Here is a 288358-nt window from a genome sequence, read left to right on the forward strand (position 1 = left end):
CAACAACCCTAAGTGTGGGTGTCCTTGTACCTTTCTTCTGGGTGGCTATGAAGTTGGTTACACTTGGGTGGCTGGAGATTTTTTTGGGCCTTCCTCTGACACCGCCTGGTATAGAGGTCCTGGATGGCAGGAAGCACGGTCCCAGTGATTTACTGGACCGTACACACCACCCTCAGTAGCGCCTTACGGTCGGATGCAAAGCAGTTGCCATACCACGCGGTGATGCAGCCAGTCAAGATGCTCTTGATGGTGCAACTGTAAACTTTTTGAGGATCTGAGGGCCCATGCCAAATCTTTTCAGCCTGCTGAGGGGGAAGGGATGTTCTTCATGACTGTGTCGGTGTGTTTGAACCATAATAGATTCTTAGTGATGTGGACACCGAGGAACTTGAAGCTCTCGACCTGCTCCACTTCAGCCCTGTCGATGTGAATGGGGGGGGCGTGCTCAGCCCTTCGTTTCCTTTAGTCCATGATCAGCTCCTTTGTCTTACTGATGTTGAGAGAGAAGTTGTTGTCTTAGCACCACATTGCCAGGTCTCTGACCTCCTCCCTATAGGCTGTCTCATCGTTGTTTCTGATCAGGCCTACCACCGTCGTGTCGTTGGCAAACTTAATGATGGTGTTGGAGTCGTGCATGGCCATGCAGTCATGGGTGAACGCTGAGCTGTAGTCAATGAACAACATTCTCACAAGTGGAAGGGCAGTGTGGAGTGCAATAGAGATTGCGTCATATGTGGATCTGTTGGGGCGGTATGGGAATTGGAGTGGGTCTGGGATGTCTGGGACGATGGTGTAGATGTGAGCCATGACCAGTCTTTAAAATTATTTCATGGCTACAGATGTGAGTGCTACAGGGCGATAGTCATTTAGACAGGTTACCTTGGCGTTCTTAGGCACAGGGACTATTGTGGTCTGCTTGAAACATGTAGGTATTACAGACTGGGTCAGGGAGAGGTTGAAAATGTCAGTGAAGACACTTGCCAGCTGGTTAGCACATGCTCTGAGTAATCTGTCTGGCCCAGTGGCCTTGTGAAATTTACCCTGTTTAAAGGACTTACTCACATTGGCTATGGAGAGCGTGATCATACTGTCATCCAGAACAGCTGGTGCTCTCAGACATGGTTCAGTGTCGCTTGCCTCGAAGTGAGCATAGAAGGCATTTAGCTCGCTTGGCAGGCTTGTGTCACTGGGCAGCTCATGGCTGGGTTTCCTTTTGTATCTGTGATAGTTTGCAAGTCCTGTCACATCTGACGAGTGTCAAAGCCGGTATAGTAGGATTCGATCTTTGTCTTGCATTGCCACTTTGCCTGTTTGATAGTTCGTCAAAGGTTGTAGCGGGATTTCTTAGAAGCGTCCCCTTAGTGTCGCGCTCCTTGAAAGTGGCAGCCTTTAGCTCAGTGCGGATGTTCCCTGTAATCCGTGGCTTCTGATTGGGATATGGACGTACAGTCACTGTGGAGACGACTTCGTCGATGCACTTATATAAGAAGCTGGTGACTGATGTGATAAACTCCTCAATGCCATCGGATGAATCCCGGAACATATACCAGTCTGTGCTAGCAAAACAGTTCTGTAGCTTAGCATCCGCTTCATCTGACCACTTTTTTATTGACTGAGTCACTGGTGCTTCCTGCTTTAGTTTTTGCTTGTAAGAAGGAATCAGGAGGATAGAATCATGGTCAGATTTGCCAAATGGAGGGTGAGGGAGAGCTTTGTATGCGTCTCTGTGTGTGGAATAAAGGTGGTCTAGAGTTTTTTCCCCCCTGTCTTAGTGCCAGCATCGGTTTGTGGTGGTAAGTAGACAGCTACAAGTAATATAGATGAAAACTCTCTTGGTAAATAATGTTGTCTACAGCTTATCATGGATACTCTACCTCAGGCGAGCAAAACCTTGAGACTTCATTCGATTTTGTGCACCAGCTGTTGTTTACAAATATATATAGACCCCAACACCTTGTCTTACCAGAGGCGGATGTTCTATCCTGCCGATACAGCGTAAAACCCACCAGCTGTATGTTATTCATGTCGTCGTTCAGCCACGACTCTGTGAAATATAAGATATTACAGTTTTTAATGTCCCGTTGGTAGGATATATGTGATCATAGTTTGTCTATTTTATTATCAAATGATTGTACGTTGGCTAATAGGACCGATGGTAAAGGCAGATTACACACTCGCCTTCGGATCCTTACAAGGCACCCCAACCTACATCCCCAACATCTCTGTCTCTTTCTCCTGCAAATGACGGGGATGAGGGCCTTGTCGGGTGTCTGAAGTAAACCCTTCGTGTCCGACTCGTTAAAGAAAAAATCCTCTCCCAGTACGAGGTGAGTAATCGCTGTCCTGATATCTAGAAGCTCTTTTTGGTCATAAGAGACGGTCGCAGAAACACGGGAGGAGGTCAGAGACTTAGGAGTGTGGTGCCAAGACAACAACCTGTCCCTCAATGTCAGTAAGACCAAGGAGATGATCGTGGACTATAGGAGAAAGAAGGGAGAGCACGCCTCCATCCACATCGACAGGGCTGTTATTAAGGAGCGGGTCGAGAGCTTCAAGTTCCTTGGCGTCCACATCATTAAGGACTTAACATGGTCCACACAAATCCCGCACAATCGTGAAGAGGGCACGGCAGCACCTCTTCCCCCCCAGAAAGCTGAGAAGATTTGGCATGGGCCCTCAGATCCTCGAAGTTCTACAGCTGCATCATCAAGTACATCTTGACTTGCTGCATCACCGCTTGGAATGGCAAATGCACCGTCCTTGACAGTAAAGCGCTACAGAGGGTGGTGCGGACAGCACGGTACATCACTGTGGCCTAGCTCCCTGCCATCCAGGACCTCTATATCAGATTGTTCACTCTGCTACCGCCCGGCAAACGGTACCAGAGCATCATCTGGCTCTGAGACAGCTTCTACCCCCAAGCCATAAGACTGCTTAATAGCCAGACTGCTAAATAGTCAATTAACGGTACACAAACTATCAGCACTGACTCTGTCTTGCACTGACCCTACACACACTCACTGGACTTTATATACAAAGCATATACAGTATACACTCACACACACTAGATTGACACTCCCACACAAAACCCATACACATACACTACATACGCCCACACACACATAACACACACAAACCAACACAACACAACACAACACAAACACAAATGCATACACATTACACACACACTTTTAAGCATAATTTGCTGCTGCTACTCTTTTCTTTATTTTACACGTATTATTATCTATTCTGACGCCTAGTCACTTTGGACGTCAGCATGTTTCAGTTCGACTGGCACTGAACGAGTTTGCTGGCGTACTCCCTTAAAAGACATTAGCTTGAAAACCGAAAAAAATGGGGTAAAGCAGCAATATTACCCTGGGACAGTAGAGGCTGATGAGCTGATAATAGCCATCTATGGCCAAACAAGGAAGTGACAACACCCAAACAAGGAAGAGAATAACACTAGAGAATAAAATAGTGTACACAGAGAGACACTTGACTGACAAGAATTGCCCGGGATCCAAAATATTTGCTTTACCTAGCAAGACAAGAGAGATAGAGAGACGAATGTAGGAGAATACGGTTGAAAAAGAGATGGTGAAATGTTTCAAGAAAGTTCTTTCGGGTCCAAATTGCTGCAGAAGATCATAGATTCACCACTGCCAGCTGTCCTGCCAGGTAGAAAAACACCAAGTCCATTTTTTCTTGAGAGATGCAGCTAACCCCCTACTTGAGAATCTCATGCGTACTTATCCAGGTATGTTGATAATAGAATGTTGGAATCTATTTAACTTCTGTTCTGTTTCAAATTTCCCTAGTTGCTGCATACATGTATGCACCTCTTCTGGAATATGGTTCCTGGAAAATGGTATGGTGTTTTTTTTGTTGACCAAATAAGCTATAGTTTATATCTGACATACAGTGGGGAGAACAAGTATTTGATACACTGCCGATTTTGCATGTTTTCCTACTTACAAAGCATGTAGAGGTCTGTAATTTTTTATCATAGGTACACTTCAACCGTGAGAGACGGAATCTAAAAATAAAAAATCCACAAAATCACATTGTATGATTTTTAAGTTATTAATTTGCATTTTATTGCATGACATACAGTATATTCTCATATATTCTCTGCCACTCTCGTTGTCGGAGAGTCATAGAGAATGTCATATAGAATGCATTCAACATCATGGCTGCAAGAACATTGTGAAGGCATGTGTGGCCCTCCACAACTACTTGTCCTCCAATGATGAAGCTTTTGAGACGATTGCAAGATGTGTGCCTCCTACTTTTGCTGATACGCCCCTCCCTTCTGGCAACTACCAACTTGGAGAGTGGAGCATTCTGGCAGGGGACAACAATCTCCAAGAGCCAGGGAGACCTCATGCCAGGGCGACATGGCTTGCAAGTGAAACAAGAAACAAGCTAAGGGACTTATTCCTCTCCCCCCTGGACATGTGCCATGGCAGGAAGACATGGTTAGGAAAGGACAACTCAACCCAAGGTCAGCCAATCATGCAGAATTGGCCTTTGTTTGGACGGCTCACAGACTCACTCAGTTCTTCTTCCAAAGTACTTTGTACTAAAATGTGGAGTTGTAATCTTGTTAATAAAATTAAACTTGGAAATATGATGTATTAGTGTGCATCCGAGCTGGTCATGGGTGCACCTCAGCCACGCCAAGGTCCTAAACGATATCATAACCGCAATCGATAGAAGACAATACTGTGCAGCCGTATTCATCGACCTGGCCAAGGCTTTCGACTCTGTCAATCACCGCGTTCTTTAAGGCAGACTCAACAGCCTTAGTTTCTAAAATGACTGCCTCGCCTGGTACTTCAACTACTTCTCAGACAGAGTTCAGTGTGTCAAATCGGAGGGCCTGTTGTCCGGACCTCTGGCAGTCTCTATTGGGGTGCCACAGGGTTCAATTCTCGGGCCGACTCTTTTCTCTGTATACATCAATGATGTCGCTCTAGCTGCTGGTGATTACGCTGACGAAACCATTCTGTATACTTCTGGCCCTTCTTTGGACACTGTGTTAACAAACCTCCAGACGAGCTTCAATGCCATACAACTCTCCTTCCGTGGCCTCCAACTGCTCTTAAATACAAGTAAAACTAAATGCATGCTCTTCAACTGATTGCTGCCCATACCTGCCCGCCCGTCTAGCATCACTACTCTGGACGGTTCTGATATGTGGAACAAACATACCCTCGTAAAATTTACTATCCTACCGATCCTTGACTTTGGCGATGTCATTTACAAAATAGCCTCCAGCACTCTACTCAGCAAATTGGATGCAGTCTATCACAGTGCCATCCGTTTTGTCACCAAAGCCCCATATACTACCCACCACTGCGACCTGTATGCTCTCGTTGGCTGGCACTCGCTTCATATTCATCGGCAAACCCACTGGCTCCAAGTCATCTGTAAGTCTTTGCGAGGTAAAGCCCCGCCTTAGCAGCACCCACCCGTAGCACGCGCTCCAGCAGGTATATTTCACTGGTCACCCCCAAAGCCAATTCCTCCTTTGGTCACCTTTCCTTCCAATTCTCTGCTGCTAATGACTGGAATGAATTGCAAAAATCACTGAAGCTGGAGTCTTATATCTCCCTCACTAACTTTAAGCATCAGCTGTCAGAGCAGCTTACCGATCATTGCACCTGTACATAGCCCATCTGTAAATAGCCGACCCAACTATCTCATCCACATATTGTTTTTTGTTTTTTTGCTCCTTTGCACCCCAGTATCTGTACTTGCACATTCATCTTCTGCACATCCATCACTCCAGTGTTTAATTGTTAAATTGTAACTATTTTGCCACTATGGCCTATTTATTGCCTTACCTCCCTAATCTTACCTCATTTGCACACACTGTATCTAGACTTTTCTATTGTGTTATTGACTGTATGTTTGTTTATTCTATGTGTAACTCTGTGTTGTTGTTTGTGTCACACTTACTTGCTTTATCTTGGCCAGGTCTCAGTTGTAAATGAGAACTTGTTCTCAACTGGCCTACCTGGTTAAATAAAGGTGAAGAAAAAAACATATTTTTTAATTTAGATTAGATTGAACTACCCCACACAAGTAGAAGAAAGCCTGTAAAATCTGTAGCACAAAACTCTTCTCAACGTTGCCAGCACTTAATGTTCAAATAGAATGCATTGAAACACATTGTATTGAGATGAGGAAACAGAGCTTTTTCAGCACAAAAAACCAACAGTTATTCTTCCACCTGGGCTCTGAAAGTAAACCACATTACAAAACTGGTTGTTTTGATCCTGGATGCTGATTGGTGTAAATCATTATTTATTTAAGTTCTTGTCTCTCAACATAATTGAATCTCTGCTAGCTAGCTATATGCAAATTATTTGTTTAGCATAGTAACGTCAAATTAATAGAATGATTAACGACTGGATCAAAACATGAGAAAATAACTAACAACCAGCCCAACGTTACTATGCTAAACAAATCATTGGTATGTAGCTAGCTAGCAGAGATTCAATGATGATGAGAGTTGAGAGATGATTGAATAAATATCCAATAGGCCTACATAGGGCACACTGCGCTGGTTAATAAATTAATGGAATTCTGAGTGTTTACAGTTTCCATGGTGTATTATTCATTTCACGTTCATTCTAGGGCTAGCCAGCCTACTGGAAGTGGAGAGATTGCATTTGTAAAAAGATACATTGTTGCACATGTCATAGAGGCAGACAGGTAGGTTTATACAACCCCGACTGTTGCAAACCAAATAGCATGGAAAAATAATATGTAGATGCTTTTTTCCCAAAAGAGATATAGTTTATGAATTTCCTGCCTGGGCTGCGGGACAGTGGAATTATGACATTAAGATGTCATGTTATTTTGTCCCACAAGTCATTGTCCCACAACTCATATCAACCAATCAGCATCCAGGATCCGAACAACCCGTTTGAGAAGGAAATATAATTGAAGTGTCAGGGTGTAACTACAAACATTTATTAATAATACTACTAATATTTCTGAAGAATATAACAGTGTCTGCTAAGAACATAAATGTAAACAACACATGTCAATTAAATATAATTAAAGTGTCACACGCTACCCAAACCGGACGCGTCACATGCGCTAGCATTGCAAAATAAATGTACACATACATGTTATTCAATCATTGCACCCACACTGCTCGTGCACGCCATTGAGCGTCTGCGTTGCCAAGTGTTAAAATAGAAGTTGCTTCTATTTGTGACGCCGAACGCGATGCAAGTCCTGCCTCTCCCTTCTCCTAATTGGCTTTTAGTGTCACGGCTTCAATAAGTGGTGAGTGCAGGAGTCAGGAGCAGAGATCAGGGTAGTTCCAAAAGATGTGGATTTTTAATATTCCATATACAACCAGAAAGACGGTCACGCCACACACACAAGGGCGCGTAAAGTCCCAGTCCAACAAACAGGACGAAACTGAGCAGGAACAGACACCACAAGAATAAAGGAACACCACAAACAGAAAAACAAGCCCGCACAAAAGCCGGCGGGCCAACTGGGTTTAAATAGCCCACAACCAAACCTAAACACAAAACAGGTGCAACAAATCAGACACAACTAAATGAAACAGAAAAGGGGATCGGTGGCAGCTAGTAGGCCGGCGACGACGACCGCCGAGCACCGCCCGAACAGGAAGAGGCACCATCTTCGGCGGGATTCGTGACAGTACCCCCCCCCCCCCCCCCCCCCCCCCTCCTGACGCGCGGCTCCCGTAGCGCGCCGACCCCGGCCTCGAGGGCGACCCGGAGGGCGAGGAGCAGGGCGATCCGGGTGGAGGCGGGGAAAGTCCTTCAAGAGGGAAGGATCCAAAATGTCCCCCACCGGTACCCAGCAACTCTCCTCCGGACCGTACCCCTCCCAGTCCACGAGGTACTGCAGGCCCCTCACCCGCCGTCTCGAGTCCAGAATAGCTCGTACCGTGTACGCCGGGGACCCCTCGATGTCCAGAGGGGGCGGAGGGACCTCCGGCACCTCACCTTCTTGTACGGGACCAGCTACCACCGGCCTGAGGAGAGACACATGAAACGAGGGGTTAATGCGATAGTAAGAGGAAAGTTGCAATCTATAACACACCTCGTTTATCCTCCTCAGGACTTTAACAGGCCCCACACACTGCGGCCCCAGCTTCCGGTAGGGCAGGCGGAGGGGCAGGTTTCGGGCCGAGAGCCAGACCCTGTCCCCTGGTGCGAACACAGGGGCCTCACTGCGGTGGTGGTCAGCGCTCTTCTTCTGCCGTCCACCGGCCTGCTTAAGAGAGTCCTGGACTGCCCGCCAGGTCTCCCTAGAGCGCTGTACCCACTCCTCCACCGCAGGAGCTTTGGCCTGACTCTGATGCCACGGAGCCAGGACCGGCTGGTAGCCCAGCACGCATTGGAATGGCGACATGTTCTCGGAGGAGTGACGGAGTGAGTTCTGCGCCAACTCCGCCCATGGGACGTACCTCACCCAGTCTCCTGGCCAGTCCTGGCAATACGACCGCAGAAACCTACCCACTTCCTGGTTCACTCTTTCCACCTGCCCATTACTCTCGGGGTGAGAACCAGATGTCAGGCTGACCGAGACCCCCAGACGCTCCATAAACACCCTCCAAACACAGGACGTGAACTGGGGACCTCGATCAGATACGATGTCCTCCGGCACCCCGTAGTGCCGGAAGACGTGGGTAAATAGAGCCTCCGCAGTCTGTAGGGCCGTAGGGAGACCAGGCAATGGGAGGAGACGGCAGGACTTAGAGAACCGATCCACAACGACCAGAATGGTAGTGTTCCCCTGAGATGGGGGAAGATCAGTAAGAAAGTCCACCGATAGATGAGACCAGGGCCGTTGTGGAACCGGGAGGGGCTGTAACTTCCCTCTGGGCAGGTGCCTAGGAGCCTTACTCTGAGCGCACACCGAACAGGAGGAGACATAGAGCCTCACGTCCTTAGCTAAGGTGGGCCACCAGTATTTCCCCCTAAGACCCCGCACCGTCCTCGCAATCCCCGGATGACCTGAAGAAGGTAGTGTGTGAGCCCACCGAATCAATTGATCATGGACACCAAGCGGCACGTACCTGAGACTGGTCGGACACTGTGAGGGCGCAGGTTCCAACCGCAACGCCCGCTCGATGTCCGCGTCCACCTCCCATACCACCGGAGCCACCAGCCTAGAAGCTGGAAGGATGGGAGTCGGATCGATGGACCGGTCCTCAGTGTCATAGAGACGGGACCGCGCGTCGGCCTTAGTGTTGAGGGAACCTGGTCGATAAGAGATGGTAAATCTAAATCGAGTAAAGAACATGGCTCACCTAGCCTGACGCGGATTCAGTTTCCTCGCCGCCCGGATATACTCCAGATTGCGGTGGTCAGTCCAGATGAGGAAAGGGTGTTTAGCCCCCTCAAGCCAGTGTCTCCACACCTTCAGGGCTTTTACCATAGCTAGCAACTCCCGGTCCCCCACATCATAGTTCCGAAAAGAAAGCGCAGGGGCGGAGCTTCGGTGGCGTGCCCGAGCGCTATGACAGCACGGCTCCAACCCCAGCCTCAGACGCATCCACCTCCACTATGAATGCTAACGAAGGGTCCGGATGCGCCAACACGGGCGCGTCGGTAAACAGCGCCTTCAGCTGGCTGAAAGCTCCATCTGCCTCGGCCGACCACCGTAAACGCACCGGCCCCCCCTTCAGCAGTGAGGTAATAGGCGCCGCCACTTGGCCAAAACCCCGGATAAACCTCCGGTAGTAATTGGCAAACCCTAACAACCGCTGCACCTCCTTTACCGTGGTCGGAGTCGGCCAATTACGCACGGCGTTAACGCGGTCACACTCCATCACCACCCCCGAGGTGGAAATGCGATAACCCAGGAAGGAAACAGCTCGTTTGGAGAACACACATTTCTCAGCCTTGACGTATAGGTCATGCTCCAACAGTCGCCCAAGTACCTTGCGCACCAGGGAGACATGCATGTGGCAGAATAGATCAAGATGTCATCAATGTATACCACCACACCCTACCCGTGCAGTTTCCTGAGAATCTCATCGACAAAGGATTGAAAGACGGCTGGAGCATTCTTTAACCCATACGGCATGACGAGGTACTCATAGTGGCCTGATGTGGTACTAAACACTGTTTTCCACTCGTCTCCCTCCCAAATACGTACCAGATTATACGCGCTCCTGAGATCCAGTTTTGTGAAAAAACGCGCTCCGTGGAATGATTCCACCGCCGTAGCGATGAGAGGTAGCGGATAACTAAATCCCACTGTGATCGAATTTAGACCTCGATAATCAATGCACGGACGCAGTCCTCCCTCCTTTTTCTTCACAAAAAAGAAACTTGAGGAGACAGGTGACATGGAGGGCCGAATGTACCCCTGTCTCAGAGCTTCCGTGACATATGTCTCCATAGCCAACGTCTCCTCCTGAGACAATGGGTACACGTGACTCCTGGGAAGTGCAGCGTTCTCCTGGAGGTTTATCACGCAATCCCCCCCGTCGATGGGGTGGTAATTTGGTCGCCTTTCTTTTACAAAAAGCGATCGCCAAATCGGCATATTCTGGGGGAATGCGCACAGTGGAAACCTGGTCTGGACTCTCCACCGACGTGGCACCGATGGAAACTCCTATACACCTACCTGAACACTCCTCTGACCACCCCAACTTACGGGCGAGTCCGCGATCCATAAAACTCCCAGCTGCTCCTGAATCGACTAGCGCCTTATGCTGGAGAGAGGGAAAAAAACGCAGGGAAAAAAATAAATAAAAACATGTGACCAACAGGGAGCTCTGGGTGAGTTGGGTGCCTACTCACCTGGGGTGGCCGAGAAGTGTTCCGCCTGCCATCTCGACTCCCTGACTGACTCCTCCAGCACCGGTCCGAAGTGTGTCCTCTCCGGTCGCAGTAGGTGCAGGAGGAGCCTCCTCCGCCGGTCCCCCTAGATGCAGCTCCTCCCAACTCCATCGGAGTTGGAGCGGGAGGACTGGGAGGTGGCAGCTAGTCGGTGGCAGCTAGTAGGCCGGCGACGACGACCGCCGAGTGCCGCCCGAACAGGAAGAGGCACCATCTTCGGCGGGATTCGTGACATTTAGAAGCATATACCCACGTGCCATCTCCTCATTGGTTATACCCGCATGGGAGATTGAAAGATGAACTGAGGTCAGTCGGTCGGTTGTGGTAATACACCTTATTATGAAAGTTAGATGCCAATCACCATATAAAGTCCAAAGAAGAAAAAGCCTGGAAGGAGGAGAGATGACTAGAAACGATTCGGTTGACCGTTTTATGTGTGGATTAATTGTCGGAGAAGAGAACCTTGTGCATTTCAGGTAAAATAACAACTGAATGTTTATATCCCTGGACAAATTAGTTAGCAACAGCATGCTAGCTAAATGGGACAAATTAGCTAGCAACTGCAAGCTAGCTAGCTAAATTGCCATAAATGTTTAATGCTTTTCAACCTGTCCCCAAATTAATATAATTGGTTCAGAATTTGTTTTGATACTTCAACCTGCGTGTCGTGATCGCATTTGGTGTGGGGGGACAAAATCAATTTGCACACGATGGCGCACGCAGACGCACGCAGACGCACGCGCGCATCCGTTTTGGGCATGGTGTCAGAAAATAGATGATATTATTTGTACAATAGTACAAATGTGTCTGCGAAAAACAGACATATAAACAACAAACGTGTCTATGGAATAAAAGGAAATTATCTAGTGTCTGACTCCTGAGATGTCTGAATAACAACAAAACAAGTTGTTCATTTCACTGTGGTCCCAGTCGGTCCATGTCCTCTTCTTGAATGGTGATCAAATGGTGATCAAATTCCTCCCGCAATTTTGGCGATGAAATCACCTTTCTGTGCCGGGGCCCTGTGGAGAGGATGGGTGGGGATTAGAGGAGTGTCTGTGGAGAGGATGGGGGGGGATTAGAGGAGTGTCTGTGGAGAGCAGTGTGCATGGTGGGAAAAGGATGAAAAAGAACAACAGAAGATAGGATTGGAGATCAGAATAAAGGAGGAGAGTCTGAAATGATTTACCTCTGGGACAAGCTGGTGGCTCGGTGCAGATCTTGAGATCTGTCTTCAATCATTTGCAATGCATTTTTGAGTGATGTGTCAAGGGCTGAGTCTGCATCTCTTTTCTCCCTTCTCATACCCCTGCTAATACTGCTGCTGCTCTGTGGAATTGGTGAGGAGCAAGCCAGTGGATTAGGTCTTGGAGGTGGGCCCAGGATAGAGCATCCCAGGTCCTGCATGGAGAAAGTTTCCCATTCTGCACTATAGCTCAGTGTGGGATAAGCCTGGGGGCCGAAGTATAGGGCTCTTTAGTACACATATCCAAACGATCAATGGACAACATATCAAATATCATTAACCAAGACAACAATAGACTATAATGTTGCATACATTTGAGCAGAGTTGTGTAGGTCTGGCCTAGTTACTCAACTCTGCTCAAACTTTTGCAACATTTTAGCTAGCTGGACCTTGCTACCAAACTTTGACTTCAGTGTTAACAACGTGGGAAGCTTATGATTTTCCTTATCTGACGAAATGATGTTTGACCAAAAATTGTAAAGATATTTAGATTAGTTGGTTGGCTTGCTTTCTCTGCACAAGTATGCTGCTTGGCTAGGAAGCCAGCCATGTAGCTAGTGCTAGCTGGCTAGCTATTGTTATCAAATATGGCTACTGTTTTCCTCAACTACAATAGAAAATACAACAACATACCTCATCCTCTGGTGAAGACAGCATGTTGCTTTCCAACTTCCCATGCATCATGTGCCGAACAAGCCAGGAAAGCTGCAGCAACATTTCTGCAGTAGCCGTTCTAGTGGCATCTCCCTTGGTTATTTATTTTCCTTGATGAACTTGGCGTGAATATTACCCCACTTTTTCCAACAAGTGATTGGGTCGGAACCCAGCATCTCCGCAATATACCTCCATGAATTGGCCTTTACATGCTGGTCTTTATATAATGCATGGCTATAATTGTAGAGGTGCAGGTATTTTTGTACCTCCTCAGCCAATCGATGCTTGAAGTTGGTGTTGTTGTCATTTGCTATGTTGAATACACACTGAATTTCGGGCTGAATTTGAGAAGATCACCACTACAGTTGACCAATCACCAACGAAGGGGCGTAGACTTCAGCTACCGAACTTCTGTTTGCCTCAAGGAAAAACCCTTGCCAAAGACAAAAAATGAACAAAAACATCACAAAATATCGTCATACTATACACAAACCGGTCAGACCCGATGGGAAGCATGCAGACGCCTTTATTCCTTTCCACTTATACTGTCTTTTCAAAATACCCCTCCATATACCCCACAAGAGAGGCATAATAAGTCATGTCAAACTGTGCAGAATTGCAGGAAATGCTTTTTAAAATGTCCACAAAACAAATCTGGAGGAGGAACCCTGGACCCCCCAGACCCCCTTCCACTATTCATGCTATGTTGCCATATAATGCTTATAAGACGAATAACAGTCTCTAAAACTGCACATCGAACACTCTGGTCTGTCCTAGGAGTGAGGGTAAAACGGTAGGCATGTTCTCTGCTATCTACTTGTTTTAATGATTATTTTGGCTATGGGGAGGGTTCAGGGTAAAAATATATTTTACTGAAAGGAGGGCCATCCATTTTCATTTCAGAGAGGTCAGATTTTCTCCTGGTATCCCTCATTATAAATAATGTACAGTCCCTAACTGTTAATAGCACAGCTGCCAGATATCAGAAAAGAGATACAATCCTCTAGGATCACATGTAGGCCTACTTTCATCTGACAGTTGGGGAAAGGTACATAGAAAAGGTGTGTGTGTGTGTGTCTTCCCTTGGAGGACAGGGAAAGTGTAACTTTCATTTAGAATGGAAATAAGGGAATGCTCTCCTCTCACTCCCCAACATCATGTGAGACTGAGTTGTGTACTGGGGTGTAAATCACTGTGTACCATTTTCTGAGTCAATTGAGTGCCTGTGTGCGTGCATCAAATCAAATCAAATGTTATTGGTCACATACACATGGTTAGCAGATGTTAATGCAAGAGTAGCAAAATGGCTGTGCTTCTAGTTTCGACTATGCAGTAAAATCTAACAAGTAATCTAACAAATTCACAACAACTACCTTATACACACAAATACACACAAATGTAAAGGGATGAATATGAATATGTACATATAAATACATGGATGAGCGATGGCGTGCGGCATAGGCAAGATGCAGTAGATGGTGTAGAATACAGTATATACATATGATATGAGTATTGTAGGATATGTAAACATTATTCTCACACCATGTGTGCACCATGGACTGGTACTCTATTATCACGGCACATTTGTGAAATACAAAGCTGTAGCATTGCACTGTGTGAAAAAATTAACTGGTCTGGGTTGCAGAGCACATCTGCAGTGGAGGGCGACATGCTGTTAAAAAGTCATTTATGATTTCCATGCTGATTAGGTGGCCCCTGGCAGAGAAGCCCGTATTAACTTTCAGGTTAGCATGCTGTCATCTTCCCAGGCTTCCTGTTGCCTGGAGTAACAAGGAGCTAGAGGATTATTCCTTCACAGGAGCTACATGTCACATGAGGATTTGAACCGCTCTGACAAATAATTCAATGTTTTTTGGATACCTAGTTTAGATTTCCACTGAGGTAGGTGAATACAGTAGACTTGGAGACAGTGTAACCATGCCCTTGAGCATATATACCATATTGAAACTATCTGGAGGATGTCACTGGCACCATTTGACATTGAATCTTTCTTATTTTCACACCGTGTTATTGACTTTGATGGATCTCTCAAGAACATTTCTGAACAAAATGTATTTGTAAAAATAGAAGGAAATAGCATGCAGCGAGCACTTGTACCGAACCACTGGTTAGAGGCTAATGGAGGGATAATGATTGGAAACTTCATGCTCGCTTTACGTGCCCACCCTTCATCTTTCATACTGTAAACCTACCTGACTGTCAGGGCATGCAGAATCTCTTCCCCTAACTAAACTACACACACTGATATCAGGATTTAGATATTTAACATGGAAATTCCCTGGAGTTTGTGTCAGGGCATACAGTAAGGTTGAAATGTATATGCCTATCAGACTAGAAGATATGCATTTGTTCCCCATGCAAAACAATAGGTGAACTGTCCTTTTTGTGGTATGTCATGATGTAACTGACCTTTTGTGTAGTCACTGTTCTTCAATCAGGGTATCATAAACACTCACAAAAAGGGAATAAGTAATAGTGTTTGGTGCAGTTTATTGGTCAACCACAAATCTACCCTTTCCTACATGTCCATTTCCTTTCACCACACAGCAAGAAGAGAGAGTGAAAGACTTGTCATTATAGAGCTTTGGCGTCAGTGCTTAGTTCTGAGAAGATACAGAGAGTTTTTGTATTGGCTTTGGAAAAGTCAAAGGGAACCCACAGAATGGGGAAAATTTGTGAGCTCTCTAGGACACAAAGCCCTCATTGACACAAACAAACCACTAATTCAAACCAATCCAAATGTCAAACATGTGATGTTATCATCAGCCTGTCTATTAGCCATTTGGCATTATGGTAAAACCCAATCAGAGCTGAAAATGAGGCCATGGGAACAACTGATGTTCTGGTGTCAGTCTTTGTACACATGAACCTTCTGTTCCCGAATACAAACCCAGCAGAAAACACTTTGCGTTCACTCTTGGCTGATTTGTGCACTTGGGGAAGTTTCCCAGCTATTCACCCTGCTTCATTGGCTCAGTCAGTATGTGCTTGACACTTTTATAAGAAGGCTGATTTAGTTGAATTAAGGTGTTTGAAAGGAAAATGGTGTTGTTTTGATACTTCTAGGGGGCAGTTTCCCAGACATAGATTACATTTTTAATTGTACATCATTTTGTGTCCCGTACTAGGCTTAATATTGGTCCTGTAAATGCCCCCATAGACATTTAGGCAATGGTGCAGTTGAAGCTGGTGTAGCAGTTAGCCTAGCGTCGACAGCTTGAATCCCAGATCCGATGGGAAAACTCTGGCGTGAAGTGAGCTGGTGAGGGTTGCTGGTATCAGTGAGAGTTGCTGGTATCAAAACTTAGATGCCATTGCCTGCTGTTGAGTGTGACGTGGTGAGGTTGAACCCAGGTGCAGAGAATGGACCAGACAAAGAATCAATGATTTAGGATAACGCAAATACTTTACTGAGAAACAAGGTAGCAGAAGGATCACAGTAATACTGGAACAAAACAACACACACTCGAAAACTTACTCAGGGGCCAGCCACACATGACAACCAAAAATCAATCTTCTGCAAAAACAGAGACAGAAACACACCTCTTTTAAAGCGGAAATCATAATGGCAAATAGATACCACCTGAGTGTCATAATTATCTCTAAGATGGTCTCTGCCGCTATCTGGTTGCTGGTGGAACTATGACACTTGTGCATTTGAGCAAAGGACTTAACCCCCGACAACAACAGCTCCCTGGGCAGTCCCCCGCACCGCTCCAAAAACCTGTATACTGTATGTATGTATGTAAAGTATGTGTGTGTTTCGGAGGGGTTCGGTTAAAAGCAGAAGTCAAATTTCGTTTGGACTAATAAAGGGATCTTATCAAATAAAGTGATCTTATCCTAAATGAAGTCACGTTGTCATCGTACCAATTAATAGTATTAGCTTTTTGAACCAACAAATTAATATTTACGTATTCATACCACTTGACTTACTTATTTGAATTCAAAATGTATTCAATAAATGTTTTTTCTCTCACCAATCTACACACATTACCCCATAAGGACCAAGTGAAAACATGTTTTCAGAAATGTTAGCAAATTTATTTAAAATTAAATACAGAAATATCTAATTTACATAAGTATTCACACCCCTGAGTCAAACTTTGTAGAAGTATCTTTAGCAGTGAATACACCTGTGAGTCTTTCTGGGATTATTCTCTAAGAGATGTGCACACCTGGATTGTACAATATGTGCACATTTTCTTTAAAAAATTGTTCAAGCTCTTTGTCAAGTTGGTTGTTGATCATTGCTAGACAGCCATTTCCAAGACAATTTAAGTCAAAACTGTAACTAGGCCACTCAGGAACATTTAATGTCGTCTTGATAAGCAACTCCAGTATATATTTGGCCTTGTGTTTTTGGTTATTGTCATGCTGAAAGGTGAATTTGTCTCCCAGTGTCTGTTGGAAAGCTGACTGAACCAGGTATTCCTCTAAAACAGCCTTTCTTAAATTATGGGTCACGTGTTAGAGTACATTTATAATTATTTCGTTAATTACTGGAATTGATTTGGCCAAGTACATCTGCGCTCTCTGTTCAGTGTGCTCTCTGCTTAGCAGCAGTCTCTGCTCAGTTTGGCAGCTGCTCAAGTGTGAGAGGGAGATGCCCGTGTGCTTCTCCCTTTTCTGCAGTTTTCTTGAAGATCACTCCGCGACACACACGACACAGCGCTGTCGTTCAAGCCACTGACTTGTTATTCCCACTTGCCATCACTCACTGATATCATGAAATGGACTCGTGCTAGCCTCAGTTCTGACTGAGCTCAATTGTCATGAAACGCATATACAGCGTTGAGTTTCTCTCTCTTTCATACAAACTTATAACGATGAGCGCCCACAATGTGTTTTGTGCTGGGAAGTGTGACAGTGGAAAAGTAAGTCAGCTAGCAAGGCATTGTTGTCATTTTATAACAGGTGATGATAAGCAGAAATAAGGGAGTACTAACTCTCATAGTAGTAGATGTGAGTTTCACTTTCAAACTATCCCCTATGCACAGCTAATAGGTAACATTCGACAGAGCAAGCTAGTTACTGATAGTGCAACACTAGTAACTGTACAGATGAAGATGAAAAATGATCAGGCCTGCCTCCCGAGTTGCGCAGTGGACTAAGGCACTTCATCGTAGTGCTAGCTATGCCACTATAGATTCTATGTTCGAGTCCAGGCTCTGTCGCAGCCAGCCGCGACCGGGAGACCCATGGGGTGGTGCACAATTGGACCAGCGTTGTCCGAGTTAGGGAGGGTTTGGCCGGCAGGGATGTCCTTGTCCCACCGTGCACTAGCGACTCCTGTGGCGGGCCGTGCACGCTGACATGGTCGCCAGGTGTACAGTGTTTCCTCCGACACATTGGTACGGCTGGCTTCCGGGTTAAGTGGGCATTGTGTCAAGAAGCAGGCTTGGTTGGGTTGTGTTTTGAGGATGCACAGCTCTCGACCTTTGCCTCTCCCGAGTCCACACGGGAGTTGCAGTGATGAGACAAGACTGTAACTACCAATTGGATACCATGAAAAAGGGGTAGGCCTACTGTACATCTTACTGTATAAATTATTGTTGAAAACTAGTCTAGGTTGGAACTGTTGCTTTTAAAATACAAATATAATTTTTATACTTAACTGGAATAAACTGATTGAAGCAAGATGCTTTTTGCGGCAAACACACTCACGTAGTTCTGGGTTGTTCATCTAGAGCAGGAAGCGTTCTCCTGCCTGACAGAGAAAGCAGTAGATGTTCTGGTCCAGTTTGGCACCACATACCTATGTGAGTCATGGTTCTCAACTCTGACATACTTAAAAAACAAGTACAGAAACAGTTTCAAGGCTGACCATGACCTCAGTGGAGCACTGAGCCCAGAATAGACATGCTTGTTGAAAACTTCAACCAGCCACACACCTCTCATTAGGACTGTGTGTGTGTGTGTGTGTGTGTTTTCTGGTCTACATCTGTGTGATATTATCAATCAGTTTATTCTAGTTCAGAATTTAAAAAAAAGTATTGTATTTTAACAGCAACAGTTCCAACCTGGACTTTCTTTCAACAATAAAGACGCCTGTGTCTTTGTACTGACTGGGTGTATAGGTACAACATCCAAAGTGTAATTAATAACTTCACCATGCTCAAAGCGGTATTCAATATCTGCTTTTTTTCTCTATTTTTACCCATCTACCAATAGGTGCCCTTCTTTGTGAGGCATTGGAAAACCTCCCTGGTCTTTGTGGTTGAATCTGTGTTTGAAATTCACTGCTCAACTGATGGACCTTACAGATAATTGTACGTGTTTTCAAGGCACAAGGCGAGACCCAGATGCAGACACAGGAGGCAGATGGTTGGAGTCTTACAATGTTTAATAATCCAAAGGTGTAGGCAAGAGAATAGTCATGGACAGACAAAAAGGTCAAAACCAGATCAGAGTCCAGGAGGTACAGAGTGGCAGACAGACTCGTGGTCAAGGCAGGCAGAATGGTCAGGCAGGCGGGTACAGAGTCCAGAAACAGGCAAGGGTCAAAACTGGGAGGACTAGAAAAAGGAGAATAGCAAAAGGAGTACGGGAAAAACAGGCTGGTTGACTTGACTAAACATACAAGATGAACTGGCACAGAGAGACAGAAAACACAGGGATAAATACACTGGGGAAAATAAGCGACACCTGGAGGGGGTGGAGACAATCACAGGAACAGGTGAAACAGATCAGGGTGTGACACGTGTGGAATACAGACATGAGGTAGTGAGTCCATGCAACTTATTATGTGACTTGTTAAGCAAATTTGAACTCCTGGACTTATTTAGGCTTAACATAACATAGGGGTTGAATACTTATTGACATTTCAGCTTTCATTTTTTATTAATTTGTAAAAATGTCATCACTTTGACATTATGGGGTATTGTGTAGGACAGTGACACAAAATCTCAATTTAATAAATGTTTTATTCAGGCTGTAACAATTAAATGTGGAAAAAGTCAAGTGGTGTGAATACGTTCTGAAGGCACTGTATGTGTGTGAGAGAAAAAGAGAGAAGAGAGAAGAAGAAAAGGGAGAGGTCTGAGTAGTTCTCCACTGATGTAATGTAGACCTGTGAAGTCAGCGTGGCAGAGTGATGATGGAAAGAAAAGACCAGTGAATGAGAACAAGGAGGAGAAGAAGGGCATGCTCCCATCTCGAGAACCGTATCATCAGAGGACATTATAGGATTGTCTGCTCCGTCATTATTGACGGAGGGCAGAATGGGCATGAAGTACAGATTGAATTGTGCTCTATCATGCACTCCTTTCACTGTTGCATCGTGTAGGGATCACTGGCGTACCGCAGTTTCGCGGGCCTCCTGCAACATTTTTTCAATATTTTTTTGGGGGGTGGGGCAACCTTCCTACAACTCGTATTGTGTGGAAACATTTGCAGTTGTATAGCTAATCTCATGCATTTCTACACATTTTGCAATGAGTCTGAGCTTATTTTTTATAAATGTTTTGGTTTGGGGGACCCCAGAGTCCGTGGGCCCCCGCGCCTTGCAGGGGCTGCAGGGGGGTGTTGTACACCAGTGGTAGAGATATATACTGTACTATGGGCAGAGTACAGACTGTTGCAGGCTCTCTAGCTCAGGTTGACACTGCTCTTCATTCTGAGAGTTCGTTATCAGGGCTTTATGGAACCTGCTTTGCTGTGATACAGTAGCTACCTGAGCAGTGGCTAAACTAGCAAGTAGTATACATTCCTATGCAGAAGGTGTCCTCTGTCATGAGGGTACTCTACTCAAATAAGCTGGGGCTTAATGAAGGAGATGGAGAGGAAGAATGAGAAGAAGCCTTAGAACACTCTGACTGTCCTTATTGTTTTTCCAGAGGGGAGCAGGGGGGTTCCAGACACTAGAAGGGAAGGATGATGGAAGGCTGGGGGCCCAGTTTCCAATCAGTTCCAACTTCCCACAGGGCAAGAAATTCCTTCATTCTCTGCTTTTTCCATAGGAAATATTAACGTGTTACGACAGAGACATTTTTTCAGATAAGAGAGGGATAGTTCACTTTTCCCCACTCTGGTCTGGTTCCTTTGGTTATAGTCCTATTCATATACATATTTTTTTAATCAATATAGCCATCACTGAATAATCTCACATACAGTATATTTTGCTTGGTATCAGGTATGTGAAAAGCAACAGTAAGCTAAACACTGAATAATCTCGGCATCCAGAAGCAAAGAAGATCATTTTCAGGCTGTGACGAGAGACTCGGCACTCAAGAATAAGATTAGAAAACAAGGCTTTGATGACTCATGAGATAAATTGATGTAAATTGAACAGGAGAGAAAAATAAAGATATGATATTAGTGCAGTATGTCTCAATACACCTCAGGTTCACAGTGGACATGTTTCCAGTTGTGAGAATGAGTTATGTATAGAAAACCCCAGGGGGATTCCTGTGTGTAAGGGTTGTAATCAATTTGGCTCAAACCATAATTGTCTCCAAGTACTGCGAGACCGGCAGTTGCCTGCTCCCCCGCTGGTGTTACTACTGATGCCAATTCACTTTGTCCTCCAACAGAAATCAACATGTTCTTTATAGGTAAATGAGGCCTTTGGCCCATTGTTCTCTGTAAATCAAAGAGCTGAATATCAAGGAGGTACAGATTAAACTGTACATTCTGTGCGCACCATTGTAATCTCCATGCAAATCATCTCCTAAAGCTGATGCTCTCTGTAACATTTCTTCAAATTTTCTCATATGTGCTCTATACACACACAAAGCAAACCAAGGTTGCCTAGTCACTGTTTTACAAGCCTTGAGAGAAATGTACTGAAATAACCATCAGGAGCGTAATAACAACCATCAACAACATGCTGTTATGTATTATCCATTGAGCATCAGAAACCTTTATAAAATCGAGTTATCAGCAACTTATACCAATCGTCTTCATAAGCACATACTATATGCCTGCACTAGTTTGCCTTGGATTTAAAGGTTTAGAAGGAGCTGGCAGCCAATCAAATGCAAGGTTCCTGGGCTGCAGCATGCGTCACCACCACCTACATGTATCAGAGTGTAAGATGCACAGAATCTGGGCTGTTTGTGGTGAACACTATGAGATGTACAGTGTCTGTAGACAACAGAGCTCAACTAGACCCCCATGCAGATGTGTTCACCTTGACATTATGTTAATGTTGTCTCTAGTCAGCGGCTGTTGCCTGTGGTTGCCATGGGCACTGCATTGCTAGTTCCTGGCCTTGGAACTACCACACCAGTTACACAAACACTCTGTGTTCCGACTCATGATAATCACTTTGACCTATTTGTGTCAGCCTGTACAGCCCAACCTACTTGATTTGATCATATTCCTCTCCCAATGCACTTTACCTTCTCTTTTTTACTATATATTCTATCTAATATATTTTCTCCAAAACATATACTACAGTACCAGTTTATTCATTTGAATTGTCCAACTTTCTCTCAAAGTCAAGCTCCCTTGCCCAAGGTGTCAGCACCTCTACAGTACTAACCATAACATACCCTATATCCTTCATAAACTCGTTCCCCAAAACCCCTAGTATTTCAAATACCATAGTTTACTGCTCTTGTTTACTTGTAAGTGCATATTCTCAGGTCAAAAACATCTGTTCATGTTAGCCTTTTAAGTGCACATAACTCTCCTCCATGGTTTTTCATGCATTCCTGACATATTGTTGGCTATTTGTGTGCTTGTTGATGAGTTTCATATGTGCTGCATATTTATTTGTTCCATGCTTGCTCATGAGTTTCATGTCTGTTCCATGTCTTGAATCACTGTTCCTGCAACTGAATTGTCTGTACTTGCAGTAGTGCACTCTTGCCAGGTATCTTCTGGGAAAAGGTCATAGGAGAGTGAAAGACATGATACACTTTGAAGACAAGCACAGCTATATTCTTAAGAAAACAGTAAACTAATAATACAATAGATGCATTGGTGTAAAGTACTTAAGTAAAAATACTTTAAAGTACTACTTAAGTAATTTTTTGAGGTATCTGTACTTTACTCTTTATATTTTTGACAACTTTTACCTTTACTTCATTTACATTCCTAAAGAAAATAATGTACTTTTTACTCCATACATTTTCCCTGACACCCAAAAGTACTTGTTACATTTTGACTGGAAAATGGTCCGATTCACACACTAATCAAGAGGACATCCATGGTCATCCCTACTGCCTCTGATCTGGCGGACTCACTAAACACAAATGCTTTGTTTGTAAATGATGTCTGAGTGTTGGAGTGTGCCCCTGGCTATCCGTCAATTTAAAAAAAAAATAATAATTGTGGCGTCTGATTTGCTTAATATAAGGAATTTGAAATGGTTTATATTTTTACTTTTACTTTTGATACTTAAGTACATTTGAGCAATTCCATTTACTTTTGATACTTAAGTATATTTAAAACGAAATACTTTTAGACTTTTACTCAAGTATTATCTTACTGGGTGACTTTAACTTTTACTTGAGTCATTATCTATTAAGATATCTTTATTTTTACTCAAGTATGACATTTGAGTACTTTTTCCACCACTGAATACATGAAGCTTTTCACACCTGTAGCTGGCTAGGGACTAAGTAGGGATATGAGCCTTCTGGCTAAATCTGACACTTAACATAGATGTTGATTCATGTACATCAGGGATCATCAACTAGATTCAGCTGCAGGCCATTTTTTTCTTGAGCAGAGGGTAGGGGGGCCAAAACATAATTACAAAATAATTTGTAGACTGCAAATGGACTGCAAGAAAACCAAACAGATATAATATTTGACTAAAACATAACCATTTCAAACCTTGCTTACATTTGTCTCTCTATTATGCGTGTGTCACGACTTCCGCCGAAGTCGGTCCCTCTCCTTGTTCGGGCGGTGTTCGGCCGTCGACGTCCCCGACCTTCTAGCCATCACTGATCCATTTTTCATTTTCCATTGGTTTTGTCTTGTCTTCCTTCACACCTGGTTCCAATCCCATCAATTAGATGTTGTGTATTTAACCCTCTGTTTCCCCTCATGTCCTTGTCGGAGATTGTTTGTTGTATGTTTGTGTATTATGTGTTGGTGCGCGACGGGTTTTGTACCCACTTTTTATTATTTTGTCATTTTGGTTTTGGAGTTTGTGAAGCACTGATTAAACAACTCAGTTTATACCAAGTTCGATTCTCCTGCGCCTGACTTCCCTGCCACCAACACGCACCCATTACAGCGTGGGAATACTTGGGAACAGATTTACAAGATTAAAATCACATGAAGCTGATTTCCTGGTATTTTACAGTCTTATGTCCAACAATGAAAATTCAACAAAAAATTGTTATATACAGTACCAGTCAAAAGTTTGGACACACCTACTCATTCAGGGGTTTTTCTTTATTTGTACTATTTTCCACATTGTAGAATAATAGTGAGGACATCAAAACTATGAAATAACACATATGGAATCATGTACATCTTGGCCATGTTCTGTTATAATCTCCACCCGGTACAGCCAGAAGAGGACTGGCCTCATAGCCTGGTTCCTCTCTAAGTTTCTTCCAAGGTTCCGGCCTTTCTAGGGAGTTTTTCCTAGCCACCGTGCTTCTACACCTACATTGCTTGCTGTTTGGGGTTTTAGGCTGGGTTTCTGTACAGCACTTTGACATCAGCTGATGTAAGAAGGGCTTTATAAATACATTTGATTGATTGATGTAGTAACCAAAAAAGAGTTAAACAAATCAAAATATATTTTATATTTGAGATTCTTCAAATTAGCCACCCTTTGTCTTGATGACAGCTTTGCACAGTATATCAGTGGAGGCTCCTCAGAGGATGAAGGATCATCCTCCTCAGTGAATTTCTTAAAAATAGTGAAATATTTAAAAAGTTATCCCTTTTAGATAAAACTACACCAAATGAATTAAAACACGTTGTTTTGCAATGAAGGTCTACAGTAGCCTCAGCAGCACTCTGTAGGGGAGCACCATGATGTAACCGGAGGACAGCTAGCTTCTGTTCTCCTCTGGGTACATTGATTTCAAAACAAAACCTAGAAGGCTCATGGTTATTACCCCCTTCCATAGACTTACATAGTAATTATGACATCTTCCGATGGACGTCCTCTAACCTATCAGAGCTCTTGAACTGACATGCATGAACTGAACTGCATGAACTGACATGTTGTCCACCCAATCAAAGGATCAGAGAATGAATCTAGAACTGAAAGCATAAGCTACAGCCAGCTAGCACTGCAGTGCATAAAATATAGTGAGTAGCTGACTCAAAGAGAGAGGAAGACAATAGTTGAACAGTTTTGAACAAATTAATTTATTCCAAAATGAAGGAGAAGAGAGAGAGCTATATTTCGTAGTATGTATATATATATTTGACTTTCCCTTTCTTAGCTAGCTAGTTTAGCCTACTCAAACACCCAGTTCAGACAGAGAGGGATTCTATTTTAGCTAGCTGGCTATGGCTATCCAACAACGGGAACTCTTCCAAGTCAAGGTAAGCATTTGGTTTTTATTGCCACCGGGGCCTGTAATTTATTGCAACCGGGACCTGCCGATGTAACTGCTAAACTGCATGCTGTACACTGTACTGCATGATTGTAGCGGGTTTACTGATGTGTTAGTTCTATTAGCTATGCTGACTATGATATTAATATGGCTACAACGATGTAGGCTGTGTCTTGCAGTTTTGGTATGAAAGTTTGGCTTGGAAAGTTTTTTGCCTGGTCACAGACAGCTGTTGTGTTGTGCACAGAGTCCACAAGCGAAGGGAAAAGGTGAGAGGAGGAGAGAGCGTACATGCGAGAAGGAATTATATATACAATGAGTAATCATGCAGTTTATATGTGGCTGTATTTGCATGTGATCAGGGGTGTATTCATTCCACCAATTCTGTTGAAAAATGTTTCTTTAGCGGAAGCAAACGGAACGAAACTGAATTTGCCCAATAGAAACTCTCATTTGCAACTGTTGGACTAATGATTACTGTACACCTAAATCAGCTAGATGCAGTCAAGATTATGCAAGGCAGAATTGAATGTGTCAATGTCTGTCACCTTGATATATAATTTTTAGATTTTCTTTTTTTTACAACGCAGGTGCACAGGTAGAGAGAGATTTAAGTAATCAAGGTGACAAATATATATATTTATGATATATTTATTTATTTATTTTTTGCTCCGAAAATTTTGGGGGCAAAATAAAACCACCCACGGGCCTAATTCGGCCAGCGGGCTGTCACGTTCCTGACCGGTTTTCTGTTATTTTGTATGTGTTTGACGGTCAGGGCGTGAGTTTGGGTGGGTAGTCTATGTTATGTGTTTCTATGTTTGTTAATGGGTGACCTGATATGGTTCTCAATTAGAGGCAGGTGGTTTTCATTTCCTCTGATTGAGAGCCATATTAAGGTAGGTGGTTTCACATTGTTTGTTGTGGGTGGTTGTCTCCTGTGTCTGTGTTTGTCGCGCCACACGGGACTGTTTCGGTTTGTTTGTTCGTTCGTTCGTTCTTTTATGTAGTCATTTTTCCTGTTTGTGAGTTCTTCGTTGTATGTAAGTTCGCATGTCCAGGTCTGTCTACTCCGTTTTGTTATTTTGTTAGTTATTCAAGTGAAGTTCGTTTTCGTTCCTTGTTTAATAAATATCATGTCAAATCACAACGCTGCATTTTGGTCGAATCCCTGCTCCTCCTCTTCGGATGAAGAGGAGGAGGAAATCCGTTACACGGGCCGCCAGTTTGGTAACCCTGATGGACACTGTCCCTGTCAAATAAATCTTATAAAGTAAAGGAAACTGCATATGAATGTGTGTTTATGTGGTGTGCATACATGCGAAAGGTGAAGTCACATGTTAGGAACATAGTATGTTTAGCAAATATATCCCTCTGGGTAATAAAGATTCTCCACTCTACTCTACTCTCGAGTATGGAGGTTTGTGCACACAAACAGTGTTGAAGCAGTATATTTTTTATGAGCACATGGAAGTTGTGCGTGTTTATGAGGTGGCAGGAGGTGGGACACCTGTTCTGATGTCCAGGTGTGTAAGGTGTGTGTCTGATGACAGGACCATGACAGCTTATCTTCTGTTGACAGACGTGACCCGGGTTCCATACTCTATCTCATCCCTTCTCTTCACTTCCCTCACTTGTTTCTGTCATCCATCACCTCCTGTCTTCTCCTCCTTTCTCCTCTATTCTCCTCCTGGCCCTCTAAGCTGCTCCTCATCTGCCTTTCTCTTTCATCTCCTTCTCTGGCCTAGGGAGGGGCCAAGGGGGACTGGGGAGTCTAGCACTCTCCTCCTCTCAGAGTTGCAGGACTCTATGGATATGTCACCCAGGAAGGAGGGTGTTTGTTTATGTCTTTCTGTTTGTCTGTTGTGTTAGTGTGTGTGTGCTTGGTGCGTGTGTGTACATTGTTAGGACCCGCCCTTGGGCTGTGTTTTTTCTGGAGCACATGAACAGCTCCATCGTCAGTCAACCTGTCTCTGGATTTCACTCTGTGTGTTTGTGGCTGTTTGTGTTACCTTCACTGCCCTGTTTCATGTCCTTGTTGTAACCTGTACACTCTCATAGGTTTGCACTGTGTGTGTGATGTCTGTGAGTGAGTGTGTGTGTGTGTGTGTGTTTCTGTGTGTGTGTGCAGTAAGGTTTGTGGGGGTATCTCTTTGATGTGTGATGAAAGGGGACCCATATGCACTCAGTCTCACAGCAACAACCATGCTGCTCCCACCACAATGTGAAATCTTCTCACTGGAAGTCTGTCTGGATCTGAATCATTAGACAACAAGAGACTGGAGCCTCTGAGCCAATGATTGCAATGTCAGTCATTGACTCATGTAACCAAATTAAATGTGGCTCTCCCATTGATGACCTGACTGTTGGCCCATACCACAGAACTTTACCACTGGAATAAGATTCATTAGGTCATCACTCCTTACTTGAATGAGTCAGTGATAAATGAATGACACATCTATTGTTCATAGTCAATTGCCTTGAAATTGTCTGGACATAATGACACAAAACCCTTATGATACCAAACCTGCAAATGAGAGTCTAATGACATAATCACAGTGAGTCAGTCTCTATCAATTCATTCCCTATGTTCATTTGTGCAGCAGGAGAACAATGCCAGTATCCTTGGTAAAGTTCTGGCTGTAGTGGCGCCTCAAAATAATTTTAATAATTTTGACCAATGACCAATGACTTTACTTCTCCTCTATCCCTATGTTAAACTCTAATCTCTACCATGGCTTCAAATATATTAATTTTGTATTAAAATGGAAAACACCTCCTCCAAAATGAGATTGTAATACCTACAGTGGCTTGCGAAAGTATTCCCCCCTTGGCATTTTTCCTATTTTGTTGCCATACAACCTGGAATTAAAATAGATTTTTTGGTATCATTGTATTTGTATCATTTGATTTACATAACAAGCCTACCACTTTGAAGATGGAAAATATGTTTTATTGTGAAACAAACAAGAAATAAGACAAAAAACATAACTATTCACCCCCCCAAAGGCAATACTTTGTAGAGCCGCCTTTTGCGGCTCTCTATAAGGTTGGCACATCTAACTGGGATTTTTGCCCATTCTTTAACCTCTAACACCTCCCAAACCCGGATCCGGGAGCACCCCCATCAGTAGAAAAGCTACTAGCATAGCCTAGCATAGCGTCACAAGTAAATACTAGCATCTAAATATCATTAAATCACAAGTCCAAGACACCAGATGAAAGATACACATCTTGTGAATCCAGCCATCATTTCTGATTTTTAAAATGTTTTACAGGGAAGACACAATATGTAAATCTATTAGCTAACCACGTTAGCAAAAGACACCACTTTTTTTACTCCACCAGTTTTTTACTCCATCAGTAGCTATCACAAATTCGACCAAATAAAGATATAAATAGCCACTAACCAAGAAACAACTTCATCAGATGACAGTCTGATAACATATTTATTGTATAGCATATGTTTTGTTAGAAAAATTTGCATATTTCAGGTATAAATCATAGTTTACCATTGCAGCCACCATCACAACTCTCACCAAAGCGACTAGAATAACTACAGAGAGCAACGTGTATTACCTAATTACTCATCATAAAACATTTCTTAAAAATACACAGCGTACAGCAATTGAAAGACACAGATCTTGTGAATCCAGACAATATTTCAGATTTTCTAAGTGTTTTACAGCGAAAACACAATATAGCGTTATATTAGCTTACCACAATAGCAAACTTCACAACAGCATTGATTCAAGGCAAAAATAGCGATTACGTATAAACCACCAAAAGATATTAATTTTTTCACTAACCTTCTCAGAATTCTTCAGATGACAGTCCTATAACATCATATTACACAATGCATATAGAGTTTGTTCGAAAATGTGCATATTTAGCGGCACAAATCGTGGTTATACAATGAGAAAAGTAGCCAAGCTGCAAAGAAAATGTCAGGAGAAATCTTGGGAAAGGCACCTATTCTAATCGAAAACTATTCATAAACTTGACTAAAAAATACAAGTTGGACAGCAAATGAAAGATAAATTAGTTCTTAATGCAATCGCTGGGTTAGATTTTTAAAATTAACGTTACTGCGCAATCCAGCGTGCGCTAAAGCGAGACCGCCCCATAATTCATGGCGGAATTATTATTTAACATTTGTCAACATAAGTACGAATTAACAGCATAAAGACTGCTTACTATTAGCTGAGCTTCCATCAGAATCTTGGGCAAGGTGTCCTTTCTCCAGAACAATCGTCTTTGGGTTGAAAGATGTCCTCTTGTCCGGTCGAAATAGCCGCTAATGTTAGCCACCAACTGGAGAGGTGTCCACCTCGTGAAAGCGCATGACAAAGAAATCCCAGAAAATCGCAATAAACTGCTATAAACTGCTATAAGTCGGTTTAAATTAACTACCTTATGATGTCTTTAACACCTATAACGAATAAAAACATGACCGGAGATATAGAACTACTAAAACGAAAGCGTTTGCAGGACGCCATTGTGATGTCTTCTTGCGCCAGGCGCACCGTTGAAAAGGACGGTACTTCCGTTCCACGGTCTTATATAAGGTCCCAGATTGCGCAATCCACTCCATTCAAATTCTCCCCGCTTACTGACATCTAGAGGAAGACGTATGCAGTGCATGTAGCCCGATGGCTTACATGGGGACTTATAAACTGACCTCAGAACAGGGACCTCGATTTCTGAAATCTCACTCCCTGACAGGAAATGTGCTGCAGAATGAGTTCTGTTTCACTCAGAGAAATAATTCAAACGGTTTTAGAAACTAGAGAGTGTTTTCTATCCAATAGTAATAATAATATGCATATTGTACGAGCAAGAATTGAGTACGAGGCAGTTTAATTTGGGAACTCATTTTTACAAAGTCGAAATGGCGCCCCCATAGGCTCAAGAAGTTAAGGAAAAACTGCTTCAGCTCCATCAAGTTGGATGGGTTCTGCTGGTTTACAGAAATCTTTAAGTCATACCACAGATTCTCAATTGGATTGAGGTCTGGGCTTTGAATAGGCCATTCCAAGACATTTATATGTTTCCTCTTAAACCACTCGAGGGTTGCTTTAGCAGTATGCTTTGGGTCATTGTCCTGCTGGAAGGTGAACCTCCGTCCCAGTCTCAAATCTCTTGAAGACTGTAACAGGTTTCCCTCAAGAATTTCCCCGTATTTAGCACCATCCATCATTCCTTAAATTCTGACCAGTTTCCTAGTCCCTGCCGATGAAAAATATACCCACAGCATGATCCTGCCACCACCATGCTTCACTGTGCAGATAGTGTTCTCAGGGTGATGAGAGGTGTTGGGTTTGCGCCAGATGTAGCGTTTTCCTTGATGGCCAAAAAGCAACATTTTAGTCTCATCTAACCAGAGTACCTTCTTCCATATGTTTGGGGAGTCTCCCACATGCCTTTTGATGAACACCAAACGTGTTTGTTTATTTTTTCCTTAAGCAATGGCTTTTTTCTGGCCACTCTTCCGTAAAGTCCAGCTCTGTAGAGTGTATGGCTTAAAGTGGTCCTATGGACAGATACTCCAATCTCCGCTGTGGAGCTTTGCAGCTCCTTCAGGGTTATCTTTGGTCACTTTGTTGTGTCTTTGATTAATGCCCTCCTTGCCTGGTCCATGAGTTTTGGTGGGCGGCCCTCTCTTGGAAGGTTTGTTGTGGTGCCATATTCTTTCAATGTTTTAATAATGGATTTAATGGTTCTCTGTGGGATGTTCAAAGTTTCTGATATTTTTTTTAGAACCCAACGCTGATCTGAACTTCTCCACAACTTTGTGCCTGACCTGTTTGGAGAGCTCCTTGGTCTTAATGGTGCAGCTTGCTTGGTGGTGCCCCTTGCTTAGTGGTGTTGCAGAGTCTGGGGCCTTTCAGAACAGGTGTATATATACTGAGATCATGTGACACTTAGATTGTACACAGGTGGACTTTATTTAACCAATTATGTGACTTCTGAAGGTAATTGGTTGCACCAGATCTTATTTAGGGGCTTCATAGCAAAGAGGGTGAATACATATGCACGCACCACTTTTCTGTTTTTTATTTTTTTTAATAATTTTTCATTTCACTTCACCAATTTGGACTATTTTGTGTATGTCCATTACATGAAATCCAAATAAAAATACATTTTTAAATTACAGGTTGTAATGCAACAAAATAGGAAAAATGCCAAGGGGGTGAATAATTTTGCAAGGCACTGTATTCATCTACCACTGCAAAATCCAATAGCACTAATGTTATAGCCCATGACTATAATGGACCTTGGTAGGGCCATAATGATGAGAGAGATTAGTAACACGGATCCATGATCTCATCACAGAGTAATGGGAGGTCAGCAGTGGCCTATAATGAGAAGGTGTGGGGGGTGCAAGTCATAGGGAATTACATTTTCTAAAGGGGGATAGACTATAGAGGCATGAGACGGGCTAGATAGAGGACATGAGATTGTTTGGTAAAAGGGAATTAGCATTAAGCTGTAAATTGAAAGTAAAGCGACAAAAGGAGACAATGAGAAATGGAGAGGAGAAAGGATTATACAATGTATCAGTGTGACTCCCTTTGCCTTCTCTGGTGGGAGTAATGAGAGTGAGAGTGTGGCAGACGCAGGGGGCGGACTCCATTTTTCAGGTTAATTTTGGGTCTGAAAATCAGTTGCTGTCAGGCACAGGGACAGAAAGAGACTGACTATGGGCAGGCACAGAGAAAAGTTACAACAGGACTCAATACAAGGAGAGAGGGAATGAGAGAGAGAGTTAAAAAGTGCGAGTGGGAAAGTCAAGAGAGCAAAAGTAACTGAGGTGAGAGTGAGTACAAGACATGGAGAAAGGAAAGTGTGGCAGAAAAGATGCATGGAGAGAGAAACTGAAAGGGCCGACTCTACGGGGTGGCAAAGCCAGGCATGCGCGGGTTTGTCTTTCAGTGGGAGAAAGCGGGCCTTTTGTAGCACCTGGTTGTGGTGCACGCTATGTCGTTTCAGGAGGCGATTGAATACTTTTTTGTATGTAGCTCCCTGTACAATTTCTTTAGGAACCCCACGGTGGCTGCACAGTACACTGGGGGAAAACTGAACAGACTTCTTGATCAGAGATGGACTGTGTCGTGGAAATTTCAGTACTGAGAGAGACTTTGTAATTTCTTTAAAAAAATCATCTTTATTTAATGTTGATTAATTATTGCAATAAGTAAACCAGTCTGAGTAGCCTTTACAGACAATGCACAGTTTTATATAGCTGATAACAAGAATGCTCACTCATGGCTGGTTCCAGCCCTCCCATAAAGATTGTGGCGCACCATAAGCCACTTTGGGTTCATCCTGTGGTCATCTGCCTCTGGTGTTGTCTCCCAGATGCCAGGATAATTAGGAATACTGAGGCCTTTGTTCTGCTCCTCCAGGCTATCTCTATCTCGATGACACCCACCATATCTTATCTATGGAATGCCAGCTGTAGGTTTTTAGGCTCCTCCATTCACACAGACGTTTAATAGAACAAAAATGTCTTACTGTTTAGTTAAGTAAATCATTGTTAAATATCCAACAAATCAGGTAAATATGTAATTTTTCTATCACAACTGGCAACCTCAACACGGTGTCAGTCATTTTGAAATCAAGTGACAACATCACAGAGATGCTCGTTGAAATCAAATCTATTTGTGCATATGGCACAGAAGTGAGACTTGAGGCCACATGCTTCTTGAAAGCAGTGGCAGAGGAGGGCGAGCTTTAACTTCTCTAGGGTATGTGGGACGCTAGCGTCTCACCTCGTCAACAGCCAGTGAAACTGCAGGGAGCCAAATTCAAAACAACAGAAATCCCATAATTTAAATTCCTCAAACATACAAGTATTTTACACCATTTTAAAGATACACTTGTTGTAATTTCAAAAACGTTTTACAACGGAAGCACACCAAACGATTATGTTAGGTCAGAGCCAAGTCACAGAAAAATATATTTTTCCAGACAAAAAGAGGAGTAACAAAAAGCAGAAATAGAGATAAAATTAATCACTAACCTTTGATGATCTTCATCAGATGACACTCATAGGACTTCATGTTACACAATACATGTATGTTTTGTTCGGTAAAGTTCATATTTATATAAAAAAATCTGAGTTTAGGCGGGACGCTACTGTCTCACTTGGCCAAAAGCCAGAGAAAATGCCAAATTCAAATAAATTACTATAAAAATCCAACTTTCATTAAATCACACATGAAAGATACCAAATTAAAGCTACACTGGTTGCTAATCCAGCCAACATGTCAGAATTCAAATAGGCTTTTCGACAAAAGCAAATTATGCTATTATCTGAGGATAGCATCATAGTAAACAAAGAGAGAAGCATATTTCAACCCTGCAGGCGCGACACAAAACGCAGAAATAAAAATATAATTCATGCCTTACCTTTGACGAGCTTCTGTTGTTGGCACTCCAATATGTCCCATAAACATCACAAATGGTCCTTTTGTTCGATTAATTCCGTCGATATATATCCAAAATGTCCATTTATTTGGCGCGTTTGATCCAGAAAAACACCGGTTCCAACTTGTGAAACGTGACTACAAAATATCTCAAAGGTTACCTGTAAACTTTGCCAAAACATTTCAAACTACTTTTGTAATACAACTTTAGGTATTTTTAACGTAAATAATCGATAAAATTGAAGACGGGATGATCTGTGTTCAATACAGGATTAAAATAAACTGTAGCTAGCTTTGTGGTCACGCGCCTCTAACAAACAGGACACCTCGAGTGACCCTCGTTCAAGATTGCCGTACTTCTTCATTACACAAAGGAATAACCTCAACCAATTTCTAAAGACTGTTGACATCCAGTGGAAGCAGTAGGAACTGCAAGAAGGTCCCTTAGAAATCTGGATTTCCAATGAAAATCCATTGAAAAGATAGTGACCTCAAAAAAGAAAAATCTGAATGGTTTGTCCTCGGGGTTTCGCCTGCTAAATAAGTTCTGTTATACTCACAGACATGATTCAAACAGTTTTAGAAACTTCAGAGTGTTTTCTATCCAAATCTACTAATAATATGCATATCTTATCTTCTGGGGATGAGTAGCTGGCAGTTTAATTTGGGCATGCTTTTCATCCAAAATTCCGAATGCTGCCCCCTACCCTAGAGAAGTTAAATGTATTGCCAACATGACTCACAAAATCCTGGGGCTTCTCGACCCTCCTAACAAGTTACTGCAGTCTGAAGCAACTGATCTGCACACCAGTGTAAAACTTGTTTGCAGTACATATGGGTGTGTTGACAAACTGTGATGTGATGCTGAATTCAAAAAGCTTTGGGAAGCATGCCAGGAGGGCACGAGCACACCAGCTCCAAGGAAACGACAGAGACTCGTGAGTAAAACTTTGAAAGAGTATGTAGTTCAAAGCACAGTAGGTCAGCATAATGATGGAGACGAGGGAATATAAACAACTGTTTTTCAGCACTTCGGATGCTGTGCTGGGGGAAATGTCATCACAATTTAGGGAAGGAAATAGTCAACTGGTGGAAGCTCTGTGCGCCATGGATCCAAAGAGCCCAGACTTTTTGGATGTGAACAAGGTCAAGGTAGCTCTAACCAAAACTGAACCAGTGGAAGCAGAATTTATTGAGACTCGTACATTCTTGCAAAGTGAAATCACAACCACAGCCAGCAACAACAAATAGACCCCACTCAGTGTCCTTCAAAGATCGGGCGGCCTTTGTCAGCAATGCAGACTGTGCTGTTGGCACTGAAACATGTATTAACATTTGGGGCATCTACAGCAATGTGCAAAAATTCCTTCTAAACCCTGAATAATGTATGCAGTGAGCACAGACGCAGCATGTTACAACAACGAAAGCCCAGCTTGTCCATCTGGCATTTTAGAGGGACCTGACAAGTACATTTCGCCAGGAAGGAGAATGAAATCAGAAACTTTTCATGAGTTTCAACACATAATCGAAGAGGCATCAGCTCTTCTAAAAGGTAAGCTACTATCTTTATGGCTCTGTCCGCCGTGCCTTAATCATACATTTTTTGGTTTTCCCTCATGTAAGCCTGGTTGTTTGTCAGATTTTTTTACGTAATGTATAGCTACTTTAGGCCTTTATTTTTTACTTCAATGCAGGTTAGATTTATCTTTGATTCTTAATATCATTGTTTAGTTTTTGTGGGTCTAATTGCTATTGATATATATACAGATTTGTGTTATTTTATGGGTATAGGGACAATGACCAATGTAACCTATTGGTTGTCCTCTGAGGTGAGCCCTGGTGCGGTGCTCCTATTGTTCTGGCTGTCCACTTCAGTGGTGCTGAAATTGGCAGTGCATCCATCGAGCTGACTGGCGGTAGCCTTCTCCCCATGGTCCTGAATTGTTGGTTACGGTGTATGTTGTTTTAATGAGCTCATCTTGGGCTACCAGTCTTAATGGGGATTCTCTTCAACATTGCAGGCTTTTATTGTGTGCAAAATGAAAGTTGTTGTGTATATGGCTGCATTTCAGATAGGCCTACATTTTTAAAAACATTTTTATGTTGCAGTAGTATAGGACCAATACCGTGTGTAGCCTACTAAAAGAGGTAGACAAACGTTCACTCTGTTATCATTAATTTACATTACACACAGTTGTTGTGTGATAGGCTATTGTAAAAGTGATGTCAACACTATGAAGGCACGCAGCTTACTTTATCGCCCCTCCCTGCTCTCTTGCTATAACGTGTGTGTGTTGCTCTCTGAATTGCCATTTACTCTTATTCGCGGCAGATTCATATTGGCTACTGACATGTAGGACATTTCACACCAGCTATGAATATAGTTTGGATTTAGTTTGCTTTTCTGAAACTCTCCCATAGAAAATGTTCCACACCTGGAGAAGTGGAGGCTTGGCTTACTGTAGATTATGGTCATTGCGTAGTGTCACAAATTCGACTGATGTAGCCTATAGTTGTAGTAATTGATGTTTACATTATGAAGCCTGTGAGAATCTTTGATGTCCTACTGGTACTCATTCTGTCGAGCTGATCTGTGCCTTTTGGTAGGCGTAAATTATGTGTAGGCCTATGGCAGCTACAAGGTTGTTGATGTGTATGGCTACATTTCAGAAATGTTTTTGTACATTTGAAAAGCAGTAGGACCAATCTCTTGTTTTATTAGGGCTCTAAAGCAAAACTAGTTGTGCCCCTCCATGGATTTAAAATACCCCCTCAGGCGTGTCATCCTGGAGTCGGGCCTGGAAACTGAGTTGTTTTTCCTGCATATAGAGAAAGAGATGGTGGTGCAGGGAGGGAGTGAAAATAGTTTGGACAGGAGAGGGGTAGGTAAAGAGAGATAGTGGGGATGGGAGATTGATAGAGATGGTAAATACTACAATGACAGTGATTTACTGCACTGGGAAATTGGAAGCTGAAGGCAGAGAGAGAAGGAAGGAGTGGAAATCGGAGTGAGAAAACATTATATACACCACGCACAGGGCAGCCCTCATTTTCACTGGAAAACCTGAGAGAAAGCAGTGTCCTCTCCTATCTGTTCATTTATGTGTGTGACTGTGAATGTCTTTACAGGTTCTATACATACTATTCCTATATATAACCAACTATATAGGTCTAATTGCCATATGAGATTGGAACATCACACAGTGGCATCAAATTGTCTTTCTGATACATATGTATATACATTACGTGTAATTGTAACTGAAATTTGTGACACTGAATGCGGTGATTATCACTGTAACCTAGATGCTGAATATACAGTACCAGTCAAAAGTTTGGACACACCTACTCATTCAAGGGTTTTTCTTTATTTTTACTATTTTCTACATTGTAGAACGATAGTAAAGACATCAAAACTATGAAACAACACGTATGGAATCATGAAGTAACCCCAAAAAATTATTTTATTTTTGAGATTCTGCAATGTAGCCACTCTTTGCCTTGATGACAGCGTTGCACACTCTTGGCATTCTCTCAACCAGCTTCAGCTAGAATGTTTTTCCAACAGTTCCCACATATGCTGAGCACTTGTTGGCTGCTTTTCCTTCACTCTGCGGTCCAACTCATCCCAAACCATCTCAATTGGGTTGAGGTCGGGTGATTGTGGAGGCCAGGTCATCTGATGCAGCACTCCATCACTCTCCTTCTTGGCCAAATAGCCCTTACACAGCCTGGAGGTGTGTTGGGTCATTGTCCTGTTGAAAACAAATTATAGTCCCACTAAGAGCAAACCAGATGGGATTGTGTATCGCTGCAGAATGCTGTGGTAGCCATGATGGTTAAGTGTGCCTTCAATTCCAAATAAATCACTGACAGAGTCACCAGCAAAGCAACCCCACACCAACACATCTCCTCCTCCATGCTTCACGTTGGGAACCACACATGTGGAGATCATCCGTTCACCTACTCTGTGTCTCACAAAGACACGGCGGATGGAACCAAAAATCTAAAATGTGGACTCATCAGACCAAAGGACAGATTTATACAGGTCTAATGTCCATTGCTCATGTTTCTTGGCCCAAGCAAGTCTCTTCTTCTTATTGGAGTCCTTTAGTAGTGTTTTTTTTGCAACAATTCTACCACGAAGGCCTGATTCAAGCAGTCTCCTCTGAACAGTTGATGTTGAGATGTGTCTGTTACTTGAACTCTGTGAAGCATTTATTTGGGCTGCAATTTGGTAACTCTAATGAACTTATCCTCTGGTACTTCCTATCCTATGGCGGTCCTCGTGAGAGCCAGTTTCATCATAGCGCTTGATGGTTTATGCGACTGCACTTGAAGAATCTTTCAAAGTTCTTGAAATGTTCCGTATTGACTGACCTTCATGTCTTAAAGTAATGATGGACTGTTTCTTTTTTGCTTATTTGAGCTGTTCTTGCCATAATATGGACTTGGTCTTTTACCAAATAGGGCTATCTTCTGTATACCAACCCTACCTTGTCACTACACAACTGATTGGCTCAAACGCATTAAGGAAAGAAATTCCACAAATTAACACCTGTAAATTTAATTCATTCCAGGTGACTACCTCACGAAGTTGGCTGAGAGAATGCCAAGAGTGTGCAAAGCTGTCATCAAGGCAAAGAGTGGCTACATTGCAGAATCACAAATATAAAATATGTTGTTTCATAGTTTTGATTTCTTCACTATTATTCTGCAATGTAAAAACAATTGTAAAAATAAAGAAAAACCCTTGAATAAGTAAGTGTGTCCAAACTTTTGACTGGTGCTGTATATACTGAACAAAAATATAAACACAACATGTAAAGTGTTGTTCCCATGTTTCATGAGCTGAAATAAAAGATCCCAAGAAAATGTCCATACGCACAAGAATCTTATTTCTTTCAATGTTTGCACAAATGTATTTACATCCCTGTTAGTGAGTATTTCTCCTTTGCCAAGATGTCAGGTGGATTGAAGAAACTGATTAAATGGCATGATCGTTACACAGGTTTACCTTGTGCTGGGGACAATAAAAGTCCACTCTGAAATGAGCAGTTTTGTCACACAACACAATGCCACAGATGTCTCAAGTTCTGAGGGAGCGTGCAATTGGCACGCTGACTGCAGGAACGTCCACCAGAGCTGTTGCCAGAAAATTGAATGTTCATTTTTTACCGTAAGCTGCCTCCAACGTTGTTTTAGAGAATTTGGCGGTACTGTACATCCAGCCGGCCTCACAACCACAGACCACATGTAACTACGCCAGCCAAGGACCTTTACATCCAGATTCTTCACCCGCGGGATAGTCTGAGACCAGCCACCAGGACAGCTGATAAAACTGTGGCTATGCACAACCAAATAATTTCTGCACAAACTGTCAGAAACCGTCTCAGGGAACCTAATCAACATGCTCGTCGTCCGCACCAGGGTCTTGACCTGACTGCAGTTCAGTATTGTAACTGAATTCAGTAGGGAAATGCTTACCTTCGATGGCCACTGGTACGCTGGAGAAGTGTGTTCTTCATGGATGAATCCTGGTTTAAACTGTACCAGGCAGATGGCAGACAGCATGGGTGAGCGGTTCAACGTTGTGAACGGAGTCCCCCATGGTGGCGGTGGGGTTATGGTATGGGCAGGCATAAGCTACGGACAACGAACACAATTGCATTATAGCGATGGTAATTTGAACACACAGGGATACCGTGACAAGATTTTGAGGCCCATTGTCGTGCCATTCATCTGCTGCAATCACCTCATGTTTCAGCATGATCATGCATGGCCGCATGCCGCAAGGATCTGTAAACAATTCCTGGAAGATGAAAATGTCCCAGTTCTTCCATGGCCTGCTCCTCAGACATGTCACCCAATGAGCAAGTTTGGGATGCTCTGTCTGGAACAGCATGTACGACAGGGTGTTCCAGTTCCCGCCAATATCCAGCAACACCGCACAGCCATTGAAGAGTGGGACAACATTCCACAGGCTAGAGGCAACAGCCTGATCAACTCTATGCAAAGGAGATGTGTCGCGCTGCATGAGGCAAATGGTAGTCACACCAGTTACTGACTGGTTCTCTGATGCACTTTCCCTACCTTTCTTTAAGGTATCTGTGACCAACAGATGCATATCTGTATTTCTAGTCATGTGAAATCCATAGATTAGGGCCTAATGAATTTATTTAAATTCACTGTTTTCCCTATATGAACTGTAACTCTTTGAAATTGTTGCATGTTGCGTTTATAATTTTGTTCAGTGTAGTTAGATATGATTGTCTGTAAATGAGATTATCAGGATCCGATGAAACCGTGACTGCAATTCAGAATAACCAGGAGGAGTCCGAGTGTCATCTGCATAAGGAAGCACTATCATTGTTAATTTGGAACACTGTGTGTTCTTGGCGGTGATTGCAGCACAATCTTGAGTGTGTATTGTATTCTATCAGCCATTAATTCAGTTGCTGAGCACAGATGAGAACATCTGGTAGACGTGATTGTGACTGCTATTTGGAAGACTGAGCGCAGTGTCAGTGAACGATGTCTTTGACCTCCTTTGAATGAGGCAGTGTAAATCTAATCAATAAGGCCTGAGGAGATGTGGTACAGTGCTTTTGGAAAGTATTCAGACCCCATGACTTTTTACACATTTAGTAACATTACAGCCTTGTTCTAAAAAAAATAATTTTTTAATCCTCATCAATCTACTCACAATAACAGGTTTTTAGAAATTGTTGCTAATTTATGAAAAACAAAAACCAGAAAAACCTTATTTACATAAGTATTCAGACCCTTTGCTATGAGACTAGAATTTGAGCTCAGGTGCATCCTCTTTCCATTGATCATCCTTGAGATGTTTCTACAACTTGATTGGAGTCCACCTATGGTATATTCAATTTATTGGAGATGATTTGGAAAGGCACACATCTGTTTAAATGAGGTTCCACAGTTGACAGTACATGTCAGAGCAAAAACCAAGCCATGAGGTCGAAGGAATTGTCCGTAGCGTTCCGAGACAGGATTGTGTCGAGGCACAGATCTGGGGAAGGGTACCAAAACATTTCTGCAGTATTGAAGGTCCCCAAGAACACAGTGGCCTCCATCATTCTTAAATGGAAGAAGTTTGGAACCACCAAGACTCTTCCGAGAGCGATCCCCCCCAGCCAAACTGAGCCATTGGGGGAGAAGGGCCTTGTCAGTGAGGTGACCAAGAACCCGATGGTCACTATGACAGAGCTCCAGAGTTTGTTGTGGTGTAAAGTACTTAAGTAAACATACTTTAAAGTACTACTTAAGTAGTTTTTTGTGTATATGTACTTTACTTTACTATTTATATATTTGACTGCTTTTAGTTTTACTTCACTACATTCTTTACGAAAATATTGTACTTTTTACTCCATACATTTTCCTTGACACCCAAAAGTACTCGTTACATTTTGAATACTTAGCAGGACAGGAAAATTGTCAAATTCACAAACTTATCAACCGAACATCCCTGGTCATCCCTACTGCCTCTGATCTGGCGGACTCACTAAATACACATGCTTTGTTTGTAAATGATGTCTGAATGTTGGAGAGTCCCTGTCTTTCGGTATATTTAAAAAACAAGAAAATGGTGCCATCTGGTTTGCATATATAAGGAATGTTTAATTATTTATACTTTTACTTTTGATACTTAAGTATATTTTAAACCAAATACTTTTAGACTTTTACTCAAGTATAATTTTACTGGGTGTCTTTTACTTTTACTTGAGTCATTTTCTATTAAGGTATCTTTACTCTTACTCAAATATGACAGTTGGATACTTTTTCCACCACTGCACTCCACCAATCAGGGTTTTATGGTACAGTAGAGTGGCCAGACGAAAGCCACTCCTCAGTAAAAGGCACATGACAGCTCGCTTGGAGTTTACCAAAAGACACCTAAAGAGTCTCAGACCATGAGAAACAAGATGGTCTCTGGTCTGATGAAACCAAGATTGAACTCTTTGTCCTGAATGCCAAGTGTCATGTCTGGGGGAAACCTATTACCATCCCTACGGTGAAGCATTGTGGTGGCAGCATCATACTGTGGGGATGTTTTTCAGCGGCAGGGACTTGGAGACTAGTCAGGATAGAGGGAAAGATGAAAGGAGCAAAGTACACAGACATTAAAAAAAAAAAAATTAAACTTTGTTTATTAGATTTTCAACACCAGCATTTACAAAATAATTGCACTTGTAAGTTATTTGGTAGTAATATAAAACAACACATCAAATACAACAATACAGCAAAACAAAGAGTGAGACAGAAAGATATATAAAAATGTACAAAAATAAGACAAAAAAAAGATATATTTTGATACACTTGTTACAGGTCAACTAGCACAGATAATTACAGTCCTCCTTAACATATGAGATGCCGTGTGTACACATACCAGGCCTGTTACATCACCGATATATAAATATAAATATACCACACTCTGGAACTGCAAGGAAATAGTGTCCCACCTGGCCAAAATCCAGAAAAAATGTAGCGCGCCAAATTCAAATATATTACTATAAAAATCAATCTTTCATTAAATCACACATGAAGACACCAAATTAAAGCTACACATGTTGTGAATCCAGCCAACATGTCTGATTTCAAAAAGGATTTACGGGGAAAGCACACCAAACAATTATGTTAGCTCAGTACATAGCCACAGAAAAACACAGCTATTTTCCCAGCAAAAGATAGTAGTAACAAAAACCAGAAATAGAGATAAAATTAATCACTAACCTTTGAACATCTTCATCAGATGACACTCATATGACATCATGTTACACAATACATTTATGTTTTGTTCGATAATGTGCATATTTATATCCACAAATCTCGGTTTACATTGGCGCCATGTTCAGAAATGCCTCCAAAATATCCGGAGTAATTACAGAGAGCCACGTCAAATAACAGAAATACTCATCATAAACTTTGATGAAAGATGCATGTGTCACATATAATTAAAGATACACTTGTTCCTAATGCAACCGCTGTGTCAGATTTCAAAAAAACTTTACGTAAAAAGCACACCATGCAATAATCTGAGACGGCGCTCAGATGTAACAACATTTCTCCGCCATGTTGGAGTCAACAGAAATACGAAATTACATCATAAATATTCCCTTACCTTTGATTATCTTCATCAGAATGCAGTGCCAGGAATCCTAGTTCCACAATAAATCGTTGTTTTGTTCGATAATGTCCATTACTTATGTCCAATTAGCTAATTTTGATAGCATGTGTAGTACACATGTCCAAACGCTCGCGCAGATGCAGGCAAACGTCGGACGAAAACTTCAAAAAGTAATATTCCAGGTCGAATAAACTGGTCAAACTTAGTAGAGAATCAATCTTCAGGATGTTGTTATCATTTATATCCAATAAGGTTCCAACCGGAGAATTATTTTCAGTCTCTATAAGTAATGGAACGCATGACGATATAATGAGGAAAGCGCGTGATCAAGAACTGGCACTCTGCCAGACCACTGACTTCTGTTATACTCACAGACATCATTCAAACAGTTTTATAAACTTCTGAGTGTTCTAGTAATAATAATATGCATATATTAGCATGTGGGACAGAGTAGGAGGCAGTTCACTATGGGCACGAAATTCATCCAAAAGTGAAAATGCTGCCCCCTATACCAAAGAAGTTAACATAAGAAAATAAGGGAGCATAGAATTTGTCTATAGACCCATTGAGTGTGTGTTAAGTTTTTTTCCAACTTCATGCAATTCAAAATGGATTTAATCCAAAGAGCATGAGAAGGGGGTGCAGAGGATTTCCATCTAAGTAAAATTCATCTAACAAAGTGACAAAGTCAATTATATCCTTAATCATTTTTGGTCAGTTGTAATGTGTGTAAGGAAACACCAAATAATGCAATAAAAGGATCTAGTTTGATCTGTGTGCCGCTTAATTCTGAGAGTGTGTTAAAGATGTCTTTCCAGAAACCAACAAGAGATGGGCAACACCAAAACATGTGTACATGATTAGCAGGGGACAGGTTACATCGTACACAGTTAGGGTTCACATCCTTGTAAATTTAGGATAATCTTGCTTTGGTCCAGTGAGCCCTATGAATGAGTTTGCATTGAATGAGACCGTGCCGAGCGCAAATAGAAGCGGTATGTACACTTTTGAGTGCCCCTTCCCATAGTTCATCAGATATTTCGTTTTTTTTGTGGCCACATTTAGCGGCATCAGTTTGCTTTTACTGAGATTCAGTTTATACCCTGATAAGTGACCGAAGGATGTGAAAGTGGCAAGGGCAGCAGGAACAGAAACAGAAAGTTTGGATGTGTAAAATAATAAATAATCTGCATATCAAGACAGTTTGTGTTTGTGTCCATATCTGACTATACATTTGATGAAGGGGTTGGAGTGAAGTGCTATTGCAAGGGGTTCTGTGGTAAGGGCAAACAGTAAGGGACTTAACTTCTTCTAGCTGCAGCCCGGTGTCGGTTCACTTATGACAACAGCCAGCTCAAGTGCAGGGCGCGAAATTCAAAAGATATTTTTTAGAAATATTTAACTTTCACACATTAACAAGTCCAATACAGCAAATGAAAGGTACACATCTTGTGAATCCAGCCAACATGTCCGATTTTTTAAATGTTTTACAGCGAAAACAGCACGTATATTTATGTTAGCTCACCACCAAATACAAAAAAGCACTAACATTTTTCACAGCACAGGTAGCATGCACAAAACCAACCAAACTAACCAAGAACCAACCAAACTAACCAACAAACAACTTCATCAGATGACAGTCTTATAACATGTTATTCAATAAATCTATGTTTTGTTCGAAAAATGTGCATATTTCAGGTATAAATCATAGTTTACATTGCAGCTACAATCAGAAATTGCACCGAAAGCAGCCAGAATAATTACAGACACCAACGTCAAACACCTAAATACTCATCATAAAACATTTCAGAAAAATACATAGTGTACAGCAAATGAAAGACAAGCATCTTGTGAATCCAGCCAATATTTCCGATTTCTTAAGTGTTTTACAGCGAAAACACAATATAGCGTTATATTAGCTTACCACAATAGCAAACATCACCCCAGCATTGATTCAAGGCAAAAAGAGCGATAACGTATAAACCACCAAAATATATACATTTTTTCACTAACCTTCTCAGAATTCTTCAGATGACAGTCCTGTAACATCATATTACACAATGCATATAGAGTTTGTTCGAAAATGTGCATATTTAGCGGCACAAATCGTGCTTATACATTGAGAATAGTGTCCAAATACTCAAGCAATCTGTCCGGCGCCATCTTGGAAAGGCACCTATTCTTATCGAAAACGATTCATAAACTTGACTAAAAAAATACAGGTTGGACAGCAATTGAAAGACAAATTAGTTCTTAATGCAATCGCTGAATTACATTTTTAAAATTAACGTTACTGCGCAATACAGGGTGCGATAAAGCAAGGCTACACTGCAAGTAATGGCGTCTTATGCATTTGACTTTTTTCAACAGAACAATGAATTATCAGCATAAATAGTTCTTACTTTTTGATGACCTCCCATCAGAATCTTGGGATAGGTGTCCTTTGTCCAAAAGAATCGTTGCTAGGTTGTAGAATGTCGTCTTCCACGTTGCAATTAGCAGTAAACATTAGCCATGTGGGCCAGAGATACCCAACTTCCTACAGCGCCAAGAAAATAAATACCCGAAAATCGCAATATACTGACATAAACTGATATAATTCGGTTCAAAATAACAAGATTATGATGTCTTTAAAGCCTATATCGAATAAAAACAGAGCCGGATATAACTAGAAGCTAAAACGGGAGCTTCTAAAACGACATGCCAAGGTCCTCAGTGCGTCAGCGCGAAGAATCAAAAGGAGGGACACATCGATTCCAATCAATTTATAGACTTTCTGATCTGCCTAGAGACTCCATTTCAAGGCCCTCTATTCGCTGACACCCAGGGGAAGGCGTATGCAGTGCATCTCAACCAATAGAAGACAGGCAAAGTTATACACAGGTCTGAGAACAGGTTGGAAAAATCTGCATTCTCAACTCCACATAGGGAAATTGCTCTAAGTCCAGTTCTGTTTCACTTACAGACATAATTCAAACGGTTTTAGAAACTAGAGAGTGTTTTCTATCCAATAGTAATAATAATATGCATATTGTACGAGCAAGAATTGAGTACGAGGCAGTTTAATTTGGGAACATCAAGAAAAAAATAGTGCTAACAGCTCCCCCTATTGACAAGAAGTTTTAAGGCTAAGCTGAAAATGGTGCTGGCTGAAGCTAAAACTGGCGAGTGTAGAGAGTATAGAGATATTGTTATTCACGTCGGCACCAACGATGTTAGGATGAAACAGTCAGAGGTCGCCAAGCGCAACATAGCTTCAGCGTGTAAATCAGCTAGAAAGATGTGTCGGCATCGAGTAATTGTCTCTGGCCCCCTCCCAGTTAGGGGGAGTGATGAGCTCTACAGCAGAGTCTCACAACTCAATCGCTGGTTGAAAACTGTTTTCTGCCCCTCCCAAAAGATAGAATTTGTAGACAATTGGCCCTCTTTCTGGGACTCACCCACAAACAGGACCAAGCCTGACCTGCTGAGGAGTGACGGACTCCATCCTAGCTGGAGGGGTGCTCTCATCTTATCTACCAACATAGACAGGGCTCTAACTCCTCTAGCTCCACAATGAAATAGGGTGCAGGCCAGGCAGCAGGCTGTTAGCTAGCTTGCCAGCTTAGTGGAGTCTGCCACTAGCACAGTCAGTGTAGTCAGCTCAGCTATCCCCATTGAGACCGTGTCTGTGCCTCGACCTAGGTTGTGCAAAACTAAACATGGCGGTGTTCGCCTTAGCAATCTCACTAGGATAAAGACCTCCTCCATTCCTGCCATTATTGAAAGAGATCGTGATACCTCACATCTCAAAATAGGGCTACTTAATGTTAGATCCCTCACTTCAAAGGCAGTTATAGTCAATGAACTAATCACTGATCATAATCTTGATGTGATTGGCCTGACTGAAACATGGCTTAAGCCTGATGAATTTACTGTGTTAAATGAGGCTTCACCTCCTGGTTACACTAGTGACCATATCCCCCGTGCATCCCGCAAAGGCGGAGGTGTTGCTAACATTTACGATAGCAAATTTCAATTTACAAAAAGAAAATGAAATTTTCGTCTTTTGAGCTTCTAGTCATGAAATCTATGCAGCCTACTCAATCACTTTTTATAGCTACTGTTTACAGGCCTGCTGGGCCATATACAGCGTTCCTCACTGAGTTCCCTGAATTCCTATCGGACCTTAGCAGATAATATTCTAATTTTTGGTGATTTTAATATTCACATGGAAAAGTCCACAGACCCACTCCAAAAGGCTTTCGGAGCCATCATCGACTCAGTGGGTTTTGTCCAACATGTCTCTGGACCTACTCACTGTCACAGTCATACTCTGGACCTAGTTTTGTCCCATGGAATAAATGTTGTAGATCTTAATGTTTTTCCTCATAATCCTGGACTATCGGACCACCATTTTATTATGTTTGCAATCGCAACAAATAATCTGCTCAGACCCCAACCAAGCTGCTCTGGCAGCTCCTGACTGACGGGCGGCTCTGGCAGCTCCTGACTGACGGGCGGCTCTGGCAGCTCCTGACTGACGGGCGGCTCTGGCAGCTCAGGACAGACGGGCGGCTTTGGCAGCTCAGGACAGCTGGGCGGCTCTGGCAGCTCCGGACTGACGGGCGGCTCTGGCCTGGAGAGAGAACCTGGAGGGAGGAGACGGAGAGACAGCCTGGTGCGTGGGGCTGCCACAGGACCCACCAGGCTGGGGAGACCTACAGGAGGCCTGGTGCGTAGAGGAGGCACCGGATGGACCGGGCTGTGGGGGAGCACTGGAGCTCTGGTGTGCAGCCTTGGCACCACTCCTTCAGGCTGGATGTCCACTTTAGCCCGGACCCTCCAGAGTGCAGGCACAGGTTGAACCGGGCTGTGGGTGAGCACTGGAGATCTGGTGCATACCACTCGCACCTCTCCCTTAGGCTCAATGCCCACATTCGCCCGGCACGAGCGGAGCGCAGGCGTAGGACGCACTGCACCCTCCCAGCGCCCTGGAGACACAACACGCAGAGCCGGCGCAGGACACCCTGGGCCGAAACGGCGTACCGGAGACCAGACACGCTGAGGCGGCACAACACGCCCTGGCTGGATGCCCACTTTCGCATGGCACTTGCGGGGGGCTGGCCTATAGCGCTCCGGGCTATGAGCGCGTACTGGCGACACCGTGCGCTCCACCGCATAACACGGTGCCTGACCAGTACAACGCTGTTTTCGGTAAGCACGAGGAGTGGGCTCAGGTCTCCAACCTGACTCCGCCACACTCCCCGTGTGCCCCCACCCCAAAAAAATTTGGGGGCTGCCTCTCGTGCCTCTCGCGCTGCCGTGCTACCTCCTCATATCGCCGCCGCTCAGCTCTCGCTGCCTCCAGTTCTTCCTCGGGGAGGCGATATTCCCCAGCCTGTGCCCAGGGTCCCTTACCATCTAAAATCTCCTCCCATGTCCATGAGTCCAGAGATCGCTGCCTTTCTATACCACGCTGCTTGGTCCTTTCTTGGTGGGTGATTCTGTAACGGTTCTCCTCTTCGTCTGAGGAGGAGTAGCAAGGATCGGACCAATGTGCAGCGTGGTAAGTGTTCGTCATTTTATTAAACTGAACTGAACACTACAATACAAAGTAAACAAAAAGAACAACCGAAACAGTTCCGTCTGGTAACTAATACTAAGAGAGAAAACAACTACCCACAAATCATAGTAGGAAAACAGGCTACCTAAGTATGATTCTCAATCAGCTGCCTCTGATTGAGAACCATACCAGGCCAAACACAGAAATACAACAACATAGAAAAAGAACATAGACTGCCCACCCCAACTCACGCCCTGACCAAACTAAAATAGAGACATAAAAAAGGAACTAAGGTCAGGACGTGACATAACCACCTAACTGAGGAACTCAATTTAACCTTGCGCAATACCCGAGATGCAGTTGCACCCCTAAAAACTAAAAACATTTGTCATAAGGAACTAGCTCCCTGGTATACAGAAAATACCCGAGCTCTGAAGCAAGCTTCCAGAAAATTGGAACGAAAATGGTGCCACACCAAACTGGAAGTCTTCCGACTAGCTTGGAAAGACAGTACCGTGCAGTATCGAAGAGCCCTCACTGCTGCTCGATCATCCTATTTTTCCAATTTAATTGAGGAAATGTATTTTTGATACTGTCGCAAAGCTAACTAAAAAGCAGCATTCCCCAAGTGAGGATGGCTTTCACTTCAGCAGTAATACATTCATGAACTTCTTTGAGGAAAAGATCATGATCATTAGAAAGCAAATGACGGACTCCTCTTGAAATCTGCGTATTCCTCCAAAGCTCAGCTGTCCTGAGTCTGCACAACTCTGCCAGGACCTAGGATCAAGAGAGACAATTAAGTGTTTTAGTACTATATCTCTTGACACAATGATGAAAATAATCATGGCCTCTAAACCTTCAAGCTGCATACTGGACCCTATTCCAACTAAACTACTAAAAGAGCTGCTTCCTGTGCTTGGCCCTCCTATGTTGAACATAATAAACGGCTCTCTATCCACCGGATGTTTACCAAACTCACTAAAAGTGGCAGTAATAAAGCCTCTCTTGAAAAAGCCAAACCTTGACACAGAAAATATAAGAAAACTATCGGCCTATATTGAATCCTCCATTCCTCTCAAACATTTTTGAAAAAGCTGTTGCGCAGCAACTCACTGCCTTCCTGAAGACAAACAATGTATACGAAATGCTTCAGTCTGGTTTTAGACCCCATCATAGCACTGAGACTGCACTTGTGAAGGTGGTAAATGACCTTTTAATGGCGTCAGACCGAGACTCTGCATCTGTCCTCGTGCTCCTAGACCTTAGTGCTGCCTTTGATACCATCGATCACCACATTCTTTTGGAGAGATTGGAAACCCAAATTGGTCTACACGGACAAGTTCTGGCCTGGTTTAGATCTTATCTGTCGGAAAGATATCAGTTTGTCTCTGTGAATGGTTTGTCCTCTGACAAATCAACTGTACATTTCGGTGTTCCTCAAGGTTCCGTTTTAGGACCACTACTGTTTTCACTATATATTTTACCTCTTGGGGATGTCATTCGAAAACATAATGTTAACTTTCACTGCTATGCGGATGACACACAGCTGTACACTTCAATGAAACATGGTGAAGCCCCAAAATTGCCCTCGCTAGAAGCCTGTGTTTCAGACATAAGGAAGTGGATGGCTGCAAACTTTCTACTTTTAAACTCGGACAAAACAGAGATGCTTGTTCTAGGTCCCAAGAAACAAAGAGATCTTCTGTTTAATCTGACAATTAATCTTGATGGTTGTAAAGTCATCTCAAATAAAACTGTGAAGGACCTTGACGTTACTCTGGACCCTGATCTCTCTTTTGACAAACATATCAAGACTGTTTCAAGGACAGATTTTTTCCATCTACGTAACATTGCAAAAATCAGAAACTTTTTGTCCAAAAATGATGCAGAAAAATGAATCCATGCGTTTGTTACTTCTAGGTTAGACTACTGCAATGCTCTACTTTCCGGCTACCCGGATAAAGCACTAAATAAACTTCAGTTAGTGCTAAAGACGGCTGCTAGAATCCTGACTAGAACCAAAAAAATGTATCATATTACTCCAGTGCTAGCCTCCCTACACTGGCTTCCTGTTAAGGCAAGGGCTGATTTCAAGGTTTTACTGCTAACCTACAAAGCATTACATGGGCTTGCTCCTACCTATCTTTCCGATTTGGTCCTGCCGTACATACCTACACGTACGCTACGGTCACAAGACGCAGGCCTCCTAATTGTCCCTAGAATTTCTAAGCAAACAGCTGGAGGCAGGGCTTTCTCCTATAGAGCTCCATTTTTATGGAATGGTCTGCCTACCCATGTGAGAGACGCAGACTCGGTCTCAACTTTTAAGTATTTACTGAAGACTCATCTCTTCAGTGGGTCATATGATTGAGTGTAGTCTGGCCCAGGAGTGTGAAGTTGAACGGAAAGGCTCTGGAGCAACGAACCGCCCTTGCTGTCTCTGCCTGGCCGGTTCCCCTCTCTCCACTGGGATTCTCTGCCTCTAACCCTATTACAGGGGCTGAGTTACTGGCTTACTGGTGCTCTTTCATGCCGTCTCTAGGAGGGGTGCATCACTTGAGTGGGATGAGTCACTGACGTGATCTTCCTGTCTGGGTTGGCGCCCCCCCTTGGGTTGTGCCGTGGCGGAGATCTTTGTGGGCTATACTCAGCCTTGTCTCAGGATGGTAAGTTGGTGGTTGAAGATATCCCTCTAGTGGTGTGGGGCTGTGTTTTGGCAAAGTGGGTGGGGTTGTATCCTTCCTGTTTGGCCCTGTCCGGGGGTATCATCGGATGGGGCCACAGTGTCTCCTGACCCCTCCTGTCTCAGCCTCCAGTATTTATGCTGCAGTAGTTTATGTGTCGGGGTGCTAGGGTCAGTTTGTTATATCTGGAGTACTTCTCCGGGTCTTATCCGGTGTCCTGTGTGAATTTAAGTATGCTCTTTCTAATTCTCTCTTTCTCTCTTTCTTTCTCTCTCTCGGAGGACCTGAGCCCTAGGACCATGCCTCAGGACTACCTGGCATGATGACTCCTTGCTGTCCCCAGTCCACCTGGCCGTGCTGCTGCTCCAGTTTCAACTGTTCTGCCTGCGGCTATGGAACCCTGACCTGTTCACCGGACGTGCTACCTGTCCCAGACCTGCTGTTTTAAACTCTCTAGAGACAGCAGGAGAGGTAGAGATACTCTTAATGATCGGCTATGAAAAGCCAACTGACATTTACTCCTGAGGTGCTGACTTGCTGCACCCTCGACAACTACTGTGATTATTATTATTTGACCATGCTGGTCATTTATGAACATTTGAACATCTTTGCCATGTTCTGTTATATTCTCCACCCGGCACAGCCAGAAGAGGACTGGCCACCCCTCATAGCCTGGTTCCTCTCTAGGTTTCTTCCTAGGTTTTGGCCTTTCTAGGGAGTTTTTCCTAGCCGCCGTGCTTCTACACCTGCATTGCTTGCTGTTTGGGGTTTTTGGCTGGGTTTCTGTACAGCACTTTGAGATATCAGCTGATGTAAGAAGGGCTATATAAATAAATTTGATTTGATTTGATCACAATTCCAGTGGGTCAGAAGTGTACATATACTAGGTTGACTGCGCCTTTAAACAGCTTGGAAAATTCCAGAAAATTATGTCATGGCTTTAGTAGCTTCTGATAGGCTAATTGACATCATTTGAGTCAATTGGAGGTGTACCTGTGGATGTATTTCAAGGCCTAACTTCAAACTCAGTGCCTCTTTGCTTGACATCATGGGAAAATCAAAAGAAATCAGCCAAGACCTCATAAAAAAAATTGTAGACCTCCACAAGTCTGGTTCATCCTTGGGAGAAATTTCCAAACGCCTGAAGGCACCATTTTCTTCTGTACAAACAACAGTACAGTATAAACAAGTATTAACACCATGGGACCATGCAGCCGTCATAACGCTCAGGAAGGAGACGCGTTCTGTCTCCTAGAGATGAACGTACTTTGGTGCGAAAAGTGCAAATCAATCCCAGAACAACAGCAATGGACCTTGTGAAGATGCTGGAGGAAACAGGTACAAAAGTATCTATATCCACAGTAAAACGAGTCCTATATCGACATAACCTGAATGGCCGCTCAGCAAGGAGGAAGCCACTGCTTCAAAACCACCATAAAAAAGCCAGACTACGGTTTGCAACTGCACATGGGGACAAACATTGTACTTTTAGAGAAATGTCCTCTGGTCTGATGAAACAAAAATAGAACTGTTTGCCCATAATGACCATTGTTATGTTTGGAGGAAAAAAGGGGAGGCTTGCAAGCCAAAGAACACCATCCCAGCCGTGAAGCACGGGGGTGGCAGCATCATGTTGTGGGGGTGCTTTGCTGCAGGAGGGACTGGTGCGCTTCACAAAATAGATGGTATCATGAGGAAGGGAAATTATGTGGATATATTGAAGCAACATCTCAAGACATCAGTCAGGAAGTTAAAGCTTGGTCGCAAATGGGTCTTCCAAATGGACAATGACCCAAAGCTTACTTCCAAAGTTGTGGCAAAATGGCTTAAGGACAACAAGTGGCCATCACAAAGCCCTGACCTCAATCCTATAGAACATTTGTGAGCAGAACTGAAAAAGTATGTGCGAGCAAGGAGGTCTACAAATCTGACTCAGTTACACCAGCTCTGTCACGAGGAATGGGCCAAAATTCACCCAACATATTGTGGGAAGCTTGTGGAAGGCTACCAGGAATGTTTGACCCAAGTTAAACAATTTAAAGGCAATGCTACCAAATACTAATTGTGTGTGTGTGTCACGTTCGCTGGAATAATCATCGGACCAAGGTGCAGCGCGATATGGTTTCCACATATTTAATAGAGAAACACACAAAACAATAAAGAAATAAACGAAACGTGACGACAATGGAGTGCTAACATGCAACTACACATAACAATATCCCACAAACCACAGGTGGAAAAAAGGCTACAACGATTACCAGCTGCCTCTAATTGGGAATCATACAAAATCACCAACATAGAAAAATAAAACTAGAACCCCACATAGAAATAATAAACTAGACTAACCCCCAGTCACGCCCTGACCTACTCTACCATAGACAATAAGGGCTCTCTATGGTCAGGACGTGACAGTGTGTTAACTTCTGACCCACTGGGAATGTGATGAAAGAAATAAAAGCTGAAATAAATCATTCTCTCTACTATTATTCTGACATTTCACATTCTCAAAATAAAGTGGTGATCCTAACTGACCTAAGACAGGGGATTTTTACTAGAATTAAATGTCAGGAATTGTGAAAAACTGAGTTTAAACTTATTTGGCTAAGGTGTATGTAAACTTACGACTTCAACTGTATAAAGTGGGACTTCAGCACTGGTATTCATGTGAGAAGGTGGATGTGAACCCTGGTCTCCAGCTTGTCAAAACACAGCCATAATCCACTCAGACAGACTAAACTTAACCACCCTTGTTACACTGAGCACATGAGGCCCGATTAAATGTTAAATCAGCTTATTTCAAGTCTGAATAGGGCCTAGGGAGAATATTATTTTGTGGAAGTCCATCTTTTTTTCTGGGATTTCTTTATACGATTAGAAACAGGAGGAGACAGAGAAGGGGTGAAAGTGGGAGAAGCGGAATGGGAATTTAGCCCCTGACTTCTGGGTCAGTAAGATGGCAAATTTCTTTGGATTTTGACCAACTCAGCCACACAGCCACCTACCGTGTGAGGAACTTGGGCCCCCATATCAGCAGAAAAATGTTTGGATTAAAGGCAAAATGTGAACTTCAAACATTGTACTGCCGTACTGTTCATAATTCCCCTAGCATGGAGGTGGAAAGAGGGTATTCGTGGCAGGTGTGCCCTCTAGGAAACTATATTTCTATAAAAACAGGCACATTTGTGGACACCCAGATGTATTTACTGCTAAATCTCTCTCAGGTTGGAACAGTGGCCATTGTGGAATAGAGTAAGATGAGGACTGTGTCGTGAGGTCGATTTCTCAGAGAATGGCGGATACCAAGTTTGAATCTGATGGTGCACAGCAAAGATGAGAGTGAGAATGAAGGTGATGAGAACACTGGATGGACTACAGTTGCTAAAGGACAGATACCATGAGCTAAAATTACACTTAAAATGCTGTCTAGTAAGCCTACTTCTCATGGCACAACTATTTGTTTGTTTGTAAGAGTGAGTGCGGTTTGAGGATAAGAAGATGTACCTGGGAGATCTGTTTGATGTTCCCAGGATGGTGAAGAAAGTGTTGGGATCTGTGTAATCTGTGAGTTCCCTGAATGTCCTATAAGGGTGAAGGAGGCAGAGATTGCTAGGATAAGAGCTGTTCAGCATATCTCCTATGCTGAGGCAGAAAGAAAAGTTAAAGAATGTTCTAGTGGTTCTGTTGCTGTGGAGACACGGCAGTCCAGTGCTGATGGGGAGAGGTCTGTCAGTGATAAAGAGATGCTCTGTTTTTTTGGCACCACACTCCACAAAGCAAGTCCTGCAGACTAGTTTAATCTTATCTTGATTATTGCCCAGTCATGTGGTCAAGTGCTGCAAAGGACCTAGTTAAGCATCAGCTGGCCCAGAACAGCAGCACATGTTGCTCTTCATTGTAATCAGAGGGCTTACATCAATACTATGCATGCCAGTCTCTCTTGGCTAAGAGTTGAGGAAAGATTGACTTAATCTCTTCTTGTTTTTATAGGAAATATAAATACGTTGGAAATTCCAAATTGTTTGCATGGTCAACATACACAAAGCACAGACACACACACTTATCCCACCAGACATGCCACCAGGTGTCTTTTCACAGTTCCCAGGTCCAGAACAAATTCAAGGAAACATGCAGTACTATAAATTGCAGTGGCGAACAAGAAGAGAAATAAGAGAAGTAAAGTGGTCGTGAGAATCTAGGCATTTTGCCGTGAGGTGTTGCTTTATTTGTTTTTTTACACCAGGATTGCTGTTCACTTGTGCTATATGAGATGGAAGGAACTCCCTTCCATCTCATATAGCAAAAGTGAACAGCAAACCTTGTTTAAAAAAACAAATAAAGCAACACCTCACGGCACAATGCCTTTCCCCCATGGGACCTACTTTTTGTGTGTATGTATTGACATGTATGTGTCACACAAACAAACACACACACTATATGTTAATGTTTTTAAATGTATGTAAATTGTAGTCTTTTGTCTGTAATGTCTTTTACGTTGTGTCGGACCCCAGTAAGACCAGCAGTCACCATTGGCGTCGGCTAATGGGGATCCTAATAAAATAAAATACAAATCTGTGGGTGGTGTTTGCAAGGTGCATGATCTAGATTTTTGGGGCATTTATTGCTATAGTGATAAACTGCACTGCAAGAGTGGATAAGAACTCAGGAAAGATCGATATCATCGTATCTGCAGCTGAACACTTCTTGGGAATGAAGAATGTAACGGGTGAGGAGCTGCATGGTGTACTGACTGGAGCAGCAGTTGTGTCATCTCAGGTCACCTGGATCGGAGTAGGGCTCTAAGTGTATTTTTAAGGACGGGGGGGGGGGGTTGTATTTAATTTTCGGATGTTTAAGTGGATTGAAAGTTTTAGTTTATTTCCCTTTTCCATTTGGGATTTCCCCCTTTTCTATTCCCCACATCCAGTATTGGGCATCAGTTTTATGTTTGAAGTTGATGGCGAGTTGAGTAGAAATAAGAGTGAGAAGGAATGAATTGCAGTGGCGAACAAGAAGAGAAATAAAAGAAGTAAAGTGGTCGTGAGAATCTAGTAAAGCCAAGCCTTACTCTGACTCTTTTTTTAGTTGGAGTGAGGGTTCTGGGCCGATGGCTTTATCTGGGAGATCCATTTGACGTCTCTATGAATATCATAGATATGTTGGACAAGGTTATGTCAGTGAGGATAACAAGAGGTGGGCTTATTTAGTTTTTTTATGTATCCGAGGAGCAGAAGGAGTGTGCTTTGCAACTGAAAAAGATATTGGATTGGAATGTGTCATATGTGGATCTGCAAAGCAGGGCACATATCAAGGGTGTTAACTCTGGAGTGGCGCTAGGAAGGAATCCTGTCGACGAATGTTCCGTCCTCATATCCCCAATCAAATTGAAGCCGCTTTTGTCTTATCACTCCATATGGGTTGAGAATTCTTAACTCGCCTATAGTCATCTGCCGCATTACATCGTGATTTCACAAATAATTTGTTTATCCAACTGTTTGGTTATTGTATGAGGATCAATTTAGACAAAATGCTGGCTGTACAATTTAGCTAGCTAGCTAGCCAAAAGGAAATTGCCAGCACTGTTTTATCAAGCAACAAACTAACCAAGCTAGCAACGAACTAATCTGGCTAGCTAGTGGTGTTCATGTTGAACAATTGCAGTTGAAACTGGTAAGAGAGAGGTCTGGGTTCACTTGAAAAAATACATTATTGACTGCCAAAGCATGTACATAAACCTTTACTAACCCGGATGCCTGTATTTAATAACAGCTCCTGTTTAATGTCTCTTATTTATTGTTTTACTTTTTACCCCAATTTCATGATATCCAATTGATAGTTACAATCTTGTCCCATCGCTGCAACTCCCGTACGGACTCAGGAGAGGCGAAGGTCAAGACCCAAGAGTCCTCTGAAACACGACCCTGTCAAGCCGCACTGCTTCTTGACACACTGCTCGCTTAACACGGAATCTAGCCGTGTGTCAGAGGAAACACCGGCCAACTAGCGACCATGTCAGTGTGCATGCGCCCTGCCCGCCACAGAAGTCACTAGAGAGCGATGGGACAAGGACAAACTCTCCCCTAATCCGGACGCCGCTAGGCCAGTTGTGCACCGCCACATGGATTTCCCGGTCGAAGCCGGTTGCGATACAGGCTAGGATCGAACCAGGATCTGTAGTGACACCTCTTGCACAGCGATGTAATGCCTTAGACCGCTGCGCCACTCGGGAGGCCTAATGTCTTTTCTGTCAACCTTTATCATGGCTCCCACAGCACTGACTGTAACGGTCGTCTTGTGGTGAATGAGCGGACCAAGGCGCAGCGGGTGATGAATACATAATGAAAATGTATTAACAGAACGACGAAACACGAAAACTCTTTAACAAACTACAAAACAAATAAACGACGTAGACTGACCTAAAACATGAGAACTTACAAATACACGAAGAACGCACGAACAGGTACAGACTACAAACAAACGCTACAGTCCCGTGTGGTACGAACATACATACAGACACGGAAGACAATCACCCACAAACAAACAGTGAGAACAGCCTACCTTAATATGGTTCTCAATCAGAGGAAACGTCAAACACCTGCCTCTAATTGAGAACCATATCAGGCAACACATTAAACCCAACATAGAAACACAATACATAGAATGCCCACCCCAACTCACGCCCTGACCAACTAAACACATACAAAAACAAGAGAAAACAGGTCAGGAACGTGACATAACCCCCCCCTCAAGGTGCGAACTCCGGGCGCACCACCAAAAGTCTAGGGGAGGGTCTGGGTGGACATCTGTCCACGGTGGCGGCTCAGGCTCTGGGCGTGGTCCCCATCCCACCATAGTCAATCCCGCTTTTGTAGCCTCCTCCCAATGACCACCCTCCAAATTAACCCCACTGGACTAAGGGGCAGCACCGGACTAAGGGGCAGCACCGGAATGAGGGGAAGCTCCGGACTAAGGGGCAGCTCCGGACTGAGGGACGGCAGCTCCGGACTGAGGGACGGCAGCTCCGGACTGAGGGACGGCAGCTCCGGACTGAGGGAAGGCTCTGGCTGGTCATGGCTGGCTGACGGCTCTGGCTGGTCATGGCTGGCTGACGGCTCTGGCTGGTCATGGCTGGCTGACGGCTCTGGCTGGTCATGGCTGGCTGACGGCTCTGGCTGGTCATGGCTGGCTGACGGCTCTGGCTGGTCATGGCTGGCTGACGGCTCTGGCTGGTCATGGCTGGCTGACGGCTCTGGCTGCTCCTGTCTGACGGAAGGCTCTGGCTGCTCCTGTCTGACGGAAGGATCTGGCTGCTCCTGTCTGACGGAAGGCTCTGGCGGCTCCTGTCTGGCGGAAGGCTCTAGCGGCTCCTGTCTGGCGGAAGGCTCTAGCGGCTCCTGTCTGGCGGAAGGCTCTAGCGGCTCCTGTCTGGCGGACGGCTCTAGCGGCTCCTGTCTGGCGGACGGCTCTAGCGGCTCCTGTCTGGCAGACGGCTCTGAAGGCTCAGGACAGACGGGCGGCTTTGAAGGCTCAGTGCAGACGGGCGGCTTTGAAGGCTCAGGGCAGACGGGCGGCTTTGAAGGCTCAGGGCAGACGGGCGGCTTTGAAGGCTCAGGACAGACGGGCGGCTTTGAAGGCTCAGGACAGACGGGCAGTTCAGGCGGTGCTTGGCAGACGGACAGCTCAGACAGCGTTGGGCAGACGGGCAGTTCAGGCGCCGCTGGGCAGACGGCAGACTCTGGCCGGCTGAGGCGCACTGTAGGCCTGGTGCGTGGTGCCGGAACTGGTGGTACCGGGCTGGGGACACGCACCTGAAGGCTAGTGCGGGGAGAAGGAACAGGGCATACTGGACCCTGGAGACGCACATTAGGCCTAGTGCGTGGTGTAGGCACTGGTGGTAATAGGCTGGAGACACGCACCACAGGGCTAGTGCGTGGAGGAGGAACAGGGCTCTGGAGACGCACAGGAAGCCTGGTGCGTGGTGTAGGCACTGGTGGTACTGGGCTGGGGCGGGGAGGTGGCCGTGCAGGCGTACTGGCTCCCTTGAGCACTGAGTCTGCCCAACCTTACCTGGTTGTATGCTCCCCATCGCCCGACCAGTGCGGGGAGGTGGAATAACCCGCACCGGGCTATGTAGGCGAACCGGGGACACCATGCGTAAGGCTGGTGCCATGTAAGCCGGCCCGAGGAGACGCACTGGAGACCAGACGCGTTGAGCCGGCTTCATGGCACCTGGCTCAATACTCAATCTAGCGCGGCCGATACGAGGAGCTGGTATGTACCGCACCGGGCTATGCACACGTACAGGAGACACCATGCGCTCTACTGCGTAACACGGTGTCTGCCCGTACTCTCGCTCTCCACGGTAAGTACAGGGAGTAGGCGCAGGTCTCCTACCTGACTTCGCCACACTCCCTTTTAGCCCCCCCCCCCCCAAGAAATTTTTGGGCTTGACTCACAGGCTTCCGTGCTAGTCGCGTACCCTCATAACGCCGGTTCCTCTCTCCGGTTGCCTCTGCTCTCCTAATTGCCTCCAGCTGTTCCCATGGGAGGCGATCCTTTCCAGCCAGGATCTCCTCCCATGTGTAGCAACCCTTGCCGTCCAAAACATCCTCCCATGTCCATTCCTCCTTCGTGCGCTGTTGCTTTCTCCCGTTACACCGCTGCTTGATCCTTTGTTGGTGGGTGATTCTGTAACGATCGTCTTGTGGTGAATGAGCGGACCAAGGCGCAGCGGGTGATGAATACATAATGAAAATGTATTAACTTCTTGCCACTATAGGGGGTGCTGTTTCGCATTAGCATAATTTGGTCTACAGATTAAACTGCCTAGTACTCAATTCTTGCTCGTACAATATGCATATTATTGTTATTATTTGATAGAAAACACTCTCTAGTTTCTATAGCCGTTTGAATTATGTCTCTGAGTGGAACAGAACTCATTCTACAGCACTTTTCCTGACAGGGAGTGAGATTTCAGAAATCTTGGCCTCTGGTCCCAGGTCAGTTTTAATGTCCCTGTAAATGCTATGAGGATACAAACACTGCCCACGCCTTCCTCTAGATGTCAGTAAGAGGTGACAATTTGAATGGAGTCGATTGCGCAATCAGGGCCTGTATAAAAGAGCACAAGGCGGAAGTGGCTTTCTTTTCCTGCTGCGCCTGACGCACGATGGACGTCGGACTGGCTCTCTTTCCAAGCTTTGGTTTAGCCACTTATATATCGCCGGTCATGTTTTTACTCGTTATAGGTGTTAAAAACATCATAAGGTAGTTAATTTAAACCGTTTTATAGCAATTTATATCCGTTTAGTGCGATTTTGAGGCATTTCTTTGTGATGCACTTTGAAGCGCCGGGCACGTTTCCAGTACCGGTCGAACGTTAGTGGCCATTTCGACGGACAAGAGGACATCTTTCGACCAAAAGACGATTAGACCGGAGAAAGGATACATTGCCCAAGATTCTGATGGAAGATCAGCTCATAGTAAGAAATATTTAAGATGATAAATCGTTGTTCTGTAGAAAAATGTTAAACGCATATTCCGCCATTTTTTTTGGTATAGCTTCGCTTGGCGAACCCTGTATTGCACAGTAAGGATAATTTTAGAAATGTAATTCAGCGATTGCATTAAGAACTAATTTGTCTTTCGATAGCTGTCCAACTTATATTTTTTTAGTCAAGTTTATGAATAGTTATTCATTAGACAAGATCACTGTCAAAGATGGCGCCCGACATTTTCAGGCCAGTTTTGCTAGTATTCTCATTGTATAACCACGTTTTTTTGTGGCTAAATATGCACATTTTCGAACAAACTCTATATGTATGTTGTAATATGATGTTACAGGAGTGTCATCGGAAGAATTCTGAGAAGGTTAGTGAAAAAATTTATATATTTTGGCGATGATAACGTTATCGCTCTCTTTGGCTTGAATCAATGCTCGGGTAACGTTTGCACATGTGGTATGCTAATATAACGATTTATTGTGTTTTCGCTGTAAAACACTTAGAAAATCTGAAATGTTGTCTGAATTCACAAGATCTGTGTCTTTCCATTGCTATGCGCTGTGTATTTTTAAGAAATGTTTTATGATGAGTAAATTGGTAATACACGTTGCTCTCTGTAGTAATTCTAGTCGCTTTGGTGAGATTTGTGATGGTGGCTGCAATGGCAAACTATGATTTATACCCGAAATATGCACATTTTTCTAACAAAACCTATGCTATACAATAAATATGTTATCAGACTGTCATCTGATGAGGTTTTTTCTTGGTTAGTGGCTATCAATATCTTTATTTGGTCGAATTGGTGATAGCACCTGATGGAGTAAGAAACTGATGGAGTTAGAAAAGTGGTGTCTTTTGCTAACGTGGTTAGCTAATAGATTTACATATTTTGTCTTCCCTGTAAAACATTTTAAAAATCTGAAATGGTGGCTTTATTCACAAGATCTGTATCTTTCATTTGGTGTCTTGGACTTGTGATTTAATGATATTTAGATGCTACTATTTAATTGTGACGCTATGCTAGCGATGCTAATCAGTGTGTGGGGGGTGGGGGGTGATCCCGGATCCGGGGTTGAGAGGCGTGAAAAGTTAACAGAACGACGAAACACGAAAACTCTTTAACAAACTACAAAACAAATAAACGACGTAGACTGACCTAAAACATGAGAACTTACAAATACACGAAGAACGCACGAACAGGTACAGACTACAAACAAACGCTACAGTCCCGTGTGGTACGAACATACATACAGACACGGAAGACAATCACCCACAAACAAACAGTGAGAACAGCCTACCTTAATATGGTTCTCAATCAGAGGAAACGTCAAACACCTGCCTCTAATTGAGAACCATATCAGGCAACACATTAAACCCAACATAGAAACACAATACATAGAATGCCCACCCCAACTCACGCCCTGACCAACTAAACACATACAAAAACAAGAGAAAACAGGTCAGGAACGTGACACTGACAGTTGTGTTGACATGACAACTGGGCTGGAATTGTGGACCTTCTTCTTTAAGGTTCAACCGATAAGGTGTATTGCCGCCAGAGTCGTAGGGGGTAGTAAACGATAGAAAAATAATTCAATTTTTTGTATTTTTAAATGACATCATACAAAAATAGACACATTAAAAAACCATCCCAATCCTTCAGTCACAGTCTGATTCTATTCATTTCCCTACAGGCTCAGGGGCCTGTGAGGGAGGAACATTCTTCGAAAGGATTCCTTGCAAGGCATTGGCTGTAAAATGACTCCCAAAAAACTTCCAGCTGCACTCACAATGATGCAAATTTTCTCAAATGTATTTTCTGTTTCTGCTGTGCAGTTTATGATCATTGCAATTAACGATGCAAAGTCCATCATTATATCAAGATCCCTCAGTTGCAGAGAAACATTCACTGGTGCAGGTTCTACTACCTTTGCAGCGCCAATGCTACTCATTCCTTCGACTCTTCTCACTATAGGGCACAAAGGTTCTTACAGGGTATCTCACAAAGCCTAATGCCTAATAATAATTTGGGCTGTGCAGGGTGCTTATATTTGTCCTGCTACACACAAGTGTGTTATAGAAATGTGTTTCTTGCATATCCCAACTCCCCCTGAGACACCAGCAGGGAGTGGGGTCCCAGCCAGAGTCACCATTGTACAGTGGCCCTGAGAAGGGAGAGTCTCTTCATCAAAGAACAAAAGTATAGGTGCCACCTGAGTGACATAGCGGTCTAAGGCACTGCATCGCTGGCACCAGGAGACCCATGAGGCGGCGCGCAATTGGCCCAGCGTCGTCTGGGTTAGGGGAGTGTTTGGCTGGCCAGGATTTCCTTGACCCATCGTGCTCTAGTGACTCCTTGTGGTGGGCCGGGCACCTGCAAGCTGACCTCGGTCACCAGCTGGACAGTGTTTCCTCCGACACATTGGTGCGGCTGGCTTCTGGGTAAACCGAGCAGTGAGGATTGGCAGGGTCATGTTTCGGAGGATGAATGGCTCTTGTTCTTCGCCTCTCCCGAGTCCGTAGGGGAGTTGCAGCGACGGGACACGACTGTAACAATCAATTGGATATCACAAAATTGAGGAGAAAATGGGTAAAAATACAAAAAAATACAACAACCTCAAAAAATGTATGGATGACGTGAATTTCTTCACTGCATCCACCATATGGGTCAGTCAATGTGCACCAACCACTCCACCTACTTCCTCAGGTATTTCATCTGCACACACTTCATGCGCTATACCAGAGAACCCCCTTGATAGGCTCTCTGCTTCAAAGATCCATACACAAAACATTCCACTCCTACTGTATATCTTTTTGAGGCACAAAGCATATGAACTTCTCTGCAGACACACAAATCTAAACAAGACCACTTTTTGTGACCAACGCCATCCTCCAACGTATCCCAGATTTTCCTTGAGAAGTCAAACGGGTCTCCAAGGTAACATTGGTTCAAAACCCTCAGTCTAGACTAGGCTTGGATTTCCTAGTTTCCACCACAACTTTACTTCTCTTGTTTCCTTTCATTTTTGCCACTGTACTCATCTTCACCCGACATGCTGTCAGTTTCAAATAAAACATCCTCTCGTCTCTCGTTCCGAACCTGGATCATGTGACAAAATCATTCATTTTGATTGGCTGTCATTTTGTAAGGCCAGCTTTTTAGTTCATACTGCTGGCTTGTTTGCCTACTAGCTTTAGCTTTACCTATTGTTTGATGCTAGCCCCACATGCTATATGCAACACTAAATAGCCTATGCCAATTTAGCCTGCTTAGGCTTTGCCCTACCACGCCACATGTTATTGCATCCCACTTTTGACATTCATTTTTGGAATTACAAATGAGGAGTTTGTCAACACAATATATAAGAGCAGGGAATATAGGCCTACTATAAGAGGGACTCTCATTTACAGTATAGGTAAATGGATCTACTGTAATTCTGCACTAGACAGGATTTGAAACACCATAATAGTGTTTTCAACCTTTTCCATGTAAGTCTGGCAAGGTGTTAAAAGAAAGTGATGTTACAACACAACATGTCATGTTTCAGAGCACCTCAGGATGAATGTTTCAGTACACCATCAATCTGTCTCAATACCCTCACAACCATGTGTTTCAATAATCCAGCAAAGTTAAGGTTTCGTCTCCTTTAAGGTGGTGGCAGCTCAGTTGCCACTCATTTTAGCGTTACAAAGCACTTTATTTTAACAGTGTGTGTTACAGTAATAGCCCTGAGTGTAAAAAAAGAGAGTCTATTAAGCTACTCAGTGTACAAATTGGTCACATTAAACCCCAGTTAATTGGGCCACATCAGGGGAAAATGAATAAGTGCATGTACTTGTCAGTACATCTAAAGTTGGAGAGTTTGAAGTTTAATGAGGAATCTGAAGATGACTATCAAACATTATTCGAGGCAGAGTGAATCATGCCACTGCAGACCCACTGTACTGGAACCCTCCCTCTTATCACCATTAATACTTAAAGTGTGTGTCTGAGAGAGTGTGTCTGAATAATGATGAGTGAGAAAGTGACAGACTCACAAATATCATACCCTCAAGACATGCTAACCTCTCACAATTACTATAACAGGGGAGGTTAGCATTTTTGAGGTGTATGATATTTGTGCGTCTAACTTTCTCACTCATCATTATTCAGACACACTCACACTATTACGGCACTGTTGGAGCTTTTTGATACACGCGTAATGACATCTGATAAATATGTGTATGCAACCAATACAATTGTATTTGATTTAGATACTGATTTGGTGCTGAAGATAATGAATATGAGGTTGAAAAGTGGCAGAATTGCCCTTTAACCCAGATGGTGAAAAGTGGCAGAATTGCCCTTTAACCCAGATGGTGAAAATAATGAAATCAATAGAATGAACAGCATCTGTCAAAAGAAGTAAGTTTGTAATCATATTTTCCTTCCATTCTAGACATTTGAGTGACAGTTTATGCAATACTGTTTCGTTTATCTGCTACATCATGTTCACAACTATATGTTAACAGATAATTGATAACAGAAAAATATAAATATACATAACCAATACAAATTCACAGAGAACAGCTGCTAGTATATCCCACCATTGCCTCCACTGTCTCCTCTCTGACCAGCAATACTCCCCTAACCACTGCCTTGTTAACATGTCAAGCTCTGTTTTTAAATAATTGGACTGGTTCCTGTTATATCCATTTATGACATTCACTACAGTTTAATAGGACACTAAATACATTAGGTGACACAGCGATTCTCCAGGACTGGATTCTCTCTTGACCGTTGACCTATTAAACTTTTAGACAACTGGTTTATTAGAGCGTTGGTCCAATCAGACCCAAGCACGGACGTCGCCTCCCCAGTCCAAGCCCTGTCCACGGTACCAGGCGCGTGTGATTGGCTGAAACAGCAGGAGGAGTCGCAGCCTCCGGAGCAGCCCACAGAAGATGGCTGCCGCCACCACCACCAGCGGTGACATCATCACGAAGCCCAGGATAATAAGGGCGGAGCAGCTGTTGTCGTCGAGGTAACGGCAGAAAGGAGAGTGGGAGTCTAGGACCTGCGGGGGTGGAGAGGGAGACTAATGTAACATTCAGACAGAAACAGACTCCAAAGATATGGACAATTATATTGATACAGTACGTGTTTCTGAGTTGTTTTTGTTGGTGAAGCAAATGTTGGTGCTTTATCTTTAACTGAACAGAACTGAGGGGGAGGTGTGTGTGTGTGTGCGTGCGTGCGTGCGTGTGCGTGTGCGCGTGCGTGTGTGTGTGTGTGTGTGTGTGTGTGTGTGTGTGTGTGTGTGTGTGCACGCATGAGAAAGCAAGAGGGACCATATGAGGGAAGGTAGTGGGGCGTGACAGACTCTTTCCCAGTTTCCCTTCAATGTTCAGATAAGAGCCAATAAAACCCCTAGGCTGTCAATCACCCGTGAGTGCCACCGAAAGAGAGAGGGAGAGAGAGAGAGAGACGGAGGAAGATGGAGAGAGACTGGGATGAGAGAGAGACAGATAGAGATAAGAGTGGAACCCTTGCTCTGCTTGCTAGACTAAAAACCTGTAAGCAATGCTAATGGGTGACATACTATATACACACTGTCAGCAAGAGGGAAGAGGAGGGAGGGATACAGCTACACAGAGAGGGACATGCACAGGCAGACAGACATGCACGCGCACAAACAGAAATGCACAAAAACACTTACATAGGAGTACACAAACACTCAAACACACTCAGTGTTGTCTCAATAGGGCTACATTCTATAATAACTCTCTGGCATATAATTCTCTAATTGTCAACATTTTCAAGAGGAATTTCCCCAGCCACCTCAACTGAGCTCTGCAACCTCGAGCCCATCACCAACTACAAGTACACACTCATCTACACACGCATACACACAGACACACTTTTTCTGTCTTGTCTGTATAGGCCTGGGCCCAGCTGGGGACTAACTGGTACTAATTTCAACAATCAGATCTTCTCATGGATATCCTCTCTTACTGTCCCATCCATCACCTCTCCAAGACAAACTGTTGATTGACACCCCCAACTCTGGCAGGCAGCAAGGGTCTATACTGGAACCTGTTGTCTTCTATATAGTACTGTTCACAACATTCCATTAAGCTACACTTTAAAAATAGCACTCACATTCTGTATAATGGTACATCCTCCCCAGCCATCACTAATGAAGATGTGGAAATGAAAACCCCTTGAAAATACCAGTGTCTTCAAGGTGTTTTAAGATATTTAGGATTGCTATTGATTTCATTAAATGGCAACTTTCCAAAGAAAGATAAATCAGTGTGATCGTACACAAAATTCTTCCAAATATCTAAAAAGTTAGCAAACGCATGTAAAAAGTTAAACCTAGTATAGAGCCATATTTTACTGTAACATCGATAATGGAGACAAGCAAGGCCACTGTGAAAAGGTACATTGGGGCGTCTACTCTTCGACAAGGGCAACAGCTGTATATCTTAGAGGACACTTTAGCATCATTATGAGAGTGCTAGCATTTACTGACTGCCTCAGAATGCACATCATAATCCTGTTTTAGACACAGTCTCTTCTTAAAGGTGGTCTTAACATGACAGCTTACTCCAAAAACAAGTTTGCTTCTCAGCACATCATAATCATGTTGTAGTCCAGTGTGTTCTAGACACAGTCCGCCTAAAATTATAGTTAAGTTTTAAATTTAAATTACGTTTGTCAGATGCTTTAAGACCTCAAAAGTGTTCTAATGCCAAGATGCATCCAGGCCATCTGTTGTCTATCCAGCAATATGCTTCCCTTTCCCATTCATTTGTGATTGAGGAATATAGCCGGATCTACATAAGAGGTGGCATGAGAAGTGGTCTCATCTTGACATTAAACCATGCACTTTATGAGATCTGCACTAACTTTGATTTTAAAGTCAACTCTCACTTTAATGTTGCCTATAGGCCAATGAAGTGATGTCAGCTTCCGGGTGATGTCTAAAGAAGGGTGAGGCTGATAGGACTTCCCTGCCAACCCCTATCTTACCCAGAAATGTGGTGGTGTATCTGTCTGCCCCTGGGTGTTCCCAGTGCCTGTGCCATGTACTGCTGAAGAAACACAGGGTGTGCCCCAGGGTTATGCGCTTGCCCCCCTACTCTTCATAATCTACAGTACATACTCCCACTTGGACAGATAATTGAACCTCGACGCCCTGTCCCACCCTGAGTGTGTTTGTTTTCCTCTGGTCCAGGGTGTTCTCTGTGCCATGAGCGACAAGAACTGAATCCTACCACTCTTTAAATACTTGGGCAAGCTCGGTATACTTTTACAGTGTTGGGTTAGGGTGGAGCAGAAGGGAATCGTTCATATAATTTCATGTTGAAACACTTTCATGTTGGGGCACGGCAGACAGTTATCCATTAGTGGGGTTCTTAATATTATGTTATTTTAGCTGGTTCCATATGCAAATAAGCTGTTATTTACTGGTTTATTAAGGGTTGCCAAGCATAACGCAGGTTGACATAAAGTGTAGTCAACTTTGTTTAAAGAGCAGAAAGAATCTGATTGGTTTAGGGCAGAACAAATCTGATTGGTTTCTAAAAGGTCAATTGGCGGAGTTTAACAGATGCACAACTTTTGAAAACATGGCAGAGGTTTGATCTGAGAATCTTGTAAATAAAACTTTGAGTTATAAGTTGTAATGTTTTGAAATCATTATTGTGTTACAGTAGTCAGACAAATGAGACAATATCTCTAAGATACAACTGGTGTCCTGACTTGAAGCAAAGAGTCAAATGTAGCATACTTGCAGCAACATACTAAGCTAATCAGAGAAATCTAGCAAGCTAAGCATTATGACCTCAATAAAATAAAATCCTACCACAGTATTCTGATGGTCAAAGGTTGTGTTAGAGACATTGAGTGGCACTATGAGTAGCCCACTACTCACCCGTGAGTGGCAGAGGAAGCCGACGTAGAGCAGCAGTGAGGCAGGCAGCAGGACTAGGGTGAACACGGCCACCAGGACCAGGACACACACCAGGACCACGCCCACATTCCACAACAGCAGCCCCGCCCCGCACGCCACACAGCCACACCTGCCCCGGCGGCTGCCCCATGCGCTGCCCTCACTGTGGGCCAGGGGATGGGGCAGCATCTTCACCCCCTCCCCCACCCAGCCCCCCTCATCCAGGTCCACGTCCACCCCACACATCCTGATGGGGAGAGAGAGATGGAAGGAGAAAGGAGGAGAGAGAGAATACATTGATACATTTAACCATGGAGTTTTATCAGTAGGAGAGTGAATAGTCCAATGTCATTCTTCATGGATGTAGCGTAATCCTACTTTTCCTGCAATCCCCTGCCTATTGTTCTATATTTCCCCACACGTTAATGTCTTTACCACCGGGATGTCACGGACCAACACACAGCTTTGTGACTAATGGTAAACCAGTAATGATATTTGACGTACAGCTATAAAACAGACTTCTGAGAGAGGAAACATTAACTATGGATTTGGTGTAAGGCTGCATGAGCTGTGACTAAACCACACAAAAACAACACTAGACACTATGGAACACAAAGCTTTTACTATCTCATCCTAGAATATACAAGGTCTGAGGTCATCTGCCTTCGGCCTAAAGAGCAGGAACACAGACTTCATCAAAGAAATTGGAAATACAGACATTGTCATCCTACAAGAAACATGGTATAAATGAGACGGACCCACTGGTTGCCCTCTAGGTTACAGAGAGCTGGTAGTCCCATCTATCAAACTACCTGGTGTGAAACAGGGTAGAGACTTAGGCTGTATTTTAATTTGGTACAGAGCGGACCAAACACACTCTATTAAGTTAGTTCAAACAGGAACATTTTACATCTATCTAGAAATTAATAAGGAAATTATCTCAACAGAGAAAAATGTCCTCATGTGTGCTACCTACTGTATATCCCCCCAATAGAATCGCCATACTTTAACGATGACAGCTTCTCCATCTTAGAGGGGGAGATCAACAATTTCCAGGCTCAGGGACATGTACTAGTCTGTGGCAACCTAAATGCCAGAACAGGACAAGAACCCGACACCCTGAGCACACAGGGGGACAAACACAACTACGACAACATAACCAACACAACCCCTGCTGCGCTGTTGGACGCTGGGTATGTACATAGTCAATGGTAGGCTTCGAGGGGACTCCTATGGTAGGTACACCTATAGCTCATCTCTTGGCAGTAGTACTGTATACTACTTTATCACTGACCTCAACCCAGAGTCTCTTAGAGCGTTCACAGTCAGTCCACTGACAACCCTATCAGATCACAGCAAAATCACACTCTACTTGAACAAGCATTACGCAATCATGAGGAATCAAAGTCAAAGGAACTGAATAATATTAAGAAATGCTATAGATGGAAGGGAAAAAGTGTGGAGATCTACCAGAAAACTATTAGGCAACAACAAATTCAATCCCCTCTAGACAATTTCCTGGACAAAAGGTTTCACTTTAATAGTGAAGGTGTAAACTTGGCAGTAGAAAACCTAAACAGTATATTTGACCTCTCAGCTTCCCTATCAAATCTAAAAATGTCAAGCAGACAACCTAAGTAAATTAACAACAATGACAAATGGTTTGATGAAGAATGCAAAAACCTAAGAAAGAAATTGAGAAACTTATCCAACCAAACACATAGAGACCCAGAAAACCTGAGCCTACGCCTTCATTATGGTGAACACGAAGAGTTATCTATCCAAAATGGAGATGTATGGATAAACCACTTCCCCAATCTTTTTGGCTCTATAACAAAGAACAAACAGCAAAAACATATACATGATCAAATAAATCTTAGAATCAACTATTAAAGACTACCAGAACCCACAGGATTCTCCAATTACATTGAATGAACTACAGGACAAAATACAAACTGTCCAATCCAAAAAGGCCTGGGGTTGATGGTATCCTAAATTAAATGACAAAATATACAGACCACAAATTCCAATTGGCTATACTTAAACTCCTTAACATCATCCTCAGCGCTGGCATCTTCCCCAATATTTGAAACCAAGGACTGATCACCCCAATCCACAAAAGTGGAGACAAATTTGACCCCAATAACTACCGGGGTATATGTGTCAACAGCAACCTTGGGAAAATCCTCTGCATTATCATTAACAGCAGACTCATCCATTTTCTCAGCAAAAACAATGTACTGAGCAAATGTCAAATTGTCTGTTTTACCAAATTAATGTACGACAGACCACGCATTCATCCTGCACACCCTAATTGACAAACAAACAAACCAACACAAAGGCAGTATTATCATGCTTTGTTGATTTCAAAAAAGCTTTCAACTCAATTTGCCATGAGGGTCTGCTATACAAAGTGATGGAAAGTGGTATTGGGGGAAAAACATACAACATTATAAAATCCATGTACACAAACAAGTGTATGGTAAAATTGACAAAAAACACACATATGTTTTTGCACAGGGCTGGGCGGTGAGACAGGGATGCAGCTTAAGCCCCACCATCTTCAACATATATATCAACGAATTGGCGAGGGCACTAGAACAGTCTGCAGCACCCGGCCTCACCCTACTAGAATCTGAAGTCAAAGTCTACGGTTTGCTGATGATCTGGTGCTTCTGTCCCCAACCAAGGAGGGCCTACAGCAGCACCTAGATATTCTGCACAGATTCTGTCAGACCTGGGCCCGGACAGTAAATCTCAGTCAGACAAAAATAATGGAGTTCCAAAAAAGGTCCAGTTGCACAATAAAAATTCCATCTAGACACCATTGCCCCAGAGCACACAAAAAACGATACATACCTTGGCCTAAACATCAGCACCACAGGTAACTTCCACAAAGCTGTTAACGATCTGAGAGACAAGGCAAGAAGAGCCTTCTAAACTATCAAAAGGAACATCAAATTCGACATACCAATTAGGATCTGGCTAAAAATACTTGAATCAGTTATAGAACCTATTGCCCTTTATGGTTGTGAGGTCTGGGGTTTCTCACCAACCAAGAAGTCACAAAATGGGACAAACACCAAATTGAGACTCTGCATGCAGAATTATGCAAAAATGTCCTCTGTGTACAACGTAAAACACCAAATAATGCATGCAGAGCAGAATTAGGCCGATACCCACTAATTATCAAAATCCTGAAAAAGCTGTTAAATTCGACAACCTAAAAGGAAAAGATTCCCAAACCTTCCATAACAAAGCCATCACCTACAGAGAAATGAACCTGGAGAAGAGCCTCCTAAGCAAGCTGGTCCTGTGGCTCTGTTCACAAACAGACCCTACAGAGCCCCAGGACATCAACACAATTAGACCCAACCAAATCATGAGAAAACAAAAAGAAAATTACTTGACACATTGGAAAGAATTTACAAAAAAACTGCGCAAACTAGAATGCTATTTGGCCCTAAACAGAGAGTACACAGTGACAGAATATTAAGAAACTCCCATATCTAGTGGGTGAAATACCACAGTGTGCAATCACAGCAGCAAGTTTTGTGACCTGTTGCCACAAGAAAAGGGCAACCAGTGAAGAACTAACACCATTGTAAATACAACCTATATTTATATATTTTCCCTTTTGTACTTTAACAATTTGCACATCATTACAACACTGTATATATACATAATATAACATTTGACATGTCTTTATTATTTTGGAACTTTTGTGAGTGTAATGTTTACTGTACATTTTTTATTGCTTATTTCACTTTTGTTTATTATCTATTTCACTTGCTTTGGCAATGTAAACATGTTTCCCATGCCAATAAAGCCACTTAAAATTGGGGGAAAAATGGAGAGAGAGAGAGAGAGAGAGAGAGAGAGAGAGATGAAACAACAAGGTACAGTATATTGTTGTTCCACAGAACACAATAAGGACTCATAAAAGGACCCATTTACCATCACGCCCAGATACATTTAAATATCTTGTGTCCGGTATATTATCATTATTTTCATCACCCCGCCCCATCCCTATCCCCACCCCATCCTGCGCTTAGTGGAATCGATAACAGCGATCTGTCCACCCCCCCTCCCCACCCCTTCACCGACCGGGCTTCTTAGTAGCAGCACCACCACCTGGATAAAAACTGGTTAAATCAATGTTGTTTCCACATCATTTCAACCAAAAAATGTAACGTAATAACGTTCAATCAGTGCGGAAAACGGATTGGATTTGCAACATAAATCATCAACTTTTAACCTAAATCCAATGAATTGTTGGTTGATTTCACGTTTGAATTTACATTTGTTGGCAGCTCAACCAAATGTAAATCAAAACTAGACGTTGAACTGACGTCTGTCCCCAGTGGGACTCACAACTATAAATAACACATTTAAAAGCCAACACTGTCATCATACTTAAGATATAGTATTTCGCAAAATACAACAATCCAAGCAGATTTGTATTCCAAATATATTTGTACATTTACCTCGCTCTGGTGTCTCTGTCACTATGCCTCAGAAGTCTCCTTTGAAATTGTTGACCCCAGAACAAGAGCAGGTGCTTCCAAACTCCAGAGTATGTCAGAATAAGATGATATTTCCTCGTTTGCTGAGAACAGTAAAAACAAACAAAACAGCGCTTCATAGGATGCGCACCTATTGCCTTTTCCAAGACAGTAGCACAGTGATGCTTGCGTGCTGAGTTCGAGTGTGTATAGATCAGAGCGGTGCGCAGAGCGCATGCTGTGAGTATGTGTACTATGTTAGTGTTTGAGTGAGAGAGAGAGAGAGCGAGAGATAAAGAGAGAGAGAGAGAGAGAGAGAGAGAGAGTTTGAGAGAGTCCACCTCAGCACAATTGGACACGGCACACTGTCCTCTTCAACATTAGTGACTTCACACGCAAGTGGTGGAGTTAAACTGAGATAACGGGATGAGCAGACCATACCGTAAACCCTATTAGTATTCGCCTGTTTAAATGATGTCCCACTTATATTGTCCTCTTCTCTTTTAGCTGAATCTGATTTTCCCAACGTTTGACCTTACTTTGGAAGCTCATCTAACGTTTTTTTTTGTACTTTAAAAAAAATAATTTTATCCAAGTTTACTTTGAGCATCATAAACTTACTCTCATGTAATGCATTACTGCATCCCTATGTTAATTATCCTTGTTTACCAAAAGCCTTGGTAAAAGCGGCATCATATAAGCACAAATCCCTCAGTGATGCAGCATCAGAAGACCAAAGCCAGGCAAAGCAGCACTCATCTCTTGGACATAGGCTGCTTGTTGGCAGTGTTACCTGTACAGGCTCTGGTACTGTTAACCTACAGATGGGACATGGAGGGCTTGATTAATAATCCCTGTTGGTTATATCAGCCAGACATGAGGCTGTCCTACGCACCTCTCTGATGAGAGAGGTCTGGATTGGGCTATCCCCATGTGACAGATTACGGATATCATACCCCGCTCACCCCCTCTAATGTCTCACAGTAGCCGATACAGCAGTCCCTCCCAAACAAAAAAACAAACACACACACACACACTGTCACTCTCTCCACATTCTCTCCACTTCCCTTGCTGTCTGTAGGAATGGGCCGGGCCCAGCTGGGGACTAGGTTAAACTGATGGTATGACATGGTTGACAAATGATGAATAGAAAACTCTCCCTGGAGTATTCTCTCTCTCTCTCTCTCTGGAGTAGGACCTTTTACTGGAAAAACCACCCCGTGTAGTCCTCTCCCACTGATACTCAGGACAACTTCTCAATGCAGTCATACTGACATCTGCTGGTCTGTTCGGTTATGGTTTCAAACATGGTTGGTCTTTTTTGTTCGTTACCTAATCATGCTTAGTTGTCAATTGAAAGGTTTGAACAGTTTCAAGTCAAAACACACAGTCACAGCTGTTTAATCATTCATTTTTCTTGTAATGCAAAGCAGCCATAAGTTACTGTAACTTAATATCAGCCAGGAATAGATCTCTCTGGTCAATGTAACCTCTGTCTGTCCCTGACCTCAGACACCCCACTGATCCCCTTCACTATCTGTATATTAAACTGTATTGAGCTCTACCTACAGACAAACCAGAGAGCTGCACTAATGGATGAGCTCAAGCTGTACTCGCTCTCTCTCTCTGAACTCCTTCTTCCTCAGGCTTTTAGTCACTCTGCCCAACTCCATCTATCGACAACACGCCACTCTGGGTTGCCATGACATCTCATTGGGAAGGTTTATATTTTAGTGGCTTTATAGGTCAAAATCACTCAGTGATGAAATTATCAGATGACAGTTAACCTTCATAAAGGTAGAAACAGGAACATTGTCCATATGATCTCAAACTCAGATAATAAAGCACTTAGCTGGTGGAGAAAAAGGAGAGTGGGAATTTACATTACAATACTTTACATTTGAAATTGTGAAAACAGATCATTGATGATGTACATGAATGCATTATTGATGTGTGTGTGGGGGGGGGGTACGTTTTGTAGTTTTAATGCCTGCCGTTTAGTGTTGGTTAAAATGGGGGGAAAGTCCTCTGTGTGTTTGATCTGTATGTTACTTACTAGCCAAGGGTTTCTATTCGAGAACAGCGTGTCCATTGTGACTGCTGTAGGCAGAGTAGTGACGATGCAAACATGGCCAAAACACACACATCTATAGTCCACAGTTAGGATTATAACACGCACAGCCTTAACCTCTGCACTTTGAAAGGTAGCCAATGTAAAGAGATGGAAAATTCTGTAACTTGTTTTCAAATCCGAATACTTCTCAAATCAAATCAAATTTTAATAAAATCTAATTGTATTAGTCACATGCGCCGAATACGACAGGTGTAGACCTTACAGTGAAACAAGCCCCTAACCAACAGAGCAGTTTCCAAAAATACGGATAAGAATAAGAGATAAAAAGTAACAAGTAATTAGAGAGCAGCAGTAAAAAATAACAATATATACAGGGGGATGCCGGTACAGAGTCAATGTGCGGGGGCACCGATTAGTTAAGGTAGTATGTACATGTAGGTAGAGTTGTTAAAGTGACTATGCATAGATGACAACAGAGAGTGGCAGTGGTGTGGAGAATGGAGGGGGCAATGCAAATAGTCTGGGTAGCCATTTGACTAGATGTTCAGGACTCCTATGGCTTGGGGGTAGAAGCTGTTTAGAAGCCTCTTGGACCTAGACTTGGCGCTCCGGTACCGCTTGCCGTGCGGTAGCAGACAGAGAGAACAGTCTATGACTAGGATGGCTGGAGTCTTTGACAATTTTTCGGGCCTTCCTCTGACACTGCCTGGTATAGAGGTCCTGAATGGCAGGAAGCTTGGCCCCAGTGATGTACTGGGCCATTTGCACTACCCTCTGTAGTGCCTTGCGGTCGGAGGTCGAGCAGTTGCCATACCAGGCAGTGACGCAACAAGTCAGGATGCTCTCGATGGTGCAGCTGTAGAACCTTTTGAGGATCTGAGGACCCATGCCAAATCTTTTCAGTCTCCTGAGGGGGAATAGGTTTTGTCGTGCCCGCTTCACGACTGTCTGGTGTGCTTGGCCCATGATAGTTTGTTGGTGATGTGGACACCAAGGAACTTGAAGCTCTCAACCTGCTCCACTGCAACCCCGTCTATGAGAATGGGGGCATGCTCGGTCCTCTTTTTCCTGTAGTACACAATCATCTCCTTTGTCTTGATCACATTGAGGGAGAGGTTGTTGTCCTGCACCACACGGCCAGGTCTCTGACCTCCTCCCTATAGGCTGTCTCATGGTCGGTGATCAGGCCTACCACTGTTGTGTCATCTGCAAATTTAATGATGGTGTTGGAGTCGTGCCTGGCCGTGCAGTCATGAGTGAACAGGGAGTCCAGGAGGGGGCTGAGCACGCACCCCTGAGGGGCCCATGTTGAAGATCAGCGTGGCGGATGTGTTGTTACCTACCCTTACCACCTGGGGGTGGCCCGTCAAGAGGTCCAGGATCCAGTTGCAGAGGGAGGTGTTCAGTCCCAGGGTCCTTAGCTTATTGATGAGCTTTGAGGGCACTATGGTGTTGAACGCTGAGCTGTAGTCAATGAATAGCATTCTCACATAGGTGTTCCTTTTGTCCAGGTGGGAAAGGGCAGTGTGGAGTGCAATAGACACTGCATCATCTGTGGATCTGTTGGGGCGGTATGCAAATTGGAGTGGGTCTAGGGTTTCTGGGATAATGGTGTTCTGTATCCAAATGCTGCATTTTTTTCTTGTGATCATTAGACTTTTTAGTTTGAAATGACATGCACACCAGTACAGCTCCCGATTGGTCTAAGGCACTGTATTTCAGTGCTAGAGGCGTCACTACAGACCCTGGTTCGATTTCCAGGCTGTATCACAACCGGCCGTGATTGAGAGTCCTGTAGGGGCGGCGCAATTGGCCCAGCATTGTTAGGGTTTGGCCGGGGTAGCCCGTCATTGTAAATAAGAATTTGTTCTTAACTGACTTGCCTAGTTAAATAAAAAACAGCGCATGCTGCTGCATCTTTATCAAGTTGCCCTCTGCAGTACCTCTTTAAACCAGCAGAGAGAAGCATAATCAAATCTATTATATATGAACATAGGCAGCTGACTTGTCCAAGATCATGTTCCCACTACATGATGACAATAATAGACAAAAGCCTTAAATAAATCACTACAGATAGAGCTTCATTGATAAGATTGAACAAAAAGAGCTTTATTCTCGTATGAGAAGAACAAATTGGAACATATAGCTTTAGGTCAGATACTAATGCAAATTGGTGAGAGACATTAAGTCAAGAAACTGTACAGTTTATACTGTAGCTCTATGATTAAAAAACAAATTCACGCCAGATGAACAGAAATAAGTCTACAGCTTCAAAGGTCTATAGCTGTGTCAGAGTGCATGCCTGAGTGTGTGTAGGATTGTGATATTCGTTGTCCTACGTGAGAAGTTAGATGACAAACATTGTGTAAACTGGTGAGTTTAAAGCGCTAATATATACTATGGTTGTCTTGTGAAGAGTACAGCATGAATGAGCTTCTGTGTGTGCGCTTTTATAAGCAGTTTTCATTGAAAATAAAACCTCACTTAACATGACAAAGTGCTTTTAAGGTGTTGAATGAAGAAACAGTGGCTGAATCGAAAAGAAGGGAAAATGCATCATACTGTAACTGTGTGTATAAGAAACAACTTGTGGAGTGATTTGGGAGAAGAATCAGGAATGGTGAAAGAGGAGTGTCAGCGGCGATCGAGCGACCTACCCTCCATCAGATGTGTCTGTGTGCGGGTGTGGCTCTGTGTGTTTGTGAGCATGCTGAGAGTGTGTGTCTGTGTGGGAGTGAGGGGGTGAGCCGCCGTGGTGGCTCTCTGGTGAGGAAGGAGGGTCCTGGGCGCTCTCTGATAGGTAGAGCTGCATCACTGCCCCCTCCTGGGCTCCCTCCTTACTGCAGGACTGGCAGCTGCAGTGGAGGATCCTCTCCACCAGTTTATCCACACGAGGAGTGTCCTCAATGCCCGGGCATTCCAGAGTCACCTACAGACACACACAACGTACAATGCATTACACACACACACAACGTACAATGCATAACACACACACACAACGTACAATGCATTACACACACACAACATACAATGCATTACACACACACAACATACAATGCATTACTTACTCACTTACTTACACACACACACACACACACACACACACACACACACACACACACACACACTCAGGAAAAGGCAGGTAGCCTAGTGGTTAGAGCATTGGGCCAGTAACTGAAAGGTTGCAAGATCAAATCCCTGAGCTGGCAAGGTAAAAATCTGTTGTTCTGCCTCTGAACAAGGCTGATAACCCACTGTTCCTAGGCCGTCATTGTAAATAAGAATTTGTTCTTAACTGACTTGCCTGGTTTAAAAAAATGAACAAGCACTGCTGGACACTCCTACAGTCTGACAAAGCCTCAGTATCCATCTTCAAACAATGTATCCCTGAGTCATGTTGTGCTTTTAGGAATTCATGCTTGACACAGCTGCCACACCAACAATAGGCGGGATCTGAAATAATTTGACAATGCACCATTATGGATGGAGACCATGAAAATAAATGGCAGAATTGTAAGTCTTGAGAAGCTTTTATGCTCAGAGGAACACAACTGCTTTTAGCCAAGATATAAAAATCCTGAAAAAGTGCATTCCATTATCAAAGAGAGACACAGAAGGTTTATGTGGATCAAAAGAGTCAGAATCATAGTAATAATTAATATATCAACAACAGGGTTGATAAGGCACATGAGTCTGCTTCCATTTATTTTTCAATATTGTATAGAGTATATAACATGTACATCAAGCTTTTTCTCTTGAGGCATGAAGTCACATCACCTGTGGTCCCAGGCCTACTCTTATCCTACCTGTCTGGCTGCTCTCCAAACTACATACACCTCAACACAGGGAATTTGTTGTTCCAGGGCTCTGGAATCCCTGGCTACTAGACAGACAGGCCCATTAAAGACAGACAACAAGGGAAACCTCGGATGAATTAAATGCAGGATCAATTGTGGTTGTGGTAATGTGTGTTTCTGTAGGCTACTGGGGTTGTGGTTAGGTCTGTTGCGGTGACCGTATTACCACCACACCGGCGGTCATGAGTCATGAAGGCAGTCAAATTCCACGTGACCGTTTAGTCACGGTAATTCTCCAAGCTCTGATGTGGCTGATGGTCATTAGTAGCCTACCAAGCTTGCTAACTGCCTGGTACTCAGCACTCTATTGTCCCTCTAATCACTCTGACATCATTTCAAATATAATCGAAAATCGAATCAAACACTTCATGAGAGCACATGAGCTCATGTTGCGCAACATTTCTATAGGCTATGCAATAGCGCGAGAAAACAGAGTGATGGCCTCCATTAAAAAGAGGAGGGTCCCAACAGCTTTCTATAGGCTAGGCCTACTATATGTATTTCTCAACTTTCCTAATATTAGGCACATTGCTTATCTTTACAACAGGAGTACAGCCTACCTGGCTGGCATGAAAATGGACCGCAGGAAAAGCGTCCTCCATTCATTTAAGTGCAGAGACGACATTTTTTCCCCTGCCCCTGTTTCCATTCTAAATCAAAATGAATTTCACACATATATTATTTAGCATATGTAAAGACAAGATTAAATCAAGAATAGTCTGATGGGTGACAATATTAGCCTATCACTTGTGAATGATGCTCAGCATAAGAAACAATGCCTTTTTTGTGTGACTTTTTTCTAATCATAGTCGCACACCTCATGTAGCCCAGCACATAGGCCTATATGTTTTGATAAGGTTTGTATCACCCCTCATGTAGCCTAGCACATAGGCCTATATGTTTTGATAAGGTTTGTATCACCCCTCATGTAGCCTAGCACATAGGCCTACAGTGGGGCAAAAAAGTATTTAGTCAGCCACCAATTGTGCAAGTTCTCCCACTTAAAAAGATGAGAGAGGCCTGTAATTTTCATCATAGGTACACTTCAACTATGACAGACAAAATCTGAAAAAAAATCCAGAAAATCACATTGTAGGATTTTTAATGAATTTATTTGCAAATTATGGTGGAAAATAAGTATTTGGTCAATAACAAAAGTTTATCTCAATACTTTGTTATATACCCTTTGTTGGCAATGACAGAGGTCAAACGTTTTCTGTAAGTCTTCACAAGGTTTTCACACACTGTTGCTGGTATTTTGGCCAATTCCTCCATGCAGATCTCCTCTAGAGCAGTGATGTTTTGGGGCTGTTTCTGGGCAACACGGACTTTCAACTCCCTCCAAAGATTTTCTATGGGGTTGAGATCTGGAGACTGGCTAGGCCACTCCAGGACCTTGAAATGCTTCTTACGAAGCCACTCCTTTGTTGCCCGGGCGGTGTGTTTGGGATCATTGTCATGCTGAAAGACCCAGCCACGTTTCATCTTCAATGCCCTTGCTGATGGAAGGAGGTTTTCACTCAATATCTCACGATACATGGCCCCATTCATTCTTTCCTTTACACGGATCAGTCGTCCTGGTCCCTTTGCAGAAAAACAGCCCCGAAGCATGATGTTTCCACCCCCATGCTTCACAGTAGGTATGGTGCAACTCAGCATTCTTTGTCCTCCAAACACGACGAGTTGAGTTTTTACCAAAAAGTTATATTTTGGTTTCATCTGACCATATGACATTCTCCCAATCTTCTTCTGGATCATCCAAATGCTCTCTAGCAAACTTCAGACGGGCCTGGACATGTACTGGCTTAAGCAGGGGGACACGTCTGGCACTGCAGGATTTGAGTCCCTGGCGGCGTAGTGTGTTACTAATGGTAGGCTTTGTTACTTTGGTCCCAGCTCTCTGCAGGTCATTCACTAGGTCCCCCCGTGTGGTTCTGGGATTTTTGCTCACCGTTCTTGTGATCATTTTGACCCCACGGGGTGAGATCTTGCGTGGAGCCCCAGATCGAGGGAGATTATCAGTGGTCTTGTATGTCTTCCATTTCCTAATAATTGCTCCCACAGTTGATTTCTTCAAACCAAGCTGCTTACCTATTGCAGATTCAGTCTTCCCAGCCTGGTGCAGGTCTACAATTTTGTTTCTGGTGTCCTTTGACAGCTCTTTGGTCTTGGCCATAGTGGAGTTTGGAGTGTGACTGTTTGAGGTTGTGGACAGGTGTCTTTTATACTGATAACAAGTTCAAACAGGTGCCATTAATACAGGTAACGAGTGGAGGACAGAGGAGCCTCTTAAAGAAGAAGTTACAGGTCTGTGAGAGAGAGAAATCTTGCTTGTTTGTAGGTGACCAAATACTTATTTTCCACAATAATTTGCAAATAAATTCATTAAAAATCCTACAATGTGATTTTCTGGATTTTTTTTTTTTCCTGATTTTGTCTGTCATAGTTGAAGTGTACCTATGATGAAAATTACAGGCCTCTCTCATCTTTTTAAGTGGGAGAACTTGCACAATTGGTGGCTGACTAAATACTTTTTTGCCCCACTGTATATGTTTTGATAAGGTTTGTATCACAACTAAAGTGGCCAAATAACTTCTTAAAATGAAGAACATTAATCCACTTTATGACGGGTGTAGAGCCTAACTGGCATGCAGCGCGTGAGTTTCAAGTTTGGGAAATATAATTTTCACCATAAAATGCACCTTTATGGGGCCTCCCAAGTGGCGCAGCGGTCTAAGGCACCACAGTGCTTGAGGCGTCACTACAGATCCGGGTTCGATCCCGGGCTGTGTCACTGCCGGCCGTGACCGGGAAACCCATGAGCCGACGCACAATAGACCCCTCGTCATTCGGGTTAGGTGAGGGTTTGGCAGGCTGGAATGTCCTTGTCCCATCACACTCTAGCGACTCCTTGTGGCGGCCGGGCGCATGCACGCTAACGCGTCGCCAGTTGTACTGTGTTTCCTCCGACACAATGGTGCGGCTGGCTTCCGGGTTAAGCGGGCAGTGTGTTAAGAAGCAATGCGGCTCGGTAGTGTTTTGGAGGACGCATGGCTCTCAACCTTCGCCTCTCCCGAGTCCGTACGAGAGTTGCAGCGATGGGACAAGACTGTAACTACCAATTGGGGAGAAAAAGGGGTAAAAAATACTTTTTAACAAATTTTAAATAAAATGCACCTTTATAATAAAAGCATTACATGCATAATAGCATTTGCGGTCACTTTTGATAATGGTGTTTTCCCGCTAATGGAACATTCCCGCTTAAAGCCTACTGCTGTGTTCACATTGCTGTGCTTATTATGTGAAGAAATAGCCTAATAGTTTGTCAACATTTGAAACTAAACGTTCTGATCTGTTGCCTGAGCAACATTGCATGAGAACGTTTTTGGGATGCTAGTGGTTGTACTAATTTGGGATCTATTGCATCGCACAACTGTCCCAGACTATGTTTGGAATATTTATTTATTGCACAGAATAGAATAGGTCAACTTTTGTACAATGGGGGATAGTAGATTGACATAGGCTAGTGCTTTTGCTGTTAGTTAGGCCTACTCATCTTGTTGGCTGTCGAAAAGTAAATGTGGACAGTTGTTCCAATATCTTCAACATGCAAATAATAAAGACGTGTGCAGTTGTGTCCCCAATTTGTCTGTCTTCACTTGTAGCCTGTGAGAAAGACCTGATCATGTGATGGAGAGTGGTGCGAGTGAGATGAGAGGTGCTTCGGAGTGGTCAGCATTTAGGGAGATGGGCTGCTTGGATTTTTTTAGGGTGCATTATGGCCATACTAAGGGGATTCTGCCGGGAAATTCGAGGCATTATCAAGTGCTTCTCAAATTGTGAATGAGAGACTGACAAAGTGTGTACAGCCTGCGCAAAAACAAAGCAGAGCTCATGCCGTTCAAACGAATCTTTTCAAATCATCACTAGAGTTGCATTATGCAACCTTACAATGTATTAAAAATAAAAACACATAGCCCAAAGTTTGTAGAACAACTCAAGTTACATTAATAACTCTAAATTAAGCATATAGGAGTACCTATTTCTTTGTTAACGCTTAACACAGAATAGCTGCATGTGCCACTCCCTCAAATCGTTTGGAGAAAATATCCTTTCTATTTTATTCAGCTATGTTCAATTGTATTCTTCATACTATAAAATAATGCCACGGAATTCTAAGTAAATCTTGTCTGCTAAATGAACTAGTGTAGCCCACATCCATATAGCATAGCCATGTCAGGACCTAACATAAGGACAACTCAGAGTATGCTATTCTGTTCTTCTGAAATAGACTACATTTTTCTTTAGACCTGTCTAAAATAAATAACTGATTTATTGTGATGGTGTAGGCTATATAACATGGATTTATTAGACTTTTTAAAATGCAGATGTTCCAAAGGTCTGCATCAGTGGCTTGTAGGTGTGTGGAAGCCAAGAGACGCTAAATGTGTTTTTGTTAACGGTCAATCACGAGTTATTTGTTTGACAATCACCGTCTGACGAAATTACGTGACCACCACAGCCCTAGTTGTGGTCATGTGTTTATATTGAAAGAGTAGTGTTACATTATCTGGGGTTTGTGTGTGTGTGTGTGTGTGTGTGTGTGCGCGAACTTACCACTTCCCACTGTGTCTGTGCAGGCATGCAGGAGTCACAGTGCACCAGGGACTCGGTGGACTGGGGGAAGGTGTTTGGGACGCTGTAGCTGAAGCACTGCCCCAGACACGCCCTGGGATGATAGGAGAGAGAGGGAGGAAAGAGAGGGGGGAAGTGAGGGAGGGAAGATGTCACCATTCAGCTTATATACAGTATGTGTATATTTTATGGCTGCTTTGATTCTGTTTGGAGGTGACCCATGTACATTCAAATTATAGTGCTATTTGGGTAATTTGGCCATTCAAAGTCAAAGTCAAACTTCATTCCTGCTTTTCATTATTAAAGTGAGTCAGTCACCCTCTTGAAAATAGTATGAAATGCCTTTGCATGTGTGGTATGGAGGGAGAGGTGCGTGCGTGCGTGTTCCATACTGACCTGTTTTGGATAGAGCGAGGCTGGCAGCCAGTGTGCCCGACTATCTGTGTGATGTTCTTGGCCTCGCACCAAGCACTCTTGTCAGGGAACAGCGCCAGACGGTTGATGTGAGCGGGCGGTGCCGCCGAACAGAGCTCAAGCAGCGCACAGCAAATCACAATTCTTTGCCACATGACTGCACCTTAAGGAGCATAAAACATTGATTGTTATAACCACCTGAAATGATTTATGTTAGTTCAGTTACATATGCCTAGCCTTCTTCATCTGTTGTTATGTCTTAAAAAATAATTGAAATAGCAGACTGTTTTTGCACAAGAAACCAAATTATAAAATATGTGCCATGATTTGGGGGGGAAACTTCTAGGTATATGCATAGCTTTAATTAATAAAGCCTGTTGCAGTTTTGCAGCATTCTGTATCCTCTTCTTCACTCATCCATTTAAACACGGTAATCATCTGCACTGAGCTATGCTCACATGGCCGAATTGGCTCTGGCTTTGCCTGTGAAGAAGAACAATAGTGAAGGATTGCCTAGTGAAAGTCTACACACCCCTTGCACAGTTGTCACATTTGGCTGCCTTAAAATTAAATCTAAAAAGGGATTACATTAGATTTTCCTCCTACTGATCTACACAACCTGCTCCACATTTTCAAAGTCAAAGAAAAGGTGTAGAACAATGGCTTTCCAAGAGGTGTTGAGTGTTCATGAGGGGTCCAGTCTCAGTCCTGACGTAAATCTGCTTGAAATTCAATATTGCTGTCCCTGATTCCCAACCAAATTTACTGATATTGAACAAATTTGACAAAAACAATGGATATATGTACTGGTGTAAAGTAACTAAGTAAAAATACTTTGAAGTACTACATACGTCGTTTTTTGGGGTATTGGTAGTTTACTATTTATATTTTTGACAACTTTTACTCTACTACATTCCTAAAGAAAATATGTACGTTTTACACCCATAGATTTTGCCTGCCACTCAAAAGTACTTGTTACATTTCGAATGCTCAGGCAGGACAGCAACATGTTACTGGGTAACTTTCACATTTACTGAAGTAATGTTCTTTTAAGGTATCTTTACTTATACTCCAGTATGACAATTGAGTACTTTTTCCACCACTGGATTTGTACTGTGTACAAAACATACTGAGTGTACAAAACACCTGCTCTTTCCATGACATAGACTAACCAGGTGAATCCAGGTGAAAGCTATGATCCCTTATTGATGTTGCTTGTTAAATCCTCTTCAAATCAGCGTAGATGAAGGGGAGAAGACAGGTTAATGAAATATTTTTAAGCCTCAAGAACTATAATGCTGCTGGGTTTTTCACACTCAATAGTTTCCCATGTGTATCAAGAATGGTCCACCACCCAAAGGACATCCAGCCAACTTGACACAACTGTGGGAAGCATTGGAGTCAACAGGGGCCAGCATCCCTGTGGAATGCCTCTACCTTGTAGAGTTCATTCCCCAATGAAATTAGGCTGTTCTGAGGGGGAAAGGGGGTGCAAATCAATATTAAGAAGGTGTTCCTAATGTTTTGCACACTCAGTGTATATTGCTTTAAGAGTTGTAAAGAACTGGTACAATCTTATTAAAAATGATGTACAGCTGTAATTGCAGCCAAAGGTGCTTCCACCTAGTATTAACTCTGGGGTGTGAAGACATACACAATCAAGACATTTTCGTTGTTTTATATATTATTAATTTAGAAAGTGTTCTATAATTTTCTTTGACAATTTAAAATGTGTAGCAGATTGTGTAGATCAGTAGGAAAAAATGTATTGTAATCCTTTTTTAGATTTATTATGGCAGCAAAATGTGACAACTGTGCAAGGAGTGTGTAGACTTTCACTAACAACTTTAGCCCAATTGGTTCAAAGTGGCCCAGCAGAGAGTAGAAGACAGAGAGACCAAGGGGTAGAGGTGGGAGAGAGGGAGATGTCTGCTTAATACCTCCTTACTCGAATAAACTACATCCACAAAAACTTATCTCTAGTTCATTTTAAAGCTGCGTAGGTCGGTTTCGTCATCTACCAACTCCTACAAAAAATAATATTTTGTTTCTTAAAAAGTTGTTTGGTCACAACATTTTGGCTGCAAACCTTTTCATGTCGTTTTATGTGTCACCTTTGAGGACAAAATGTCTCTTCAGGCAAATAACATTCCTGAAGGATTCGATATCGCTGTCCAATGACCAAATGCCCTGTGGCTGTAAAACAGAGAGCGTGAGAGGCGATTGGAGAGAGAGGGCATGACAAGAAGAAACGCGCACAAGAAGCTGTGGAAAATTTTAATAAGTGCTAATTCTACAGATGGGCTATTTCATGCATTCCAGCTCTTTTTTGGCACTAATGTAATTATAGAAATATTTGCCTTTATAGGTCTAATCACTTAAAGGAATAAACTTTTTTACGCTAAGGGCCTAGTTTATAATCAGGTCATAAAATATGTATTATGCTTAACCACACTTCTAAGAACTTGGCTACAGTGTATAGCAAAATAACTGACAAATAGGCTAATTAAATCCAGCAAATGATAATCATCAGACAGCTCCACAGAACAGAACCACAGGAAACAATTACAATGAGCTTATCAAAAGGAAGGACAAATTACAACTCTCAATGAAGGCAGTTTGCAACCAGGGTTCTAGCCAGGGTCGGAGTTTTAGTGAGGCCCGGAGTGAAGGGTTCCCCCTTACCTCATCCAATACATTTTATGAAAGTTGAAGCTCATTTATTGCATTTCTATACCATTTAAAAACTCTAAAATTATATTTGGAGAACAGCAAAAAACAAGCAAAAATGAACCCAGAAATTAGCATATTGATCACTGTAGCTTCATTCACCTCCGTCGATATACAAACACGTAGTCTATTAGCTATACAATTAGCCACTACCCATTAACCTATTAACTCAGCAAGGGATTAAACACTATAATTTCATACCTAAAGAGGGATCTGTTATCAGAAAATATATTTTATTAACAAAAGGTAAACAAGTACATTTGCTTTACCAATTTTTGTTGTTTTTGCAGTTTTACAGCTAATTTCCTGCAATTGTACACAATTTACTAGAAGCACAAGCATTTCGCTACACTCGCATTAACATCTGCTAACCATGTGTATGTGACAAATAAAATTTGATTTGATTTGAATTTAATTTGCAAAGGGGTGGCGAGAACGTTTTGCCGTTTTAAAGCCAATTTCCTGCAATTCTACACATTTTGCCATGACTTATGCCATGTTAATATGATATGAGTGAGAGTGACTAACAAAATCAATGGGGCCCCCCTGGAGGTCAGGGCCTCTGGGCACGTGATTAGGCCTACAACAAGTTTAGATAGCTGGCTAGACTAACTAGACTAATTTACCGATCTAAAAATGTTTAACTGACATGGGCTAATTGAATGACTGACAGTGACATATAACAAGAGGAAAACTGCTGATGCACAACCAAGCTTCGAAATTGCACCTTGTGTATTTTTCTATTTTATTTTTACTCGAAAAAATGTCCGAGGTTCAGACCTCGGTGTCCTCATATGTAGCTACGGCCCTGTTTGCAACGTGACATTTTGTGTTGTAAAACTTTGGCAACTCTCCGAGACTGAGAAAAGCATAAAAAAATGTGAACTTTGCGTCTGGATAGACTGTTAGTTTAAAAAAAAACGTTTACTTACCGTTGGGAACCACCAAAATGCAGCAATATTCTGCTGAGACCCTTCACTAGAGCTTCAACACCCGTCTCTCCCAACCCTCTCTTGCCACCCGTCCCGCAGGAGACCGGAGAGACGATGGAGGATAAGCTCTAGTTGATCATTGGAAATGGAAAATATAACTGCTTTCAGCTGAGGCAAGGATTCACCCTTGATATAATTCCTAGTCCTAGAAAACAATTACATCTTCCGCCAGTGAGAGACGGATAGATATGGAGAGGGGTGAGAAGACAGTGCGCATTAGAAACCCTATCGGTCTCTAAGTCCATCGGCGTACAGGGTCCCTCCCCTCCGTGCTCTATCCCTTCCCTTATGAGTCTGTTTACACCTCTTCTCTCCAAAAACGGGAGGCTATGTCTTTTCCGTGAAGCTGTACGTTCCAAGTTCTCGCCTTTGCTTTAGTTGATGGATTTGGGTATAGGCGCGGCTGTGCCTCCGGACAGGAGTCCCGCTGTGTTTTTGGACGACCGGGAACGGGAGTTGGGTGAATGAGTTTGGCAGGTCTGAATTTATCAGTGTTTCAGCAAATTGAGCCCCTCTCCCTTTCAGGTCATACAACACTGCATAGGCATGACATAGGCATAGGCATATCATGACCATATGTTCTGTGATACATTTTTTTTACTCATATGCACCTTCTATCAGATCTCATTGTTTTCACTCAGAAAAAGTGTTTTTGTTATTTGACTTCTAAACTTCATGAAAGAAACATTTTCATAAGCTTATAGTAAAATGTTGCAAATAGTGACACATGCATCACTGGTGTCAGTTCACAGTGGCTGTTCTCAAGTGAGTGGAGTACCTATAAGAAACACATGAAGGAATATGGCTCAGTGGAAATAGATATATACAGTAGGCAGGGCCAGTGTTCAGGTTTTGTCCCAATCTTTGAATAAGCCACTGATGAACACCTTGGAAACCATGAATGGACCCTCCAATAAACCTATTGAGCAAGTAAGTGCCAGAAAGTAATGAAAACCAGCAGACGCTGTAGCTCTTTAGTGCCTCATGAGCTGTGCACCACTTCAGCAGTCAGTCAGTGTCCCAGACTTCCAGGGGTTATTTTTGCATAATGGAGGAATGTTGCTTCTCCATGATAATTTCTAACAGAAATTTGCTCAATGGCCACTGCAGTCCCTCATCCTACCATGACGGTACTCTGTTATCCTCAAATAAACTCTGCATGCTGGACTGGCACCTCTCTGACCTCCCTCTTCTGGCAGCAGAACAGACCACATCTGATGGAAAATGGTTGTAATTATGATGCTGACATGTGTATGATATCTGAACCAGCTGTGTTTTCTGATTAGTGGCAAGGTTATTAGTGATTATGACTGTCTTCTGGAGAATCTGGCAGACAGGCACAGACAGGTACACTATTATGTCCCTAGAAATCTACCCCCCTCTTCCCTCCACAGGTGTGCAGGTTGGATTGTATCCACAAGCACCCGTACCAGTGTTTTGCGCTTCACTTGAAGACAATAAGTGAAATAGAGGAACCTTTTTTTGAGATAATGTTTGTACCATGTTGTGTTGCTACCATGTTGTCATGTGGTGTTGCTACCATGGTGTGTTGGCATCTTAGGTCTCTCTTTATGTAGTGTTGTCTCTCGTCGTGATGTGTGTTTTGTTCTATTTTCTTTAATCCCCCGTCCCCGCAGGAGGCCGTCATTGTAAATAAGACTTTATTCTTAACTGACTTGCCAAGTTAAATAAAAAATGTCAACATATACTCCTTACTTTTTGCCGAATGCTTTGCAGAATGCATGCGTGAGTGTTTACATGCATGTGTGTGTAAGAGTGTCTGTGTGAAATAATGTTTATATACACACACACACGACTGTTGAAGAACGTATTGTATCTATTATGGAGAGAGATACACGTGAATGTGATTTTTAAATTGATTATGTGGTATAAATAGTGTGTTTGAGATTGTATATGTATGCCTGGGCATATCTGTATGTGTGCTGTATGTAATGGGTATAGTTTAAGCTCATGAGGGAGCATGTGAGTTTGTACACGTGTATGAATGTGTGTTTGAATAAGTGCCTTGAAGTGAACGTGTGAACGTGTTTCTCGCTCTGTGTGTGTGTGTGGAACAATGTGTGTGTGTGTGCGTGTGTTTTCAGACGTGCACGGTGCAGTACTCACCTGTTAGTAATAAGAGCTGAGCTTCAGTCCAGCACTGACATTCTAGAACATTCCACAAATTCTGCTGCTCCAGGGGGCTGGACAAACACACACTCACAAAACACACTTACAGACACAGTGCTGCCAATGAACACACAGGTATAGAAGATTGCTCACAAAAGACACACAAGCTAGCATGATCCTTCTCCATGCAGCACCACCTACACAATCACTGCCAACACACACATGCACGTACACACACACACACACACACACACACACACACACACACACACACACACACACACACACAGGTTCTCTGCCATTGCCAGCGTCCCAAACACTCCCATATGAGGTCAGACTGCATGGCGTTGCAGATAAGACTTTCACCTGGAACAATGTATTTCGCCCTTCTTGCCAGCGCAACATTGGTAACATGTCCTACAGTTTCTCCACTGAAACTATTCGTGGTAGTGCTAGATGGTAGCAATGCACAATAGATACTATTCAGGGGCGCAACTTTGGTTTTAGAAGTGTGGGGGGGACATAATTATTATTTTTTCAGCCAGATCCACTCAAAAAAGCCTACCCGACCGCTCAGAGGCATCCGTATGGTCCTAAAGCACATCGTTGCCTCGTTTTGTATCACATTCCAATGGTAAAACAGGGGGGGACATGTTCCCCCATCCCCAATGAAAGTTGCACCCCGATATTAATGATAGTGCTAATTAGTTGTAATGCTGCACATCATAGATCCAAAATCCATGACCACCCCCCCTCCATCATCCATGGCTTAATTTTCTTTAGATATATTTTTTCCCCTGCTTCCCCTCTTTCCTTGAGGGCTGCAGGTGCTGAAGCTGGCTCCCATTCCAAAACAGCAGGAGTTTAACTCTCCTACTCATTAACACACAAAATACTTAAATTCCCCCCCACTCTCTCCCTCCCACACCAAGCTTGCCAAAGTCATTTCAAAATACAGATGTTATTTGTGAGCACTCAAATACTTTATTGACACAGATGACAAAAGTAACTTAGGATATTTCTGTCAAATTCTTCATTACTGTTTTATTAAATATATACATATCGACTGCCCTGAGACTCACACAGTAATTACATTGGGTGGCAGGGAGACAGAGTTCCGTCCAAAATAATAAGGACGAGACAGCAACTTCTACATCAGCCAACTCTCATCAGTCTTCTACTGTTCCTGAAAGACAAAAAGAACAGTAATTGTATTATGTGCAATTATTGTTGAGGACAAAAGATGGGACACTGTTTCAAACTTAATGGCATCGACCTTGGTCATGGCGTGTGTGATTTGCTCACCTTCACCATGTGGCCATGGAGCAGGTAAGGTGACCTGAAGTCCTGCTGGCAGTTGGAGTAGCCCATGCCTAGCCCCACACCCGAGCCAAACACCACTGGCCATGTGCGCCCTGAAGATGGGACGGACAATTCACTTTAATAAACAAACCATAACTCCCACAAAGATCAACACATGGTCAGTTTATTAAAAAGCACAAATTACTATGACTGTTCTCTGCTGTCTGAGGCAATACTCACGTTTGAAGAAGAGAACTGAAAACACAATCCCCACACCAAGGCCGGTGGCTACAGCGAGGGAGAGAGAAAGAGAGCGAGAGAGAGATGTATAAACTTCAACAGAGGAACAGACAAAAACCAACTCAGCAGCACACCCTATGATTACGTATTGGGGTGATGCACACACACACACACACACACACAGGTACGGAATTCCCTGGTGTGCTCCGAATTAAAACTTCTCTAACGAGTTGAGGGGGGGGGGGCAACATGGCCCCTAACCCCAGAGTTGGTTAACTTCTTATGGCTGGGGGCAGTATTGAGTAGCTTGGATGAATAAGGTGCCCAGAGTAAACTGCCTGCTACTCAGGCCCAGAAGCTAAGATATGCATATTATTAGTATATTTGGATAGAAAACACTCTGAAGTTTCTAGAACTGTTTGAATGATGTCTGTGAGTATAACAGAACTCATATGGCAGGCAAAAACCTGAGAAAGAATCCAACCAGGAAGTGGGAAATCTGAGGTTTGTCGGTTTTCCTATCCAATATACAGTGTCTATGGGGTCATATTGCACTTCCTAAGGCTTCCACTAGATGTCAACAGTCTTTAGAACCTTGTTTCAGGTTTCTACTGTGAAGGATAAGGGAATGAGAGCTGTTTCAACCAGGTGTCTGGCAGAGTGCCATGAGCTCACTCAGGCGCACGCCCGTGAGAGGTAGCTGTGTTCCTTTTCGTTTCTAAAGACAATGGAATTCTCTGGTTGAAATATTATTCAAGATCTATGTTAAAAACATACTAAAGATTGATTCTATACATCGTTTGACATGTTTCTACGAACTGTAATGGAATTTTTTGACTTTGTCTGGCCTGCACGTCATGAAATTAGATTTTTTAACTAAAGGCGCGAACAAAAAGGTATTTGGACATAAATTATGGACTTTATCGAACAAAACAAACATTTATTGTGGAACTGGGATTTCTGGGAGTGCATTCTGATGAAGATCATCAAAGGTAAGTGAATATTTATAATGCTATTTCTGACTTCTGTTGACTCCACAACATGGCGGGTACCTGTATGGCTTGTTTTTGTGTCTGAGTGCCGTACTCAGATTATTGCATGGTGTGCTTTTTCCGTAAAGTTTGTCTGAAATCTGACACAGCGGTTGCATTAAGGAGAAGTTTATCTAAAGTTCCATGTATAACACTTGTATCTTTTTTGTATGTTTATTAAGAGTATTTCTGTGAATTGATGTGGCTCTCTGCAAAATCACCGGATGTTTTGGAGGCAAAACATTACTGAACATAACGTGCCAATGTAAACTAAGATTTTTGGATATAAATATGAACTTTATCGAACAAAACATACATGTATTGTGTAACATGAAGTCCTATGAGTGTCATCTGATGAAGATCATCAAAGGTTAGTGATTCATTTTATCTCTATTTCTGCTTTTTGTGACTCTTTGGCTGGAAAAAAAATTCTGTGACTAGGTACTGACCTAACATAATCAGATGGTGTGCTTTTGTCGTAAAGCCTTTTTGAAATCGGACACTGTGGTGGGATTAACAAGTTTATCTTTAAAATGGTGTAAAATACATATGTTTGAGGAATCTTTATTATGAGATTTCTGTTGTTTGAATTTGGCGCCCTGCACTTTCACTGGCTGTTGTCAAGTCAATCCCTTTAACGAGATCTCAGCCGATCTCAGTCGTAAGAAGTTAACAGCACCTGTCAGCCAGACATGGATCATTAGAGAGAGAAAGCAGGAGAAGACGAGGTAACGCATGTGAAAATGAACTTAATTGGAAAGAAAAAAATGGAAATGGAGTGGAAAGGGGGAGGAGATGCCTGGGGGTAGGAGTAGCTAGTGCTGTGAAGGACAGACACAAAGAGGGAGGAGAGATAGGGGGGATAGAGGACTGGCAGTGTGATCTAAAGATCTGGGATGTGTAAGTAAGGGTCCAGTCTGGTCAAGCTGAGGGTCCAGGTGGGTTGATGTGATCTCCATGACTAGGAGGTGGACAGACAAACTGATCAGACACCACACAGACAGACCAAGTAAGTGTGGACCAGAGGGGGAGCTTGAGGAGGAGGAATGCGTTTGTGTTCTTAGCTTCACCTCGCTGTGGGCCGCGCCCCGCCCAGCTCTGGGCCAGCCATCACAGAAACACATAAAAACAACAGTTTGGGCCCCTCCACTTCTTAATTGGATTCAGAGAGCTATGCAGCATGACGATGCGCCGTTGCCAGAGCACTCAGACGCTGCTCCCTCCGTTAGGATTACACAATTTACACATGTCAAACAAGACCACAAAAACAACATCCCACATCTTTATTGCTGCTGACAAACATAAAATCATGCTCCTCTTCACCCCCCCCCTTTCCAGTCCAAGCTTTAAGATTTACAGATTCAGCTTTTGTCTCTTTAACCCCACTCCCTCTCTTAAACTCTCCATTTCTCCTCCTCCCGCTCCTCCCCCTTCCTGTGATAGTTGCCGAAATGCAGTGGAGTTGGCCAAATATGAAGCCAGATCTGCAACAGATTTACAGTTATGAATCTCTAGCCACACAGTGTGATCAAAATCTAAAACCTGGAAATTAGGAAGTTCTCATGGCTAGTTGCTCCAAAGCTAGCTGACATTCCAAGACCATGGCTAAATACCTTGGTTACAAAGGATGAGAATTAAAACCCCTCTGAGGAAAAACACTACTTAAATGGCCTCTAATTTCCCCAGATATTGTGTTTGGAAAGGGTGCCTTAATATCATCAGTTCAACATCAGAATGTGTGACATGTTCTTGGACATTATTATTTTATGGATATTGGACTCTACCTTCACACTCCACATGCATGATTAAAATGTTTTATTCCCACAGGTTAAAAATGTTTTATCCCCAACACGATCCAGCAACTGTAATAGTAAAGTAACGTTTAGACAATAGGCCAGGGATAAGGCTAGTGCAACTATACTGTCTGCACTGACCTTTCTGTAAAGTATAGTAACAATTTACATTAACTGTAAGTTTATTAATCCTCATTAGACATCATATATCAGCACATGATAGACATGACAGGGGTCCATGTGGCTCAGTTGTTAGAGCGTGGCGCTTGCATTGTCAGGGTTGGGGGTTGGATTCCCACGGGGGGCCAGAATGAAAAAGTATAAAATGTACCGAGCACTACTGTAAGTCGCTCTGGATAAGAGTGTCTGCTAAATGATCAAAATGTCAATGTAAATGACATAACTACATAGAACATAATTAAAGCTTGATTTATGTACTCATAGTAATGTGGGTATTCCAATAACACTGGTTATGTTCTGATTGAAGAAGCTCTAGATGGGCTTGATAAGGAGCATACAGTTCAGGTGCATCATTACTGTATAGTTTGTTTAATCATATTAACCTTTGACTCAATGTCATATGCAAGTCTCAGTATTTCATATTTTTTTAATCAAGGCAATACGCAACAACGCTGTCTGTCCATAGCCAATACTGTGCCTAATAGAGAAGGTCTCTCTCTGACATGAGAGGATGAGACAAGACTAGGCCAGGGTGAATGATGGGATGAAATTTTTAACAGATGCATTGATGAGCTATAGGTATCCTGTCAGCAGCACAACATAAGCCATGTGGAATGTTGCCAAGAGGTCTATGGATGTTGCTTGGTACGTGCATCAGTGGCACAGTAGAGTGAAGTTCGTGATGAGAATGGACGGTGGCTAGGGGCAATAACAGACACACATCCAAGACCCTCTATCAGGGGTGTATTTATTACGTCTTGCAAGAGACACCATTTAAAAACGAAACGGAAGCAAACAGAGCAAACGGAACGAAATGGGGAGAGATCTACCTGAATTTGTCAAATAGAAGTTCTCGTTTTTGCAGCAAACATTTTACTCAAAATGGGAAAAGTTATCTGTTCCTAATCGTTTTGCAACAGACAAAACGATTTAACAGAATCTGTGTAATGAATACACACCAGTTAGTTCCCTGTGACCTGCATTGCAACAGTTAGGGATTCTGGTAACATTTTACTGCATGACATTGTATCAGTTATAGCATTAACAGTTACTGTCATTGAAACATTGTATCAAAGGCTTAAATTAGGGCGTGAAGGGCACGAGATCTGAGTGTTTCAAGGACTTGCCACAGAATAATAAAAAACAGAGGACCTGCGAACGCAAATGTTTGTGTCCGCTTCTGCAACACAATAGCCTATAATATAATTTCTACAACAAATCAATCAGCCAAAAAAATATAACTATGTTAATGAGCTTTTGGTTTGAAATGGCAATTGACCTCACCGGGTAACGTTATACGGCCCACACCATGCGATGACAGGTGGCATTGCTAAGATCATGCGCCTAGTCCCCGGTTTACACTGCCCTGTTTTAGGTTGTACGCTGTTCGGAATACATTTCTCAATAGATGCATTTTTCAAAATATAGATATTTACCTAACTTTACAGCGCTATCAGCTAGGCATCGGTCCCACTTCCGTCCCTGTTCCTCCGCCATGTCTTAAGCTGCTACCCGTCCAATGAAAAATCTTCAAAAACCGCGAGATTGGGGTCATGTGATCTCTACGTCACGCTTCTTCTTCTTCTCCTTCTTTAAAGTTTATGGCAGATTACAACTATTGGTGTATTGCCGCCACCTACTGTAGAGGGTATATAACAACCATCCCACTCCTTCAGTCACATCCCTTTATTTAAGTGGGCAAGTCAGTTAATAAAGAACAAATTCTTATTTACAATGGCGGCCTATAAAAAGGCAAAAGGCCTCCTGCGGGGACGGAGGCTTGGATTAAAAATTAGGAAAAAACACACATCATGACGAGAGAGACAACAGAACACTACATAAAGAGAGACAACACAACATAAAGAGAGACAACACAACACTACATAAAGAGAGACCTAAGACAACAACATAGCATGGCAGCAACACATGACAACATGGTAGCAACACATGGCAGCAGCACAAAACATTATTGTGCATTCCCTACACATACTCAGGTGCCTGTGAGGACGGAGCATTCATCGACGGGATTCCTTGTAATGCCTCCACAAAATGTTTTTAAAAAATGCTCAGCCGCACAAAATGATGCCTATTTTCTCAAATTTCCATTACGTTTGCACTGTGCAGTTGACAACCAAAGTAATAAACGTCCACCTTCTTAACATGCAACGTTGACAATTAATATAATCTTTTGGCTCTACTCCTACTACCATTACTTATTCATCTTCACTCCTTTCTTCCACTCATGTCAACACCTCTGGATAGGTGACATTCTGGACAGCCCTTATTCTTGCCACCTCCCTCTCCTTCACCTGACAGGACACTTCAGAAATTCAAGTGCATGTTCACCACCACAATTGCAGCATTTACACTCAGCTGGCATATAATACTACTCCCGTCTACATATACTTGACACATTACCGAATAATTTACATTTATCACACTGCATGTGTTTGGGCACAAAAACCTACAGGATGTTAGCAGGGTTGGAGAGCCCTGCACTAAAGTAGATCTCAGAGTACTTAGTTGAAGGAAGCTTTATTATGACCAAACAATGAGGTGAGAGACATTACAACAATTTGGCCCATATCCACAAAGCATCTCAGAAAAGGTCCTGTTAAAACCTGTTTTAAGACAAAAAAAACTTCCAGCTCAGAGTAGGTATTAGGATGATGTTAAGACACTGTCCAGACAAACTCTCAGCCAGGAGTAAAATTAACTAATAAAAGTTTCTCAGGTGGTAATCAAAACAGTTTGAGGTACCACAAAGGAAAGATAGTGATGATGAAACCCTTTGATGGCGCCATAGACAATGATAGAGGCCTCTAGTGGCCAAAAGGCCAAATTAGCATGGGAAACGCAATAGAGATAAATAGTAATGGCGTCTTTTTGTAGGCACTAATTGGGTTTTTGGATTTTGGGGGGATAAACGCCAAAAATAAGGTCTGTAACTAACACAGGCATAGGAGATCCTATACTTTTTGTTCTATGAGATCATCTTCATCAGCTAACGTCACTTTTTGTGAACTTGGAAGAATTTATTATATATTTTTTTAAGCACATGAAGTATATAAAGGCTTCATAATTCATAACTGCTATTATCTCATAGAACATAATTTATAAGATTTCCTAAGCATGTTAACCTCGGACCTTATTTTCTGCGTTTATTCCAAAATTCTATTCTTTCACCATTCATTTTACGAGTTTTAGGATGACAAGTTGGCGAGCGCTATTGAGGGCTTCCACCATAATGTAGACAACTGGGTGGGACATCCGACTTCATTGGCTGATCCCTCCTAGTGATCATGTTGGAGTCATGTCCAACCGGGTCATCAGAAGGGATCAGCCAATCATGAAGAAGAAAATTGACTACTTTAAAATTGAGATAGCTTCAATGGCGCTGCCAATGCTGTCACATACACTATATTGGCACAGCTACAAAGATGAGTCCTATCTACATGTACAAATGACCCCGACTAATCTGTACCCCTGCACATTGACTCGGTACCGATACCCCCTGTATATAGCCTCATTATTGTTATTTTATTGTGTTACTTATTTTATTTGTATTTAATTTTTTACTTTAGTTTATTTAGTAAATATTTTCTTAAAACTTCATTGTTGGTTAAGGGCTTGTAAGTAAGCATTTCACGGTAAGGTCTACTACACCTGTTGTATTCGGCGCATGTGAAAAATAACATTTGATTTGAGCCCTCTATTTATCTCTATGGAAGGTGTTCATTTACTTTGTTGCAAAAGATGGTGGGAATTAATAACCAATCGCGATGAGGCATCGACAGTGAACTCATTCCCTCCCCCACATGCCCCTCTAGACACAACTACGACAACATAACCAACAAAAACGGGTCACAACTATTGCAGCTCTGTCAGACGCCGGGTATGTACATAGTCAATAGTAGGCTTCGAGGGGACTCCTATGATAGATACACATATAGCTCATCTCTTGACAGTAGTACTGTAGACTACTTTATCACTGACCTCAACCCAGAGTCTCTTAGAGCGTTCACAGTCAATCAGATCACAGCAAAATCACACTCCACTTGAACAGAGCAATACTCAATCATGAGGCATCAAAGCCAAAGGAAGTGAATAATATTTAGAAATTATATAGATGGAAGGAAAGTAGTGTGGAAATCTACCAAAAAACAATTAAGCAACAGCAAATTCAATCCCTTCTAGACAATTTCCTGGACAAAATGTTTCACTGTAATAATGAAGGTGTAAACTTGGCATTAGAAATCTAAACAGTATATTTGACCTCTCAGCTTCCCTATCAAATCTAAAAATGTCAAGCAGACAACCTAAGTAAATTAACAACAATGACAAATGGTTAGATGAAGATTGCAAAAACCTAAGAAAGAAATTGAGAAACTTATCCAACCAAAAACATAGAGACCCAGAAAATGGTGAATCACTAATACAATACAGAAATACACTACGGAAAAAGGAGGAACAGCACGTCAGATATCAGCTCAATGTAATCGAAGAATGCATAGAATCTAACCACTTCTGGGAAAATTGGAAAACTCTAAACAAACAACATGAAGAGTTATCTATCCAAAACAGAGATGTATGGATAAACCACTTCTCCAATCATTTTGGCTCTATAACAAGGAACAAACAGCAAAAACATATACATGATCAAATAAATCTTAGAATCAACTATTAAAGACTACCAGAACCCACTGGATTCTCCAACTACATTGAATGAACTAAAGGACAAAAACACAAACCCTCCAACCCAAAAAGGCCTGTGGTGTTGATGGTATCCTAAATTAAATGATATAATATACAGACCACAAATTCCAATTGGCTATACTTAAACTCTAACATCATCCTCAGCTCTGGCATATTCCCCAATATTTGAAACCAAGGACTGATCACCCCAATCCACAAAAGTGAAGACAATTTTGACCCCAATAACTACCATGGGATATGTGTCAACAGCAACCTTGGGAAAATCCTCTGCGTTATCATTAACAACAGACTCTGACATTTCCTCAGCGAAAACAATGTACTGAGCAAATGTCAAATTGGCTTTTTAGCAAATTACCTTACGACAGACCACACATTCACCCTGCACACCCTAATTGACAAACAAACAAACCAAAAACAAAGGCAAAGGCAAAGTCTTCTCATGCTTTGTTGATTTCAGAAAAGCTTTTGACACAATTTGGCATTAGGGCCTGCTATACAAATTGATGGAAAGTGGTGTTTTAGGAAAAACATACGACATTATAAAATCCATGTACACAAACAACAAGTGTGTGTTAAACATTTTTATTTTTTATTTTATTTCACCTTTATTTAACCAGGTAAGCTAGTTGAGAACAAGTTCTCATTTACAACTGCGACCTGGCCAAGATAAAGCAAAGCAGTGCGACACAAACAACAACACAGAGTTACACATGGAAAAAACAAGCGTACAGTCAATAACACAATAGCTAAAAAAGAAAGTCTATATATAGTGTGTGCAAATGGCATGAGGAGGTAAGGCAATAAATAGGCCATAGTAGCAAAGTAATTACAATTTAGCAGATTAACACTGGAGTGATAGATGAGTAGATGATGATGAGCAGATGATGGTGTGTAAGTAGTGATACTGGTGTGCAAAAGAGCAGCAAAGTAAATAAAAACAATATGGGGATGAGGTAGGTAGATTGGGTGGGCTATTTACAGATGGACTATGTACAGCTGGTTAGCTGCTCAGATAGCTGATGTTTAAAGTTAGTGAGGGAAATGTAAGTCTCCAGCTTCAGCGATTTTTGCAATTCGTTCCAGTCACTGGCAGCAGAGAACTGGAAGGAAAGGCGGCCAAAATAGGTATTGGCTTTGGGGATGACCAGTGAGATATACCTGCTGGAGCGAGTGCTACGGGTGGGTGTTGTTATGGTCACCAGTGAGCTGAGATAAGGCGGAGCTTTACCTAGCATAGACTTAAGCATGACCTGGAGCCAGTGGGTCTGGTGACGAATATGTAGCGAGGGCCAGCCGACTAGAGCATACAGGTTGCAGTGGTGGGTGGTATAAGGCTCTTTGTTAACAAAACGGATGGCACTGTGATAGCAAATTGGATGTAGTCTGAGTAGAGTATTGGAAGCTATTTTGTAGATGACGTCGCCGAAGTCGAGGATCGGTAGGATAGTCAGTTTTACGAGGGTAAGTTTGGCGGCATGAGTGAAGGAGGCTTTGTTGCGAAATAGAAAGCCGATTCTAGATTTGATTTTGGATTGGAGATGTTTGATATGAGTCTGGAAGGAGAGTTTACAGTCTAGCCAGACACCTAGGTATTTGTAGTTGTCCACGTATTCTAGGTCAGAACCGTCCAGGGTAGTGATGCTAGTCGGGCGGGCGGGTGCGGGCAGCGAACGGTTGAAAAGCATGCATTTGGTTTTGCTAGCGTTTAAGAGAAGTTGGAGGCCACAGAAGGAGTGTTGTATGGAATTGAAGCTCGTTTGGAGGTTAGTTAACACAGTGTCCAAAGGGCCAGATGTATACAGAATGGTGTCGTCTGCGTAGAGGTGGATCAGGGAATCACCCGCAGCAAGAGCGAAATCATTGTTATATACTCGGGCCGAGAAAAGAGTCGGCCCGAGAAGTGAACCCTGTGGTACCCCATAGAGATTGTTGATTGATTTAAAAAAACACACATTTCTTTCCACAGGGCCGGGGGGTGAGACAGGGATGCAGCTTAAGCCCCACCCTGTTCAACATATATATCAACGAATTGGCGAGGGCACTAGAACAGTCTGCAGCATCCAGCCTCACCCTACTAGAATCTGAAGTCAAATGTCTACTGTTTGCTGTTTGCTGATGATCTGGTGCTTCTGTCCCCAACCAAGGAGGGCCTACAGCAGCACCTAGATCTTCTGCACAGATTCTGTCAGACCTGGGCCCTGACAGTAAATCTCAGTCAGACAAAGATAATGGAGTTCCAAAAAAGGTCCAGTTCCCAGGACCACGAATACAAATTCCATCTAGACACTGTTGCCCCAGAGCACACAAAAAACTATATATACCTCGGCCTAAACATCAGCGCCACAGGTAACTTCCACAAAGCTGTGAACGATCTGAGAGACAAGAGCCTTCTATGCCACCAAAAGGAACATAAAATTTGACATACCAATTAGGATCTGGCTAAAAATACTTGAATCAGTTATAGAACCCATTGCTCTTTATGGTTGTGAGGTCTGGGGTCCACTCACCAACCAAGAATTCACAAAATGGGACAAACACCAAATGAGACTGCATGCAGAATTCTGCAAAAATTTCATCCGTGTACACTGTCAATCACCAAATAATGCTGAATTAGGCTGATTCCCTCTAATTATCAAAATCCTAAGCAAGCTGGTCCTGGGGCTCTGTTCACAAACACAAACAGACCCCACAGAGCCCCAGGACAATTAGACCCAACCAAATCATGAGAAAACGAAAAGATAATTGCTTAACACATTGGAAAGAATTAGAACTAGAATGCTATTTGGCCCTAAACAGATAGTACACAGTGGCAGAATACCTGACCACCGTGACTGACCCAAAATTAAGGAAATCTTTGACTATGTACAGACTCAGTGAGCATAGCCTTGCTATTGAGAAAGATCGCCGAAGGCAGACCTGGCTCTCAAGAGAAGACAGGCTATGTGCACACTGCCCACAAAATGAGGTGGAAATTAAGCTGCACTTCCTAATCTCGTGCCAAATGTATGACCATATTAGAGTCACATATTTCCCTCAAATTACACAGACACACAAAGAATTAAAAAACAAAACAAATTTGGATAAACTCCCATATCTAGTGGGTGAAATACCACGGTATGCAATCACAGCAGCAAGATTTGTGACCTGTTTCCACAAGAAAATGGCAACCAGTGAAAAACAAACACCATTGTAAATAGAATCTATATTTATTTTCCCTTTTGTTCTTGAACTATTTGCACATCATTACAACACTGTATATATATATACATAAGATAACATTTGAAATGTCTTTATTCTTTTGGAAGTGTAATGTACAGTTTTTATTGTTTATTTCACTTTTGTTAATTATCTATTTCTGTAAGGACTTACGCTGGAAATGAGAATCAGGTACGGGGAGTTGAACATTTAATAATGTCACGGCCGTCGTCAGGGTGGAAATGACCGGACCAAGGTGCAGCGTGGTAAGCGTACATTTTCCTTAATTTATGTAAATGTCGCCAACAAAACAAGAAACAAAGACACGACCGTGAAGCTTACTAGGGCTATAGTGCCACTAACAAAGATAACTACCCACAAAATACAAAGGAAAAAAGGCTGCATAAGTATGATTCCCAATCAGAGACAACGATAGACAGCTGTCCCTGATTGAGAACCATACCCGGCCAAAACATAGAAACAAACAACATAGAATGCCCACCCTAAATCACACCCTGACCTAACCAAATAGAGAAATAAAAAGGCTCTCTAAGGTCAGGGCGTGACAAATAAAGAACGGACATGCAACAGGACAGGAACAGCGTCAGAACTGGTTACACCAAAAATCCTGAAATTTCCATCACTAACTATAACATTTTCCGACAAGATAGAACTACCAAAGGGGGCGGAGTTGCAATCTACTGCAGAGATAGCCTGCAGAGTTCTGTCAAACTATCCAGGTCTGTGCCCAAACAATTCAAGCTTCTACTTTTAAAAATCCACCTTTCCAGAAACAAGTCTCCCGCCGTTGCCGCTTGTTATAGACACCCTTCAGACCCCAGCTGTGCCCTGGACACCATATGTGAATTGATTAAACCCCATCCATTTTCAGAGTTCGTACTGTTCGGTGACCTAAACTGGGACATGCTTAACACCCCGGCCGTCCTACAATCTAAGCTAGATGCCCTCAATCTCACACAAATTATCAAGGAACCTACCAGGTACAACCCTAAATCTGTAATCATGGGCACCCTCTTAGATATCATCCTGACCAACTTGCCCTCTAAATACACCTCTGCTGTCTTCAACCAGGATCTCAGCGATCACTGCCTCATTGCCTGCGTGCGTAACCGGTCCGCGGTCAAAAAAACACCCCTCATCACTGTCAAACGCTACCTAAAACACTTTAGCGAGCAGGCCTTTCTAATCGACCTGGCCCGGGTATCCTGGAAGGATTTTGACCTCATCCAAATAAGCATGCCCCATTCAAAAAGAAAAACTAAGAACAGATATAGCCCTTGGTTCACCCCAGACTTGACTGCCCTTGACGAGCACAAAAACATCCTGTGGCGTTCTGCATTAGCATTGAATAGCCCCCTCAATATGCAACTTTTCAGGGAAGTCAGGAACCAATATACTCAGTCAGTTAGGAAAGCTAAGGCTAGCATTTTCAAACAGAATTTTGCATCCTGTAGCACTAATTCCAAAAAGTTTTGGGACACTAAAGTCCATGGAGAATAAGAGCACCTCCTCCCAGCTGCCCACTGCACTAAGGCTAGGAAACACTGTCACCACCGATAAATCTATGATAATCGACAATTTCAATAAGCATTTTTCTACAGCTGGCCATGCGTTCCACCTGGCTACCCCTACCCCGGCCAACATCTCAGCACCCCCTGCAGCAACTTGCCCAAGCCCCCCCCCTCCCTCTCTCTGGACCCTCTCTTTCTAAAATGATACGCCAAAATTGTTGCAACCCCTAGTACTAGCCTATTCAACCACTCTTTCATATCGTCTGAGATCCCCAAAGATTGGAAAGCTCCCGGGGTCATCCCCCTCTTCAAAGGGGGAGACACTCTAGACCCAAACTGTTATAGACCTATATCCATCCTGCCCTGCCTTTCTAAAATCTTCGAAAGCCAAGTTAAACAGATCACCGACCATTTCGAATCCCACCGTACCTTCTCCACGATGCAATCTGGTTTCCAAGCTGGTCATGGGTGCACCTCAGCCACGCTCAAGGTCCTAAACGATGTCATGCAGCCGTCTTCATCGATCTGGCCAAGGCTTTCAACTCTGTCAATCTTCGCATTCTTATCGGCAGACTCAATAGCCTTGGTTTCTCAAATGACTGCCTCGCCTGGATCACCAACTACTTCTCAGATAGAGTTGAGTGTGTCAAATCAGAGGGCCTGTTGTTCGGACCTCTGGCAGTCTCTATGGGGGTACCACAGGGTTAAATTCTCAGGCCGACTCTTTTCTCTGTATCTATCAACGATGTCGCTCTTGCTGCTGTTGATTCTCTGATCCACCTCTACGCAGACGACACCATTCTGTATACATCTGGCCCTTCTTTGGACACAAACCTCCTAAATGGGTTTCAATGCCATACAACACTCCTTCCGTGGCCTCCAACTGCATTTAAGAAATAGTAAAACTAAGTGCATGCTCTTCAACCGATTGCTGCCCGCCCCCTCTCGCCCAACTAGCATCACTACTCTGGACGGTTCTGACTTAGAATATGTGACCAACTACAAATACCTAGGTGTCTGGTTAGACTGTAAACTCTCCTTCCAGACTCACATTAAGCATCTCCAATCCAAAATGAAATCTAGAATCGGCTTCCTATTTCGCAACAAAGCCTCCTTCACTCATGCTGCCAAACATACAAATCAAATCAAAGTTTATTTGTCACGTGTGCCGAATACAACAGGTGTAGTAGACCTTACAGTAAAATGCTTACTTACAGGCTCTAACCAATAGTGCAAAAAAGGTATTAGGTGAACAATAGGTAGGTAAAGAAATAAAACAACAGTAAAATGACAGGCTATATACAGTAGCGGGGCTATAAAAGTAGCAAGGCTACATACAGACACCGGTTAGTCAGGCTGATTGAGGTAGTATGTGCATGTAGATATGGTTAAAGTGACTATGCATATATGATGAACAGAGAGTAGCAGTAGCGTAAAAGAGGGCTTGGCAGTTGGTGGGTGGGACACAATGCAAATAGTCCGGGTAGCCATTTGATTACCTATTCAGGAGTCTTAAGGCTTGGGGGTAAAAACTGTTGAGAAGCCTTTTTGTCCTAGACTTGGCACTCCAGTACCGCTTGCCATGCGGTAGTAGAGAGAACAGTCTATGACTGGGGTGGCTCGGGTTTTTGACCATTTTTAGGGCCTTCCTCTGACACCGCCTGGTGTAGAGGTCCTGTATGGCAGGCAGCTTAGCCCCAGTGATGTACTGGGCCATACGCACTACCCTCTGTAGTGCCTTGCGGTCAATTGCCGTACCAGGCAGTGATGCAACACTCGTAAAACTGACTATCCTACCGATCTATGACTTTGGCGATGTCATTTACAAAGCCTCCAACATTCTACTCAGCAAACTGGATGGATGTAGTCTATCACAGTGCCATCCGTTTTGTCACCAAAGCCCCATATACTACCCACCACTGTGACCTGTATGCTCTCGTTGGCTGGCCCTCACTGCATATTCGTCACCAAACCCACTGGCTCCAGGTCATCTATAAGTCTATGCTAGGTAATGCCCCACCTTATCTCAGCTCACTGGTCACCGTAGCAACACCCACCTGTAGCACGCGCTCCAGCAGGTATATTTCACTGGTTATCCCCAAAGACAACACTTCCTTTGGCCGCCTTTCCTTCCAGTTCTCTGCTGCCAATGACTGGAACGAATTGCAAAAATCACTAAAGCTGTAGTCTTATATCTCCCTCTCTAACTTTAAGCATCAGCTGTCAGAGCAGCTTACCGATCTCTGTACCTGTACACAGCCAATCTGTAAATAGCACACCCAACTACCTCATCCCCATATTGTTACTTATCCTCTTGCTCTTTTGCACCCCAGTATCTCTACTTGCACATCATCATCTGCACATCTATCACTCCAGTGTTAATGCTAAATTGTAATTATTTTGCCTCTATTGCCTATTTATTGCCTTACCTCCCTACTCTTCTACATTTGCACACACTGTACATCGATTTTTGTATTGTGTTGTTGACTGTACGTTTGTTTATGTGTAACACTGTGTTGTTGTTTTTGTCGCACTGCTTTGCTTTATCTTGGCCAGGTCGCAGTTGTAAATGAGAACTTGTTCTCAACAGGCCTACCTGGTTAAATAAAGGTGAAATAGAAAAAATTAAACATTTTAAAACGACAGATGACAACCAATGCAGCAGCTGGGAACAGAGCTGGGGAACTGACAAGTATAGGGGAGGTAATAAACAGGTGACTGAGTCCAGGCGAGTCCAATAATTCACTGATGAGCGTGATGAGGTAAGGCAGGTGTGCGTAATGATGGTGGCAGGAGTGCGTAATGCTGGGGTGCTTGGCGCCAGGGAGGGGGAGCGGGAGCAGGCATCACAATTTCACTTGCTTTGGCAATGTAAACATATGTTTCCCATGCCAATAAAGCCCTTAAATTGAATTGAACTCCACTACCACGCTCCATAAAACCACGGTGAATGTGACATAGTCCTACTTCAAATGTTGCATTGGTAAAATGTTTAAAATAAAATTCACCTTAAGCAATCACTCTGCCTACTCTTAATTATTGCAGAGTATGTTAGCATAAATAACTTTTTTTAACCAATTCTGTTAGCCTATATATCAACACACGTCACTCCTGTTTAAATCGCTTTGGTACAGTAGGCATCATGTCGCTTACCGATAATGTTGCTGAGATGCTGTCACCCCCTGACCTTAGAGAGCCTTTTTATGTGATTTGGGTGGGCATTCTAGTTTTCTATTTCTATGTTGGCCGGGTATGGTTCCCAATCAGAGGCAGCTGTCTATCGTTGTCTCTGATTGGGAATCATATTTAGGCAACCTGTTTTCCACCCTAGTTTGTGGGATCTTGTTTTTGCACAGTTACTAGGTAGCCTGCAGAACATTACGTTCATTTATTCTTTTGTTGGTGTTCATCTTAATAAAGAAAGATGTACGCTTACCATGCTGCGCCTTGGTCTCCTTCTAACGATGGACGTAACAGAAGATCCCACCACAAACGGACCAAGCAGCGTGGTCAGGAGGAGAGGACACAACGGAAACCCGAGAGGCAGGGGGTGGGTGGGGGTGGGGGGGGGGGCAGATGACGTGGGCGTTGGTGCTGTTGGTGTTGGTGCTGAGGGGTGAGTCCGAGACCGAGGAGGAATTCTTGGACCGTTTAAGTGAGGAGTGATTGGCAGTGGAGAGGGACGAAAGAGTTTGGAGGGGTTGGAGTCTGGAGCAAGACAGTCGCTTTGAGGAGCGTGTGACCCTTCAGGCATCATGCTTTGCGGTTACACGTACTGTGTCTCCGGTACCCATCCACAGCCCAGTGCGTCCTGTGCCAGCGCCCCGCAGTTGCCGGGCTAGGGTGAGCATCCAGCCAGGACACGTTGTGCCAGCTCTACGCTCCAGACCTCCAGTGCGCCTCCTCGGCCAAGGATATCCTGCGCCGGATCTGCGCACTGTGTCCCCGGTGCGCCTTCACAGCCCAGTACGTCCTGTGCCAGCGCCCCGCAGTTGCCGGGCTAGGGTGAGCATCCAGCCAGGACGGGTTGTGCCAGCTCTGCGCTCCAGACCTCTGGTGCGTCTCCACGGCCCAGTACATCCTGTGCCAGCTCCACTCACCCGGTCTGCTGTGCGTCTGTCCCGCCTGGTAAGCCCTGTGCCAGCTCTACGCACCAGGCCTCCAGTGCGTCTCTCCAGCCCGGGGCGTCCTGTGCCAGCTCTACGCACCCGGCCTCCAGTGGTGATCCATGGCCTGGAGCCTCCAGTGATGATCCATGGCACGAAGCCTCCAGTGATAATCCATGGCCCGAAGCCTCCAGTGATGATCCATGGCCCGGAGCCTGCAGTGAGGATCCATGGCACGGAGTCCCCAGGGACGGTCCGCGGTCCGGAACCCCCAGTGACGGTTGGCGGTCCGCAGCCCCTGGCGACAATCCGCGGTCCGGAGCCCTCCGCGACAATCCGCGGTCCGGAGCCCTCGGCGACAATCCGCGGTCCGGAGCCCTCGGCGACAATCCGCGGTCCGGAGCCCTCGGCGACAATCCGCGGTCCGGAGCCCTCGGCGACAATCCGCGGTCCGGAGCCCTCGGCGACAATCCGCGGTCCGGAGCCCTCGGCGACAATCCGCGGTCCGGAGCCCTCGGCGACGATCCGCGGTCCGGAGCCCTCTGCGACGATACAGAGGGATCAGCAAGCGGAGCGGGGTCTTCGCCCCGAATCGGAGTCGCCACCGAGGCTAGATGCCCACCCGGACCCTCCCTCATAGAGTCAGGTTTTGCGGCCCGAGTCCGCACCTTTGGGAGGGGGGGTACTGTCACGCCACTGTCACTGTCACGCTGTTCGGGCCATGGATTATCACTGGAGGCTTCGTGCCATGGACCTTAGAGAGCCATTTTATTTCTCTCTTTGGTTAGTTCAGGGTGTGATTTGGGTGGCCATTCTAGTTTTCTATTTCTTTATTGGCCGGGTATGGTTTCCAATCAGAGGCAGCTGTCTATCGTTGTCTCTGATTGGGAATCATACTTAGGCAGCCTGTTTTCCACCCTAGTTTGTGGGATCTTGTTTTTGGACAGTTACTAGGTAGCCTGCAGAATGTTACGTTTGCTTATTCTTTTGTTGTTTTTTTGTTGTTCATCTTAATAAAGAAAGATGTACGCTTACCGCGCTGTGCCTTGGTCTCCTTCTAACGACGGACGTAACAGATGCATACGACGTTTGAAAGGTCTATCATTTTCATCAACACAATCAAAATTATCATAAGCCCTAGAGGACTTCTACTGCCGAATATATAGACATGCCCAATATAGGTATCTTTTTTCAAACAACGTGACGTTGCGCTCCAAAGGGATAACTTGAAATAACATGATGTAGTAGGTAATTAAATAACCGAAAGAAAAATGTGTTTATTTATTAGCCTAGTGGTTTTGAGTATTTAGGCATATGATGTGAAATTGGCCTTGTGAAATCATTGCCAAAAGCACAAGAGATATTGCTGCATGTAGGTATAGATTATTTATGGATTGACCATATAGAAACTCCAAAGCAATTGCATGTGGCGCAGGAACAACTGGTTAGGACAGTTCATGAAGGTGTTTCTCCTAAATATCTGTCGACTAGATGGGATGCTTATGATTAAAGAGGCTTCACGCATAGCTTTTATTTTTACCCATAAGAGTAATGTTTGTAATATTTCTGCTGTAAATTGTCGAAGATGTTTTGCAGGTTTGGTTGACCTGTATTACAAAAGGTCCAGAGTCAGACCCCTTGGTCCTGGTATGTTCCAATACAGACTACATCAGGATATTGTACCCTTCTTACAACAAATACAATAATTTGAAAATTGAGCAGATCTATGTTTGAATTGCTATAAAATGTGTATCAATGTTTCAAGTAATGCTGGTAAATGGTTGAAGGAAAACGGTATTATTATGACAAGCTTGAGGAAATGTTGTATCACCCAGTGATGTGTATAAACACGTCTTGGTACTCCTCCATTGTAAAAAAGATTTTGGAAGCTAAATAATTGCATTTATTAATGTCTAGATTCGTTTTGACACGTTTATTCTATTACAGACACGTTAATGTATACTTTAACATCATATTATGTGAGCTAAACATACAAATAAAACATGAACAAATGTATAAAACATTTTCCTTTGTCTTTTTTCCGAGTACTAATGTTACTACAACAACAAAAATACTTAAATACATGTAATTTTGTCCTTGAAACATTTAATTGAAATACTGTAGAATTCCATTCATCCCTATTTATTTAACTAGGCAAGTCAGTTAAGAACAAATTCGTATTTACAAAGACAGCCTAACCCAGACAACACTAGGCCAATTGTGTATGGGACTCCCAATCACAGCCAGACTGGAATAGAACCAGGGTCCATAGTGATACCTCTAGCACTGAGATGCAGTGCCTTAGACTGCTGCGCCACTGGGGAGCCCATGGACTGCTCCTACAGAGAGTGCCAATATGACCGACCGGTGTCTTCAAAACCTCTCAATGGCCAATACATTGCTTCTGTATTCCAGGGTTTGTATACATCATTGGTACCCCCCCCCCCCCCCCTCCCCTCCCCTCCCCTCTATCGCCCTCTCTCGTCCCTCTGTTCATCTACTTATTACAATTCACCACTCCTCTCCTTTCCATACTTGGCAATCCCTTACTTACTCCTCTCTGATTGGCTGTTTCAGAGGAGTGGAGTGACCCGGATATGCAATCTCCGCTTTTTTCACCGTCTCCCTTCCTGTGTTTCCACTAGTTACCACAGCCACAAAGGTCCGATTGGCCATATCGTAAAAATTAATGAAAACTAAAATGTCACTTTTGGTCTTAATTTAAGGTTATGGTTATTCATAAGGTTATCAGTGTGGTTACGGTTAGGTTTAAGATCAGATTAAAAATATATAAATTATAGAAATGGGTGGGGTTTATGACTTTGTGACTGTGGTAAGTAGTGAAGACCCCCGTTCCTGTACCCGGTTGAGGAAGTGAATTCGCTGACAGGGCTGGGTTCCGTGAGGGAGGCGAAAGAAACATAATTTACCTGGTGGGGATAAAAACAACAACAGTATAGAAGAACAAGTTGTGCAAGCACAATAAAACGTACGTGTAAAGCATATTTCCTCTCCGAGATCGTCACTGAGCGCCGCAGACATGGTAAGGCCGCGGAGAAGAGCTGGAGGAATGGGTCGTTTTTGGTGGGGCTGCTAAGGGATATTAGCCAGCTAGCATGCTATCTGTCCTTTTATAGGAAGTGCTGTGTTGCGTTTCGACAGTGGCATATACATTCATATAAATGATCTACCCACAGTTAGCTAAACGACCTAGCTATGAATGTTACTCCGATTTTCATTGTTAACTAACTAGCCAGCTTGATGTTCCGCGCGCAGAATAAAGTTACAGGATGTTTTGGATTGAGAAACTAGTTCGGGGATTAAAGGGGTCTCACTCTCGCTACCCCCTCTTCTTGCACACCCCATGGTTAAAATAGTACAAGCGCTGGGTTGCCTGTCGCTAAAATCGGCCTGCTCCGCCCCTTCTCTCCAGTGGATTTGAGGCCACAACTCAACTTTTCATTGACTTCAACAATGTGAATTACGTGTTCAGTATCTTTTGTTCTTTACTGACAGTGTAACTTTTTGAAAAACACGTTTAATAATGTAACTGTGAAATTGTTTCATGAAATAATTCACTAACATCCTTTCAATGTTAGGCATATTGTGGTGCACCTGACAAAATATATTCAACCACCATTGCATGGTAATTCAAATCAAATCAAAGTTTATTTGTCACGTGCGCGGAATACAACAGGTGTAGTAGACCTTACAGTGAAATGTTTACTTACAGACTCTAACCAATAGTGCAAAAAAGGTATTAGGGGAACAGTAGGTAAGTAAAGAAATAAAACAACAGTGAAAAATAACAGTAGCAATTATTTTTACGATATAGGCCTATATTATGGGGCAGGTAGCCTCGAGGTTAGAGCATTGAGCCAGTAAACGAAAGGTTGATTGTTCGAATACCAGAGCTGACAAGTTGAAAACATTTTAACAAATCGTTCACTGTGCCCTTGAGCAAGGCACTTAACTCAAATTACTCCAGGGATGCTGTACAATGGCGACCCTAGCTATGACCCCACTTCCTGCAGGGGAGTTGGGATATGCAAAAAAACATTACCATTACATACTTGTTTATTATTATTTTGAAATTCCTAATGGCTTTAAACACTTGAAGTAATGTGGCTGCCTTGTCACCAACAAATCTAACTAGCTACATTCTCACATCAAACTCCACTCTACTCCTTTTATGAATGTTGTACACTTGGAATGAAGGTCTGATACATTATAATGGAGAGCAGATGGCTTGTCTCCCCAGCCACCCGCTGACCTCATCCATCATGTTGTTCCATCCTCGCTGCTCTTCTCGGCCCCCAGGGCAGTTGGTCCAGCAGTGTTTACACCGAGACTAGGGCGTTGGTAAACAGTGTCAGGGAGTGCAGGTGTCGGCTGAACAAGGCTGATTCATCTGCCTAGAAACAACCCAAAAGTGTGAGAGAGGGCATGCAGTACATGATCTGAAAACCTTGGCTGTGTTCAGGAGAAAGCAGACTGGAGTTTGTTTAGGGAAGGAATGATTCTGTCTGTGTGATTCTCCTATAGCCAGCTGCTCCGGTTTCATCTGATGACTTGGCATTTGATTTTTGATTTATTAGGATCCCCATTAGCCGACGCCAATGGTGACAGCTAGTTTAACTGGGGTCTGACATGTATAACGAAAAAGACTTTCGGCAAGACTTTACAATTTGCATACACATGTTAATGTTTTTAAATGTATCTCAGTTACACATACATGTCAGTACATACACACAACAAGTAGGTCAAATGGGGGAGAGGCGTTGTGCCGTGAGATTCTGGTTTTTGAAACCAGGTTTTCTGCACTAGTGCTATATAAGATGGAAAGGAGTTCCATGCACTCATGGCTCTGTGTAATACTGTACTTGTCCTTGAATTTGTTCTGGACCTGGGGACTGTGAAAAGACCCCAGGTGGCATGTCTGGTGGGGTAAGTGTGTGTGCTGTGTGTAAGTTGCCGAAGCAAACAATTTGGAATTTCCCGCACATTCTTTCTTATAAAAACAAGAAGTGACGCAGTCCGTCTTTCCTCAACTCTTAGCCAAGAGAGACTGGCATGTGTAGTATTAATATTAGCCCTCTGATTACAATGAAGAGCAAGATGTGCCTCTCTGTTCTGGGCCAGCTGCAGCTTAACTAGGTCTTTCTTTGCTGCACTTGACTGGACAATATTCAAGATAAGATAAAACTAGAGCCTGCGGGACTTGATTTGTGGAGTGGTGTCAAAAAAGCGGTTAGACCTCTATCTTTACAACCATTGAATCCATATGTTTTGACCATGACAGTTTGCAATCTAAGGTAACACCCAAGTAATTTAGTCTCCTAAACTTGTTCAACAGCCACACCATTCATTACCAGATTCAGCTGAGATCCAGAACTTGGGGAATGATTTGTACCAAATACAATGCTCTTAGTTTTAGTGGGCCACCCATTCCAAAACAGACTGCAACTCTTTGTTAAGGGTTTCCGTGACTATATTAGCTGTGGTTGCTCATGCGTATAAATTGAAAGACATTGAGTTGATTACTGGTATTCCTGTGAATTTGTATATTGGCATTGGTGTGTTTTTTTGTTTGTGAATCAGATGTTGTTTATGAGAACCACCATGTGTTTTGACAGGTGTTCAGTTTGTGTTGTTTCTAGACTTTTAGGTCTCTAGGCTATATCTCAATTTGTTGTCTTTGCATCTCTCAAGATGAGTGTGTTGCTGCACTATTTATCAGTACTTACTAAAATTCTGTTACTTTTATTTATTTAATTGGAATAGGACTACAGTCAGAACTGCGTTAAGTTCAAATTGGATGAATACAAACTTGACTTGAGTTGCTCCAGATTAGAGGTTGACCAATTTATGATTTTTCAACGCTGATACCGATTGATGGAGGACCAAAAAAAGACGATACCGATTAATCGGCCGATTTTTTTTATATATATATATATATATATATATATATATATATATATATATATATTTTTTTTTTATAGAAAATATAGAAAAAATAATGACAATTACAACAATGCTCAATGAACACTTTTTAAATTATAACTTAATATAATGCATGAATAAAATCAATGTAGTCTCAAATAAATAATGAAACATGTTCAATTTGGTTTAAATAATGCAAAAACAGTTTTGGAGAAGAAAGTAAAAGTGCAATATGTGCCATGTAAAAAAGCTAACGTTTAAGTTCCTTGCTCAGAACATGAAAGCTGGTGGGTCCTTTTAACATGTGGTCAGCCTGCCACGCAGTCTCCTCGTGGAGTGCAATATAATCGGTGTCCAAAAATGCTGATTACCGATTCTTATGAAAACTTGAAAACGGCCCTAATTAATTGGCCATGCCGATTAATCGGTCGACCTCTACTCCAGATATCTCTGTCCTGTACATTTCTCAGGGGTTTCATGTTGTGGCTGGCCTGTCCTTCCCTGCATGCTGATAACCTGCTCACCATAGTTCAGAGAGGGATCACCCTCAGGGAAGTCTCTGCTAGGTGGTCCGCTAGCTTAGCTTCTCCCCATTAACAACAATCCTCTCTGTTCCACTGCTAGATCTCCTCAGTAATTGAACATACGGAAAGCTTGTGGAGGGACTGATGCCATGAATCAATCCGTATTCATTCATTCATCCTTCTTTCTGAAGTTCAGTTTAATCACATTTATTTATATGTGCTTGTTTGACAAAGTTGTCAGTAATACAACACAATACAACACGCCTGTATTCAAAAAGCAAGCCTGAGCCCATGGAATTTTGGATCATGGTAATTGGCCAGCCAAATGACAGCAGTCATCATAAAAAAACTTAACAATAAAAAAAGAGACATTTTCTTCTCTCCTCTGCTCCTGACTGCATGTGCCCGCATAAAAATAGAACAAATAAAATGGACGTTCCCATTCAAGTCAATGATGGCATAATGGGTGGACTGGCCGCCTGTGCGAGTTTACCCATAGGAGCAAAGCAGGAAGTAAAAGCAGGAAGTGTACCCATCCATGCTGGGATTTGTTGATTCAACTCCACTGCATTGGAAAAAAAACATTGCATGAGCACAGTTAAAGGTAGACTCAGTGAATTGCCATGCCATGAGCAGCACCGCAGATATTGAGATGGGTGAGATGCAACACCTCGCTCTCACACAGTCACACAGTATCTGGGCATGTGCATGCGATCGCTTCACGCTGTTAACAGCGTGGTAGCCAGGGGACCAAAACAGCGGAGAAGTTGAGACTCACGCTTCAACTCTCATAGTTGTGGAAATTTACCCACTATGCTGTTCACATTTTACCTTTAACATCATTTTTAATGAACATTCTACATTACCGTGGAAATGATTGCATTACAATACCAGGCAGTAATTGTGAGCGTACCCATTACCAGTCAAATTGCCAGGGTTAGAGTTTCCAAGCCATTCCTTTAAACTTAAAAAAAAAGTTATGACTTATTTTATTGAGTCTCATCCATAACTGTCGGTTCTATGGTAATTGTGCCAGTAAGAACAGAGTATTGTAATGGATACTCATTCTCCACAAATTAGTCTTTAAAAAAAAATTATAACTTATCTTTCCTCACAAAGGTTTGTACTCAGTTTTATAGCAGAGGAAGTAGGAGAGGCAGTGGAGTGACTCGTTCACATCCTTTTGGTATAGGTTTAGTCACATTTTCAGTTGATGGGAACTGTTGTCTTCATTTATGAGCTCTCAAGCAATCAAATAATTTACATAGGACAACATTATTTTAAGTCTTTCTAGATGCCATAAAATGACTGGCCTGTATCAATAACTGGAGGCTCCACAGCATTGCCTTATATGGTAACCAGTCAATCTGTCTTCTAACTACCATGGTAACAAAATGTTTTTCATGTTTGACCCTGTCCTAAAGCTGAGTTTTTAGCCAGGGCCCAGTTGTAGATTTAGACACTCCCCTAAAGGAATCTACCATGTGTTGTAAAGTTGCCTAGTGTACTTGATAGACCTATCACATACACAACAAGGCTATTTAGGGGCAAATCCAGAACTTCCTCTCTCATGCCACTTAGTTTTGCTTTGATAAAGGCCGTTACTGAAACCATGAGCAGCTAGTTCCATGACCTATGTAATCTTAGGATGCAGTGAGTGAGTGTATGGCTATTGTTGTCAAGGTGTGAATGTTCTCTACATACCCTAGTCACGGCATTGCTCGGCCCTGTCGTATCTACTGTAAGAATGTAACATGCATCCATCACTGGCTGCCTCCTCATTCTGCTGGGGCTGTGTGGGAGGCCGGAAACTTTTTTGGCTCTGTTGTCAATTCAATCTATTTTGGTTGATTAAATGTAGACAGTGATGGGGATGCATTTTAAACTAAAACATTTTAAAGTTCATTTAATCTCCTTTTTTTAAAGATTCATGAAAATCAACTGTTAAAACAGCCAGCTTCTTATATGTTCCAAGACCAGCTTAAACTGTTGACTCTTTCTGCAGGGTTGAACTTGGCAAGGAACAAGTTCATGTAAAATGAACAGTGAAACACACATTTTCTCTTGTAAAATAAAAAAAAGTTGACAAAAAGCAAGTGGAACTTGCTTTTAGACTTTCTTTTGCAGAACTATACATTTTGTGTGTTGGAATGTGTATCAAAAGCTGACTCTTATTTTGTGTGTTTCAGAATGACCAGCAGCTGGACTGTGCTCTGGACCTGATGAGGCGTCTTCCTCCCCAGCAGATCGAGAAGAATCTCAGTGACCTCATCGACCTGGTGAGTCTCCAGCAGAAGACAACCTTATAGGGAGGGGCACTCAACATGTACGGCACTTACAAATGACCTGATGATTGGCGGAAAAAATTAAGACAGTTGTGGGAGCTGTTTTATTAGACTTCAGTGCAGCTTTTGACATTATCGATCATAGTCTGCTGCTGGAAAAACAACCTGTTTATTTTGCTTTACGTCAACTCTTGATCCATGATATAGCAGAGATCTGTCTAATGGAAGCGCCTCCAACATAATCAAGTCTGTAGTTGTAGCGAACTGAAAAGAGGAGCTACCCGGGGATGTGTGTGCTTTGGGGACCTTTAACTTCTTGTGGCTGCAGGGGCAGTATTGAGTAGCTTGGATGAAAGGTGCACAGAGGTGCCCATAGTAAACTGCCTGCTCCTCAGTCCCAGTTGCTAATATATGCATATTATTATTCGTATTGGATAGAAAACACTGAAGTTTCTAAAACTGTTTGAATGATGTCTGTGAGTATAACAGAACTCATATGGCAGGCAAAAACCTGAGAAAAAATCCAAACAGGAAGTGGGAATTCTGATGTTGGTCGATTTTTAACACAGCCCCTACAGAACACATAGTTGGATATGGATGAGTTTGCACTTCCTACGGCTTCCACTAGATGTCAACAGTCTGTAGAACCTTGTCTGATGCCTCTACTGTGTAGTGGGGCTGAAGGAGACAGGAAATAGTCAGGTCTACCATGACCTGGCCATGCTCTGACCATGCGCGTTCACGTGAGAGGGAGCTCTGTTCCATCGCACATCTGAAGTCAATGTAATTCTCCGGTTGGAACGTTACCGAAGATTTATGTTAAAAACATTCTAAAGATTGATTCAATACATCGTTTGACCAGTGTCTACTGACTGTTACGTAACTTTTTGACATTTCGTCAGCTTTTAGTGAACGTGCTTTCTGACTTTGGATTTGTTTACCAAACACGCTAACAAAAATAGCTATTTGGACATAAATGATGGACATTACCGAACAAAACGAACATTTCTTGTGGGAGTCCTGGGAGTGCATTCCGACGAAGATCAGCAAAGGTAAGTGAAGATTTATAATGCTTTTTATGAGTTTTGTTGACTGCACAATTTGGCGGGTACCTGTATGGCTTCCTTTTGTGGCTGAACGCTGTTCTCAGATTATTGAATATTGTGCTTTTGCCGTAAAGCTTTTTGAAATCTGACACAGCGGTTGCGTTAAGAACAAATGTATCTTTAATTCTATGTAAAACTTGTATCTTTATTCAAAGTTTATGATGAGTATTTCTGTAAATTGATGTGGCTCTCTGCAAAATCACCGGATTTTTTTGAACTACTGAACATAACGCGCCAATGTAAACTGAGGTTTTTGGATATAAATATGAGCTTTATCGAACAAAACATATATATGTATTGTGTAACATGAAGTCCTATGAGTGTAATCTGATGAAGATCATCAAAGGTTCGTGATTAATTTTATCTCTTTCTGCTTTTTGTGACTCCTCTCTGGCTGGAAAAATGACTGTTTTTCTGTGATTTTTGCGGTGACCTAACAAAATCGTTTGGTGCTTTCGCTGTAAAGCCTATTTGAAATCGGGACACTTTGGTGGGGTTAACAAGATTACCTTTAAAATGGTATAAGATACATGTATGTTTGAGGAATTTTAATTATGAGATTTCTGTTTGAATTTGGCGCCCTTCACTTTCACTGGCTGTTGTCATATCATCCCGTTAACTTCTTATGGCTGCAATCCCGTTAACAGAAAGTGACTGGCAGAATGGGTGTTGTATGTGGAGGATGAGGGTGAGGGCTGCAGTAGGTATCTCAGATAGGGGGAGTGAGGCCTAAGAGGGTTTATAAATATGCATCAACCAGTGGGTCTTGCGATGGGTACACAGACAACCAGTTTACAGAGGCGTATAGAGTGCAGTGATGTGTCCTATACGGATCATTGGTGGCAAATCTGGTGAAGAACATCTAGCCACACGAGAGCACCCTTGCCTGCCAATCTATTAATTACGTTTCTGTAATCTAGCATGGGTAGGATGGTCATCTGAATCAGGGTTTGTTTGGCAGCTGGGGTGAGAGAGGAGCGATTATGATTGAGGAAACCAAGTCTATACTCCCAAGTACTTGTATGAGGTGACTACCTCAAGCTCTAAACCCTCAGAGGTAGTAGTCACACTGGTGGGGAGCGGGGCATTCTTCTTACCAAACCACATGACCTTTGTTTTGGAGGTGTTCAGAACAAGTTTAAGGGCAGGGAAAGCTTGTTGGACACTAAGGAAGCTTTGTTCTAGAGCGTTTAACACAATATCCGGGGAGGTGCCAGCTGAGTATAAGACTGTATCAGCTGCATATAAATGGATGAGAGCGCTTCCTACTGCCTGAGATATGTTGTTGATGTAAATTGATAAGAGAGTGGGGCCTAGGATCGAACCTTGGGGTACTCCCTTGGTGACAGTCATGGGCTGAGACAGCAGAGGTGCTGACTTTATACACTGCACTCTTTGAGAGAGGTAGTCAGCAAACCAAGCCAAAGACTTCTGCGACACCAATACTCCTTAGCCAGCCCACAAGAGTGGAATCATCTACCCTATCAAAAGCTTTGGCCAAGTCAATAAAAATAGCTGCACAACATTGCTTAGAATCAAGGGCAATGGTTTCATCATTTAGGACCTTTAGGTTGAGGTGACACATCCATAACCTGAGCGGAAAGCAGATTGCATACCAGCGAGAATACTATAGACCTCAAGAAAGCCAGTCAGCTGATTATTGACAAGTTTGTCCAACACTTTTTGATAAACGGGGCAAAATTTAAATTGGCCTATAACCGTTAGGATCAGATGAATCACCCCCTTTTTAACTTCTTATGGCTGCATCCCACTACATGGATCAATATGACAGCAGCCAGTGACAGTGCAGGGCGCAAAATTCAAACAGAAATCTCATAATTAAAATTCCTCAAACATACATGTGTCTTATATCATTTTAAAGGTATTCTTGTTGTTAATCCCACCAAAGTGTCCGATTTCAAATATGCTTTTCAGCGAAGGCACTACAAACGATTGTTAGGTCACCATCAAACCACAATAAGCACAGCCATTTTTTCCAGCGAAATATAGCAGGCAGAAATAGAGACCAAATTAATCACTAACCTTTGAATATCTTCATCAGATGACACTCATAGGACTTCATGTTACACAATACATGCATGTTTTGTTAGATAAAGTTAATATTTCTATCTAAATCTGAGTTTACATTGGTTACATTCACACGTTACATTCACTAGTTCCAAAAACATCAAGTGATTTTGCATAGCCACATAGTTTCAACAGAAATACTCATCATAAATGTAGATGATAATACAAGTTATACACATGGAATTATAGATATACCTCTCCTTAATGCAACCGCTGTGTCAGATTTCAAAAAAACTTTACGGAAAAAGAAAATCATGCAATAATCTGAGACGGAGCTCAGAACAATAGCCATATTAGCCGCCATGTTGGGATCAACAGAAACCAGAAAATATATGATAAATGTTTCCTTACCTTTGAACTTCATCAGAATGCAGTCCTAGGAATCCCAGGTCCACAATAAATGCTTGATTTGTTCGATAATGTCCGTTATTTATGTCCAATTAGCTACTTTGGTTAGCGCCTTTGGTAAACAATTCCAAAGTCACAAAGCACCTCCACTATAACGTGACGAAATGTCCAAAAGTTCCGTAACAGTCAGTAGAAACATGTCAAACGATGTACTGAATCAATCTTTAGAATGTTAACCTTTCTGCGCACAGATCCCGATTTACGGGATCATTTCCCTAAACAACTGCTGAATTGCAGGGTGCCAAATTTAAAAATATTTATAATCATGCAATCACAAGTAAAATATACCAAAACACAGCTTAGCTTGTTGTTAATCCACCTATCGTGTCAGATTTTGAAAATATGCTTTACAGAGAAAGAAATCCAAGCTTTTGTGAATGTATCAATCAATGCTACAACAGCTAGCCCCAAATTAGCATGGTCACGAAAGTCAGAAAAGCAATCAAATTAATCGCTTACCTTTGATAATCTTCGGATGTTTGCACTCTCGAGACTCCCAGTTACACAACAAATGTTCTTTTTGTTCGATAAATATTACTTTTATAACGCGCAATCCAAATGGCGTTTTTTTTATGTTCAGAAAACTACAGCCTCGTTCCGTTCGACAAATTCCAAAAAGTATCCGTAATGGTCGTAGAAACATGTTAAATGTTTTTTATAATCAATCTTCAGGTTGTTTTTAACAAACATAATCAATAATATTTCGACCGTAACCTATTCAATAAGAGAGAAAAGGAAAATGGAGAGCTCCCCTCTCGCGCACAGGCACTATTCAAAGGACACCTGACTACTTTTGAAAAATCTCGTTAATTTTTCAAAATAAAAGCCTGAAACTATGTCTAAAGCCTGGTCACAGCCTGAGGAAGCCATTGGAAAATGAATCTGGTTGATACCCCTTTAAATGGAAGAAAGACTGGCCAGGAAACACAGATTAAAAAATATATATATATCGTTTCACGGACCAAAGTCCGTGTTGCCCAGCAACAGCCCCAAAACATCACTGCTCTAGAGGAGATCTGCATGGAGGAATGGGCCAAAATACCAGCAACAGTGTGTGAAAACCTTGTGAAGACTTACAGAAAACGTTTGACCTCTGTCATTGCCAACAAAGGGTATATAACAAAGTATTGAGAAACTTTTGTTATTGACCAAATACTTATTTTCCACCATAATTTGCAAATAAATTCATTAAAAATCCTACAATGTGATTTTCTGGATTTTGTTTTCTCATTTTGTCTGTCATAGTTGAAGTGTACCTATGATGAAAATTACAGGCCTCATCTTTTTAAGTGGGAGAACTTGCACAATTGGTGGCTGACTAAATACTTTTTTGCCCCACTGTATGTAAACTTCTGACCCACTGGAATTGTGATACAGTGAAATAATCTTTCTGCAAACAATTGTTGGAGAAATTACTTCCATGCCCTGCTTCTAGTCCACTTACCAATATCTGAACGAGAGCCTCATTGAAATTGCAACAAGCGGTTCTGTGAAAATTTAATTTAATTAGAAGCCACTGCCAGATTTCCGGATTGGGCTGCGCTCAGTTTCTTGCCTTGGCAAATTTTAAGACCCTGCCCTTTGCAACCACTTACCTATGTGAGAGTGGATTCTCAGCCCTCCCTATCATGAACACTAAATACAGGCACAGACTGTGGAAAATTATTTTAAGACAGCTCTGCAATGTTGTATTGGAGAGAGTCTATGTGCCTTCTTTCAAGCACACCCTTCTCATTAACCTATGTTCGTCAAATTGTGAATAAAGTTTTATGTAAGATGGTTAAATACAGAGCAAAATTATTGTTTATTATTATTTGTACCCTGGTCCTATAAGAGCTCTGTCACTTCCCACGAACCAGGCTGTGACAAACGCACACTCATTCTTTATATTTAATAAATGTGTGTGGCGCGCAGGCTTACAACGATGGCAATAAACATTTGGGAGTGCGCTGAGCATGGTGCTGGAGGGGGTACGCAGGTGGAGGTTGAATGTTTTGAAGGGCTACGGGACTAAGTTTGAGAACCACTGGTGTAGATGAATACTTAACATATTTACATGTATTGTTATGCGGAAGCTCGTATCAATCAAAACTGATTGAATTGTCATAGCTGTATTTCTGAACTCCATGATGTGTACATCTCGGTGGTGTTAGGTTGCAACGACCTTGGGCGGAGTGTACCTACGACTACATCGAGTCTCAGTCGATACGAGGGAAGAGTCTGTGGTTGTATTTGGGTAACATTTTATCTGAAAATGTGGATTTCAACAAAAGAAAAGCACATAGCTACAGAGGACAAATGGGTGCACAGTGAGGGTTTTAAAGCTAGAATTAGTTGTAATTAAAACTGTAACAAAGCACCTTCCCCGCTTCTGTTTCGGTAAAAAGCTGAGGAACTGGCCTGGAGAAAGGGCAAGGGGAATACCTAGTCAGTCGTACAACTGAAATGTGTCTTCCCAAATCAGAGGGGTACGGAGGCCTGCCTTAATCGACATCCACATCTTTGGCGCCCGGGGAACAGTGGGTTAACTGCCTTGCTTAGGGGCATAACGACAGAATTGTACTTTGTCCGCTTGGGGATTCGATCCTGGAACCACTCTAAAATTCATAACAGAGCTATGGATGCAAGAATTTACCATCCATGCCATTTAAAATTAGTTTAACCATGTTTTTAGGCTATACAGTGTTTGTTTGCATTCATATTGTTTACAAACATTGCAAGATTATTTTGCGCTCTGATAGGGTACGAAAGTTAAACTAAACTCATGAGGCATGAATAACTTATATTCTTCAAGATTCATTGGGTGTATATAATCATTTATAAGTCCAAAAATAGATGTAGCAATTAACATTTTAAGGAGTATCGACTGACAGCGACTCGAAGTCGGAGATACAGTCCACACACTCATCTCAACTTCATTAATGTACATTATGGAGTTGCGGAACTCTGCTAGCTTATACAGACTTACAGTAGACTACCTACTAACAGCCAGGACTGTGCTTGAATTCTCCCGTAGTGCAAAAACATCTGACAGATTAAGCTGAATCAGACAGCTGAATCAAACCACACATTCTCTAGTGATTGTTCTCCACATTTTTTGGGGGATCATATCCGTTTTTCCCTTCAGACCCTCGTCTGCTCCTCTTCCTTTCTTCTCCCCTTTGACAACTCACTCCCCTGGGCACCAGCACTCTCCTTGACCGCCTCAGCCCGCTCCTCTGTATCTGGTTGTTAGCGCTCATTAGCAACGCTGTCAATCACTCAACATGAGCCCATTTAGCCCCTCCCTCTCCTTACACTCGCTTCTTACGGTTGAGAATCACCTGAGCTCACCTCCTCTAGCGTCACCATTTCCCCCTCTATACTGTTCTGTCCCCCCAACCATTCTCTTTCCTCCTTGATTCTACTTTCTACCCCAGTTTCCCACTTCTGCCTGCCTTCTGTCCCCCCTCTGTTTCTGTGTGTCTGGCGGTTGCCAGGTGTGGGGCTGTGTCCGTGGAACAAAGCAGGCATTGTCTCTGTGTGTTCTGATGGGGGGGGGGGTCCATGTCACTCTGAGTAGTCATTTGTACCCCTTTATCCCCTGAGACTGTCATTCTAATTCTTATTCTCTCCCCCTCATTTCCCTGTCACCTTCTCTCCCACTTAGCAAGTAGACATGGAATGAGGGGAAAATTGGTTTAACCTCATTTCCCCCTCATTCAGGGACATCATATGCCAGCTTTCTCTCGTCTCCTTGTCATCTTTTTCTCACGCACGCTATGCCCTCTCTCAACCGCTACAGTCTAGCCCAGCTTTTGCCAAAGATAACTTCTTTGTCCCCCCCGTTGTCTCGCGTCGGAAGAGGAACTCATCTTCTGAAAATCACTGCTCTCGGTAGCTATGTTGCACTGGCTACTACGGCAAACTATGCTCCAGCTAGCACCCTATTCCAAGCTTGTTTGAATGGCCATAGCTAGTTTGCCAGCTTGTTGAAGTTGTACGGGGTTGTCCTCAGAAATCTACATGTTTTCAAAAAAAAAATTATTGAACCTTTTTTATTTAACTAGGCAAGTCAGTTAAGAACAAATTCTTATTTATAATGACGGCCTACCGTGGAACAGTGGGTTAATTTCCTTGTTCAGGGGCAGAACTACAGATGAGAAGAAAAAAAAAAGAAAAAAAAAGTTTTTACCTTGTCAGCTCAGGGATTCACTCCAGCAAACTTTTGGTTACTGGCCCAACGCTCTAACCCCTAGGCTACCTGCCGCCCGTATCTGACTCTGAGAGCTGCCACTGTGCCTCACTACTGTGCAACATTATCTTGTTGGCCAAATATTACAGAGAGCAGTCAGCTGTGCAATAGAACTCGGCGCACGAATCACGGCAGAACAGGTAATCATGATTACTCATTTGTGTATTAGCTAAAACTTCACTATGCTAGCTAGCTAGCTAGTGGGGCTATTCAGCATTTGAATGTGTGTGAACTGGCGTTGTTAGCATCCTTGACTTTTTGAGACTGGTTCAGCAAGCAGACACTAGCTAGCAAATGTCGTGCACATTACAAATGTCACATTCTGATTCTACTACCACAAAACACCTTAGCTAGATGTAGAATTGGGTAGTGAATATTTGCTCAGGTTTATAGTTTTTGGTAAAATTGACTTTTGAGGATGAAAGGGGGTTCAGGGGGCGATGTCACCTTGCTAACATTTTCAAATATTAAAACAGCATATTGTAGCCGGACTGCTTTTTAGCTATCCCATATGTGTTTATGCGAGTGATCAGTGCAGACCGCAATCTATGTCTACACCATACACACACACACACACACAGACACACCCACACCTAGAGCTGGGCGATATTGCCAAAATAGCGTGTGTATACATGCTCTCTCGCTACGTCGCTCGCACTCTCGCGACGTCGCTCGCTCTACCTCGCTCACTCTCTCTACCAGTAAATTGTTTTTTTGGAACACCTACTCATTCAAGGGTTTTTCTTTATTTTTACTATTTTCTACATTGTAGAATAATAGTGAAGACAAACAATGAAAACACATATGGAATCATGTAGTAAGCAAAAAGGTGTTGAACAAATCAAGATATATTTGAGATTCTTCAAATAGCCACCCTTTGCCTTGATGACAGCTTTGCACACACTTGGGATTTTCTCAACCAGTTTCACCTGGAATGCTTTTCCAACCATCTTGAACAACTTCCCACAAATGCTGAACACTTGTTAGCTGCTTTTCCTTCACTCTGCGGTCCAACTCATCCCAAACCATCTCAATTTGTTTGAGGTCGGGGGATTGTGGAGGCCAGGTCATCTGATGCAGCACTCCATCACTCTCCTTCTTGGTCAAATAGCCCTTACACAGCCTGGAGGTGTGTTGGGTCATTATCCTGTTGAAAAACAAATGATAGTCTCACTAACCGCTAGGCTACCTTCCGCCCCATTATTAGGTAGGTAGCCTACTGGTTAGAGCGTTAGAGCGTTGGACTAGTAACCGGAAGGTTGCAAGATCGAATCCCCGATCTGACAAAGTAAAAATGTTGTTCTGCCCCTGAACAAGGCAGTTAACCCACTGTTCCTAGGCCGTCATTGAAAATAAGAATTTGTTCTTAACTGACTTGCATAGTAAATAAAAAATCCCAAACCAGTTGGGATGGCGTAGCATACTCTGCAGAATGCTGTGGTAGCCACGCTGGTTAAGTGTGCCTTGAATTCTAAATAAATCAGTGTCACCAGCAAAGCACCATAACACCACCACCTCCATGCTTTACGGTGGGAAATACACATGCGGAGATCATCCATTCACACACCGCGTCTCACAAAGATACGGCGGTTGGAACCAAAAATGACCAATTTGCGCTCTAGACAAAATAACAAATTTCCATCGGTCTAATGTCCATTGCTCGTCTTTCTTGGCCCAAGCAAGTCTCTTCTTCTTATTGGTGTCCTTTAGTAGTGATTACTTTGCAGCAATTCAACCATGACGGCCTGATTCACAGTCTCCTCGGAAAAGTTGATGTTGAGATGTGTCTGTTATTTGAACTCTGAAGCATTTATTTGGGCTGCAATTTCTGAAGCTGGTAACTAATGAACTTATTATCCTTTACAGCAGAGTTAACTCTGGGTCTTCCATTCCTGTGGCTGTCCTCATGAGAACCAGTTTCATCATAGCGCTTGATTGTTTTTGCGACTGCACTTGAAGAAACTTTAGTAGTTCTTGAAATGTTCCGTATTGACTGCCCTTCATGTCTTAAAGTATTGATGAACTGTCGTTTCATTTTGCCTATTTGAGCTGTTCTTGCCATAATACGGACGTGGTTTTTACCCAAATAGGGCTATCTTCTTTATACTTGTGACAACACAACTGATTGGCTCAAACGCATTAAGAAGGAAAGCAATTCTACAAATGAACTTTAAGGCACACCTCTTGATGCTAGGGGTCAGATTTTTATTTTTATTTTTTTTATTTTTAATATCGTTCCCAAGGTAAACAAACATTTTCTCTGGCCCAGATCGTAGAATATGCATATAATTTACAGATTAGGATAGAAAACACTCCAACGTTTCCAAAACTGTCAAAATATTGTCTGTGAGTATAACAGAACGTATTCTGCAGACCTGATTAAAAAATATAACCCGGAAGTGATTATTTTAAAAAATAAAATAAAAATGTGTTTCCTGGACCGTCTTTATTCCATTTAAAGGGGTATCAACCAGATTCCTTTTCCAATTGCTTCCTCAGGCTGTGACCAGGCTTTAGACATAGTTTCAGGCTTTTATTTTGAAAAATGAACGAGATTTTTCATAACTAGTCAGGTGTCCTCCGAATAGTTCCTGCGCGCGTGAGAGGAGCTCTCCATTTTCCGTTTGTCTCTTAATGAATAGGTTATGGTCCGGTTGAAATATTATTGATTATGTTAAAAACAACCTGAGGATTGATTATAAAAAAACATTTGACATGTTTCTACGACCATTACGGATACTTTTTGGAATTTGTCGAACGGAACACGGCTTTGGTTTTCTCAACATAATGCGCAACCCAAATGGTGTTTTTTTGTGATAAAAGTAATATTTATCGAACAAAAATAACTTTTGTTGTGTAACTGGGAGTCTCGTGAGTGGAAACATCCGAAGATTATCAAAGGTAAGCGATTTAATTGTATTGCTTTTCTGACTTTCGTGACCGTGCTAATTTGGGGCTAGCTGTTGTAGCATTGAAAGCTACACTCACAAAAGCTTGGATTTCTTTCGTTGTAAAATATATTTTCAGAATCTGACACAATAGGTGGATTAACAACAAGCTAAGCTGTGTTTTGGTATATTTCACTTGTGATTGCATGATTATAAATATTTTTAGTAATATTTTTGCATTTGGCGCCCTGCAATTCTAGCGGTTGTTTAGGAAAGTGATCCCGTAAAAGGGATCCGTAGCGCAGAGAAGTTAATTGAAATGCATTCCAGGTGACTACCTCGTGAAGCTGGTTGAGAGAATGCCAAGAGTGTGCAAAGCTGTTAGGTTCTTATTTTTCAGAGTAAATAACTCTCGAAGCTTTAACCAAGTTTAATCATTCCCAAAGGTTCTGTACAGCTGTAATCAGACAGCAAAACATTTCTTTCTTCAGTTATATACATCCTACTTAAAACACTCCTCCAATCCTTACATTTTATGGCTCCACAGGAAGCTAATAAAGAGGGTAACAGGATAACAAACCTTTATTACTCCCTTAAGAGAATCTGTCCTCACCTCCTGACCTCAACACATTCCTTCATCTAATCCACAGATGTCCATTGTTTTTCTTCATAAAACCATTAACTTCTGACATAACCAAGTCTCTTTCATTTCCTATCTCAATGATCAAAGTTTAGCCGATTCCAACACTGTCAAGGCAAAGGGTGGCTCTTTGAAGAATCTCAAATATAAAATATTTTGGTTACTACATGATTCCATGTCATTTCAAAAATGTTGATGTCTTCACTATTATTCTACAATGTAGAAAATAGTAAAAATAAAGAAAAACCCTTGAATGAGTAGGTGTTCTAAAACTTTTGACCTGTACTGTATATACACTACCGTTCAAAAGTTTGGGATCACTTAGAAATGTCCTTGTGTTTTGCGGGTACTATTTAATTTAGCTGCCTGTTGAGGACTTGTGAGGTGTCTGTCTCAAACTAGACCCTAATGTACTTGTCCTCTTGCTCAGTTGTGCACCGGGGCCTCACACTCCTCTTTCTATTCTGGTTAGAGACAGTTTGCGCTGTTCTGTGAAGGGAGTAGTACACAGTGTTGTACGAGATCTTCAGTTTCTTGGCAATTTCTCGCATGGAATAGCCTTCATTTCTCAGAACAAGAATAGGCTAACGCGTTTCAGAAGAAAGTTCTTTGTTTCTGGCCATTTTGATCCTGTAATCAAACCTACAAATGCTGATGCTCCAGATACTCAACTAGTCTAAAGAAGGCCAGTTTTATTGCTTCTTTAATCAGCAGTTTTCAGCTGTGCAAACACAATTGCAAAAAGGTTTTCTAATGATCAATTAGCCTTTTTAAAATGATAAACTTGGATTAGCTCATTCAACGTTCCATTGGAACACAGGAGTGATGGTTTCTGACAATGGACCTCTGTACGCATATGTAGATATTCCATAAGAATCTGCCTTTTCCAGCTACAATAGTCATTTACAACATTAACAATGTCTGCACTGTATTTTTCATCAATTTGATGTTATTTTAATGGACAAATTTGCTTTTCTTTCAATCAAGGACATTTCTAAGTGACCCCAAACTTTTGAACGGTAGTGTATATATTTTAATTGAACCTTAACTTAGTTAAATAAAGAACAATTTCTTATTTACAATGACGGCCTACTCCAACCAAACCCGGACGATGCTGGGCCAATTGTGCGCCGCCCTATGGAACTCCCAATCACGGCTGGTTGTGATGGCCTGGAATCGAACCAGGGACTGTAGTGATCCCTCTAGCACTGAGATGCAGTGCCTTGGACCGCTGCGCCACTCGGGAGCCCGATAAACTGGGTGGTTCAAGCCCTGAATGCTGATTGGCTGAAAGCCGTATATCTGAAAGCCGTGGTCATATATATACCACGGGTATGACAAAACATTTTATTTCTACTGCTCTAATTACGTTGGTAACCAGTTTCTAATAGCAAAGGGGACCTCGGGTTTGTGGTAAATGGCCATTATACCATGGCTAAGAGCTGTATCCAGGCACACAGTTTCCTGTGTGAATCAAGAATGGTCCACCACCCAAAGGACATCCAGCCAACTTGACAGAACTGTGGGAAGCATTGGAGTCAACATGGACCAGCATCCCTGTGGAATGCTTTTGACACTTTGTAGAGTCCATGCCCTGACGAATTGAGGATGTTCCAAAGGCAAAGGGGGGTGCAACTCAATAATAGGAAGGTGTTCCTAATGTTTGGTATACTCAGTGTATTTGTCAATTAAAAGTCTCTTTTAAAGTTTGGCTACATTTTCTGGTCCTTCCCTCATGTCAGCATTGGTTCGGACATGAGGCTGTAGCCAAAATGCATATCTCCTACACTTTCACATGTAGGCTTTTTTATTTATGTACATTAAAAATAGATTTGAATATTATTCCAATGTTTGCTGCTCTGATCCAATTCTGATTGGAGTAATTGTTTGATATTGTGAATTTTATTAAATCTATATTCTTCTTGTCCGTCAGTTTCTTTTACTTGTCCCGGACAAGAGATCATGTCGAGACCTGTGTTTCTATATGTAGTGTATCACCCTTGAATGGCAACAAATTAATTGTAAGTGATTTTAATAGGCTTTCTCCATTCAGATGGTTTTATACTCAACCAAACTATGACAATACTGAATGTGAAGTTGTCCAACTTTTCATTTAATTTAGCACTGTATTAAAATATCGTTATACTGTAGACGATATTGTAAAAATTCAAATCTGTCGATCCATACCGGTTTTCACAAAATATAATTTAGACTAAATTTAAAGACTCAAAATATGTGAGTCATTGCTCTCTGTCTTTAAATGTGCTTGTAGAGTGGGTTGATGGGCTGAGGAAAAAAGAAGAAACCCGCACACTGCTCTTGATAGTTTCACTGCTCTTTAATAAGCTTTACGTATCGGCCTCAAGGCATTCGTCAGAGCATTTGTGGGTTGATAGGGGGGGGGGGGGGGCACATTGATCGGTTCCAAATCATATTGGCTGTATTTGAAATCTGTTGTTCGTAAGTTACTATGGTACCTGTTCAAATACACTGTGTATAAAATTGTACAGTATGCTTAAAAAAATCACTGAGTAAACTTAAGAGACCTTTATTTTTTGAAAGTGTTTTGGAGAACATTTGACTGTTCATGTACACTGCCTTCAAAGTATTTTTACCTCTTGACTTATTTCACATTTTGTTGTTACACACACACACATACAATACCCCCTAATGACAAAGTGAAAACATGTTTTTTTTTAAATAAAATAAAAGGAAATAATCTCATTTACATAATTATTCACATCCCTGAGTTATAGCTGTGAGTCTTCCTGGTTTTTTTTTAAGAGCTTTGCCCACCTGGATTGGACAATATTTGCACTTTATTTTTTAAATATTTTTTTATTCTTCAAGTTGTTTGTTGATCATTGCTAGACAGCTATTTTCAAGTCTTATTTTTGCTGATTTTTATTTATTATTATTATTATTCAATTCTATTTAGGCCACTCAGGAACATTCAATGTCGTCTTGGTTAGCAACTCGTGTAAATTTGGCCTTGTTTTAGGTTATTGTCCTGCTAAAAGGTGAATTTGTCTCCCAGTGTCTGTTGGAAAGCAGACTGAACCAGGTTTTTCCTCTAGGATTTAGCCTGTGCTTAGCTCCATTCCATTTATTTTTATCCTAAAAAAGCTAGTTCTTGCTGATTACAAGCAAACACATTAGGGATGCACAATATATTTGTGAACATATTTCGGAATCGGACGATATTAGCTAAAAATGCCAACATCGGTATCAATGTCTAGTTTAACACAGATGTTAAAAACCGATGTCAAAGCTACCGTGCATACCTATATAACGTAGGTACATGATGTAATAGTGCCACGTAAGATTTTGCGCTACACATCATTCCTAACCTAGCCCACACAATGTCTGCTGTGTGGATCAAGCAGTCAACAAGTCGAGCAGTCATTTTGAAAGAGTCAGAATTTCAGCGAGACAACTCAAAGGTGAAATCCATTAAAGCCAAGATAATGGAATTCATTGTCAAGGACAATCAACCGTTCTCTGTCGAGGGTGTTCGCCGACTGGTCGAGCACCTGTATACTCTACCAAGTGCGCTATTTTTCAGATGTTACCTACCGGAGTTACACTGCTTTTAGCTTCACAACATGCATACTATGGGATGCCGTTTGGGTCTTTGCGTGTCAAAAAAAGATACAGGAACACTGTCAAAGCTGTACAAAAAAGTCGGCAAACACCGGCCACGAACGATGTTTACGAAACCGTGTTTGTAATAAAGCATCATTTGTTCGACCACATCTTCTGGGGTAGCTATCTTTAGCTTGGTACCTAGCTAGCACCAATACAACCAGCCTGAAAACATTGACCAGTAGGAACTGCAGATCCATCCTCAGTTATCTCCTATCACAGCCATTAAACTCTAACTGTTTTAGTCACCATTGGCCTCGTGGTGAAATCCCAGATCGGTTTTCTTCCTCTCCGGGAACTGAGTTAGGAAAGACACCTGTATCTTTGTAGTGAATGGGTGTGTTGATACACCATCCAAAGTGTAATAACTTCCCATGCTCAAAGGGATATTCAAAATCAGCTTTTTTTTACAATAGGTTACCTTTTTTGGGGCATTGGTAAACCTCCCTGGTTTTTGAGATTTAATCTGTTTTTGAAATTCACTGCTTGACTGAGGGACCTTAAAGATAATTGAATGTGTGGGGTACAGAGATGAGGTTGTCATTCAGAAATCAAGTTAACCACTTATTGCACACAAATGAGTCCACTCAATGTAATATGTGACTTGTTAAGCAAATGTTTACTCCTCAACTTAACCCCTTTGTTATGGCAGTGAGTACTTATTGACTCAAGCCATTTCAGCTTTTCATAATACATTTTTCAACATTTTGTAAAACAATTCCACTTTGACATTATGGAGTATTCTGTGTAGGCCAGTGAGACAATCTCAATTTAATCAATTTGAAATGCCGAACAAAACAAAATTTTTCAAAAGTCAAGTGGTGTGAATACTTCCTGACGGCACTAAGTTTGCGAGAAGGTCTGCGTGTAAGTTCGTCAATGAAAGTGTGTGTGTGAGCATGTCGAATAGTATCAAGTGTGTTGTTGGAACATGTCGCGAGAACTTTCTCTGTCTGTGTCCAGGTGCCCAGTCTGTGTGAGGACCTACTCTCCTCTGTGGACCAGCCTCTGAAGATCGCCCGGGACAAGGTGGTGGGGAAAGACTACCTGCTCTGTGACTACAACAGAGACGGTGACTCCTACAGGTAGGACTGACAACCTGCAGCTCCTCCTTTATCTCTACCTTACTTCCCTTCCCACATATCCTTCTCCTCAGAAACCATGCCTGGTAAAAATTAATGTCATTACAATTATTTGTTTGTCATACATGAACATTTGACCACACACAAATGATGGACATCCGTTTGGTCACAAAGGATTGATTTTGGATTTTCTCTTGCTCATTCTTGTTTCTCAGATCCCCATGGAGTAATAAGTATGAGCCACCCATCGACGATGGTGCCATGCCATCTGCCCGCCTGCGCAAACTAGAGGTGGAAGCCAACAATGCCTTTGACCAGTATAGAGACCTGTGAGTACCAGTATGCCGTTGGTATGACCAAGTCAGAATGTGAAAGGAACAGACGGACTCATTATTGACACTTTAGAGTATCGTTACACCACAGTAATACCATTTATACTGTTATTATAAAGTGGGTCGTTTGGATCCTCAATTCTCATTGGCTATGCCATGTCTATGACGAAAATAAATAACCCGGTAATACCACCAATGAGTCTTATCATAAATATCCAAGCCCTCCTAAGAGGAGACAGGTAGCCTAGAGGTTAGAGCATTGGGCCAGTAACCGAAAGATTGCTAGATAGAATCCCCGAGCTGACAAGGTAAAAATCTGTCGTTCTGCCCTAGGCAGTTAACCCACTTCCTAGACCGTCATTGTAAATAAGAATTTGTTCTTAACTGACTTGCCTAGTTAAATAAAGGTTCAATTAAAAAAATATATATATATGTATTGTGTTGTCAGGTACTTTGAGGGTGGCGTATCATCTGTGTATCTGTGGGACTTGGATCATGGCTTTGCTGGGGTCATCCTCATCAAGAAGGCTGGAGACGGCTCCAAGAAGATCAAAGGCTGCTGGGACTCCATCCATGTGGTGGAGGTGCAGGAGAAATCCAGCGGACGGACCGCTCACTACAAACTCACCTCCACCGTTATGCTGTGGCTCCAGACGACCAAGACTGGGTCTGGAACCATGAACCTGGGTGGCAGTCTGACAAGACAGGTACTTGCATACAACTGTGTGTGTGAGAGGATGTGGGTGGGTGGGTGGGAGGGAGGAACGGGTGTGTGGGGGGGGGGTGGGGGCGGAACAGGGGTGGTGTGTGTTGTGGGGGGGTTGGTTGTGTGTGTACATGCTCTCGTAATCTGTCTTGTTTTGTAATCTGTCTCTTGGTTTACTTGTTGCAACATATTTCCACTGTTGGACTGTACAATACCCTCATCTCTCTCTTCCAGATGGAGAAAGACGAGACAGTTGGAGAGTCTTCCCCACATATTGCCAACATCGGCCGCCTGGTGGAGGTGGGTAGAACTACATCTACTATATGCATGCAGTTATGCACACTCACTGACATACTGTATAGAAAATGAAATACAGAAGTATCATTTACACAAGTATTCACACCCTTTTGCTATGACACTCCAAATTGAGGTCAATTTCTTTTGATCATCCTTGAGATTTCAACTTCATTGGAGTCCACCTATGACCAATTCAATTGTTTGGACATGAGTTAGAAAGAAACACCTGTCTATATTAGGTCCCACAGTTGACAGTGCGTGTCAGAGCAGCAACCTTACTATGAAGTCAAAGGAACTGTCCGTAGATCTCAGATTGTGATGAAGCATATATCTGGGGAAGGGTATAAAACAATTTCTAGAATTGCAAAAAAAATGGATTTTGGGAAATGCAATAAAATATGGAACTACCCAGACTCTGCCTAGAGGTGGCCGTCCTACCAAGCTGAGCAACCGGGCAGGGAGGTGACCAAGAACCCAATGACCACTCTGACAGAACAACAGAGTTCCTTGGCTGAGATGGGAGAACCTGCCAGAAGAACAACAAGTCTCTACAGCACTTCACCAATCTGGGGTTTATGGGAGAGTGGCCAGACGGAAGCCACTCCTAAGAAAATGGCACATGACAGCACGCCTGGAGTTCGCAAAAAGACATGTGAAAGACTCGGATCACAGGCAAAACATTCTGTGGTCTGATGAGACAAAAATTGAACTCTTTGGCCTGAATACAAAGTGCTCTGTCGCAGAAAACCAAGCACAGCTCATCACCTATCTAACACTATCCCTACCATGAAGCATGGTGGTGGCAGCATCATGCTATGGGGATGCTTTTCAGCGGCAGGGACTGGGAGACTGGTAAGGGCATGGCTTCAGAACAAGAATGTGAAAGTCCTTGAGTGGCCCAAACAAAGTCCAGACTTGAATCCCATCTAATTTAACAGAGCTTGAGAAAATCTACAAGGAAAAATGCAACCCTGATACAGACATATCCATGATGAAAGTTGTAATCGCCATCAAGGGGTGTGAATACTTATGTGAACTAGATATCTGCATTTCATTTTCAATGTGTGAGAAATTATATTACTGTATTGGTTTACATGGGGTTACTTTAGCATTATTTCAGCTAAGGAATCCATGTAAACCACCATGTGCGTGCGTGTGTGTGTAACTGTATAAATTAGCAACAAATCCTAAAAACATGTTTTCACTTTGTCGTTATGGGGTATTGTGTGCTGATGGGTGATCAAAAATAATCAATTTTGAATTCAGGCTGTTACAACAAAATGTGCAATAGGTCAAGGAGTATAAAACATTTCTGAAGGCACTATCTATTGATATGGATATCACAAGATTAGTGTTATGTCAATTCATTTTTCTAACCTCAGGATATGGAGAATAAGATTCGCTCCACTCTCAACGAGATCTACTTTGGGAAGACCAAGGACATCGTCAATGGTTTAAGGTACGTGAGTGCGGACACACACACTTGTCACATTGATATAAAGTCACTATATTCTGCTGCAGATGCTCCAAGTCTCAGCACACCTGACATCCACGTCAAAGACGGGTACTAATGGGCTCCTGCAGTCTCCTACTGCATTTCTAGTTAGGCCTCTTTCAGCCACACGCCTGTTTTTAACCTTGGCTACTACAGCTCATCTGTTGACTGGGATTTTCCCTCATTTTTTTCTGCCATATTGTGTTATCTGCTTCCCATGTCATTGTCTGTTTTTCAGTTCTACATTTTTCAACCTTGTTTATTTGCTTCCATTTCCCTCCTCCTTCCCCTGCCCACTCTCTTCTCTATGCCCACTCGTCCCTCGTCTGTCTGCCTGTCCCTCTTCTTCTCCTTTTCTCCTCTCCCCCTCCTCTCCACTGTGGTCCAGATCTATTGACTCTCTGCCTGATAACCAAAAGTACCGGCAGCTCCAGAAGGAGCTGTCTCAGGTCCTTACCCAGCGCCAGATCTTCATTGACTAAGGCCAGAGGTATCGTCTGGCATGGGACAACAGGCTGTGTGTCTGTGGCGTTGGAGAAATGTGTGTGCGCGCTTGCATGTGTGGTATGGTGTTTGTGTGATTGAGTGGTTTCCCAGAAAGTTGCAACACGCTGACATTGTTTCTCAAGGAGCGTTTGTTGCAGCTAAGCCAACCGTGCCAACATGCAGTTTGAGACAACCAACTGCATGAGGAAGAGTCCTAGATGATAAACTTACCTGACTAAACATTTAATGTTGATTGCACCTAAGTGTCTGGAGTGTATTAACCCAGCCATCTTCTCTCTACAGTGAGAGTTGGAGACAATGTGATATCCTCACAACTTGTTGTTTAAAAATGAATTTGCTCTATATCTCTACCTATTTGTCTTCTATCTACCCATCTTATTTGCTTTCTCACAAATTCACTTTTACTGCATCTATTAATTGAGTTCCAAATAGGCCCCTATTCCCTTGGCACTCCTGTATATCTGAAACTATTGTAATGTGTTATGGTACTTGCTTCACCTTAGCTTCTGTGAGGCTGAGTGAAGCTTTTATCATATTGCTTAGGTTTTTATTTATTTATCAAAAATATCTACAGGAGTGCTTAGGGGAGTCGGTGTTACAGGTTGATTTGGAATCTAGTGTATATTTAATCTGTCTCACTCCCTCTTCCCTGACAGGAGTGTTCAGACCCTGGCTGACAAGTCGAAGCAGGAGGCTCTGAAGAACGACCTGATGGAGGCGCTTAAACGCAAACAGCAAAGCTAGAGATGCTATTTTTTATTTTATTTTCCTCTTTCTCTCTGTTCCCCTCGCACTATCTCCACCTTACTCCAACCATCTTTTTTCTGTTTCTGTTTGTACGTCTCTCCTTCCATGCCTGTTTCAGTGCTGCACTGTTGTTCATTTGTGGAAAAAACAAAAAGGAGAAAATGCTTAGCCTTTTGTGTTTTTGTTTATTTTCACGCATTGTTTTGAGGCATCTCATTCGCTATCAAGCCATTCACCCACCCTGTCTCTCTCTCTGTCTCTCTCATGTTATGAATATTATGATAGTATTCTTAAGGTTAATGATAATCTTACAGTTTTACCGCAATGTTTATAATCCCTATAGCTCTGTCACAGCTGGGTCTGTTTTGAATGAGTGACATCAGCTTCTCCCCTATCCTCTGGTTAGGGGACAGAGTCAGATACAGACTGTACTGTAGCTTGGCTGGGCTAACAAATCGTCATTCATTTCCACCAACGTTTTCTTTCTTGTACCCATTATATCAGTGTCTGTGCCACCACCTTTCTTGAAATATAACTGTCATTTTTCTGGGTGATGTAATGGCAAACGGAATGGGAGAGGGTGGCCCTAGATATTATGTATTGTAAGGATTGGTTAATGGTTTGACCTTCGTCCCACTCTTACCCGCATGCGTTGTGAGTCTGAAAGCATTGGATCCCGGGATGGAGCTGTAGACCTCTAAAACATGGGGAGGGACTGTTAAGTTCACTGTGTATACCCATGTCATTAAGTCCCCCTCTTACACTGTGTATAATGTGACGATTTGCATACCTCTGTCTCTCTTTCTCCCTTTCACCTGGTCTATGTTGGGGGTCACAGTTTTGTCTTTTTGCGTCTTGAAGGAAGCTTTTGACCGTTTCCGTTTTGGGGGGAATCTTTTTTGTTGTATTTTGTTATTTTGTAAGCTAATGATTCATATTGTATTAGAGCCTCCAGCAACAATAAAAACAGTAAAAAAAACTATTTATTGTAATATTTTCACTTTTGCTTCTTTTCTGCATCATGTCCATCACTCACAAGGTTGAAACTTTTTGCTCCAGACTTGTTCTTGGGCTATCTAAAGATTATGATTTAATTAAACCAGTTATCTAGAGATGACCAATGGAAAAATGTTAGGTTACTGTGCTGTGACAGTGATGGCCAGCTTCAGCTATTATTAGTGACATCAGGGCACTGGGCACAGCAGTTCAGCTCCACACACTGCATGTGTTATTTTCCCTCACATCAGTAAATGTAAGCATGCACTTATCACTTTCTGGTCTTCTGTTACTTGGTTGGTAGAGCATGGCACTTGCAATGCCAGGATAGTGGGTTCGATTCCTGGGACCTGCCAAACGTAAAACGTAAGCGCGCATGACTGTGTCGCTTTGGATAAAAGCATCTTCTAAATGGCATTATTATTGTTACTCAATCAAGTTTATTTTATATAGCCCTTCGTACATCAGCTAATATCTCGAAGTGCTGTACAGAAACCCAGCCTAAAACCCCAAACAGCAAGCAATGCAGGTGTAGAAGCACGGTGGCTAGGAAAAACTCCCTAGAAAGGCCAAAACCTAGGAAGAAACCTAGAGAGGAACCAGGCTATGAGGGGTGGCCAGTCCTCTTCTGGCTGTGCCGGGTGGAGATTATAACAGAACTATGCCAAGATGTTCAAAATGTTCATAAATGACAAGCATGGTCAAATAATAATCAGGAATAAAAGTCAGTTGGCTTTTCATAGCCGATCATTAAGAGTTGAAAGCAGCAGGTCTGGGACAGGTAGGGGTTCCATAACCGCAGGCAGAGCAGTTGAAACTGGAACAGCAGCAAGGCCAGGTGGACTGGGGACAGCAAGGAGTCATCATGCCCGGTTTGCCGTGACGTATGGTCCTAGGGCTCAGGTTCTCAGAGAGAGAGAAAGAAAGAGAGAACGAGAGAATTAGAGAGAGCATACTTAAATTCACACAGGACACTGGATAAGACAGGAGAAGTACTCCAGGTATAACCAACTGACCCTACTCCAGGTGATCTCTTCCTGAACTAGGTCTACCTGTATGTGCCTTCTCAATATTGTACACTGTTGCAGTCTCCACAGGTACCTTTGACCATATGTGAATGTAAGTGCACAATGTAAACTGAACCGATCACTTTCGTAGTGCTAGGTTGCTGGGTCAAGACGTTATTGTACCAAGACTAACTGTTTAATGCTTACAGTAGGATTGCTGTAAAAGAGATCTGTGGACTAATCTTGAAAGATGAGTTTCAGCCTAAACTTGTTTTGTCTCAATTGCTACCTAAATAGCCAGAAGTTAGGACTTGATTAATTGGTCTGATTGCTGTCTGCAGTAATGCACATGTACCAGCAGGTGGCAGGAAAGTAAAGTGAATATACAGGTAACTTCCACAATAAAGGAAACACCAACATAGTGTCCTAATGCTTTGGGCCACCACGAACCAGAACAGCTTCAATGCACCTTAACTTGGATTCTACAAATGACGAACTCTATTGGAGGGATGCAACACCATTCGTCCATGAGAAATTCCATAATTTGGTGTTTTGTTGATGATGGTGGAGAATGGTGTCTCAGGCTCTGTTCCAACAATCTCCCATGAGACTGCCATGGCATTTGGTTCACATTTTCATGCCCATTAAACCATTCAGTGACCACTTGTGCCCTGTGGATGGGGCTATTGTCATCCTATGGGGGGGCATAGCCATGGTAGTCAAAATAATGGCCTTCCCAGCTACTTTATACATGACCCTAAGCGTGATGGGATATTAATTGCATAATAACTCAGGAATCCCACCTGTGTGGAAGCACCTGCTTTCAATATATTTTGTATCCCTCATTTACTTAGGTGTTTCCTTTATTTTGGCAGTTACCTAGTTCACCCTCAGCAACAAAAAACGATTCTACAAACAAGATCAATAGCAGTCTAAAGAATGACTAGGAGTAGCCTATTTACTTTCACAGCTGCTCAATACTTCCTCGTGTCTGTGTAAGAGGCACATAACAGACATATGGCATAATGCCTCTGCTTTTAATGAGGATGATGATTAAGATGCCTTTGGCATGACCCCTCTCCCACATGAGATACAAGCATGTCTGCAGCATCTGCTGGACAGCTATCAAAAATGGTGTTTACATGAAACATTACAAGATATACCCCTGCTCACTGTCCTGCCATTTACTCCATTTAACCTCATTCGAATAAAGAATTTAGATACCCACATAGGACTAGAGAATAGCATGAATCATTACTTTGCATATAGGTCTGATGTGTAGTGTAATTTGACTAGCCTATAAGGTAAGATCACTTTTGTATTAGACAGGTATGTATAAGCATAGGGAAACACTACACTTTCTGTGCCTGGGGTTGTGTTGGGGGGATGAGAACTGTACGAATCTCACACGTTTAACCTTATGTTATTTAAATAGTGACAGCATTTGTTTAGGCTTATCAACAATCCAAGTACTGCTACTTTGCAAAAACACTGTGTAAACAGCTAGATGTGTCTTCCACAAGGGGGACCAAACAGAGGCCGGTCATATTTCTTTACAACTCAGTGTGGCCCCTGGGAGAACGGCCCTTGCTACACACACACTCTCTCTCTCTCCCCTCTTTCTCTCACACACTGAAATAGATTTATGATAATGAGAAGCCTCAAGCATAAGGGGTAGTAGGAGCCATTTCATTAATTCACGCGAACGGAGTGGAGTTGTAGGTTCGGCGTGTTTGGGTGGTGAGAAGCTTTGGCTAGGTGACTGCGATTTCTCTCTCGATTCAATTGGATTAGCTACTGTGGAGCAGTGAAAGCATGGATACGCTGCAACAAAAGGGAACGATTAGACGGAAAGTTTAAGGGAAGGCGGCGGTAATTACGTTCAAACCTGGTTTAACATTATCGAGGAGCAATGCCCGTCATTAAGTGGGATTTGGTGTTTATTATTATCGGCTGGTTTGAAATAATTTCACTGTCGGATTGCTACAGTACACACATCAGTGAGGATGCAGAGCCGGGGACGGTGATAGCAAGTGTGGAACAGAGCGGGGCATGCACTTTGGATCAGGTAATCGCTCCTAAATTCTCAAAGACCTTTATTGAAACTGATGCGTCCGCGCGCATTGTGTTCATTTCGGGTAGTTTAAATTGTGCCTCGCTCAGCTCCAACCCTTTCACCGTGTACACTGTTGTTGACTGCGTGAACAGTGGCCCAGGGTCCAGGCACCTCCTCACGAGCCAGTATGATGTGCATGTTCACGGCAGGAACTGTTCAAGTAAACACAAAATGAAATCTCAATGGGACTTGGAGATCATCAGTTTGTTTAAGGCCCATAATCATCCGTTAGAATGCTACGAGGCTGGTACTGCGCTCCTCCGGGTATGGGATCTACTACCCGACTCTCCAACCCACAGCAGTATGCACTGCAAGGTGACTAGTAGTTCGGACTTCTACTTTTCGGAGGGGCAGTTGTTTGTGTCCAAGACCCTGTGTTTGAAGCACGACACACTCCTTGAGCTAGACTTACATTGTAACCAATACACAGGAGATGAGAGGGAAGCTAAAGTGAACAGCATTTCAGTCCACTGGCGGGTGGGTCAAGGTTCCTTCAAGCAGGGCCACTTGGGGAAGTTACTACAGCAGGCTGTCCAGTCTGAGTCGGGCATAGTGAGCAGGAGGAAGAGGGCTGTCAACAGTAGTCCCCAGTTTCAGCCTCCTATGTACCAGGTGTCTGTGGCAGAGAATAAGCCAGCTGGAACTCCTGTAGTTGTTTTAAAGGCAGTAGATTCTGATGAGGGGGAGGCAGGCAGGCTGGAGTACTTCATAGAGGCCCTGTTTGATAGCCGCTCTAACAAGCTATTTTCTGTGGACCCAGTCAATGGAGCTGTCTCCACTGTGGAGGTGCTCGATAGAGAGCAGAAGGACACCCATGTGTTCCGTGTGAATGCTGTTGACCACGGCACGCCCCGACGTACGGCCATGGCCACCCTCACCATCACAGTGAGTGACACTAATGACCATGACCCTGTCTTTGAGCAACAGGACTATAAGGAGAGGGTCAGGGAGAACCTAGAGATAGGCTACGAGGTGCTGACCGTCAGGGCCACGGATGGGGACGCCCCGGTAAATGGTAACATCCTCTACCGTGTCCTCAACAGCAACGGCTCCAACGATGTGTTTGAGATTGACCCCAGGTCAGGGGTGATCCGCACAAATGGCCCGGTGGATAGAGAGATGGTGGAGGCCTACATGCTGTTGGTAGAGGCCAACGACCAGGGTCGCGACCCCAGCCCCCGCAGCGCTACGGCAACAGTTCACATTATTGTGGAGGATGACAATGATAATGCTCCCCAGTTCAGTGAAAAGAGATATGTGGTGCAGGTTCCGGAGGATATGGCACCCAACACAGAGATCCTGCAGGTGATTGCCACAGACCAGGACAGAGGGAGTAACTCCATGGTTCACTTCAGCATCATGAGTGGCAACACCAGGGGCCAGTTCTACATTGACGCCCAGACAGGCAAGATGGACCTGGTCAGTCAGTTGGACTACGAGGCTAACAAGGAATACACCTTACGCATCCGCGCTCAGGACGGGGGACGCCCGCCTCTCTCCAACATCAGCGGCCTGGTAACGGTGCAGGTGGTGGATATCAATGATAACGCCCCCATTTTCGTCAGCACCCCCTTCCAGGCCACTGTGCTAGAGAACGTGCCGGTGGGTTACTCCATCATTCACATCCAGGCCGTTGACGCAGACTCCGGCGACAACTCCAGGCTGGAGTACTGCCTCATTGAAACCACGCCCAACTTACCCTTTTCCATTAACAACAGCAGTGGATGGATAGTGGTAGCCGCTGGGCTGGACAGGGAGAGCGTGGACTTCTACAACTTTGGGGTGGAGGCCCGTGATCATGGCCACCCGGTGATGTCCTCCTCAGCTAGCGTTAGCATGACCATCCTTGACGTCAACGATAACAACCCAGAGTTCACCCAGAGATCATACTACATGCGCCTCAATGAGGATGCTGTCGTGGGCACAAGCGTGGTGACGGTTTCTGCGGTGGACCAGGATATCAACAGTGTGGTGACATATCAGATCTCCAGTGGTAACACCAGAAACAGGTTTTCCATCACCAGCCAGAGTGGAGGGGGCCTCATCACCCTGGCCCTGCCCCTCGACTACAAACTGGAGCGCCAATACGTCCTGAGTGTCACCGCGTCTGACGGCACACGCTTCGATACCGCCAAGGTGTTCGTCAACGTCACTGACGCCAATACCCACCGTCCCGTGTTTCAGAGCTCCCATTACACCGTCAACATCAATGAGGACAGACCTGTTGGCACCACCGTTGTGGTGATCAGTGCTACAGATGAGGACACCGGGGAGAACGCACGTATAACCTACTTTATGGATGACAGCATCCCCCAGTTCGACATTGACTCAGACACAGGCGCTGTCACCACCCAGATGGAGCTGGACTATGAAGACCAGGTGTCCTACACGTTAGCCATCACGGCCCGGGACAACGGCATCCCACAGAAGTCTGACACCACCTACCTGGAGATCCTGGTGAATGATGTGAATGACAACTCTCCTCGGTTCCTCAGAGACCACTACCTAGGCTCTGTGATGGAGGACGTGCCAGTGTTTACCAGCGTGGTCCAGGTCTCTGCCACTGACCGAGACTCTGGCCTCAATGGACGTGTCTTCTATACTTTCCAGGGGGGAGAGGACGGTGATGGAGACTTCATAATTGAGTCTACCTCTGGTATTGTGCGAACGCTGCGTCGCCTGGACCGTGAGAACATGCCTATCTACAACCTGCAGGCCTTTGCTGTGGATAAAGGTGTTCCTGCTCTCAAGACGTCCGTGGACATCCAGGTGACCATCTTAGACGTGAACGACAACCCTCCCGTGTTTGAGAAAGATGAGTTTGACATCTTTGTGGAGGAGAACAGCCCAATAGGCCTGGTAGTGGCACACATATCTGCCTCAGACCCAGACGAGGGGAGCAACGCCCAGATCATGTACCAGATAGTAGAGGGAAACATCCCAGAGGTGTTCCAGCTGGATATCTTCTCAGGAGAACTAACCGTTCTGACAGATCTCGACTACGAGACGCAGTCGGAGTATGTCATCGTGGTCCAGGCCACCTCCGCCCCACTGGTCAGCCGTGCCACCGTGCACGTCAAGCTGGTTGACAAGAACGACAACGTACCAGTGCTGAAAAATTTCCAGATCATATTCAATAACTATGTCACTGACAAGTCCAGTAGCTTCCCCACAGGGGTGATCGGGCGGATCCCTGCCCATGACCCAGATGCCTTGGACCAGCTCCAGTACAGCTTTGAGGCTGGTAATGAGCTGAACCTGGTCATCCTGAACCAGAGCACTGGGGAGATACGCCTCAGCCAGGCCCTGAACAACAACAGACCCCTGGAGGCCTCCATGAGGATATCTGTCTCCGGTAAGACCAACCTCTCCTCAATTGTTTTTTAATACGTAGGCCCTTTTCTGATATGTTAATGTTAGGCACAGTGAAGACTTTTGTTCTTCCTCATTCTTTAGATTTTTCCTATTGATGTTCCTCACTTGAAAATTTTCAACATTACAATACCAAATATGTAATTTTTTTGACACAGTTGGAGTTGAATACTGTGAATGCCATACAAACTGTTTTATGTATGGCCTCTGCTGCAGTGTTTCAGTTTTACAACTTCATTATTTCAATATTAATCATAAATTAGAATTAACATTCAGGTCAGGATCTTAGTATGCCTCCTCAAGCCTTATGTTTCATTTGGAGAGAGAAGTCCTCTCTAGACTAGATTGTGCCTTTTAGCTTCTTGGGGTTTGTTTTTCTGTTATAGTATTTGTCATCTTGTTAAAGAGCAGGCTGTACCCAGGCCTGATGTAGATCAATGTGAATTTAAATAGCAGTTTATCTGCATGTCTGCAGCCGGTTAGCCTGCTCCTGTGGGAAATACACTCCAGTGGGTCTGGATAATTTTCCATTATTGCCCAACTTAAAACCCCCATTTTCAGCTAGCACACAATATTTCATTCAATTATGGATGTTTTTTTAATCTATATATTCGCACGATGATGACAGTTGATTTCAAACTGAGGGTTAAACAAGGATTCATTTGACCATATTTATTTTGTATCACATGCCAGATTGTCAGGATATTTCCCTACTTACTTAAATTATTATTTGTAATTTCAAAATGAGCAATGCATACCTTGTGTGCCAGTTGTTGTTATCCCAGCATTTGTATTACCTTTGTAAATAAGTGTAGCATGAACAATACAGGCTTTATGGCTATAAGGTATGGTATATGTCATGTTTTAAGCCGTGATGGACTATGCCATCATTGTGAAGACACTTTGGACCCAGGCATGTAATTAACTTAGATTCATTTTAGACACACTGAAAGATAAAAGTAGCCTGTGTCTTGTGTAGCACCAAACAAATATATTTTACGTTTGGAGAGTTGTAGTAGCCAGCTCATGAAAACCAGTGAGCTGTGTTGTCTACTCTAACCTCTTGTTTCTCTTTAATTGAGTCTGCATAAGGCACCCGTCATTTCAACTGTCAGCACAATTTACAGAGCATTTTATTTGCTCTAAAAATGTGACTGAACTTTAATTGCTGCAGAAACAGATTTGTTACCCGGTGTGAGTCAGACTGCAGAGCTGGTTCCTTCATGACCTTGGATCTCATTTAAAGAGATGTGCAAACAGCACCTTCTAAATGTCACACTGCATTTCAGTCAGGGATTTGACATCAAAGTGTCCATATTTAACCAGGTAAAACACGTTTAACTAGAAGGATTAAAACTGTCCTATTTTACTATTTTCTCTGAGGTGGTGTGTTAATATCTGACCCTCTCATATATCAGCCAATAGACACAGTGCTGGGCTGGCTGAGTTGATTGTGACTGCCAGATACTAGAAGGTCAGCATGGGTAGTAATCATTACAATGTATTACAGCGCCGCTTCGTTTTTTGGTGTGTTTTTACTTCTCCTCCCTGAAGCCTCTTTAAAGGAGGAGGTCCCTAGTGACAGATGAGAGAGCTTTCTGTCTTTCTTGGAGACAATGGCGACTGGTCGATTTGAGGTAGGCGTGAGGAGATCATGCTAGGCCCTGGTTGGAGGCAACAGCTGTGACTCTACCAAGGACCAATTAGACGGATGGCTTGTCTCCGCGTCCCGCACCTGCTGGGGTATCTCTGTCAGTACCCCTGCGGGTGAGAGAAAGAGGGAGAGGGAGGTGGGTAAATAGAGAGCAAACGAAAATCATGTTGGTGTGAGATGGATAGAACATGAAGATGCAGATGTAATGAGAAAGGTAAATATAGAGAGAGGAGATGGAGAGGGTGCCTGCCTGTAGAATAAATGTTTGCCCCAGTGCTGAGAGATCTTCCCTTGACGACTTAACATCCTCACATTATTTGGAATGGAGGCCATATGATGGATGATTCCATTAGCCTCAGCTAGTCTGTGATGAAATACAACAGATCATATCACTTCAACCACATCAATTACACTGTTAAGGTGCACCAATTCAGGTAAATATTATTACTGTATCTAGATATTCATGTTAAGAGGAACATCAAAAGGTCTGAAAATGGTTCAATAAGAGCTATGCCTATGTGTACTGTTTCACAATGACTTTCATTGGAGTGGCGCAGTGTTAAATAGCCTATGATTGGCATGGTGGGTCCATATTGCACTCTCTGTAGCTGCTCTCATAGCAGCCCTGGCAATTATACTTATGATTAATCCTTCGCTTAGCTAATTATGGAGCCAGCTTTCCTGCCATGGTGCACTGGTTGTAGGCCCTGCAAATTAACACCGGTATGAGGGATACCCCGGCTAATGTGCTGGATTAGACGTTCCATATCACTGGCCGTGGGAGTAGACATTTCTGAATGAATTTCTGCAGCCCAGATTATGGTTGTAAATACAGCTGATTACAGATTTGTGGGGATCGTTAGATCTGTCTTCTCCCTCCTGAGCTGAGGAACATAACTGACACCAGATCAGCCCAGCCAAGACGTTTCTGACCGTGCTGGGAGGACAGTACCAGGCAGTGGGTTTAGTAATTGATGTGGCAGAACCTGGGCTCTGTTGCTCCAGCGTTGACATACTGCTGATCTAATGCTGCATCCTGTGTGTGTGAGCTCGCATTAATGTGTGTGTGCTTTTGATGCTGGGGATTTAGCCTCCTTCCTCTCATCCTTTGATGGAATAATCTCCCTCAGTCTACTTACCTGAAGATTGTTCGAGAATAAACACCATGGTATTTACCTTGTCATGTTTGTTCCTTTGATGAAATTCCATGAAGCCTTGGTAGTCAGAATACTGCACATGCCCACAGTTATATTTATCAGCACGGAGGTTAAATGGTCAAGCCCTCCCCTCTGACTGAACATGGAGCTTGATTTGCCTCAGCCCATGGCAGGACATGCAGTAGCTCACAAATGACATGCTAATAGTAGCAGGCATGCTATGTCGTCTACCTAGGTGGTCTCTGGCCAGGAGGTACTGTCACTGGTTAGATCATCAGTAGTCAGTATACTAGGGATTCTCCATAGGGCAACTCCTCTCCTCTCACCAACCCCTCTGAACCATCACAATTGACCCCTGACCTCTGACTGTTCTCATTACCTCCCTTGGTCAACTCCCTATGCCATCAGACAGCATGTTAATCAGTTCCACAAGGATTAAGGTAAAGTTTAAGAAATTGGATCTGAATTAGGACTGAGATTCATGTTGATACTAGAATCAATTTCCATAGTGCTTTGCGTTTGTGATTATTGCTCACAAATCTTATTTCAAGACAATTACACATATGCAAATATTTTGAGACCTTGTAAACATAGCATAACGTTACATTGGTTCTCTTTTAATTAAGCCTGTCTTAAGAAGACTAAGTGAATCTACAATGGGCAACTTGTTTTAAATGTTCAAATTTCTGATTTGAATGTGAGACAGTTCTCCCAACTCCCACAAAGCCAGGCCCAGGCAATCCATATTCTGTGTGATTGAATGTTGTTTTGTAAGGCGTTCATTTTCCCACTGTCACCATCCACCGCACAACACAACAGGACAAGAGTGGAATTTTAAAGTTTAAGGAAGCCACTCTCATCCATCACATCTAAATCAGCGCTGTCCCAGTCTGTGTAATTACATGACAGTGTATTAAGACTGGGCTGTTGTCTGTGGATGGACTTTCTCTGTGGCTGGTCTCTGCCAGGGGACAGGGTCAGGCTGTATTAGCTGAATTATGGATGGCTGCACAAGAGTAGCACTGAGATCAGTTTTAATCTCGCCCTTTGCTTAGTGTTTGAAGCCAATGGGTTTCTCCCAATGGCGACGCGGACATGGATAATGGAAAGTTGAGAACGTGCTAATACCCAGAAATACCCTTGGCCTACATATACTACCACTCAATATGCCATACAATTTCCATGATGTAGTCTGTTGGTGTGTGTATGTTTGTGCTGACTTGTCTGTAATGGGCCTTTATCTCTCTCCATACCTCTGTTCTCCCCCAAGAAAACATTAGTCACAGCCCTGCTTGAAATGTATGTAGCACTTTGTCCACCTACTCTATCTGCTATTTCCTCTAACATCACCTATCCCCTGGATTCTGTCCCTATTTTATTCGTCAGTCATCCAATCCTCCTCTTCTATCCATGATTCTCACCCCCGCAGCAACCTCTCCGCTGCCCCCTCCCCATCCTTTCAAGCTCCTCCAGCCTCTTTCTTTTCTCCCCCTTTTTCCTTTGACTGTTGTTCCCTCTCTCCTCTGTGAAAGGAAGAATGCCTAAAATAAATGCTTTGTTAAGCACCCAGTTGTCATGGTGACCCCAGCAATGCCTGAGAAATTCCTGGTGGGTGGGGACAAGGGGGAGGGTCCCTTTGTGTAGGGAAGATGGGGGGAGGGGCAGCACATACATTCTAAAGTGCAACAGTGCAACTTTTGAGCCGACTGTCACACTCTCCCGCTCCCCAGTGAAGGATAGACCCCAATGAGTCTTGCTTTGGACACGGGGTCTGTGAGGCCAGCCACAGTGACCTGTCTGACTGCTCGACTGTTCTCTCTCACCGTTTGACCTTTTTTTTATTGGACAAACTATTTTGACACACTATCCATTCTGCTTATGTGAGGTTACAATTTTGTTACTCAGAAATAACTTGTATGCGTTGATGATAACTTTATGCCGGTGCCAATAACAATGGATTGCTTTAAGTTTATAAAAGGTGACGTTAACTTTTCTCACTAAACCTAGGCACTATTTGCTCAACCAATACCTCTTTGACGGTGAGAGAACAGGAGCTAGGGTTTGATGGATGCCAACAGCTCAGAGTTTTGTAACTGCTCTGTGAAAACCTTACCAGAGTAAAGCACATGGTGGGCAGGTTGTGTTGTCTAAGCCCTTTGATTTGTGACACAAATGTGTGGAGATGGTATGTGATTTCCTGCTGTTGGCTGCTTTCTCTATCAGAACATCTCCTTATGTGGGACTCTCTTTTTTCTCTCTCTCTTTTTCTCTCTCTCAACCCCCCCCCCCCAGCCCTCCCCGCTTTGTTGCTCTGATGGTCTGGATGAGAGGGGGATGACATCATCCCAGTGTTTGGGATTAGGGCTGATGCATGGCTCGGGTAGGAGTTAGGGCTGTTGGCGTTAGCACACATATCGCAAGGTCGTCCTGTATTGTCCCCCACTATCACTGCAGACAATGGGGTGGGGAATTTAGCGGGCTCTGTCTGGGTCTGTACCCCTCTGTCTTTGTGTCCCTTGTTTGTTCTGGTCCTGTAGTCTTCAGGGGAGTCTGACCATGCCTGCCAGCACCGCCATATTAAGGCATGAGTTGGTTAATTTCAGATTAATATACAGTCTGATGAAGAATTTAGTCTCAGTTTTTGTCTCAAATACTTTTTACTCCTTAGATTAGATTTATTTTAATTCATAGCTCAGCTATCCACTGCATTGCCACACATTTCTGAGCTGGGGTACTCTTTCTGTTATGTCTACAATAAATCCCCCTTACTACTACTACTACTACTACTTCTACTACTACTACAAATTAAACTTTAATTTAAAGTCTCCACTAATTTAAAAAGTCCATAATGTAAACAAGTTGGTGTTCTAGTGCTGTGAGCAACATATGTTTATTTAACAGATTGCTTACTTGCAAGCTACATTGCACTAATTTAGCATAAAAACATAGAGATATTACACAGTGACCTGGTTTCATGGGCTCCTATCAAAGAGGGTAGAATGTCAGCGTTGGGGCTTCAGGCTTTGGTACTAAGAATGGGGGAAGGGTTCCTAGTTAACACACGGTGTGTGAAGTGCTGAAACTCTAATGGTTTTTAACACCAACTAGGCCTTCCAGCTAACTAGCCAGATGGTTTATTCTGGACAATGACGAGCTTGGCCATCTAGGTAGCATCAATCTTATTCTTTCAGCTGTTCCAATTAAACTAGGTGGATTGTTTTCATTAAGTGGCCACTTTATCAGCCATGCCAAGAAGGACTGGGCAGAATCAGATTCTATAGATTAAAAAAATACTTTTTATTATTTTCACAGCATGCATGGGAAATCGTTTTTTAACAAGGTCACATCTGTTATTTACATCCAAATTGAGGTTTTTCAATGCTATTATAAGGAGTAGGTCACTATTTAAGAATCTCTGCTGAAAGAAATCTCTATATTACTGCTGTTGCTGATGTTTGTCAGGTTAACTAGTCATCCGTTTGAGTAATGTGACATTGATGATCATCATCACGCCTGCATCCCTCAGTACCAAATCACATCCATATTGAATACGTATCAGAACTCTTGAATACCAGCCTCATGCTTAGTAACGTCTCTGCATGCTAATGTCTCTTTACTAAAGTGCCGACAGAGGTTTTCCTTATAATGTGCAAATGTATTGATTTGAACTGCACTTCTACTTTTCTTTGGCTTGCCCCTCTCATAATAAGGAACAATCTGTGGAATGCTAGAGAATGGAGTTATTTTAGCTTGATACAGAGGAGAGTTGTCCACTGTTGTCTTTTCTTGGGCTGTGAGACCCTGCATTATGTGGCTGCTCCAGAAATCACCTGGATTAAAATGCCTGGGTCTGACATTGAGCTCCGGAGACCCTCTCCTTTCCTGAATGTCTGGATGTTGAAGAAGATGGGAGTCTGGGCTGTGTTTCTGTTGTTCTTCATGCATTTTCTCATGACAAATACTGTTTGGTTTGCTCTATTGGAGGAGAAAACGGATATCCAGTAATTACACTTGATTGTTTTGATTGCAGGGTTGTATCAGATTTCTGTATATTTATAACCCCTCATTTCACACCATCCTTGTGTACACGTACGTGCATGCAGACACTAAGACCAAAGACGACTAATCCATTTGGCAACAGTTACAGCTGTATTGTGGAACAAGAAGATTTGGCAGCATTCATCATAGACTTGTTATGATTCTGTCGAACAAATGAAATCATTTTGTGCAATTGAATTGGCTTTACATCATTCCGAGATATATGTAAAAATCTGTTGCGTAGGAGTTAGGACATGCTCTCTCCACAGTCATCCCTCCTCAGGCTCAACAGAAGGGCTACGTTGGCTCGCTGTGTGATATATGAAGTGCTCATGTTAATTTGAGCTTAATCTCATACAGCAGCTGTCTCCCAAAAATGGGACCAAGCCATTAACCCCTTCACCCTGCTGGAAGCCAAGTGCACATTGTCCACAACCAATCTGCCTCAATTTGCCCTCCTTACAGGATCATGTACGCTTGCACACATTACACCGAATGTGGATCTAGCGTTCATCTGCCTATCTTTTTTTTTAAGAACCAACCTCTATAGATGTCTGACTGCCAAACAGTTTCAAGCCATTGTACATGTAAAATCGGTGCGCACTTGGTTCTCAAATTACATTCAGAGATACTAAGTACTCTTGGCCAACAAAAGCTATTGGTGTGTCTGAGCCCTTAATGATCCAGCCCACAGTTACGTTCATGTAAAACGTGTGAACACATCCAAAAGCTAACAATTTTGATACTCTCCCATCACTCCAGTGCCCAAATGGGTTGTCTATTTAGTCTGTGTCTATATTCAGAGGTGGCAGTTACCAACTGCCTCTGCTTCCATGCTTGGTGTTGGATAATGGACAATATTGTGGGAGCTTAGAGAATTAAATCAGCTATCATGCTGTGTTTGAGCTTCAGTCTGTCCATTACAGGGTTGTCAGACCCTCTCATTGGCTGTCTTGACAGTGAGGTCAGACTGCGAAGGTTCTGATGAGGATTGTGGACAGTAGAGGTAGTGAACCGTTTTAGGGGAGGTGGTCTGGTCGCCTGCCTGGTGGAGGGCGTTAGGGGGACTGTATCCAGAAGGGGAGTGTTGTTGCATCACTATAACTAATTGGTAGGTCTACCATTACTTGTTACTTCTGTGGGTTTTTTCGTAACGGAATTACAAGGAAAAGGCTACATTTCTTTAACTTACAGAAGGTTAACAAGTTCTCCAAAATGAAATATGTGTTGATATTAGCTGTCAGGGGTCTTTACATCAACATTATTGTGTTTTAATGTATTTCTGATACCTTTTTTAAGACTTTCTGGTAGATGTTTTCTTAGAGCCCTTTTCCATCTGTTTATCCAGAAAGCCTTTACTTATGCCCAATTTTTTTTGTTTGTTTGTCTATTCCTTCATTTCCCCAAATTATAGACTCTTCGCTTTCATTTGCCACCCAATTTGATATGCGCCTATGAACTTCACATGTTCGTGCTAATTGGTCCTTTTCGATGGAAATGCCCAACATCACTAACCAAGCATGATCGGCTGATTTAATGAGTGAGCCCACTGATTAGCGTGATCTAACAAACTACTTCCACAGTCAGAGAATCAAACCTCCCAACTCCTCCTACCCTGCTAAAATGCCCTCTACAGAAGCATCATGTGGTGCCCCCCCCCCCCCCCCCCCTCTAGGTGAACCCCACTGTCTACCAAGGACTGACTTCCCAACTCCTTTGATGGAGTTCTGATTGGACTGATCCCTGCTTGCTGATTGGTTGGTAGTGGTGGATTAGGCCTGCTGTCCTGCTGAGAGCTCTCTGGTCCTGTACATCAGCGTTCTGCTCAAGTGGAAGAACTCTATTCAGTTCCCATGACACCCACAGAAACCATAGGCAACCGAGGCCAGGCTTCAAAACACTCTCATAAAGACTTGTTAGCTTCCCTTTTTGTGAATTTGACCTTGTACACCTCAATCCCTAAAACCCCACCAAACCATTTTAGAAACCAATCTTTAGTTTGTCAAAGAATGGTCGTCTTTACACAATTTCATGTTCACAAGGAATGTGCGTGAGTACTTGAGTACTCAAACTGACTTTAAAATTCAATCTTTAACCAGAGATCACATTTTTGTTCAAGTACTGTAAAACTATTTGGTGGAATGTGCTTTGTGGCTGCCCGAATGTGCAAGTGAAATTTTGTTCCCCAAAAATTGAAATGTTGCGGGGCACAACAAAAAAGCAACCAATCCAAGCATCACACAGTTCTCACTCAATTGCGTTCTAATCGCTCCCTCTACACACGCATGCTGCTGAGTACGCACAAGCTCCCGTAGGCCTACAAAAATGAATGCCTATAAAACGTATCTAACTAATGTTGATACACAAGCTACAGTCCTTGCAAAATGACGACAGTTTTATCACAAATTCAAAATGGACTGGTTGATAGGGAAATGTGTTCCAACAACAATCTATTTTCCATTTGGGCTACTTTGCGAACTGCTAGTGCAATTTATAATTGGTTAGCCTAGGCTATAACCCCCTAAACATAGACGGGTTCCACACTGAAAACATTAGTTTGATAAAGTATGTTCATCAGAATCATTAAGCCTGGGCCTACTCACCAAACAGATGTAGTGGCCGCACTTCATCACCATACAGTGTTCAATGTGGAATTGTTACTCCATTTGAAAAATTCCAAAGAACAAGCAGAATGAATGAGTCTCTGTAAATCGAACGTCTGTAAATCGAAAAGAAGACTGATTTTGGTTTCATGTAATCATGTAGTAACCAAAAAAGTGTTAAACAAATCAAAATGTATTTGATATTCTTCAAAGTAGCCACCTTTTGCCTGGATGACAGCTTTGCACACTCTTGGCATTCTCTCAACCAGCTTCATGAGGTAGTAACCTGGAATGCATTTCAATTAACAGGTGTGCCTTGTTAAAAGTTCATTTGTGAAATGTCTTTCCTTCTTAATGTCCTTCTTTGGTCTGATGAGTCCACATTTGAGATTTTTGGTTCCAAACGCTATGTGTTTGTGAGACGTAGAGTAGTTTAACAATTCTTTTGATTACTACATGATTCCATGTGTGTTATTTCATAGTTTGATGTCTTAACTATTATTCTACAATGTAGAGAATAGTAAAAAAGAAAGAAAAACCTTGGAATGAGTAGGTGTCCAAACTTTTGACTGGTACAGTGTGTATATGTAGTGACTTCAGAAAGTATTCAGACCCCTTGACGTTTTCCACATTTTCTTACGTTACAGCCTTATTCTAAAATGGATTAAATAAAAACAATACTTCATCAATCTACACACTATACCCCATAATGACAAAGAAAAAATTGGTTATTTTATTAAAAATAATAAACAGATGCCTTATTTACATAAGTGTTCAGACCCTTTGCTATTAGATTCAAAATTGAGCTCAGGTGCATCCTGTTTCCATTGATCATCCTTGAGATGTTTCTACAACTTGATTGGAGTCCACCTGTGGTAAATTCAATTGATTGGACATGATTTGGAAAGGCACACACCTGTCTATGTAAGGTCCCACAGTTGACAGTGCATGTCAGAGCAAAAACCAAGCCATGAGGTTGAAGGAATTGTCCGTAGAGCTCCGAGACAGCATTGTGTCAAGGCACAGATCTGGGGAAGGGCACCAAAAAACGTCTGTAGCATTGAAGGTCCCCAAGAAAACAGTGCCCTCCAATGGAACAAGTTTGGAACCACCAAGACTCTTCATGAGCCGACCGCCCGGCCACACTGAGCAATCGGGGGAGACAGGCCTTGGCCAGGGAAGTGACCAAGAACCCAATGGTCACTCTGACAGAGCTCTAGAGTACCTCTGTGTGAGAACCTTCCAGAAGGACAACCATCTCTGCAGCACTCCACCAATCAGGCCTTTATGGTAGGGGCCAGACGGAAGCCACTCCTCAGTAAAGGGTACATGACAGCCCACTTGACGTTTGCCAAAAGGCACCTAAAGACTCTCAGACCATGAGAAACGATTTATTTTATTTCACCTTTATTTAATCAGGTAGGCCAGTTGAGAACAAGTTCTCATTTACAACTGCGACCTGGCCAAGATAAAGAAAAGCAGTGCGACAAAAACAACACAGAGTTACACAAACAAATGTACAGTCAATAACACAATATAAAAAATCGATGTACAGTGTGTGCAAATGTAGAAGAGTAGGGCGGTAAGGCAATAAATAGGCCATAGAGGCGAAATAATTAGAATTTAGCATTAACACTGGAGTGATAGATGTGCAGATCATAATGTGCAAGTAGAGATACCGGGGTGCAAAAGAGCAAGAAGATAATATAACAATATGAGGATGAGGTAGTTGGGTGTGCTATTTACAGATGGGATATGTACAGGTGCAATGATCGGTAAGCTGCTCTGACAACTGATGCTTAAAGTTAGAGAGGGAGATTTAAGACTCCAGCTTCAGAGATTTTTGCAATTCGTTCCAGTCATTGGCAGCAGAGAACTGGAAGGAAAGGCGGCCGAAGGAAGTGTTGGCTTTGGGGATGACCAGTGAAATATACCTGCTGGAATGCGTGCTATGGGTGGGTGTTGCTATGGTGACCAGTGAGCTGAGATAACGCGGAGCTTTACCTTGCAATGACTTATAGATGACCTGGAGCCAGTGGGTTTGGCGACAAATATGAAGCGGGGGCCAGCCAACGAGAGCATACAGGTCGCAGCGATGGGTAGTATATGGGGCTTTGGTGACAAAACGGATGGCACTGTGATAGACTACATCCAGTTTGCTGAGTAGAGTGTTGGAGGCTATTTTGTAAATTACATCGCCGAAGTCAAGAATCGGTAGGATTGTCAGTTTTGCAAGGGTATGTTTGGCAGCATGAGTGAAGGAGGCTTTGATGCGAAATAGGAAGCCGACTCTAGATTTAATTTTGGATTGGAGATGCTTAATGTGAGTCTGGAAGGAGAGTTTACAGTCTCACCAGACACCAAGGTATTTGTAGTTGTCCACATATTCAAAGTCAGAACTGTCCGGAGTAGTGGATCATCCAATCTGATGAAACAAGATTGAACTCTTTGGCCTGAATGCCAAGCGTCACGTCTGGAGGAAACTTCGCCCATCCCTACGGTGACACATGGTGGTGGGAGCATCATGTTGTGGGGATGTTTTCTAGCGGCAGGGACTGGGAGACTAGTCAGGATCGAGGCAAAGCTGAACGGAGCAAAGTACAGAGATCCTTGATGAAAACCTTCTCCAGAGCGCTCAGGTCCTCAGACTGGGGCGAAAGTTCACCTTCCAACAGGACAATGACCCTAAGCACACAGCCAAGACAACGCAGGAGTGGCTCCGGGACAATTTCCTTGAGTGGCCCAACCAGAGCCCAGACTTGAACCCGATCGAACATCTCTGGAGAGACCTGAAAATAGCTGTGCAGCAATTCTCCCAATCCAACCTGACAGAGCTTGAGAGGATCTGCAGAGAATAATGGGAGAAGCTCCCCAAATACAGGTGCGCCAAGCTTGTAGTGTCATACCCAAGAAGAATCGATGCTGTAATCGCTGCCAAAGGTGCTTAAACAAAGTACTGAGTAAAGGGTCTGAATACTTATCTACAGTTGAAGTCGGAAGTTTACATACACCTTAGCCAAATACATTTCAACTCAGTTTTTCACAATTCCTGACATTTAATCCTAGTGAAAATTCCCTGTCTTAGGTCAGTTAGGATCACCACTTTATTTTAAGAATGTGAAATGTCAGAATAATAGTAGAGAGAATGATTTCTTTCAGCTTTTATTTCTTTCATCACATTCCCAGTGGGTCAGAAGTTTACATACACTCAATTAGTAGTTGGTAGTATTGCCTTTAAATTGTTGTACTTGGGTCAAACGTTTTGGGTAGCCTTCCACAAGCTTCAAAATTGGGTGAATTTTGGCCCATTCCCCCTGACAGAGCTGGTGTAACTGAGTTATGTTTGTAGTCCTCCTTGCTCGCACACGCTTTTTCAGTTCTGCCCACAAATGTTTTATAGGATTGAGGTCAGGGCTTTGTGATTGCCACTCCAATACCTTGACTTTGTTGTCCTTCAGCCATTTGGCCACAACTTTGGAAGTATGCTTGGGGTCATTGTCCTTTTGGAAGACCCATTTGCGACCAAGCTTTAACTTCCTGACTGATGTCTTGAGATGTTGCATCAATATATCCACATAATTTTCCTGCCTCATGATGCCATCTATTTTGTTGAAGTGCAACAGTCTCTCCTGCAGCTAAGCACCTCCACAACATGATGCTGCCACCCCTGTGCTTCATGGTTTGGATGGTGTTCTTCGGCTTGCAAGCATCCCCCTTTTTCCTCCAAACATAACGATGGTCATTATGGCCAAACAGTTCTATTTTTGTTTAATCAGACCAGCGGACGTTTCTCCAAAAAGTACGATCTTTGTCCCCAGGTGCAGTTGCAACCTGTAGTCTGGCTTTTTTATGGCGGTTTTGGAGCAGTGGCTTATTCCTTGCTGAGCGGCCTTTCAGGTTATGTCGATATAGGACTCGTTTTACTGTGGATATAGATACTTTTGTACCTGTTTCCTCCAGCATCTTCACAAGGTCTTTTGCTGTTGTTCTGGGATTGATTTGCACTTTTTGCACCAAAGTACGTTCATCTCTGGGAGACAGAACGCGTCTCCTTCCTGAGCAGTATGACGGCTGCGTGGTCCTGTTGGTTCCACTTTTCTGGGCTCCGTTATTTACTTAACAAATAAGGAACACTCAAAATGTGCACTTATAAATCATAACAATTTTAATTGAAATACTGCTGTAGACAGAAGATCAAACATCACAAATACAACTGATGTCTCTCCTGAGTTCTGCAAAATAGGAAAAGTCCAAGGTGCGTGCAGTCAACCCCTAGTGATGTAACTGCCTACGTCACTACCTTCTACTCATGAGACCACACCCATGCATACACTGTTTTACACACTTGCAATAGAGATACAATAGTTCCAGTGTTTTCTAACGGCTCAGCAGTAATTTTCCACTCCCCAAGTTGCTCTATAGTGGTATGTTTGACTAGTCTCTTATCTCTTTCACCCCCCCTGCAGGGTTCTGTGTCTATGAATCTCTTTTAGCCTTGAGGCGCTTTCTCACAGATACCCTGTTTTGACTGCAATAACTCACACATCTCTCAGACTGTTTCTTTATAAGAGGCAGAAACTAGAAAAGAACCTGTGAAGCAATATTAAACGTTATAATGCATATATATATTGCTAATATGTAGTCTAGGACCCTATAAATGTAGTGGGGGAGGGGTCTTATAGCCCTTCCCCTTCTATTAATACAACATAAGCATAATCAATTATTATAATACATCAAACATTTGGTGCAGCCCCTATCATGAACCCAAATTGTCCCCATCAATCCCATGGTGTTTATACTTGCGTACTACTGTTTGTACAGATGAATGTGGTACCTTCAGACATTTGGAAATTGCTCCCAAAGATAAACCAGACTTGTGGAGGTCTACAATTTTATTTTCTGAGGTCTTGGCTGATTTCTTTTGATTTTCCCATGATGTCAAGCGAAGAGGCACTGCGTTTGAAGGTAGGCCTTGAAATACATCCACAGGTACACCTCCAATTGACTCAAATGATGTCAATTAGCCTATCAGAAGCTTCTAAAGCCATGACATCATTTTCTGGAATTTTCCAAGCTGTTATAAGGCACAGTCAACTTAGTGTATGTGAACTTCTGACCCACTGGAATTGTGATACAGTGAATTATACGTGAAATAATCTGTCTGCAAACAATCGTTGGAAAAATGACTTGTGTCATGCACGAAGTAGATGTCCCAACCCACTTGCCAAAACTATAGTTTGAACAAGACATTTGTGGAGGGGTTGAAAAACGAGTTAATGACTCCAACCTAAGTGTATGTAAACTTCTGACTTCAACTGTAAATGTAATATTTCAGTTATTTAAAAAATAAAAAGATATAAATTAGCTAACATTTCTAAAAACTTGTTTTTGCTTTGTCATTATGGAGTATTGTATGTAGATTGAGGAAACAAAAACAATTTTAGAATAAGCCTGTGACTTAAACAAAATGTGAAAATTTGCTTCTGCATTGCTTGCTGTTTGGGGTTTTAGGCTGGTTTCTGTACAGCACTGTGACATCAGCTGATGTAAGATGGCTTTATAAATACATTTGATTGAAGGGATCTGAATACTTTCCGAAGGCACTGTGTGTGTATATATACAGTGGGGCAAAACAGTATTTAGTCAGCCACCAATTGTGCAAGTTCTCCCACTTAAAAAGATGAGAGAGGCCTCTAATTGTCATCATAGGTACACTTCAACTATGACAGACAAAATCAGAAGAAAAAAAATCCAGAAAATCACATTGTAGGATTTTTAATTAATTTATTTGCAAATTATGGTGGAAAATAAGTATTTGGTCAATAACAAAAGTTTATCTCAATACTTTGTTATATACCCTTTGTTGGCAATGACAGAGGTCAAACGTTTTCTGTAAGTCTTCACAAGGTTTTCACACACTGTTGCTGGTATTTTGGCCCATTCCTCCATGCAGATCTCCTCTAGAGCAGTGATGTTTTGGGGCTGTTGCTGGGCAACACGGACTTTCAACTCACTCCAAAGATTTTCTATGGGGTTGAGATCTGGAGACTGGCTAGGACACTCCAGGACCTTGAAATGCTTCTTACGAAGCCACTCCTTCGTTGCCCGGGCGGTGTGTTTGGGATCATTGTCATGCTGAAAGACCCAGCCACGTTTCATCTTCAATGCCCTTGCTGATGGAAGGAGGTTTTCACTCAAAATCTCACATGGATACATGGCCCCATTCATTCTTTCCTCAGTCGTCCTGGTCCCTTTGCAGAAAAACAGCCCCAAAGCATGATGTTTCCACCCCATGCTTCACAGTAGGTATGGTGTTCTTTGGATGCAACTCAGCATTCTTTGTCCTCCAAACACGACGAGAAGAGTTTTTACCAAAAAGTTCTATTTTGGTTTCATCTGACCATATGACATTCTCCCAATCTTCTTCTGGATCATCCAAATGCTCTCTAGCAAACTTCAGACGGGCCTGGACATGTACTGGCTTAAGCAGGGGACACGTCTGGCACTGCAGGATTTGAGTCCCTGGCGGCGTAGTGTGTTACTGATGGTAGGCTTTGTTACTTTGGTCCCAGCTCTCTGCAGGTCATTCACTAGGTCCCCCCGTGTGGTTCTGGGATTTTTGCTCACCGTTTTTGTGATCATTTTGACCCCACGGGGTGAGATCTTGCGTGGAGCCCCAGATCGAGGGAGATTATCAGTGGTCTTGTATGTCTTCCATTTCCTAATAATTGCTCCCACAGTTGATTTCTTCAAACCAAGCTGCTTACCTATTGCAGATTCAGTCTTCCCAGCCTGGTGCAGGTCTACAATTTTGTTTCTGGTGTCCTTTGACAGCTCTTTGGTCTTGGCCATAGTGGAGTTTGGAGTGTGACTGTTTGAGGTTGTGGACAGGTGTCTTTTATACTGATAACAAGTTCAAACAGGTGCCATTAATACAGGTAACGAGTGGAGGACAGAGGAGCCTCTTAAAGAAGAAGTTACAGGTCTGTGAGAGCCAGAAATCTTGCTTGTTTGTAGGTGACCAAATACTTATTTTCCACCATAATTTGCAAATAAATTCATTAAAAATCCTACAATGTGATTTTCTGGATTTTTTTTGTGATTTTGTCTGTCATAGTTGAAGTGTACCTATGATGAAAATTACAGGCCTCTCTCATCTTTTTAAGTGGGAGAACTTGCACAATTGGTGGCTGACTAAATACTTTTTTGCCCCACTGTGTGTGTGTGTATATATATATATATATTGGGCAATTAAGCAATTATGATTTGTTATCTGTAATGGTTATGATAAATTAGGCATTGTTGGCACTTAGCATATAGATAAACGCATACTTTTTTTCTCCCAGTGCAGGCCTTGTTCAAAAAATAGTTTATTCTCCCACTCGAGAAAAAAATCATCTGAGTACTTCAACAGTGATACAAATTATAATGCCCATCCCTAGTCCACACCGACCTCTGAGTGGATAAACAAAAGGTAGCCTTCATCATACAGACTCCACCTTATGGACAATGGCATGCATCTCATCAAAGGCACCACTTTGATGTGGCTGTGCACTGACACATATTTTGGAAAGGTAGGTCTCTATTTTGATCGAGCCTGACAGTAATGAATGGCCACTGGAAACGGGGCCATATAATCCTGTCAAGGTGCTGGCAGAACAAAGCTGTTCCATGACTCCTGACAACCCCAAACCTGAGGAAGCTCTAATAACTGTAATAAATTAGCCAGGCTCATTCAAGGGCAACGGAGTCCCTCTAATGAATGTATTTAATTACCACAGTGGTCCTAGGTCATCCACGTCAGATTAATGAGATTAAACTGTGTGGATCCCGGTGTTGCCTCCAATGGAACTATGTGCACCCAAGGTCACACACATTCTGGTTTGTGCAAGATCATTTTGTATACTGAGATAATTCACAAACTTTGGTTGTTTTATGGTTAGTCAGAAATTGGTAAACCTGTTGTCAGAAATGAGGGTTACATAACTTGCCTTTTTGAAATGACGATCTGTACAACAGTGTATATACTCTATATGGTGCCCCCCTTTTTCAAATTGTACAAAAACAAGTTCCATCAGGGAATTTGAGTGCAACTGCCGCCTCGATAGTAACAAGCAGCCGTAACGGAAGCCGAACAACTTGCCGATTGCGATTTTTGTTTGTTTGTTGTTGGGGGGTGTGAATACCTGTAGCCTTTTTTCTCTCAGAGCAGATCTTTAATTTATGACCTTACTCTATAGAACTTGGGAATGGGACCGTGGCTTTGATGTAGTCAGTCAGTGGAGTGCATGCTGCACTGACTCTATCTGCTGGTTTTAAAATAACCATGATGTCGGGCTGTGGCTCTGCTCAACCTCATTACCCATTTACCCCAAGGTACCCTCTGCTCTGCCATGGCACACTTCGCAACTGGAACACACATCTGCAGCTTGACACCACATCACTCTGCCCTAGATCAGCACATGTAAGGGCTGAGACGCACCAATGGCGTTTGCTGGCTGAGAGTCCTTACACCTCACAACGTAATTTGCGAACTGAGTGCGTGACAATTTTACATGTAGAATTGCATGAAATATGTCAGCAGTCATCTACAGCGGGTGGTCCCTTAAACACAGCACGCTGAACGATCGGCAGACGAACACTAGATCCACATTTTAGTTTGATGTGTGCGAGCCTTAATGTAATGCCTTCCTGGCTCATACTCTCATTCCTACTGTATGTAATGACAGCAGTGTGATGTATGGCTGCTTTGAAACAAGGTTGAAAGGAGCTATTGATGATGATGATGATTAATGGTACTGCTGTGGTAGTGTGTCTTTAATGCTAAGTGTTTGACCTCTACAGTAGCTGGAGGCTGAGAGCTGTGTCTCATCCTCACCTAAGGACTGTAAATGTAGACATTTAACCCTATCAGGGGATTGGGAAATAAACAACTGTCTTAAATATTTTGAGGAAGAGCTGGGGAAAGTCCCAGCTGCTTAGGAGAGTCATTTCCTGTAGGCGGATAGGGGCAGAGGTGTAAAGGGACAGTGGTCCTGACTTGTGCTATAGGGGATGTCTCTTTCCTCAGTGTTGTGGTTACTGCCCACATGATCCTCATCTGCTGTGACTTGATTGGCATTTGTTGGGCATCTGGGACAAGGAGCTCTAACCCGGTTGCACTCCTTTAAGGGCTTCCGTGTGGTCTCTCCCTGTTCTCTCTTTCTCACCTATTCTCTCACCTTCTCTCTTCACTTCTCTCTGGTATTTATCTCAAGTGCTCTCTGTTTCGCGCTCTCGCTCTGCTACTTCCCCTTACCTGCATTTCACCAAGGGAACTTAAACTGTCAACATTTGTAGCTAGGCGGGGCGTAATGTCTTACACTTCGATAATTGAATTCGACATATTATTTTCCTGAATTGTCATGGTTCTGGCAGCTAACCTGGTGCCAGGCTTGTTTGGTCACTGCCTGCTTGCTGCTAAGCTCAAGTGGAATTGACCCAAACTGTGATTTCATTATGGGGTTGGCTACAGATAGTGAAAATACAAATCCTTTCTATCCTGTTCATTGTTTTGTGGTGACATATATCTTTAGTAACGTTGGAAAGAGAGGTCAATCTATGCCATTGAACATTCACCGGATGGTTGGAAACAGGATCTCTTAATATTTTAGAGAACGAAAGGGGTGTATCTGCCTCCCAAACCCCCCCAGCCTGAGAACATGTTCTCTGCTGTGTAAGCCCACACACTGTACATTTACAGTAGCAAGCACATCAAGATTAGGTACAAAAAACTAGAGGTTCAGATTTGGGACTGGATGGTATCTTTTTTTTACAGATGACATATTCCAGTGTACAGAAGTTAAAACAGAGATGTGTAGAATACATGTTATAGGCTACATCTCCCATAAGGTTTAGAGGTCCAGTGCTGTCCAACCCTCAGCCTGTCATGTTAAGAGCTTCTCCCAGGGTTGATCTATACTGAACAAAAATAAACGCAACATGTAAAGTGTTGGTCCCATGATTCATGATCTGAAATAAAAGATCCCGTAAATGTTCCTTACGCACAAAAACCTTATTTCGCTCAAATTTTGTGCACACATTTGTTTACATCCCTGTTAGTGAGCATTTCTCCTTTGCCAAGATAATCCATCCAATTGACAGGTGTGGCAAATCAAAAAGCTGATTAAACGGCATGCTCATTACACAGGTGCACCTTGTGCTGGGGACAATGAAAAAGCCACTCTAAAATGTGCAGTTTTGTAACACAACACAATATTCAAAAGGCACTCGCACATCTGAGCAATCTTATTTGCAGGTGCATGGCAACAATTGAACAAATTGAAGGAAAAAGGAAACCGCACACTGCTCTTGATAGTATCACCGATATTTAATGAACTTAAGTACCTTTGTCAGAGCTTTTACGAAGGCCGTGTGGCCGATACGTAAGCTTATTAAATATCGGTGATACTATCAAGAGCAGTGTGCGGTTTCCTTTTTCCTTCAATTTAACACAACACAATGCCACAGATGTCTCAAGTTGAGGGAGCGTGCAATAGGAAAGCTGACTGCAGGAATGGCCACCAGAGCTATTACCAGATAATTTAATTTTCATTTCTCTACCATAAGCCGTTTTAGAGAATTTGGCAGTACATCCCGCAGACCGCGTGTATGGCGTTGTGTGGGCGAGCAGTTTACTGATGTCAACGTTGGGGTTATGGTATGGGTGGGGTTATGGTATGGGCAGGCATACGCTATGGACAACGAACACTATTCGATTTTATCAATGGCAATTTGAATTCACAAAAATACCGTGATGAGATCCTGAGGCCCATTTTTTTTAACAGTATTTGTGACCAACAGATGCATATCTGTACTCCCAGTCATGTGAAATCCATAGATTAGGGCCTAAAGAATTTATTTCAATTGACTGATTTCCTCATATGAACTGTAACTCAGTTGTTGCGTTTATATATTTGTTCATTATTGGTCTGAGTGTGTTACACAACATGATTTCATGTGATGTTATGTTACAACAGAATGGGGGTATTGTCACTATTAGAAAAGGATTTCATTATTTGACAACATCACATAGTTATGTGGTGTAACTAGGCCTAGTTAGATAGGTTAAATCATTTTCCAAAAAAATAAAAATAAATAGGGGCTAGCTTTACAGAAACATTATCAGGTAACTCGACCCCTGAGGAGTTAACATACTGTACACTCACTTAAATCTTTTGAGAGTCTGGTGGGCTGTGTTGTCTTAATCCTGACGCACACACACACTTGGTGCCCTGGCGCTCATACAGGCTCAGTGTGTGTTTAATCTCTCCCTGGCTTCACTTCTCTGCTGAGAGCATTCCTGGCACACTCCAGAGCTGGCACCTTGCCCCCCCCCCCCCCCCCCTCCTTTCCCAACAACAACCCCCATTCCTAAAGCAGAGCTTCCTTCTCTACAGAGGCACCCCTTTGAAGGACGGTCTAGTTTTGTTTAAAGGGCAGATTCTCCTCGCATACTGTTTCCAAGTCTCTTGCCTGTCATAGACCTCTGCCCAAGCATTCCACTTGGCAGAGAACATAATTAAGGGAATGTCTGCTCTACTGATACGTAGCATAACCTTCTCTCATGTGATCTGTTTTCCTATTTTTCTGTCTCTTTCGCCATTTTGAAAATCAGTGGCTACATGACTGCCTGTGATGATGGCCGAATAAAGTCCTAAAATGCATGGCTCGTTATTCGAGTTCACATCTTGCTTTATATTATCATAGGGAATTCTGAATGAATATAGGCAACTAGAATACAGACTGAGGTAGGCTAATTATCTCACGTAACCAAAATATTAAGTTCTCCTTTTCCAATTATGTAACTCATCAAAGCTGCAGAAGGTCTTCTAACTGACGTAACATATGGTTCAGGATGTAAATGTCAAGATTTGTATTGCCACTTGTGAGGATGAGTTGGCTGAATTACTTTGATCTCTCTGGCATTTGCTCAGTGCTGTCATGATAAAGATGGCACTATTTGACTTGAAGGATAGGATGTGGTATAAGCTTGCTCAGTTGAACTCTTGGACAGTTTAACTGTGCAGTTACCATTTCAAGATTGATACAAGGTGTACCAATCTACACATCTAGGCTTGCGTGGAAGAGGCACCAAGGCACCCCTTTCATCTCCCCAGAGGAATCTGGGATTAAATGTTAAATTGAACCTCCTTGGCACAGCTTTGACCCTCTTTTCCAAAGCATCTGACTGTTCTCCATTTTTAATGTCCCTCTGACACATTCTCCTCACCAATTTGTTTATTTGCGAGTTCCTTTCTGTGTGCACAGACCACACCGACGTGTGTCTGCGAGAGAAGTGTCCCTTCTTCCCAGTCCTCCCTCCAGCTCCTGTTCCCTCTGCTCCCTCCAGCTCTTGTTCCCTCTGCTCTGGGCCTGTAGGGTTCCAGTGCTGCAGTGGCTTGACTGTGAGCAGAAAGATTTAAGCCCTGTCAAACATGCTGCTCAGTTTTCCCTCCTTTCTGCTCCTCACTTCTCTACTCCTCTCTAACTCTTCCCACTCGCTGTCATTGTGGCGCCGGGTGTTTAAATATGCCTTGTGCCAGCCTGGGATCCGGTAGCTTCCACAGTGCTGCTGGCTGTTTGTCTGGTTGGTTGGGTTTTCTCCTCCTCCACCAGAGCTAAGCTGAGAGGTTCTGTTCCCTGGCCCATATCCTGAGCCCCCAGACAAAGAGACTATTGATTACTATTGAGGCGGAAGAGACTGGGGCTTGTTTTCACGACAGGTTTGATTTGATTAGGTGTGTTTTGTGCCTACAGGGCAGAGACGACATGCTACAAATAGAACCTCTGGTGACCTTAAACACACCGCTGCATATAGAATGGAGAACTGAGGAAAGAATAGGATTGGTTTGTTTTTTTGACAACTTTATTGTTTGATTTTCACAAACCAAATATGGAAGTAATCAACTGTAAAGAGATCCAGACCGATTTAGACAGGATTATCCTGTAAAAGAGAACATCATTAACACCACTAATACTTTGTATTAATTTATTGTCTACTAACAGATCCTTACAAATGTCTGGTTGGATGATATTGGAGAGGGCCTGATTGTCTGTCTGTAACTTATAATGATTCCTGAATTCATGTTGTCAGGGAGTTCTGAACAACAGGATACATTACAGTGCCTTCAGAAAGTATTCACACCCCTTGACATTTTCCACATTTTGTTGTTACCGCCTGAATTTAAAATGGAATACATTTAAAAAATGTGTCACTGACCCCATTGCCCCATAATGTCAAAGTGGAATTATGTTTTTTGAAATGTTTACATATTAATAAAAAATTTAAAATGAAAAGCTGAAATGTCTTAAGTCTAGTTATTCAACCCCTTTGTTATGGCAAGCCTAAATAATTTCAGGAGTAAAGGTTTGCTTAACAAGTCACATAAGTTGCATGGACTCACTCTGTGTGCAATAATGGTGTTTTACATGATTGTTGATTGACTACCTCATCTCTGTACCCCACACACATAATTATCTGTAAGGTCCCTTAGTCGAGCAATACATTTCAAACACAGATTCAACAGCAAAGCCAAGGGAGATTTTCCAATGCCTCGCAAAGAAGGGCACTTATTGGTAGATGGGTAAAAATACAAAAAGAAGACCTTTTAATGACACTTTGGATGGTGTATCAACACACCCAGTCACTACAAAGATACAACCAGCCTTCCTAACTCCGTTGCCGGAGAGGAAGGAAACTGCTCAGGGTTTTCACCACGACGCCAATGGTGACTTTAAGGGGCGGTTTCACGTACAGAGTTTTAATTAAAGTCAGGACTAGGCTAATTCTAATTAAATTAATCCAGATTTGTTTTTAAATGGCCGTCTAAGACATTGCTTAACTTCAGATTAATTAGTTCTAGACTAAGGTAAGGACTAACCAGTTAATCTGTGTGAAGTCTGATTAGATTAACGATGTGCACTTAGTGCTGAACTAAGGATGCTTCAAAAACCAGGGATGGGACACTAATACATAAGCATTGTGTGGAATTGGAGCAAGTCACCTAAACCAAGCAATGGACGAAGATAAAAGAATTTCAGTGACATTGAAAAAAAACTCTTGAAGCGAATTGTGTCAAATCACCCAATTATGAAGAACAGACAGCATGATTCATCAACAGAAAACAAGAAAAAGAATGCCTGGACTACCATTTGTAATGAATTTAACTCAAATGAAAAGTTAATAAAAGAACACTACAACAACTTCAGGTAAGATACTGTATTGGTTGGCACACTTTTACAAATCAGTCACTTTGAAATGTTATTTTTCTTGAGTAACACAACACAGTGGAGCCTAAATGTATTTGTTTGACAGAAATGTTACACAAATAATATCATAAATAATAAGTAATATAATTTCTATTTTGTCTTGTCTTTCTAAGGTCCTGTGGAAAAACTTACAAGTCAATTTAGACATATGATGTTGCTCGTAGGGAGCATTTTAAGACTGTTAAGACCTTAGACAGATGAGCTGGGGGACTTGTTGACCGGGATCATTAAGAGCCAGCAACCCCTGGAAGGGGTGACATATTGGACACTTCAGATGGGAGACCGTTCCAATCCTCAATTGGTAGGATTCACTCAGGATGTGCCATCCCCGTGCCATCCCCGTAATGCAGGGAATATGTCATGTTGTCAGTCAACTCTTGTCCATTTCTGTCACTGTCTGCCTCAACCATGGGAACATCTGGGTCATCCTCATGTTTCAATGTGAGGATCTGGGCAGCCATGCTGTTTGAGGTCATTGTGAAGCACTGCTGTTGCAATTATGACAATGCAGTATCTTCTTGGTTGAAAGCGCAATGTGTTTCTGAGACATTGGAAACAACTCTTCCAAACATGCGCTCCACCTCTGGTGCGGGTATGAGCTTGGTTGTACCGTTGTTGCTCAGGTCCTATTGCATGAAGATAGGGGGTGAACAAGAAGTTGGTCTGTGCATACCCACACTAACCAAGTATGATTCCACCATGTTGTCCTCCTTCAAGCTGAGCATACAAAGAGGAGTTTTGGAAAATCCTTGAGTCATGAGTTGCACCTTTCCAACGTGCAACAATGTTGGAGAACTGCAAATTGGGAGTGTGCACACTTTGTACATTTATTGAGAACCCGTTTTTAAGATTCCTGTACTCCTCAGCATCTGCTGTAGAGGGACACGATGGGAATATGACATCCATCTATACAGCCAATGACTCCAGGGAAGTCCCAATATTCATTGAACCCTATCTTGTAGTTGGCTTGGGCAGCAGCATTAGGGAACTTGATGTAATTGTCTTTCAGTTCACCTATAGCATTGCAGACTTTGTGGACTAGGAAGGTTCCAGATGCCAAAATACGTCAAGGTGATCAATACTTGAAGGGATGGCCCTTCCCGGAAAAGAGTCAGGTGAAATTCTTGGCTCAAGCAAACAAATATCAGCTGCATTTTCTATTTACATACAGAAAATGATTTCATCAGTGGGTTAACCCTGTCTATAACCGCCCTTCTGTCTGGCCTTGGTGGTTCACTTTGATCATCATTGAAATAGTCAAGGTAATCAATTTTCCTCCATTGCCAAGGTCAACCTGGGGGCCAACAATCATTATTCTGAAGTTAAACCTTCCTCTGGCCAGGTTTTATTCAAGCCTCCAATTAGATCTAGATTAACTCTAACCGTCCTTCTGAAAATCAAACTTTTAAAATCTAGACTAGGGCAAGTCAAACTATTATTTTAAACTATGTCTGAGAAATGCAATTTGTTAGTCCAGTTTAAAAGTGCAATTTAGTCTAGGATCAGGTTTAATCTTTTTCAATTTAGTCTAGGATCAGGTGTCCGTAAAACCTCCCCTGTAACAGTTGGAGTTTAATGGCTGTGATAGGAGAAAACTGAGCATGGATCAACATTGTAGTTACTCCACAATACTAACATTGAGAGAGTGAAAAGAAGGAAGCCTGTACAGAATAAAAATATTCCAAAACATGCATCCTGTTTGCAACAAGGCACTAAAGTAATACTGCAAAAAATGTGGCAAAGCAATTAAGCCTTTGTCCTGAATACAAAGTGTTACGCTTGGGTCAATTACACATTACTGAGTACCACTCCATATTTTCAAGCATAGTGGTGGCTGCATCGTGTTATAGCTATGCTTGTAATCGTTAAAGACTGGGGAGTTTTTCAGGATAAAAAAATAAACGGAACGGAGCTAGGCAAAATCAGGCAAAATCTTAGAGGAAAACCTGGTCTGCTTTGCAACAAACACTGGGAGATGCATTCACCTTTCAGCAGGAGGATAACCTAAAACACAAGGCCAAATTTACACTGGAGTTGCTTACCAAGAAGACCGTGAATGTTCCTAAGTGGCCGAGTTATAGTTTTTGCTCAAATATAATTGAAAATCTATGGCAAGACCTGAAAATGGTTGTCTAACAATGATCAAAAAACAATTTGACAGAGCTTGAAGAATTTTGAAAAGAATAATGGGCAAATGTTGCACAATCCAGGTGTGGAAAGCTCTTAGAGATTTACCCAGAAACACTCACAGCTGTAATCTCTGCCAACGCTGCTTCTACAAACTATTGACTTGGGTGTGAATACTTATGTAAATGGGATTTCTGTATTTCATTTTCAATAAATTTGCAAAAATGTCTAAAAACATGTTTTCACTTTGTCATTATGGGGTATTGTGTGTAGCTGGGTGAGAAATAAATATATTTAATCAATTTTGTTAGTAATAGTTTCTGAAGGCACTGTATGTAGTTTTGCTCTTTGAATATATTTGCAGACTGAAGGAATCTATTTTTAATGGAGATCTAGGTTATGGCTAACTGGGATATGGTTCAGGTTCAGCCCATGTCTGTTTTCAAAGCTGTTACTCCACTTTTTTGTTTCTTGTTATTTCTGATGATGAGTCTGTATGGGTTCTTTTCATTATAATTTCACTCTTCGCTGGGCAGTCATTTGAGTGTCCCAACCAGAACTTCTCAAGCTGTTTGCTGATAAGCAGTTTTCCCCTGTGTTGCCAGTGTGGTTTTCAGGAAGAGGAATGAGTTTTGCAAATCAGCTTACTAAAAGAATCACTCAATATGGTTTGAAGTATGTAACCCTTTGGATACAGGGAGATGGATGTCTGCATTGTGAATACATGCATAAAGGGTAGCTATTAGAGAATGGTGATCAGTCAAGGAGAATTCTAGGCACTATGTTATTGTGAAACGTTGTGTCTTTCATTATGGGGTTATGAGTAGACATACAGTTCCTTCAGAAAGTATTCATACCCATTGATTTATTCCACATTTTGTTGTTACAGCCTGAATTCAAAATGGATTAAAAAAATAATAACACCCATTTACACACAATACCCCATAATGACAGTGAAAACATGTTTGCAAATGTATTGAAAATTAAATACAGAAATATCTCACACCACTGAGTCAATACTTTGTAGAAGCACCTTTGGCAGCGATTACAGCTGTGAGTCTTTCTGGCTAAGTCTCTAAGAGCGTTCCACACCTGGATTGTGCAACATTTGCCCATTTTTATTATTTTCATAATTCTTCAGGTTCTGTCATTGATTGCTGATCATTGCTAGACAATCATTTTCAAGTCTTGCCCTAGATTTTCAAGTAGATTTAAGGCAACTGTATCTTGGCCACTTGGGGAAAATTCGGTGTGTATTTGACCTTGTGTGTTTTAGATTATTGTCCTGCTGAAAGATATGTTTATCTCCCAGTATCTGGTGGAAAGCAGACTGAACCAGGTTTTCCTCTAGGACTTTGCCTGTGCTGAGCTCCATTCCATTTATTACAAGCATAACCATACCCATTATTACAAGCATACCCATAACATGAGGCAGCTTGAAAATATGGAGAGTGGTCCTCAGTAGTGTGTTGTATTGGATTTGTGCCAAACATAACATTTTGTATTCAGGACAAAATGTTAATTGCGTTATCGTGTTTTTTTGCAGTATTACTTTAGTGCCTTATTGCAAACAGGATGCATGTTTTTGGAATATTTGTATTCTGTACAGTCTTGCTTCTTTTAACTCTGTGGTGGCTGCATCACTTATTGCACACAGTGAGTCCATGCAACTTATGTGACTTATTAAGCTTATTTAGACAACTTATTTAGGCTTGCCATACCAAAGGGGTTGAATACTTATTGACTCAAGACGTTTCAGCTTTTCATTCTTTAAATTAATTTGTAAAAATGTTGAAATACATAATTCCACTTTGACGTATGTGTGTGTGTGGTGTGACAAAATATCTAAATTTAATTCATTTTAAATTCAGGAAATGTCAAGGGTTGTGAGAACTTTCTGAAGGCACTGTAAGTAATGTATGTGATGTAAATCCAGATTTTGAAGCATTAATACTGCGTCTCTCCTCTTCCTCTCCTGTCAGATGGGATCCACTTCGTGTCGGCCCAGTGTCTGCTCCAGGTCACCATCATCACAGACGAAATGCTCTCCAACAGCATCACGCTGCGATTGGCCAACACCTCCCAGGAGCACTTCCTGTCCCTGCTATTGGCCCAGTTCTTGGAGGGCGTGGCCTGCGTTCTGTCAGCAGACCGCGAGGACGTCGTAGTGTTCAACATCCAGGATGACACAGACGTCAGCGCCCGGATCCTCAATGTCAGCCTGTCTGTGGCCGTGCCCAGGGAGGGCCCGCGTGGGGGAGGAGAGGGGTCCCGGGGGGACGGACGAGTGGACAGAGGGACAGCAGGGGCCAATGGAGCGGCAGAGTACTTTGGTTCTGAGGAGCTACAGGAGAGGTTGTACCTGAACCGCAGTCTGCTGGCCCACATCTCCTCCCAGCAGGTGCTGCCCTTCGATGACAACATCTGCCTGAGAGAGCCCTGCGAGAACTACATGAAGTGTGTGTCCGTGCTGAAGTTTGACAGCCTGGCGCCATTCGTGGCGTCTGACACCATCCTTTTCCGACCCATCCACCCCATCGCCGGGCTGCGCTGCCGCTGCCCCACCGGCTTCACAGGAGACTACTGCGAGACAGAGATCGACCTGTGCTACTCCAAACCCTGTGGAACCCACGGCCTGTGTCGCAGCAGAGAGGGAGGCTACACCTGCGAGTGCCTCAATAACTATACAGGTAAATGACCTCTCTCTCTTGATATGATGTTGAATTATAAATGAAGATATTTCACTTCGTAGATGACGTACGTGTCACAAAAAGCAAACCATTATAAAAACCCAAAAGAAGATTTGGATATGTGTGCAGCATGTCCTGTATTTATAGTGAATGGCCTCATACCCGTCAGACACAACGGCAAGAATAATGTTGTTTCATATTCTCACTAAGTGGCCATAAAGTACATTTTAATGTCTAATGTCCCATTGGAAATTCTATGGATGTAATCAATCTTGTTAATTAATTATTTCATTAATTCATTCCGTCCTACCCTCCGGTCTATGTATTGACATGTTACAGCCTGGCTAAGGGCCTATACAGTGATGACACCTGTTCAGCTGGACAAAGGCAGTGTGATGACTTATTGATTTTAATAATCCCTGGACCAATGAGGCGGGACTACATTAAACATGAGCCAGCCTGTTAACTGTTCATACTTCTTACCCTTCCCCATTGTCTGTCTGAGAGAATGAAAAGGGCAGTCTGTGTGTGAGATGACAAGTTAAAAAAAATAAAAAAAAATACATCTCAATCCAGCAGGGATCAATGAGAGATTATGAACTTGCATAAAGGAAGTGTGTGTGGGAGGAAGTCTGGATCACATTCTGTCTTGGTTGGGCTAACAGGGTCTTACAATGTGAGCGCTATGAAGAATAACCAGGTCCATGGTGCACCAGAGTGTGGGATTGCCTTCCTGGGGTCTATCTTGTAGCATTACAGTGATGAGTGTCTCTGAATGGGGAAAACAATAGCAATTTGGCCGGTCAGCAGCAGAGTAGCTCTGAGAGGAATAATGGAAGGAGGTGCTGAATTATGGATGGCTACAGATTGAAAGAGGGAGAGTGTCTCCTGCCTGTAACAATGCCCCCTGGTAAAAAAAATAGCTGGGATGGATAAAATGTAACTAAACATACTGTGTAAAGGCGGTGGGCTCTGAGGAATGGTGGAAAGGAAGAACTTTTAAAAGCTTCCATTTTTGAAGATGGCGGTACTCTGTTATTCATTACTATCTCAGTCCCCATCTCAAATGGGTTCGCTTTTAAAGTCTTCTTTTTTTACACTTAAAGCACATTTAGGGAGGAAAGATTATGCATACACTGCGCTAAATATTGTCATATCCTGAAAATATCAGAGGATCTGCTTTCTCTGCTTCGGGGGAGAGTTGTAGAATGGAGAGAAAGGGAAGGGAATGAACATATGCTAATATGAACAAATACCAGAGTCTTTGCCCTCTGTTTATCAAAGGGTTGTGGGGTTGAATGAAAGTTAATTTAATTTCACCCGAGCCCTGCTCTCTCCCTATGGTACATACAGTATGTTCTTTGAAGTTAACTGCTGCTCTAGTTAGATAAAAGCATGAAATATGGTTGGATTCTCGCTCCTTTCTATAGAGATGGATTAATCGTTTCTGGTATCCTTTTTCATTTTTAATATAATTTTTTCATTTCACCTTTATTTAACCAGGTAGGCCAGTTGAGAACAAGTTCTCATTTACAACTGCGACCTGGCCAAGATAAAGCAAAGCAGTGCGACAAAAAACAACAACACAGAGTTACACATGGAATAAACAAAACTACAGTCAATAACACAATAGAAAAATCTATATACAGTGTGTGCAAATGGCATAAATAGGCCATAGTAGCGAAGTAATTACAGTTTAGCAAATTAACACTGGAGTGATAGATGTGCAGATGATGATGTGCAAGTAGAAATACTGGTGTGCAAAAGAGCAACAACAAAAGTAAATAAAAACAATATGGGGAGGAGGTAGGTAGTTGGATGAGCTATTTATAGATGGGCTGTGTACAGCTGCAGCGATCGGTGAGCTGCTCAGATAGCTGATGCTTAAAGTTAGTGAGGGAGATATAAGTCTCCAACTTCAGCGATTATTATTTTTTTTTTTCTCGATTCGTTCCAGTCATTGGCAGCAGAGAACTGGAAGGAAAGGCGGCCAAAGGAGGTGTTGGCTTTGGGGATGACCAGTGAGATATACCAGCAGGAGCACGTGCTATGGGTGGGTGTTGCTATGGTGACCAGTGAGCTGAGATACGGCGGAGCTTTACCTAGAAAAGACTTATAGATCACCTGGAGCCAGTGGGTCTGGCGACGAATATGTAGTGAGGGCCAGCCGACGAGAGCATACAGGTCGCAGTGGTGGGTAGTATATGGGGCTTTGGTGACAAAACGGATGGCACTGTGATAGACTGCATCCAGTTTGCTGAGTAGAGTGTTGGAGGCTATTTTGTAAATGACATCGCCGAAGTCGAGGATCATTAGGATGGTCAGTTTTACGAGGGTAAGTTTGGCAGCGTGAGTGAAGGAGGCTTTGCTGCGAAATAGGGAACCGATTCTAGATTTAATTTTGGATTGGAGATGCTTAATATGAGTCTAGAAGGAGAGTTTACAGTCTAGTCCGACACCTAGGTATTTGTAGTTGTCCACGTATTCTAAGTCAGAACTGTCCAGAGTAGTGATGCTAGTTGGGCGGGCAGCGATCGGTTGAAAAGCATGCGTTTAGTTTTACCAGCGTTTAAGAGGAGTTGGAGGCCACGGAAGGAGTGTTGTATGGCATTGAAGCTCATTTGGAGGTTTGTTAACACAGTATCCAAAGAAGGGCCAGATGTATACAGAATGGTGTCGTCTGCGTAGAGGTGGATCAAGGAATCACCCACAGCAAGAACTACATCGTTGATATATACAGAGAAAATAGGTTATATATACAGTGGGGAGAACAAGTATTTGATACACTGACGATTTGGCAGGTTTTCCTACTTACAAAGCATGTAGAGGTCTGTAATTTTTATCATAGGTACACTTCAACTGTGAGAGATGGAATCTAAAACAAAATTACAGAAAATCACATTGTATGATTTTTAAGTAATTCATTTGCATTTTATTGCATGACATAAGTATTTGATCACCTACCAACCAGTAAGAATTCTGGCTCTCACAGACCTGTTAGTTTTTCTTTAACCTGTCTGGCTCTGGCGTTCCGCTAGCGGAACTCCTCCCACATTCCACGGAAAAGGCAGAGCGCGAAATTCAAAAGATATTTTTTAGAAATATTTAACTTTCACACATTAACAAGTCCAATACAGCAAATGAAAGATACACATCTTGTGAACCCAGTCAACATGTCCGATTTTTTAAATGTTTTACAGCGAAAACACCACATATATTTATGTTAGCTCACCACCAAATACAAAAAAGGACAGACATTTTTCACAGCACAGGTAGCATGCACAAAGCCAACCTAACTAACCAAGAACCAACCAAACTAACCAAGAAACAACTTCATCAGATGACAGTCTTATAACATGTTATACAATAAATCTATGTTTTGTTCGAGAAATGTGCATATTTGAGGTATAAATCAGTTTTACATTGCAGCTACCATCACAGCTACCGTCAGAAATAGAACCGAAGCAGCCAGAGTAATTACAGACACCAACGTCAAATACCTAAATACTCATCATAAAACATTTCTGAAAAATCGATGGTGTACAGCAAATTAAAGACAAACATCTTGTGAATCCAGCCAATATTTCCGATTTTTTAAGTGTTTTACAGCGAAAACACAATATAGCATTATATTAGCTTACTACAATAGCCTACCACACTACCGCATTCATTCATCAAGGCACGTTAGCGATAGCAATAGGCACGTTAGCGATAGGGAATAAACCAGCAAAAGATATTAATTTTCACTAACCTTCATAAACCTTCATCAGATGACAGTCCTATAACATCAGGTTATACATACACTTATGTTTTGTTTGAAAATGTGCATATTTAGAGCTGAAATCAGTGGTTATACATTGTGCTAACGTAGCATCTTTTTCCCAGAATGTGCGTATATTTTTATGACACTCAACTATTCTGACCAAATAACTATTCATAAACGTTACTAGAAAATACATGTTGTATAGGAAATTATAGATACACTAGTTCTTAATGCAATCTCCGTGTTAGAATTCTAAAAATAACTTCATTACGACATCCAGCTTAGGTATAGCGAGAGAGTGCCCAAACTCAAGGCGCAAACGACTATTTCACATGTTCGACAGATATATGAAATAGCATCATAAAATGGGTCCTACTTTTGATGATCTTTCATCAGAATGTTGTACAAGGGGTCCTTTGTCGGGAACAATCATTGTTTGGATTTAGAATGTCCTCTTCTCCAGTCAATTAGCACGGAAAGCTAGCAAAGTGGCGCTAAGCTCTCCTTCCTGAACAAAGGCACACAACGCAACACGCCTAACGTCCCGAATAAATTTCAATAATCTAATAAAACTATATTGAAAAAACATACTTTACGATGATATTGTCACATGTATCAAATAAAATGAAAGCCGGAGATATTAGTCGTCCATAACGACAGCTTTACAGAAGGCAATACCAGGTCCCTTCACGCGCTCTCCAGAAAACAGGAAACTGGTGACACGTCATGCCGAGAGCTATTATTCGACCCCAGATCAAGTTACACACTCCATTTCTTCTCTCACTGCTTGTCGACATCTAGTGGAAGACGTATGAAGTGCATGTATTCTAATAAATATCAAGGACATTAATAGGCAGGCCCTAGAACAGTGCATTGATTTCAGATTTTCCACTTCCTGTCAGGAAGTTTGCTGCAAAATGAGTTCTGTTTTACTCACAGATATAATTCAAACGGTTTTAGAAACTAGAGAGTGTTTTCTATCCAATAGTAATAATAATATGCATATTGTACGAGCAAGAATTGAGTACGAGGCCGTTTAAATTGGGCACGATTTTCCCCCAAAGTGAAAACAGCGCCCTCTGTCCTCAACAGGTTAAGAAGCCCTCCTGTTCTCCACTCTTTACCTGTATTAACTGCACCTGTTTGAACTCGTTACCTGTATAAAAGACACCTGTCCACACACTCAATCAAACAGACTCCAACCTCTCCACAATGGCCAAGACCAGAGAGCTGTGTAAGGACATCAGGGATAAAATTGTAGACCTGCACAAGGCTGGGATGGGCTACAGGACAATAGGCAAGCAGCTTGGTGAGAAGGCAACAACTGTTGGCGCAATTATTAGAAAATGGAAGAAGTTCAAGATGACGGTCAATCACCCTCGGTCTGGGGCTCCATGCAAGATCTCACCTCATGGGGCATCAATGATCATGAGGAAGGTGAGAGATCAGCCCAGAACTACACGGCAGGACCTGGTCAATGACCTGAAGAGAGCTGGGACCACAGTCTCAAAGAAAACCATTAGTAACACACTACGCCATCATGGATTAAAAATCCTTGCAGCGTACGCAAGGTCCCCCTGCTCAAGCCAGCGCATGTCCAGGCCCGTCTGAAGTTTGCCAATGACCATCTGGATGATCCAGAGGAGGAATGGGAGAAGGTCATGTGGTCTGATGAGACAAAAATAGAGTTTTTTGGTCTAAACTCCACTCCGTGTTTGGAGGAAGAAGAAGGATGAGTACAACCCCAAGAACACCATCCCAACCGTGAAGCATGGAGGTGGAAACATCATTCTTTGGGGATGCTTTTCTGCAAAGGGGACAGGACGACTGCACCGTATTGAGGGGAGGATGGATGGGGCCATGTATCGCGAGATCTTGGCCAACAACCTCCTTCCCTCAGTAAGAGCATTGAAGATGGGTCGTGGCTGGGTCTTCCAGCATGACAACGACCCGAAACACACAGCCAGGGCAACTAAGGAGTGGCTCCGTAAGAAGCATCTCAAGGTCCTGGAGTGGCCTAGCCAGTCTCCAGACCTGAACCCAATAGAAAATCTTTGGAGGGAGCTGAAAGTCCGTATTGCCCAGCGACAGCCCCGAAACCTGAAGGATCTGGAGAAGGTCTGTATGGAGGAGTGGGCCAAAATCCCTGCTGCAGTATGTGCAAACCTGGTCAAGAACTACAGGAAATGTATGATCTCTGTAATTGCAAACAAAGGTGTCTGTACCAAATATTAAGTTCTGCTTTTCTGATGTATCAAATACTTGTGTCATGCAATAAAATGCAAATTAATTACTTAAAAATCATACAATGTGATTTTCTTGATTTTTTTTAGATTCCGTCTCTCACAGTTGAAGTGTACCTATGATAAAAATTACAGACCTCTACATGCTTTGTAAGTAGGAAAACCTGCAAAATCGGCAGTGTATCAAATACTTGTTCTCCCCACTGTATATACAAGTACATCAGTGTTAATACTTCTACTAGGACAGTGGGTTAGCGCAATTAAGTAAACTCTGTGTACAGTTTACAACCATACTCTGTTCTATGGTTCAAATCTTGGCAAGACTTGGTCACACAAGTGTGGGTGACCATAATATGTTGTGCTAGTGAGTGGGTATGTGTGAGTGATTGACTGTGTAGGCTTAGTCACTGAGGTTCAGGATGAGCAGCATTCTTTCTCATGTACCACTGTGGATGTGTGAAAGCTGAACTGTGGAGGACGATGGTTCGTGGTGTGTGTCTTGTGAGTCAGGTGTAGGAGGAGCAGAGGGATCCTCATCAATTGCACTTAGATCAGGACTGTACCGCCTGTACGGGCCAGCTCAGTTCAACTCAATCTACCAAGCCTGCCTGCCGGGTAATAGGAGTATTAATATGATCCAGACATACAGTACACTTGTGTTAGCTGATGATTTATGACGTATGTATCACGCTTTCAGGCTTGCTCTAATATTTGCTGAAACAAGGCTGAGAGAGCAGTCAACCTGTCTCCTCTCCAAGACAGGGCTGGGTTGATGGGTTTGTCCTGGATGGAATCTATAGCTCCTGCTGTTCAACATGACTGACAGTTGGATTTGACACTGTCCCGCTGTGCCGAGAGTGTGTGTGGGCTCAATTGGCTGGTGTGCGTGTTTGAGGGAGTTGTGTTTGGGTGTGTGTGTGTCAGAGGGAGTGTGTGTAGATGCTGAATTGCCTGCTCCATGTGGGTGTGTGTGTGTGTGTGTTGGGTTCCGTGGGCGGGTCCAGATGGCAGTATGATGGAAGCGAGAAAAATAACAGATCAGAGCAGCCATCCAATTTACTCACGTTGTGAAGGGCAGAGCGAATGATTAAGTCTGGCTGACTCAGTCTGGAAACAGAACAAATGGACAGAAAACACTTGCATTCTAATGATGCGCGGGTTAACTCATAACCCGCAGTCCCCGTAGGTGGGTTTAGGGTCATGAAATATTGTGTGAATGATAAGAGAGTGGGGATCAAGCGGGTTAAATAAAGAATAATATATATAATAATAATAATAAAATAATACATAATTAAAACGTAAATGTATCATTCTTGTTTCTTGTGCAATTCATATCTATAGCCTACATTGAGGTTATTCTTTCATTAGTTTTATCTGTCGTTAGGGAATGAGTTTACTTCCAAAGTAAAAAACATTGTCTCCTCAACTATAGAAGGTTTTAGCTCAGCCTCTGAATATCAAAAAAGCTAAACAATGATATTCCCATATGCATCGGAGGCACGTCTTTCCCGGGTATTTTACAGCTTGTTTCTAGCAGAACGCATCGCTGTTATACAGTGCATTCGGAAAGTATTCAGACTCTTTGACTTTTTCCACATTTTGTTACTTTATAGCCTTATTCATCAATCTACACACTACCCCATAATGACAAAGCGAAAACATGTTTTTAGAAAAAATGAAATATATACCTTATTTACATTAGTATTCAGACCCTTTACTATGAGACTCGAAATTGAGCACAAGTGCATCCTATTTCCATTGATCATCCTTGAGATGTTTCTACAACTTGATTGGAGTCCACCTGTGATAAATTCAATGGATTGGGCATGATTTGGCAAGGCACACACCTGTTTATATAAGGTCCCACAGTTGACAGTGCATGTCAGAGAAAATACCAAGCCATGAAGTCGAAGGAATTGTCCATAGAGCTCTGAGACAGGATTGTTTAGAGGCACAGATCTGAGGAAGGGTACAAAAAAATGTCTGCAGTATTGAAAGTCCCCAAGAACACAGTGGCCTCCATCATTCTTAAATAGAAGAAGTTTGGAACCACCAAAACTCTATCTAGAGCCGGCCGCCCGGCCAAACTGAGCAATCGGGGGAGAAGGGTCTTGGTCAGGGAGGTTGATCAAGAACCCGATGGTCACTCTGACAGGGCTCCAGAGTTCCTCTGTAGAGATGGGAGAACTTTCCAAAAGGACAACCATCTCTGCAGCACTCCACCAATCAGGCCTTTATTGTAGAGTGGCCAGACGCAAGCCACTCCTCAGTAAAAGGCACATGACAGCCCGCTTGGCGTTTGCCAAAAGGCACCTAAAGGACTCTCAGACCATGAGAAACAAGATTCTCTGGTCTGATAAAATCAAGATCGAACTCTTTGGCCTGAATTGCAAGCGTCACGTCTGGAGGAAACCAGGCACCATTCATCACCTGGCCTATACCATCTCAACTGTGAAGTATGGTGGTGGCAGAATCATGCTGTGGGCATGTTTTTCAGCAGCAGGGACTGGGAGACTAGTCAGGATCGAGGGAAAGATGAACAGAGCAAAGTACAGAGATCCTTGATGAAAACCTGCTCCAGAGCGCTCAGGACCTCAGACTGGGGCGAAGGTTCACCTTCCAACAGGACAACGACCCTAAGCACACAGCCAAGACAACGCAGGAGTGGCTTCGGGACAAGTCTCTGAATGTCCTTGAGTGGCCCAGCCAGAGCCTGGACTTGAACCCGATCAAACATCTCTGGAGAGACCTGAAAATGGCTGTGCAGCGACGCTCCCAATCCAACCTGACAGAGCTTGAGAGGATCTGCAGAGAAGAATGGGAGAAACTCTCCAATTACAGGTGTGCCAAGCTTGTAGCGTCATACCCAAGAAGACTCGAGGCTGTAATCACAGCCAAAGGTGCTTCAACAAAGTACTGAGTATCAAAAACATGTTGGGTCGTTTTAACAGATTTTTAAATTTCCTTATAACCGGTCAAACTGATGTTAATTTTGCTTGGAAAATCTTTCCCATTTTGGGGGTTATTGCATTTTCTCCGTGGTCCCTAAATGTCTTTGCTGCGTGAGAGGAACAGAAATGGAAGAGTAAAGGAAAACAAACTTTACCTATGTCAACTAGATTGAAGGGTTCATACTATCAATTTATGATGTTATTCTGGTGAGCAAGGGGCAATAAGTAATGACAGAAGAGAAGCTGCATCTTGACTAAGAAATAGCATTCCAAGATGTCGGAAAGGATATGCCGAAACAACATATGCCTATCGGGTGCGGGCCTCATAGTCCGGCGGTTACAGATGGGTTATTAGCAATTGTGTTTGTGTGCGGGTGAACAAACAGCTGACCTGTGCATCACTATCGCATACATACAGGTCGTTATTGTACATTTTACATTACATTTTAGTCATTTAGCAGACGCTCTTATCCAGAGCGACTTACAGTAGAGTGCATACATTTTATTACATTTTTACATACTGAGACAAGGATATCCCTACCGGCCAAACCCTCCCTAACCCGGACGACGCTATGCCAATTGTGCGTCGCCCCACGGACCTCCCGGTTGCGGCCGGCTGCGACAGAGCCTGGGCGCGAACCCAGCCCAGCCTGGGCGCGAACCCAGAGACTCTGGTGGCGCAGCTAGCACTGCGATGCAGTGCCCTAGACCACTGCGCCACCCGGGAGACTGTAAAAGAGAATGTGTTCTCAATGACTTACCTGGTTAAATAAAGGTTAAATGTTTGGCAGAGTTACTCCACCTCAAGATTTCCATTTGGTGAAAGGCTTGGCACATGCATACTCAGGCTGACTGGCTCTCGTTCAGGCAAATGAGAAATAAGTGCACTCAGGCTATCCAGAAGGCCAAAGTAAGTTACTTTAAGGAGCAGTTCTCTCTGTGGGTCTAACCCCAAGAAGTTCTGGAAAACGGTTAAAGAAATGGACAATAAACCCTCCTCCTCACATGTCCCTTAATGTTGATGATGTGGTTGTTACTGACAAGGAGCACATGGCTGAGCTCTTCAATCACCACTTCATTAAGTAAGGATTCCTATTTGACTCAGCCATGCCTCCTTGCCCGTCCAACATTACCTCATCTCCCACCCCTTCTAATGTGATTAGACCCGATGCTCCTCCCTCTTTTCCTCTGCCCCGCTACAAAGTTTCTCCCTGCCGGTGGTCACTGAGTCCGAGGTGCAAAAGGAGCTCCCTAAACTTGACCCCAAAAAAATATCTGTCTCAATCCTAGGCCCCACGCACTTCTCAATTTACATCAACAACATAGCTCAGGCAGTAGAAAGCTCTCAAATTTTATATGCAGATTATGGTCTTATACTAAACTGGCCCCTCCCCGGATTTTGTGTTAAACGCTCTAGAACAAAGCTTTTTTAGTGTCCAACAAGCTTTCTCTGGCCTTAACCTTGTTCTGAACACCTCCAAAACAAAGGTCATGTGGTTACTACTTCTGAGAGTTTAGAGCTTGAGGTAATCACCTCATACATTGTACTTGGAAGCATGGCTCGACTGTACACTGTCATTCTCTCAGCACATATCAAATATACAGGCTAAGGTTAAATCTAGATTTGGTTTCCTCTATCGTAATCGCTCCTCTTTGACCCCAGCTGCCAAACTAACCGTGATTCAGATGACCATCCAACCCATGCTAGATTACGGATATGTTATTTATAGATCGGCGGGTACTCTCGAGTGGCTAGATGTTCTTTACTATTCGGCCATCAGATTTGCCACCAATGCTCCTTATAGGACACATCACTGCACTCTATACTCCGCTGTAAACTGGTCATCCAGTCGCAAGACCCACTGGTTGATGCTTATTTATAATACCCTCTTAGGCCTCACTCCCACCTATCTGAGATACCTACTGCAGCCCTCATCCTCCACATACAACACCCGTTCTGCCAAACACATTCTGTTAAAGGTCCCCAAAGCACACACATCCCTGCGTCGCTCCTCTTTTCAGTTCGCTGCAGCTAGCGACTGGAACGAGCTGCAAAAAACACTCAAACTGGACACTTAGAAAAAAAACATTTTTTACCCCCTTTTCTCCCCAATTTTCGTGGTATCCAATCGCTAGTAATTACTATCTTATCTCATCGCTACAATTCCCGTACGGGCTCGGGAGAGACGAAGGTCGAAAGCCATGCGTCCTCCGAAGCACAATCCAACCAAGCCGCACTGCTTCTTAACACAGCGTGCCTCCAACCCGAAAGCCAGCCGCACCAATGTGTCGGAGGAAACACCGTGCACCTGGCTCCCTTGGTTAGCGCACACTGCGTCCGGCCCGCCACAGGAGTCGCTGGAGCGCGATGAGACAAGGATATCCCTACCGGCCAAACCCTCCCTAACCCGGACGACGCTAGGCCAATTGTGCGTCGCCCCACGGACCTCCCGGTCGCGGCCGGCTGCGACAGAGCCTGGGCGCGAACCCAGAGACTCCAAACTGGACACTTTTATCTCCATCTCTTCATTCAAAGACTCAATCATGGACACTTACTGACAGTTGTGGCTGCTTCGTGTGATGTATTGTCGTCTCCTTGGTGCTGTTGTCTGTGCCCAATAATGTTTGTACGATGTTTTGTGCTGCTACCATGTTGTGTTGCTACCATGTTGTTGTCATGTTGAGTTGCTGCCATGCTATGTTGTCGTCTTAGGTCTCTCTTTATGTAGTGTTGTCTCTCTTGTCGTGATGTGTGTTTTGTCCTATATATTTTTTTTTTATCCCAGCCCCCATCCCCGCAGGAGGCCTTTTGCCTTTTGGTAAGCCGTCATTGTAAATAAGAATTTGTTTTTAACTGACTTGCCTAGTAAAATAAAAAAACTACTTTTAGCCTCTACATTTACAGTGTTTCATACTGCACTGTGAACTACACTACATGGCCAAATGTATGTGAACACCTGCTTATCGAACATCTCATTCCAAAATCATGGGCAATAATATGGAGTTGGTCCCCCTCTTTTCTGCTATAACAGCCTCCACTCTTCTAGGAATGCTTTCCATAGATGTTGGAACATTGTTGCAGGACTTGCTTCCATTCAGCCACGAGCATTAGTAAGGTTGGGCACTGATGTTGGGCGATTAAGCCTGGCTCGCAGTCAGTGTTCCAATTAATCCCAAAGGTGTTCGATGGAGTTGAGGTCGGGGCTTTTTGCAGGCCAATAAAGTTTTTCCACACCGATTTCTACAAACCATTTCTGTATGGACCTCACTTTGTGCATGGGGGCATTGTCATGCTGAAACAGGAAAGGGCCTTCCCCAAACTGTTGCCACAAAGTTGGAAGAACAGAATTGTCTACAATGTCATTGTATGCTGTAGCTCTAAGATTTCCCATCACTGGAACTAAGGGGCCCGAACCATGAAAAACAGCCCCAGACCATTATTCCTCCTCCACCAAACTTTACAGTTGGCACTATGCATTGGGGCAGGTAGCGTTCTCCTGGCATCCGCCAAACCCAGATTTGTCCATCAGACTGCCAGGTAGTGAAATGTGATTCATCACTCCAGAGAACGCCTTTCCACAGCTCCAGAGTCCAATGGCGGTGAGCTTTACACCACTCCAGCCGTCGCTTGGCATTGCGCATGTTGATCTTAGGCTTTTGTTCTGCTGCTTGGCCATGGAAACCCATTTGATGAAACTTCTAGACATTTCCACTTCACAATAACAGCACTTACAGTTGACCAGGGCAGCTCTAGCAGGGTAGAAATTTGACAAACTATCTTTTTGGAAAGGTGGCATCCTATGATGGTGCCACGTTGAAAGTCACAGAGCTCTTCAGTATGGACATTCTACTACCAACATTTGTCTATGTAGTTTGCATGGCTGTGTGCTCGATTTTACACACCTGTCAGCAACGGGTGTGGCTGAAATAGCTGAATCCACTCATTTGAAGGGGTGTCCACATACTTTTGTATATATAGTGTATTGCAAAACACACTCTGCCCCATATGAAACACTCTGCCCCACATGAAAAGAGGCTCCACAGAACAAGGCTGTTGTGGCATACTGTTTTTCTTTGATCAAGCAATTTTGTATGTTGTGTACTTACTCAGTAGCCAACAGTACAAACATGCTGAGAGCTTTATAATTCAGTGTTTGAAGTCGTATTAATCAACTCAAAGATCAAAGCATGTAGGAATGCCTCATGGACACTTTTCAAAATTACCCCGACGGCTGCTGCAGGCTCTGAATGGGCAGCAATCGGATTGTGATCAAAGATTGTGTTTTGTGCTTTATTCAATGCATCCCACAGAATGTCTCTGTTTTAGTCCCTCGCCTCTGATCTAGGTAGTTATTAAAAGCAGCCCCATCATTGTTGCCTCCTGTTAGCCTGTTGTCTGGTCCAGGTGCATCACCTGGGCTATAATATGATGGGTTTCACCAGTAGGATCAAAATTATGCCACTCTGTCACCTTCACTACTAGTGGAGTGAGTGGAATCAGTGGATGAGATATAGAATAGTTTTCTACATGGACCTGATTTATACTGAGTGTACAACACATTAAGGACACCTGCTCTTTCCATGACAGACTGACCAGGTGAATCCAGGTGAAAGCTGATCCCTTATTGATTTCACCTTTTTAAATCCAACTCAGTATTAGGAAGGTGTCTTTAATGTTTTGTACACTCAGTGTACATGTCAAGTGTATCCTCACAGCAGACTCACAGTATGTTTGCTGTTAAATAAGCCCTGTTGAGTGTGTCGACCCAGTGTTGAGTTCTCTTAACACCCTTCCTCTATGCCTTCAGCAGAGACTGTGCCAATATGAGGACCCTACCATTCTGTTTCATTTAGGAGAGGAGACCATACGTTTCAGTTACCTGAAGTTACAGAAACACCCTATCCAGGTCTGTAGAGGAGTCTCAGCACGAGGAGTTACTTACAGCACGGGGTTTAGTCCCCCTGCGCATTCACAGACATTGTTTTAAAAGCAGCAGCTTAACAATTACACAAATCTTTACGATACTATGAACCAGTCATAGTGATCATAGACTCTGTTGTCACAACATCTAGATTATATAAAGATCAGTAGAGGTGTACAGTGCCAGCTGAGGGCTGTGAATGGTGTCTGTGTACTAGCCTATTCTACTGGTGATTCTCATCTCCTGTGATAATTGGCTATTGTTTGATAAGCAGCTCTCTCTCCTCAGTCTGTTAGAGCTGAAGATTAATTATGGAAGAGATGTGTTTTTTGTTCTTTGTTGCATTGAAAATTATGTTTTGGATGTCTGGACAGAACCCAATTTTTTTTTTAATCGGAATGCCTTGTCAACTCAGTTTTGATATGTGGTGGTTGGAGACGAGGCATCTGGAGACCCATCTGTGTGAGTGTTAAACCTTGCACATGCTTCGGCGAACCGAATGGGTGAGCTCGCATACTCCCTTAAAAAAACAAAAAAAAGCTGCAATAGTTCTGTTTGTCCATCTGAGACGCCGTAGCCAGTATACTCTTTCTCTTAAATGAATCTAAGTTAACTCAAGAAATGTTTCATTAATTTAAATGTTTTGTCGAAGATGTCTTAGTCGCAGTATTTTACCCCTGACAAAGGTGTCTGGTGCAGTATTTTACCCCTGACAAAGGTGTCTGGTGCAGTATTTTACCCCTGACAAAGGTGTCTGGTGCAGTATTTCTCAAGTGAAAATTCCAACAGTTCAGGTTGTAACACAACAAAATGTGGAAAAAGTCAAGGGGTGTGAATACTTTCTGAAGGCACTGTATTTTCTAATAAGTTCAATACATTTATTTGATTTCCTACTAAGTTCAGTACATTTTTTATGCCGGTATTGTTGAATTCTGTTTAATGTCTGGATTCCGTGATTCTGTTTGTGTTCTCCGCATTGCGGAATTTATAGGGCCACCAGTCCACTCATTATGCCATCATTGACTTGAATGGGGTCTCCCATTCTATTCATTATATTTCTATGGCATCAGATGCAGTCAGGAGTGGAGGAAAGGAGATGTTTTAGATTTTCCTTGCTATTCAAACGGTTATTACGGAGACTGGTCATTTGGCTGGCCAATTGTGTGTGGACTCACAACAGCAGAGCATCTCCTCCTCCCTAAAACCAAGCGGCACCATCTCCAGGATCCCTGCACATTTTGACAGCCTTAATGATTCATGCTGGCAGTAAACAGAAAGTTAGGGAGGGAGGGGATCTGAAGGTGTGCAACTAGAGCAGAGGAAATGCTGTCTAAATAATTGATTGAGGTGGACTCTCTGAAATAGTGACTCTCTGGCAAGCTCCTCCCATCTTTACGCGGCCCAGTTCACCTAACAACCCAGAGCTGTTGTTCCAAGACCCTGCACCTGTGGCGGGCGGGTGTCCCAGAGGGATGCTTGACAAAAAAACACGGGCTCTGTTTATTCTCAGGTTACCATATAGACAACAGAACAAACAACAGAACAGGCTCAGGTGTCTGCAGGACGGAGACCGGATGCTCACTATTGACTCTTACTGGCTTCTGTATGTTTTATAGACACCACGGTGGGATATATCCACTAGAGTAGAATTTTAGCTTTGCTGGTAGGTATTTTGGGGTAAACAGAATACTACAATTTTTCCGGTTTGAGTGTAAGATGATTGCATATAGTTTTCTTAGTAAATGAATCAATAATGCTCTAAAAATATTATAAATACTATAAAAATATTATTCTCTTTTGATGTGGTGTGCAATTATCACTCTGAAGAGTAGAATACAGAACATTAACGTTGAAACCTCCTCACAGAGAATGAGGCCACTGTAGTGCTGTAATGAGGCCACTGTAGTGCCCAAGGTGACTTTAGAAGAAGTACACTACTATCCCAGTGTGCCACTTTCCTACAATAGCCCAGTGTTGGCTGCAGCAATGTTTGACCACATCAAGCCATGACTAAATGTCCCATCTTCCCCTCATTTGTTTAAAGAGACAGAAGTAACGTGTTGCCCGAGGCGAGTCGCTGATTAAATTCCACACGACTCATGCAGCTATAGTTTTTTTCTGTTTCTGAGTGACTAGCAGTAGCCAATTGTCCCCAAGCGCCATCAACAAGAAAACGGCAACACATTGTCATGGTTCACCAGGGCAAAGTGACTGTTCTTCTGCCAGTGTAGCCCACCATGGTATATTGCTGATTGTACTGTAACAGTACAGTCAGCATAGGATAACATGTTTTAATTCACATCTTGTCAAAGTGTAATCCATAATAACCACAACAGCCTTGGAGTTGAATGAATAAATACATGAATGAAGGAATGAATGCACCCTACAACAGTAGTGAAACAAAGGGTGTCCTTAATTGTCTTAGACTGAGAATCCTGTGATTAGCGAGGATGTACAACACAAGTCATGTGTATCTATAGTCTATAGAGATGTTGTCTTTGTGGTGTGTACAGGACCGTACAGTAACACGACACACAGCGGAAGTGTTCCACACTGCTGAGTGGCTCTGACACAAATTCCAGCTCGTGCAAAGAGGCGTGTAGTCTCGTCATAGCAACTGCAGCCTCTCATCCAGAGACTGGAGACAAATAGAAGTTGTGAGCGCAGGGCTACACAAAGCATGGAGGCTTAATAACAGTGACAGTTTCCCCCTGCCATAGCACTCTGTGACTCCCTCGCTCTCTCACATTCCCTTACCCTCTGTCCCTCACGGCTCGTGCTAAGTTTTGGAGGCATCTTGCCATGCCCCATATTGAACTGCTGCAGTGGTGTGGTGAGAATTGACACTAGTAAAGTTGAACTGGAAAGGAGGACCAATGGTTTTAACCCACACACTGTCCAGGGCTGGCACTGATTTGTCACCTTGATACTGGTTAATTCTGACTCGTCTCACTTTCTCTTCACCTCTCTATTCCTCCCTCCCATCTCTGTCCATCTCTCTCTTCCTCCAGGCAAGTGGTGTGAGCTGTCGTGCCGCTCCGGGCGTTGTGCCCCAGGTGTGTGTAAGAACGGGGGCACCTGTGTGAACCTGCTGGTGGGAGGATTCAAGTGCGAGTGTCCATCTGGGAGTTATGAAAAGCCCTACTGTGAGATGACCACCAGGAACTTCCCCCTGCAGTCCTTCCTCACCTTCAAGGGCCTCCGCCAGCGCTTCCACTTCACCCTCTCCCTCTCGTAAGTACAACAACCACCCCACCCAGTGGCACATGGCCATCTCAGTCATTCCCTTTCACAGCACAAAGTATATCCCTAAATATAGTACTGTGATTCACTCCACCTCTCTCATTCTTTCTCCCACTACCTCTCCCTCTTTCTCTTTTTTTATGCCTCCTCTCTTACACTACACATACTCTCTCTCTTGCTCTCTTTCTCTCTCACAAGTATCCCACAACTGCTCTTATACTCTCACACTCACACCTCTTATAGCCTGTGATGCATGATGATTCCTCCGCTCCTCTCATTGGCTAAGTGTCCTGGTGTTTCATAACAATTATTGAATAATTTAATAGCTGTAGTCTTTAAAAGTCTAATCTCTTCTAGCTGGGATTGGGTTCCCTGAGCATGGTGAGTATGTATGGATGGATGGATGGATGGATGGATAGATGGATGGATGGAGAGTTTCTAATGTGGGTGAATGAGAAGAAGCCCAGCTGCCTGAACTGTTTCTGTACTGGCTCCTTGCCTAACTGAGGGCATTAATCTGAGACCCAGGAGTCCCATCTTATTACACTCAGTGGTGACTTTGAGCTGTGAGTCAGCGCGTGGCCTATTTCTCCTCCTCAGTTGCTCTCATCGAGGTGAATCTGGAGATATGTACCGTCTGCCCCTAGGGTTCGTGCATGTGCTGTTGCATGTGTGTCTTGCTATTAAATCCTACACCTAGGGTACCCTCATCCTGGGATGCCTAAATATTTTGGAAACATGTATTCGCTCTCAATTGACAGCCATCCAGTTTCACATCAGCACTAGTTTATAATGGGTGTCATTTGTCTGATACAGGTAGAGCAAGTTGTATTTCAAGACCATTATCACAACCTAGTATCTTGTTGGAAGGTGCCAGGGGATGGGGTGCTTTGAAATTAAACCGATGAGGACTAAACACTGAACAGTCAATCACACTGAAGTACATTCATGTGAATGAGACGAGGCTACATTGATATGAATGAAATTCTTCATCCCAAGTGACAATAAAAGCAGCACAATGGGTGTAATATTCATCAGAGCAAAGACAATACCCCCAGTTGATATCACTGTCAAAATTGGCATTTGTATCTACTTTTGTAATGTGTTGTCACTCTAGAAGTGCTTGGCAGGGCTTGAAAACTAGCAGTTAATGGCTAGTGGTGATATTGATACGCCTTTGAGTTTAATTGAAGTGGTGGCCTTGCTTTGAGAGTGGCTCGGATGACAGTGTTTTTGGATTGAGAACTGCTCTGACCTGTTTCTTAAAAGCATTGTCTCGTAGTTCCCAGACTGCTCCCAGAGCTGTGAAGAAGGTGGGGATATAACAGCTAAGACCCAGCAGGCTGTCTGTCAGGCATCTCTGTTACCTGAACCTAGCTTGATCAGGTTACTGTTGTAAAGAGCTGTTCTCATGGGGAAACCTCCCAGTGAGTTGGAGCCTGTAGACGGGACTGAAGTAGAGATAGTTAGCAGGAAGTGTGTTGAAAGTGTTTCTATAGCAAGGTTTACATCCAATTGGCGTCAGATTTTCATGTGAATATTTTAAGATCTGCATACAATTGTGCATTTGCCCACCAGAGAAGTGTTTCCATCAAATTGTCTTGTGGATAAAATACTGTGTGATGATGTAGTGCACATAAAATAACTTTTGCGGTTAAATTCCCATGTACCGAATAAAAAATGCAAGTTAAATGGTGTTTCCATCACATTTTCAACTCTACTGATGTTTATTTCACTAAACATGTAGTGTTGTATAGAGAATGTGCCCACTCTGGTCTTGGTACGCGCGCTCTAGCTAACAGCTCACATAGTGTGGGTTTAGCCTACTATATGATGAGATAATTATGGACAAAAAGAGCAACATTATTTTCATTTCTCAAACGGCAGCCAAGCATCGATCATCATGTCACCAGAATTAGACCCTCGATATTTTCTGAAAGGAGCATCAAGCTCATCACATTGCACTTACACCACCCTGTGAAGTTCCTCATAACTTATTTCATCTGTAGCCTAATAAACTGCATGCGTTCCAGAGTCGTAGTGGGAGGACCACATAATATCATCGTGTGACTCCAAGTTTACTTTGATATGAATGTTTTCCCATAAAGGTGTTTCCACCGGCATTTCTCGCATCATACATTTTACCGACACAAGAATATCCCACCTTGTATTTTGTTTTGCCAACATTTGGAATGTTTACTGACAAAGTTTCCATCAGACCTGTCGTGACATTTTTTACCCGACATGTACTTTAATCGCGTAGACCAGGTTTCCATCCAGCCTTTTTATGTTACCAGAAACTGCCTTAGCAGCAACATTTGTATCACATATTTTAATAATACCTCACATTGTTAGTATTCATGTCATGTTCCTCTGACTGACATGTAAACACCATCCCCCTCTGGAGACTTCCTCAATGCACATGTCTGATACAGTTACATCAAGTTGCTATTACACTGTGGGTGTTGGCCCATCTATACATTAATATGGGTAGACTGGTTGTTATCTTTGTAAATGGCTGCCTAATGTGACATACAGTATAATGTTGCCAGTGGAGTCCGTTATGTTGTGGTTGATTGCACTCCGTCCGGGGGGGATCTTGAAGCAGTGTTCACAAGCCTTTAAAAACCTATTCATTGATGACTACTACAATTTCTTGATGATAACCATTTTTTCTCTGACTATTAGCATAAGATCTAACACAGGATATATTCTGTTTGAGATATTCACAGTGTTATTCAGATGGAGCTGGTGTGTTTCTCTCCTCTTCCCTCTCTGAGGTCATGATGATCATTCTCCTCAGTAAACAGGTCAGCAGTGCTGTGCCCCATGGTTACACTCCAGCTCTGGATTAATGCGTGCACGTTTCCACAATGACACACACACACACACACTTGCACACTTGCACACTCACACACACACACACACACACACACACACACACACACACACACACACACACAACGCATACATGCGCACAGACACACGCGCACATCCTCCCAACATTCAACCAAAATATCTCCCTACATGTTCTGAGAGCATCCTGAGACACTGGATATCAGATCTCTGGAATCTCACCCTCATTTGACAAAGAAGTCAGTAGGCTTCCATCCGTCTGACACGGTCTCCATCTGAACAGGCAGATGCTGCCTACAAGCGCTAACGAGTCACACCAGTCACACAGACGACAGGGCTCTCAGTTCTCCCACAGATGTTCAAAATGTTCCAAGTGTCAAGCAGAACAGGTTCACTGTGTGGTCCCCTAGGACAGGAATGAGGGGAAATTATTTTCTGGCTTCATAATTTATAACCTTTGTAGTTTGCCTGGGCTGCAATATGATTATATAATATAAACTGTATATACAAAAGTACGTGGACACCACTTCAAATTAGTGGATTTGACATGTATAAAATTGAACACACAGCCATGCAATCTCCATAGACAAACATTGGCAGTAGAATGGCCTTACTGAAGAGCCACGTGGCACCGTCATAGGATGCCACCTGTCCAACAAGTCAGTTCGTAAAATGTCTTCCCTGCTAGAGCTGCCCCGGTAAACTGTAAGTGCTGTCATTGTGAAGTGGTAACGTCTCGGAGCAACAACGGCGCAGCCGCAAAGTGGTAGGCCAAAAAAGCTCACAGAATGGGACCGCCTAGTGTCTTCAGTTGCAACACTCACTACCGAGTACCAAACTGCCTCTGGAAGCAATTTCAGCACAAAAACTGTTCGCCGGGAGCTTCATGAAATGGGTTTCCATGCCCGAGCATGATCACCATGCGCAATGCCAAGCGTTGGCTGAAGTGGTATAAAGCTCACCACCATTGGACTCTGGAGCAGGGGAAACGCGCCCCTTAGTTTCAGTGAAGGGAAATCTTAACGCTACAGCATACAATGACATTCTATTCTTCTAACTTTGTGGCAACAGTTTGGGGAAGGCCCTTTCCTGTTTCAGCATGACAATGCCCCCATGCCCAAAGCAAGGTCCATACAGAAATGGTTTGTCGAGATCGATGTGGAAGAACTTGACTGGCCTGCACAGAACCCTGACCTCAACCCCATCGAACACCTTTGGGATGAATTGGAACGCCGACTGCACCTAATTGCCCAACATCAGTGCCCGACCTCAGTAATGCTCTTGTGGCTGAATGGAAGCAAGTCCCTGCAGCAATGTTCCAACATCTAGTTCAAAGCCTTCCCAGAAGAGTGGAGGCTGTTATAGCAGCAAAGGAGGGACCAACTCCATATTAACGGCCATGATTTTTGAGCTGTTCGACGAGCAGGTGTCCACATACTTTTGGTCATGTCGTTTAACACCCTGTCATACATTTACATTGATTTTAATGAGCTCCACTGAGATCTTTTTACCTTTTGTGGTGAATCAAATGAAGACCCTTTAGAACTCAATGTGACCCAATGATTTGATGCCTTTGTAAAACCAGTGTGGTTTTATTTTATGCCCTGTGGTCTCTGCAGTTGGACCGTGTCTGTCATTCCTTGAATCCAATGCGAACGGGAGCGTCAGTGGTGTAGGCTCTGGAAGGAAGCCAGAGGGCAGGGGTGCACTGGCGTGTTCAAATGTTTCTAACTGTGTGTTAACATGACAGTAACTGACAACACCACAACGACCTCCGGCACTATAAACTAGGTTTCTTGTCATTGTCTCTTCAGAAATAAAAGTGTAAATGCAGATTGGGATACCTATTCAATTTTACAACTGAATGCATTCAACTGAAATGGGTCTTCCACATTTAACCCAATTGTGGTTGTTTAGTTGCAGCCTGTTTTTATATTCTCCTCTTTGAGAAAACATCATCAAATGTTTTTTTTCTGTGGTTATACAGTAACTACCTCATTTCTGCCTAGTTCCTCCTCTGTTTAAAATAATCTCCTCATTGCTGCAAACCATCAATATCATTCTGAGTCAGTCTATTATTTCCATATTATACAGTAAAGCCTGCACCTGCATTATGCTTCCTGCATCAGTTTAGTGTAGTGTTTATTATGCTGTAGCATTGACATTGTATTTGTTTGTTACTTCATATCAGAACATCTTTTCATCTCACTCTGTGTGTAGTCACTATCCACGACATGCTGTCTCTGAGTTTATGGGGTATATGCGCCATGCCTACCTGCAGATATTCTCAGACAAAGCACGAGTTTGGGGTAGTTAACCCTGTTGGGTGCTCAGTGATCTATGGAGAACTGCTACGGTGTTAAATCTAGCCATCTCTGCTCCTCAAAGTGGAATCACGAGGCACAGTGCATCAATAAGCCCTCCTAGTAATCTAATAGGAAAGGAAAACAGTTGTTTTCTGGTGCGTTCAAAATCTGTATCCTCTGCTATAGTAGGGCATGTCAGTCAGTACACTGTCTTCCTCGTGTCGAGGGTACTGGCTGAGCTTCTATATGGGTATGAAAAGGCTCCACCTCATATTGATACAGAACCATTTACACATGTTGCTGAGATCTTCACTGTTCAATGTGGACGTGGAAAATGCATTTATTGCAGAAATGATTTGTTATATTTACAGAATTATGCCCTTATGCCCACAGTACAACAAGAATGGCAAAATCCTGTGTGTAGAAATATACTGCCTTGAATGCATCTTGGGGTATTTTTCCCCTCACAAAGACCTCTCTTCACTGAAAAGATTGTTTACTCTGTCTTGGTGTCTTTGGCTGTGAATGGACACTTTGTGAGCCCAGTTTCTTTCTGTCTTCCAGGTTTGCCACGAAGGAGCCAAACGGTTTGTTACTCTACAATGGCCGCTTCAACGAGAAGCATGACTTCATCGGTGTGGAAATCATCAACGAGCAGATACAGCTCACCTTCTCTGCAGGTAGTGCACGTCAGCCAATTTACCCCAAATCTACATTTGGTTGTTATTGAAATATCAACATGTGATTATTGTGACAGGTGTTGACCCACTGAAGCCCTGATTCAATGATGTGTGAGTAACTTTTGCTGACTGTTTAATTTGTTTAGGTGAGACCAAGACGACTGTGTCACCCCACATCCTTGGAGGTGTCAGTGATGGCCAGTGGCATGTGGTCCAAGTTTACTACTACAACAAGGTATGTCAGAGATAAACCTGCGATGGGCTGGTCCTTGTGATCCTACAAGATGTAGACTGGTTCAACACTAGACAAACACAGATTTGCTGGGTCTGGGCTGAGATATAACTTGGGTCTAGACTAGCGTCTGCTGAGTCCCCAACAACTGGATGTTCCTGTTTTCAGGGGAAATGGAAAGAGAGCCTCTGATGCAACTTCTGCTTTTGGATGTGATTAACAAGGCAACACTCCATCTTAACTCCTCCTTCACATTTACTGGATTGGCTGAATTCCCTACAAGACCAGTATGTAGGGAATCTAGTTTCAGGTGTTTCTTTTACTCCTGCTACTTTAGGTTAAGTCTAGACTGACTTGAGCTCTTTTGGGTGCAAAGGTCAGACTAGGCTACTGAGTCACACTATAGACTTGGCTTTATCAGACCCCACTGTGAAACACTGAGCAGGACTAAGAGCAGTTCATTTCCAACATCAGTACATGCCCAAACTGAATTATGTTTGTCTCTTACCACAGACTTGAAATGGGAGACATCAAAATACCAGACATATTTTCTTAACATGTTTGGCCCTGCAATTGACTTGCATACCGGTAATTGATTTATGGATGTTGTATTGTGAGTAGAAAGACCTGTACGTTCTGGTAGAACTGGATATACATGTATACTGTACTTAGTGTCCTGATAATTACATATCTATTTATACTAGACCAGCAGTACTTCATCAAGTATCTGACAGTGACTGTCTATAGAGTGATGAGGGTAGTGATTCTAATTGGACCACACTGGGAGTAGAATACCCTGAGTCCTCTGTGGAGGTTTACTTTGCTGCTTCCTGTTAGAACTGCTGCTGTGTCATTCCAGAGAACTACTGTTGATGGGACAGTGGAATAGGAAGCTTGCCAGACAGACATACAAGGAATGAGAGCTGGAAAGAAAGGGAAAGGGAGGGATGAGACAGCCAGACAGAGAAAGTGAGAGAGACAGTAAAAAAGTGTGGGAGGAATAATACAAAATAAAAGAACTCTCCATACAAACGAGATATAAGCTTCACAACTGTTTTATTTCCATATCAATCAGTGAAGAATGCATGGAACTATAACCCTCACCCCTCACCCCACTACCCTTCCTCTGTTATCCCCATCCTTTTCAGATGTCCCCCATGGAACTATAACCCCTCACCCCACTACCCTTCCTCCGTTATCCCCATCCTTTTCAGATGTCCCCCAAACCCCCCCAGACCAACACACAGGATGTTACATTTTAATCTATTCAGGAAGTCACTTTGCATCATAAAGCTGTTGCTAGGCAACCTCCCAAGTGTGGATATTCTATTCATGGTCTATGATAACATGGCCCTGTCAGATTCCAGCCAGCAGAATATGAGGGAACACAACATCTCGTGGGCCATTGGAGGAAAAGTTTTGGTTCCCCTCAGTGGGGCCATTATTCTCTCATTAATCACTTTTTTACAAACCAACAAGTCAACGTTTGTTTGAACAGACAATGACAATCTCCAGTGACCTACAAAGTGTTTCCTGTTGAGTGCCCACCATGCCCAACTGTTTTGTTTACTATCACATTTTACCAGCTAGTTTCCTACTCATCATTTGCGCAATACAAAGCATGAAGTCAATAACATGTAACAACCATAGTTTTAGGCAGAGGCCCAGACCAATGGAAGGGACATATTCCTAGAAAACTGTCCAGAGATCATTCAGGGGCCTAGTTGAACTAATCCCCCAAAATCCAACGATTCGTACAATAATGGCTCCTCCCCTCTGAGGTATCCCACGCCGGCAGGCCCTCCCCGGCCTGTCTCTGTCCACGGGGGGTGGGTGGGATGAGGTGGGGGGCATTTTAGATTGAAATGTGCCTTTCAGGGGAAAGGGGGAGTGTGGAGAATGGCAATGACCACTGCCTTTGTGCTTCGCTCGGCCTCCAATGGGACCATGGGTAGTGGTCCCATCTTCCCCGGGAGAGGAGCGAAGAAACAGGGCAGGAGAGGAGCAAAAAGAAAGGCAAGAGAGAAGTATTGACTTGGGCTTTGAGCGGGACACTGCGCTTCAGGGCTCACCTCTCTGGTTGCTATGGTGTTTCCAATCAATCTCAGATCTCATATTACTGTTTGCTCCAATGCCCCTCTTGTCTAACCCTGTCATCATGGGTGATAGGGAACTCATATTCCCAGGATTCCCTGTCACCCTGTTGTGAGGGGAACAGTATTTAATGTATTCCTGAGTAAATATGTGCTCTCCAATCATCTCTGACAGGCAGAGGCTTTGTGTAGCAGACAGAGCGGCTGACAGACATTAGCAGAGAGGCATTACAGGAGAGTCAACAACCGTGTAGTTCAGCAAGCCAGGGGCTGCTGGGAGCGAAGGCCCAATGTTTAGTTCAGTGAAAGAACCAGCGAATCTGGACCACAGTCTGTTCCAGACCTTTCTCAACTGAGGGGAACTGTGGAAAAGAGCGTGTCGAGTGATTTGGTGTGTGACCATTCTAACAGACCATCTCACACTGCCGGTTTGTGTGTTTGTTTCAGAGTCCCAACAAATGAGTTTCCCACTGCCTCACCAGGGGTCAGCTAAAGGATGAAGACATTTTGTTCAACAATTAGTGTATGGAAGGTTTCGAGGTTTATAGGTTCATTCTATCTTTCTAGTAGCCCGATGTGTTGTGAATAATGAAATCCATTTGCAAGTATTTCAGACTCAAATCAGCAAAGCAAATAATCCTGTTGGCCAGTTATTAGATATGATAATAAGGCCTAATGGGAGACAGAAGAGGTGTTTAAAAACGAGGGCTCATGTTTGAGCAGTGCAGTGGGACAATGTAATTAAGTCTCCATCGTCTCTGACACCCAGGCAGCCGTCAGTGATCACAAAACCCACAATGAACTCCACCAGCATTCAGCTTCTCACAGACAACCCCTCAATGGGACAGCTGTATTAATAGCACGCTGAACACATAGATATAATCTAATCTACTTACTGGATAGGGGGATACAGGGTTGAAATGAGAACCATGTGTCTGCGGTGCCCCAGGGTGATGTTCTGTGGCAGTGTCTCTCTCCGCCCTGCTCCTGGGAGATGTTCTGTGGCAGGGTCCCTGTCTGCGGTGCTCCAGGGAGATGTTCTGTGGCAGGGTCTCTGTCTGCAATGCTCCAGGGAGATGTTCTGTAGCAGGGTCTCTGTCTGCGGTGCTCCAGGGAGATGTTCTGTGGCAGGGTCTCTGTCTGCAGTGCTCCAGGGAGATGTTCTGTGGCAGAGTGTCTGTCTGCGGTGCTCCTGGGAGATGTTCTGTGGCAGGGTCTCTCTCTGCCCTGCTCCTGGGAGATGTTCTGTAGCAGGGTCTCTGACTACGGTGCTCCAGGGAGATGTTCTGTTTGCAGGGTCTCTGTCTGCGGTGCTCCAGGGAGATGTTCTGTGGCAGGGTCTCTGTCTACGGTGCGCCAGGGAGATGTTCTGTGGCAGGGTCTCTGACTACGGCGCTCCAGGGAGATGTTCTGTGGCAAGGTCTCTGTCTACGGTGCTCCAGGGAGATGTTCTGTAGCAGGGTCTCTGACTACGGTGCTCCAGGGAGATGTTCTGTGGCAGGGTCTCTGTCTACGGTGCTCCAGGGAGATGTTCTGTGGCAGGGTCTCTGTCTGTGGTGCTCCTGGGAGATGTTCTGTGGCAGGGTCTCTGTCTACGGTGCTCCAGGGAGATATTCTGTGGCAGTGTCTGTCTACGGTGCTCCAGGGAGATGTTCTGTGGCAGGGTCTCTGTCTACGGTGCTCCAGGGAGATGTTCTGTGGCAGTGTCTGTCTGTGGTGCTCCTGGGAGATGTTCTGTGGCAGGGTCTCTGTCTACGGTGCTCCAGGGAGATGTTCTGTGGCAGTGTCTGTCTGCGGTGCTCCAGTGAGATGTTCTGTGGCAGGGTCTCAGTCTGCGGTGTCCCAGGGAGATGTTCTGTGGCAGGGTCTCTGACTGCCCTGCTCCAGGCTGATGTTCTGTGGCAGGGTCTCTGTCTGCGGTGCTCCAGGGAGATGTTCTGTGGCAGGGTTTCTGTCTGCCGTGCTCCAGGGAGATGGGATGGGACTCTACTGTCATGACCTACAATATTACAGCTGGTTAGATACGTTATGTCAGCAGTGTCTGTGTGTGTAAGACCCACCTGATTAAAGGGCTCAGACAGTTATTATGGAAACTGCAGGAATATGTAGCAAAGATGGCTTATGGTATCATGAGGTTATGCTATGAATAAATTGAGGTATTTTTGTTTTTAGTTTACAAGACAATTTTCTAAAATAATTGCAAGCCTCCCTATCACGTGCATTCCTCATCTCTCAACAATCAGGCTACCCAGGGCATCATATCCTTCTTGTACTCCACACTGCACAGATAATAATCCTATCTGGTATGTCCACAGCTCAGTGTCCAGCCCCAGGGTGGTCGGTGGGGGTTGACCTTCTCATCACAGTGCTGTTAGCATAGCCGTTACTGACACAAGCTCTAACTGGGCTGGCGGTCAATATGAGCTCTGTGTGAACTTTATTGACAGGATCGTTACCCCCACGCCCCTCCTGTTTCTCCCTCCATTGATTCCTCACACAATGAAAGAGATCCTTTGTGGAGAAGAAGACCGCTACTGTCCTGCTGAGCCAGGCTTTTCCACCGTGTCTGTGCCCCTTGTCCCAGCCTCTGACTTGAACTCTGGCTGTTTTGACTTTAAATTATTAAAGCACTGAAAACAATTATGATTAGGTAAATTGGGGTGATATTTAAGAATAGTGTAGGTCTGAACATAAATTCCCGCCACTAGCTTTTTACTTCAGAATTTATTCAAACTTTTCATTAGGATTGTTAAAGCTTCTTAATTTCTTTAAATGTGTGAAATTGTTTCAAGTCTTTTCGTTGTTAATTGAAGCACTTGACTTGAGAAAATCCTTATCTCTAGGGTGAATGTTTCAATGAGAGAGAGGTTTTTTTATCTTGATATTTTGCATTTGATTGAAATAGAAATGTGATTAGTGTGTTTTTGACACATTATAAGACAGATTTTGTTAAGATCGCACAATGCTGAGATATGTAGCACACCTTCATGTGTAATTAGCAAACCTCAGGCAGACAAGCAGTCTGTGCTGATCAACCAAAAATACTTTAGTGACACACACAAGAAACAATGAGATGGATATTCTGAGACAAAAATAAACTTATTCATATTTACTTGCCTTTTCTATTCTTGAATGTTCTCTTCTGTAACTAGAGGAAGAAGAAACCTTAACTATTAGCACATGTTTAGCATCAAGCAGTCATTGATATGCACCTGTGACAGAGAATGCTCTTCTGGACACTCCCAGAAGGCTGATTATAGCTTAATGTGTGCATTTCCTGTCTATCTCGCTATCGATAACCAAGCACTACTTACCCAGTATATGTCCACCTTCTGCCCAAACACATACAGTATTTCCCTTTTAGGAAGGAAATTTTGATTTGATTTGGAATAGTGGCACTTATAAATGCTGCCCTGTTTAGAAACTCCTAGCACCCATGTGCTGCTATTTACAGTAGTTTGTCAGGTGAATTTCTCACGACCTGCTGTAGGTGTTCTGTCCATAACACTGGAGCCAAACTCAACAACTCCTCTTCTCTCCTCACAGCCAATCATAAACCAGGCCGGCATGCCCCAGGGTCCTTCTGACCAGAAGGTTGTCGTAGTAACCGTGGACAACTGTGACACCTCAGTGGCGCTGCGATTTGGTAATGTGATCGGGAACTACACCTGCTCTGCCCAGGGCAGCCAATCAGGATCCAAAAAGTAAGGAAATGGGAGGGGCTTACTGGTATTTAATAGTGCAGTGTTATCTGCCAACAGATTATAGTAGAGCTGAGTAAAAGCAATATTAGCCATTTGAAGCCATGAATTCTGCTTTTACATTTTGCCACAAGCTGAACTTAACCACTTGATTTAGTGTACTATTGTCATGACCCCAAGAGAAGAAAAAAAGATCCCAATTGGCTTTCCTGAGATAAACATGGCCCTCATTATGGGTTATCTACAGAAATGGTTTTCAACTGAAGTCTTCACCTCCAGAATGTAAAGCATCGTAAACATATTTTGGTTCTGTGGGGTGTTGATCTGCTTTCCTCCATGGAAAAAAAATCAAGCTGCAAAATGTGTGTGATAAATACTTTATGAACACTGTTCCGGTGTTTATGATGTGTTGTAGTATAGAAGCCGAGCTAAATGTTTATGATGTGTTGTGGTATAGAAGCAGAGTGGTGTCAGCTTCTAAATGTTTCTGTGTCCTGTCTGTCTGCTGGAGGTCTTTAGACCTGACTGGTCCTCTCCTCCTGGGGGGCGTGCCCAAACTGCCTGAGGACTTCCCCATCCAGAACCGCCAGTTTGTGGGCTGCATGAAGGACCTGAGGATCGACAACCGCCACATCGACATGGCTAGCTTCATCGCTAACAACGGCACCCTACCGGGTCAGTAACCTTGCACATTACCATTAGACTGAACCATTTTGAGACCGTTTTGTTGCCATCCACCCAAGGCTACTGTTTTAGTTGAGCACAGTATGAGTTGTGTTGGGCATGCGGATTCACCTTGCGTTGTAACTGAAGTTTATGAATCGTTGATTACCTCTTGTCATAATGTGGTTGGTTTGAACTGTTCCTCAAATCCCCAATACCTTCCCAGGATGCTCTGCTAAAAGGCACTTCTGCAACAACAACCCGTGTATGAATGGAGGGACCTGTGTCAACCTGTGGGGCTCCTTCAGCTGTGACTGCACCCTAGGATTCGGAGGCCGGAACTGTGAGAAGGGTAAGAGGTTCAGGGAAGTAACAGCATTGCAGAAGGGTGGAAAGCTTCCTCATATGGTTAAAACTTTTGATCAAAGCTAACCAAGTTTTGTTGGCCCCGTGACCTACTACCATTATAGACCCTTTTAGTCAAGAGGGACTTTACAGGCGTGCATTAGGACTAAGTGACCCATCAGACAGACAACATCCCCTAGCTCTCCTGACCTAGACTTAACTAGGGTCTTTGTAGTTGATGGACTGTACCATAACTCAACAACCAGGTGGTTAGTGACACTGACCATTTCATTTGCTTCTTAGTGCTGTGGTGTTAAGAGCACCTGCTATATTGTATTTTCTTATCATTTTCAAACATGCTTTTTTGAGTGAACTAGTGTAGATGTAGTACAGAAACATTTGCATAGACACCATGCACAGGAGATTGCGCAAGAGATATGAGGATGATGCTTAGAGGGAATTGGCAGAGCTCTAAGTAACTGAAGTAATCTCTTCATCCTTTTAGCGTTGGCGCTTTCCTGGCACAGATAAAGCCAGTCCTATTTCATTTTGCTGACATGATGGTTTCGTAAGCCTGATGTTCACACTGAGTGTTACTGTTTTATGCCAGCCATTTCACAAGGGTTTATGAGGGTCCCATATGTGTGTATGACAGCTGCGATGTGATAAGCTTTTATGACTCTGTCATGAGAGGGAGCATATTACATTTTACAGCTATACGTTTAAACAGTTACTCTAACATAACACCTCGGACATGTTTAAGGTGAAGTATTCCGGGCATAACAGCTGTCTCTCTCTGCCGCTGTCTGTCTCTCTGTCGCTGTCTGTCTCTCTGTCATAGGATCAGCCATCAGGGGTTAGAGAGGGCATAACAGCTAATAACCATGGAGCAAATCCCCAGCATCTCACTTCCTTTCTGACCATCACTGACTCTGGATGGACAAGGGTGTGGGGGGGGGAAAAAGGACTTTCATAGTTAATCCCATGAGTCGTCCCCACAGTGACTGTACGTACATACCCCAACCAGAAGCCATGGATTACAGGCAACATCCGCACTGAGCTAAAGGCTAGAGCTCAACATTCACAATCTCGCAGGGCCAGACAGATTACCAGGGCGTGTGCTGCGAGCATGCGCTGACCAACTGGCAAGTGTCTTCACTGACATTTTCAACCTCTCCCTGTCCGAGTCTGTAATACCAACATGTTTTAAGCAGACCATCATAGTGCCTGTGCCCAAGAACACTAAGGTAACCTGCCTAAATGACTACCGACCCGTAGCACTCACGTCTGTGTAGCCATGAAGTGCTTTGAAAGGCTGGTCATGGCTCACATCTACACCATTATCCCAGAAACCCTAGACCCACTCCAATTTGCATACCGCCCCAACAGATCCACAGATGATGGAATCTCTATTGCACTCCACACTGCCCTTTCCCACCTGGACAAAAGGAACACCTATGTGAGAATGCTATTAATTGACTGCAGCTCAGCGTAGAAGAGGCTTCAAAACAGCTTCTACCCACAAGCCATAAGACTCCTGAATATCCAATCAAATGGCTACCCAGACTATTTGCATTGCCCCCCCCCCCCCCCCCCCTCTTTTACACCGCTGCAACTCTCTGTTGTTATCACTTTAATAACTCTACCCACATGTACATATTACCTCAACTAACCGGTGCCCCCGCACATTGATTCTGTACCGGTACCCCCGTGTATATAGTCTCGCTATTGTTATTTTACTGCTGCTCTTTAATTACTTGTTACTTTTATTTCTTATTCTCATCTGTATTTTTTTAAACTGCATTGTTGGTTAGGGGCTCGTAAGTAAGCATTTCACTGTAAGGTCTACACCTGTTGTATTCGGCGCATGTGACTAATAAACTTTGATTTGATATACTTACCCTTTCATCTGGATCCTATTCAGACCGAACACATTTTTACATTTCTTTTGTGGTTTTAGGCCAGAGCCAGACTGCACCACAACCACTGTCCTTTGGTCTCTGTCTGTCTGTCTCTCTCTCAATGTTTCTCTCTCTCGCTGTCTGTCTCTCTCTCTCTCTCTGTTGCTGTCTGTCGCTGTCTGTCTCTCTCTCTCTGTCGCTGTTTCTCTCTCTCTGTCGCTGTTTCTCTCTCTCTGTCGCTGACTGTCTCGCTCTCTGTCGCTGTCTCTCTCGCTCTGTCGCTGTCTGTCTCCCTCTCTCTCTCTGCCGCTGTCTGTCTGTCTGTCTCTCTCTGCCGCTGTCTGTCTCTCTGTCGCTGTCTGTCTCTCTCTTGCTCTGTCGCTGTCTATCTGTCTGTCTCTCTCTCTCTGTCACTGTCTGTCTTTGTCGCTGTCTTTCGCTCTCTCTGTCTCTCTGTCGCTCTTTCTGTCTCTCTCTCACTCTCTCCCTCTCTCTCTCTGTCGCTCTCGCTCTCTCTGTCGCTCTCGCTCTCTCTGTCGCTCTCGCTCTCTCTGTCGCTCTCTCGCTCTGTCGCTCTCTCTCTCTCTGTCGCTCTCTGTCTCTGTCTCTCCCTCTCTCTCTCTCCCTCTCTCTCTGTCACTTTCTGTCGCTCTCTCTTTTTCTCTCTGTCTGTCTCTCTCTGTCGCGGTCTCTGTCTGTCTCTCTCTGTCGCTGGCTGTCTCTCTCTGTCTCTCTCTGTCCGTCTGTCTGTCTGTCAGTCTCGCTCTAGTCAATGACAGGCCTAGCACTGCTGCTTGATTTGACATTAATTATTGATAGACGTTGCCTGTCTGAGTGAGTGGGGTGTTTTGCATCTGTGTGAAGAGTGCCACGGTCTAATGAAAGAGAAAAAACATGTCTAACATCCAGCTAAAGGTGTCACTAGTACCTCTCTTTCTCTGACATGAAGAAGGGACAGAATGCCTGTCTGTCAGAATGCACAGACTGCAGGTCAGATACACATATAGTGGGGCAAAAAAAGTATTTAGTCAGCCACCAATTGTGCAAGTTCTCCCACTTAAAAAGATGAGAGAGGCCTGTAATTTTCATCAAATGTACACTTCAACTATGACAGACAAAATGAGAAAAAAAATACAGAAAATCACATTGTAGGATTTTTTATGAATTTATTTGCAAATTATGGTGGAAAATAAGTATTTGGTCACCTACAAACAAGCAAGATTTCTGGCTCTCACAGACCTGTAACTTCTTCTTTAAGAGGCTCCTCTGTCCTCCACTCGTTACCTGTATTAATGGCACCTGTTTGAACTTGTTATCAGTATAAAAGACACCTGTCCACAACCTCAAACAGTCACACTCCAAACTCCACTATGGCCAAGACCAAAGAGCTGTCAAAGGACACCAGAAACAAAATTGTAGACCTGCACCAGGCTGGGAAGACTGAATCTGCAATAGGTAAGCAGCTTGGTTTGAAGAAATCAACTGTGGGAGCAATTATTAGGAAATGGAAGACATACAAGACCACTGATAATCTCCCTCGATCTGGGGCTCCACGCAAGATCTCACCCCGTGGGGTCAAAATGATCACAAGATCAGTGAGCAAAAATCCCAGAACCACACGGGGGGACCTAGTGAATGACCTGCAGAGAGCTGGGACCAAAGTAACAAAGCCTACCATCAGTAACACACTACGCCGCCAGGGACTCAAATCCTGCAGTGCCAGACGTGTCCCCCTGCTTAAGCCAGTACATGTCCAGGCCCGTCTGAAGTTTGCTAGAGAGCATTTGGATGATCCAGAAGAAGATTGGGAGAATGTCATATGGTCAGATGAAACCAAAATATAACTTTTTGGTAAAAACTCAACTCGTCGTGTTTGGAGGACAAAAGAATGCTGAGTTGCACCATACCTACTGTGAAGCATGGGGGTGGAAACATCATGCTTCGGGGCTGTTTTTCTGCAAAGGGACCAGGACGACTGATCCGTGTAAAGGAAAGAATGAATGGGGCCATGTATCGTGAGATTTTGATTGAAAACCTCCTTCCATCAGCAAGGGCATTGAAGATGAAACGTGGCTGGGTCTTTCAGCATGACAATGATCCCAAACACACCGCCCGGGCAACGAAGGAGTGGCTTCGTAAGAAGCATTTCAAGGTCCTGGAGTGTCCTAGCCAGTCTCCAGATCTCAACCCCATAGAAAATCTTTGGAGGGAGTTGAAAGTCCGTGTTGCCCAGAAACAGCCCCAAAACATCACTGCTCTAGAGGAGATCTGCATGGAGGAATGGGCCAAAATACCAGCAACAGTGTGTGAAAACCTTGTGAAGACTTACAGAAAACGTTTGACCTCTGTCATTGCCAACAAAGGGTATATAACAAAGTATTGAGATAAACTTTTGTTATTGACCAAATACTTATTTTCCACCATAATTTGCAAATAAATTCATTAAAAATCCTACAATGTGATTTTCTGGAAGATAATTTCTCATTTTTGTCTGTCATAGTTGAAGTGTACCTATGATGAAAATTACAGGCCTCTCTCATCTTTTTAAGTGGGAGAACTTGCACAATTGGTGTCTGACTAAATACTTTTTTTGCCCCACTGTACATGTGAACACACACACACACACACATACCCCTGAGTGCTATCTGACTGACACTCATCACAAGTACTAGTGAATAGGGGTAGGAGGCATGTTGAAGTCTGTGGTATTTTGTTCCTGTTACCAGCTGTATTTGTTTATTGAATGGTTATTGAGATTCAAATGGCCACAGATACTGTTATACCCATATAGCGATTCTCAAGATTCAGCCTAGCCCTCCTCCCAACCACCCATTCCTTTCTTTTTAATGAGATGTTTAGATGTTTTTTTGTATTCGTCATAGTGTAGTAATTTCCCCACCAGTAATTGGAGCTGGGTTGTTTTTGATTTGATCACAGAACATATTACTGTGAGAATGGTACTGACTCACTGTCACCAACTGTTTGTTAGATAGCAACCATTTCCTCATTCTCTCGCACTCTGTCTCGCTCCTGCTACTCGCTCACTCTCTTTCCCCCCTCCTTCTCTTCATCCCTCATCACCCTCCCTCTGGTTGTGTGTTGCAGTGATGGCCAACCCGCAGCGTTTCCTGGGTAACAGCCTGTTGCAGTGGACTAACCTGGCGGCGGTGGTGACTGTTCCATGGCATGTGGAGCTCATGTTCCGCACGCGTCAGCCTAGTGCCACCCTGCTGCACGTCACCGCCGGACAGCACCACAACCTCACCCTACAGGTACAGAGAACACAATTAACTCACTCCACATTGTCTCGGTCCTCTCAACCTCACCCTACAGGGTCTCACCCACACGCCCTCCTCCCAACCGCCCACACGCCCTCCTCCCAACCGCCCACACGCCCTCCTCCCAACCGCCCACACGCCCTCCTCCCAACCGCCCACACGCCCTCCTCCCAACCGCCCACACGCCCTCCTCCCAACCGCCCACCTCCCAACTGCCCACACGCCCCCCTCCCAACCGCTGTAGGCTGACGATGAGACAGCCTACAGGGAGGAGGTCAGTGACCTGGCAGTGTGGTGCTGGGACAACGACCTCTCCCTCAACGTCAGTAAGGCCAAGGAGCTGATCCTGTACTACAGGAAATGGGGGGTCGAGCACGCCCCCATCTACATCGACGGGGCTGCAGTGGAGCAGGTCGAACTTCAAGATCAATGTCCAAATCACTAAGGACTTAAAATAGTCCTCATGCGCACAGTTGTGAAGAAGATGCGACAGCGCCTTTTCCCCCTCAGGAGGTTGAAAAAGTTTGGCATTGAGAGAATCCTCAAAAGGTTCTACAACTGCACCATTGAGAGCATCGTGACTGGCTGCATCACTGCCTGGTATAGCAACAGAACCGGCCTCGATCGAGAACCTCTATATCAGGCAGTGTGAAAGGAAGGCCCGGGAAAATCGTTAAAGACCCCAGCCACACAAGCCATAGACTGTTCTCTCTGCTTCCGCATGGCAAGCAGTACCGGTGCATCAAGTCTGACACCAAAAGGCTCCTATACAGCTTCTATCCCCAAGCCATAAGACTGCTAAATAGCCAACAAAATGGCTACACGGACTATCTGAGTTGACCCTTGTATACAGTGGGGAGAACAAGTATTTGATACACTGCCGATTTTGCAGGTTTTCCTACTTACAAAGCATGTAGAGGTCTGTAATTTTTATCATAGGTACACTTCAACTGTGAGAGACGGAATCCAGAAAAAATCCAGAAAATCACATTGTATGATTTTTAAGTAATTAATTAGCATTTTATTGCATGACATAAGTATTTGATCACCTACCAACCAGTAAGAATTCCGGCTCTCACAGACCTGTTAGTTTTTCTTTAAGAAGCCCTCCTGTTCTCCACTCATTACCTGTATTAACTGCACCTGTTTGAACTCATTACCTGTATAAAAGACACCTGCCCATACACTCAATCAAACAGACTCCAACCTCTCCACAATGGCCAAGACCAGAGAGCTGTGTAAGGACATCAGGGATAAAATTGTAGACCTGCACAAGGCTGGGATGGGCTACAGGACAATAGGCAAGCAGCTTGGTGAGAAGGCAACAACTGTTGGCATAATTATTCGAAAATGGAAGAAGTTCAAGTTGACGGTCATTCACCCTCGGTCTGGGGCTCCATGCAAGATCTCACCTCGTGGGGCATCAATGATCATGAGGAAGGTGAGGGATTAGCCCAGAACTACACGGCAGGACCTGGTCAATGACCTGAAGAGAGCTGGGACCACAGTCTCAAAGAAAACCATTAGTAACACACTACGCCGTCATGGATTAAAATCCTGCAGCGCACGCAAGGTCCCCCTGCTCAAGCCAGCGCATGTCCAGGCCCGTCTGAAGTTTGCCAATAACCATCTGGATGATCCAGAGGAGGAATGGGAGAAGGTCATGTGGTCTGATGAGACAAAAATAGAGCTTTTTGGTCTAAACTCCACTCGCCATTTTTGGAGGAAGAAGAAGGATGAGTACTACCCCAAGAACACCATCCCAACTGTGAAGCATGGAGGTGGAAACATCATTCTTTGGGGATGCTTTTCTGCAAAGGGGACAGGACGACTGCACCGTATTGAGGGGAGGATGGATGGGGCCATGTATCGCGAGATCTTGGCCAACAACCTCCTTCCCTCAGTAAGAGCATTGAAGATGGGTCGTGGCTAGGTCTTCCAGCATGACAACGACCCGAAACACACAGCCAGGGCAACTAAAGAGTGAGTAAGAAGCATCTCAAGGTCCTGGAGTGGCCTAGCCAGTCTCCGGACCTGAACCCAATAGAAAATCTTTGGAGGGAGCTGGAAGTCCGTATTGCCCAGCGACAGCCCCGAAACATGAAGGATCTGGAGAAGGTCTGTATGGAGGAGTGGGCCAAAATCCCTGCTGCAGTGTGTGCAAACCTGGTCAAGAACTACAGGAAACGTATGATCTCTGTAATTGCAAACAAAGGTTTCTGTACCAAATATTAAGTTCTGCTTTTTTGATGTGTCAAATACTTATGTCATGCAATAAAATGCAAATTAATTACTTAAAAATCATACAATGTGATTATCTGGATTTTTGTTTTAGATTCCGTCTCTCACAGTTGAAGTGTACCTATGATAAAAATGACAGACCTCTACATGCTTTGTAAGTAGGACAACCTGCAAAATCGGCACTGTATCAAATACTTGTTTTCCCCACTGTATATATATTTTTTGCACAGTCACAGAACTCTACACAATCACGCACACTGACACTCCAACACACACACACACATTTCTAGTGACTCTTCTCACACACACACACACACAAACTCACATACAATCTTCATTTACGCTGCTGCTACTCTGTTTATCATATGTCCTGATGCCTAGTCACTTTACTGCTGTACATATCTACCTCTATCACTTCAGGATCCCGGTACATTGTAAAAATGGTATTGGAACTGACCCTGTAAGCTTCTTACTTTCCTCGTGTTCTTGTTTCTTATTTCTTGTGTTTTTGTTCTACCTCGTCTTATTTTTAGTGCTTGATTGATTACTGTGTTGTTGGTTTAGAGCTTGCAAGAAAGGCATTTCACTGTACTTGTGCATGTGACATTAAAACTTAACTTGAGTGACTGTAGGTTAGTTGGTGTAAAGCTCCACCTGTTGCCTGTCCGGGCAGCACCATGACTTTAAATATTTGATGGTGTTGAGACAGCCTGCCAACTAACAAACGCTTTATCTTGAGATCTGAGAGCTGCCATTTCAGGCCTTTCAGATTGCAGCTGTTGTGTTTGTCTAGTCAGGTACCTCTTTTGAAGTCATAACCGTCCAGCAGCTATTTTAAAGTTGGTGTATTTTAAAACAGGGCACATATTTTACAACAGTATTACCATAGATTGTCTGATGAGGAGGAGAAGAAAAGCTTACTGACTGAGCATGTGATGTATGTGTAACAGTATAACTTTCGTCCGTCCCCTCGCGCGAACCAGGGACCCTCTGCACACATCAACAACAGTCACCCACGAAGCATCGTTACCCATCGCTCCACAAAAGCTGTGGCCCTTGCAGAGCAAGGGGAACCACTACTTCAAGGTCTCAGAGCAAGTGACGTCACCGATTGAAAGGCTATTAGCGCGCACCACCGCTAACTAGCTAGCCATTTCACATCCGTTACACTCACCCCCCTTTCGACCTCCTCCTTTTCCGCAGCAACCAGTGATCCGGGTCAACAGCATCAATGTAACAGTTTAACTTTAATCCGTCCCCTCGCCCCGACCCGGGCGCGAACCAGGGACCCTCTGCACACATCAACAACTGACACCCACGAAGCATCGTTACCCATCGCTCCACAAAGGTCGCGGCCCTTGCAGAGCAAGGGGAACATTTACATTTAAGTCATTTAGCAGACGCTCTTATCCAGAGCGACTTACAAATTGGTGCATTCACCTTATGATATCCAGTGGAACAACCACTTTACAATAGTGCATCTAACTCTTTTAAGGGGGAGGGGGGGGTTAGAAGGATTACTTTATCCTATCCTAGGTATTCCTTAAAGAGGTGGGGTTTCAGGTGTCTCCGGAAGGTGGTGATTGACTCCGCTGACCTGGCGTCGTGAGGGAGTTTGTTCCACCATTGGGGTGCCAGAGCAGCGAACAGTTTTGACTGGGCTGAGCGGGAACTGTACTTCCTCAGAGGTAGGGAGGCGAGCAGGCCAGAGGTGGATGAACGCAGTGCCCTTGTTTGGGTGTAGGGCCTGATCAGAGCCTGAAGGTACGGAGGTGCCGTTCCCCTCACAGCTCCGTAGGCAAGCACCATGGTCTTGTAGCGGATGCGAGCTTCAACTGGAAGCCAGTGGAGAGAGCGGAGGAGCGGGGTGACGTGAGAGAACTTGGGAAGGTTGAACACCAGACGGGCTGCGGCGTTCTGGATGAGTTGTAGGGGTTTAATAGCACAGGCAGGGAGCCCAGCCAACAGCGAGTTGCAGTAATCCACGGGAGATGACAAGTGCCTGGATTAGGACCTGCGCCGCTTCCTGTGTGAGGCAGGGTCGTACTCTGCGAATGTTGTAGAGCATGAACCTACAGGAACGGGTCACCGCCTTGATGTGAGTTGAGAACGACAGGGTGTTGTCCAGGATCACGCCAAGGTTCTTAGCACTCTGGGAGGAGGACACAATGGAGTTGTCAACCGTGATGGCGAGATCATGGAACGGGCAGTCCTTCCCCGGGAGGAAGAGCAGCTCCGTCTTGCCGAGGTTCAGCTTGAGGTGGTGATCCGTCATCCACACTGATATGTCTGCCAGACATGCAGAGATGCGATTCGCCACCTGGTTATCAGAGGGGGGAAAGGAGAAGATTAATTGTGTGTCATCTGCATAGCAATGATAGGAGAGACCATGTGAGGATATGACAGAGCCAAGTGACTTGGTGTATAGCGAGAATAGGAGAGGGCCTAGAACAGAGCCCTGGGGGACACCAGTGGTGAGAGCACGTGGTGCGGAGACAGATTCTCGCCACGCCACCTGGTAGGAGCGACCTGTCAGGTAGGACGCAATCCAAGCGTGGGCCGCGCCGGAGATGCCCAGCTCGGAGAGGGTGGAGAGGAGGATCTGATGGTTCACAGTATCAAAGGCAGCCGATAGGTCTAGAAGGATGAGAGCAGAGGAGAGAGAGTTAGCTTTAGCAGTGCGGAGCGCCTCCGTGACACAGAGAAGAGCAGTCTCAGTTGAATGACTAGTCTTGAAACCTGACTGATTTGGATCAAGAAGGTCATTCTGAGAGAGATAGCAGGAGAGCTGGCAAAGGACGGCACGTTCAAGAGTTTTGAACGAACCACTACTTCAAGGTCTCAGAGCAAGTGACGTCACCGATTGAAAGGCTATTAGCGCGCACCACCGCTAACTAGCTAGCCATTTCACATCCGTTACATATGTATACTAAAGAAGTTCTCTCTCTCTCCTGCATTCCCTCACCTTTCTTCCCATCCCCTTCTCCCTCCCACCCTTTCCCTCACCTCTCTCTTCCCATCCCCTTCCACCTCTCTCTCCTCTTGTCTCCCTCCCTCCCACTCTCATTCTCTCTCTCTAGCTGCGGGAGGGCAGTGTGGTGATGGGCCTGCAGAGAGGGGAGGACTCCACCCTGTCCCGGGTAGAGGAGGTGACGGTGAACGACGGAGACTGGCACCATCTACAGCTGGAGCTGAAGGGTGTCCCGGGGGGCGCGCCCAGACACAAGGCTGTGCTCTCCTTCGACCATGGACTCTACACGGTGAGACACTGTTAGAAGACAAACTGTAGCTTCTGTATTTTAATTACATTTAATTGAAATGCTGTATGTATGTATTCAGGGCAGTTAGCATGTGTTATGTACATAGGCCAGTATATAGACAACAAGTCAGCAGAGTGTATATGAATGTGTCTAATGTGTGTGATCTGATCTACATATCCAGGCCAGTATGGAAGTGGATAATAAGCTGAAGGGGGCGAAGGTCAAGACTCTGAGTGTCGGGGGCATCATTGGGGCTGATGGGAAAATACAGCATGGCTTCCGCGGTTGTGTACAGGTCAGTTCTCTTCTTATCACTCATTCTCTCTCTCTCGCTCTCTCTCTCACACACACACACACACACACACACACACACACACACACACACACACACACACACACACACACACACACACACACACACACACACACACACACACACACACACTGTATTGTCTGTCCATGTGTCTGAGTGTGTTCTGCCTGCTGTGTGTGTGTTCCTTAGGGTCTGCTTGTGGGGGAGACCTCCTCCAGCTCGGTGTCTCTCAGCATGTCTCAGGCCAGGAGGGTGAACATGGAGCAGGGCTGCAGCGTACCAGACCCCTGTGTCTCTAACCTCTGCCCCTCCAACAGCTACTGCAGAGATGACTGGGACAGCCACTCCTGTACCTGCCTCACTGGTCAGTCTGCCAACCATCATCATCCTCTTCATTGTCATCATTATCTTCATCCTCATAATAAAATTTTACAACGATATAATACAACCATATTGCCTTATGTTGATCCCTCCCAAGCATAACTTATGAATTTCTATTGTGTTGTTTACCTGTCAGGTTACTATGGCGATAACTGCATAGACATATGTGCACTAAACCCCTGTGAGCACCAATCAGCTTGCACCAGGAAGGCTAGCTCCTTCCGTGGCTACACTTGTGACTGTCCCAGCAACCACTTTGGGCAGTACTGCGAGAGAAAGTGAGTAGGATCTTTTTGGTCCATATCACTATAAAGAAAACTATCAGAGTGTATCTGTGGTCCGTGTTCCTGACTGTATGTGTCCCTCCTTAGGACTGACCTGCCGTGTCCCAGGGGTTGGTGGGGACATAAGACCTGTGGTCCCTGTGACTGTCAGACAGACAGGGGCTTCGATGCTGACTGCAACAAGACCAGCGGGGAGTGCCGCTGCAAGGTCAGCCAGCTAACTACTCAATGTCAGGATGTTTGAAGTGGACAGGGGCGATGGGTGAAACTGCACTGTGGGCTGGTATTTCATTGAGAGGGAAAATGTACTTTCATCCCTACCTCCCTCCCTTTTCTGTTCCCTCCCCGTCCATCTCTCTCTATCCCACTCCCTCCTCTCAGGATAACCACTACTGTCCAGAGGGCAGCGAGGCGTGTCTGCTGTGTGAGTGTTACCCAGTGGGCTCCTTCTCGCGGGCGTGTGAGAGAGAGAGTGGCCAGTGCCAGTGTAAACCAGGGGTCATTGGGCGCCAGTGTGACCGCTGTGACAACCCATTTGCTGAGGTGTCGCCCAATGGCTGTGAAGGTCAGCATTACCATACATCACATGCTTCAGAAAACTGCATCATGGTTGAAATGTATTTGTAGCCCAGACTGATTCATTTAGTTCACTAATTTAGTAAATTAATGGTTATTGAAGGCCTTTTAAAAGTTTTTTTTGTGCGAAGTGAACATTAAAGGTGCAATATGCATAAATCGCTCCGCCATTTCCTGGTTGCTGAAATTCTAATAGTTTGCCTAATTTCAGTTATGTGACAAAACAGGTGTAGAAAATCATTGTACTGTCTAAACTGCTGTGAAAAATATTTTCAATAACCAAAAATATATTATTTTCAGCTCTTTTAATATGGTGTACAAAACTGAAAGTAAAAGACACGGGAAGCATAGAAATAGTGCACAAACAAACTTGCTTTCAATGAGAATGACAGATCTATAACTCACATTTCTATGTGAATTTGGTCGGGTCGCCTAAAAAGTTACATATTGCAGCTTTAATAATTAATTATCTGTCACGCATACAGTTACACCTGGACAATGAATTGAATCAGCTTTCCTTCTCTCCTTCTTTCTCTCCCTCTCTCTTTCTATCCCCCTATCTCAGTGATCTATGACAGTTGTCCCCAGGTGATAGAGGCTGGGATCTGGTGGTCTAGGACTAAGTTTGGTCTCCCTGCAGCCGTCTCCTGTCCCAAGGGATCTATCGGTATGATGACTCTGTGGCTTAGCTAATACAGTATACTATATAGCATATATAATAATTACCATTATATAATGGAATGGCTGAAACTCTCCTTAGAAACTCTCCTCATGCACATTCCCTCCTTCTCTCTTTCTCTCTCAGGCACAGCTATCCGCCACTGTGATGAACACAAGGGATGGCTGCCCCCCAACCTCTTCAACTGTACCTCTGTCACCTTCACCAAACTCAAGGCCCTGGTGTGTACAGCTCCTCTACAGCTAGCTCACATTTATATGGATCAATTCACTTCAGTGACATATGCTATTAAGTTGAATGATGAACTGATTTTATTGCTATAATATAGCAGAGTTGGGGCCTTTTTATTTTACTTTTATTTCAACAGGGCTTCACCATTGAGACCAAGGTCTCTTTTACTGTGTGTGTGTGTGTGTGTGTGTGTGTGTGTGTGTGTGTGTGTGTGTGTGTGTGTGTGTGTGTGTGTGTGTGTGTGTGTGTGTGTGTGTGTGTGTGTGTGTGTGTGTGTGTGTGTGTGTGTGTGTGTGTGTGTGTGTGTGTGTTTTAATGGACAAAGAATTTGCTTTTCTTAAAAAACATGGACATTTCTAAGTGACCCCAAACTTTTGAACGATGGTGTACATGCATACAGTAGCAGTCAAACGTTTGGACACACCTACTCATTCAAGGGTTTTTCTTTATTTTTACTATTTTCTACATTGTAGAATAATAGTGAAGACATCAAAACTATGAAATAACACATAACACACAGTCATGTAGTAACCAAAAAAGTGTTAAACAAATCAAAATATATTTTATATTTGAAATTCTTCGAATTAGCCACCCTTTGCCTTGATGACAGCTTTGCACGCTCTTGGCATTCTCTCAACCAGAATTGTAAATAAATCACAGACAGTGTCACCAGCAAAACACCATCACACCACCTCCGCAATGCTTCACGATGGGAACCATACATGCGGAGATCATCTGTTCACCTACTCACATTTTTTGGACTCATTGGCCCAAGCAAGTCTCTTCTTCTTATTGGTGTCCTTTAGTAGTGGTTTCTGTGCAGCAATTCGACCATGAAGGCCTGATTCACACAGTCTCCTCTGAACAGTTGATGTTGAGATGTGTCTGTTACTTGAATTCTGTGAAGCATTTATTTGGGCTGCAATTTCTGAGGCTAGTAACTCTAATGAACTTGTCCTCTGCAGCAGAGGTGACTCTGGGTCTTCCTTTCCTGTGGCGGTCCTCATGAAAGCCAGTTTCATCATAGCGCTTGATGGTTTTTGCGACTGCACTTGAAGAAACTTTCAAAGTTCTTGAAATTTTCGGGAATTGGCTGACCTTCATCTCTTAAAGTAAGGATGGTCTGTCGTTTCTCTTTGCTTATTTGAGCTGTTCTTGCCATAATATGGACTTGGTCTTTTACCAAATAGGGCCATCTTCTGTATACCACCCCTACCTTGTCACAACACAACTGATTGGCTCAAACGCTTAATGTAATGGCATATTTTCTCTATTCCATCCAATAAATATGACCACTGCCCTGGTGAGGGGCTATTTCAGACACACTCACCGCAGGCTTTACTGCACATCTGTAGAGATGATGGCAGTGTGGCACTTCAGATTGCAAGTTTACAAACAAAAGGATGCTTGTTCGTTCAAGCATATGAAACTTAGACTTTCTAATATAAAAGATGGGAAAACTTAAATGTTCCTTATAATTCCTCTAATTCTAATAACTTATAAGAGCAATAAATTAAGTCTATTGTGTGCAGTAAATTCAAGATATCATGCGAGCAAGTGCGGTCAAAAAACTATACTGCTCCCCCGTCTAACCAAGACTCCTCCTCGTAGGCCCGACTTCCTCCCTCAAATAACCTTTCCTCCTCCTGTAGCCACCGCACCGGCCGCAAAGGGGGTATTCATCTCTAATAATGGCTTCACACTAATAATTCAACTAATAATGCTCTGGTTATTGTATACAAATACAAATTGGCTATTTGGCTCTAACATTCCGGCCCCTAATTGTAAAATGCAGAAAATGCATAATCAATTACCTAAAATATTTCAAGTGGAGGCCATAATTTAAAAAAATATACTGCATCAGAGTGTAATCGTAATTCATAATTGTCTAAGGTCCTGTATAGACTTAGATGTATGGTTGTATGTGGGTGCATGTCGGTTAAGAATCCATAGTTCATGACCACGACATCTTGGGTTGCATGTCACCTAAAGATGGAGGTTGGAGCTCAACATCAGGCTTTTTTCATAGGCTTAGTCTGCCTCAATGAGCAGACAGAGCTTGGTGATGGGCCTGACTAAAATGCTAATCTTTGTATTAACTAAGACGCTCCGGACTAGGTCTTTAGTCCCTGGCAGGGCCTTCACCACTCGTCCCATTAACCATGAGTTTCTTGGAGCTGTCTCATCCATGATGACGACCAGGTCTCCAGGAGTGAATTTTCTCCTAGGGTTATTCCACTTGCTCCTTTCCTGCATCAATGGGAGATATTCCCTAACCCACCTCTTCCAGAAGAGATCAGCAATGTACTGCACTTGCCTCCACCTTCTCCTGGGGTACAGGTCTCCTCTCTGGAATAGCCCGGGGGGCATGACGGGTTTTGCCCTTAGTAGAAGCAGGTGGTTAGGAGTGAGAGGCTATAGGTCGTTGGTCATCGTTGTTAATGGCCTGTCATTTATGATTGCCTCGACCTCGCACAGAGCTGTTTGCAAAGCCTCGTCATCCGGTGCTTGTTCTTAGAGGATTGATGCTAGAATCTTCTTCACTAGCCAAATCAGCCTTTCCCATACTCCTCCATTGTGGGCTCCTGAGGGAGGATTGAACGACCATTTTACTCCAACGTTCAGTAATGTGTTCTGGATCTTCTTGTGATCCAGTTCCTTTCAAGCCTCTGCTAGCTCCCTTTGTGCAACCACAAAGTGTGTACCGTTATCAGTCCTGATACTAGACACGTGCCTCTTCGACAGATAAATCTACGCAAGTGTTAATGCAGGAAGCTGTGTCTAAGTAGCTAGCAAGATGGATGGCACGACAAACAAGGCAGGTAAAAATCACACGCCATCGCTTCACAAAAGAGCGGCCTCGCTTGACCTGTGTAGGCCCAAAGTAGTCCATACCCACATGGGTAAAGGGTGGCAGGTCAGGGGTCACACGGTCCTGTGGAAGGTCAGCCATCTTTTGTTCTCCAGCTTTGGCCTGTATGCGCCTACAGAAGACACAGCTCTTGATGATCTTTCTTGCCTATGAATTGCCACAGGGCATCCAAAAGCGTTGGCTAAGTCTGGACAGCATATGGCCCCTCCCACAATGACCAACCTGCTCATGAATCTGTCATAGCATCAGTTTGGAGATGTGGGAATCTTTTGTCAGTATCATGGGGTTATTCAGCTCCATAGACATGGATCCTTTACTTATCTGTCCTCTTACTCTCAGCAGGCCTTTATCCATGATTGGGTCCATCTTACCGATTTCTTTAGCACATTGTCTCCCTTTATCTTCAGGTGCTGCTTCTGCTCGTAGCAGATAATTGCTTTCTCAGCTACCTACATGTCCTCCGCAGTAAGGCTTTGTGTCTTGACAGGCAGCTTGAGCTGGGTAGAGGGGGTAATTTTGAAACATTCTGTTCTGGCTTGACCCTCACTAATTTTAAACATCAGCTATCTGATCAGCTAAACGATCGCTGCAGCTGTACACAGCCCATCTGTAAATAGCCCATCCAATCTACCTACCACATCCCCATATTTTTTATGTACTTTTTTGCTCTTTTGCACACCAGTTTGTCTACTTGCACATCTATCACTCCAGTGTTAATTTGCTAAATTGTAATTACTTCGCTACTATGGCCTATTTATTGCCTTTCCTCTTCACGCCATTTGCACACACTGTATATAGACTTTATTTTATTTATCCTATTGTGTTATTGACTGTACATTTGTTTATTCCATGTGTAACTCTGTGTTGTTGTTTGTGTCGCACTGCTTTGCTTTATCTTGGCCAGGTCGCAGTTGTAAATGAGAACTTGTTCTCAACTGGCCTACCTGGTTAAATAAAAGTGAAATACATTTTTGTTTTAAGTCGGAGCAGCAGTCCTCTTAGCTTCAGCATCCAAGCAACGGACGTCTTGAGGCTGTTCCATGTTGAATAGTGCTCGATCAACTTGCTAGTTGAACTCTCCTCTGTAACGCTCACACTATTTATAGTTACATCCTTCCTTACCTCGGGGTTGTCCTGAGGGATAGAGCCCAGCTGTGGATTCTTTGGCCATTGTGTTTCTGGTTTCTCCAAAAACTCTGGTCCTGCCAGCCATCTTGAATCCAGAAAGGTCTCAATGTTCAGGCCACGTGAGGCATCGTCAGCTGGGTTCTGTTTTGTATTGATGTATCTCCACTGCTCTCCTCTTGACAAATCACGAATCACAGAGACTCGGCTTGCTACAAAGGTATGGAATCGTGTAGTCTTGTTGTTGTTATATTGCAGTACAGACTGGCTGTCTGTCCAGAAAGTCGAGTCTTGTAGTTGAATCTGAAGCTCCATTCTGAGCATCCTATCTACTCGCACAGCTAGTGTTGATGCTGAGAGTTCCAGCCTGGGGATTGTCATCCTGTTAATTGGCATCACTCTGGACCCAGCACAAATGCAATGTGAACCTTTTCTTCTTCGCCTGTGAGCCTCAAGTAGCTTGCAGTTCCGTAGACTTGTTCACTTGCGTCACAGAAGTGATGCATCTGAGTAGTTTTAACTGGACCAAAGTTTTCAAGCTTCATGCATCTATTCACCTGGAATCTGGAAAGCTGATCCAACTCTGAGAGCCATCTTTGCCATGGTTTACAGAGTTCCTCTGGAATGGGCTCATCCCAGCCACACTTGATCTTGCAGAGCTCTCGGAGGATCTGCTTGTCCTTCAGAATAAAGGGAGCAAGGAAACCTAGTGGATCGTAGACTGAGCTTACAGTTGAGAGGATACCTCTTCTGGTTGCTGGTCAGCCCTTGATCATGACTCGGTAGGTGAATAGGTCACTCTCAATATTCCATTGGATACCAAGCGCTCGAAAGGTAACTTTTCTCTGTCGAGATCCAGTTCCTTTATCTGCTTGGCTTTATGTTCATCAGGGAGGGAGGCCAATACAGCACGACTGTTACTGACCTATTTGGTCAACCTTGAGAGCACAGATCCCTGAGATCTCTTGTGAGAGCTACAGTTGAAGTCGGAAGTTTACATACACTTAGGTTGGAGGCAATAAAACTATTTTTTCAACCATTCCACTAATTTCCTGTTAACAAACTATAGTTTTAGCAAATCGGTTAGGACATTTACTTTGTGCATGACACAAGTAATTTTTCCAACAATTGTTTACAGACAGATTATTTCACTTATAATAAACTGTATTAAAAATTCCAGTGGGTCAGAAGTTTACATACACTAAGTTGACTGTGCCTTTAAACAGCTTGGAAAATTCCAGAAAATGATGTCATGGCTTTAGAAGCTTCTGATAGGCTAATTGACATCATTTGAGTCAATTGAGGTGTACCTGTGGATGTATTTCAAGGCCTACCTTCAAACTCAGTGCCTCTTTGCTTGACATCATGGGAAAATCAAAAGAAATCAGCCAAGACCTCAGAAAAAAAATGTAGACCTCCACAAGTCTGGTTCATCTTTGGGAGCAATTTCCAAACGCCTGAAGGTACCACGTTCATCTGTACAAACAATAGTACGCAAGTATAAACACAATCCCAGAACAACAGCAAAGAACCTTGTGAAGATGCTGGAGGAAACAGGTACAAAAGTATCTATATCCACAGTAGAACGAGTCCTATTTCGACATAACATGAAAGGCCGTTCAGCAAGGAAAGAGTCCCCTGCTCTAAAACCGCCATAAAAAAGCCAGACTACGGTTTGCAACTGCACATGGGGACAAAGATCGTACTTTTTGGAGAAATGTCCTCTGGTCTGATGAAACAAAAATAAAACTGTTTGGCCATATTGACGATCGTTATGTTTGGAGGAAAAAGGGGGAGGCTTGCAAGCCGAAGAACGCCTACAAACCTGACTCAGTTACACCAGCTCTGTCAGGAGAAATGGGCCAAAATTCACCCAACATATTGTGGGAAGCCTGTGGAAGGCTACCCGAAACGTTTGACCCAAGTTAAACAATTTAAAGGCAATGCTACCAAATACTAATTGAGTGTATGCAAACTTCTGACCCACTGGGAATGTGATGAAAGAAATAAAAGCTGAAAGAAATAATTCTCTCTATTATTCTGGCATTTCACATTCTTAAAATAAGGTGGTGATCCTAACTGACCTAAAACAGGGAATTTTTACGAGGATTAAATGTCAGGAATTGTGAATAACTGAGTTTAAATGTATTTGGCTAAGGTGTATGTAAACTTCTGACTTCAACCGTGTATATATATATATATATCATCAAAAGTGTAAAATGGTGCTTTAAGAATGTTCTCCCCCTCCCTGGCCCAGTCGGAGAAGTTGGCGCATAACATGTCTCTCCTGGACTCTGGGCGTGTCCAGCAGACTGCAGCCATGTTGGCCAACGCCACGCTGCACACGGTGGAATACTACGGCAGTGACGTAAAGGTGGCCTACCGCCTCACCCAGAGCCTTCTGAAGTACGAGAGCCACCAGCAGGGCTTCAGCCTGACCGCCACACAGGACGTCCTATTCACTGAGGTAACACAATAATATACACCACAGCACAATGCTGCACAGTGTAACACACCACCATGCAGCACAGGATAGGGCAACACATGGCAGCGCACAACAGTTGAATGCACTGCGTATTACCACATGACACAGTACAACATAAATCTCAGATCAACTCTGACATTTGCCCAATACCACCCTATGCCAGTCTGTCTCTCTGACCCCCTGCCTTACTCCCTCTATCAGAACCTGGTGCGGGTGGGCAGTGCCATCCTGTCCCCGGGCACACGGCCACACTGGGAGCTGATCCAGCAGACGGAGGGGGGCACGGCGGCCCTGCTGCGCCAGTATGAGGAGTACGCCAACACCCTGGCACAGAACATGAGAAAGACCTACCTCAGCCCCTTCACCATCGTCACTCCACACATAGGTGAGGGTGGTCTTCTGTGGTATGCCATTGTAGAAACATGGGAGTGATGATGATCGCTTACTGCAAAATAAGTTAGAGATATGCACAGTATAATGTAGAATGTTTATCAGCTCGAATATATGTGTTCATTATTCTTCCATGAGCGTTGAAGGATTAACTGAACGTCTAAACATTTATCTCTTTGTTGTGGTTTGTCTAACCTACCCTTCCTGTGTTGTGTGTTCTCTCCACAGTCATCTCAATAGATCGCCTCCAGAAGATGAACTTTCCCGGAGCCAAGCTCCCTCGCTACCAGTCTCTGAGAGGACTGAGGCCTCAGGACCAGGAGACTGCCGTCACCCTCCCCGACTCCGTCTTTGAGCCACCCTTGGAGACCAAAGGACACCGCCACCTGGACACCTTCCCAGAACCCTTCCTGAGGAACCACACGTCCAACAGGAAGAGACGCCATAGAGGTCCTGACGACCCCGAGCAGGAAGCCATCGCTAGTGTGATCATCTTCCACAGCCTGGCCTCACTTCTGCCTGAGAGCTACGACCCTGATAAGAGGAGTCTGAGGTGAGACCAAGAGAGACTGAGATCTGATTCTATATTAACATACATACAGTTGAAGTCGGAAGTTTACATACACTTAGGTTGGAGTCATTAAAACTTGTTTTTCAGCTACTCCACAAATTTCTTGTTAACAAACTATAGTTTTTGCAAGTCGGTTAGGACATCTACGTTGTGCATGACACAAGTAATTTTTCCAACAATTGTTTACAGACAGATTATTTCACTTATAATTCACTGTATCACAATTCCAGTGGGTCAGAAGTTTACATACACTAAGTTGACTGTGCCTTTAAACAGCTTGGAAAATTCCAGAAAATGATGTCATGGCTTTAGAAGCTTCTGATAGGCTAATTGACATCCTTTGAGTCAATTGGAGGTGTACCTGTGGATGTATTTCAAGGCCTACCTTCAAACTCAGTGCCTCTTTGCTTGACATCATGGGAAAATCAAAAGAAATCAGCCAAGACCTCAGAAAAAAAAATTGGACCTCCACATGTCTGGTTCATTTTTGGGAGCAATTTCCAAACGTCTGAAGGTACCACGTTCATCTGTACAAAAAATAGTACGCAAGTATAAACACAATCCCAGAACAACAGCAATGAACCTTGTGAAGATGCTGGAGGAAACAGGTACAAAAGTATCTATATCCACAGTAAAACGAGTCCTATTTCGACATAACATGAAAGGCCGCTCAGCAAGGAAGAAGCCACTGCTCCAAAACCGCCATAAAAAAAAGCCAGACTACGGTTTGCAACTGCACTTGGGGACAAAGATCGTACTTTTTGGAGAAATGTCCTCAGGTCTGATGAAACAAAAATAGAACTGTTTGGCCATAATGACCATCATTATGTTTGGAGGAAAAAGGGGGAGGCTTGCAAGCCGAAGAACACCATCCCAACCATGAAGCACGGGGGTGGCAGCATCATGTTGTGGGGGTGCTTTGCTGCAGGAGGGACTGGTGCACTTCAAAAAATAGATGGCATCATGAGGCAGGAAAATTATGTGGATATATTGAAGCAACATCTCAAGACATCAGTCAGGAAGTTAAAGCTTGGTCGCAAATGGGTCTTCCAAATGGACAAGACCCCAAGCATACTTCCAAGTTGTGGCAAAATGGCTTAAGGACAACAGAGTCAAGGTATTGGAGTGGCCATCACAAAGCCCTGACCTCAATCCTATAGAAAATCTGCGGGCAGAACTGAAAAAGTGTGTGCGAGCAAGGAGGCCTACAAACCTGACTCAGTTACACCAGCACTGTCACGAGGAAGGGGCCAAAATTCACCCAACTTATTGTGGGAAGCTTGTAGAAGGCTACCCGAAACGTTTGACCGAAGTTAAACAATTTAAAGGCCATGCTACCAAATACTAATTGAGTGTATGTAAACTTCTGACCCACTGGGAATGTGATGAAAGAAATAAAAGCTGAAATAAATAATTCCCTCTACTATTATTCTGACATTTCATTCTTAAAATAAATAAAATTGGTGATCCAAACTGATCTAAGACAGGGAATTTTCACTAGGATTAAATGTCAGGAATTGTGAAAACCTGAGTTTAAATGTATTTGGCTAAGGTGTATGTAAACTTCCGACTTCAACTGTATATATGTATGTGTGTGTGTGTGTATATATATATATATATATATAGTGGGGAGAACAAGTATTTGATACACTGCCGATTTTGCAGGTTTTCCTACTTACAAAGCATGAAGAGGTCTGTAATTTTTATCATAGGTACACTTCCACTGTGAGAGACGGAATCTAAAACAAAAATCCAGAAAATCACATTGTATGATTTTTGAGTAAAAAAAAAAAATGTATATTTTATTTATTTATGTATGTATGTATGTATGTATGTATGTATGTATGTATGTATGTATGTATGTGTGTGTGTGTGTGTGTGTGTGTGTGTGTGTGTGTGTGTGTGTGTGTGTGTGTGTGTGTGTGTGTGTGTGTGTAGGGGTTAAGGGAGGAAGAGAAGATGGTAAAGAATAGGTTGCTGTCTTTTATGCTAAAGTATTATTTAATGATGGTTTTGTGTGACGTCCACTAGGGTGCCCAAGCGTCCTGTCATCAACACCCCTGTGGTCAGCATCACGGTCCATGACAACGAGGAGCTGCTGCAGCACACCCTGGACAAACCAATCACTGTGCAGTTCCGCATGGTCACCGCTGAGGACCGCTCCAAACCCATCTGTGTCTTCTGGAACCACTCCATACTGTGAGTCACACACACACACACACACACACACACACACACACACACACACACACACACACACTAGCTATTTGAACTTTGAGCTGTAGAAACAAAGGTTTTTAGAAAGGCTCTATAAAGGATTAGGTTGAAACCAATGAATCCACCATCGCATTGTTTGACTGTTTATTGTGTTTGTCAGAGCGGGGAACGGAGGCTGGTCAGCCAAAGGCTGTGAGGTGGTGTTCAGGAACAACACTCACATCAGCTGCCAGTGTTACCACATGACCAGCTTTGCTGTCCTCATGGATGTCTCCAGGAGAGAGGTGAGAGGGGCTACACAATGTATCACAAAAACACAACACCACACAACATTCCCCTCATACTTTCAGACCTAACATTGCATACAACACTACAAAACTACTCCATATAGACTTCACATTGTAAACTTCACATAGATACCTCAATGCAGCACAGGCCACACCCAAAAGTGGTCTTGTTCACTATAATGACCAGAAAAAGCTCTATTTAAACTTCCCCTTCTTCTTCTCTTTTCAGAACGGTGAGATCCTGCCCGTGAAGCTGGTGACGTGGAGCACGGTGGGTGTGACCCTGGTCTTCCTCTTTCTCACCACCCTCTTCCTCCTCTGCCTGCGGGCCATGCACTGCAACAAGACCAGTATCATCAACAATGGAGCCACCGCCCTCTTCATCTCCGAACTCACCTTCATCCTGGGCATTAACCTGCCAGACAACCCGGTAAACTACTGGAACAAAGTTATTCTCTATCTACCTTTAATACTGTATTTGACCTCGTGTCCCTCTCTACCTCCGTTCAGCACTTCACTTTCAATATCCTACCTTTCCTCTCATTTGTATTTGGAATAGGTGTGTCTGACATATAAATCTGATTCAAATCAAAGGAAAAGATAAGCAAAGCATTCGGCCCATTTTGAGGCCTGTCATATCCAGTATTATATGCTCTCTCTGTCTCTGTGTGTCTGTCTCTGTCTGTATCTGTCTGTGTGTGTGTGTCTAGTTCGTGTGCACAATCATTGCCATCTTGCTGCATTTCTTCTACCTGTGCACCTTCTCCTGGCTCTTCCTGGAGGGCCTGCATGTCTACCGCATGCTGAGCGAAATACGAGACATCAACTACGGACCCATGCGCTTTTACTACATGATCGGCTGGGGCGTGCCGGCCGTTATCACAGGTCTGAACAATACACACACACAGACGCACAATGCCAACTCATCATATATCCAGTTAGACTGTAGTTATTTTCTAGTTACTGGTAGTTACTAGTGTTTTTTTTTTTGTGTTGTCCAGGCCTGGCGGTCGGACTGGACCCAGAGGGTTATGGGAACCCAGACTTCTGCTGGCTGTCCATGTACGACACTCTGATCTGGAGCTTGGCAGGGCCCATCGCCATGGTGGTGTTTGTGAGTACACTCCACCTCTAATACAGTGTATTATATTATACTCATATGATATGGTGGTTGGTGTGTAATCTTTGTGTAGCTTGTGTTCAATATTAGTAGCTTATTATGTATTATTATGGTGCATTAATACATTGTTTGTGTTTTCCAGATGAACATCTTCCTGTACATCCTGGCCTCCAGAGCATCCTGCTCCATGAGACACCACAGCTTTGAGAAGAAAGAGCCCCCTGTGTGAGTGTCCTGCCGCTGCCTGAATAAAAACAATAGGGAAACTACACTCATTCTGTCATTAACACAGGCATGCTGTTGTACCCCAAGGATACATGACTACCGCACTTTAGGGACAACGGAGAGTGTGCATTGTGTCATTGAATTGAGAGTGAAGCTGCCAATTCACTAAACTCTGAAAACGCACTTATCCCAATGTAACCTTTGTGGTGTTCTCATTTAACCTGTGTGTGTGTGTGTGTGTGTGTGTGTGTGTGTGTGTGTGTGTGTGTGTGTGTGTGTGTGTGTGTGTGTGTGTGTGTGTGTGTGTGTGTGTGTGTGTGTGTGTGTGTGTGTGTGTGTGTGTGTGTGTGTGTGTGTGTGTGTGTGTGTGTGTGTAGCTCTGGGCTGAAGACTGCGTGTGGGGTTCTCCTCCTGGTCACTGTAACATGTCTGTTAGCTATACTCTCAGTCAACAGTGACATGATCATCTTCCACTACTTGTTTGCTGGATTCAACTGTCTCCAGGTAAACACTTTCTTCTCTGACTTTTATACCAGGAATCGGTACCTTGCTTCATTGGTTTCTTTGACCTCCTCTTCCTTTGGTCTGTCCATCCAGGGTCCCTTCATCTTCTTCTTCCGCATCGTCTTCAACAAGGATGCCAGGAAAGCCATGCACTACTGCTGCAGCCGCAAGCGCCCAGGTCACATGATCAAGTCCAAACCCTCTGTGAGTCTCTCCCACTATATAGGGACACCAGTCATCCAAGGCCTTAGTAGAACAGGAACTAGTACAGCTATGTACAGCTGTAGGCCTCCATATCATACCTTTAGGTTTGGCCTTGTATTACCAAGGACATGAACTAAAGCATCAAACAAATAAAACAGAATTTGGTGTGATGACTTACTGCCTATTAACTTATACCTGTCCCTCTCCTCCTCCTCCAGTCATATAACTGTAACACCAGCTACATGGATGGCAGACTGTACCACCTGCCGTTTGGAGACTCCAGTGTGTCTCTGAACGGCACCCTGCAGAGCGGCAAGAGCCAGCAGAGCTACGTCCCTTTTGTCCTTAGGTACGGCAAGCCCAGAGGGACATAACAGACCCCATGGACACACGCTGTTCAGGGCCTCCTGCATCATTGTGTATTAGAAAAAAGTGTACTTTACAAATGAATTGAAAATGTATATTTTATGATGGTCTATTATGTACAGTAATACAAGTAGAACAGCCCTTTCAGATCCACATAGTAACTTTGATTGAGGAGATGAGGGCTTTGTGTTTGTACGTTTATGTCCTGTTACAAGTCCTGTTGTGTTTTTCAGGGATGATGGTGGCCTGAATAACAGCCAGGCACACATCGCTCTGAATGAACACGGCTCACTCTTCCATGAAACTAAAGAGCATTTAGATAGTAGGTCTCCCATTCTAATGTCATTAGGATCACTGTGACTGCCTTTATCAGAGAGGCATTCAGAGGGTTATTTCATATGGTTAATATATGTATACAAAATATATATCTGTGCAATTCTCATTGGTCATCATCTTAACGTGTGTGTGCAACAACAGATCCCAACTCTGACTCGGACAGTGACCTGTCTGTGGAGGACGACCAGAGCGGCTCATACGCCTCCACACACTCCTCTGACAGCGAGGAGGAGGAGCCCTACCCACCAGAGGAATGCTGGGAAAGCATGGCCTCCAATGTGTCCAAGAGACCACACCTTCACGGTATGACCTCAGACCTATAATCAACCCAGTCATCCACACTCTATACGGCCTCATACCTTTAATACCTCACTCTCAGTAGACTACACCAACATGGTGGTTGTGTTCCCCTGCTCAGACGTTGCATGCATCAACCAATGGTTGCTGTTGGGCACCAGATTGCTATAATGTATGATGTGGTTAGCTGATATGTAAAATACCTATCTAGGCGTTGTAAGATTTGGCATGCGTCAGCAACGCTTTGGCAGAGGAACGCGCCCAGTTTGTCACCACAGCCCCATCCACTGTGACCTCAGACCTTCTTGATAATACTGCTCCAACACTTCTGTTTTAACAGTTCACCACACCCAAACAGCACACATAGACCTTCAATAGACTACACCTACACTGTATACAATTGTCCAGGTGTAAATAAATCCACTTCTGAGCAAAACATGAATGTTATGAATTTGACCACAGCTTACACCATCACTTAATGCATCAAGCATTTAAGATGTAGTCTTAAAATTGTGTCTGGTTGTTCCCCAGATAACAACCTGAGTAAGCTGTACTGGCCAGTGGAGTATATGACGACAGCCAGCAACAGTGAGGGCCTCGGGGGAGCAGACAGGCTGAAGACAGAGTCTCTGGCCAACACTGAGTTGGGCCAGACTCGGGACACCCGAGGCATGCCAAGCGAAAGGCCAGGGGACAAGGCAGGTAGCTATGGGAAGGATAACTTGATGCTGCTACTTCCCAGTCTGCCCAACCTCAATGCACACCCACAGAAAGGTCAGCAACAAACCTAAACATCCACACTGCTGCAACATTCCTCCACATGTTGTTAGTTCAACTGTATATCTCTGTAGGGGTGGGCTTTCCAGAACTTAGGAATTGTTTGAGAAGATGTGTCTTCAAATTCAGGAATCCTGAAGAAGAAGCAGCTCTCCCCCATCGCGGAGAGAAATGGTATCAACCGCATCCATAACGAGCTGTCAAAGAACGCTCCGGGCCACGCCTCCTCTCAGGGCTCCTCCTCCAGTGAGAGCCGAGGGGGCCGGGCCAAGCCCAGCCTACAAGATCAGCTGAATGGTGTCGGCATGAGCATCAATGCGGGAACAGTGGACGGTGACTCGTCAGGATCAGAGTGAGTGTCATCCAACACAGAGCACCAAACACAAACCAGGTCCAAGCATAATACGCAGAATACACCGCTCTGTCTGAACTCAACCCAGAGCAGATCACAAACACAGCAACACGTACAGTACAACACAATGTCATAGAATCAAAGCAACAGCTTTAGATGGAAGTTAAGAGATTTCTCAGTACTTATGTATTTAAATGTTGTTTTATATGTTGCTGGATACAGTATGTTACATTTTCTGTTGATCAGTCTGCCAGGTTGAATGTATCTTGCTGCTGTCTTGAGTACCCCCCCCCCCCCCCCCCCCCCATCACCATTGTGTGTAGCCCTCTGTCCTCCTCTATGTACTGATGATGTTAGCATGCTGGCTTGTCAATAGTCCAACACATACAGCACCATCACATTCTCATCAATGAGCTCAGACACCAAAGATGTCAAACTACTTCCATGATCAGGTGATTTTATTCTATTGGGAACAAAATACTGCATTTTCAAAATACTGTTAGTTCCATAAACAGAGGGACTTGGTAAAAGCTGATTTCAACAAGTTTTTTTTAGCTTTGATTGCTACCATTATACAAACTGCTAGATACAAGTGGCTTTAAAGCGGGAATCAGCAGTTGAAACAATAACAAAGCGTACTCCCAGCGCCTATTTCGTTACAAAGCTGAGGGATGGGGCTAGAGAAATGTAAATTCATAGATAGAGCTATGGATGCAAGGACTGACCATCCATGGTATCAAAAGTATAGTTTTAACTATGTTTTAATGCTATATAGTGTTTGTAAACATTTACTTTGTTTACAAACATTGGAATGGAACAAGCTGATATGTTGGGGTCTGATGGTTGCACTAAGCTCCTGAGGCATTTCTAAGTTCTATTCTTCAAGAATCAATAGGTACATATTATTAATTTATAGGTCAAAAAAATAGTTAGGCAATATCCTTTTATTATGAAGAGTGTCTACAATTCTGAGTCTTGTAGCTTACTAACCACCCTTCTCTGTCCTCTCTCTCTCTCTCTCTCCAAAAACCATAGATTCTTATTCTTTCATTTTATTCAGTGAAGCACTTGATCCTCATTTGAAATCAGGATCACTGTCTTCATGTCGATGGATCATTCAGCCCTTACAGCCATCCTTCACCCCTTACAACCAAAATAAGAATCGCATGTGTGTGTGAATAATTCTCATTCATTTTTTTTCCTGTTCCTTCTATTTTCCCTGTGTTGTGTTGTGTTTGTCACCGACACCACCCCCTCCCATCACCCTGTTTTCCCAGCAGCTGCCGTAACACATATGAGCAGGCTGACGGAGGGGTGTGTCTTTGCAGGTCATAGAGCCCAGCCCCTCATCGCCACGCCCACTTTTCTCTGAGTGACAGGAGCTGATGTGTGAGGAGACACAGAGCGTTGGACTGTCCTCACCTGGAGATCCATGGAGTACCCTCTCTCTTCCCCCTCATTTTTTAAGAGGGTGCGTGTGTGTGCGAGCGAGCACGAGAGAGAGAGAGAGAGACACACCTCAGGAGTCTCTGCACTGGCCCAGGCTTGAGAGCACTGATGGAATGAGTCTCCCTCTTTAAAAAAATATATATCATTGTTTGTTTACATACTTGAAGCGATGCACTTTTTTAATAATTTACACTGCCTGACCAGATGTGCTGGTAGTCAACTGGAGCAGATGTTTCGTTTTATGTTGTGGCTGTTTTTATGTTTCAAACTCCGGAGATACGGAACAATGAAGTCCTCCTTTGGCTGTGTCATTTAGCTGTCAGATTTTAAACTTTCAGGGAAATTTCTTATCTAATTTGTAATTTCAGAAAGGGTCGCCTGTACAGTTGTTTTGTTTGAGGATTTAATTGTTCTACTGAGGGCTGAGGCCAGTTTGAGTTTTGCTGCAGTGTAGAGAGGACTCTTCTCCACTCCAGTCTCAGGAAGCTGCCAGCCTGAGCAGTCAGTCCAACATGTCCCCAGACTGAACAGGAGAGAGGGACAGCGAGATGAACAGCTCCACCCAGCTGAGGTCAGGCACTGGAGGAAAGGGACTCCTGTTGGAAGTGTGGTTGGATAACTGAGTTGTTGACAGTGAGAGGCCATGGGGTCACTCGGTATTACCATGCTCCGTATTGGACGCGCTCTGTAAACAGTTTCTCTCACTATTGAAGGATGTTTAATCAAGGCAACAGTGACCGGCCAGCTGTCATCCACATAGAGGGAGAACGCCTGCCTTTCTCCACCACTTCGCCTTTGTTTTATTACATCATCATTGGAGGAAAAGAGTGTGCGTGTCAAGAATTTGTATAACAAGGACTTTTGATACATCTGGACTTTTGTAAATTGTTGGGAGCAAATTTTTGTATGGACACTGAAGATGCTCCCGTTTTTGTCCAAGGGATATTTGCCTTCATTTGAATCAGTGACTAAATTACTTTGTATTTTATAGATTAGATATGAAGGACCCATTGTTTTGTAAAATACTTACAAACTTGTGCTGTAATACTCTTTGAAATGTATTCCAATTTTACTGTACAATGACATACACTAATACTTCATGCAACATATTGAATCATACTGCATAAACTGGACACACCTCAGTCAGTGCTCAAATACACCACTACATTCCAACTATTGAAAAGCAGTCCAGGCAATGTATTGATGTGTAAACTGTAGATGTTTTTATCTGCCTTAAAAGGTCTTAACATTACTCTACAAGCACCAACACACAGCCTTCATCGGAATCATGTTTTATTGGAAGATTTAATAACACTACAGTTCCTGAGAGGATTGTCTGTTTGCACTGGTGCTCCCTAAAATGAAATGAACAGACATCTGAGAGCATTCTCCATGATACAGTACCTCAACAATATATGTGTCAAGGTTTGCCAATTGTTTCTTGAAAATGTTTGCCTTTTTTTTTTTTTTTTACAACAACACTATGATATCAAGGTAAATACAAGGTGAAGCTTACTAAAACATTTGCTGAAGGTTATTGAATATCTGGCCTACAAAAGAGTTCAACCTCTCATTTTCATATTGCAGCCTATTCATTACCACATTATCGGGATCCTAATTAATCACTTTGTTGAGCTCTAGATATTCAAACAGGTATGAGAGTAGCATAACACAATTGTCCTTATCTGGTTGGTACGAACAGTTCATAATTGGAGCTCCAAGCAATCAACTGCTTAAAACCAAGACCTGTAGTAGGTTACTGATGTCAAAGCTTTAGTGATACCGGGTAGACTAGATATGACTTGTATTTTTCTAAGATAAATGGCTTTCTAAAGGAATTCTCCAAAATGCAATGAGTAAAACAGACATGCTTTTAATACAGTGGTATTGTTTTGTATTCCTTCAGGGGAAATGGCCTCCATATCTCAACACAACATGTAGGCCAAGCAGTTTGTAGTAGAATGCTGAGCTTTACTACGGTCCAGTCATTACAGCCCTCTGGTGCCAAATGTGCTGAATTGCTACCAAAACACAACTACAAAATCAAATAAAAATGTATTGGTCACATATACGTGTTATTGCCGGTGTAGCAAAATGCTTGTAACTTCAAGAAGAATCACAGATTAGTAATTTCTATTCAAGTCTTTATTCTTTTGTGTGGTCTGTTTCAAGGGGACACTCCTTGCAGGGTCGAGCATTCTCGTCTTTAGTAGCTGAGGCTCCACTGCGCCAACCCAGCATAGCAGACAGCGCCCTGCCCCACCCCACCAGGGTCGCCAGCACTCCTCCCTCTGGGGCCGGCTCACTGTGCCTAACCTTGGAGGATACCTGGCACTTCAGGCTCTCAATACGCTCATGGAGCTCTTTCGTCAGATGGTGGCTGGCGCCCAACTTGTACTTGTAGTCTACAGTAACACAGAGAAAGTACGGAGATGGAGAGGACTTTCTTGAGTTTATATGCTCAGATAAATTGAAGTGTAGGGACACTTTGACCAGGGATTACCATTCTCAATATTTTGTAGAATCTGCAGGGTCTCCTTCTCAATCATACACACCATAGGGAGGGGAATCTGAAGAAGAGAGTTGCATGATTCAGGGTCATGGACATCTAAGATATGCACAATTAATGTCATCAGCAACTCTCACGACCAGCATTATCCTTTCTACCATTGAGCTGAGGTGAATAAGGTTGGGGTCTCTTACACTGGTTTTGCAGTCCAGCTCATGCTGCATGATCATGGCCTTGCGTTCGGGGTCATCGGTCAGGCAGTTGATGTGGTAGCCTCTCCGATGGGCCATCTTCCACTTGCTGATATACTTGGTGGTGCCCCAGATAGAAAGCATCCGGGCAAAGGAATCCTCCTCTGTGGCGCACAACAATGGTTACTAACATCATTGGTGCTTTATCAGTGTACTTCAGAATAGAGGGGGAGAAATGTTACTGGTGATAACACTCACTACCCTTCTCCTTGGGTTGGGCTGCAGGTCCTGCCTAATGAAAGAGGGACACATACCTAAACTGTATGTGATGACATCCCTGATATCAAATGTACAGTTGTCTGGATTGGACCAAACATTACGATGTCCTTTCTACCAAAGTTACCTCTTCATCGTCATCCTCTTCATCCACACCCTCTGACGCCGCGCCACTCTGTCGCTTGTCTGACTGCACTCCGGTCCCCCCAACAAAGCCATCATCATCCTCCTCCTCCTCGCTCTGTGAGTCACTGAGACCAGAGTGCAAGCATTTGCCTCATGCTTTGGTATTCCAATTGTATGAGACTATATTCACTACTGTAGTGACCATATCATGGACTAGGTGAGACTACACCATTGTATTTCTATGGACTATACTTACTCCAAGGTGGGCTGCTGTGCAGTGTGAGCCGTCTCCATCCCAAAACCTCTGGATCACATAAGTATAGTGTAGAAGTCTTCAGTAACTTAAAATAAACATTCAATGCCAATACAATTATTCATAATGTACACTACGTATTATAGGTTAAACAAATGCGGTCATTTCTTACCTACTTGGTACACAATGGACAGGATAGTCTTGTTGCTGTTCAAAAGCACTTGAAAAATGCTGTTGTCAGCTATGACACGTCTCAGAATGCCTCAGTTCCAGAATCTTAATATTAAATTATTCTTACCATCCTAAATTTCTTCCAGGTGTTGATTCATGTCATTACGTTTCCATCCCACATTTTAGTTTTTGTCACATGTGCAACAGGCATATAGATAGCATCATTTCCATCTTCTGTATTAATGTGGACAGTCAAAATTTGCCTGGGGTCGTTACCCTGCTGGCATCTAATCAATGATAAAGATTTGATTTATTATCAGGGAAATAGCAGTATCCTCTAAGGCTTGAGGACTGGTGCTGGGAAGATGCTGAAAACAGAACCCTATTTAAGAGTGAAGGGAAACAATTGATTATTTGTCAATCATTTTATATAAAAAAGAAATGAATTTCATAGATGCATGAATACTCTGATAACCAGTTTAAATACAATCTAAAATTAATATTTGTATATATATATATATATATAAATAAAAACTGTTTTTTAAAGTATTTTTTTTAACTATATTTCAAATGTTTTAACTAGTAACAATCCTATGACCAATCAGCATGCCAGCTAAGTCGGAAGCATAGTGTCTGCTAGAGTTTGTATACTATACAAATACACACGGCACAAACACGTTTGTCACGTGTCAGCTTAAATAATATATATATATATATATATAACTCCTGTAAAGGAAGAGGACAACTGTCTTTGACAATCTTTATTATTGGCCTTCCAGAAACACACTGTCCTTTTTCCATAAATACAACAAAAAATATTTTTGGGGGACCATAATCCTTTGCAACAGTCTGTGGTCCTCTCTGAGTTTCAGATTGAGTCCTCCAGGCTGCTGCTCTTCTGATCTGAGCCACAATTGCAAAGCCGTACCATGATGCTTTGCAGGCTGGGCTCTACGATGCCGAGCAGGGGTCTCTGGGAAGGGTCTCCATTCCAGCAGGCCTCCATCAGCTGCCAGCATTCCTCATCAAAGTTGGCCAACCGTTCGGGTCGCACGCCTGTAAACAACATGGGCACAAATGAGGCCCGGGCAGCTCTCTAGTCCAATTCAGCTAACAGACACACATCCACACCACATCTCATCCACAAATAGACAATCCTGGATAAAAGACAAAATGTTACAACAAGCTATTTGGTTTTGATCATATTCAGTCAGTTTGAATTAGTATTTTAGCTGTGGGTTTGCACATCACCTTTTTTAACATTATTCCACAACTGGTCCTTGCTGGAGCATTTCTCAAAGGACTCTGGGAGTTTGACGGAGCCAGTGCAGAGGTACCAGAACAGGATTCCAAAGGCATAGACATCCACAGAATTATCATACTTTCCTGAAGAAAGAAGTGAGACTTGGTGTTTAACCAAAGAGTCTAGAATAAGAGATGATGCAGCAGTGTGACCGAGTAGCAGGATAGCTGACCTGTGAAGAGCTCGGGGGCCATGTGGATGGGGGTTCCTACGATGCTGCCGGACATCATGGCCTCTGGCTTACAGAAGCCCAGGTCTGTGATCTTGGCCCGGTTCTGTTTGTCCAACTGAGGGAGGGACAGACAACAGCACAGACGAGGAACACTTTTGGCAAGACGTGAAACTTCAGGACCATAAATATTGGTTTCTCAGGGAATACACAGTCAAAAAAGCATACCCTTGAGTCTTCTATACAAAGAAAGTAAGTGATTTTTTCCCCCCAATTGTCAACTCAAACCTAAATTCCAAAAAGGTTAATACTCAGAGCATCCAATGCCCCAGAACATTCAATTCATGAGGGAAGTTAAATATTTTTCCATAACTCTGTCCTAAAAATACAGCCCATGTGTTGTAGCCTGTGACCTCCATTTTAGGAAAATGCAAACATAGTATGTCTCATTAAACATTGCCCCTTATTTTCACACATAGTTGAGTCAGAGGACACAGCAGAACAGTGACATATGAGCCAACCATCATACTGTGTAGGCAGGGCTGGGCTATTCTTACACAACCAAGCAAGCAACACAGGTGGAAAATGATGGAAATAATGAGGAATTCATTGGTGTGCGGTGCTGGAGCATTTCCACTGAGCCATGATGACCACAGCTAAATCAGCTCAACATTAGAACTAATTTGATGAATGGATAATGTAGTGATCAACACTAGTGTTACACATTTAGCATGATTTGAGATTACCTTTAACCCTCACTCACCAGCACATTCTTTAGTTTGATGTCTCTGTGCAGAAGCCCCTGACCATGCAGGAAGCGAATGCCTTCCACCACGTCCAGAGCAATCTGGAGTCTCTCCTTTAGTGATAAACCAGCCTGATAGAGAGCGAGGAGATGGGGAGGTAGACCTCAGTGTGCCAATCACTTATGTCATCATAAGTGCTAGATTAACTATATTAGGGCAAATTATAGATATGGGATTACCTTCAGGCCTGTGTAGAGATCTCTGTGAAGCCTCTCCATGATGAGCAGCACAGCAATGCTGGAGCCGCCGCCATACGTGTGGTCAATCACCGAGCCGTGCAGGTCCACCAGGCGCTCGTGTTTAGGGAGGGACCTGCGCCCATACACAATAGAGAAGGTAGGAAAACGAAGGTCCTACATTTTTATATACATCCTACCCTCTGTGTTAGTAGAAATGGCGGGGACGAGGGTTGCATTGGAATATATATTATATTGAATTCTGCATATATCACGCTATACCAGAATAAAGATAAAGTTGAAATGCAGAGACTCCGAGGCCATTGATTGAGTGCTTTTGAAGTGACAGGCTACAGATTTCCAACCTATCTCCGCGGCACTGTATCAGCACAATGGACAGCGCCCTACACACTAAAGTGAGGTCGTTTTGGTAATGAATATAGGCTACAAGATAAATACGGTAATTCCCCTACTACAAACAGCCTATGTGAATGCAGCCATACACACAGCTGTCAAAATAGCAAAATAACCTAGTTATTCATGCAGGCTTAGAATACCGACAACTACTACAGTGAGAAGCAGCCATCCACAGCGGTCTTGCCAAACAAATAGGCCCACTTGAAAAGTCATGGCGCCCATGAGTACAGCAACACGGTGTGATATAGCGCAATACACTTCTGTTGATCATATTTGACCCACGTAATCAATTAAGCAATGCCAGCCTATCATAAACTCTTTTCCAAAACATACATTTACAACCATTTCCATGATGAAACATTTTTATTTATTTAACCTTTATTTAACTAGGCAAGTCAGTTAAGAACAAATACTACAATGACGGCCTAGGAACAGTGCCTTGTTCAGTGGCAGAACGAGATTTTTACCTCGTCAGCTCAGGGATTCGATCTAGCAACCTTCCGGTTACTGGCCCAACGCTCTAACCACTAGGCTACCTGCCGCCCCATACATACCGATATGTAGCTCTACCCAGGGGTGTCATTTGGGTTCTTGCATTGGAATTATATTGAATTCTGCAGTAATCGAGTATTCCAGCCACTGTCTTCCTATGAACCAGTTGCTATTAAATTAATGTTTTTGGACAGAAAGCCTGTGGCTACGGTAGGATTCTAGGCTAACCTGGGCTGGCTCCTCTGTTCCAAGATTGTCAGGAACAGTCGGAGGTGGAGAGGGCTGTTGAGCCTTTATTCTGGCGGTGCTTGTGGAAGGTGGGTAGGTTCTGCACACAGAGCTAGCTGGAGCTCGTCAGCATCATCGCTGCTGGGCTTGGCGGCAGCCTCTGTGGTTTAATGCTGCTGCTCATTGCTCTCCTCTGAACAATTTCTGATATCCACCGTGGCAGAATAGCTGTTTTGCGCTAGCTAAATAGGCTAAGGCTAATAACACTAACACCTTTAACAGCTAGCTAAGAAGCTAACTAAACTCTGTAGTGGTGGGGCGTGAGGCAAAGTTGAGTGAGGCAGCTTCAATGGTAAACTTGGCCCCACCTTTATAAATAAAAATCTAATATTACAGGCGCGTCACGTTATTCATTTAGCCTACCACAGATGAGAAGCGTTTTCCCTCTTTTTAGGGAAAGCCAATGAAACCGTACATAACCACCCCAGTGGCTTTCCATACCCCCCCCCCCCCCCCCCCCCCACACACACACACACCGCTGGGCACTCTGTCCATTGTGCTGATACAGTGCAGCGGAAAAATACAAATTTTGCGCCAACCTGTCACTCAATCATTGTAACTTTTTTGCTATTTTATATAGAGACATAAAACTAAAACTGAGGGTGCACAAGTTTCAACTGAGGGGGCTAAGCCACCTTGTGGAGCCTGGCCCACAAATACAGTACCATCACTTTTCCTTTACAGCTGCATGGTGTATGAAATTATTATATCAGTCACAAGGGGGCATAAGCATCACAGTTCCAACACCAGCATCTGTCCACAGACATGAGTGGTTACTTCTCTATGAACTGCATTAGTAAGCTTTTATAGCAGATGATCCGTGAAATTACACAGTGAAAGGCTGCAGTTATACGAAATTAACATGCTGAGATGTACACTAAACACAGCACCAGATGCCATTTCATTTTCCTAGAGAAAAACATGTGTCCTGGAGCAGAATATGTTTCGTTATCCTAGAAGGTGTTGGTTTTACCAGTAAATGCATTATACAAAGAGCTGTCACCACCGATAAGAAGAGTTTTGTTGATGACAAATGAGTCTCACCATTATTATTGGATGATTATTTTTCACTTGAGTATGGACCAATTTTGATAATGCAAAACAAGTTCACTCAGTTGACTTCCTATTTACTACCTTAGGTGTCAGCTTAAAGGCATGCTTTATTGAAATGATAGTACATTCAGCAATGGTTGAGATCCACAAGCTGGACCAGCTCACCTGGTGTAGTGAAACTCCAGGGCCAGGTCGTTCCAGTGCTTGTCGTCAGGTGGTACAACTGACTTCAGAGCGCAGGGATAGCGTCCCCCCCAGCTGTCACACAGATAGACCACTCCATACTGACCCCGCCCCAGCTCTCGCCCAAGTTTGGGCTTGCCTGCCAGGAAGAAACATGTCAATACATTTTCATACAACCAACAGTGACGTCACCAGTGACATCCAAGTAAACTACCGGTCAACTTCATGAAAAAGTTGTTGATTTTATTGTCAGTCATAAATACAGATTTGTGTTATTGTACTGTGACTGGTATAGGTTCTAGGCCTTTTTAGCATGTGAGAGCATGGAACCCAGGCAGAGTGATTACTGTTGGTGCCAGAGCTCAGAGCCCAGTGGATAGAGCAGCTAGTATGTGTGTGTCTCACCATGCAGTAGCACATCTCGGAGGGAGCGGCTCTCCAGAGACAGGCGGGCCAGCCGCGGGGCGTGGTCCTTCCTCACACGCAGCCACAGGTCCTCAGTACGCTCCAACCGCCCCGTGTGGCCCTCCTCCAGCTACACACACATACGTCATTGGTTGAAATGAAGACAACAAATGTTAACGACACTCCAGATACTTGTAAACCCATAAGATCATCATAAGAGTGCAAAACTGCAAACAGAAATATAATCTAGGACTAGATATCAGATAAATCATAAATAATTATGTCAAACACAGGCCAAATAATCCATCTTTTCCACATATAGTGTTTTAAACTGTAATATGGCATCCTAGTTCAAACTGGGTTTTGTTGAAGCCACTGTGATACTTAACTTCTTTGATATAGGGGGAGGCATTTTCACTTTTGGATGAATTGTGTGCCCATAGTGAACTGCCTCCTACTCTGTCCCAGATGCTAATATATGCATATTATTATTACTATTGGATAGAAAACACTCTGACGTTTCTAAAACGGTTTGAATGATGTCTGTGAGTATAACAGAACTCATATGGCAGGCAAAAACCTGAGAAAAAATCCAAACAGGAAGTGAGAATTCTAAGAGTGGTCGATGTTAAAGTCATCGCCTATTCAATTCCCTGTAATATATGGATCTGTTTGCACTTCCTACGCCTTCCACTAGATGTCAACAGTCAGTAGAACGTAGAATGAAGCTTATGCTGTGTTGTGGGACCGGATGGGAGGTGTTTGAGTCAGTGGTCTGGCAGAGTGCCAGTTCTTGGTCACGCACTTTCCTCATGATATCGTCATGCGTTCCATTACTTATAGAGACTGAAAAGAATGCTCCGGTTGGAACGTTATTGGATATATATGATAACAACATCCTGAAGATTGATTCTCTACTAAGTTTGCCCAGTCTATTTGACTTGTAATATAACTTTTTGAAGTTTTCGTCTGACGTTTGCCTGCATCTGCGCGAGCGTTTGGACATGTGTACTACACATGCTATCAAAATTAGCTAATTGGACATAAGTAATGGACATTATCGAACAAAACAACGATTTATTGTGGAACTAGGATTCCTGGCACTGCATTCTGATGAAGATAATCAAAGGGAATATTTATGATGTAATTTCGTATTTCTGTTGACTCCAACATGGCGGAGAAATGTTGTTAAATCTGAGCGCCGTCTCAGATTATTGCATGGTGTGCTTTTTACGTAAAGATTTTTTTTAAATCTGACACAGCGGTTGCATTAAGAACAAGTGTATCTTTAATTATATGTGACATGTATCTTTCATCAAAGTTTATGATGAGTATTTCTGTTATTTGACGTGGCTCTCTGTAATTACTCCGGATATTTGAGGCATTTCTGAACATGGCACCAATGTAAACCGAGATTTGTGGATATAAATATGCACATTATCGAACAAAACATAAATGTATTGTGTAACATGATGTCATATGAGTGTCATCTGATGAAGATGTTCAAAGGTTATTGATTAATTTTATCTCTATTTCTGCTTTTTGTTACTACTATATTTTGCTGGGAAAATGGCTGTGTTTTTCTGTGGCTATGTACTGAGCTAACATAATTGTTTGGTGTGCTTTCCCTGTAAATACTTTTTGAAATCAGACATGTTGGCTGGATTCACAACACGTGTAGCTTTAATTTGGTGTCTTTCATGTGTGATTTCATGAAAGATTGATTTTTATAGTAATATATTTGAATTTGGTGCGCTACATTTTTTCTGGATTTTGGCCAAGTGGGACGTTAGCGTCCCACATATCCTAGAGAAGTTAACGAGGGTCTTTATCAATGATGGGAATCACATTGTCAGTCATGTGGGAAGAACCATCACATACATTTGACCATTGAGATCAAAGGTCAAAGAAGGTCAAGCAGAAAATCTGACTTGTTTACAACACAAAATCTGTAACTGGAGAGTTGCTGAAGTTCATTTGCACACACTGTATACAGATTTTTATATTGTGTTTACGTTTGTTTATCCCATGTGTAACTCTGTGTTGTTGTTGTTGCACTGCTTTGCTTTATCTTTGCCAGGTCGCAGTTATAAATGAGAACTTGTTCTCAACTGGCCTACCTGGTTAAATATAAGTGAAATGAAAAAATAAAAGTGAGACATTGCCAGGTTTTTAAGTCCCAAGAGCTACCGGAAGAGAGAACCTGGCAAAACTGGTTGAAATTACAGTACCAATCAAAAGTGTGGACAAACCTAATCATCCAAGGGTTTTTCTTTATTTGACTATTTTCTAAATTGTAGAATTAATAGTGAAGACATCAAAACTATGAAATAACACATGGAATCATGTAGTAACCAAAAAACTCAAACAAATCAAAATATATTTTAGATTCTTCAAAGTAGCCACCCTTTGCCTTGACAGCTTTGCATACTCTTGGCATTCTCTCAACCAGCTTCATGAGGTAATCACCTGGAATGCTTTTCAAACAGTCTTGAAGGAGTTCCCACATATGCTGAGCACTTGCTGGCTGCTTTTATTTCACTCCGCGATCCAACTCATCCCAAACCATCTCAATTGGGTGGAGGTCAGGTGATTGTGGAGGCCTGGTCATCTGATGCAGCACTCCATCACTCTCCTTCTTGGTCAAATAGCACTTACACAGCCTGGAGGTGTGTTGGGTCATTGTCCTGTTGAAAAACAAATGATAGTCCCACTAAGCACAGATGGGATGGTGTATCGCTGCAGAATGCTGTGGTAGCCATGCTGGTTAAGTGTGCCTTGAATTCTAAATAAATCACCAACAGTGTCACCAGCAAAGCACCCCCACACCTCCTCCTCCATGCTTCACGGTGGGAACCACACAAGCGGAGATCATCCGTTCACCTACTCTACGTCTCACAAAGACACGGCGGTTGGAACCAAAAATCTCAAATTTGGACTCATCAGACCAAAGGACAGATTTCCACCGGTCTAATGTCCATTGCTTGTGTTTCTTGGCCCAAGCAAGTCTTCTTCTTATTGGTGTGCTTTAGTAGTGGTTTCTTTGCAGAAATTCAACCATTAAGGCCTGATTCACGCAGTCTCCTCTGAACAGTCGAAGTTGAGATGTGTCTGTTACTTGAACTCTGTGACGCATTTATTTGGACTGCAATCTGAGGTGCAGTTAACTCTAATGAACTTATCCTCTGCAGCAGAGGTAACTCTGGGTCTTCCATTCCTGTGGCTGTCCTCATGAGAGCCAGTTTCATCATAGCGCTTGCTGGTTTTTGTGACTGCACTTGAAGAAACTTTCAAAGTTCTTGAAATGTTCCGGATTGACTGACCTTTATGTCTTAAAGTGTCTTCATGTCTGTCGTATCTATTTGCTTATTTGAGCTTTTCTTACCATAATATGGACTTGGTCTTTTACCAAATAGGGCTATCTTCTGTATACCACAATTACCTTGTCACAACACAACTGACTGGTGCAAACGCATTAAGGAAAGAAATTCCACAAATGTACATTAAACAAGGCACACCTGTTAAATGAAATGCATTCCAGGTGACTACCTAATGAATCTAGTTAAGAGAATGCAAAGCTGTCATCAAGGCAAAGGGTGGTTATATATCAAATATATTTAGATTTGTTTAACACTTTTTTGGTTACTACATGATTCATAGTTTTGATGTCTTCACTATTATTCTACAATATAAAAAATAGTAAAAATAGAAAAACCCTGGAATGAGTGGGTGTCCAAACTTTTGACTGGTACTGTATATCATTATTACAAACAGAGACTGGGACTGTATATCATTATTACAAACAGAGACTGGGACTGTATATCATTATTACAAACAGAGACTGGGACTGTATATCATTATTACAAACAGAGACTGGTACTGTATATCATTATTACAAACAGAGACTGGTACTGTATATCATTATTACAAACAGAGACTGGTACTGTATATCATTATTACAAACAGAGACTGGGACTGTATATCATTATTACAAACAGAGACTGGTTGAAAGAAGGTCATTATAATGTCATTTCAAACAGTTTTTCCCACTGGGAAAGAAAAAAGTAGCCAAGACCAAACCTGATTGGATGAAGAGTGCAATATAAAAGAGGGCACCTTACTGGAGAGTGTGAAGGTGAATAAAAAAGTTTCTTGTTTGATAAAAAAGATTAGCTGAAGCCGGGTTTGGAGTGCGGTGTACCTGTCGCAGGGAGGCAGCAAAGGCATCGTGGGAGCTGTTGAGGCGTGTTCTGAACTGGGAACAGATACTCTTAGCCAGCTTGGCAGCACTCAAGCTCTCTATGGCATCCTGGGCCACCTTCCTCTTCCACTCTGGAGTGATGCCAGGAGGGTTCACAAACGTTATCCTTTGAATGATCTACACAAGACAGAGAGAGAGAATACACAAGAAATAAATCAAGGTTCAAATCAATGTGTTGTTATTGCAAAGCCCTACAATTGAAGTAGATTCCTGAGGCTTGACTGGGAATGGTTACCTGTTTGATCTGCTCCCAGACGAGTCTCGTAACAGATGATCCTGAATGGAAGGTCACCTCCACGTGATAGGCAGCGTTAAGGATCTGACCAGGACAGGAAGTGGGATGGAGAGAACAGAACAAGATGTTATCATTTAACTTAGACCAACTGTCTTGTAGGAAAAAAGGTAATTGTCTTTTATACTGTCGTTTTCATTGTCTTTTGAGGAATCAGCCTAGTGAATTAATCTCAAACATCTGATGGTATTTGGACATCTTATCAATGATATGGTCAACATAATGTAGTACAGAGAAATAGAAAAGACACTTCTGAACAAAACAAGCTTCATTTGACATGGCTGACATACAGTATCTAAATTATGGAAGAGTATACTGTACAATCACACACCTGTTTGAGGTGGTTGGAGGTGACATTGTGGACAGATGACTCCATGTTGGACTTCTCCAGGCTGTTTAGACAGCGCTCCAGGGTTCCTACAAAGCTCTCCCTCAGGTAGTCCACAGAGCTGATCAGCTTGTTGGCCACCGCCTGGTTCAACCTCACAACTATCAGCTCCTGGATCTGGTGGATGCAAGACTTGATGTCCTTTGAGGTAACAGGCTCTCCGTTGGTCGCCACTATGAGGTCTGTGAGGTCAGAGAGAGAGAAAGAGAGATAATTTGAAAGAAAACGTGAGTGAAAGATAATGTAGGTTGGTTACACGCCACTACCATGCAAACCTCATGCTGTGACTGAGTTCATGCTATGGCGTTATAGTGTGGTTATGTTGATTGCATGGCTAGTTGCGACATTTTACAAGTAGGCTAAATGGTCTTTTGTAAACTGTCAAGAGAAATGTGTGATATTCATTACATTTTTCAGGCAACATTTGACGAGCTTTTGGCATAGTATCATACTGACACCTGCTGCTGCTATCTGAATGGCAGTGAGACTGAACACTGGAGTGTTGTCTTATGAATCCAGCAAGTCACTGTCTGGTCTGTGTGCATCTCTCTCTCACTGGTTCATTTTCTCTCTCTCATATATATATATATATAGGGGTGGTATGGTCACACGTAGAGGTGTAGAGTTTGGAAAAACTTAGTCGGCGGCATGGGGTGAAGATTCCCGCTGCGACAGGTTGTTTGGGGATAGAATGTAATTTAGCAGTGGGCGCTATCATTGGGTATAATAGCATACAATCAGCCTCAAGGATAAATAGCGCTGTAGTAATATTCTTAGATTCCATTGAAATGGTGAATACGATAGCTGAGAGTGGTGTTGTGTTACGGGAGACACAGACATCGGTAGTATGAATCCGGCGAAGAAAGTTATACTTTCTAACATGCTCCTTTTTGTTAGAGATGAAGTGTTGGAGCGAGAGTTCTCCTCATGGACAACTTGTTTCTCCAATAAAAAAGGTTATTTTTGGATGCAAATCGCCTTTGCTGAAACATGTCGTATCTCATAGGAGACAAGTGCACATGATTTTAAAGAAGGATACTGACGAACTGAATTTAGCGTTCAGTTTCAAGATTGATGGGTTTGATTATGTGTTCTACGCTTCTACTGAATCAATGAAATGCTTTGGGTGTGGAAGAGAGGGGTATTTGGTGCGTAATTGTCCAGAGAACGAGTGCGCAGAGCCCAGTAGCAGCTCTAGCACTACTAAGAAGAGAGAAGGAGGGCAGATGTGGTGGGAGAAATAGGAAAGGAGCGCAATGTGGCTACGGGGGTAGTTGTGGTAAAGCAGGGAAAAGGGGGGGGCAGTAGGTGAGACTGCAATTGAGGTCGCAGGGGGGAGTTCAAGAGGAGAGTGAAACAATGGAAAATGAAACGACTGTTTTCAAAGTACCGAGGAGTAAGAGGAAGAATTTAAGGGGTGGTGAAGGTTCTAATTCTAAGAGGAAGGTAGAGATGGTAAATCAGTTGAGGATAAACAGGTTGTTGAGATGCAGGTTTCTTCTGGGGATGATAGCGAGTGAGGCATCTGATGCAAAAAAATAGCGAGAGAAAATGGGGTGGAAGGGAGGTATGGGATTGAAAAGGTACGTACATTTTTGAATTTGACAAAAGGGAAGAAATATATGCAGGATTATAATGTAATACATGTTTTCCCCCTTAAAATGAATTGTTTATTGAATCAGCAAAGTTTCTGATGTCAAAAATAACAGGTGTAGGTTTGACAAGCCCAGAAATTGCTATTCTAAAGGAAATGAAAGAGTTCAGTCGCAGCCTTAATTCTGTAAAGAGATGTGTTCTGTTTCTCATTCTATTTTCAGCCATGAGCAGTTTTAATATTTCTTCTTTAAACATAAATGGGGCAAGAGACAAGAAAAAGAGCCGTAGTGTATGTGTTAATAAAGAGAAAGGGACGTGACATAAGTTTTTTACAAGAAACTTATACTAATATAGAAAATGTGGCAACAGGAGTGGGAGGGGACAGTGGTGTGTAGTCATAAAAACTCAACGTGGGGGTGTGGCCATCCTGTTGTCAAAAGGTTTTTTGCCTTTGCCATATGAGGTTGAAGAGGAGGATGAGGGGAGGTTATTAAAAGTTAGAGCGAGATATCACTATGTGTTTAATAAATGTATATGCCCCAGTAGTGGCAGTTGACAGTGTATGTTTTTTAGAAACATCAAATACCATTGAGAAATGTAATACTGAGGATTATTTATTTCTTGCTGGGTATTTTAACTGTACAGTCAGTGACTTAGATAGAAATCACAAAGAACCTCATACAGCCTCAAGGACTTTTTAAAAACACATTATTGTAACACATGAACTATGTGATATTTGCCGGAGTCAAAATGGAGGCACGAGACAGTACACATGGGCTAATGTGAGAGAGAACACAATCTCTCTTGGCAAGTTAGATAGGTTTTGAGCATCAATCTCAAGTCTGTAAGTGTGATTACCCCAGTGAGATTTTCTGATCTTTGTATAGTAACAGAGGTGATGTACATTAATGCTGTAAAACCCAAAAGCGCATACTGGCATTTTAATATATTGAGTGATGCTCACTTCAGGAAATGTTTTAGTTTTTTCTGGGAGAGGTGGAGGTCTGAAAGGACAGTTTTGTATCTCTTCAACAGTGGTGGGATATAGGGAACATCCAGATTCAACAATTCTGTAACAATACACCATGAATATAACCAGATATATCACCAGATCAATGAACGCCCTAGAGTCTGAAATAGTGGAACTCCTGACGTTAGTTGAGACCACAGGAGATCGAGGCCATATTCAGGCACTCAAGAGGAAAAAAGCCGCATTGGCAGACCTGCTGGGTATCAGAGCACAGGGGGCATTGGTGAGAAGTTTGTGAGAGCACAGGGGGGCATTGGAGCACAGGGGGCATTGGTGAGAAGTCTCTAGGGCTATTGGGTTGGATGCTGGTCTAATTTCAATTGTTCAGGAAAGGGCATTTGACCGAGTTGAACATCAATTCCTATGGGGCCACTTTTGAGGCTTTTGGTTTCAGCTATGGTTTTATTGCCATGATCAGGGTGGTATATGGTGACATTGAAAGTGTATTGAAAGTTAATTGAGTGCTTGAGTGCTCCTTTTAAAGTGTGTAGAGGAATTAGGCAGGGTTGTTCGTTGTCCGGAATGCCATCGCTATAGAGCCACTACTAAATAGCATTAGAAGTCGCATTGAAGGGGTGTACCTTTTAGAGGATATTCCTCCTATTCGTCTCTCAGCATATGCTGATGTAGTTATTTTGGTGAAAAATCAAGTGGAGGTGGATGGTTTGAGTCTCATAGTTGATCGGTTTAAGGGAATATCCTCTGCAAAGGTAAATTGGGGGAAAAAGGTATGCTTTACAGATTGGGAATGGTCTGGAAGGATCATGGCTTTGCCAGGGGGGTTGGAATGGTGTAAGGGAGGTTTCAAGTATCTAGGAGTGTACCTAGGGGAAGAGAGGACAATGGGGAAAAAATTTGGAATGGGGTGGCTGAAATGGTGGAAGGGAGGATGAGTAGATGGCGTTGGTTGCTATCTCATATGTCATATAGGTCGGGAATGCACACTATTATTGTTAACAATGTGGTTGCCTCTGCACTGTGGCATCGGTTGTCATGTTTAGAGCCACCGTCTGGCCTTCTGGCCAAGATACAGGCAATTATTGTAGATTTTTGGGGGGATAAAAATCATTGGGTTCCACAAAGTGTTTTGTATTTGTCAAAAGAGGGGGGTCAAGGTCTTTTACATCTTGCTAGTAGGGATGCTGCTTTCCGGTTTCAGTTTATTCAAAGGTTGCTTTATGGACTGATAAATGTGGTGTGGAGAGGGGTGGCAGGTCTGGTATTACAGAAGGTAGGGGGATTAGATTTAAAGAAGGCTTTATTTTTGGTTAACAGTAGCCAGATTTCTAGGGATGGAGTACCTCCGTTTTACAGAGGCCTTCTTAGGGTTTGGAGTATAATGAAGGTGTCCAGACACACTAAGGCTGAATCAGTGCATTGGCTGTTGGAGGAACCTCTGGTGTATTGGGGCAAGACTGGATTGTACAACTGAAGCTGTTCCACATTTCTCCAAGATGCTGGTGAAGGGCAAAATCGTCACCCTAAGGAAGTTAATGGACATGGCTGGGCCCACATTAATGGACGGAGGACGGGTGGCTGAACATTTGGGGGTGAGGTCGGGAATGATTGTCGGACAACTGCTGGAAAGTTGCAGGAAGGCTCTGTCAGCAGAATAGTGGATTATCATCAAGAGTTACTACAAAAAGGCACAAAATGAAGACGCCCCATTTCCCAGACTAGGGATTACACCCAATATCCCAGAGTCAGACAGAAAGGCTTTAGTACTGGATTTGAGAGGGTTGGAAGAGGTGGGTTTGGATTAGGTGAATGGGAAGGAGTTACATCAAGGTTTTAAATAAAGATACATTGAAAAATAGAATAGACACTCCTTGGAGGGTAAAAAACTGGGCCTTGATGACAAGGTAAAGCCAGCATGGAAAGCAATGTACAAGCCACTGTTACAAAAGGGTACTGGTGATGCAATGGAGGGTGTTGCATGGCATCATTGCAGTTAATGCTTTTGTATGTCATTAATTCAGATGTTGGAGATGGATGTCCTTTTCGTAATACAAGAGAAACAATTTTTCACTGTTTTATGGAGTGTGAGAATATAAAGCCTCTCTTTGAAATACTACAGTCTTTGTTGACAGCTGTAGGGGAGATTTTCAATAACACCTTATTTTGGGGTTTCAATATAGTAAAAAACAGAAAATAAAATGTCAAGTTACATTTTATTTTGGGTCAAGCTAAAATGTCTATTTTTCTGAGTAGCAAAAATAAGATAGACAAGGGAAATAGTAAGGATGTAAGATATGTTTTTTAAAGGATTAGTAAAAGCGAGAATAAAAGTGTATGTTGAGTTCTTCTCAGCTGTAAAAGACCTCCCATTGATTGAGGATTAAAGTGGATTTATGAAGGAGTGGAATGTTTTGTGGAGGGGAAAAAAAAATTGTTGACGTAATAAGTTTAATATAAATCATTTTTTATTAAATGTATTAGCTTTTTATGTTTATTTAAGAAGGACACAATTGTTGTGTAATTTCTGATAAGGTAGTGTGCCAATATTTGTGTTAATACCTTAGTTTAAAATAAAGGTTTTATAAAAACTCAAAACGCTCTCTCTGTGTCTAGGTAGGTAGGTAGGTAGGTCTCTCTCGTCAGTCTCTTTTATTTATTTATTTCACCTTTATTTAACCAGGTAGGCCTGTTGAGAACAAGTTCCCATTTACAACTGCGACCTGGCCAAGATAAAGCAAAGCAGTGTGACACAAACAACAACAGAGTTACACATAAACAAACGTAAAGTCAATAACACAATAGAAAAAATCTGTATACAGTGTGTGCAAATGTAGAAGAGTAGGGAGGGAGGGTAAGGCAATAAATAGGCCATAGAGGCGAAATAATTACAATTTAGAATTAACACTGGAGTGATAGATGTGCAGATGATGATGTGCAAGTAGAGATACTGGGGTGCAAAAGACCAAGAAGATAAATACCAATATGGGGATGAGGTAGTTGGGTGTGCCATTTACAGATTGGCTGTGTACAGGTACAGTGATCAGTAAGCTGCTCTGACAGCTGATGCTTAAAGCTAGAGGGGGAGATTTAAGAGATTTTTGCAATTCGTTTCAGTCATTGGCAGCAGAGAACTGTAAGGAAAGGCGGCCAAAGGAAGTGTTGGCTTTGGGGATAACCAGTGAAATATAGCTGCTGGAGAGCCTGCTGTGGGTGGGTGTTGCTATGGTGACCGGTGAGCTGAGATAAGGCGGTGATTTACCTAGCAAAGACTTATAGATGACATGGAGCCAGTGGGTTTGGCGACAAATATGTAGCGAGGGCCAGCCAACGAGAGCATACAGGTCGCAGTGGTGGGTAGTATATGGGGCTTTGGTGACAAAACGGATGGCACTGTGATAGACTACATCCAGTTTGCTGAGTAGAGTGTTGAGGCTATTTTGTAAATGACATCGCCGAAGTCAAGGATCAGTAGGATAGTCAGTTTTACGAGGGTATGTTTGGCAGCATCAGTGAAGGAGGCTTTGTTGCGAAATAGGAAGCCGATTCTAGATTTAATTTTGGATTGGAGATGCTTAATGTGAGTCTAGAAGGAGAGTTTACAGTCTAGCCAGACACCTAGGTATTTGTAGTTTTCCACATATTCTAAGTCAGAACCGTCCAGAGTAATGATGCTAGTCAGGCGGGCGGGTGCGGTCAGCAATCGGTTGAAGAGCATGCATTTTGTTTTACTAGCATTTAAAAGCAGTTGGAGGCCACGGAAGGAGTGTTGTATGGCATTGAAGCTCGTTTGTAGGTTTGTTAACACAGTGTCCTATCACAGGGCCAAAAGTATACAGAAAGGTGTCGTCTGCGTAGAAGTGGATCAGAGAATCACCAGCAGCAAGAGCGACATCATTGATATATACAGGGAAAAGAGTCGGCCCGAGAATTGAACCCTGTGGCACCCCCATAGAGACTGCCAGAGGTCCGGACAACAGGCCCTCCGATTTGACACACTGAACTCCATCTGAAAAGTAGTTGGTGATCCAGGCAAGGCAGTCATTTGAGAAACCAAGGCTGTTGAGTCTGCCGATAAGAATACAGTGATTGACAGAGTTGAAAGCCTTGGCCAGGTCGATGAAGACGGCTGCACAGTACTGTCTTTTATCGATGGCGGTTATGATATTGTTTAGGACCTTGAGCGTGGCTGAGGTGCACCCGTGACCAGCTCGGAATCCAGATTGTATAGCGGAGAAGGTACGGTGGGATTCGAAATAGTCGGTGATCTGTTTGTTCACTTGGCTTTTGAAGACTTTAGAAAGGCAGGGCAGGATGGATATAGGTCTGTAGCAGTTTGGGTCTAGAGTCTCTCCCCCTTTGAAGAGGGGGATGACCGCAGCAATTTTCCAATCTTTGGGGATCTCAGACGATACGAGAGGTTGAATAGGCTAGTAATAGGGGTTGCAACAATTTTGGCAGATAATTTTAGAGAGGTTCCAGATTGTCTAGCCCAGCTGATTTGTAGGGATCCAGATTTTGCAGCTCTTTCAGAACATCAGCTGTCTGTATTTGGGTGAAGGAGAAGCGGGGGTGGCTTGGGCAAGTTGCTGCAGGGGGTGCAGAGCTGTTGGCCGGGGTAGGGGTAGCCAGGTGGAAAGCATGGCCAGCCATAAAGAAATGCTTATTGAAATTGTCGATTATCATAGATTTATCGGTGGTGACAGTGTTTCCTAGCCTCAGTGCAATGGGCAGCTGGGAGGAGGTGCTCTTATTCTCCATGAACTTTACAGTGTCCCAAAACTTTTTGGAATTAGTGCTACAGGATGCAAATTTCTGTTTCAAAATGTTAGCCTTAGCTTTCCTAACTGACTGTGTGTATTGGTTCCTGACTTCCCTGAAAAGTTGCATATCGCGGGGGCTATTCGAAGCTAATGCAGAACGCCACAGGATGTTTTTGTGCTGGTCAAGGGCAGTCAAGTCTGGGGTGAACCAAGGGCTATATCTGTTCTTAGTTCTACATTTTTGAATGGGGCATGCTTATTTAAGATGGTGAGGAAAGCACTTTTAAAGAGAAACCATGCATCCTCTACTGACGGGATGAGGTCAATATCCTTCCAGGATACCCGGGCCAGGTCGATTAGAAAGGCCTGCTTGATGAAGTGTTTTAGGGAGCGTTTGACAGTGATGAGGGGTGGTCGTTTGACCGCGGACCCACTACGGACGCAGGCAATGAGGCAGTGATCGCTGAGATCCTGGTTGAAGACAGCAGAGGTGTATTTAGAGGGCAAGTTGGTCAGGATGATATCTATGAGGGTGCCCATGGTTACGGATTTAGGGTTGTACCTGGTAGGTTCCTTGATAATTTGTGTGAGATTGAGGGCATCTAGCTTAGATTGTAGGACGGCCGGGGTGTTAAGCATATCCCAGTTTAGGTCACCTAACAGTACGAACTCTGAAGATGGATGGGGGGCAATCAATTCACATAGTGTCCAGGGCACAGCTGAGGGCTGAGTCTATAACAAGCGGCAACGATGAGAGACTTGTTTCTGGAAAGGTGGATTTTTAAAAGTAGAAGCTTGAATTGTTTGGGCACAGACCTGGATAGTATGACAAACCTCTGCAGGCTAACTCCGCCCCCTTTGGCAGTTCTATCTTGTCGGGAAATGTTGTAGCTGGGGATAGAAATTTCTGGATTTTTGGTGGCCTTCCTAAGCCAGGATTCAGACACGGCTAGGACATCCGGGTTGGCGGAGTGTGCAAAAGCAGTGAATAAAACAAACTTAGGGAGGAGGCTTCTAATGTTAACATGCATGAAACCAAGGCTTTTATGGTTACAAAAGTCAACAAATGAGAGTGCCTGGAGAATGGGAGTGGTGCTGGGGGCTGGGTTAACATCTAAATCACCAGAGGAGGAGTAGGATAAGGGTACGGCTAAAGTCCATAAGAACTGGTTGTCTAGTGCGTTGGGAACAGAGAATAAAAGGAGCAGATTTCCTGGTGTGGAAGAATAGATTCAAGGCATAATGTAAAGACAAGGGTATGGTAGGATGTGAGTAGAGTGGAGGTAAACTTAGGCATTGAGTGACGATGGGAGAGGTTTTGTCTCTAGAGGCACCAGTTAAGCCAGGGTGAGGTCACTGCATGTGTGGGGGGTGGAACAAAAGGGCTATCTAAGGCATGTTGGGCAGGGCTGGGGGCTCTACAGTGAATTGAGACAATCATGAACCAAAACTGGAATAGACAAGGCATATTGACATTAGGGAGAGGCATGTGTAGCCGAGTGATCATAGGTTCCAATGAGTAGCAATAGGTGTGTCAGGGAGCCGATTCAGTAGTCGCTACTACGCTAGGCGAGCTGGAGACACGGCGATTCAGACAGCTAGCGGGCCGGGGCTAGCAGATGGGCCTCCGGCTACGTTCTTAATGGAAGAGCCTGTTGAAACCACCTCGGACGATTACGTCAGCAGATCAGTCGTGATGGATCGTCAGGGCTCCGTGCCAGCAGTAAAGGGTCCAGGCCAATTGGCAAAAGAGGTATTGTAGCCCAAGAATTGGCTGGCTGACCTCTTCAGCTAGCCGGGAGATGGGCCAAGCTCGAGGTTAGCTCAAGGCTAACTGGTGCTTGCTTCGGGACAGAGACGTTAGCCAGGAGTAGCCACTCGGATTGCAGCTAGCTATCTGAGATGATCCGGTGTAAAGGTTCAGAGCTTGCGGTAGGAATCTGGAGATGTGGTAGAGGAAAAGCAGTCCGATATGCTCTGGGTTGATATCGTGCTGTGCAGACATGCAGGTATTGACCTAGCTGAGGCTTGCTGGTGTCCGAGTTAACGGTGAAGACCGCTAGCATTGGCTAATTGACTACTAGCTAGTAAGCTGGCTAGCTTCTGATGGGCGTTAAGGTTCTAAAGTATAAAAATAGCAGATCCGTACCACATTGGGTGAGAGTATATTCAGTCCGTAGATGGAAAGTGAGATTAAAATATATACGAGGGAAAAAACGATATTTACACGGGACAACACCAAACACACGTCCGACTACTACGCCATCTTGGAACAAGCTCGCTCTCTCTCTCCCCCGCTCTCCAGTCTCTCCCCCCGCTCTCCGGTCTCTCCCTCGCTTTCTCTCTCCGGTCTGTCCCTCTCTCCGGTCTGTCCCTCTCTCCGGTCTGTCCCTCTCTCCGGTCTGTCCCTCTCTCCGGTCTGTCCCTCTCTCCGGTCTGTCCCTCTCTCCGGTCTGTCCCTCTCTCCGGTCTGTCCCTCTCTCCGGTCTGTCCCTCTCTCCGGTCTGTCCCTCTCTCCGGTCTCTCTCCACTTATTGTGTCTTTGGCTGTGTCGCCCACATTAACTATTAAGGTATTTTTACTATAGTATGCCATGATCTCAGAGACATTTTACAGTATCAGTCTTTAGATTTGACCTTTGACCTGTGTCAGGCAGTGTACCTGTGAACTCCAGGTTGGCAGCGTCCTCCAGCAGCTGCTCCTTCATGCTGCTCAGCGTCTCCACGATCATCTCTTTCATCTCCTCCTGCTTGCGGTTGGCGATGGCCATCAGGGAGATGAACAGCTCGCCCTCCTTCTCCCGTGTGTACTCCAGCCGCCGCGGCGTGATCTGCAGGTCCCTCTGCATGTCAAATGCCTGCAGCCGGGGAGAGGAGGAAAAGTACGTCTTTGACACCACTACATAGTCAGAGTAATTTCTCCCTACTGTAGTTATGCCTTCAAATTAAACAAGTTTCAGTTATACATTTTGTGAAGCTATACAGATTTTATTTGATTAGCTAATTGATTGGCTGATTATTTCCTCCAGACACAGCTGTCCCCCTACTGACCTGGTTGATGAAGAGGTCAAGGCAACGGCAGTGCACCCCATTGAGCAGGTTAGCAACCTCCACCTGCTGGTTGTGGAGTACCTGGCGGGAAAAGGTCACCAGGAGGCGGTGCAGCCTCTCAAAGGTCTCCCCCAGGACACTCTGGGGCTTGATGGCCGGGCTAGGCGTCTGGGAGGGGGCTCCGCAGGAACAGTTCCCCACGGGAGTGCTGAGGAAGCCCAGGGACAGCAGCTGCTTGTAGAGGGGGCTCCTCTCCCTCTCTAGGCGCCGGCTGGGCTCGGGGGAGGCCTCAGGCGGAGTGGCAGGGATACGGACGAAGCAGATGGGGAAGAGGAGCATCTCTTTGACTTTCCTTAGCTCAGCCACCTGTTCGGCAGTGAGGGTGTCCTGGTTGAGGGCGTAGAGCATGATGGGAACCGCGTTACGCGTACAGTCCTCTAGGGCCTCCTCAATGGGCTGGACACTGGGGCATGGCACCACCATGATTTTAGCCTCCTGACAGAGCAGGGAATATACTTTAATCATTGAAATGGTCATAGCAGCACTCATCAACACGTATATAAATGTTGTGGAAACATAAAACACCTACAGGTAACTGCCAAAATAAAGGAAACACTAGACTGGGTGTTTCTTATCTTGGAAAAGGGATCTCCTCACTGAACGACAGAGATGGCCGCCTCGCTTCGCGTTCCTAGGAAACTATGCAGTATTTAGTTTTTTTATGTGTTATTTCTTACATTGTTACCCCAGGTAATCTTAGGTTTAATTACATACAGTCGGGAGGAACTATTGGATATAAGAGCAACGTCAACTCACCAACATTACGACCAGGAATACGACTTTCCCGAAGCGGATCCTCCGTTTGGCCTACCACCCAGGACAATGGATCGGATCCCAGCCGGCAACCCAAAGCAACGACGCTGTAGAAGGGGCAGACGGAGCGGTCTTCTGGTCAGGCTCCGTAGACGGGCTCATCGCGCACCGCTCCCGAGCATACTACTCGCCAATGTCCAGTCTCTTGACAACAAGGTAGACGAAATCCGAGCAAAGGTAGCATTCCAAAGAGACATCTGAGACTGTAACATTCTTTGTTTCACGGAAACATGGCTCACTCGAGACACGCTATCTGAGTCAGTACAGCCACCTGGTTTCTTCACGCATCGCGCTGACAGAAACAAGCATCTCTCTGGTAAGAAGAAGGGCGGGGGTGTATGCCTTATGATTAACGAGACGTGGTGTGATCATAACAACATACAGGAACTCAAGTCCTTTTGTTCACCTGACTTAGAATTCCTCACAATCAAATGCCGACTGCATTATCTACCAAGAGAATTCTCTTCGATCATAATCACAGTCGTGTATATTCCCCCCCAAGCAGACACATCGATGGCCCTGAAAGAACTTCATTGGACTCTATGTAAACTGGAAACCACATATCCTGAGGCTGCATTTATTGTAGCCGGGGATTTTAACAAGGATAATCTGAAAACAAGGCTCCCCAAATTCTATCAGCATATCGATTGTGCTACCAGGGCTGGCAAAACCCTAGACCACTGTTATTCTAACTTCCGCAACGCATATAAGGCCCTCCCCCGCCCTCCCTTCTGAAAAGCTGACCACGACTCCATTTTGTTGCTACCAGCCTATAGACAGAAACTAAAACAGGAAGCACCCGCGCTCAGATCAGTTCAACGCTGGTCCGACCAATCGGATTCCACGCTTCAAGATTGCTTCGATCACGTGACTGGGATATGTTCCGCATTGCGGCGAACAACAACATTGATGAATACGCTGATTCGGTGTGCGAGTTTATTAACAAGTGCATTGGTGATGTTGTACCCACAGCGTCTATTAAAACATTCCCCAACCAGAAACCGTGGATTGATGGCAGAATTTGTGCAAAACTGAACACGCGAACCACTGCTTTTAACCAGTGCAAGGTGACCCGGAAACATGACCGAATACAATAAGTGTAGCTATTCCCTCCACAAGGCAATCAAACAAGCTAAGCGTCAGTACAGAGACAAAGTGGAGTCGCAATTCAACGGCTCAGACACGAGAGGTATGTGGCAGGGACTACAAAAGAAAAACCAGCCCCGTCGCGGATCACGATGCCTTGCTCCCAGACAGACTAAACAACTTTTTTGCTCGCTTTGAGGACAATACAGTGCCACTGACACGGCCAGCTACCAAAACCTGCGGGCTCTCCTTCACTGTGGCCAACGTGAGCAAAACATTTAAACGTGTTAAACCCACTCCAATTTGCTTACCGCCCCAATAGGTCCACAGATGACGCAATCGCCATCACACTGCACACTGCCCTAACCCATCTGGACAAGAGGAATACCTATGTAAGAATGCTGTTCATCGATTACAGCTCAGCATTTAACACCATAGTACCCTCCAAACTCGTCACCCTGGGTCTCGACCCCGCCCTGTGCAACTGGGTCCTGGACTTCCTGATGGGCCGCCCCCAGGTGGTGAGGGTAGGTAACAACATCTCCACCCCGCTGATCCTCAAAACTGGGTCCCCACAAGGTTGCGTTCTCAGCCCTCTCCTGTACACCCTGTTCACCCACGACTGCGTGGCCATGCATGCCTCCAACTCAATCATCAAGTTTGCAGACAACACTACAGTGGTAGGCTTGATTACCAACAACGAGACGGCCTACAGGGAGGAGGTGAGGGCCCTCGGAGTGTGGTGTCAGGAAAATAACCTCACACTCAACGTCAACAAAACAAAGGAGATGATTGTGGACTTCAGGAAACAGCAGAGGGAGCAGCCCCCTATCTACATCGACGGGTCAGTAGTGGAGAAGGTGGAAAGTTTTAAGTTCCTCGGCGTACACATCACGGACAAACTGAAATGGTCCACCCACACAGACAGCGTGGTGAAGAAGGCTCAGCAGCGCCTCTTCAATCTCAGGAGGCTGAAGAAATTTGGCTTGTCACCAAAAACACTCACAAACTTTTACAGATGCACAATCGAGAGCATCCTGTCGGGCTGTATCACCGCCTGGTACGGCAGCTGCTCTGCCCATAACCGGAAGGCTCTCCAGAGGGTAGTGAGGTCTGCACAACGCATCACCAGGTGCAAACTACCTGCCCTCCAGGACACCTACACCACCCGATGTCACAGGAAGGCCAAAAAGATAATCAAGGACAACAACCACCCGAGTTCACCTGTTCGCCTGTTCACCCCGCTACCATCCAGAAGGCGAGGTCAGTACAGGTGCATCAAAGCGGGGACCAAGACTGAAAAACAGTTTCTATCTCAAGGCCATCAGACTGTTAAACAGCCATCACTAACATTGAGTGGCTGCTGCCAACATACTGACTCAACTCCAGCCACTTTAATAATGGAAAAATGTATGTAATCAATTTATCACTAGCCACTTTATATTATATAAATGTTTACTTACCCTACATTACTCATCTCATATGTATATACTGTACGCTATAGAATCTACTACATCTTGATGTAATTAAATGTATCACTAGCCACTTTAAACAATGCCACTTCATATGTTTTCATACCCTACATTACTCATCTCATATACTTTACTCTATACCATCTACTGCATCTTGCCTATGCCGTTCAGCCATCACTCATTTATATATTTTTATGTACATATTCGTATTCATTCCTTTACACTTGTGTGTATACGGTAGTTGTTGTGAAATTGTTAGGTTATATTACTTGTTAGATATTACTGCATGGTCGGAACTAGAAGCACAAGCATTTCGCTACACTTGCATTAACACCTGCTAACCATGTGTATGTGACAAATACATGATTTGATTTGATTCTGCATCTTTTGAACAGTTAGTACAAAAGTTCAATATTCTTAGATCCCCTTTCTTTAGATACCTACAATTGCGTAGTTTTGTATCTTCATACACTAATCACTTCCCATCACACCCACCTAGATTATATTTTTTAAAGTGAACCCTTATATCAAAGGGGGCATAAGGTTGATCTATACGTTAAACTAGCACAATCTGGATTCCCTTAACTCTTAAGAACCAATGGGAAGAGTATTTAGGTGAAGAACTTTCAGATTAAATTTGGCAGAATATGCTTCTGAGAATACATTCTTCATCTATATGTCTAAGACATGCTGTAATTCAATTTAAAATAGTTAAATCGGCTGCATTGTTCAAAGGCTAAATAATCCAAGATTAGACCAGAAATAGATCTCACTTGTGACTGATATAAGCAAACTCCTGACACTTTATTGCACATGTTTTGGACATGTCCGAAATCTACAGATTTATGGATATCAATTTTTGCGAGACCTGTGAAACCTTCTGCCTTTATTGCATTATTGGGAGTGGCACCACTGGAGGCCCCTCTAAACAGTTCTATTGAGTGGCACCACAGGAGGACCCTCTAAACAGTTCTATGGCAACATGCTGGCATGTACTACTCTTCTAGCTAGACGTCTTCTACTATTTAAGTGGAAAGATCGGTTCCCTCTTACTTTTAACCATTGCATAACTTCCTTTATCCAACATCTCAAGCTAGAGAAAATATGCTACTCCATTAGGGGATCTGCAATCACATTTTATAATATCTGACAACCTTTCCTATCTCTTGTATAAGACTTGGAACCAGCTAATTTCATAACTCCATAAACCAACCCAAATTAGAATTTGTATCACTATTTTTACTCTTTGTTTTATAATATCTTTGTTATTTTAATTTTTGTTATATTACTCACTGTATATCATGCCTGCTTTAAGTCTGGTTTTGGAGTTGGGCTCTGTTAAAGCATGGGGGGGGGGGGGGTTGGATTGGATTTGATAGGGGATCCGTGTTTGTTTTGCCCTCTACCTGTTCTGTCTGTGTTATCTGTATAAATCATGAAAAATGCCTAAATAATAATAATAATAATACATGTGTTAATAGGGCGTTGGGCCACCACAAGCCGCCAGAACAGATTCAATGCACCGTGGCATACATTCTACAAGTGTCTGGAACTCTATTGTAGGGAGGTGATACCATTCTTCCATGAGAAATTCCATAATTTGGTGTTTTGTTGATGGTGGTGAAAAACGCTGTCTCAGGAGCCACTCCAGAATTTCTTATAGGTGTTCAATTGGGTTGAGATCTGGTGACTGAGACGGCCATGGCATATGGTTAACATAATTTTCATTCTCATCTAACCATTCAGTGACCACTCGTGCCCTGTGGATGGGGGCATTGTCATCCTGGAAGAGACAACCCCATCAGGATATAAATTATTCGCCATAGATTGAAAGTGACCACTGAATGGCTGTGTATTTATTGGTGTTTACCTTACCCTCTAAAGGGTTCAATGGACCTAAACCATGGTAGGAAAATGAATCCCACACCATACAAGAGCAACCAGATCCCTCATTTACTCAAGTGCTTCCTTTATTTTGGCAGTTACCTGTATCAACAAAAGTGTCATTCTCTTGCATGAGAAATGTCCTTACACTCATTTTTGTACTGGAGTTTAAATAAAAAGATTCCTAGGTTGAGTAAACATGCAGGGTAGTACACAATATTTATCCAATCCTCATTGGCCCCCACATACACTACTACCAGTCACATTATTGTTTTTCTAACTGGGACAAAACTCAGATGTAGTATGTGCTGCCAGTGCCATCCACCATAAAAACAAACACAGACCTGTCTGGTCATGGGAAAGGGTATGGGAGGGCAACAGAAACCCAAGCAAGAAAACATTTTCACTCCACGTTTGATTAATTACACAGTAACAGCCACAGAAATAGAACGAGAGAGCGTGCGAGGGAAAGAGGAAGAGAAATGGAGGGGGGGGGGGGGGGCAGACTGTAAAAGAGCGAGAGAGAGAGAAATGACTAACACAGCCACACAAAGGAGACAGTCAGTCCCGTCTCCAAGAAACAAGAGCTTTGGCCAACTGAGCAGTCTCTTTAGAACAAAGATAGCGTGCAAACATTTCTTCACAACCAATCAAAATAAATAGAATGTTTGAATTGCCATAATGCAGTCAATTTCCAAATGTAGTCCAACTGCTGAATATCTATGGGATATTTTGAAGACTATTTTATCACCCTTATGGGTAAATCCATTTGAATTCAATCACTTTTTGACAGCACCCCTTTTGATTTGAACAAAACCTTCCATACATATTTGCCCAGTGTAGAAGTGGTCAGAAAGTTACTTTTTGGACCTGAATGCCAAAACATTAAAGAGATAAAGGTGCAAAAAGTTGACCTATTTTGCATACAATGAGACATCCATATCATCAACACTGGAAAAGATAAACAGTTAAGATGGATACCATTTAAAAGCTTACAAACAGCGCTGTCAAACTATTTTATAGTTACTGGAAAAATGTGTTAATAAAAAATAACATTTTCTAACCTTTAACGTCAACCATCTAAAAACACGTGAACTCAGATGTTTTTATATTCTCATACCCGTATTTTCCATCATCTGAGGTTGTGTTGTGCCCGCAACCGGTTCAGACGCAAAATGCTCTGGAATACAGGGTGGGTGTCATGTTTTGGCTGATAAACGTATTCAAATGGGAATAACACTGAAATTTCTACTTTTGTATCACAAAGATGGATGGAGGTCCACACATCAGAGAATGTTGACTTGAATGGGAACATCTGTTGTTTTAAATTATACTGTCAATCCTCCATAGGAAACCTATTGAAATCATAGAAAATATAGATCATAGAATAGACATGACCATTTAAGTTGACATTTGACGTGGGTGGACCGGCAGCCATGTCAATAAAATGTGCATTTCAATAGTGTGCCAGCTAAATTGCAGTGGTCTAACGGGATAAAATTCATAGAATGGACCTATTTCTATGATTGAAATTACCCCCACCCTGTATTCGAGAGCATGTTGTGCCTCAACCAATGGCAGGTACAACAAAAAACCTCAGATAATGTAAAGTAGCTACAACATGTGCAAAACCGGAGTTTACACGTTTTTAGATAATGACAATAAAATTCAAAAAATTATAAAATAGTTTGACAACCCTGTTTGTAAGATTTTAAAAATGATATCAAACTCAACCGTTTATCTTTTCCAGTGATGAAGACATGGATGTCTCCTGGTATGGTGGGTATGCAAAATGGGTCAACTTTCAGCACACTTTAAGTCCAAAAAGTCACTTTCTGACCACTTCTTCCATGGGCAAACATGTATGGAAAGTTTTGTTTGAATCAAAAAGGTTGCTGGTTCAAATACCGGAACCGACAAGGTGAAAAAAATCTGTTGCAGTGCCCTTGCGCAAGGCACTTAACCCCAATTGCTCCACAATGGCAACCCTGGCTGTGACCCCACTCAAATCAAATCAAATGTATTTATATATATCCCTTCTTACTATCCCTTCTTACATCAGCTGATATCTCAAAGTGCTGTACAGAAACCCAGCCTAAAACCCCAAACAGCAAGCAATGCAGGTGTAGAAGCACGGCGGCTAGGAAAAACTCCCTAGAAAGGCCAAAACCTAGGAAGAAACCTAGAGAGGAACCAGGCTATGAGGGGTGGCCAGTCCTCTTCTGGCTGTGCCGGGTGGAGATTATAACAGAACATGGCCAAGATGTTCAAATGTTCATAAATTACCAGCATGGTCAAATAATAATAATCACAGTAGTTGTCGAGGGTGCAACAAGTCAGCACCTCAGGAGTAAATGTCAGTTGGCTTTTCATAGCCGATCATTAAGAGTATCTCTACCGCTCCTGCTGTATCTAGAGAGTTGAAAACAGCAGGTCTGGGACAGGTAGCACGTCCGGTGAACAGGTCAGGGTTCCATAGCCGCAGGCAGAACAGTTGAAACTGGAGCAGCAGCACGGCCAGGTGGACTGGGGACAGCAAGGAGTCATCATGCCAGGTAGTCCTGAGGCTCACTGTGGGTGTTTCAGGGGTACTTGGGATATGCAACAACAAAAAAATTCCAGCAACAGGACAAATATAAGCACCCCTCAAAAGTACTATTATTATTATTATTATTATTAAGGGAGGCTGTCAAAAAGTGATTGAATTCAAATGGATTAACCCCTATATCAGACAATAATGGACGGTTGCAACCCACAATCTGCATATGTAAGCAATCATTTTTTATTCTCAGTCGAAAACATTCTTTAGATATAGAAACACATCTAAAAAGCTTTCAAACTTCTAATGTTCCTAATAAATGTTTGTCACTTCAAACTGGTATGATCCAATAACAGCATTCTTGGAGAGTCTATGCTAAAGATGTCTCGATCCATTGTTGAAAACAAGCCTGACATTCTAGGCTATATGAACTTGTGGCAGACTGATGTCGGGGAGGTTATCTGAGAAATGCATCCATACATAGGTTAGCACTACCCCAGTCATGTGTGTCACTGTGTGGCTAACCTGGGGAGAGAGGGGTGGGGAGCCCAGAGGAGGGGAGGGTAATTAATGAGTTAGCCCTTTTATCTCCTGGCCTCCCAAAACAGGGCGCTCTGATTCTGCCATGGCTGTGTGAATGTCACAGTGGGCTGAGAGCTGCTTCCCTGCCTGCCAGCCTCTAGCCCCCCTGATTAAACAGCAGCAGCAGCTCTTTGAACTACTGCTCTGACTACATTATTAAATACACCACAGCCTAGCCTACCCAACCTGGCACATGCGTTTGCATTATCATGACAAGATGAATTAGGTTGACAAGCGTCAGAAACATTACATACAAGCCAGAATTGTGCAGCTTCTCAGGTAAGGTGTTGTTAATCATTGAGTAAACAATAGCACCCTGTTTAGCCTATCTGAAAACAGAACAGGAAAAATAAGATGGGTAAGGGAGCATTCCACTTCATAAGATTGATTTCATGTGTGTGAGTAATCACATAAGTCAATATGTGATGACCTACACTGGCTCCGTCACTACTCCATTTATACTCAGAATCCTGCCTCGCCAATTTAACACAAAAGCGACAAAACTTAAGGACAGGGCAACCTGATATCAGCTTTTTGTGCTCCAAATAAGAAGCTTACGATCATAATGAATTTGGCAAAACACAGAAATAAAAGAAAACACAGGCAGCAAATTATGACAAGGGATAACAAACAGTGCCCTGCTGGAAGGATCCAGTCGTAACCATGGCAACTTCCTCATAGCAGTGAAGGGTTTAACTTTGGAAGTTTTTTCCTTATGTGCCCCGGTCATGTGAATCGCACCAGCCCAGTGCCATTACGTAAGGTGAGGGTGGGCGGGGGGCCGGGCGGACTATAAGGCAGTGCAGGCAGTGCCTAGATAACGCATACGTCTCAGGGCTGTCAGGAGCCTGGCTTCCATGGCGACCAGCTAAGCGAGGCCTTTGTTTGAAGGATTAAGCGCCACTTTTCTCAACCCGCACGTGACAACAAGCAAGCACAGTGCAATCCACAAACCAAGGCATGTTAGTCAGCCGAGCATGATGGGCTGTGTCTGTCCACCTGGTAGAGGAGTCCACTAGTCCTATCATCAATCAAAGCCAAAAACTCAAAAGACTCACTCTCATGCGAGCCAACAAATCAGGCATTTATCAAATCAAAACTGTAACGTCAATGAGCATACCAATAAGTAAAAAGGACCTTTGACCATTTCTCCTGTAGGCTTACATTGCAAATACATAAACAAGACTCCCACCATCGGAATCCTCCTCGCATGTGCAAATGTAGGTATACCTGTAGCAGAGGGTGGTGCAGGGTGATCTCCAGCTCAGCCAGCCTATGGGCGGGGTCCTCACACTCCTCCTGGATCTCCAGGTCCTCCCGGGGAACCGTATCCCAGCGCCCGCAGTGGGCCGCCAGCTGGTGCACCAGCTCATACTGGCCGGGTAGCGCCAGGCTGAGTCGCGTCTGGCGCCCGTGGGTGAAGCACAGCTTCCTCCTCTTGCAGGAGGTGCCTTGGACGCCATCGCAGGCCTCGCCCGCCTCTGGCCCCAGGGGCAAGAGCCGCTCCCCCAGCAGGCAGTTGAGCAGCTGGTAGCGCGCGGCACAGTCCTGACCAAGTACCAGGATGTAGATGGCGCTGCCCACGTTGCTTTGCAGGAACTCCTCCTCATGCCGGGGGAAGGAGATGCAGCTCAGCTGGCCTAAGAGAAGGGACAACAACATATGGGTGTATAGAAGGGAACAGGGAATAGTAATGGTGGTGGGGGGGCATGAGTTGTTGTCCCTCTCCCTTCTGAGGGGTAAGGAAGAAGCCTTTTTCTTCAGGGATTAGGCCTAGTAAAAATCTGCATACGTTGATAATACAATGTAATGTTATAACACCATCTAATATCCCACTTTGAGTGGGAGCAAATTCCAACGGATTGGCTTGCAATAGAGAAATAACTGAACCTGTTGTGAACTGGTGTCTTGCATCTCTCTGTCTCTGCACTTCTGGCATAGGAAATGCCAGAGGGAGAATCTATTGTGTTTACTTCAAAGCCCCTCCTTAAGCCCTTGTCTGTTATCTCCTGACCCATCTCTGTGGCAACCCATATTAACAGCACAACCAATTCAATCCTGGTTCATCATTAGGTGGAAAATACAGTGTGTTCGGAAAGTATTCAGACCCCTTGACTTTTTCCACTTTGTTACTTTACAGCCTTATTCGAAAAATTATTAATTAGTTTCCCCTCTCTATCTACACACAATAGCCCAAAATGACAAAGCAAAAACAGGTTTTAAAAAATGTTTTCATTTACATAAGTATTCAGACCCTTTACTCAGTACTTTGTTGAAATACTTTAAGCAGCTATTACAGCCTAGAGGCTTCTTGGGTAAGACGCTACAAGCTTGGCACACCTGTATTTCGGGAGTTTCTCCCATTCTTCTCTGCAGATCCTCTCAAGCTCTGTCAAGTTGGACGAGGAGTATTGCAGCACAGCTATTTTCAGGTCTATCCAGAGGAGGTTCGATCAGGTTCAAGTACGGGCTCTGACTAGGCCACTCAAGGACATTAAGAGACTTGTCCTGAAGCCCCTCCTGCGTTGTCTTGGCTGTGTGCTTAGGGTCGTTGTCCTGTTGGAAGATGATCCCTCACCCCAGTCTGAGGTCATGAGCGCTCTGGAGCAGGTTTTCATCAAGGATCTCTGTACTTAGCTCCGTTCATCTTTCCCTCGATCCTGACTAGTCTCCCAGTCTCTGCCACTGAAAAACATCCCCACAGCATGATGCTGCCACCACCACGCTTCACAGTAGGGATGGTGCCAGGTTTCCTCCAGATGTGACGCTTGCAATTCAGGCCAAAGAGTTCAATCTTGGTTTCATCAGACCAGAGAATCTTGTTTCTCATGGTCTGAGAGTCTTTTGGTGCCTTTTGGCAAACTCCAAGCGGGCTGTCATGTGCTTTTTACTGAGGAGTGGCTTCCATCTGGCCACTCTACCATAAAGGCCTGATTGGTGGAGTGCTGCAGAGATGTTTGTCCTTCTGGAAGGTTCTCCCTTCTCCACTAAGGAACTCTGTCAGAGTTACCATCGGGTTCTTGGTCACCTCCCTGACCAAGGCCCTTCTCCCCCGATTGCTCAGTTTGGCCGGGCAGCCAGCTCTAGGAAGAGTCTTGGTGGTTCCAAACTTCTTCCATTTAAGAATGATGGAGGCCACTGTTCTTGGGGACCTTCAATGCTGCAGAAATGTTTTGGTACCTTTCCCCAGATATGTGCCTCGACACAATCCTGTCTTGGAGCTCTACAGACAATTCCTTCGATCTCAATGGTTGGTTTTTGCTCTGACATGTGCTGTCAACTGTGCTTTTCCAAATCATGTTCAATCAATTGAATTTACCACAGGTGGACTCCAATCAAGTTGTAGAAACATCTCAAGGATGATCAATGGAAACAGGATTCACCTGAGCTCAATTTCAAGTCGCATAGCAAAGTGTCTGAATACCTATGTAAATGTGATTTCAGTTTTTAATTTTGTATAAATTTAAAAACATTTCTAAAAACCTGTTTTCGCTTTGTCATTATGGGGTATTGTGTGTAGAATGATGGGGGGGGGGGGAAACGATTTAATACATTTTAGAATAAGGCTGTAACATAACAAAATGTAGAAAAAGTCAAGGGGTCTGAATACTTTCCGAATGCACATACAGGTTAAGACAACGTAATAAGTCCATGCGGGAGCGTTCAATAAATATATCTATTTTTTATAATTGAACCAGCGCCGTTGCTGATTCTACAGGATTAGCATAGAAAACGTGACCAGCGGTCGGGAAATCAAGTAATAAAGTGGCTGTAGATCATTTGAAAAACGTTTAAATTATTAGAATGACAATAAAACCGTTATGCTATGCATTTGCTGAGTAGTTAGCTGAAATGCACTATAATTGTGTTTATTTTCCACTTTGATGGCGAACTTTCTGTACTGCTAATATTCCCTTTCGTAATTTTCACTCGCATTGCTAGTCCCATTGTTTAGAATTCTTCCCCATTGTTGCAGAGTTATGGGATATTAGAATCCCGTTGTTTTAACCTTTGTCATCTTCAACCTAAATGAATCACAGGAAATGGTCATAATCCTCCATGATGCGGAGTCACGTTCTAAAGCAGTTATACAACAGACAAAGACAATGCCAGCAATGGACTGCTCTACTCTGTTTCGCTCTTTCCCTCCCCACCCCTTATATTCATTCACTCCCTCTTTCTCCAACCTGCCACTGTTTCCTCTGCAGCTGTTTATCTTGTATTACTCTGCATGGTGTTTGGCCTAAAACATTTTGCACGCAGTAGGCCTTATAATCCAATGAATGATTGAACCACAGTAATTTCATTTAAAAAAATATACCTACTGTACTGTTTTCTACATCTAATTAGGTATTTTATTCAAGTTCACTTAAGACACCTTGCTTAAGGAGGTGGCAGCTCATTTTATCACAACTATGGCATTCATAAGGTTTTTAATTGAGGCCAGAAAGACCAGCCGTGTGTGTGTGTGTGTGTGTGTGTCTGTGTATGTGTCTGATTCTAAAGGCGGTGACTGAGTTCATAAGGTTTTGTATAAAAATGGCCTATAGGCTTAATAAAAACATCCACTTGGAATTAGGTTAAACAGCTGCACTTTCCATTCAGTGATGACTGGTCACATTTTGTAGCATGTTACTAGAGCTTGAAACATGTCATCTGGCATGGCAACCTCTCTGTGGTTTGTTGTTAGACTGAAAGAGATATTTACAGCCCTACTTGATGGAAAGGATAGATTTGCTTTTCACATGAAATTTGAAACATTCTTGGTAAATGTGTGTGTAAATGTGTGTAGTGGTGACACTAACCCCACCAACATACCTTAGTGGACAGGTAGGTTGGGCTTGAATGACAGCCCTATTAGACAGTGGCTCAAAAGAACTCACATCTCCTAGACAGGAACGTGAGAATCACACTCACACCCTGCTCATCAGCCCACACACATTTCAAGCTCAGGCTATCCCCAAATGAACTAGTGCAGTGACTAGTGCAGAGTTTAAAATTATGAAATTAGGATGGCTTACAGCATGTGGATATGTAGCCTACTATGTTATTTATCATCATTACATGTTTCCTTTTGCCTCAGTTCTTTCTTAAGAGGGAATCTCAGCATGCTGGGGAGATAGACTTTAGCTGGCCCTAATCTGTTAATTTCCCTCTAAATCCTATTTAATGCATTTTCTACAGTCGACGTGTTGCAAAATAAATCTCTGTCCGGCAAACAGTTGTTTTTTTCCTGTGAGGGAATAGGCCATTTACCCTACCTCATTATTCCCATTCAGAACACAGTTAAATTATTAACAATATCCACCTGTATTTGCCATCCCACCACCGTATATGAATAGGGTACAGGTCAGAAACCTGTGGGCCCTTTAGGAATTGCCTGACATCAGCAGCACTTGTGCACATTCCTAATTGGAACATTATGGGATGTGCAGAGTCTGCTGTACCTAATTCAATCCTCCTTGAATGACCACAATCAGAAGAGTTCCCACTCAAACTCATTCTAGAATGACTGACATTCCTCTGCTTGTAGTCTGATATGTTTATGGGGCTTGTCCAAAGTTAATAGGGTTTCACACTGGAACCAATAAGCACATTCCAAAACGTGTTGAGTGGTGGCTCTCAATGAAGGCAAAGTCTGTAGAATGTAAAAGAATCAGCCAGGGTCCTTCAGTGACAGGCATATTATAATGCTAGTACTGTAGCTGCTTGGATAAAAGTAACTTCAAGTACTGAAGTGTGTGTGACATGATGTGACAACCTAATCATTTAATATGGTATAGTTAGATATGCATGTTTGGATAAGCATGCCATTTTCTGAGGAATGTGGAAGTTTTACTGAACATTCTGTTGTGATGATGCCGAGAAAAGCGGTAATTATAGGTAACAAATGTGAACAGGTTTACATTCTTACCTGCCTCCAGAGCAGCTGCCTCCGAGCTGGCGGCCGATGCGCAGGCGTTACTGTAGTTGCGTTTTATTTCCCGGAAAAATGCGTTGGTCTCCTTCAGATTCTTTTTCAGTTGTATGGAGTGTTTATTGTAGCTGTTGAAAATCCGGGATAATTCTCTAGCTAAAGGAGTGACTTTCTGCAAATTTCCCCCACCTACCACCTCCATTGCAGTAGGTATTCGAGTCTGAAATGAGGCACAATAGGGAGAACGCTCTTCTCTTTACTGCTACCACCTTTTGAACTTCCAACCGAATATGGTATGCAAATGAACCCAGTCTTCAAGTTGTAATTGCCATTGCAAGTTATTGGACAAGAGCGCAAGGAGTGAGCGTCAATGTGATTTGCTGCTCCGTTTCAGTGAATTCTCTATGGTCTCACTTATTCAGATTTCCACTGTTGTTCAATTATTTGCATCAGTATCACTAATGTCTGCTTATTTGACTTCTAGGTTGTGCCCTGGGTTATGGATTTCAGACATCAACAGTCCAAAAAGTCCACTGTTAATTTAAAGGGCCGATTGTGCAAGTGATATCGCAGTGCTAGTGGGCAACGTTACTGCCGTGGGGAATTCCGGAGCAAAATCACTGCATCACACTGTCCACACAAACAAAACATGGCATGACAAACATTGAACGGCATATAGCTAGTTTGATAACCAGTGTCCTCTAGCAAACGACTGTCTTAGCTAAAGTTAGCTATCGAACTTGCCAACTTCTTTCCAGCCCTAGCTAGCAGTGTCTCAGTTATGTGAGATAGTTAACGTTAGCTAGCTCCCGTACTAGTAGCCTTACTTACCTTCCTATCCAGTTCCTATCCTACTAGCCAGCAAGCCAGGCATCGTATTCCAAGTTAATGTTTCAAGACAGCAGACCCATTACCCCAGCCGACGTTGTCGTTAGCTCCCTCGGGTAACCTTTTCGACTGGTGCTACATGAACTAGCGAGTTACTGCTAATTTGCTGGCTTATCCGAGATTCCACGGAAGAGATGGCTAATTAGCTAGCAAAACAAACTCGCTCGCTGTCAATCACAGTTGTGATAAAGATGTCTGTCGCTACGCTCCTCAGTCTTCAATGAATGCTAGAAAAAAGGTATTACCATCACTCGAGGGGATAAACATTTGGAATGTTACAGTTTAGCAGCACTCTCTTAAAACAAACACAGACAGTTCGAAAGTACCTAGCTAGCTACAGTAGTTACTTGGGGAAGGACAATGTTTCTCTATTGCCTTCTGGGATATGTAGTTCTTCTGCCCAGAGAACATGGATTAATTTGCTACTGTTAGGACGTAATCTCGTTTAACCCAGACTAAAATTTGCTCGATTAAATTAATGTTTTATTTACATTTACGCAGTCTGTCCACGATATATTATTTAGGATGTACGGTACTCAGGGACAAAGAGGCTCAGGTTTTCCATTCTCTTTCTCTGACAGGGCAACGTGTGAGAAACAGTATTATCTGGGAGGCTGAATTTAGAGGTTTGGTGTTGCAGTGAATTGGAATTTGGGTCCATGCGACTGTCAATCGAACACTTAAACTACTAACTTCCCAGGGATGGACAAAAATGACAAAATATAATTATAAAATACAATAATGATCAATGTATTAAAATGAACTACAAAATACTTGTATTTAATTAAAATACATGTATTTTAAGATATAGAAATAACCTACATTTTTAACTAGCTGGCCCGAAGAGCAACAACATTCTCAGTAATGGTTACAGAAACGTTTTACTTGCTATAACTGTTATATGTTGACGTTTATCTACCTTAGTTGAATTCACTGACTGTAAATAACTCTGGATAAGAGTGTTGGCTAAATGACCAAAATGTAAGTGTATATATGAAAATGAACATACCAAAATGAATTGCAAGCAACACTGGGTATTATTATTGATGTCAGGCAGAGGTCAATGAGAATAATACTCAATGAGAATAATTTATTTCACTTTTATTTAACCAGGTAGGCCAGTTGAGAACAAATTCTCATTTACAACTGCGACCTGGCCAAGATAAAGCAAAACAGTGCGACATAAACAACAGAGTTACACATGGGATAAACAAACGTACAGTCAATAACACAATAGAAAAATATGTATACAGTGCGTGCAAATGAAGTAAGGAGGTAAGGCAATAAATAGGCCAAAAGTGGCGAAGGAATTACAATTTAGCAATTTACACTGAAGTGATATATGTGCAGATGAGGATGTGCAAGTAGAAATACTGGGGTGCAAAAGAGCAGTAAAACAAAAACAAATATGGGGATGAGGTAGGTAGTTGGTTGCATGGGCTATTTACAGATGGGCTGTGTATAGCTGCTCTGACAGCTGACGCTTGAAGTTAGTGAGGGAGATATAAGTCTACAACTTCAGTGATTTTTGCAATTCGTTCCAGTCATTGGCAGCAGAGAACTGTAAGGAAAGGCGGCCAAAGGAGGTGTTGGCTTTGGGGATGACCAGTGAAATATACCTGCTGGAGCGTGTGCTGTGGGTGGGTGTTGCTATGGTGACAAGTGAGCTGAGATAAGGCAGAGCTTTACCTACTAAAGACTTATAGATGACCTGGAGCCAGTGGGTTTGGCAACGAATATGTAGCGAGGACCAGCCAACGAGAGCATACAGGTCGCAGTGGTGGGTAGTATATGGGGCTTTGGTGACCAAAAGGATGGCACTGTGATAGACTGCATCCAATTTTCTGAGTAGAGTGTTGGAGGCTATTTTGTAAATGACATCGTCGAAGTCTAGGATCGGTAGGATAGTCAGTTTTACGAGGGTATGTTTGGCAGCATGAGTGAAGGAGGCTTTCTAGATTTAACTTTGGATTGGAGATGCTTAATGTGAGTCTGGAAGGAGAGTTTACAGTCTAGCCAGACACCTAGGTATTTAAAGTTGTCCACATATTCTAAGTCAGAACCGTCCAGAGTAGTGATGCTGGTCAGGCGGGCGGGTGCGGGCAGCGATCGGTTGAAGAGCATGCATTTTGTTTTACTAGCATTTAAGAGCAGTTGGAGGCCACGAGAGGAGTGTTGTATGGCGTTGAAGCTCGTTTGGAGGTTTGTTAACACAGTGTCCAAAGAGGGGCCAGATGTATACAGAATGGTGTCGTCTGCATAGGTGGATCAAAGAATTACCCGTTGCAAGAGCGACATCATTGATATATACAGAGAAAAGAGTCTGCCCAAGAATTGAACCCTGTGGCACCCCCATAGAGACTGCCAGAGGTCCGGACAATAGGCCTTCCGATTTGACACACTGAACTCCATCTGAGAAGTAGTTGGTGATCCAGGCGAGGCAGTCATTTGAGAAACCAAGGCTGTTGAGTCTGCCGATAAGAATATGGTGATTGACAGAGTTGAAAGCCTTGGCCAGGTCAATGAAGACGGCTGCACAGTACTGTCTTTTATCGATGGCGGTTATGATATTGTTTAGGACCTTGAGCGTGGCTGAGGTGCACCCGTGACCAGCTCGGAAACCAGATTGCATAGCGGAGAAGGTACAGTGGGATTTGAAATGGTCGGTGATCTGTTTGTTCACTTGGCTTTCGAAGACTTTAGAAAGGCAGGGCAGGATGGATATAGGTCTGTAGCAGTTTGGGTCTAGAGTCTCTCCCCCTTTGAAGAGGGGGATGACCGCGCCGCTTTCCAATCTTTAGGAATCTCAGACGATACAAAAGAGAGGGTGAACAGACTAGTAATAGGGGTTGCAACAATGGCGGTGGATAATTTTAGGAAGAAATGGTCCAGATTGTCTAGCCTAGCTGATTTGTAGTGATCCAGATTTTGCAGCTCTTTCAGAACATCAGCTGTCTGGATTTGGGTGAAGGAGAAGCGGGGGGGCTGAGCTGTTGGCCAGGGTTGGGGTAGCCAGGTGGAAAGCATGGCCAGCCGTAAAGAAATGCCTATTGAAATTATCGATTATTGTGGATTTATCAGTGGTGACAGTGTTTCCTAGTCTCAGTGCAGTGGGCAGCTGGGAGGAGGTACTCTTATTCTCCATGGACTTTACAGTGTCTCCTAACTGACTGTGTGTATTGGTTCCTGACTTCCCTGAAAAGTTGCATATCGCGGGGACTATTCGAAGCTAGTGCAGTATGCCACAGGGTGTTTTTATGCTGGTCAAGAGCAGCCAAGTCTGGGGTGAACCAAGGGCTATATCGGTTCTTAGTTCTACATTTTTTGAATGGGGCATGCTTATTTAAGATGGTGAGGAAAGCACTTTTAAAGAACAACCATGCATCCTCTACTGACGGGATGAGGTCAATATCCTTCCAGGATACCCGCGCCAGGTCGATTAGAAAGGCCTGCTCACTAAAGTGTTTTAGGGAGCGTTTGACAGTGATGAGGGGTGGTCGTTTGACCGCGGACCCATAACGGGCGCAGGCAGTGATCGCTGAGATCCTGGTTGAAAACAGCAGAGGTGTATTTATAGGGCAAGTTTGTCAGGATGATATCTATGAGGGTGCCCATGGTTACGGATTTAGGGTTGTACCTGGTAGGTTCCTTGATAATTTGTGTGAGATTGAGGGCATCTAGCTTAGATTGTAAAACGGGATGAGTTTATCCCAGTTTAGGTCACCGAGCAGTACGAACTCTGACGATAGAGGGGGGGCAATCAATTGACATATGGTGTCCAGGGCACAGCTGAGAGCTGAGTGGGGTCTATAACAAGCGGCAACAGTGAGGGACTTATTTCTGGAGAGATGGATCTTTAAAAGTAGAAGCTTGAACTGTTTAGGCACGGACCTGGATAGTATGACAGAACTCTGCAGGCTATCTCTACAGTAGATTGCAATTCCGCCCCCTTTAGCAGTTCTGTCTTGACGGAAATGTTGTAATTGGCGGTGGAAATTTCAGAATTTTTGGTGGCCTTCCTAAGCCAGGATTCAGACACTGCTAGGACATCAGGGTTGGCGGAGTGTGCTAAAGCAGTGAATAAAGCAAACTTAGGGAGAAGGCTTCTGATGTTAACATTCATGAACCCAAGGCTTTTACAGTTGAAGTCAACAAATGAGAGTGCCTGGGGACACACATGGCCTGGGTTGATCTCTACATCACCAGAGGAACAGAGGAGGAGTAGGATGAGGGTACGGCTAAAGGCTATAAGAACTGGTCGTCTAGTGCTTTGGGAACAGAGAATAAAAGGAGCGTGGGCGTGGTAGGATAGATTCAGGGCATAGTGTACAGACATGGGTATGGTAGGGTGCGAGTACAATGGGGGTAAACCTAGGCATTGAGTGACGATGAGAGAGGTTGCATCTCTGGAGGCGCCAGTTAAGCTAAGTGTGGGCTCCGTATGTGTGGGGGGTGGGACAAGGGGGCTATCTGAGGCATGTTGAGCAGGACTAGGGGCTCCGCAGTAAAATAAAACAATGAGAGCTGCCCTAAACAGTATACAAGGCATATTGAGAAAGGTATAAAGCAATCACAGGTGTTGATTGGGAGAGCTAAGACAACGGGTGAGACAACGGGTAAATGGCGATGACTGGGCAGAGAGGGTCAGTTAGCTACACTATAAATTACAGCTCTCTAAAGTATCTTGTTACAAAATACATTGGAGTTTAGTTCAGCCCAGTGTACTACAAATGACAAAATACTCAAAATTGAAATTCGTATTTCAAATACAGAAATTTTGCGAATCTCTGCCCCTTCCTTTGGAAAGTGCAAGTCCCGACAAGTACACCTGACTGCAGTGTGCAATCCAGGGCCGGTCTCAATGTGGTCGGAGTCAAACGTTTGACCCCACCCACCTTTTTTAGTCCAGCTGAGGTTTGACAGTCACACACTGAATACAAACACGCAGGTTTGCGCAAGGCACGCGTTGAATACAAATGTATTTCATTTTTGAAGATGTAAGAAATAATTATACAAAGTGGTACTAGATGTGTTGTAACACTGTTTGCTTCATGCTATACTTGAGACAAGCTACTGATATTGTTGCAGTGAACAGACTTGTTTTGTATGTCATGTACTGTTAAAATTGTGTTGATAAATGTTTACTTTAATTATATTATTTCATTGAGCATATATATATATATATAATTTCATTGAGCATATATTGTTTCATTGAGCATACACACATACAGTTACTACCTACCCTGATTTATAATGCTATTTACTTTCCTCATGAGAATGGAGACAGACTATACCATATAGTAGACATACTGAATAGCTGAATGTGCTTTGTACATTAAGTTATACCAGCTCCAGTAAAGAGATCAGAGACTCGGGTGACTTCTACGTCATCTTTACTAAACAACATAACACAATTAACAATTGAAACAATTAACACAGCAGACAAAAACAAGGTTTGACAACTCCTCAAAAATGGCTTCACTCCTGCTCCTCAAGAGGCAAAGACTGTAATGTTCTTGTTGTCAACTGCCTCCACATAGAACATCTCATAATCTCTCTGGAACATGAATGGTTCCTTGAGGAGAATATTTTCCTCTTCATCCAGGCCATCATACAACCGTAGTTCTTTAAGGGTTGTAATGTGGTCTTCCCCGTCCATCCCAATTACACTAGGGAGGGAAACAGTGCCTTTAAATGTTTGGAGTTCACGCCACCTTGCTGCCTCTAGGGTGTCCCTTAGAAGAACAGCTGCTTCCTTGAAGAAAAAGGAAGAATAAATATTAAGAATAGTGCCTCATTGGGTGATCAAGTCAAATTACACCCTACTTTCACAATACCACCTTGCAAACAAAAACCGCTATTACTAAAGGGATTTTCAGTGATACCTATAACTACTCAACAAGTCATCACAACTATTTTATCTTGCCATGCATCAAGCCTTCAGCATTACACACAGTAGACTACATACCCAGTTCACAGCTTCTAGTTCGTCATGTTTTGTTTTTAGTATCGTCTAGAAAGAAAACAGATTGTGGTCATTAAGTAATGCAAGGGAACCTCTAGAGATGTGTGTACAAGAATGCACCTTAATTTAGCTAATAGCCTATACAGTACCTGATCCTGCAGAGCTGGATGCCGATGTGACATGCTGTGACTTCTTGGGGGGGACATCTTCTACATCATCCTGAAATATATTGGGGGGGGCAGTCTTTAAACATTGGTTTAAGACTATACCACTCATCATATCACACCTCCCTGTAGTGTATTTTGTTTTCGCCGCCTTTTTCGATCTTTCAATCTCTCTTCTTCAGATGTTAGTAAGTGAATGACATACATTCAATATGAACATATATTTCAGGTCAGTCTGGCTACAGTGAAACAAGTGATTTTAAGGATGCAAATGAAAAGTTTTTATAATGTTCAAGACTTACGGCGTGGGAAAGTTCTGCAGGAGAGCTAGGCACCACCGCCGCCTAATTTGCTACATGTTTTCCTTTGAAAAAGAAAATCACACAATCGGATGAGTATCCAAAAAACATTACATCCACTAGTGATGAGAATTTCATAATTTATACATACCTCTGAAATCACACTGTGCTTCCATTGCAATGTACAGAGCATACTGTAAGTTAAGAAAGGGTAGGTTGTTAAGTTTGATAGTTATGATAACAAATCATAATAAAAAAGTAAAGAAAAATAACAATTCAACAGCTTTTTATACTTCAGCATGCATAACAGTTTTGAACACAGTTGGAACTGAATTAGCCTAAGTATTTTTCACAACATGTATGGGTGTTGCTGGACCAGAAAATGTATTTTTGACTGCAAACACACCATTTCTCACATCAGTGCACTCACATGCCAAAAATCTTTCCTTGGACACTTGTTTCAAAGCAATGTGTATGCTTTCTTCATAAATGTGTTTTGAAGTTTTTCTTATTTAACTTCAGTTTGCAGTGTGGACAAGTTACAATTACTTTTCTTGACTTGCCATGTATGTTGGGACCAGGTGATTTAATTATTGTATGTGTAGGCTGTGTAGACTCGCTAAAGTTGTGTAACTAAGGGAATGGCATCAATGAAACACATTTAGAGGCAGCCATACACAAGGCATACATTTTTTTTAAACACAGAAAATCAACGATCAAATCAATTACATACCATATTCTTTTAATCCTGGTAGTGTTTGTCTTTGTTGAGTTTGAATCGCGTTTGTCTCCAGAGCTGAGTTCAAATACATGTGTAGGACTATTTTATTATTTGCTATTTAGATACCTCTTTTCTGTGTATTTGAGCATTCTCAAATAATCTGGCCGAAATCAACTACTTCTATCGGAAGTATATATTTTTTTAAGTCCTATAAAAAGCCTACTATTTGAAGATATTTCAAATACTTATTTCCAAATACATTATATCAAATACCAAACAGACCTAGGTTCAAATAACCAAAAATATGTATTTATATTTGAAAATGCACTGTCTATTTGAGTATTGTTGTAACGAGACTCTAATTCCTCCTCCTCCTCGGACGAGGAGAGGAGAGAGGGATCGGAAGACCAATTTGCAGCGAGGTAGGATGACATAATGATTTATTTACAAAACGAAACTAAACACGAAGAACACTTGAATATTTACAAAACAACAAACGAACGTAGACTGACCTAAAACATGTGAACTTACATATAAACGAAGAACGCACGAAACAGGTACATACTACAAACCAACGCTACAGTCCCGTGTGGCACGAACATACATACAGACACAGGAGACAACCACCCACAAACAAACAGTGAGAACAACCTACCTTAATATGACTCTCAATCAGAGGAAACGTCCAACACCTGCCTCTGATTGAGAGCCATACCAGGCAACCCAAAACCAACATAGAAACAGAAAACATAGACTGCCCACCCAAAACTCACGCCCTGACCAATAAACACATACAAAACAAGAGAAAACAGGTCAGGAACGTGACAATTGTCAAGTATGCCAATACTTTCCAAGTCTATTTCCAAATGCATTCCAATATTCAACTACTTGTGTTTTAATTTTTTTTTTTTTTTTTAATTCTTACTTTCAAATGTCTTTGAAAGTAATTGGAATACCCTTAAATAGTATTTTAACTCAGCTCTGTTTTTTCAAATGTGTCCCAATCCACATTTAAGCTGCTCCTCACGAAGCTTCACCTGTCCTATTTTAGGGGCTCATCAAATCGTCACCTTTTCAATCACTGTGTCCCAAGACAGTGACTCATGTTGCACAAACCTTAGCCATGGGCCTTTAGCCTTCATTTTGCAATGTCAGTGGACTTATTGCAGTTAATCAATTGGCATTGGAGGTTTTGATGGCTGCACCTTCAAATGCAGAATCATGCCCTGTGACAGGTTTGTCAATTGACATGTAACTTGAGAAAATATATGTATAATACTGGTGTATTCCAGTAGAGACTCAGAGACCTTCTCATGAAATTGCCCGAATTACTTTGATTATTGTTGTGTTTTATTAGTTTGATGTTTCATGCAATATTCCAGTAACTCCACTGCAATCATTACATGAGGTATAATGTAATGGCACAATGAAGTGTCACATAACCCCAAGACAGTAACTGATAAGGACAATTTATTTACCAAACTCTTAACATAGATTACACATTTGTATGTAAAGCGCTCCCTCTTGGGGCAAAAGTAGGCGTAAATTTCATGATTAAAATCCACCACTTGGTGGTGTCTGTCCTCTATGTATGTAGAATTCACACGAAGATTTCAAATGACAATGTCGTGTGTGGACGTACCAATAATGTATATAAACCTTGGTTTGTGATGCTGTGTATTGGGCTTTGAAGCCACCAGTCGGCCATATTTTCACTCCCCTAAGGGAGCAGTCTTCCATAGGAATGAATGGAATTCTACAGTATTTCAATTAAATGTTTCAAGGACACAATTACATGCATTTAAGTATTTTTGTTATAGTGGGGACAGTAACATTAGAACTTTCTCAAAATCACACTTTAAAGAAAATGTTTTTATATATCTTTTTGTTTTAAATGTTTAGCTCACATAATATAATTTAAAAGTATTTATTAAGGTGTGTGTAATAGAATACAAGTGGCAAAGACAACTGTAGACATTAACAAATGCATTTCTATAGCTTCCTAAATATGTTTCACAGAGTGCCATGATGGAGGCGCTCTAGCTTCAAAACAGTGCCCCGTTTTAGTCAAAACACTAGTCTCAACTTCAACAGTGAAGAGGCGACTCCGGGACGCTGGCCTTCTAGGCAGAGTTCCTCTGTCCAGTGTCTGTGTTCTTTTGCCCTTTTTAATCTTTTCTTTTTATTGGCCAGTCTGAGATATGGCTTTTTCTTTGCAACTCTGCCTAGATGGCCAGCATCCCGGAGTCGCCTCTTCACTGTTGACGTTGAGACTGGTGTTTTGCGGGTACTATTTAATGAAGCTGCCAGTTGAGGACTTGTGAGGCGTCTGTTTCTCAAACTAGACACTCTAATATACTTGTCCTCTTGTTCAGTTGAGCACCGGGGCCTGCCACTCCTGTTTCTATTCTGGTTAGAGCCAGTTTGCGCTGTTCTGTGAAGGGAGTAGTACACAGCATTGTACGAGATCTTCAGTTTCTTGGCAATTTCTCCCATGGAATAGGCTTCATTTCTCTGGACAAGAATAGACTGATGAGTTTCAGAATAAAGTTCTTTGTTTCTGGCCATTTTGAGCCTGTAATCGAACCCACAACTGCTGATGATCCAGATACTCAACTAGTCTAAAGAAGGCCAGTTTAATTGCTTCTTGAAATTAGAACACCAGTTTTCAGCTGTGCTAACATAATTGCAAAAGAGTTTTCTAATGATCAATTAGCCTTTTAAAATTAAAAACTTGGATTAGCTAACACATTGGAACACAGGAGTGATAGTTGCTGATAATGGGCCTCTGTATGCCTATGTAGATATTCCATTAAAAAATCTGCCGTTTCCAGCTACAATAGTAATTTACAACATTAACAATGTCTACACTGTATTTCTGATCAATTTTATGTTATTTTAATGGACAAAATATGTGCTTTTCTTTCAAAAACAAGGACATTTCTAAGTGACCCCAAACTACACTGCTCAAAAAAATAAAGGGAACACTTAAACAACACAATGTAACTCCAAGTCAATCACACTTGCACAAAGGCGGAGGTAGCGGTCCTGCTGCTGGGTTGTTGCCCTCCTACGGCCTCCTCCACGTCTCCTGATGTACTGGCCTGTCTCCTGGTAGCGCCTCCATGCTCTGGACACTACGCTGACAGACACAGCAAACCTTTTTGCCACAGCTCGCATTGATGTGCCATCCTGGATGAACTGCACTACCTGAGCCACTTGTGTGGGTTGTAGACTCCGTCTCATGCTACCACTAGAGTGAGAGCACCGCCAGCATTCAAAAGTGACCAAAACATCAGCCAGGAAGCATAGGAACTGAGAAGTGGTCTGTGGTCACCACCTGCAGAATCACTCCTTTTTTGGGGGTGTCTTGCTAATTGCCTATAATTTCCACCTTTTGTCTATTCCATTTGCACAACAGCATGTGAAATGTATTGTCAATCAGTGTTGCTTCCTAAGTGGACAGTTTGATTTCATAGAAGTGTGATTGACTTGGAGTTACATTGTGTTGTTTAAGTGTTCCCTTTATTTTTTTGAGCAGTGTATATATATATATATATACACACACACACACTACCGTTCAAAAGTTAATATATATACAGTTGAAGTTGGAAGTTTACATACACTTAGGTTGGAGTCATTAAACTTGTTTTTAAACCACTGCACACATTTCTTGTTAACAAACTATAGCTTTGGCAAGTTGGTTAGGACATCTACTTTGTGCATGACACAAGTAATTTTTCCAACAATTGTTGGCAGACAGATGATTTCACTTATAATTCACTGTGTCACAATTCCAGTGGGTCAGAAGTTTACATACACTAAGTTGACTGTGCCTTTAAACAGCTTGGAAAATTCCAGAAAATTATGTCATGGCTTTAGAAGCGTCTGTTAGGATAATTGACATAATTTGAGTCAATTGGAGGTATACCTGTGGATGAATTTCAAGGCCTACCTTCAAACTCAGTGCCTCTTTGCTTGACCTCATGGGAAAATCCAAAAAAAATCAGCCATGACCTCAGAAAAAAAATTGTAGACCTCCACAAGTCTGGTTCATCCTTGGGAGCAATTTCCAAACGCCTGAAGGTACCACGTTCATCTGTACAAACAATAGTACGCGAGTATAAACACCATGGGACCACGCAGCCGTCATACCTCTCAGGAAGGAGACGTGTTCTGTCTCCTAGAGATGAACGTACTTTGGTGCGCGAAAAGTGCAAATCAATCCCAGAACAACAGCGATGGACCTTGTGAAGATGCTGGAGGAAACAGGTACAAAAGTATCTATATCCACAGTAAAACGAGTCCTATATCAACATGACCTGAAAGGCCGCTCAGCAAGCAAGAAGCCAATGCTCCAAAACCGCCATAAAAAAGCCAAACTACGGTTTGAAACTGCACATGGGGACAAAGATCGTACTTTTTGGAGAAATGTCCTCTGGTCTGATGAAACAAAAATAGAACAGTTTGGCCATAATGACCATCATTATGTTTGGAGGAAAAAGGGGGAGGCTTGCAAGCTGAAGAACACCATCCCAACTGTGAAGCACTGGGGCGCCGGCATCATGTTGTGGGGGTGCTTAGCTGCAGGGGGGACTGGTGCACTTCACAAAATAGATGGCATCATGAGGTGGGGAAATTATGTGGATATATTGAAGCAAAATCTCAAGACATCAGTCAGGAAGTTAAAGCTTGGTCGCAAATGGGTCAACCAATTGGACAATGACCCCAAGCATACTTCCAAAGTTGTGGCAAAATGGCTTAAGGACAACAAAGTCAAGGTATTGGAGTGGCCATCACAAAGCCCTGACCTCAATCCTATAGACAATTTGTGGCAGAACTGAAAAAGCGTGTGAGAGCAAGGAGGCCTACAAACCTGACTCAGTTACACCAGCTCTGTCAGGAGGAATGGGCCAAAATTCACCCAACTTATTGTGGGAAACTTGTGGAAGGCTACCCGAAACGTTTGACCCAAGTTAAACAATTTAAAGGCAATGCTACCAAATACTAATTGAGTGTATGTAAACTTCTGATCCACTGGGAATGTGATGAAGGAAATAAAATCTGAAATAAATCATTCTCTCTGCTATTATTGTCACGACTCCCACCGAAGGTGGCTCCCCTGCCTGTTCGGCGGTCGTCGTCGCCGGTCTACTAGCCGCCACCGATCCCTTTTTCCTTTTCTGTTCATTTGGTCTTATTAGTTGCAGCTGTTCCTTATTGTGTTTCTTGATTTTTGTCTATCTAAGCCTGTTAGGCCCGCCTAGGTTTGCGCGGGATTGTTTTTCTGTTAGTTTGTGGATGTTCGTTTGTATTTTGTTTTTCCGGACATTTTGGGTCCTGTGTATGGGCCGGTCAGTTTATGCGCCTTGTGTTTGTGGCATGACCGTTTTTCCCGGAAATAAAATATAAATTTATTCGAACCCTCTGCTCTCTGCGCCTGACGTTTAAATGTATTTGGTTAAGGTGTATGTAAACTTCCGACTTCAACCAAATTGTCACGTCCTGACCATAGTTCTTATGTGTTTTGCTTGTTTAGTGTTGGTCAGGACGTGAGCTGGGTGGGAATTATATGTTGTGTGTCTAGTTTGTCTGTTTCTGTGTCCAGCCTAATATGGTTCTCAATCAGAGACAGCTGTCAATCGTTGTCCCTGATTGAGAATCATATATAGGTGGCTTGTTTTGTGTTGGGGAGTGTGGGTGGTTGTTTCCTGTCTCCTCTGTGTTTGTGTTCTGCACCAGATAGGACTGTCTCGGCTTTCACGTTTGTTATTTTGGTATTTGTTCATGTTCATCGTTTATCGTCTTATTAAACATGTTGAACAATAACCGCGCTGCATTTTGGTCCTCTCCTTCATCCCAGGAAGAAAGACGTTACAGAACCACCCACCAAACTCGGACCAAGCAGCGTGGCTACGGGAAGCAGCGGCAGCAGCAGCAGGAGCTAGCAAGGCAGAGTGGATGGAAGCCCGAGAAGCTCCCCCAAAAATTTCTTGGGGGGGGGGGCACACGGGGAGTGTGGCTGTGTCAAGTGGGAGACTTGAGCCAGTTCCCCGTGCTTACCATAAGGAGCAGTTGGCGAAATTGAGGTACGAGTCGGAGAATGTGGAGGAGTTATTGGACAGATTGGAGGAAAGTGAAAGGATGGGAGATTATGAGACATTTGATGAGTTGTTGGTGATATTGGAGGAGAGCGAAGAGAGAGAGATGTTGGTTTGGCATAGTATACACGGTACTCGCCCTGAGGTGTGTGATTACCGTGGAGAGCGGGAGTACGGGCAGACACCGTGTTATGCGGAAGAGCGCACGGTGTCTCCTGTACGTGTGCATAGCCCGGTGCGGGTTATTCCACCTCCCCGCACTGGCCGGGCTAGATTGAGCATTGAGCCAAGTGCCATGAAGCCGGCTCTACATATCTGGCCTCCAGTACGTCTCCTCGGGCCGGTGTACATGGCACCAACCTTACGCATGATGTCCCCGGTTCGCCAACACAGCCCAGTGCGGGTTATTCCATCTCCCCGCACTGGACGGGCTACGGGGAGCATTTAACCAGGTAAGGTTGGGCAGGCTCGGTGCTCAATGGAGCCAGTACGCCTGCACGGTCCGGTATATCCGGTGCCACCTTCCCGCCCCAGCCCAGTACCATCAGTGCCTACACCACGCACTAGGCTTCCTGTGCGTCTCCAGAGCCCTGTTCCTCCTCCACGCACTCTCCCTGTGGTGCGTGTCTCCAGCCCAGTACCACCAGTTCCGGCACCACGCACCAAGCCTCCTGTGCGTCTCCAGAGTACGCACTGTTCCTTCTCCCCGCACTCGCCCTGAGGTGCGTGCCCTCAGTCCGGTACCACCAGTTCCGGCACCACGCACCATGCCTATAGTGCGCTTTGAGAAACCAGTGTGCCCTGTTCCTGCTCCCCGCACTAGCCTTGAGGTGCGTGTCTCCAGTCTGGTGCCACCAGTTCCGGCACCACGCACCAGGCCTACTGTGCGCCTCAGCAGGTCAGAGTCGGCCGTCTGCCCAACCCCGCCTGCACTGCTCGTCTGCTCAACGCCGTCTGCACTGCTCGTCTGCCCAGCGCCGTCTGAGCTGCCTGCCTGCCCAGCACCGTCTGAGCCATCCGTCTGCCCAGCGCCATCTGAGCCATCCGTCAGCCCAGCGCCATCTGAGCCATCCGTCTGCCCAGCGCCATCTGAGCCATCCGTCTGCCCAGCGCCATCTGAGCCATCCGTCTGCCCAGCGCCATCTGAGCCATCCGTCTGCCCAGCGCCATCTGAGCCATCCATCTGCCCAGCGCCATCTGAGCCATCCGTCTGCCCAGCGCCATCTGAGCCATCCGTCTGCCCAGCGCCATCTGAGCCATCCGTCTGCCCAGCGCCATCTGAGCCATCCGTCTGTCCCGAGCCATTAGAGCCGCCCGTCTGTCCGGAGCCGCTAGAGCCGTCAGTCAGGAGCCGCCAGAGCCGCCAGCCAGTCAGGGGCCGCCAGAGCCGCCAGCCAGTCAGGGGCTGCCAGAGCCGCCAGCCAGTCAGGGGCCGCCAGAGCCGCCAGCCAGTCAGGGGCCGCCAGAGCCGCCAGCCAGTCAGGGGCCGCCAGAGCCGCCAGCCAGTCAGGGGCCGCCAGAGCCGCCAGCCAGTCAGGGGCCGCCAGAGCCGCCAGCCAGTCAGGGGCCGCCAGAGCCGCCAGCCAGTCAGGGGCCACCAGAGCCGCCAGCCAGTCAGGGGCCGCCAGAGCCGCCAGCCAGTCAGGAGCTGCCAGAGCCGCCCTTCAGTCATGAGCCGCCCTCCAGTCATGAGCCACCCTCCAGTCATGAGCCGCCCTCCAGTCATGAGCCGCCCTCCAGTCATGAGCCGCCCGCCAGTCATGAGCCGCCCTCCAGTCATGAGCCGCCCGCCAGTCATGAGCCGCCCGCCAGTCATGAGCCGCCCGCCAGTCATGAGCCGCCCTCCAGTCATGAGCCGCCCTCCAGTCATGAGCCGCCCTCCAGTCATGAGCCGCCCTCCAGTCATGAGCCGCCTTCCAGTCATGAGCTGCATCTAGTCCGGAGCAACCATTCAGTCCAGAGCTGCCTCTCTGTCCGGAGCTGTCCTTCAGTCCGGAGTTGCCCCTCTGTCCTGAGCTACCTCTCTGTCCTGCGCTACCCCTCTGTCCTGAGCTACCCCTCTGTCCTGAGCTACCTCTCTGTCCTGAGTTGTCTATATTTAGGAGGGGCCTTGGTGAAGGTTCCTGGACCATGGTCGGGGGCGAGGGTCGCCACTCAAAGGACGCTAAGGAGGGGGACAAAGACAGTGGTGGAGAGGTGTCCTCGTCCACCGCCGGAGCCGCCACCGCGGACAGATGCCCACCCAGACCCTCCCCTTGAGTTTTAGGGGTGCGTTCGGAGTCCGCACCTCAGGGGGGGGGGGGGTACTGTCACGTCCTGACCATAGTTCTTATGTGTTTTGCTTGTTTAGTGTTGGTCAGGACGTGAGCTGGGTGGGAATTCTATGTTGTGTGTCTAGTTTGTCTGTTTCTGTGTCCAGCCTAATATGGTTCTCAATCAGAGACAGCTGTCAATCGTTGTCCCTGATTGAGAATCATATATAGGTGGCTTGTTTTGTGTTGGGGAGTGTGGGTGGTTGTTTCCTGTCTCTGTGTTTGTGTTCTGCACCAGATAGGACTATCTCGGCTTTCACGTTTGTTATTTTGGTATTTGTTAATGTTCATCGTTTATCGTCTTATTAAACATGTTGAACAATAACCGCGCTGCATTTTGGTCCTCTCCTTCATCCCAGGAAGAAAGCCGTTACACAAATATATTTAAACTTCAGTTTTTCACCATTTCTGACATTTAATCCTAGTAAGAATTCGCTGTTTTAGGTCAGTTAGGATCACCATTTTATTTTAAGAATGTGAAATGTCAGAATATATATATATGTATATAAAACAAATGGTATGTTGGTATGTACAGTACTAGTGTGTTAACATGCAAAACATTTCAATGTAAAAAAATCCCCTCTGAGTTTGGAGGACATAATTGAATTTTAATGTATGGATGATGAAAAATCCAGTCCCTGTTTAAAAGACTGGGCAGGTTATTACCTGGTTATTTCATATTTACATATGCTGTGTGATCTTGGCTTCCATTCCTGTTTGTCAGTTCTTCACTCATTAAGAGGCATTTCCATTCACAGTTGAGATGACTTGTGTTAATTACAGTGAGATTCTTTTGGGAGCTGTTTGGTTAGACTTCAGTGCAGCTTTTGACATTATTGATTATAATCTGCTGCTGGAAAAACTTGTGTTATGGCTTTACATCCCTTGCTATATTGTGGATCGAGAGTTACCTGTCTAAAATAACACAGAGGGTGTTATTTTAATGGAAGCCTCTCCAAAATAATAGATAGTCTGGCATTCCCCAGGGCAGTTGTCTAGGCCCCTTACTTTTTCAATCTTTACTAATGACCTGTCACTGGCACTGAGTAAAGCCTGTGTATCTATGTATGCTGATGACTCAACATTATACACTTCAGCTACCACAGCAAGTGAAATCACTGCAACCCTTAACAAAGAGCTGCAGTCAGTTTTAGAATGGGTGGAAAGTAATAGGCTAGAACTAAATATTTCAAAAACTAAAAGCATTGTATATGGGACAAACCATTCACTAAACCCTAAACTAAATCTTGTAATAAATCATGTGTAAATGTAGCAAGTTGAGAGACTAAACTTCTTGGTGTAACCCTGGATTGTAAACTGTCATGGTCAAAACATATTGATGCAATGGTAGCTACGATGGGGAGAGGTCTGTCCATAATGAAGCGTTGCTCTGCTTTCTTAACAAGGCTATCAACAAAACAAGTCCTACAGGTCGTTGACTACTGTCCAGTCATATGGTCAAGTGCCACAGAGGGACATATGCAAATTACAGTTGGCCCAGAACAGAGCGGCACGGCTGGCCCTTAAATGTACACAGAGAGCTAACATCAATGACATGGCTATAAGCAAAATCAAAATCCAAGATGGCAGCATGTCAAGTCGTTTGTCTGTGACTAGTACATTTTAACCTACTAATAACATATTTATTTATGGTTGAGTAACTTCCTTGTTGTGTAGTGCAAACTACTTTGTTTTTGCTGGTGTAAAGATCACGGGTCTCCCTCAACTCGGCACTTCATTACTTGA

The 288358-nt window shown here is 43.4% G+C and overlaps 5 protein-coding genes across 6 annotated transcripts; 2 read left to right on the forward strand and 3 right to left on the reverse strand.

The window, feature by feature from the left end:
- Positions 1–77175: 77175 nt before the first annotated feature.
- Positions 77176–87955, reverse strand: LOC120065731 (neuroblastoma suppressor of tumorigenicity 1-like). The gene is made up of 4 exons (XM_039016820.1): positions 87656–87955; positions 83976–84156; positions 83562–83673; positions 77176–78016 (listed from the first exon to the last, which is right to left on the reverse strand). Exons 2-4 carry the CDS (start codon positions 84146–84148, stop codon positions 77741–77743), a joined length of 561 nt encoding a protein of 186 aa, XP_038872748.1. The 5' UTR covers positions 84149–84156; positions 87656–87955; the 3' UTR covers positions 77176–77740.
- Positions 87956–90806: 2851 nt separating this feature from the next.
- On the reverse strand, positions 90807–95959 carry LOC120065732 (MICOS complex subunit Mic10-like). Its single transcript, XM_039016821.1, has 4 exons — positions 95828–95959; positions 91388–91435; positions 91151–91260; positions 90807–91031 (listed from the first exon to the last, which is right to left on the reverse strand). Exons 1-4 carry the CDS (start codon positions 95886–95888, stop codon positions 91023–91025), a joined length of 228 nt encoding a protein of 75 aa, XP_038872749.1. The 5' UTR covers positions 95889–95959; the 3' UTR covers positions 90807–91022.
- A 14835-nt stretch (positions 95960–110794) lies between these two features.
- Positions 110795–137849, forward strand: capzb (capping actin protein of muscle Z-line subunit beta). The gene is made up of 8 exons (XM_039015937.1): positions 110795–110983; positions 116597–116686; positions 132665–132786; positions 132999–133112; positions 133564–133822; positions 134056–134121; positions 135501–135577; positions 136777–137849. Exons 1-8 carry the CDS (start codon positions 110981–110983, stop codon positions 136862–136864), a joined length of 819 nt encoding a protein of 272 aa, XP_038871865.1. The 5' UTR covers positions 110795–110980; the 3' UTR covers positions 136865–137849.
- Positions 137850–140782: 2933 nt separating this feature from the next.
- Positions 140783–230211, forward strand: celsr2 (cadherin, EGF LAG seven-pass G-type receptor 2). The gene is given in 33 exon segments (XM_039015348.1): positions 140783–144341; positions 172230–172937; positions 189828–190050; positions 195786–195901; positions 196048–196136; positions 201773–201930; positions 202439–202602; positions 202817–202942; positions 207942–208108; positions 213436–213615; positions 213797–213910; positions 214118–214292; positions 214446–214587; positions 214681–214801; positions 214975–215158; positions 215735–215836; positions 215975–216069; positions 222334–222543; positions 222763–222946; positions 223180–223504; positions 225554–225721; positions 225900–226023; positions 226256–226456; positions 226737–226911; positions 227028–227140; positions 227289–227371; positions 227749–227875; positions 227969–228079; positions 228298–228428; positions 228679–228767; positions 228923–229112; positions 229758–229852; positions 229985–230211. Coding segments are annotated over 33 exon segments (8976 nt in total).
- A 5717-nt stretch (positions 230212–235928) lies between these two features.
- On the reverse strand, positions 235929–271410 carry dstyk (dual serine/threonine and tyrosine protein kinase). 2 transcript variants are annotated; one of them, XM_039015940.1, is made up of 15 exons: positions 270994–271410; positions 270160–270382; positions 265476–265885; positions 255810–256304; positions 255421–255616; positions 245359–245597; positions 244971–245054; positions 244676–244852; positions 240475–240604; positions 240052–240208; positions 237640–237772; positions 237418–237531; positions 236658–236772; positions 236434–236568; positions 235929–236238 (listed from the first exon to the last, which is right to left on the reverse strand). In XM_039015940.1, the coding sequence occupies exons 2-15, from the start codon at positions 270362–270364 to the stop codon at positions 236051–236053; spliced, it is 2778 nt and encodes a 925-aa protein (XP_038871868.1). In that variant the 5' UTR covers positions 270365–270382; positions 270994–271410; the 3' UTR covers positions 235929–236050. The 2 variants fall into 2 exon arrangements, with proteins under 2 accessions (XP_038871868.1, XP_038871866.1); XM_039015938.1 differs by having other exon boundaries at positions 270160–270792.
- Positions 271411–288358: the final 16948 nt, after the last annotated feature.

Source organism: Salvelinus namaycush, chromosome 20 (genome assembly GCF_016432855.1).
Source record: "Salvelinus namaycush isolate Seneca chromosome 20, SaNama_1.0, whole genome shotgun sequence".
NCBI classification, from domain to species: Eukaryota; Metazoa; Chordata; class Actinopteri; order Salmoniformes; family Salmonidae; genus Salvelinus; species Salvelinus namaycush.

Coding starts and splice junctions, on each gene's coding strand:
- LOC120065731 (XM_039016820.1), bottom strand. CDS start 84,148: ATGTGGCAAAGAATTGTGATTTGCTGTGCGCTGCTTGAGCTCTGTTCG. Junction 83,674..83,975: donor CCTCGCTCTATCCAAAACAG/GTCAGTATGGAA, acceptor CTATCATCCCAG/GGCGTGTCTGGGGCAGTGCT. Junction 78,017..83,561: donor CACAGACACAGTGGGAAGTG/GTAAGTTCGCGC, acceptor GTGTGTCTGTAG/GTGACTCTGGAATGCCCGGG.
- LOC120065732 (XM_039016821.1), bottom strand. CDS start 95,888: ATGGCGGAGGAACAGGGACGGAAGTGGGACCGATGCCTAGCTGATAGC. Junction 91,436..95,827: donor TGATAGCGCTGTAAAGTTAG/GTAAATATCTAT, acceptor CCCTCGCTGTAG/CCACCGGCCTTGGTGTGGGG. Junction 91,261..91,387: donor TTCAGTTCTCTTCTTCAAAC/GTGAGTATTGCC, acceptor TCCCATCTTCAG/GGCGCACATGGCCAGTGGTG.
- capzb (XM_039015937.1), top strand. Junction 132,787..132,998: donor AGAGACGGTGACTCCTACAG/GTAGGACTGACA, acceptor CTTGTTTCTCAG/ATCCCCATGGAGTAATAAGT. Junction 135,578..136,776: donor GACATCGTCAATGGTTTAAG/GTACGTGAGTGC, acceptor CTTCCCTGACAG/GAGTGTTCAGACCCTGGCTG.
- dstyk (XM_039015940.1), bottom strand. CDS start 270,364: ATGGAGGTGGTAGGTGGGGGAAATTTGCAGAAAGTCACTCCTTTAGCT. Junction 256,305..265,475: donor TGCACCACCCTCTGCTACAG/GTATACCTACAT, acceptor CTGCTCTGTCAG/GAGGCTAAAATCATGGTGGT. Junction 255,617..255,809: donor TTGACCTCTTCATCAACCAG/GTCAGTAGGGGG, acceptor CCCCGGCTGCAG/GCATTTGACATGCAGAGGGA.